The sequence below is a fragment of the Neopsephotus bourkii genome, unplaced genomic scaffold (genome assembly GCF_033783945.1).
Source record: "Neopsephotus bourkii isolate Nb327-2 ecotype Australia unplaced genomic scaffold, CSIRO-AGI_Nbou_v1 NB_414, whole genome shotgun sequence".
Taxonomy (NCBI): Eukaryota; Metazoa; Chordata; class Aves; order Psittaciformes; family Psittacidae; genus Neopsephotus; species Neopsephotus bourkii.
The window spans coordinates 1233554-1507705 of record NW_026900918.1 but is presented as its reverse complement, the minus strand read 5'-3'; the positions used below and the strand labels follow the sequence as shown (position 1 = coordinate 1507705).

Genomic DNA, 274152 nt, shown 5'->3' with positions numbered 1-274152 from the left:
GGCCACCCCTAACCCATGGCACTGAGGCCTCGTCTCCACGCTGTGTGAACACTTGCAGGGACGGTGCCTGCAGCCCTGCCCTGGGCAGCCTGTTCCAATGCCTGAGCACCCTCTGGGGCAGGAATTGTTCCTCAGCTCCATCTAAACCTGCCCTGGTGCAGCTTGAGGCCGGTTCCTCTTGTCCCATCCCTTGTTCCTTGGGAGCAGAGCCCAGCCCCTCCTGGCTCCATCCTCTCAGGCAGTTGGAGGCAGCCATCAGGTCCCCCCTGAGCCTTCTCTTCTCCACACTGAACCCCCCAGGTCCCTCAGCCCTTCCCCATCACACTTGTGCTCCAGGCCCTGCCCCAGCTCCGCTGCCCTTCTCTGGCCCCGCTCCAGCCCCTCAAGGTCTCTCCTGTAGTGAGGGGCCCAGAGCTGAACACAGGATTCAAGGTGCGGCCTCACCAGTGCCCAGTGCAGGGGCTCAATCCCTGCCCTGGCCCTGCTGCCGCACTGGTGCTGGTACAGGCCAGGATGCTGGGGGCTGCTTGGCTGCCTGGGCACAAGCTGCTCCTGTTCAGCTCCATCACTCAGCACCCCCAGCTCCTTTCCCATGAGCAGTTCCCAGCCGCTCTTCCCAAGCCTGGAGCACTGTTGGGGTTGTTGTGGCCCTTGGCCCTGTTGCCCCTCATCCCATGGGTCCAGCCTGCCCAGATCCCTCTGTGGAGCCTCCTGTCCTCCAGCAGCTCAGCGCTCCCCCCAGGGCTGCGGGGCAGCTCCTCCTAGTGAGGGGTACCCCGGTGTGGGGCACAGCCCACCCATTGCTGGGGGCTCCCTGCAGACAGCCCTCAGGCCTCCTGCCCTTGCCCCAGCCCCACTGCTGCTCTGGGGCGCACACAGTGAGGTTCTCCCAAACTGAACCAATTCCCAGTGTTTTCTCAACGTTTCTCCTACTTGTGCTGTGCTTCCTCTTTCCTTTCCCTTTTGAGGCCAGCGCAGAGACAGGCTCTCCCCCCACAGAAAGGAGGGCAGCAGATGGGCTTTGCCTTGTGCAGATCCTCCTCCGGAACCAACATCCTGGGTCCCAGAAACACCTCGAGAAGAAGGGATCATCAGCACCCACCCTGCAGCCCCTTGACACCGCTCCCAGCCGGTGCAGGCAGTGCCATGGAGGGAGAGGCTGAGAACCAACGGAGGGTGCTGAACCTGGTGGCTGTGTTTGAAGAGCGCTGGTAAGGAGCGAGGGTCCTGGGTGCTGTGGGTGCGTTTGGGCTCTGTGCAGCGTGGAGTTGGGAAGGCAGGAGCCCAGCCCAGAGGTGGCTTGGAGGCTGTGGAGGAGCTGACACAGTGATTTGCTTCTCTTCAGCACTCAGATCTGCCCCAGTGTCTTCCTCCTGTGCACGGAAGGCTGAAAACCTCAGTGGGATGTGGCTGTGCTGGAGGTGGCAGTGCCTGGCTCAGGGTTAGGTTGTGCCGTTGCCTCTGTGCTCAGCACCTTTGCATCAGCCTGGCCGGGGAATGCTTTTTCTCCCACTGCTGGGGAAAAAGGATTTTGCTTTGCAAATGTATGGGCAAGGGTTTTCAGTGGGAACTGACTGCTTGAAGGCCTGGGAGGATCCAAGCCTCAGGCTCTCCAGCTGTTTGCAGCGATGAGACTCCTTGGAAAGGGAAGAGAAAGCATCGTGGCAAGGGGAAAAGCAAGATCCTTTTGGGCTGTGCAGGAGGCCCATAAAACAGCACCTTCACTGGGAGTGAAGCAGGGACCCTCAGCGTGACCCAGGGTTGGAGTGAGGGGATCTGCCTTGCCCCTGGTGTGGAAGTGATTCGGAGACTTGGGCGAGTCATTGTTGTGCTCTGTGCCTCAGTTTCCCCACCTATTGAACCAGGATGCCACATCCTGCCTTCGTTGTGTCCTCCCAGTGAGCCTCGGTGAGGCTGGGTGGTTGGGCCAATGGGTTCTGCACTAGAGGTGGTCAGGCAGTGTCTGCTCCGGGAATGTCACCTCCACTTCTGCTGCTTTGTCCCCAGCTTTCTGCTCTGGATGGCTCCAGAGCAGTGGTTGTCCCCGTGGTCCCACAGTTGAAGTGTGCCCTTGTGATGCTGTGGTGCTGGAAGCGTTTGTGGCATTTGATGTGCCTCCGTGTCAGTGCTGCAGAGTGTTTTGTTCATCATGAAGCGTGAGTTGGATTTAGGGGAAATAGAAGTAACTTTGGCATTCAGGGGAAGCTGAGGAACCTGGAAACGAGTTTTCTGGAACAGAAAATGGCTTAGCCCAGGTCAGCACAAATAGAGAAGTTCCCAGGTGGATCCTGGGGGTGGGTTTAGGGTGGCACAGTCTGGGAGGCACCAGGAGATGAAGCCTCCCTGTCACCTGAAGGGTTATGCCATCCCCATGGACAGGAGGGGATGTGAGCATGGCTGTGGATGCACTACCGAGCTCACAGACACATGCTGATCAGTGTGAGAATGGACCCCCATCTGTTTCACAGGAGTGTCTGCCTCTCAAGTCATCTGCTGTCCTCAGCTTTGCAGTTCTATGTCCAGTTTCATCCCAGCTTTCCCCTCCTCATTATCCCACTCCTGTGTGCAGGCCACCAGGGAATGTCCTTCTAGCTTCTGTCCAGGGCAGTTCACCCCAGGGGCCAGCTCTCAGGTGGCACACATGAACACTGGCATGTTCACAGCCTGTGCCCTCTGTGGCTTCTCCCCCTTGCCTGCTCTGGACCTGTTTTCCTTGTCTTTGCCAGAAAGAGGAAGAGAGAAAACCACCCAAGAGGTACCCCTCTGCACAACCACCTACACAGGCCTCCTCTTGGCTGATGCCTCTTGGCTCTTTGGCTGTTAAAGCCTCTGCCTGAGGCTGCTGCTCCCCACTTTGGCTCTGCAGTGGCAGCAGGCAGAGGGCCAGAGCTGTGCCAGCGCCGCAGAGGTCAGGGTTATCCTTTGGGAAAGAAATGGCTGTAGGTGGGATAAACAGCAGAGTTGTGTTCTTCTAGAGCAGCACAGGGCCTGACCGCATCAGCAGGAGGCACTGGAAAAGAGAGGCTGGATCCTTGGAGGATGTATGGGCTTTCAGACCCTGGTTTGGAGAGCAAGGCAGGATCAGCTGCTTTGTGTCCTATCACCTTCACTTGAGGATGGAGGCTTCAACGTGGGAGCTGGGTGGGCCACACCATGGGGAATGGGTGAGCTGATCACATTGATGCTATCATGGCAGGGCCTGGAGGGACAAACGGGCTCCACGCATCCAGCCCACTCCTGCAAGCAGCCAGTCCCAGCAGCGTCCAGCACCTCCAGCCAGGCAGAGCCTCTCCCAGGTGGATACCGGGCCCCAAGCGGAGCGAGGGAGCAGTGAGCAGCAGCAGCAGCAGCAGGGGCAGCGCGGGCTCAGCTTCAAATGCCTCCGTTCCTTCCGGCACAGGATCCGAGAGGACAGCTGGAGGAGGCAGCAGGAGCCCGGCCTCAAACCGGGCAGCAAGGTGAGCTCCAGGCTTGGGTTGAGTTGGGTTGCATTGGAGCTGAGGCCTCTGCAGGCCCTCAGCAGGTCCCTGCCCTGCAGGGGCTGTGGTGTGAGGTGACAGAAGTGGCCCCTTCCCTGGTGCTTCAGGCACAAAGTCCCCATAGTCAGGTAGGTCCAAGCAGACCTTGTCTCTTCCAGCTCTGATATCGCACCATGCAGGTCAGATCATAGAATCCCAGACTGGTTTGGGGTGGAAGGGACCTTAAAGCTCATCCAGCTCCAACCCCTGCCATGGGCAGGGACCCCTTCCACTGGAGCAGCTTGCTCCAAGCCCCTGTGTCCAACCTGGCCTTGAGCACTGCCAGGGATGTGCAGGTGAGCCCAGCCACGTCCATCTCAGGGCATCCCCAGGGCTGTGCTGCCCTTTGCTGACTGCAGGCACGTTTCTGCAGGACTGCATTCAATTCCTAGATGCATCTGTAGACCACGGGGTTGATCCACCCCACGCTGCCCCGCTCCTCAGGATCACTAACCCTATATTGCTCTGGGGGAAATAGGCACAGAGAAGGGGGTGACCCAGGAGGATATGAGCCAGGCTTCCCAACAGCTACAAGGGAGCTTTGTTTTCACCCTTGTTTTCATTGCGTGCTCTGTAGAGCTACTTCCCTTGATGGGAAGATCTGGTTTAATGCTTTACTGTGCTCTCTGAACACTGGGAAATGGAGCTGAATCCTCTCAGGCTGGTAGAGGATGTCTCTGCCTGTGAGATTGATCCTTTCTCTGCATGCAGGAGCCAGAGGAGAAGAAGATCGCTCTGGAGCTGCTGGAGACAGAGCAGGCGTATGTCAACCGCCTTCACCTTCTCGACCAGGTGAGCTGGGAGCAGAGGGACCCACACGGGGAAGCAAAAGCCCTGCTGCCATCTGCCCCACCAGCACAGCTCGGCCACCTCATGCTGATAAACCACTCAGGGCCAGGGCACAGCTCCACACTCCCCACGTTTCATGTACTCGGCAGGGCTTGGGCCCTGTGGCAATGCCCAGGCTCAGTTCAGGGTGTGCACAGACCAGGGACTGCTTAATGGAGATTCTGGGGAGAATGAAGCTGTACAGATGTGAGCCACACTGGGCTCTTGGTCTTGATGACCAAAGAATGGGTCTGGCCCTCCATGGAGCACCTCTGTCCCAGCAGAGCTTTCCATTCCCCACACTTCTCTCCTGGGGCTTGGGATTTCCCTCCTGCACAGTCATGCCCTTTCACTGGGTAATGTGCCAGTCTCAGAGAGGAATCCTCAAGCATCTTCCTGACCCATTTGATTTACTCCTTTCTTCCAGATATTCTATACAGAGCTGATGAAAGAAGCCAAAAATGGGAAGACAGTCCCAGAGGAGGTGGTGAAAATGATTTTCTCCAACATCTCCTCCATCTACCAGTTCCACTCCAAGTTCTTCCTGCCAGAGCTGCAGAAGCGCATGGAGGACTGGTGAGCTGCACTCAGGATACCCGGCTTGCTTTGCCAGAATGGGGGAGCAGGGAGGAATCTGGGCTTCCATCAGGACCAGAGCTCAGCCTGGTTTACTCCAAATGTCTTTGTGCTCTAAAGCTCTTCCTTAGAACACTTCAGCACACATCAGGGTATGTCTGAAGGGGGGGGGGGTGACATCTCAGGTGGTTTAAGCTGTCTGCAAGCTGGGGACCATCCCGTTCTGGAAAGCATTAAGTTGTTTGTGGACACAGCTGGTCACAGTGGTTAAAACCTCTGTTCTCCACCGTGCACAGGCTTTGATTTACCCTTCACTGTCTGTCTGTCCCATTGCACTGCAGTCTCCGGTTCCTTCCTGCAGGAGCTGCAACCCACGGATAGGGGATGTGATCCAGAAGCTTGCTCCATTCCTTAAGATGTATGGTGAATATGTCAAGAACTTTGACAAGGCCGTGGAGCTCATCACTGTCTGGTCAGAGAAATCACCACCCTTCCAGGAGCTCATTGCTGACATCCAGGTACTGGGAGACAGCAGCAGCACTCCCCAAAATCTCCTTGTGAGGGGGAGCAGCAGAGGGTAGGAGCTGCCTTGGTCACTGTTTCTGGTCACTGTTTCTCTCTCCGTGCCTTCCCAGAAGAGGAAGATCTCTGCTAACCTAACACTGCAGCACCACATGCTGGAACCTGTGCAGAGGATCCCACGCTACGAACTCCTCCTGAAGGATTATGTCCAAAAACTACCTCCTGAGTCCCCAGACCGGGATGATGCAGAGAGTAAGGGCTCCCTCTGGCTCTTCCTGCTGTGGGGAGCAGCACGGTGGGTTTGTAGGGAATAACAGCCCCTGAGGTTGTTTGTGCATGGGCATCAGGATACCTGGATTCTCTTGGGTAAACCTCTCAGTCCGACCCTTTCCTAGCAGGGAGAGGGATGAATCTGCGCTTGCAGGGTCTGTGGAGGTCAGCGGGGAAGGTGGCTCAGGATGAGGATAGTCCCTCCAGAGCATCCCCCAGGGAGACCCGCAGTGGGCAGGGCAGTGCTCTATCCCTGCAGACACCAGCAGTTCCCACTGCTGCTGGGACGGAAGAAGGCGCCGGCTGTCCCCAGGGCCGTGCAGGCTGTGTCCAGGGGAGGGCAGCAGGCACCGCACATGCGGTGCGAGGCAGAGACCGTGGACTTTTCTTTAGCTCCATCCTTTCTCTCCTGGTTACAGAGGCCCTGCAGATGATTTTTATGGTGGCCAAGCACTCAAACGCAGCTATCGCAGAGATGGTGAGTGCCTGTCCCAGCTGGAAGTGCTTTGCTGCTCAGCACGGTGACTTGCAGCTTCCTTCACCACCTCGTTGCTGTGCCATGCTCTGAATGGGGCAGGAGCACTGTGGGTTCAGCAGAGGAGGTTAGACCCTGCTCTTGATGCCCGACCCCATCACCCTGAGCCTGGAGAAGCCGTATCTGCAACCTGAGCTGTGATGTTGCAGGCTGGGAGATGGGTCTGGGGTCAAGGAGCTGTGCCATCACTCACAGTGCTTGTCTGCTGGCCTGGGGACGGAGAGGACCAGGGGTGACAAGGTTGTGGCTGCTCAGCTCCACACAGAACATGTCCTCTGCCTGCCCAGGAGCGGCTGCAGAACCTCTGGGTGGTCTATCAGCGGCTGGGCCTCGAAGATGACATTGTGGATCCCTCCAATGAGCTGATCAAGGAGGGCCCAATCCAGAAGATCTCCACCCGCAACAACAGCACATCGGAGAAGTACCTGTTCCTGGTGGGAGCCGGGGTGCCCAGGGGAATGGCAGGGAGCAGATAAGTTGGGAATGGGGAGAGGGGCAGCACCACCTCACTGGGTGTTGCTGGGGGTGAATTCAGAGCTGGGGGGTTTGACCTGCATGAGGCACCCTGCACAGAAGATGGTTGGGAACCTGTGGAGCCCTGGGTGCTCCCAGAGCATTTCACCTTTGCAGGGTGGGAGAGGGCTGGGACAGGGTCACTTTTTGGGCTGGATGCTTCCCAAAGACTGGTTCAAGCCTCAGGGAGTAAAGGACTCCAGATCCCAGGGAAGCCCTCAGCTCTGGGCAGGCTGGTGCTGGGCTCCAACCAAGCCCATTCCCCCTTCCTGCCCAGTTCAACAACATGCTGCTGTACTGCGTGCCCAGAGTCATCCAGGTGGGAGCTGAGTTCCAGGTCCACCTCCGCATCAATGTGGACAGCATGAAGGTCAGACAGCACCTTGTCTCTGGGCTCCACTTTGGGGTGTAATGTGGCTTTTGCTCTGTGCTTCCTTAGGAAGGAGGGAGGAGCTGGAGCCAGGGGTGGCTTTGTGGGTGAGGAGGGCTGGTTGATATGCCCCGGTCCTGTGGAACAGCAGTGAAACCTGGTCCATGCAGGATCTGAGGGGCTGAAGGGCTTGCTCCTGAGGAGGGAAGTCCCTGTCCCTCACACCATGGGGGAAGGTCCCTGTGTGCTGGAGGTGGGTTCAGCTGCTCCACACCCTTCCTCCGGTCTCTCTCAGGTGCGGGAGCTGAGTGATGCGCAGTTCCCAAACACATTCCTGGTGTCGGGAAAGCAGCGGACGCTGGAGCTGCAGGCCAGGTAAGGGGAAGGGTGATGGTCCCACAGACCCTCAGGGAGGAGGGACGGTGGCTTATGCAGCTCCCTTTTTGTACCCAGGTCTGAGGAGGAGATGAACACCTGGATCAAGGTACCGCTGAGTGCTGGATGAGGCAGCACATCCCACTCATGCTGGATGCCCTGTGGGGTGGGAATCCTCTCTGACCACCCCTCCATGCCCTCCCTCCCCTCTAGGCCTTCCAAGATGCCATTGACAGGAAGGAGAAGAGGAGTGAGACCTTTAAGACAGCAGTGCATGGGCTGGAGATGGGCACCCCTGCACTGAAGGTAACCCTCCTGCCCTCCCCATGCCTTGCCTGCCTCCAGCAGCCCCTGCACAGCACCCACCGTGCTGTGCCTCAGTTTCCCTTGATCACCGAGCTGTGGGGAGGCGGGAGAAGGGCTGAGATCAGAGGGGCTGGGAGCAGCAGACCATGGCTCGCCAGCCCCACTGATGCAGCCTCCCCCCCAGACAGAGGAGCTGGGCTGCCGTGCTCCGCAGTGGGTGCGGGACAACCTGGTGACCATGTGCATGCGCTGCAGGGAGCCCTTCAACACCATCGTGCGCCGCAGGCACCACTGTCGAGCCTGTGGATACGTGAGTCCCCCTGTGCCCCTGTCCCCCCGCCCGGCTCTGCAGGTGGCTGCTGGGGCTGGAGCACTCTGCTCCTACACCTTACACACTTGTCCCTGGGATCAGCGCTGCTCCTGCCCCTCAGTTCCTCATGGAGCTGTCCCTGGGATGCTCTGGCACTGCCCCAGTCTCACCAGTGTCCCGGTCTGCTGGCTGCAGGTGGTGTGTGCTCGCTGCTCTGACTACAGGGCCCAGCTACAGTACGATGGGAACCGCCTGAACCGCGTGTGCCAGGAGTGTTACCTGTTCCTCAATGGCCACATGGTGCTTGAGGACCAGGAGGGGAAGCCCAAAGGCATCTTGGAGGTGAGCTCTGCCCCTCAGTGCCACAGCCTGGCAGCCAGGACCACCCTCACCCCTGGGTGGGAGGGAGCTGTGGATCAGGCAGGGAATTCCCCAGGAAATGGGCATTGCTCAGTGTCCTTTCTGCCTCCTGCACTGGTGTTCAGGGATGTGGTTGGGTTGGTTTTTGCCAGAAGGAAGCTGCAGAGGCTTCAGGCCGGAGTTTGCTCTGCAGTTCCCTGCAGATGCTGGACAAGAGTGGCAAAGGAGGCACCCGGGGCTGGTTTGTGATCCCGCAGGATGATCCCCTCGTGCTGTACATCTACGCAGCCCCCCAGGTAAGAACAGGCTCAGCTCCACCTCCAAGGGCCTTCCCCCTGCGCCCGCCCCCTGCCTCCCACCATGCTTCTGCTCTTGGCAGGATGTGCGAGCCCACACCTCCATCCCGCTGCTGGGATCCCGGCTCAGGGACCTGCCGCAGGAGAATTCCCAGCACCTTTTCCAGCTGGTGCAGTCCGGGCAGGTCCACACCTTCCTGGCTGACACTGAGGAGCTCAAGCGGTGCTGGATGAGGGTCATGGCGCGCTGCGCCGCGGGGATCACGCACCCCGAGGAGGAAGAGGAGGATGCAGAGTCCTACAGTGAAGCAAAATAAGGCCCAGCTCCAGGTGGGTCAGACCTCCCCTTTCCCATCCTGCTCATCCGGCCATCAGGCAGATCCCGACCTCTCTGCGTTTTGGTTTTCCCGCACAGAAAGGACAAGGTGGAGACACGTTTGCCACCGCACTGACGAGCTGCATCCTCCTTCCCCTCTCTCCGCACTGGACAGGGAGGATGGAGATACCCGAGCCCGGCTTGGGGGAGCCTCAGCCCGCTCTGCCGCCGGCTGCCGCCCGAGGGCAGCAGCGCCTCAGCCTTCCTCCCCGGCTGAGGATGGTGCAGGGGGATGCCCGGTTGTGTGAAAGCGTCTGTGGAGCTGAGCCCGCTGTGATAAACCCGACCTGCAGCCCCCGTGCAGCCCAACGAGCCTTTTTGGGGTGGATTTTCCCGAGTGTCCTGTGGGATTGTCACCGCGGGCACACATCGGCTGGTCTGTGACCAGAGACCCAGCTTGTTCTCAGCCCTGCCTGGCCCAGGGGAGCTGGATTTAGGGTGTCCTGCTCCTGTCCTCGGATTGCAGCGGTCCCACAGCCTGCGGTGCTGGCCCAGCCTGTGCTCCTGCCCATCCCAGCCTTCCCCTGCGCCCCATCCTGCCCACCAGTGCCTTCCACTCTTGTGCCTCTCTCAGTCACTCAGTTCCAGAGAGGGGAAACCCTCTGGGCCAAGGCCAGGTCCATGCAGCTGCTGGTGCAGGGCAGTGATGCTGGGGCACATGGGGACGTCCCCCCTCCATCACCAGTCAGCAGAAGGAGCACCCCTGGTCATTGACACAGTGCTGCAGGCTCCAGCCCCACGTATTTTCTCCCCACATCCTTTTTAGCTTCCCCAAATATGTTGCCCAGGCAGAAGTCACCGCTTGTGAGCCTGCAGGAGCTAAATTGGGGTGCAGGAGCCCCATGCAGGGAGCTGGGGTGCCCACAGTCCATGTCAGCAGCAATTGCTGCCTGTGCCTGGATCCCACAGCAACCTCTGGCAGAGCTGAGGGGCGTCATGGGCTAAATGAATCCATGGGGAGCAGGAATGGAAGTGAGTTGGGGCTGGGTACTACAAATAGGGATAATACTTGGGGAAAGGATGAGGGGCAAAGATGAAGCGCAGCCATTGCCACTCTGGGGGTGGGCGATAGGGAGCCAGGCAGAAGCTGTGAGCATCATCCTCCTTCCTCGGGCTGCTCGGCTCGCCCCAGCAAAGGGCAAACCAACCTTGGTGGCTTTATCTCCTCCAACTTATGAGATAGCATCAAGGAAGGGGAAAAGGAGCTTGATGGGTGGGGGGGAGGGAGAGAGCTCTGCTAAAACAACTGCCCCTCGGGGTGCCACCCAGCATGGGGGTTTCCAGAGACCCCAAAACCACCCTCACCTCCCTGCATCACCTCGTGTGATGGGGAACCCCAGCCACGCCGTGGAAATCCGTGGGGTGCGGGGTGCTGCGGGGGAAGGTCCCAGCAAGGGGACACCCATGGGGCTGGAAGGTTCTGCCTCGGTGTCGCCTCTGGGGCAGGCAGGAACAAAACAAGCCCTGAACGGGAGCAGGAGCGGCCTCAGCTCATGAATGGGCCTAAGAATAGATTTCCTGTTTACCCAGCAAGAAATGGCTCCTAGGGCAGAGGGCACCTGGGTGCTATTTTTACCAGCTCCTGCCCGATGCACTCCCAGCCCCCAGCAGCCCTCAGGGACCAACAGAGCATCCATGGAATCGGGGAATCCCAGCCTGGTTTGGGTTGAAGGGACCTTAAAGCCCATCCAGTTCCACCCCCTGCCACGGGCAGGGACCCCTTCCACTGGAGCAGCTTGCTCCAAGCCCCTGTGTCCAACCTGGCCTTGAGCACTGCCAGGGATGGGGTATCCCTGTGTGCCATAGGAAGGGGCTGCCAGGGAAGAGGGGTGGCCAAGGGATGAAGAGGATGAAGGGATGCAGGTTGCTCCCATGGCCCCATTCCCAAAGAAGGCTGGCTGGGAGGCAGCATCACTTGGCTGCCATGAGCATCCCCAGCCCATGGGGAAGGGGAGCGATCCTCATGCCGCACTGATGGGCTGCCCCGGTCCCTCAGCAGTGTCACAGCCGTGGTCAAGATCCGGCCTCTCCTCCGCATGCAGAAAGCGAAACCCTGCGGAGAAGTCTCTCGGTTTCCTATTCTCGAGAATGAGGAAGGCCCCGAGGCCGGTTACGGGAACCCCCCCACCGCAGCCCCCCCTCTACCGCTTCTTGTAAGCACGGACCGAAACACCTTGTGAAACCCGCGGCAGAGCTGGGCTGGGGCCGGGCCGCCCCTCACAGCCTGCAGCGAGCGGAGCGGCCGCCGGCGCAGAGCCTCCGCTGCCCACGCTCATCCCGAACCCAGGTCCCAGCGCTGCTTCCCTCTTGTGCCCCCCGGGGGGGGACCGGGACCACGCGGAGGGTTGAAACCGGAGCAGGTTCAAGGCCCCTTCCAACCCAAACCGCTCTGGGATTCTATCGTGTTCTCTTATTGCCAGCTGTGGGTCCCTATAGGTGCTGTGCTCTGCTATGGGAGATGGGGTTTCCTGCCCTACACGGGCTGTTCTGTAACGGACAGCATCGCTGAGCAGTATCTTGCTCTGTAATGCCTGGGGTTGGGTTGTGTATTGCTGGGCTCAGTAAGGGCCAGCCCATTGCAGCAGGGGCTCGTCTCCCACACCCTGCTGTGCCATGTCCTATAGGTGCTGTACTATGCCCTGTAGAGGCTGTAGCATGCCCTGGAGGTGCTGTGCCGTGTCCTATAGGTGCTGTACTATGCCCTGCAGAGGCTGTAGCATGCCCTGGAGGTGCTGTGCTGTGTCCTATAGGTGCTGTACTATGCCCTGTAGATGCTGTAGCATGCCCTTGCCCTAGAGGTGCTGTGCCATGTCCTATAGGTGCTGTGCCGTGTCCTATAGGCGCTGTACTATGCCCTGTAGAGGCTGTAGCATACCCTGTAGGTGCTGTGCCGTGTCCTATAGGTGCTGTACTATGCCCTGTAGAGGCTGTAGCATGCCCTGTAGGTGCTGTGCCGTGTCCTATAGGTGCTGTACTATGCCCTGTAGAGGCTGTAGCATACCCTGTAGGTGCTGTGCCGTGTCCTATAGGTGCTGTACTATGCCCTGTAGAGGCTGTAGCATGGAGGTGCTGTGCCATGTCCTATAGGTGCTGTACTATGCCCTGTAGAGGCTGTAGCATGCCCTGGAGGTGCTGTGCCATGTCCTATAGGTGCTGTACTATGCCCTGTAGAGGCTGTAGCATGCCCTGGAGGTGCTGTGCCGTGTCCTATAGGTGCTGTACTATGCCCTGTAGAGGCTGTAGAATACCCTGTAGGTGCTGTGCCGTGTCCTATGGGTGCTGTACTATGCCCTATAGAGGCTGTAGCATGCACTATAGATGCTGTACTATGCCCTGTAGAGGCTGTAGCATGCCCTGAAGGTGCTGTGCCCCATCGCGGCTCCGCAGGACGCTGCAGCCCCGGTCCGTTCCGCCCATGGCCCTCGCCGCAGCGGCGCTGGGGCTGCGCGGCCGGAGCTGCAGCAGCACCACGGGCTCCTCCCGCAGCCTCTGCAGCCCGCGGGGGCTCCCACCTCTCCCGCCGAGCGCTTGGAATAACCGGTAATGGCGAGGCCGAAGGCAGCGGAGCCTGCCCCAAGCATCACCGCTCGGTGCCGGGGCTGCGGGACACGTGGGACCCCAAACCTCCCCTGAGCCTGGGGGTACCCCTGGGCAGGGGGGGTAAGGGCGGGAGATGGTGCTCAATGATGCAAAATATCTGTGATTCCCCCCCCCCCCCAGAAAAGAGCATTGAACAGCCTCGGGTTTGGGGCACCCCCCATGGAGCGATGGAAGCAGGAGGGGGACCCCACATCCACCCAGCTGCACCCGCTTTGCATTGCACTGGCAGGACCCCGCTATGGGGTGCCCCCAGGCTCGGGGGAAGCTTTGAGCGGGGCTGAGGCTTCCACCGCCTTTGCCCGCAGGCTGCTGCAAAGGGCGCTTGGTGCTGCTGAGCCCCGGGTCGTGCATCCCCCGTCTGGCGAGGCGGGAGGTGATTCCCGGTGGCGCAGGGATCTGCTGTTTGCGCCTGTGTCGGAGGCGGCCGGGGAGGGAAGGGGGGGCCCGGCAGTTGTTACCGGTTGGTTTTCCTCTCCTGCCTCCATCCAGGAATCTCTGCAATGTGCCGGCTGCTCCCCGCGCTGCCGTGAGTCACTGCTGCCGCTGGAACGTGACTCAACCCTGCTGCTCCCCGGCAGGACATGACCAGACTGCCAAAGCCGGCGAGGAGCCCCAGCGCCGTCTCCTGCCCACGCCGGCCCCGGAGGATGCACCACATCCCTCTGGAGAGCGCAGCCCCTCCATTCCCGCAGGGATGCCACCCCCTGCCGTGGGGCAGCGCTCACGATGGGCTCCTTCATTCACCCTCATTTTATTTATCCTCTCCGTTTAGTTGTTTCCCAGCCAGGAGAACCCTCCCCACATGCTCTGGCTCACCGGGGCTGCGTCCCCAGGGTTCTGCTGCTTCTCCTCTCTGTGAGCAGGGAAAGCTCCAGGCGCTGCTCCTGCCCCAGTTCCCGTGCCTCGGTTTCCTCATCCCGTGGGGATGCGGCAGCAGGAGCGGGGTCACTTGAGGTTGTGTTTTGAGGTCGGTGAAGAGCAGCTGGGGGGTATTATTGACATTAATAACCAGGCTGGGTCAGGGCTCAGGTGCTGGGGAGGGACGGGAGGGGGACGTGAAGCAGCCCTGAGTCACAGGGTAGGAGCAGCCCTGCGCTGAGCCCTGACACCGCACCCAGGCTGCCCTGCTCATCCCAGCCGCGGCTGGAGGATGCCGGGCGTGAGCCTTCCTCATCCTCACGGGTGGGGGAACGGGCTCCAGGGGTTGGGAGAGCAGCAGCCGTGGGGCAGAGCTGAGCACGGGGCTGCTCATCACACCCCAGGCCCTGCGTGGCCACAGCTGCCTCTGTAAGCAGTGATTGAGAGCCCAGCCCGGCTCCCTGCGAGCTTCTTAATTAAGAACTACATTTAATTAGCAGCGCCCCAGCTGTGACTCAGCCGATGGTCGTGATCCAAGCAAGAGCCCGGCTCCAGCTTAAGCCTCCCCCAGGCTGTGACCCCCGGCTCCGCAGTGGGACCCCGTCACCCCCCAGTGCCCCCTGCGGGTTTTGGGGTGAGTTTTCTCCTGTGCTGGTGGCAGGTTGGGGCCGGGGCCGTCCTCACACACACACAGGGTGTCATCCCCCCCCGGGGCAATTACCCATTGCCACACTGTGAGTAATCATATTAATAACCCGTTTACTGGGCTATAAATAGCCTGGATAATAACAGCCTGGGCTTTCCAGGAACAGAGCATCAAAAATGCAGGGAAAGTCATTCCCCTCTGCCTGGGATGCAGTGGGGAAACTGAGGCATGGCTGGGTTTGGGCACGACCCAGCCGTCTGCCAGGCAGCTGTGGAATTTGCTCCCGACTAAACCGTCATGTAAATGAGCCCTTATGTATATTTATAGCGCCATCCTGCCAGCTGGAATCTCAGAGGGGAGAAAATACACTGGGAAAGCGCCTGGAGCAGGAGGGAGGCGCTTCACACCTCGGCCCCCAGTGCTGGGTGTCTGTCCCTGGTCCTGGGTGCCCAGACCTGCACCCCGGGATGCTCAGCTCTGGTCCTGGGCGCCACATCCCCATCCTGGGGAGCTGACACTGAGTGAGCTGGGGCTGCTCCAGGCTGCAATGGGCTTTGGGGTTGGGATAATTTGGGGGTGCTGCCAGCACTGGGTATAGCAGGGTCACAGTGAGTGATGCTGCAGCACCTTTGGCATCCCTGTGCAGAATGCACTGGAACAAGGGGTCCCCCCCCGGTTGTCAAGGTGGCACCTCCACCCCCAGAGCTGACGAGTGCTCCTTGCTTGCTGTGCACCCGTGTGTGCATGTGTACATGAACATACATGTGCGTGCATGCGGCAGTGCCGGCTGCACAGCACCCACCCTGCGGGCAGCAAGGCAGCAGCACCCATAGCGGGGGAGCAGAGCACCCAGGGGTGCCGTAGCCCCGCTTTCCCGCAGCCTCCATCCGCAGCGGGCGGCGCTGGGCAGGGAGCGTGCAGCGGGAGCGAGGATCATTAGGGATGCAGACAGCGCTGTGTGCTAATGTTTCCTGTCTCGAGAAGGCAGCAGCAGCCTGCGGCCTCCCCTCCACACCCTGAGCCTACCCCGTGCCAGGGTGCAGCCCCACTGCCTGCTCTCCGTGGCCGTGGCTCCTTGGGTCCCCGCAGGGCGCTGAGGGATGCGATGATGCCAAGGCCCAGTGTGATCCTGCGCCATCCCAGGGCGGGGCTCCTCCCTGGCGAGGGAGGCAGCAAGGATTTGGGAGCAGGGATGCTGATGGGGCTTTGTGCTGCAGCATCTTCCTCCCCAGCCCCCCGCTGCTCCCGAGCACTCGCCACCGTGATTCCCTGCAGTGGGCTAAAAATATCCCCAGGAGCTGCCGCCGAGCACCGGCACTGGGAGGGGATGTAAATAACTGGGAGGGGAAAGCTCACGCTCGTCCCACGTCGCTCCCTCCGGCCCTTCCCGGCTGCGGGAGGAGGTCAGAGCCCCCGTCCTGCTGGAGGGGCGGTTGAAGAGATGGGGATGTGCAGGGAAACGGGGATGGAGCAGCCTCTGCCCCTCGGCTGTGTGGGGAAACTGAGACACAAGTGGTGCTGTTCTGGGGTGAGGGGAGGTGATGGGTCCATTTCAGCGCTGCCAGGGCAGAGGGACAAGTCCCGTGCTGATGGCAGGGCTGGGGGTGACACAGTCTGTGTCAGATGCATCCCTCTGCATCAAGCCTGTCCCTTTGCAGCAGCTCCAGCCCCTGCAGCAGAACCAGCCTCCTGCAGCCGATCCATCCATCTGCGATGGATCTGCCCCTTTGCACCAGCTCCATTCTTCCGCGTTGGCTCCTTCCCTTTGCACTGGATCCATCCTGCTGCCTCGGATCCATCCTGCTGCCATGGATCCGTCCCCCTGCCTCGGATCCACCCGGCTCCATCAGAGCATCCCCAGACCAGGATTGCCTCTCTTTCCCCACACCACCCTCCTCTGGGCGGGGGCTGAGCCCTGGGGACCCGCTCAGGGGATCCGTCCCCTTCCCTCCCACCGCTCCATCCCAAGGGACCACACTCCCACCTCTGATCCATGCACCAAGCTGGGGCATTTCTCATGCCCATGCACCTCAGGCCAGCTTCCTCCAAGGCCACAGGGAATGGGCTGCAAGGGTGGGGGGGTCCTGATTCGGCCCCACCATCCCACTGGGGCCGAGCATCCATGAGGACATCCCCCCTTCCCACCATCCCTCCCTCCTCTCTCCCGTTCTCGCCGCATCCCCGCCTGCCCCAGCAGAGCTGCCAAAGCACAGGGCAAACGGGGACAACCCGGCAGAGAGTGATTCTTGGAGGCGTTTATTTCCCTCCATCAAAATCCACCAGGCGGAGAAAGCAGCGGGGGGAGAGGATGGGGAAACCCATCCCAGGGAACGCTGCCCACCCCCGCCCTGGTGCTGTGTTTATCCCCCCCCGTCATGAAGCCGGGTGATAAACAGCAGCGTGCCGGTAAGCGCTGAATCACCGCCCGCTGCCGCCGCGGCACCGTGACCGTGTCCCCAGCGCTGTCCCCGCCCCGGCCCCACGCCGCAGCCAGGCCGCCACCACCACGCACAGACACGTTTGGCCGCATTCCCCTGGCTCCAACCCCAGCCAGTGCTGGGAATCGGCTCCAAAAGCCGCGTTTTGGGGAGGGGGGGGACGGGACGGGACACCCGCTGGGCAGCGACATTTCAGCAGCTGATGGAGGCTGCGGGAGAGCTGGGGATGCTCCTGCCCCCCCGCTCCGGATGCTGGGGTGGTCACACAGTGGGTCCCCACTGCCTTGTCCGCAGGGTGCCTAACTGGTTCCAGTGGGTTCATCCGGCCCCCGGGCAGATGTCCCGTTTTCCAGCCCCCAAACCTCATCCCAACATCCTGCCGCCTCCCTGCACTCATCCTGCACCCTCTGGCCTCAGGTCCCTGGGGTTGCAGGGGGACCCAAACCCGGCTGTGGTTTCCCTCCCCACCAGGTCAGTGTGTCCCCAGGGAGCCGAAGGACACATCTGTAAGTGCAGCCGCCCGGGGGATGCTCTGGGATCCTCCCCAGCACTAACCCCCCTCCCAAGCAGCTCCCCAGACCCACCCCGGGCCCTCAGCCCCCGCCTGGAACCCACAGATGCCGGCACATCTGGAATGCACATCTGGGGAGCTCGGTGTCACCCTCGGTGGCAGGGCCACGGCCCACCCCAAGTGCCACTGCAGTCCCCGTGGTCCCCAGGAGCTGGAGCTCGAAGCCCCTCCGGGGCTGCTGATCCCCTCCACAAGTTACAGAAGGTGCCTGGACCTGGCGAGCAGCTGGTGTGAAGCGGTAATTACCGTAATTAGCTCAGGGATCGCGTTCCCTCCCCAGGCTAATTTGGTTTCTACAGTAACCAGCCCGAGAGGTGCGCGTGTGCTCGGAGCGAGCCGGAGACAGGAGCCCCGGCAGCCAAACCAGCACCCCGAAACCCGGGGCCACCCCCAGATCCACGCACCCTGGGGCTCAGCAGAGCTTCAGGTGTTTCCCATCATCCCAACGGGGTCATCTGCTGCCAGCAGCATCCATCCGGCTCCAGGGAAGGGACCGGCTGGGGGGAGGCTGGCGGTGCCCAAATGCAATGGTTGGGTTTAGGAGCAGGCAGAGCCTGGGCTTGTTCTTGCTGCTGGTATTTGCTGTAATCCAATATCCCCCTGATGGAAGAGCCATTTGGGAGGAAACCATAAAAGCTTCAGGAAATGGGTATTAATTCACCCCGTGGCAATAAAAGGGAAGGAGGGCTCCAGGCAGCGCGTCCGCCTCGGGGCTGGGGAGCACAACCTCTGCCCATCTTGGAGCAGATCCCCCCATCACAGGGAATTAACACCCCACCCCCGAGTGTTCCTGGATGGAAAACGGATGCTGCAGCGCGGGAGCTCTGAGGTCTCGCCCAAATGAAGCATCACCAGCCCCTCGAGTGGGGTGTCTGGAGCTGGAGCGTGGCTGGGGCGACTTTCTCACCCTGGGGTTTTGGAGCAGATCCAGCTCCAAACGCCAAACCCTCCTCTGACCACATCCCTCCCTGACGCCAATCAGCCTTGGCATGGAGAGGGCAACCCCGCAGCACGGGCAGAGGCTGGGGCTGCTCCTGATCCATAGGCTAAGCAAGGATGGGGGAGCACCGTGCTCCACTCTGCACAAGGACAAGGGCTGGGCAATACCACTGCAGTGCTGCTCCAGTCCCTGTACCGTGGCCATCACTGCAGTGGCATCATCCTGCCAGGGAAAACGGCCCTGGGCAGAGCAGGATCCATCCCGCTGCTTGTATATGGAGTAGGGTGATGCTCTGGGGAGCCCCAGGGGATGCAAGTGGGGTGCTCTGGGCTCACCGCGCACATGGGGCTATGAATAGTGCTGTGATGCTCCATCACTGCATGGAGGATTCAACAGCCCCAAAACGCATCAGGGTGCAGGGAGGGGTGGGGAGCAGGGACCATCACACTCCTGTCCTCTGTCCCAGGCACCCCCGAGCAGCGTTTCCCGGGCAGCAGCAGGACGGGGACGGAGCTGAATTTTGCTGAGTGGCTGCATTTAAAAATAACTCTGCCTTTGTCAGCAGGTCAGGGCTGCTCCTCATGGAATAATCGCAGCCGCCCAGCCCTGCCCTGCTCCGCTCCCGGCGCTCGCTGCCAGCCCCAGCCCCGGATGCAGCCGGAGGGTGATGGACCACGGCGTCTCCATTGGGGTTGTGGTCCCCAGGGGGTCGACATCTCATGGGGGACACGATGCTCTGCAGCCCACCCCCGCTTCCCCTAGAACCCAGCCCAAAAGGAGCTGGGTGATGCCCTGAGGTTGCACCCCTTGGGATGGGGGGAATAGGGGAAGATGTGAGAGGCGTCGGGCGCGCGGGGATGGAGCTCTCGGGCGTTTGCTGGAACGGCTGATTCATACAGTAATTATACCTTAAATGGGAGCACGTTTGTGCAGGGATGAAAGATGCTCACATGAGCCAAGGCAGGAGCTCCTCTGCCCTTCCTCTGCCATAGGCTTTGCCCCGGCTGCCACTGTGGCCAGGAAGGAGCAGATCCAGCTGCCTTTCACCAGGAGCAGGGAAAATCATAGAATCCCAGACTGGTTTGGGGTGGAAGGGACCTCAAAGCTCCTCCAGCACCAACCCCTGCCACGGGCAGGGACCCCTTCCACTGGAGCAGCTTGCTCCAAGCCCCTGTGTCCAACCTGGCCTTGAGCACTGCCAGGGATGGGGCAGCCACAGCTTCTCTGGGCACCCTGTGCCAGCGCCTCAGCACCCTCACAGGGAAGAGCTTCTGCCTAAGAGCTCAGCTCAGTCTCCCCTCGGGCAGGTTCAAGCCATTCCCCTTGGCCTGCCCCTACAGGCCCTTGTCCCAAGCCCCTCTCCAGGTTTCCTGCAGCCCCTTTAGGCACTGGAGCTGCTCTAAGGTCTCCCCTTCAGGAGCCTTCTCTTCTCCAGGCTGCCCCAGCCCAGCTCTCTCAGCCTGGCTCCAGAGCAGAGCTGCTCCAGCCCTCGCAGCATCTCCATGGCCTCCTCTGGCCTCGCTCCAACAGCTCCACGTCCCTCTTGTGCTGCTGCCCCAGAGCTGGATCAGGGCTGCAGGGGGGGTCTCCCCAGAGCACAGCAGAGGGGTAGGATCCCCTCTCTCCTATGTTGGTGCTCTGGGGTGCAGCCCAGCACACGGGGGGGTTCTGGGCTCTGAGTGCACACTGACAGCTTTTGGGCAGGAATTGAAGGGTGGAGAGAACATGGAGGTGATGGGGACAACCTGGGGCAGAATGGACAAGTGCAGGGGAAGGAAGGTGAAATCCTGTGGTGCAGATGATGCCTCCATCCCGGTCTCTCTTTGGGGCATCCTGGGAGCAAACACTGGTGTTGCACGGATAAGTTTTAGTCCGTGAAGAAAGTGGATACAGTGCACGAACCGCAGGTAACTTATTGCTCCTCACAAAGACCCATAGGGCTACAGTGTATGGGGAGAAACCCGCTTGGTAGGACTCCATCAGCAGGACACGGGAGGGTGGAAACCAGAGGATGGGAATAGGGACTCAGGCTGCCGGGAGCTGCCATTCAGGCTCCCCTGCACAACGTTCCCCCACAGTGGAGCGGGGCCCCTCAGCATCCTGGTGCAGACGTCCTCATGTGCCCTTTGCCAGGCAGTGGGGACACAAAACCTCCCCATCACGACACTGCTACCAGAGTGAGTGCCAGCAGCAAGACCAGACCTCACAGAGGAATCCTCAACCTTGTTCAGGTCTGATTTACACCCTGGAGATGCTTCCATGCTCAGTAAAGCCACTGCTGAGTGATAGCAGTGTGACAGCATCCCACCCCGAGCCACCTGCATCCTCCCAGCACCCGGGGTCAGCCCTGGCCACCCACCCCCTGCAGCCCCATCTGCCCACGATGGCATCACCCCATGGAACCATCCCTGCTGCCAGGATGCAGGGGTGATGCTCCCCAGCACCCCACAGCACCCCTGGCTGCTTCCATCCCTATCGGGCTGCAGTGGGACCGTTCATCCCCATGCAGTCCTGTGGGGAAACATCACCAGGGTCCATCAGCCCCCTCACTTTGGTGTCTGGGGGGTACCAGCTCTGCTGGAGGTTGATCCAGCTGTGGAGCACTGGGGATCTTTCCACATCCCCATCGCACATCTGCAGTTGTTCCCTCCCTCATTGCAAAACACCTCCCCGAGACCTTCCCATTAAACCCTTTGGCACATGTTTGTGGTCAGCATAGGGGACGGGGTGGATTTGGCCTCCCATCCCTCCTCCTCACCCCCCATGCTGTTTCAGATGGGAGAAAGGGCACTGCATCTTTGGGTTTCCTCCTTGGTTTTGAATACTAAAGGCAGGGAGCAGGTTGGGATTGTGCTGCTCATGGAGGGGCTGGGAGGGGAAAACAGGGACGGGGGATATAAAAGGTTTCCTGTGGTGAGCTGGGCACTCAGGGAACAGGCTGAAAGGGGTGGTGAGTGCTTTGTGTTTCATGCTTGAAGGCACTGAGGCTTTTACCAGCTGTCCCATGGTGATTTAAGGCCAGCACTGCAGCTCAGGATTTGGAGCCACGGCAGGGGAAGCTCCGGGACCCCCCATGTTTGCCCAGGGTAAAGCCTGGTCCTGGCTTGGGAATGCCCCAAACGGGCAGGTACCAAAAGTGAATGCTCATGAGGCAGCTACAGAGCCAACAGACATATCTGGGCAAGAGCCTGGTATAGGTGCCTGCCCTTGGATGTCACTTGCAGGACTGGTTATGGGCCCCAGACCCTGCTGTCCCTTTGTTTCCCTCCTGCTCATCCCACAGAGCGCATCCCTTCTCAGAGGGGTATTTACTGTCACAGGGAGTGTGTTAATCACTGAATCATGGAATGGTTTGGGTTGAAGGGACCTTAAAGCTCCTCCAGCCCCAACCCCTGCCACGGGCAGGGACCCCTTCCACTGGAGCAGCTTGCTCCAAGCCCCTGTGTCCAACCTGGCCTTGAACACTGCCAGGGATGGGGCAGCCACAGCTTCTCTGGGCACCCTGTGCCAGCGCCTCAGCACCCTCACAGGGAAGAGCTTCTGCCTAAGAGCTCAGCTCAGTCTCCCCTCGGGCAGGTTCAAGCCATTCCCCTTGGCCTGTCCCTACAGGCCCTTGTCCCAAGCCCCTCTCCAGGTCTCCTGCAGCCCCTTTAGGCACTGGAGCTGCTCTGAGGTTATCGGCTCACCCAGGCTGTCCAAATGAGCATGCTCGCAGATGACTGCTCCCCAGCACAGGGATCTGGGGACCAGCTGCAACCCCCAGACCCATTTGCTCTTGCTTATGGGGTGCAACCCATGTTTTGGGGAGTGCATAGGGCTCAACCTCATGCTTCAGCTGGTTTGGCAGCAACACATTTTGGGACTGAGGTTTTGCTGCTTTCACTGGTCCAGCCCAGCCCTGTGCCAGGTCCTGGACCCCCCAAGTGCCTCCCAGGACAAGATCATCTCCTTAGGTTCCCTATTCTCCATCCTCCCTCCCAGCCATCTCCAACCCAGCTGCAGGTCTCACCCCCATCCCATCTCCCAAGCTGAACTGGATCCATGCTGTTTCCCACCACCCTGCCCACCCCAGGGCTGCTTAAGCCCTGAGCAGCCCCAGCTGAGTTTCCTCTCTCTGGGCTTTGCTCTTTCTGCTAATTCTGCCTTAAAGCAGGCCAGTGGCTGCTCGCCTCCTGTGCCAAGGCTCTTCTGCTTCGTCCTGGGCAAGATGTGGATGAGAAAAGGGCTGGAAGGATCAGGGATGGTGCAGGGTGAGGCCACATCATGGCAAGTAACCGGTATGAATGGCAGCAGAGGCTCACTGGGAGGACCCATGCGCTGTAAGGGGGTGATAGCAGAAAAGCTCCTGAAGAAGCTGCAGGGTTTCTGCAGCTCGGGGAGGGAACTGGGAAGGAGAAGTGAGGGTGTGAGAAATGGTCACAAAGGACCTGAGGTTTGCTGGGGAAAGGCATCGGGAAAGTGTGAGCTCCAAATGAGGTGAGAGTGGCCAAGGATGGGGCTGCAGCAGGGATGCAGGTAGGAGGGTTAGTCTGGGTGCATGGCGGAAGCATCAAGGGAGCATCTCAGCTTGGGATGCACCAGGATGGGGAATGGGAACAGCTCAGCACCATTGGGAAAACAGCCCCTGGGGAGCCCCCAGCCCTGCTGGCTCCTAACAGCAGCCTGGAAAGGGGCACAGGGGCTGCAGCTGTGCCTGAAGAAGGAGCTCCATTTACTGCAGCCATGCCAGGGGGGTTACTGCGAAGATCCCAAGGGAATGGAATGCCAGGTTCCTGCTGCCCACCCCCCTGCAGGGTGCAGGGACCCCTCTCCAGGGGGGAATGGGCTTTACAGGGGGTGGGCAGGGCCGATAACCCCCGGCTGCCCTTCCAGAGCACAGGAAGCCGCAGATAAAAGCACCAGAGGCCAAGCTGGGCACAGCTCCAGGCCTGGCTTAGGCTGATACCAGCCCTGAGGGGCGACCTCTCCCTTGGGCTCGGCCACCTCCTCCACTTCACCCTCAATTCCCCCCTGATAAGCAGCTTGCACCACTCTGATTGACCCTGCTGATACCCAGCCATGCCCTTACCCTGCTCCTAGTCAGCTCTGACCACAGTTTGGGGAGGAAAATCCTGTTTATTACCAAAGAGACCTGCAGCGATGCCCACATCAACTCCCAAAGCCCTGTGAAAGCCTCTGGCATCACAGGTTGAGCCTGGGAGGAGCAGGAGGAGGGGAAGCAGCTGCTTTGGGGGTTATTAATGAGCAGTGAGTGATGGGAAAGCTGAGGATCAATTGAAACAAAGGAGTTCAATGGTAAAAAGAAACGTTTGGGGAGTAATGGGAGTCCATTTCTCCAGCCCACTGTCGGAAGCGCATCCTGTTCAACATCCATCAATTATCCCGGCTTGCAAATGCATTAGAGTAATGAGGAATTATCCATCAAATACACTTAAAGCCAGTGCCCCCCTCTGCCAGCGGCCCTGCAAAGAGCCACTTCAGGAAGGGAAAATAGCCTGAAGGTGGATGCAGATGCTGGGAGTGGGGCAGCGAGGAGGCCCCGGGGCTGTATCCCCTGGAGCCTGGTCCAGCCTGGAGCATGCATTCCCAGCTCCTGGGCTCGGCTCCCACCTCTGGTATCCACACTTCCTTCAGAAACCTGCGGTGACACCAGCTGGTGTCTCCCATGGGCAGCCCAGGTACCCGCTCTGTGCCTTGGTTTCCCCCATTCCTCCTGTAATGCTGCCTGGGGCCACCCATGGGTGCTGCTCATGTCCATGCCATGTCCTCCATCACCCCTATTCCCAGGAGCAGAAGTAGTGGTGAGTGTGGTGTGTGGCATGGAAGCTGAGTTCCTGAAAACCCATCCTCTGCCAGTGCCCATGCTCCTGGCACCCATGCTGGCAGAAGAGGGATGTGGGGTGCAAAAGGGCCTTGCAGCCCCTTTGGGTGCCAGTCCCTGCACTGCCTGCACCCAGCAGAAGATAGCAGCATCTTTCATGTAGGATCTTGCTCTGGCATCAGTGGGAAAAAGGCCTGGAGGAGCTGCAGGTCTGGGCTGTGTGTGTGATGGGATGATCCCATCCCCATGGATGTGCTTGGAAGGTGGCTGTGGGATGTGGGCAAAGGGGAATTTAAGGGCTATGAGGTGGGTTGGTGATCCCGGGTAATCAGAAGGGTTTGACCCCTTCCGTGCTGGACTCGGGGCCAAGCCTGGAGTTTTCCAACGTGGGTGATGCGAACCTGGGCGAGCCCTCAGCCACCGCTCTGGTGCTGTGATGTGAGGGCTGCATCCTCCTCCCCAGGGACAGGGCTGGGTTTATCAGGGTGTTGCTCCAGCAGCAGGATTTGGGGAGCTGGGGCTGCTCTGTGGTGCTTTGCTGTGGATTCTCTGATGTCTGGTGCTGCGGCTGTGGGCAGGCTCCTGCCTCTGCCTTCATGTAGGGGGAGAAGTGAAGAGCTGAAGTCAGTGTTTGTACACCTGCCTGGCTCTCCTCGGCTCTGCAAGCACCAGTTTGGGGTTGGAGGTAGCCAGCAGGTTCAAGAGTCCATGGGGAGAGGTGAGTGGACAACCAGCCCATTCACAACCTGTTTCCATAAGGAACAGAGAGAAAAAACAGCTCCTGGGCTCATCCTTCCCTCATCTCTCCATCTCCCAAACCCATGGGGCTCAGCAGCACTGCCCTGGGCTGGGTACCAGCACATTCCTTGATGGGTGGCTCCGTGGTGAGCTGAGGTTTCCTGGGAGAGCCCTGGGTCTGATCACAGTAACTGCCATTAGGTGTCACAAGAGCATCAGGTCTCTACTGTTCCTGGGCAGATGGGCAGTGGCAAGGGACAGGAGGGGAGGGTGATGGGGTGGCCTCTGGGGTGGCACCTGAGGCAGCAGAGACGAGCTCCGGCTGCTGGGAGGAGACCCTGTGATGCCACCACCCTCCTGCACCCCGCTGCTGTCCCTGTCACCTCCTGCCTGTCCTGCCCTGGCGCTGGGCACAGGCAGGAGGTGGCACCAGGTTCCTGCTGTGCCCTGCTTGGCCCTTCAATAACCCCCTGCCTTCTGCTGCACGAAAGCAAAAGCAGCGGCTGCTCTTGAGGACCTGACCGGTGCTGGTGCAGCTCCTCCCTGCAGCCAGCGTCCTCCCAGTGCCCCCAGCTGAGACATCTCCAAACCCATCGCCCATTCCTCCCCATTTCCAGCCATGGAGGTTGCAAGGGCACAGCCATGCGGGCTCTGGGTGCTCCTCTATGGAGGGATGCTCCATGGATTGATCCCTCCTGGGATTCCCGCTCCATTCTTGCTCCCGCAGTCCCATGCCAGGGCACACTCAGACAATCCTGCAGGAATTTTCAGTTCTTCCCCAGAACACCATTTTCCTCTTTATTTTTGCAACACAACCTGAAACAAAGCGGCAGCGGGGGCTCAGCGCCTTGAGAAGGTGCCACTGGGAAAAGCTTTCCCCTCCTCTCCAGTGCTCGGTGCGAAGCTGTGGTGAGCTGATAAAGCCGAAAACACCGGCTTCCTTGGGGGAAGGAGTGGGATTGAGGCTGCCTCAGGAAGCCTCTCTCTCCCTTCCCTGCTGCCGGTCTCCAGAGGGGATGGAGGTGGCCGAGCGGGAGATCCCGGAGCGCTGGGCTGGGATAGCTTCCTGGCCCCGGGTGACCTCCCAGCATCGCGTCATCCCTCCCCACTCGGAGAGGCTGAGTTCATGTCTGGCCTCCCCAGGGCTGGGGACTGCTCCTGGCCTGCCCACCCTAACCCATGCCCAGATGCCAGGGTGATGGCCACCTCCAGCGTCTCGGCTGGGTTCATACCCCAGGTGGGCACTGCATCTGCCCTGGGTATCTCTGTGGCGTGTAATAGGGGTGTCTCGGGGCACTGAGCACCCCTGGCTCACCCCAAAACCAGGGTGCAGCACTCACAGCCTCCAGTCCCCATCCTGGCCTGCTGGGCTGAGGGGCTGGTGGCGTGGGGATGCTTTCCCCATGACTCACGGCATTCCTCGCAGGCTGGAGGACACCGACATTCCTCACTGCCCCTGCCCTCTGCCTGAACTCCACTGGCAAAGCCAACTTCCCCCTGTTGCAGATGCTGGAGGTCCTTGGCCCCATCACTGTGCCAGGCAGGCGGAGGCAGCGGGGTGCCCCTGGGCTCCCATGTGGGTGTGTGTGCTGCCAAACTGGCCTCTACAGAACCTGCGGGTTTCCTCTTGCTCTGCAGAGCCCCAGGGGAGAATGGGCTCCCCCCAAACACCCCAGTGCAGCCCTGGCCCCCTCAAGCCCCTCTGTGCTTCAGTTTGGGTCAAAGGGAAGCAGCTCCAATGCCATGCATAGAGGCCAGAGCCTCTGTGCATGGCATTGCTTCTCCCTGCCAGCTCTTCTTGGGAACACCCCAGTTGTTGCTTAGATTTCCCCCTCCCAATAAAACATTGCACTTTCTCTTTTCAACTTGAGCCCTTTGAATCCGCCCCAGGGGACCCTCGGGGTGCTCCCTTCTGCACAACCCCGTGTTTTGCTGCATCCCACCATCCCCAACCATCCTGTCTTGTTGCTATCCAGGTTGCATGTCACGAGTGGGTCTGTTCTCTCCACTGCCATAGGCAGCCCTTCCCTACCGGCCCCGGGGCAGACGAGTGCGGAGGAGCTGATCCTGCAGCCCTGCAGCACATGCAGCACATGCAGCACCCGTCTTGGCTGTGTCCCGCCGGCTGCCCAGTGCTCAGCACGCAGGAATGCTGTGAGTTTGCAAAGTGGTTTCAGCGAGACGTTATCTAATGGAGAAGGAGGAGGAGGAGGAGGAGGAGGGTGGGTTAAGCCAAACCCACAGCACCGGTTCCATTAACCCCGGCGAGGTTACAGCTTCTCCTGCCACAGGGAACGCACGCCCCGAGTGGCCGCTGGGATCCTGACCAGGCGTTTCCCTCTGCAGGGGAAGCGAGCAGCATCCCATGGGCTGTCCTGGGGCAGCGAGAAACCCCATGGGCTCTGCTGTATTTGCTACCAAAGCAGGGAAATAGAGAGCTTATAACAGTCTTCCAGTGCCTAAAGGGGCTGTCGGGACAGGCCAAGGGGAATGGCTTGAACCTGCCCGAGGGGAGACTGAGCTGAGCTCTTAGGCAGAAGCTCTTCCCTGTGAGGGTGCTGAGGCGCTGGCACAGGGTGCCCAGAGAAGCTGTGGCTGCCCCATCCCTGGCAGTGCTCAAGGCCAGGTTGGACACAGGGGCTTGGAGCAAGCTGCTCCAGTGGAAGGGGTCCCTGCCCGTGGCAGGGGGCTGGAACTGGATGAGCTTTAAGGTCCTTGCCAACGTAAACCAGGTTGGGATTCTGGGATTCTATGAAATGCTGGCAATGCTGCGTTGGGTACTGCACCCTGGAGCTGTTCCACCTCACACACCCTGGCTGTAGGGACAGGGAAGGGATCAGGAGAGAGATGGAGACCTGGAAGAAGAAACACCCGACAGGCATGCACTGGGTTGGAGAGATGCAAACAGCATCAGGGCTTCAGGTACTGCAGCAGCACCCTGGCATGGAGGGTGCTCTGGTGCAATGGGTGTGTGATGCTCAATACAGGTAGCCCTAGTACTGGGCTCAGCCCTCCCTGGCTGCCTGATGGCCTCCTCCCAGCAGCTCCCCTGCATGGCCCTGCATCAGTCCTGCACACCCAGAGCCACAGTTTCCCCTGGAGCAGGGAAGGGTGCAGGCTTTCCAGGTGTGGTGGGAGAAGGGTGAGCCAGATGAGCCAAGAGTGGATCTCGCAACCGGGGCCGAGAGCATCCTGCCAGGGCTGGGTGAGAGGTGCATCTGCACATGTGCCAGGACGTGCCTGGCATCCACTGCCAGTAGCCTGGGTGCCACCTTTGCCTGAGGTGGGGACACAGCAGCATTCCCTTGCCCCATAGAAAGGGGTCCAGTGGGACCAGATCAGAGCATCCTGCCACCCTGACCCCAGCACTCCCAGGCACCTAAAGCTCCCCAAGCCTGTTTGGCCACCGTGGAGCAGGCCTGGGCATTATGCTGGTCCCTGACTATGGCAGATGAGGCCGTGGTACCTCCCAGCCCTGCCGTGCCACAGCAGCGCCCACGCCCCGGATGCAGGCACCTGGCCAGTAAGGTGACGAAGGAGCCCAGTGAGGGTGCTGGGGTGACGTCCCAGCCCCGCCGCTGACGTCTGATGGAGGGAAAAGCCCTCCCTAGAGCAAATAAGCACCCGGGCTGTGCAAACCCTGCTCAGCGGGTGTCTGCGCAGGTATCTGGGTCCCATCTGGCTCCTGTTTACCTGCCCACTGGAATCCACCCTGCAAACTTCCTCCTTGCATGGCCCAGATAAGGCAAAGGAGCCACGCTCGGCTCTGCACCGGCTTTGTAGGGAAGAGCCCAGCATCCTGGTGCTGCTGCTGCCCCTGAGCTGGGTGTCTCAGGGGTATGGCAATCCCATGGCGATGCCTTAGTCCCTGTACAGGGCAGTGCTGCAGGCAACAGAGTGGATCCAAATGGAGTTTCAGGGAACTTGAGCACCCAGCTCCTGCCAGGTTCACAGACGCAGGGCTGAACCCTGATAAAACAAGCCTGGCTCTGAGCAGCCCCAGGAGCTGCAACCAGGATGCAGGAGCTGGGGTGCTGATGCCTGTCCAGGAGGGTTAGGGTAGGACACTGGGGCTGTTCAGCCTGGAGAAGAGAAGCTGCATGGAGACCTCAGAGCAGCTTCCAGTGTCTGAAGGAGGCTACAAGGATGCTGGAGAGGGACTCTTCATCAGGGACTGCAGTGATGGGACAAGGGGTGATGGGTTCAGACTGAAACAGGGGAAGTTCAGGTTGGATCTAAGGCAGAAGCTCTTCCCTGTGAGGGTGCTGAGGCGCTGGCACAGGGTGCCCAGAGAAGCTGTGGCTGCCCCATCCCTGGCAGTGTTCAAGGCCAGGTTGGACACAGGGGCTTGGAGCAAGCTGCTCCAGTGGAAGGGGTCCCTGCCCGTGGCAGGGGTTGGAGCTGGAGGAGCTTTAAGGTCTCTTCAACCCAACCCATTCTATGATTGTAGGACACAGTATCCCTGCCCCTGCCTCAGTGTCACCCTCAGCTGGGCTCGCCTGCCCTGTCTGTCCCTCCCTGACCCGCAGCGGTGCCTTCTGCAGCATGCAGGGACCTGCCAACGTGCAGGGATGGGATTGTGCTGGGTACGCACCCAGGCTCCCCTGCCTGACCCAGGCAGGACCCTGCCTGCATTGCCCTGCCAGCAGCTTCAGAGGCAGCCGGGATTGCTCAGCCACCAGCACAGGGTGACTGAGGAGTCCCCGACCTGCTCCTATCCTGCACCTTGCGCTAAGTCCCACATCCACCCTATAGGACAGGGGGGACCAGTGGGTGCTGCTCTAGTGGAAGGTGCCCCTGCCCATGGCAGGGGGTTGGAACTGGATGATCTTTAGGTCCTTTCCAACCCAAACCATTCCATGATTTCACCTCACAGCACAACGTATCCACACTCCTGCTCTTCTTGCAAGCAGCCCTGGCTTGCAGGGATGTATTTCCACCTCTACAAAGGTGGGGAAACGGAGGCAGGAGAAGCAGGGGCAGGAAGGACAGTGACAGAGCGGGGAGTGAACCCCAACGCGGCCCCGCGCTGTGAACCAGCCGGTTATCAGTGTGAGTGTGATGCTCGGAGCGAGCAGCTTCCAGGAAAGGAAGGAAGTGTGGGGTCACCCCGCGCCGCTGCCGCCCTTTTCCAGCAAGCAGCCCAGCCCTGCTGATAACGGGGCCGTGCCGCCGGCCGCCAGCACTGTGGGGCCTCCAGCCGCACGTGCACCCAAAACATGAGATTTCCACCCCGTTTCCTCACCCATAAAAGCTGGTTGTGAAGCTGGGGCTGATGCCACCCCGCTCTTGTGTGGGGTGCAGAGCAGCATCACACATCCACAATGCTCCATTTGCACCCCAGTGCTTCTCACTGGTGGGAACTGGGAGTCACTGAGGTTGTGAAGGGGTGCATGAAGGTGCTCATGGATGTGGTGCTGCCCTGGCACAAGGCAGGAACCCCCGTGCAGTGTTGAACTGGGACATGGCAGGGCAAGGGGGTGATGGGGATCTGCTGCTCCTGCACACCTGGGTCCTCTCCCATCACTTCCCACTGGACACAGTTCCGGAGGCACCAGGCAGTCCCACCATCCTAGTGGGCCCTGCAGCAGCACCAGGGCAGGATCTGTGCCCCTGCCACCATCCTGCCATGTGAAGCGGCCCAGGAGGGAGCAGGGATTGAAGCCTGGAGCTTGCTCCACCCCGATACTGAGAATAATTACATGATTATGCGATTTGGAAGCAAAGTGCAGATTAATCTCTGATCTCGTTAGTCCCTGTTTTACCATCTGCTTTGTACAGGCAGGAGAAGCCCTCACCCCACTGTAAGAGGTGATAGAAGCCCCCAGGGAGAGCTGAAGTCCCACAGGGAAGCATGACCCGGGTGCATTAGGACATGAGTGCTTTAGGAAACGGGTGCGTGGGGACCCGAGCACGTCAGGACAAGCAGATGCTACCCAAGGCACCAGCTGTCACCCACAGTCCCGATTCCTGGAAGCGAGGCTGGATCCGGCTCGGCGGCTGCGATGGGACTCCTCCTTTGACCAACAAGGGTGATGACAGCCACAAGCAACGCACTTCCTGGGGCTGCTGGGAGGGAGATGCCAGGGTTCAGGTCATGGGGAGAGGTTTCTGATAGTGCAGGTGGGATAAAGAGATGGAGTGATCGCACTGAGGGCACGCGGGGGGGCTGTGGCAGCACAGGGGATGGCCCCACGTCCCCTGGGCTCCTCAGGGGCTCCCCCCATCTCCTCCACACAGGGTATTTTGCCGAGCAGGAAGGGAGGGTGAGATCTGCCTTTTATTATGCTCTTGCCAAGGGACCTGTGCTTGCCCTCTGCTCCAGGGCTGCTCCAGAGCTCTGCACCCAGCACAGGGAGAGCCTGGTCCACAGACTGCCCTCATGGGAATGGCACTGGGCTCCCACCAGGATTTTTTCAGGCTTGGGGCAGCACCATGGCCTGGCTCCCTTGGGCACCCAGAGCTCCCTGGAGTGATGCTGGGTAGGAACTGGTACCCAGGAGCTTCCATGTCCCCTGTGGGGCTGAGCCACAGAGAGCTGATGCCTGTGTGTTGTGGGCATTGCAGGACGCAGCGGATGGTGTCTGGGGGTTCCAGTGTCCCTCTGAGCTGTGCAAAGGGACAAAGGCCAAACCTAATTGCCCATCACCTGTGCCGGGGGTGACCATTGTGACCCATCCACCCCATCTCCCCACCACCCACCCCATGTGGCAAGTCAGCCTCCTCCAGTTCGGACCCAGCATCCGGCCCCCCAGGAGCCTCCCCTTTTCCAGGCACAGACAAAACCCTCTCCCGCTCCTCCCTGCGCTCCGGGCCCACGTGCTGGCTAAAGCCCGGGAAAAGATGAAAGGGATTTCCCGGCTGACCCCCTCACCCCGCACTATTGGCACCTCCTTTCCCGCACGCACACAGACATTTTTCCCATGCTCAGGGGGTCAGCGCCCTCCCTGCACTCCCAGCCAGAGCAATGCCAGGAATGTACCTGGGAACAGGCAGGGGTCTGCAGGGCGGAGGGGGAAGAGGAGACTGGGCACCCTCAGCTCCTCCATCAGCCACCAAAACCATGTTCATAACCTTTAAAAGGTGCTTTTCTCATGCAAACACGCTGCAGAAGGAAAACCTGTTGCAGCGTGAGCCTTGGGTGTAGATACAGCTTGTGTTCCCCAAGTGCTGCCTGCCCATGGTCATGGGGCCAGATCCTGACCCCCCAGGCACAGTCAGGGGTCTCCCTTGGGTGCAGGGTCCTCCCTGGTATAGCCATAGGCAGTACTTGGGTTGATCACATCCACATCTTCCTTGGCTTGCAAATCATTTTTTGCCCTTTCATCCTCTTTTTGGGGTGGAATAAGCCCATCTCCAGCCCCCTCCTCCTGCCTCAGTTTTCCTGGGCTAAATCAGGGAGAGCAGCCTGTCCCTAGCATACAATCCCTGGAAGAAGAGCTCGGTTGCTGCAGCACGTGCTGGCATGGTCTGATCCTGCAGCATCCTTTGGACCAGTCTGGGTGCTGCACTTCCACACTATGACAGTCTCTTCCCAGCTGTCAGACCAGAGATGGAGGATAACAGGGAATAACACAGGAAAACAGTGCTTCCCTCCCCTCCTCCCCACCTTGACCTTGCATCACCCAAAAGGGCAATGAAGGGGAAATGAAAATGAACAGTTTGGGGACAAAACCTGGGCTTGGCTCAGGAGATGGTTGGGATGATGCCAGGGGTGACGCCAGGTCTGGAGGCTGCTCCGATCACCCAGCAAGGTACAGACCCTGAGCCCAGGCTTAGTACTGAGCCCTTACCCCCTCACAGAGCCCTGTGTTTCTGGCTGCCCCTTTCCCTGCCCTCTTGGGGAAGCGGATTTTCCTGCCTGTGCACAGGGATGATCCAGGCAGCTGCAACTCAGGGGAATGGGAAGGATGGGGAACCTCTTGGGGCCACAAGAGGACAGAGCGGGGAAGCCAGGACAGCCCAGGGCACCCCGTGCATGCAGGAGACACCCCAGGACACACTCGCTGCAGAGGGGATGTGGGGGGAAAGCTCACGGGAGCAGGGGGCAATCGCCTCTCTGTGCTCATGGGGAAGGGACGTGGGTGACACACGGTGGGATCCCCGCCTTCATCCTCATGCATCCCTCTTTCCTTTTTTGCTCTGCAAAGAGGGTTTGCTTGTAAACAGCAGCCCCTGGGTAACACTTTAATCCCTCGCCTCTTGGCTATTATTCATCCCCGGCTAACCTAAAAGCCTCCCCCTTTTTCTCTGCGAGGCACCCCCAGAGCAGAGGAAATTCCTCAGTCCTGACGTGATGTGAAACACGAGCGGCTCGGCCCCAGCCGCCCCCTTCCCTGCCCCAACCTACCCGGGCCATTTCCCAACCCAGGTTTCCCTGTAGCATCCCAATCCATTCCCCCCCCCCCCTTCCCTCTCCTTTTTTTTCCCCCAACCACCCTTTTCTGCTTTAGACATTGTAACCCGAGAGGCTGGAAATGCAGCTCCTTTCATCTTCCATTTCCCACATCCTGAGAGTCTGGGGAGAAGGAGCCCACCCAGATGAAGGAATCCCAAATATGTGGCTCCCTCCACCTCCCCATCCCCTCGGCCGCCCCCCGTGCGGCTCCATTCACAAAGCACATTAGCCATGCTGCTGCCTCCCCGCACACCTCGCCCCAAAAGCCCGCGCTAGAAAGCCAACATACAAAAAGGAATTAAGAAGAAATCCCCAGGTCTGCTCACCCCAGGAGCAGGATGGGTCCCTGCACCTCCTGCCCTGCCCGCAGGTCCCATCGCCTTCCTAAACCAGCACCCAAAGGCCAGGACTGGGTGATAGTTTAGGGGCTTTATCAAGTGCTCCAGCACATCAGTGAGGACCTTCCTCCTCCCTGTCCTTAGGTGACTCCAGCCCCAGGGTGGGATATGGGGTTCCCAAGCTGTCACTGCTGCTCTGGGGGCTCAGATGGGTTAGGGGTGACCACAAGGACCCAGATGATGGGGAGGGGAAGCAGCAGCCTGCAGCTGCTCTGGCTCCCAGCATCCATGATCCCAATCCATGGCTGGGGGGAGTGCCAGCACCTCCCAGCACCCCAGGACCGGCTGCATGCTGCAGGTTGATGCCCCCCACCCGCACCACGATGATACTGAGGGATGAGCACCCATCTTATTGCACTTCCAAAGCCACCAGTGGGACACGAGGGCACCTTGTCACCGCCACAGAGGCGACTTCCAGTGGGTGATGGCACACTGGGGTGTCCCAACCGCAGCACCCAGGGCCTGGCCGAGGGCAGCGCCTGCTTCCTCGCCGGTGTGGCCGGGGCTTGCTCACCACGCGCAGGTGGGAGCATCTTGGCTGAGGAAGTTCCACGCTTTCCCTGAGCACCGGCAGGTTCCTGCGGCCGCCTCATCCCCACGCCCTGGCCCAGCCGGTTCTGCGGGCGCCCGAGCCCAGCGAGCCACGAGCAGGCCCAGCCAAGGTCATGCAGTGACTCAAAGCTCAGGCTTGGAAAACCACAGCCTTTCTGTGCCACGGCTTTAATAGCCCCACGGTCCTCACCTCCCTCCTCCAGGGATGCTGTCCCATCGGGAGAAGGGTGCTCGTGTGCCTGACGTGGGGTTGTGCTCTTGGCTTGGCATTGACCTTGCTGTTTTGTTCGCAGTTTTAACTCTCCACGAGCTGCCACCCCTCCACCCCAGGGTCTCCTGGGCAGCACATCTTCCCTCTCCACCCCCTGGGTGTGATACCCCGGCCCTCCCCATTTTCACCTCTTTGCTAATTGTGCTGGCGGGGAAGGCGAGGGGGAGGAAGTACAGAAAGTAAACTGGGAAAGCAACACAGCAGCTCCAAGGGCCCAGCACAGCAATCAAGCGATAAAGCAGTAATTAAGCCTGATTATCATGCAAGGCAGCCCCGGTTAGACTGCAATGCCACTGAAGAGCCCCAAAGCTGCTGGGATTGTTTGCAGGGCTGAGAACTGATCTTTTGATGTCTGCTGGAAGCTCCTTTCCTGCAGACCTGCCACCAGCTCCGTGTGCCACCCCGGGGTCCTGCTTCTTCCCAGGCATGGTCCTGCACTTGGGTTTTAACTCCCTGCCACCTCCTCTGAGCTGCAAACTGCTCCCTGGGGGTCAAGCCTTGGGTCTGATGCAAGGGTGGGAAGAGCCTGGATCAGGGATGCTGAAAGACCTGTCCTTCTGCTCGGACATCCATGTGTCCATGCAAGTGCTAAAAGACCCAGGCTGCTCTCCTGCATCCATCTTTGGTGGCTTTCATCCTGGAGGAAGAGGGTTGGGAGAAGAGGTGATACCTATGGACAAGGGCAAGCAGGTAGCCAGCAGGATGGGGTTTGTTTCATGTTAGTTTGAATGTCTGACGCATCCCAATGGCCTCACCCGGGCTGGGAGGGGAAAGGTGAGTATGTGGGACGGGCCTGGGGGGGAAAGATGGCTTCTAGCCCTCGACTGGGGTCATCTGAGGAACAGGGATGTGTTATCCTGGAGAGAGATGGATTTGGGTGGGAAATGGGGCCACATCCCATCTCTGCATGGCCAGGGCATGGAGAAATGTCTCCCCATCACCTCCAAGATGGGGGTTTTCCCTAACCTAGGAGGGATGCAACCCCTGGGCACGGGCAGGAAGAGTCCTGCTGACTCAGCCCCCCAAGGCAATGGGCAGGTTTACGCACAAGGATGATCTGGCCCCAGCTCATCCAGGTTGCAAGACACGCTGCTCCCATCCACGCTAATGAGCAGGTTGGGGCAGAGTGAGGACAAGGCTACACCTCCCAAGGAGGTCAGGGGAAGGCAGCCCCCAGGAAGGCCCAGCAGCTCCAGGTGAGCTTTGTTTGTCAATAAAGAGCTGGGTTTCCAGGGCAGCCCCATCCGTACCTTTCATCATCCTGGCAAAGAACTTGATAATGGGTTTGGGGCCAGATGCTAAGTCACCCTGTCCCATGGGCGAGCACTGACTGGCAGAACCAGTTGTCCCAAATATGCCCGGGTGCTGGGTGGGAATAAGGCAGGAGAAAGGCTCTGCCCACCCCTCTCCTCCGCCCTCAACTTGCATCACCCCAAATAACAACAATAACATACATAAAAATAAATAGGGGAAAATAAAAAAAAAAAAAAAAGGGATGAAGGTTGCAGGGTCAGATTTTCCAAACTTTTCCCCAAAATCGAATGCCACCTTCTGAGTAAAAACCAACCTAAGTTTTTCAGGTTTTAGGTTTTTAGTTGTCTCAGTTCCTGAAAGAGGATGTGCTGCGTTCCTGGTAAATCTAAAGGAGGCAACAGTGGTGGTGAGCGCTTCCTGGCTGGCGCGAGAGCCGAGCCGCAGCTCCAGGCACCACGTTGGGGGCTGCTTTTTCGTTGTGTTTTATTCTTTATTTATTTTTCTTTCAAGAAATACTAAAGGAGACAGGAGCTCACCAGCGTTTCCAGTAAATCCCATTCGATTTCAAGCAATTCATCCCACAAGTATGTGTGGGATGCTGGGAACTCCTCGGTCTCACTTGGGCGAGGGAGTCCAGATGGGCTTCGTCTGGAATAATTCAGCTCCCGGTGGCTGGAGCTCTTTGCTCTAAATGCTAATAGAGTGAGTAATCAGAGACCTCCATCCAGTAAATTATTTATCTTATCTCTGGAACTCGGGAAAGCATCTCAGCCAGCGACTTCTGCGGCGGAAAACAGGGAAAACCGCGTTGATAGACATGAGTCCCAGCTGGCATCGCCACTTTTACTAGAAAAGGGAAAAGTTTAGACACTCGGTTGCCCGCGATGAAGTAACGGCGGCGCGGGGGGAGCGGGCGGGACGGGGGCCGGGAAACGCCGGGCACCGGCGGCGAGCGGCGAGGCTGCGGGGAAAAGGGATAACGTGAGGACCAAGCTCCACAGGGAGGGCTCGGGCAGGAAGCGCCGCGGCTCGGTCGCGGGGGTGATGCCGTTGAGAGCGGGGCCGCGACCCGCAGCCGGTGCCCCCAGCCCCGGGGCTCCTCCCGCCACCCCGCGGGACTCCCGCGCTGCTCCGCTCTCCCGCTCCCGGCAGTGGCGGCGCTGGGCGGGCCCCGCCGCTGGCTCTGGCGCGGCAGCACCGCCCCCTGGCGCTCCCCGGCCCGCCCCCAGCCCCCGCTACGCCCGGGGCCGGCCGGGGGCCGCCGCCACACACGGGGCCCGGCGCGGCGCGGAGCAGCCGGGCCGCGGCCGCTCCCTCCCCGCCCCGCAGCCGCCGCGGCCGCCTCCGCCCCGGGGCTGCCCCGCCCGGCCCCGGCCGCTCGGCACCGCGACTGCCGGCTCCGAGCCACCGGAGCCCGGTGCGGCTGCGGAGGTGCCGGGACCGGCCCCGGGCGGGCGAGGGGACCGGGATGCTGCTCTCGAAAATCAGCTCGTTGGCCCATCTGCGCTCCGGGACCGGCGGGGAGCTGCACGCCGCGAAGCTGCAAGCGGGTAAGGGCGGTAACGGCCCGGCTCCGCTCGGCCCGGGGCGGCGGGTAGGGGCCGGCTGGAGCCCCGGCTGCAGCGGTAACGGCCGCGTCTGGCGCGCAGGGAAGGAGAAGGAGCCGCTGGAGCAGCTTTACCGCGTGGGATCGCTGCTGGGGAGCGGCGGCTTCGGGTCCGTGTACTCGGGGGTCCGCCTGTCCGACAGCGCCCCGGTAAGTGGCGGGGCTGGCGGTGGGGCTGGGGGAGGCGGCGCGGCGGGGCCGGGGCCAGCTCAGCCCAGCGCTGCCCTTGGCTTGCAGGTGGCGATCAAACACGTGGCTCGGGACCGCATCTCCTCGTGGGGCGAGCTGGTGAGTGCGGGACCACCGGGACAGCGGGAGGGGAAACCGGGAGTCAGCGGGGAAGGCGGAGCAGCCGGGTGGGGGATGCCCGGTACCGGTGGGGCCGAGGAGGGCAGCACCGGAGCATCCTTGGGGCAGGGGAGCACGGTACTGTTGTGGCCAGGCAGGAGGGCACTGGAGCATCCCCTGGATTGGGGGATGCCCAAGCACCGTTGGGGCTGTGCTGATGGACAGCCGAGCTTTCACGTGCTTGGGGGATGCCTGGTACTGGTGGGTGTGGGCAGGGGAGTACTGGAGTATCCCTCGGACTGGGAAATGCCCAAGCACTGTAGGGGACAGGCAGGGGGTCAGTGGAGCTTTCCCCAGGTTGGGGGATGCCCAGTACCAGTGGGGCCGGGCAGGGGGCACCAGACCCCTGGCGCAGCATCAGCTCAGCTGATGGCATCATGGTCCCCCGCAGCCCAACGGCACTCGAGTACCAATGGAGATAGCCATGCTGAAGAAGGTGGGCTCTGGCTGCAGTGCCATCATCCACCTCCTGGACTGGTTTGAGCTGCCCGACAGCTTCGTGCTGGTGCTGGAGCGTCCGGAGCCGTCGCAGGATCTGTTTGACTTCATCACGGAGCGGAGGTTCCTGCCTGAGGACCTGGCGCGGGGGCTGTTCCTCCAGGTGCTGGAGGCTGTGCGACACTGCCACAGCTGCGGCGTCGTGCACCGAGACATCAAGGACGAGAACATCATCATCAACCTGTCCACCGGAGAGCTCAAGCTCATCGACTTCGGCTCCAGCACCTTCCTCAAGGACACGGCCTACACCGAATTTGACGGTGAGCCCGGAGCTGGGGGGATGCTCCCGGTCCCGGGCAGTGCAGGGCCCAGCCTGGCTGGGCACCGGCAGTTCCCTGCTTTGCTGGAGGGGGAGTTCATTCTCTAGCAGCTGCCAAGCTGCTTTTTGGCGCGGGGCGGATGTTGTGAAACAGGAGCCGACAGCCTCTGCCACCCGCCCTGGCTCTGGCTGGGGGTTGCCAAACCCGTGCTAGGGCCGGTTGGGTTTGCAGGCATGGAAGTGCTGGGGCTGCTCCGCTCCCTGCGTCTGCCGTGCCTTGTTATGATGATTTCTCAGTGGCTGAGGCGGGGGCAGGCGGGTTTTCCCCACCCGTGGCGGGTTTTTCGCCTGTAACGGTCGGAGCTCCCCCGGTTCCGTGCTGCCATCTTCCGGCACCGGCGGCTTTTCCTTACAACCCAAAGTTTGTCAACAAGAGTCACGTGCTGATGACGGGGAACGGGTGACACAGTGTGTGTGTCCCCATGGGGCCACTGGCGCAGCCTCTGCTCCTGCTGAGCTGTGCCTCTGTCCCATAGGAACACGTGTGTACAGCCCGCCGGAGTGGGTCCGCTACCACCGCTACCACGGCCGTCCAGCGGCCGTCTGGTCACTGGGCGTGCTGCTTTATGACATGGTCTGTGGGGACGTCCCCTTCGAGCGTGATGAGGACATCATCGGCGGGGAGCTCTTCTTCCGGCGCCGGGTCTCTGTTGGTGGGTACCCGGCCTCGCGGCACAGGGGAGAATGGGGTTCGGGAGAATGGGTTTTGGGAGGTGGCTCCGGCCACACGAGCCTCCTGTGACTCACGGCGGGTCCCGGTTCTCTCCCCAGAGTGCCAGCACCTCATCCGGTGGTGTTTATCCCTGCACGCTTCCGACAGACCATCTCTGGAAGACATTTTCAACCACACGTGGCTGCAAGCCCTTCACCTGCCCCAGGAGACAGCCGACATCCACCTGCACAGCCTCATCCAGGAGCCTGGCAAGTGACAGCTCCAGGCGGCTCCTGGCCAGAAGCAGCAGAGAATCCCAGACTTGTCCTGCTGAGCACAGAACTGAGCAAGGATCCTCAGATGCACCTCGCACAGCTCGTCCTGGACCGCGGCTTCCAAGCACCAGTGGCCGCCATCCGGCCCGGCTGCCCTGGACTTTGTGTTGTTCTGTTCAGTTTGCTTTGTTTTGGTTTGTTCTGGTTTGTTTTCTGGGAGAGATCAGGGTTTGGCTTTGTCCAGTTTGGGTTTCACGGGGCTGGGGTAGAGTTCTGGGGGCTGTTTTTTTAGGGAGGTTTGGGATTTTGGGCAATTTGGGATTTTTGGGGGTGGGTTTTATCAGGGAGCGGGGTGTGGGGGGTTGGGTGTAGTTCTTGTGTTTCATTTTTTGTTGTCGTCGTTCTGTTTTCTTTGTTTTGTTTTGTTTCTTTGTTCTGTTTCTGTTTTGTTTCTGGGTTTGGAGGCTCCCAAGCGTCTCCTGACCTGCTGGATTCAGGACCACAAGAGGAACAGGGACCTTCTTGTGCAAAAAGCTTCAACAGGGAAGAACTGATGGCGGGGGGCAGGCCCAGGGTGGTGCCTCTGCTCCTCTGTCCCCTGCTCGAGTGCCTTCAGTTGCCATCTGGGCTCTGCTGGAGGAAATACTTGAATTTTCCTACTCTGGTGCTTTGCCGAGACTCGCCTGGATGTAGAGCTCCTTGCCAAGGAGGTCAGAGGACAGCGGGAGCCCAGCCGGGCGATGCCTCCTGTGCCTCCTTCTCACGTGGATTTGTCTGGGGTTCCTTGCTTCTCTGTGCCCTCCCGAATGCACAAACAATGCAAACCAACAGAGCTGTAAATATGGACAGAGTTAGAGAGGAGCAATGTCTGTTGTACAGTTGTTAATAGTGATAAGATTTGACCTTTTTAATGTTGCTCCAGGTTTGGTTTTTAACTTATTTTCATGAATTTCTTGTTTGTTTTGTTGTTTTTTTTTTTTAAAGAGTTCTAGCCGGTGGGCAAAGTTATTTATTTATTTATAATTCCCATGGGTTTCCAACCCGCGCCTTGCTCCTGCAGCTGCTGATCCCCTGGTTTTCCCTTTGGGTCTTCCCTCCGTGTGTGTCCCGTGTCTGCCCCAGGTCCCTAGTGTTCTTATCAGCAGCCCGGTGGAGGTGTGGAGCAGCTCCTGCTCCCAGCTCCCTGTGCCCACAGTTGTGGTCGCTGTTGTTTCCCTGCCACGGGCAGGTTCTCAGTCTGCAGATGAGGTCTGGTTGTCTCCAGGGGTGTCTTGTTTGGGGCTGGGCCGGGGGAGCTGGCCCAGGCTGTCTGCGTGTCAAGTCTTGATGTGTAGCCGAGTGTTGAGCCGGTGGGATTTGTGTTAATAGTTCATATTGTACAGGGGAACTCAGAAATCTTATTTTTTTTATGCGGTTTTAAATAAAAATGAACCACTTGATGTGATGGAGCCATCCGTTTATCGCAGGGTGGGATGAAGGATGCTGTGAGCGTGCAGGGTGCGGGGCACCACATTGTGGCTGCTGCAGGGACCACCAGTGTGTGTCCCACAGGGACTGACTCAAAGGCTGCTGGGCCGCGTCAACCAGGACCCACAGCTGAAAGCACCAAGGGGGAAGGCTGGATCCATCCCTCGGCAGGATGTTTCCAGCATTCACTGCTCCTGCCAGGTCTCTTTGGGAGAGATCAAGGTGCTGGAGCCCTTTTCGTTTCCATCCGTCCGCAGGCTGGTGCGGAGCATGTGCTGGGTTTGCCAAGTAAACAAACATCAAAGCACCCCGATGAGACGCCGGATGTTGTCGGCCAAAGTCAGTTTTGGTAAGGCAGATCCTGTTGCTCCGGCTCTGCTGGCGCGGAGCAGAGCGGGTGCTGCATGCTGGCTGCTGGTGGGTGAAGGAAGCCGCCACGGGCTGTCCCCACCTCCAGCTCGGCTGCGGTGAGCGTGGAGCCAGAGGAAGTTGATGTTGGGATTACGAGAAGTCAGTCAGCAGTGGTTAACGCTTCGCTTGAGCTTTTACTCTCCAAGCTGTCAAGCCCCACTTCCAGCTCTGCGGCGCTTTGGTGTCAGGGCTGCTGGGTTTGGGTCCTTCGTTTATTTGGTGTTCTTTCTTGGGATTCTATAATTTTATTCAGTTTTAAGCTGAATTTGAAGCACTTCTCCTGCTTGACCTCCTGGTCCCCTGCTGCTGTGTGCACAGTGCTGTGTGTCTGCTCAAAGAAGGGGCATGTTTCCCTTTCTGCAGGTTGCTTTCCAACCTACGGTCTCCATGCAGCTGGAGCACAACAGGACCCTCCTTCCCTTGGCTTGCCCCAGGACTCTCTTGTTCAAAACGCAGGCAGCGATCCCTTTCCCAGCTCACCCTGGGCTGGCCGGCACCACTCTACGAGCCATGGGGCTGCTACTGGGGGGATCAGGGAGCCCTGGAGGCAAGTGCCAGCCTGGTGTGTGACTGGTGTGTGGGTCGCTGCTGAGCCGCTGCCTTCCACAGAGATCTTCACTCTGGGTTTCTTCTTTCTCCTTTTTAACTCAGCTGCATCTTTCATCTCCTCTTTGGGGCGGCGAGGAGCAGGAAGCACAGCTCCAAACACCTTCAGAGTTCAGGCCTATTTTGAGATGTGGCTTGTATTGAACCTCCTCTCTCACTTCTGCCCCGGGCCCTCCGGGAAGCCGCTCTCAGGCAGCAGCAAACCTCCCCCGAGGCTGCTGTGGCTGTGAGGGGCCCGGGCCCCTCGGGTGGCCGCCATCTCCTCCAGCACCCCAACACGCTATCACAGCCAGCACGGCTGCAGCCTGGGCTCGGCCCAGCCCTTCCCGTCAGTGCTCGCCAACGGCTGGGGTGTTTCTTAGAACCCTCGCCGCAGAAGAGCCGAGCAGGCCCCGCGCGGGGCTGGGGGCTCGCAGGCACACTGGGCTTGTGCCTTTGCTGCTCGTTTTGTCCCGACTGGGCTTGTGCTGCAGGAAGGGGTGAGGGGCATCGTCCCCGACACGACCCCATGGCTGAGCACCATCTAATCCTGCCCGGGCACCATCTAGTCCTTCCAGAGACAAGCTTGTCCTGCCAGGGTACCATCTTCTGGGGTCAGAGGCCGATCTTGTTCTTCCAAGGTACCATTTTGTCCTTCTAAGGTACTATCTTGTCCTGCTCAGGTGCCATTTTGTCCTGTCTGGTGACCAAGTGAAGCCAATTTTTGGGTGCTGGAAAAGGATCTTGTTTGATCCCCTGTTCTCTGCTTTTCCTGTGCAGTGAGACCCTCACAAGGCCAAGAACCACTTCTTTCATCCTTTTCCAAGCTGTTGGTGCCCTTCTTCCAGGGTAATAGCTTTGTGTCCTCAATCAACCTTTTTCTCATGGTTAGGAGGGGGTTAATCCACCCCAAAACTGAAACAACAGCTCCTGTTTCACGCTGAAGCAGCCACTTCAGCCAACCTAGAGTGACACGTAGCATGTGTGCACTTGAGTGACGAGCAGAGGAACAGGGATCTCACCCCGCCACCAAAGCTGTGAGGCAAACAGGCCCGACACACCATCCCTGGAAGACATTTACACCGGCTCGAGTCTGCCTCTTGATGGTGATTTTGTGCTCACTGGGCTTGTGCTGCAGGAAGGGAAGAGGGGCATCATGTCCCCTGACAAGATCCCGCTGCTGGGCACCATCTTGTCCTGCCCAGGCGCCATCTTGTCCTGCCTGGGCGCCATCTTGCTTTCCCAAGTTACACTTTCATCCTGCCATCTCCCGGAGCCAGGGCACTGTCTTGTCCTTCTAAAGTGGTTTTGTCCTGCTAAGGTACTACCTTGTCCTTCTAAGGCGCACTGTCTTCTTTTGTTCTTCTAAGGTATTACCCTGTCCTTCTAAGGTACACCCTCTTGTCATGCCCAGGCTCCATCTTGTCCTGCCTGGGCGCCATCTTGTTCTCCCTCATTTAATATCATTTCCTGAGGCAGGGCTGGCAAAGTCCTGCCTGGGCACAATCTTGTCCTGCCTGGTTTCCATCTTTCCCTGCCCAGTTGACATCTTGTCCTTCTGAGGTATGATTTTGTCCTGCCAAGGTGCCATCTCCTGGGGTCAGAGCACAGTATTGGTCTAAGGTCCCATCTTGTCCTGCCTGCGTGACCGAGTGCAGCCAAGTTCTGAGTGCTGGCAAAGGATCTTGTTTGATCCCCTGTGCTCTGCTTTTCCTGGGCACTGAGACCTTCACAAGGCCAAGAGCCACAGATCCATGTCCCAGACCTCTGCCATGGGGATGGAGCCATGGGAGGCCTGAAGACCTGCAGCCATGGCATGGCTGCCCATGGCTCCCCTCCATGCTGCCCATCACCAGCACATTGTGGCACAGGGACTGCACACACGGACTGGAGAAAAGGAAAAGGGTTTTTCACTCCTTGTTTCTCCTTGATGGGGAGTTCACTGCCCTTTGGTAGGAGAGGATAAGGACATCACTCAGACCCAGTGAGAGTTCCTGGGGGTTTATATGAGAAAACCCCCTACTTACTCACTGTAAAAAAACAACTGCAAAACCCTTTCCCTGTGTAGAGTCAAACACAGCTAAAGAAACATATTTTTAAGGGGGGTTATCCCCGTGTTTCTTTCATCCTTTTCCCAGCTTTGGTGCCCTTCCTCTAGGGGTGTGTTTCTGCGAGCTCAGTCACCGTGTTCCTTAGGTAGGAGAGGGTCCCGCAAGCCCCAGACCGAAACAACCACCCCCATTTCACACTGCAGAGTCACCTCCGCCGACCCGAGCTGGCGATCCGGCACGCGTGTGCACCTGGGGCCACCCCGGCACCCGGCGGGGCTTAAGGGAAAAGGGATAAAGAGAGGAATAAGCTCCACAAGGAGGGCTCGGACGCGGAGCCCCGCGGGGATGCCGCCGTTGAGAGCGGGGGGCGAACGAGCCCGGGGCCACACCCGCGGGAGCGCGGCCGTTAAGGCCCGTGGCCCGCGCGGATGTTGCCGTTGAGAGCGGGGCCGTGATCCGCAGGCCGGGCTCCTCCCGCCGCCCGCGGGGCTCCCCCGCTGCTCCGCTCTCCCGCTCCCGACAGTGGCGGCGCTGGGCGGGCCCCGCCGCTGGCTCTGGAGAGGCAGCGCCGCCTCCTGGCGTTCCCCCGCCCGCCCTCAGGGCCCGCTCTGCCCGGGGCCGGCCATGGGGCTGCCGCCGCCACGCGCGCGATGTGGTCATGGAGGTGCCGGGACCGGCGAGGGGGCCGGGATGCTGCTCTCGAAAATCAGCTCGTTGGCCCATCTGCGCTCCGGGACCGGCGGGGAGCTGCACGCCGCGAAGCTGCAAGCGGGTAAGGGCGGTAACGGCCCGGCTCCGCTCGGCGCGGGGCGGCGGGTAGGGGCCGGCTGGAGCCCCGGCTGCAGCGGTAACGGCCGCGTCTGGCGCGCAGGGAAGGAGAAGGAGCCGCTGGAGCAGCTTTACCGCGTGGGACCGCTGCTGGGGAGCGGCGGCTTCGGGTCCGTGTACTCGGGGGTCCGCCTGTCCGACAGCGCCCCGGTAAGTGGCGGGGCTGGCGGTGGGGCTGGGGGAGGCGGCGCGGCGGGGCCGGGGCCAGCTGAGCCCAGCGCTGCCCTTGGCTTGCAGGTGGCGATCAAACACGTGGCTCGGGACGCAGCAGCAGCCTCGCCTGTAACGGTCGGTGCTCCCCCGGTTCCGTGCTGCCATCTTCCGGCACCGGCGGCTTTTCCTTACAACCCAAAGTTTGTCAACAAGAGTCACGTGCTGATGACGGGGAACGGGTGACACAGTGTGTGTGTCCCCATGGGGCCACTGGCGCAGCCTCTGCGATTCCCAGGGATGCATCCTCCTGCTGAGCTGTGCCTCTATCCCATAGGAACACGCGTGTACAGCCCGCCCGAGTGGGTCCCTTACCAAGGCCGTCCAGCGGCCGTCTGGTCACTGGGCGTGCTGCTTTATGACATGGTCTGTGGGGATGCCCCCTTTGAGTTTTAAGAGGACATCATCAGCCGGGAGCTCTTCTTCCGGCGCCGGGTCTCTGTCGGTGGGTACCCGGCCTCGCGGCACAGGGGACAACGGAATTATTTTGGGAGGTGGCTCCGGCCACACGAGCCTCCTGTGACTCACAGCGGGTCCCGGTTCTCTCCCCAGAGTGCCAGCACCTCATCCGGTGGTGTTTATCCCTGCACGCTTCCGACAGACCATCCCTGGAAGACATTTTCAACCACACGTGGCTGCAAGCCCTTCACCTGCCCCAGGAGACAGCCGACATCCACCTGCACAGCCTCATCCAGGAGCCTGGCAAGTGACAGCTCCAGGCGGCTCCTGGCCAGAAGCAGCAGAGAATCCCAGACTTGTTCTGCTGAGCACAGAACTGAGCAAGGATCCTCAGACACGACCATGCGCATCTTGTCCTGGACTTTCTTTTGTTTTGATTTGGGTTTTGAGTCGGTTGTTTTTTTTGGGGGGGGGGGGGGGGGTGACATGTGTGGGGGGAGGGGCATGGGCTGGGGGTGCAGTTTCATTTTGTTCATTCAGGTTTTAGGGAGTCAGGTCCTTTTTTGGTGGGGTCAGACACTTGAGAGCCAATCCACACACCATGCATCATTCCTGTCTGGAGAGACTGTCAGGACAGATGGAGCCGCAGGTCATGGATGGGGTGAACTCAACAAACCTTTCTAGGAATGGTCTGTAGGCTAAGGGAATGATGTCTCTCTGTGTGTATATATATATGTATATAATTTGTTGTACAGTTTCCAATAGTGATGAGATTTGACCTTTTTTCTTGTTGCTCCATTTTTGTAACTTATTTGGGGTTTTAAGTTATTTCCATGAATTTGTTGGGGTTTTTTGTTTGTTTGTTTGTTTTTAAGAGTTCTGGCTGGTGGGCAAAGTTATTTATTTGTAATTCCCATGGGTTCCCGGCTCCTACAGCTGCTGATCCCCTGGTTTTCCATTTGGGTCTTCCTTCCGTGTGTGTAGAATTTGTGTAAATAGTTCATATTGTAGAGGGGAATACAGAAATCTTACTTTATTATGTGGTTTTACATAAAGCCAAACTACTTGATGTGATGGAGCCATCCCTTTATCACGGGCTGGGATGAAGGATGCTGCGAGCGTGTGGGGTACCGAGCACCACATCGCAGCTACTGCAGGGACCACCAGTGTATCTCCCACTGAGACAACTCTGAACATCCCACCAAAGCAATAGAGGGAAGGCTGGATCCATCCCTCTGCAGGGACACTGGTGGGATCTGGCAATGCCAGCAGAATCATGGAATTCTGCTGTTCCAAGGGCTCCAGCTGTGGGCTGGAGGACCTCACCTTCTGAGGCGAGGATGGGGTTGGGACAGGTCATGGGTTTCCAAAGGCTGCCACAAGGGATGGGTTGGGGTGGCCCCAAGTGCAGCTTGTGAGTATGAAGATGGGGCTGGCCTTTGCCGTGCCACGGGGCTCTATCTGGCGAAGGGGCTGAGGAGGGAATTTGGGGGTCCCAGAGGCAGCTGCCTCTAACAGGGAGCAGCCAGTCGCTGCTGCAAGCATGGATCTCCCTGAGCCATCCCTAACAGCACCCCAGCACGTGGTACTGGGAGCTTGATGCCTCCATCAGCTGCGTGTGTGAGCCACTGGAAAGCCTTGGGGTTGAGAAGTGTGGAGGCGTCTGTGTGGTGGTGCATCTTCCCCCCCCCATTCCCAATCCCCTCAGCTGCTCCACAACCTCAGGAATTCCTTTGTGTAATGAGTTGGACGGTGAAAAGTCCCTTGACTGTACCAGGCTCACAAGGGACTAGTGTACGTACAGGTGGGTAATGAGCAAATCTGACTTGGCTTTGAGTTTTACACAGTACTGGAACTCTGTTGCAGTGTATTTCCACTCATGCCTTTATTGGTTCTATGAACCATGAAAAGAAATTAAACTTACTAACTCATGCTTTTCCCATCCCCCTTTCCCTGCCCTTCACCTTCCTTCTGTACTGTTTTTCTAGACAGCTCCACAAGACTCGCTCTGGGAAGAGCTGAGTGAGGATTGCCCCAGCATCACCTCTGAAAGCATCAGCTCTCAGTTTGGTTCCCCTGCTTGCGCTACTGGAACACCACATGCCTGAAGCAAGGTGAAGCCTCCTGAACACATCAGGGTTGGTTGACACTGATCATCCTGTTGCACTCCCCCTGCTTCAAATCAAACCCCAACTGGCACTTTCCAGCAAGACTAAGAACACAGTAATAAGTTTAATGTACAAACCCAGACACTGCTGTATGTGGACAGCACTACATCTGTGCCAGCAGAAAGTAGGAGGGGGTAAAAATACACTGAAGGCCTTGAACGTTCCCGCCCCTGCTCTGCTGAAGCAGAGGTGCTCAAGGCTCCAGGTCAGGTATGTGGCTCCAATCCCATGCCAAACTGCAGCAGCAATGGCCTGAAGCCTCCCTGCAGTCCCTCAAGGCTCTCCAGAATGCTCCTGCAGGAGCTCCAGTCCCGTAGCTCTACTGTGACTATGGTGAGGTTCACAACAGAAAGCTTGTTTCCATCTCTGTCTTCTCTCGCTGCTCTTAGGACACTTCACTGGAAGATGATCTTTTTATATTTGGAATTGGGGATCTGTCCTCGTGCCTTCAGCCTCCTGACTGCCTCCCGCATGTGTTTGGGCTGCAGAGGTGGCAGCTCCCCCCACTTCTCACACACGTCCAGTGCTACACATAAAAAACCAAGAAGAGTTCCCATAAGCAACAGTTAAACTTAGCCCATCCTACTGTTTGAGCTTTAATTTTAAAGGCAACAGTTAACATTACTGTTTGGGGTTTACAGCTCACAGCTTAACACACAAGAATGAAATGCTTTTTGGGCTTCTCTTTGAGTGAAAAGTCAGTCGTAAGGGCATCAATACCAGACCAGAGTAAACCACTTAGCCACTAAGGCATACACTGGTTGGAGCCACACAAGCACTTACTATTAAACCTTCTGCTCTAAAGCCACCCCTGGGCTGGATGGTGTGTTTTGGGGTGTTGTGTATGGCAGTGACAGAAGTGGACTTAGAGACCAGTTTCTTTTCTATAATTTCAAGTATCATTCACACCTCCTGCCAAGGACATAAAGCAGTTAACCACAGGAAACAACCAAGGACAGCACTGAAGCTGCTTAAAGAAACCACCTCGGGCAACACAGCACCTCAGATACAGCAGCAGAGACAGCAGCAGGGCCTGGTAAGGGTGACCCCAGCACACACAGGCCACATTCTGCCTCACAAGTCTATACAAACTGCTTGGCAGCAAAGCCTGTGCCTCTTTCTCCTCCAGCCCAAGCAAGCAGGGACACAGCTGGTCAGCCTCCCAGCCCATGTCCCAGAAAGATCCTGGCTCTTCCCATGAACAGACAATATTTACAGGTTTAAGAGACTTAAACATCTAATTTCCCTCTGGGCTGAATTTATCCACAGCAGTACCAAGAGAAGATCCTTCCTGCCCTGTTGCAGCCTGCTCACAGGCTGACTTGCAAGAGCTAAGTTCTCCTCAGAAGGGATAAACCAGGAGCTCAGTGGTCACCAGCCTCTGCTGATGGGTGAGCAGTGACACCAACAGGCTTAAAGGGTAACACCACACACCACCCTTCTCAGCCTGGCTCTTAACCACAGCATTTGGAAGGTCAGAGGGCCCCATAGGGCAGCAAGCAGAAAACATCCAGCTTTACTCCATTGTCTTGCTCTGCTGCATGCAATACATTCACCCCATCTTTTTCCACTTTCTCCTCAACATCTGCCACTTACCTTCCTCCACCACCTCCCCAACAAAGACCTTGGAAATGCCAGACATGGCGATAACCACGTTCTGAGAGACAGAGGTGCCGGTGATGGACTGGATCAGCTGGACAAAAGGAGGAGAGTCAGCTGAGTGAGGTACACACAGCAATGGTGAAGCATTTAACTCATATTTAGCAGTTTGAGCCTGGCAAGTATCAACTGACAGCTCACAAAATGCACAGAACAGCAGTGACCTATCTTTAGATCTACAGGTCTGGGCACATGCTGGCTGTCAAGGTTTTATCTTTGCTCATTCAGCTGCTGATCCTGAAGCAGACACTGCTTCTTCCCATTGCCTCACAGCCCTCCAAACCATAAGTTTAAGTAAATTCTGATTTAACTGCATAAGCCATGCAAGGGCACTGAGCTGGGACATAATGAGATCAGCCGAGCCGAGGATAACAGTCTGAGCTACAGGGGCTGAGATGCAACTGGAGGGGGGCACACCAAGGCCCAGATAAGACCCCAGCCAGGCTCAGCAAGGCTCAGCCTGCTTGCCCTGCTCAGACTCAGTCTGTGGTGAAGCATTACTGATGTCATACCCGTTTAATGGCAGCTTTGGGGAAAGCAGAGCGCCGGTACATCTCATAACGGTTCAGCTGTTCTTCAGAAAAGGAAGAGACCAGTATTCTGCGTGGAGAGCATTGATTATTTACAGCAAAAATTACAATAGAAGCCTGAAGCCCTTCAGGCTGCTGCAACAGTCTTGCAAAGCCCTTTGACCCTCCCAAGCCTCCTGCAACACAGAGCCAGGCAGGGGAAGGCAGTGCTCAGGTTTGTAACACAAAGGGGCTGGGCCTGTTCAGGAGGGATCCGGGATGGAGCTGCAATCATTGCTCACCACGGGCTCACAAACGGATTCCATCACAGAATTACAAAATCCCAGACCGGTTTGTGTTGAAGGGACCTTAAAGTTCACCCAGCTCCAACCCCCTGCCACGGGCAGGGACAGCTTCCAGGGAAAAACTTACTCCTTTTATCCAACCTGAACTTCCCGTTTCAGTTTGATCCCGTTGCTGCTTGTCCTATCGCTACAGTCCTTGATGAAGAGCTCCTCTCTGTATTCAATGATTACCTCACACCCAGCAGCAAACCCCGAGCACCGACGTCCCCCGGCCCCGCTGCGCTCCAGCACTCACTGCATTTTCTGGATCTCGTCCTCGTCCACCTTGTGCTTCTTCTCCTTCCTCTCCTTCAGCTCCAGCTTCACCTTCTTGGCCGCGGACGCCTGCAGGCTGGGGTCCTCCCCGTCCACCCCCTCCCTCTCTGCGCTCCTCACCTGGGCGAGAGCGCAGCGGTCGGCTCGGCGGCCCCGCAGTCCGCTTGGCTCCCGCTCCCCGCGTACCCGGCCCGGCCTCACCTCTCCGTCCGGCACGTCCCCCTTGGGCTCGCCGCCCCCACCGGCCTCTCCCGTTTCGCCCTCGCCTGCCACCTCCGCGGCCGCCGGCTCCTCCGCGGCCATGGCCGGGCCATCGTCCGAGGGGGACGGGGCCGCAGGCGGCGGCTCCTGAGCAGCGCCGGCCCCGAGCTCCTCCCGGCCCGCGCCGCCAGGGTCCGCCATCGCTCTCCGACGGTGTCGCCTCCTGATGACGCAGCGCGCCGGCTGCCGCGGGGGGGACGCGACGGGGCGGGGCCTGTCGCCAGGGCAACGGGCCGGCGGCTGCGGGGGTGGGAGGGGGGGACTGGGGTGGGAAGCGCTGGGGAAAGGGGGAGAGAGGAATGGGAACGGGTGGGGGGTCTTAGGAGACTGGGGTGGGAAGGGCTGGGAGGACAAGAGCTGGGGAACTGGGGGCACTGGGGTGGCCAGTGCTGGGGTACAGCAGGGGGTGCCCGAGGGCGCTCTGGGAGCCGGGCTGGGGCTGCAGCGGGGCTGGGGGATCCCCTCGAGCCGTGCAAGTCCTTTGCACTGAGCTGTAGTTGAAGCTGGATGTGACAAGGAGCTGCGTTACAGCAGGTGCCCACCCACGGCCCCACTCTGGGCCCAGAGGGGAGTGAAGTGACATGGACCTCCTCGAGGTATGGCTGTGGGTTTCCTGCTAGTTTTGTGTCTTGGAAGCTGTTGGAGGTTGGGGCAAGCTGGCACAGTCTGTCTCTTCCCACCTTCCCTTTGCACATGGTCCTCTCTGGCAGCACAGAGCGTGGGTCAGGCTGGGAGAGCCCCTCCTTGGCATAGTGATTCTCACCCCACTGCTTTGTGTCTTTGTTCTGCTGGGAAGTGGGATGCTAATAGAGGGCTGCAGGGTTCATCCCAGCACACAAAGACCTTTGGCAAAAGGTGCTAAATAAGTGAAATTTCCAGCCTTTGCGTATCCTCTTTGCTGTTTGGTGGTCCTGAGCCCCCGGCATGAAGATAGCACTGCATGTGAAGGCCCAAATGAACAGTCAGTGGGTGTGTTGGACACCAAGGCCGTGATCCCTGTGTGCAGCACAACACAAGATCAGGACGAGCTCCCCTCACCTTCCTCAAGTGCAAACCAAACTATAAAGGGCTCCCCCCAAAACTGCTGGCATCAACCCATGCTCATCCCCTTCAATGGGGCAAGCAGCCGTCTGTGAGGGCTCATACTGTTAATACTGTGTTCAAACAATCCACCTGACCGTATCTAAATGATTTTTTATGCTGGCTTGTAGCATTACGCAGTGGATAACAGCTCCTAACTGCTTTGCTTCCTTGGCATGCAGTGCAGAATGCCACGCACCCCAGAGACTTCCCTGTGGGAAAACAGCTGCAAAACTGCTTGTGGTTATTCATCCTCCCAATAAACACATGGAGGGAAAAGTCTGGCAAAGATATTCCTCTTTTATATACACCCTCGTTTACAGGCATTCCTCCTTTACATGCATACCTTCTGTATATACCCCCTGAGCTGGCGCCTGCACGTGGTTTACACCTGGCTCCTCCAGTCTATCAGAGATTTGGAATATGGAAAATCTTACAATCCCAAATTGCTTTGGGTTGGAAGGGACCTTAAAGCTCCTCCAGCCCCAACCCCTGCCACAGGCAGGACCCCTTCCACTGGAGCAGCTTGCTCCAAGCCCCTGTGTCCAACCTGGCCTTGAGCACTGCCAGGGATGGGGCAGCCACAGCTTCTCTGGGCACCCTGTGCCAGCGCCTCAGCACCCTCACAGGGAAGAGCTTCTGCCTAAGAGCTCAGCTCAGTCTCCCCTCGGGCAGGTTCAAGCCATTCCCCTTGGCCTGTCCCTACAGGCCCTTGTCCCAAGCCCCTCTCCAGGTTTCCTGCAGCCCCTTTAGGCACTGGAGCTGCTCTCAGGTCTCCCCTTCAGGAGCCTTCTCTTCTCCAGGCTGCCCCAGCCCAGCTCTCTCAGCCTGGCTCCAGAGCAGAGCTGCTCCAGCCCTCGGAGCATCTCCATGGCCTCCTCTGGCCTCGCTCCAACAGCTCCACGTCCCTCTTGTGCTGCTGCCCCAGAGATGGATCAGGGCTGCAGGGGGGGTCTCCCCAGAGCACAGCAGAGGGGCAGGATCCCCTCTCTCCTATGTTGGTGCTCTGGGGTGCAGCCCAGCACACGGGGGGTTCTGGGCTCTCAGCACACACTGCTTTGGCCAACCCCGGCTCCATTCATACTGCAGCGCGTGCCGGAACCCCACTTCCATGGTATTCACCCGCTGAAGGAATAAAATGAACTAAAACGAGCCAAAACTTCATGCGCAGAAATGCCCCCTGCCCAAAGCAGCCCCGGGGGCGGGGCCTGAGCGAGACCACGCCCCCCTCCCAGACGAAGCCCCGCCCCTTATCAGGCTCCGCCCCGGAAGGCCGCGCACGGGGGGGGCGTGGCTCGGCGGGAGGCGGTGGCGGGCGGCGGCGGCCGGGCCGGGCCATGGGGAAGGAGCAGGAGCTGCTGGAGGCCGCTCGTACCGGGAACCTGCCCGCCGTGGAGAAGCTGTTATCGGGGAAGCGGCTCAGCTCCGGCTTCGGTGGCTCCGCGGGGGGAGGCGGAGGAGGAGGTGGAGGCGGCTCCGGGGGGGGAGGCGGCGGAGGAGGCAGCGGGAGCGGCGGTGTGGGGCACCCGCTGTCCAGTCTCCTCAGGTGAGGCGCGGCCTGAGGGAATGGGAGGGCTGTGGGAGTGGGGCTGAGGGCTGGGGAAGAAGAGGAGTTGGGGGTTATGAGGAGGGGGCTGCGGGCCTGTGAGTAAAGCAGACGCTGTATGAGCTGGGGGGGATATATGGGGCCATACAGGGCTTGGGGGTCTGTGGTGGAGGCAGGAGGTTGTAGGCTTTTGGGGTGTTGTAGGGCTGTGGAGCAGGTTGGGAGTGTGGAGCTATGGGGTCGTGTTAATAGGGGCTGGAGGAGGCAAGAGGTTGGGGGTCTGTAGGGGTTTAGGGTTAGAAGATGTGAGTTGGGGACTGAGGGGATTGGGGCAGGGGCTGTAGGGAAGGGAGGCAACTATAGGGGTTTGGGTGTGTTCTTGGTGTGGAGGCCAGGGGTGAGAGGCTGTGGGGCAAGGGGGTGTTGGAGGTCTGTGGGGCTCAGCGATGAGGGCTGGAGCCCCAGGGGACACAGATGTGGGCTGCAACACTGCAGGGATAGAGGGGCTGAGGAGATCAGTCCCCGGGGTGCCTGGGCCAACGTGGGTCAGAGAAGGGGTGAGTTGGATGGGAATTGAGGGCTGAGGAGATGGGATGCGATATTGCAGTGGGCTGTGGTGGATGTGGAGCGAATAGGGAGTGTGAGGACAGGCTGGGGTAGCCCTGAGGTTTTGGTGCTGCCTGTGGGACCAGCGGTATGAGGAGGTCATGCTGGAGGGGGCTGGTGGTGGAGCCTGTCAGGCTTGTGTGCCCTGATGTGAGGAGTAGCAGTGAGTGGTGGGCTGGGAGAGCACAGGAGGCTCTTTGGAGTGGGCACTTCCAGGGCTGGGTTCTGCTCAGGTGTGGCATGTCCCTTGGAGATCAGAGTGCTGCAGGGCTGTGGATGCTGCTGGTTACCATCTGTAGCTGCAGACTGGTGTGACTGGGAAATGTCGTGTGTGTGGAGGAGGACTCTGGGTCAGGCTGCTGACTGAAGCCAGGGCATGTGTATGTTCCCATGGTGAGGAGAGCTGCTGGATGGATTTAATGGAGCAGATGTGCAGCTGGGTGCTGGACAAGGCATCCTCTCTGCTCTTGTCCTTCCCCAGTGTAATGTTCATGGCTTGCAGAGCTCCTCTGTTGTGGTTATCGGTGGTGGCGGGTAGGGTTTGGGGCTCAGCACCCTGCACTAGGTGCTGTGCTGGGGCTGTGCTAGCAGATGAAGGGTACAGTTGTTTACTTCAGCATTTAAAGTACTGTGCTGTGTAATCTGCTCTGTTTTGAAGCTCTGAGACCTTTGTTAGTTTTTTCTCCTCCTCCTTTTTCCCAGCATCTCCCAGTGAATCTACTTGCTGGTGCGTTTCTTGACTTGCAGCTTTTTGCCATTTCAGCTGCTCTGCTGGAAATGCTGCTGTTCCTGTTCCCTGAGCAACTGGTTTATACTGGGGAGGAGATTTGAGTCCAGGGCTGAGTGACACTGTCACTGTAGGACCTGACTGTTTGGAGGGATATGACTTGCCCGTTTGTGGCCAGATTTGATCCATTTTGTCTTTCACATAACCTTACCAGTTCTATGCTGTTGCTGACTCTGAGAGCTTGTTCTTCCCCAGTGCACACATTACTCCTCCAAAATGTAATCTCAGGTTGAGCTTTATTCTCTTTTAATGCATTAAATGCCCTGCGCCCTTGTTTTGAGTGAGAGATTGCTCTGCCCACTTCAGGCTCGTCTGCGTTAGAAGGTGGATGTACTTGCAAGGTGTTCAGGTTAAAGTGGAGAGGGTCAGTGAAGTTAAATACACACCAGGAGCGTTATCAGCCTCTTGTTCTAACAGCTCCGCCGCGCTATCCGGCAGTGCGTGGGGATGACACAGCGACCCCTTTTCCCTGGTTAGAGAAGTGCTTGTGATTCTAGCTGGTCTCGGGAGTGGGGCAGGCTTTGATCTGAGCGGTTAACACGGTTTTCCACGTGTAAATGTGGTTTTTGTGTCTGAAGGATGGTGAATCCCACTGCTGCCATTCAGTGCTTCTGCGTTCATTAACTGTCTAAAATGTCTGTCAGTGAGACCCTTCTCCCACCAAATGTCCCAAAACTTCCCAGTCCCTGAACTGTGTTTTTTTTCCCCTGCTGCTGAGTAATGTCAGGTTTTTTGCATGCTCATGATGGTGATTTTTGTTTTGGAGGCTTGTTGCTGTTCCCAGCATGTTGGGAGTCATTGCAGCGCATCCTTAACTTGCTGTGTGAAATCTGCTGCAGCTTCCCTGGATTTACAAGAGTTTGCATGCACACGGATGCTCATTCCAAGTGTGACTGCAATCCCACGTGGGTCGTGACCTCTCTCCCCTGTTTGTAGAGCAGTGGCTGCAGTACTCCTCCATCTCAGTGTTCCAGATGCCAGGCAGTGACCCTGGGGACAGGCTGTGGTCACCTCTGGCAAACTGGCAGTGGTGGGAGAGCTCAAGGGGCTGTGGTTGCAGCACCTGGAAATAGGAGGTTGCTGGGGATTGTTCCAGGGCTTGGGTGCTGTGATGTATGCTGCATGTGAGATATCCAGAGTGGACTTTCAATGATTCAGAGGTGTTATGACTGCTTCCAGTGTTCTGTCAGCTTCTTGGGCTTTTACTTTGTCTTAGCTGACTCCACCTGAGAAGATTTCTGCTTGTTTTACAGTGATGAGGCTTTTGTGAGAAGCAGCTGCTAAATGGAGCTGCGAGGTGATTGGAGAGCAGCTTGGACATGCTGGGCAGGTTCAAAACTGCTTTCTGTGGTGTGGGCTCATCTAACTGAGTGCTCAGTGTCCTGTGTGGCTGTGAGGTGGCTCTGAGCTTATAGCATTGAGCACACACCTTTGTGTCACAGAACCCCAGCCTGGTTTGTATTGGAAGGGACCTTAAAGCTCCTCCAGCTCCAACCCCTGCCACGGGCAGGGACCCCTTCCACTGGAGCAGCTTGCTCCAAGCCCCTGTGTCCAACCTGGCCTTGAGCACTGCCAGGGATGGGGCAGCCACAGCTTCTCTGGGCACCCTGTGCCAGCGCCTCAGCACCCTCACAGGGAAGAGCTTCTGCCTTATGTCTTACCTGAACTGTTTCAGTTTGAACCCATCACCCCTTGTCCTATCACTACAGTCCCTTATGAAGAGTTCCTCTCCAGCATCCTTGTAGCCCCCTTAGTACAGCAGCAAAACATTGGATTTTGAGGACTGACCTGCCAAAAAAGCCAGACTGAGTTTCAAAGTGGCCTAAGTGTATTTGAGAATAAATTCGGGCCTTTGTCTCCTGCCTGTGTGTCACCCCGTCTCTGCTGTGGTGTTTTTTCCCCTCTGCAAAGTGTGAGATGAACTCCTGCCCCTGATGCCAAGCCTGGTTACTGGCTGCTTTGCTCATCTCTGAGGGTGCATGATTCCTCTGGAGCACCTTTGCCTGTGGTTTCCCTGTGTCCCCGGGGCAGGGAGGATGTGGCAGTAAGTTCTCCACAGCAGGATGATATTTAATTATAGCTAACTTTGCCTTTCTGTCCCCCTTTACAAATGAGTTCAAGGGTTTGGAAACAGGGAATGTGACATTTGCTGCCTGACACTTCACGGAAAGTTAAAGACTGGCAAATTAAAGGGGCCTGTTGTTTGGGAGGAGGGTGGATGTGATAGGAAAGACTCTGCTTGGTGTCCACCCCACCTTCCTGGGAGTATGGCATCCGAAGGTGTGCAACAGGTCCATAAAAACTTTGAAGGGTTTTCTCCTAGGTCTCTTATTCTTGCATCTTGGTTTATTTTGCTGACGATGATTAGATGCATTTTCTAAATTAAAACCAGTAAATGTGGCCTGGACCTGTGCCCAGGCAAAGCCACAGTGCAATGAAGTGGAAGCATTAATGGAAGGAGTTGATGGGGAAGGCCAAGGTGCTTCACTTGGTGGCTGCTTGTCAAGGTTCTGCAGCGAAGGAGAGCTGCTTGAACAATAGATGTCATCAGTGCTGGTGGGTTAAGAAATCACAAAATAGGTATGTGGAGCAGAGATTTAGTTCTTTGTATGTCTGATAAAGCTGCATCTGAGAGAATTCAGGTTACCAACCCTTCTCACAGAGACTTCCAGGTACTTAGAAAAGGGGTACAGCTGCTTTTCTCCGTGCTCAGAAGTGAGTCCTGCTCCAAATTTCTGGCCAGAATGGCCTTGTGTCCTTTGGAACAGCCAAACACTGTTTCTTAGTTGGGCTCCTGTGAAAAGCATCTCTGAATCCCATTAAATTGCTTTGCAAAACCACAGTTGGCCTGCATGACAAGAGGATGGCCACAGCTGGTCGAAAAAAAGGCAGGTTACTTTAATTCTGGGGATGGAAAACTTGACCAATGCCAGAACAAGGGAACTTTTCTACTTAAGGGTTTCTTACCCCTTGGTTGTGATGGAGAAACCTGTCCTGAGCTTTCTATGCTTTGTGTTTTCCCTTCCTCAAACAGCTTCTGTCAGCCTTCCTCTTTCTGCATGGTCATTTTCATTCCTGGTCCTGTATCTAATAGTATCCCTCAAGGTCATAAGGTTGCTGCTAAGTTGACTTCCCCCCCAAAGATCATTCCAGAAACGGGGACATGAATGTTTGGCTGGGCCAGCAGAATTCTATTGTTCCTTTCTCCATCTGGTTTTGGGTCTCTGGTGTTGGCATGGTGTTTAGTTCCTTTTCGCAGTCTCACTGTTTGGATTACCTGTTCTCACAAGAGCATCTCTCCTTCTGAGGGGCAGATCCCAGCCTTTTCTCTGCAGGTCTGCAGCATTTCAGAAGTCTCAAAAATACAGTTTTGGATTAGATACAAAGGCATTTCCTGGAAGAAACACGTGTGTTTGTGGGCATGGTGTGGGAAGCTGCGTACCCACTGTTAGCATAGAATCATGGAATGGGTTGGGATGGAAAGGACCTTAAAGCTCCCCCAGTTCCAACCCCTGCCACAGGCAGGGACCCCTTCCACTGGAGCAGCTTGCTCCAAGCCCCTGTGTCCAACCTGGCCTTGAGCACTGCCAGGGATGGGGCAGCCACAGCTTCTCTGGGCACCCTGTGCCAGCGCCTCAGCACCCTCACAGGGAAGAGCTTCTGCCTTAGATCTAACATGAACTTCCCCTGTTTCAGTCTGAACCCATCACCCCTTGTCCTGTCACTGCAGTCCCTGATGAAGAGTCCCTCTGCAGCATCCTTGTAGCCCCCTTCAGACACTGGAACCTGCTCTGAGGTCTCCACGCAGTTTCTCTTCTCCAGGCTGCGTTGAGGCCTCATAGCAGCTGAACAGCCCCAATGTTCTCAGCCTACCTCCATGTGGGAGGTGCTCCAGCACCTGAGCATCCTCATGGCCTCCTCTGGTGGCTTGCTTCAACAGCTCCATGTCCTTCTTACACCTGGAAAGTGTTTGTGCTGACCGAGGGACTGCTCTGAGCTGGCACATGAAACATTTTGTACCTCTTTTCTTTTCCAAAGATAGCAAATGCCAGTCCACAAAGTCATAGAAGATGCCTCCAGCAATAAAGTCTGTGGAATGTGGTGTTTTGTCACATAAACTTAACTGTCCCCCATGTTCAGTATAATTTCAATGTGAACTTTGTCAAGGTCTGAGCCTTTCATACTTCCTGCTTAGATCAGAGCTGAGCCCTGTGGGTGTGAGGCGTGCACAAACCCCACATGAAATCACCAGGTTCTGCAGGTAAGCAGGAAGCAAGTTGAGATAAGCCAGACGAAAAGGAAATGCAAGGACATTTAAAGATAAAGGCTCTCCCTGGGGGGTGAATGTGCCACTGTGTAAGGCTACAAATACTAGGCAGGAGAATAAAGCTCATGTGAATGAGAGCAGGTTGAGGTATCTGGAAGGACATGGGGAGGACAAGAAGCAGTAGAGGAGAGGGAGACCAATTTCTGGTTTTGCCAAAGCAGATGGTGGGGCTTACAAAGAGGTGGTGGTTTGCCAGGCTTTGGGGGAGGTTTGGCTTCATGCTGCCATCCAGAATCTGATCCGTTCAAGGCCTGGAAATCTGTGGAAAGCTGGATCCAGGAGCCTGATGCAGATCTCTGCTCCTTGAGCATACTCTGAGCTGCCCCATTTGCAGAACATCTCTCATAGAGCATGGGCAAAAGTGGCTTTTGGAGATCAGAGAGCATCTGGAGATAAAAACAACTTAATGTAACTACAGCTTAATGCTCGTTAGAAATGCTTTGTGAATCCATGAAGTTTAGTAGGGTTTTGGGGGTACTTCTGCACAGAGGATGCAAAATTAGGATTTCTTTTTATTTATTCTTTTTTACTGCTTCGCTGAAGTTAAAGACAGGAAGCAGCAAACCAATCTGTGGCCTGAAATATCAAGCTGCATTCAGTAGGTCTTGCCAGGAGCAGTAAGGGATGAATTGTGTTAAAGCCAAATCTGCAGAAAAAGGTTTTTATGTTCATCTCTTGATGAGAGAAGACTGGATCTTTGTTGGCGAGAGGGGAAACTGAGGCTGCCGCTGGGCCCCAGCTTCTATACACCACCTCCTGTAAGTTAGCAAGGAGAGACTTCTGCTGTGGATTCAGACGTTTTTGTATACGTCTGTTGTGGGAAGGGATTTGGTTGCTGCTTCACAGAAGCCACAGCAAGCGTTCTACTCCATCTGCAGCAGTTATTGCTGGTGACTATTTTGTTTGGCTTAGGAAACATGGTGTAATGGCTGAGCACTTCAAGGAGCTTCAAACGCTCTCAATGTGCTTAGGAGACAGGAAAATTATTTCTGTTTTCCAAAGAAGTGGGGTTCCACACTTGTTCTTGTGTGACCGGATGATTTAAAGGAATGATGTGTTAGTGCTCCGTGTTCTCTTGGTGATCTGAGGTCTGGCTGCAACCTTTCTGCCGCCTGTGTTCCCATTTGGAAGGGAGGTCCCATTCCGATGGTGCAGCCAGCTGGGGAGGAGAGGAATTGCTCTTTACATAGTAAGGAAAAGGCTGTTTGTGTGTCTGTCCACTCTCAGGTGTGTTGTTACCACGTTGTGTGATTAAGAGCTAGCCCTGCAGTGTGTGGCTGAGATAGGGAACAGCAGCTCCGAGGTCTGAGCTTAAAGGTAGTGTAAAGGTACAAGCAGAACGTTTCCCTATTTTCCTCCCATAGAAAGGAGGTGCTCCTGGTTCCACGTAAACCAGGGCTGTGTTGAAAATCATGACTGGGCCTTTCACTGCTCTTGGGGCTGTGATTAATAATCTCACCCACTTTTAAACTGTCTTCTATTCCACACCCTGCTTGCAAAGAGCAAAGCCAGGACAGAGCTCTCTTTAATTAGGTACTGAGCTCTGGCATTGGTGAGAGTATCAGTGCCATGGGCGTTAGGTGTGCACCCGCTCTGTTCTCTGAATTGTTTTCTAAGCACTTTTTAAATCATTCAGAAAGGCTGCAGTTATTGGCAGGGACTCTGAAGTGTTTTGGATCTTTGGGATCTTCAAATTCAGCTTTGGAACGTTTTATTTGCTTGCTTTGGTTGGCACAGTTCTGTGACTGGGGATGTGGCTGGGGTGGACTGGGGTTCATGGACGTGGGACCTCAGACAAGTTGCATTATCCGTGCCCTGCTTTGCTCACCTATTTTCCTCTTTAGAATGGACTTGTTTTTTAGGTAGCACCCAGGGCTTGCTTGGAGTGCACAGGAAAACTGTTGTGTAGGTGGCTTTCCTTTCTGGGAAACTCCCTTGGGAGAGTTTTGTCCTGCTTCCTTCCAGACACACTGCGCAGGCTGAGGTTTCATGCTGTGCATGCTGGTTTGCTTGGCAGTGGACAGGAGGGGCAGTGGTGCTATGGAGGGTGTGAGGAGCTGAATGCAGTGGGTGAGGAGTTGGGAGCAGATGTGAATCAGTTGAGGTGTCACAGCCTTCAAGCAAAATGCTTTGGGCACAGCACGTTGGATAGAAATCTCTGCTAATGCTGAGTAAAAGTGTCCTAACTGTGTGGGCAGTGACTGATTGATCTGACATTGGCACCATAATATAGGTGGCTGTCCAGGCTGGGGTGGATTCTTCTGGCTGTTGACTTCCCATCAGCCTTTACCCGCATGCCAAGTCCTCTGGTGTCCTGGGACTTGCTTTCTTGGGAGCACCAATGTGTTTGTGTCAGATGGAAGGTGAGAACACATTAGCTTAATTCTTGCTTTGCTTTGAGAATTTCCCAGCAGAGTGTTTTGAAGTGCCAAACAGGGTTGGGATATATCCATATACTCATAGTTGAAACACTCCAAAGGGAAAGTTACTGTGGTCAAAGATGGGATGTTAGTGGTAGGTGGGTCAGGATGCTAGATAGGTCAGCTTATGTTGAGGATGTCAGAACCAAGCCAGGCACTGCCTGGTGATGGATTCAGGATTTAAGTAGCTGCAGTATCCCCATGTGTTCAGGGGCAGGAGCAGGGTGAGGAGGCAGCTCTCCCAGGCTGCTTTTCCAATTGCTAGGTTACACTCCTTCCCAGGAGCATCATTTTGCAGCTCCTAGCATTGACAAGACACACAAGATTTGTGCTCTGCCTCATCATGGGAGGAACAGGGAATTGCATCCATGACATGCAGTTGACTTACTTTCCATGCCTCGAACAAGACTGGCTTCAGAGCTGGCTGGAGGATCCCAAACAGCTCTAGGAAGCCTGAGGACTGAGGAGGTGGTTTGTGTTTGGGGTGCCTGCAGGGGCAGTTTGAGCTCTGCACTCATGCTTTGGTTACAATGATGGGTGCAGGCTTGAAATCGGCATCTTGAAGATTTTAGGGCTGGCTTTGTTGGTGCTGGAATTAGCAGCTGCCTTCAGCACTTGGTGCAGGGGGTGTCTCTGTGTTTACCTTGGTGACAGAGTGGATGCTTGTGGCACTGGAGTGGACTGAGTGGATGTTTGTGAGAATCCCTGATTGCTTTTCGATCTATATTCCCCAAGTTACTGTCCTGCCATTGAACTCTGTGTAGGAATTTCAGGACCCAAACCAGAGCTATGCATGTAAGCAAATATGGGATGTTTGAGCAATGAGATACTGACCTTTCCACAGCTTCATTCCCCTCTACTTTTGTCTGCAGTCCCAAAACTGAAGAAATGTCACTGCAGATTTGAGTACATCCAGAGTGCTCTGTTTCGAAGGCAGGAGCTGTGCAGTGTTCAGCTGGGCACTGAATGCTCAGCAGGCAGGTTTCCATAGAATTCCAGACTGGGTTGGGTTGGAAAGGACCTTTAAGATCCTTCAGTTCCAACCCCTGCCACGGGCAGGGACCCCTTCCACTGGAGCAGCTTGCTCCAAGCCCCTGTGTCCAACCTGGCCTTGAGCACTGCCAGGGATGGGGCAGCCACAGCTTCTCTGGGCACCCTGTGCCAGCGCCTCAGCACCCTCACAGGGAAGAGCTTCTGCCTTAGATCTAACCTGAACTTCCCCTGTTTCAGTCTGAACCCATCACCCATTGTCCCATCACTGCAGTCCCTGATGAAGGTCCCCTGTTTTCTCTCCCAACAGACATTTGTGTTGTGGGGCTGTTCCAGGATGAATCACTCTGGCTGAGCTAACAGACAACTCTTGTTTCATGAGACTGCGCAGTTCCTAGATCCAACAGGGGGGAAATGGCACAAACCTGCAGGTGACAGCACAGGGGAGCAGGATCTCCCCTTCCCTTCTCCTTTGCTTGGGGAGCAGTTGTCCTGCTGCAGCTCTCTATGTAGTAGTTCAGATCTGTATATGGACTGTCTAAACAGTACGTGTTGGTGGAAGCTGAGCTGCCCTACTTCATGACGTAGGTCCTGCTCTGGCTGATTAAGGCTGTTTGGCAGATAGCTGAAATTTCTGAAGATGAAAGTGTGAAACAGTATTTGATCTTTTAGGAGCAGCTGAGCCAAAAACCACTGTTCATCCAGTAGGATTTTTATGACGTAATGCATTGTTTTAGTGAGATTGAAGAAAAAAGCAGGATGTAAATGATGTAAATGAAAGATGTGATACAGAATATGGGTAACACGTGCAGTTCATCTCATACCGAAAGGGAAAGCCCTCTCCCAGCTGCACTTGGACAAGGATAAGGCAAATTCCTGGAGGCTTGCACCAGGTAACATGTGCTAATGCCCTGACTCTGTGTGAGCCCTTTGCCTTCCATGAGGAGCTTCCACTGAGCCACATTCATCCTGTGAGTGCAGCAGGTTGTGGGGACTCAGTGATGATCCTTCTGTCTGCACAGAGGGTGTTTGACATCTGGTGGGTGCTCAGATGAGCTTTCCCAGCATATCCATGGTCTTCCAGGCTGTGCCAGCCACTCCTCTGCTCTTTTCCACTTCACAGATACAGCCACAACTCAGTAACACTCTGGCTGCACAAATCATTTCAAGGTGAAGTGTCCTCTTGAAGAAGGTGCTTTTGAGTAAGAGTGATGGCCATTTCTTTGTATCACTGACACCAGGTATCAGGTCCTGTCATGCTGAGATGTCACTGTCCCAAAGAGCTTGCTCTGGGGTACAGCTTAGTCATGGAAATGAAATAAATCCTATTTCACAGAAACTGGTAAAAATAAGTGTTGAGGATTGGTTTGTTTCTATAGCAACAGCCTAGAGAAGCTCATCCAGCTGCTTCTGCAGAAGGGAGGAAAACAGGAATTGAAATGTTGGTCCACCTGGGACTGTAGCTGTCAGCAAGAGGAAGGTCTCTGATAGACTGATGAAGGGGTAAAAAGCTTAATTAAAGACAGAGGGCAGGAAGATGGGAGCTGTGTTTGGAGAGGAATTACTGCTGGAGTGTGTGAATGTGCCCTCTTCCTCTATGCCAGACCTGGAGAGCCTGTATTAGGTCCTCAGGACTATTTATAACCTGTTTCCCAAAGGATTGCTTTCTGAACTTGCTTGCCACCTCACATCGGTGGGGAAATGCCCTGCTTAAAGCAAAGCAGAGCTTTGATGCTGTTCAGCACCTGTGTGTTCATAATTTTTAAACCTGGATTTAAACCTCTTCTGTCCTGCAGTGACTCTCCGGGGCTTGCCTGAGAAAGTTCAAGGCTGATCAGGAAATCTCTCTGTGGCATGGGCTGGGAGTGACCTTTGAAAAGTTTGGATGACTAGCTGAGCTAAATTTCTTGATTCCCTTTAACTCAAGATGAATCATAGAATCCTGGAGTACTTTGGGTTGAAGGGACCTTAAAGCTCCTCCAGCTCCAAGCCCTGCCACGGGCAGGGACCCCTTCCACTGGAGCAGCTTGCTCCAAGCCCCTGTGTCCAACCTGGCCTTGAGCACTGCCAGGGATGGGGCAGCCACAGCTTCTCTGGGCACCCTGTGCCAGCGCCTCAGCACCCTCACAGGGAAGAGCTTCTGCCTTAGATCCCACCTGAACTACCCCTGTTTCAGTCTGAACCCATCACCCCTTGTCCTATCTCTACAGTTCCTGATGAAGAGTCCCTCTGCAGCATCCTTGTAGCCCCTTCAGACACCGGAAGCTGCTCTGAGGTCTCCCCACAGCTTCTCTTCCCCAGGCTGAAGAGCCCCAATGTTCTCAGCCTGGCTCCATACAGGAGGTGCTCCAGCCCCTGAGCATCCTCGTGGCCTCCTCTGGACTTGCTCCAACAGCTCCATGTCCTTCTTATGTTGGGGACACAGGCACTGCACACAGTGCTGCAAGTGGGATCTCCCCAGACCAGAGGGGCAGAATCCCCTCCTTCAACCTGCTCCTCATGCTCCTTTTGATACAGCCTGAGGCTCCATAGCAGTGTGTGCCAAGGCAGTTTGCTGTGGACGTTTGTATCTTGGAGGAAAAACCCAGTAAAGCATCCAGACTGCTGGATAATGGGTTTTAATTTCAAACTGGCTTTATCTCTACAGTGTGAACATTTGTGTGGTGTTTTACTGTTTCCTAAACCAGGCCTTTTAGCAGACACATAAAAGTGTTAAGGTGGCTGTTTTCCCCCACAGTTACTAAAGATGAACTCCTGTCTGGGAGGCCCTGAGATGCCAAGTACATTGTCGATGATGAATCCTGCCTTGCCTGACTGTACCAATAAATGCATCTGAAGCTATTAGGATGTTGATGAAGTTACAGAAGTTGCTTTTGAAACGGGAGTGTGTGTGCCCAAGGCTTTCACCAGGCTCTCAGAGAGAATCTGCTGTTTACCTTAAGGAAACTCAGAGCTCGAGTTCCTCTTGTTTAGGTTTGGTAAACCCATGTTAAGCTAGTGCTCTCCCCTTGTTATTCATAGACATGGTTTCATTGAAAGGGAAATTAAGTTGAAAGTAAACCTTTTTCCAGCTAAAAGGAAGTGTCTGTAGTGGCACATGCTAAGGACACAAGAACGCAGCCCTGTCTAAAAGTGAGTGCCATAAATTTTATGTAAATGCATGATCTCATTAGATTTATATCTAATCCTATTGCCTGCTGTTTTCCAGACTCTTAGAGCAAGCCAGGCTGAAGATGTGATAGATGGTCTTTAAATCTAACCTTGAAGTGGGCTGGAAATCAGGTGATACGACTTTTGCCTCATCCTAATTAAGACACTGTGAAAAATCCTTTCAAGTTTGGCATCACAAAGTAAATTGCCTGGGTTTAAAATGTAATCTGGTTAAAGATGCCTGATAAGGTTTGAAGTCTGTCCATGCAGGGGTACAGATGGGCTCCCAGACCCTTCCTTACTGCTCTTAATTTCAGAATTGGAGCAAGCTTTTTAGGAAGCAGGAACAGGATTATGTAGAAACCTTGAATTTTGGAGACTTTAAAGCTTTGCATTCTGGTCTTGGTTCTGTTTAAGGACTGCGGGGTCCATCAGATGACCTAAATAAGGGACCATATACTGTGTTCAGCTCTGGGCCCCTCACTACAGGAGACATTGAGGGGCTGCAGTGGGGCCAGAGAAGGGCAGCAGAGCTGGTGCAGGGCCTGGAGCACAAGTGTGATGGGGAAGGGCTGAGGGACCTGGGGGGTTCAGTGTGGAGAAGGCTCAGGGGGGACCTGATGGCTGCCTCCAACTGCCTGAGAGGAGGATGGAGCCAGGAGGGGCTGGGCTCTGCTCCCAAGGAACAAGGGATGGGACAAGAGGAACCGGCCTCAAGCTGCACCAGGGCAGGTTTAGATGGAGCTGAGGAACAATTCCTGCCCCAGAGGGTGCTCAGGCATTGGAACAGGCTGCCCAGGGCAGGGCTGCAGGCACCGTCCCTGCAAGTGTTCACACATCCTCAGTGCCATGGGTTAGGGGTGGCCTTGGCAGTGCTGGGATAAGGGTTGGACTGGATGATCTCAAAGGTCTTTTCCAACCTGGATGACTCTATGTGTCCAGTGGACGTTTTTCTTTTGCTAGTACTTCTTCCCAGTGGCTTTCCAAGCCATGATTTCTCACTGCACAGTGTTGGATGTCATATGAGAGTTGCTTAAATTACCTCAGTTCATTCTGAGACCCCCCCATGGGTGATTTCTGGTTGTCTTAGAGTGCTTTGGTAGCTACCTTTGCGTGATCTAAAATGACTTGCATTCCTCTTGTGACATTGGGCTCTCTTTGCAGCCTTGAGGAGTCTGAAACCGTATGTCTGAACTCCTGTGGCTCATCTCCATTGAGTCAGAAACAGCTGAAAACACAGAGAACTTTGCCATGCATAATTAGTGCTGGATTTGGCATTTGGAGACTATTTCCTTTAACCTCAACAGGAATTACTTCACAGAAGGAGTGAAACAGGATGTCTTCTTGACATTCCTTTCTGCTGAGAATAAAGCCCTAAAAAGAAGAGAATTGGTTATAAAAAGCAAACTGCAGTCTTTGTGCTTGTCCAGCGTGGAGGACATCATCCAAGCATGGTGTTGGGTGTCTGTGCTGAGGTTAGTGCTGAAACCACTCGGTGGTTGAGCTGCTGTGAGGAGTCCAGCCCTGCTTTCCTGCCAGGCCTAGAGAAGAGAGCCCAGAGATGCTGTAGTTCTAAGTACAGGTTCAGAATGAAGATTCTGGGTTTCTCTATAACTCACTCATGCTTCACTTATGCTTTTTCTTTTAAATTCCTCAGGAAAATTAGGTACAATTTAATGGTCTTCAGTGCAGCTCCAAGGCAGCTATGGAGAGCTGCAAAAAGGACTTTGTGCTTTCCATCTCAAAAGCTGTCACTGTTGGGTAGGTAAGCACTTGAAGCCATCTGAAATGCTTTAGGATCTTGGTAGTTCTATGGGTCTGAGTTGTCACAGCTGAGATGCAGTTCTTTGCTGGGATAGAGTTGCAATGACCCTGAAATTGTTTGAAGTAATGGAGAATTTTATCCCTGCATAAGTTTATAATTTAGGAGCCTGACTTGCATATCGACATTCCTCTTGTGTGTTAAAAATGGTAGGCTGGGAAAGGCTCTGCCACTAAAAGCAGCTCCTGGCTGGGAGAACTGTATTTATCAACGGAAAGAGAAGCCCAGAACTGTTTTTAAATGCTTTCAAATAAGTAGGCAGAAGTGTTTTAAGGGGTTTGGAACACATTATTTCATGTTGTGTATGTTTCCCAAAGAAAATGTATTTTTTTCCTTGTGACGAAAGAAGCTATTTGAGGCTGGTTTGTCATCTTGGGTGAAATCGAATGTGGCAGGTGGATAAAAGCTGGAAGCTTAAAGGTGCACAGTGTAATGTGTGGGAAAGAGCTCTCTATGCTGCCTGATCCAGTATTTATTCCGTTTACTGGTGCTGGAGATTTCCACAGATGCCTGTCAGCTCTCTGAGGAGCGCCCTGCCCTTCTGGCCTTCCCCACAGCTCTTTCAAGGCAGTTAGCAGGGGAAGGACCTTAGTTAGCATTTAATACACATCATTTTGCTGGCTCAGTTATCGGCTCCTGGTTCTCAGCTCAGACCTTATCTCTGTTCTGCATAGTGTAGACAAGTAATGACAACTTTATAGGAGCTGTCTCAGAATTTGGGAATAACTTCCTGCCTCGGCCATTCACTCTTGTGCTTGGTTTTTAACAGGCTGGGTTTCACAGATGCTTCTGGAGGAAAAGGACATCCTTTTTCATGTCCATCCAACTTTTCTTTAAGCTTTCTTAAGACTTCTTGTCTTGTCTTAAGTTGATGCTTTCTATGTTTGCTTGATGGACACCAAGAGGGAGCAGGAGCTTATCACAGTGCTCTTTGAACGGGATGGGTGAGGTGTGTCCTTATAATGTTCCCATCCAAGCTACTGCAGGGTCACTTTTCTGTTTCCCTGCTTACCCTTACTGTCTTTGCTCTCATTTCCTTGTTACTTGCTCTTTGGGCATCCAATTAAAACGCTCATCAAGAAAGAATTTCATCTGGAGTCAGAGCAGTGGCATGTTTGTGTCCCGCATTGTTGCTTGTCTCTGTCTTTCTTTAGCCTTCAGGGACCTTCTGATTATGCCGGAGCACTGGGATTTGATACATGCTTAAATTGAGCTGTGTGGGTGAAACAGCTCTGCTGCTGATGTGGGTTGTGTTGAAGGGCAAAGTCTGCTCCAAATGCTTAAGTGGAAGCTTTGTCGTGGCTCTTAATTCTCCAGTGCCGTGTTTTGTTCCTTGAGGGCCTCTTCTCCCATCCCATTGCATTTGGTCTTCAATATCAGAGCAACTAATTTCCTTTTTACTGAAGCTGAATGTTGTCTTGATGTACAGGGATTGGCACCCTGTGGGTCCCTGCTGAAGGCATGCGGGGTCTCTCCCTGCATGTGCACTCCCCATCTGTCTCAACAATTAAGCACCTCAATGCCAGTGTAAATTCAAAGCCTTCATGTCGCTGATCTTCGCAATGTCACAAGGGAAGTGGCATGTTCTCATTTCTTTCAGTCTCCCTAAGGCAAAAGTGCACTCCAGCTGCAGTTACTGATACAAAATAATTGCATTTGCTTTTTAATTGATGGAGGGAAGAGCTGATTCAGTCTCTGGATCTTTGTTTCTCTGGCTCTGCTTTACTTGGCCCTATTTCCCTGTTTCTCATCTATGCCAGGTCAGACACAAGCATTGCTGTTCAGTGTTTTGGGCATCAGTTCTAGGCAGCACCCTTGGTGAAAAGGAAGAGCTGGCTTGCTGTGGGAGTGAGTGGGTTGATGTAATGCCATGATGACTTGGGGTGGAGATGGCTTTGTCTGGGCTGGAGGACATGGTGGCCAAGTGGAGCATCTGAGCTTGGCTCTCATGGGCCAGAGTGAGGAGAGGACAGGTCTGTTTGGCACTGAGAGATGGTGGAAAACATGAAGGTGTATTTAGTTTCTCTGTACAGAATGTATCTAGGACTTAACCACCTTTCCTTTATGCTTCCAGGTGCAAGGTTCCCAAATTCCCACTGAGATTGTGTCGGATCAGATTACTCTGGGTGCTGGGAGAAAAAAAAATAGTAACTTCAACTTGTTCTGATCCTGTTGATTTCATCTGACAATGAGCATGTAGCTGTCCTGCAGAGTGACAGCTAGCAGAGAGCGACGCGTTATCTGCCATCCCAAAACACATAACTGGTGCATCAGTTCCCCCCATACAGGAATAATGACAGGCCATGGGAATGAAGTGCACCCTGCTGCAATGGTTTTCTCTGCAACTTCCTTTTGGCAACACTTTTACTCCAAACTCAGACCTTTTGTGTGTCTGTCAAAAGGGAACAGCGCAGATGGACGTGTACAGTTCAAGCCACGTTGCTCTGTTTCTGTTGGTTGGTTGTCATGTCTCTTGGGATGCTGTAGCTTGTTAAATCATCTCACAAAGGAGAAAAGGGGGAGGGAAAATCCACTGTTGCCAGCTGCAGCTTGGTGGGGTTTTGATTAGGAATTTGTGGTTGCCCAGGCAGCTTGCTTCTATTTCTCTGGAAGCTCTGGATGGAGGGAAGGCGATGGGAAGGCCTTGTACCTTTCCAAGGAACTGTGCTTCAGCACAACCCAGCTAGATGTGTCCTGCTAATTGTCTCTGCATCTAATTATTTACCTGTTAATACTGCATTTTCTTCCACTTAGTTGCATCTTCTCCATTACTGTGGCAACAGCAGAGCTCAGCTTCAAATGAAGAGTGAGGAACGCTTATGGTAGCAACGCTGCTGGTTCCAGTTTGCAATTCCATGAAATTGTCAGTTCCAGGCTCTTGTATCTATTGCTCAGTTTATTGAGTTTCTGCAGGAATGTTCTGATTGTTTTTTGCTCCTATTCCTCAAAATCCCGTGTAGTCAAATGCACCACAAGCCTGGTTTTCAGTAAACCTCCTTAAGAGCTCTGTGGGCATTTTGTGAGCAAATCTCTATACTTTCTTAGAGCTCAGTTTCCTGACCAAGGCAGCTTTTTCGACTCCAGGGCTTCATATAAAAATCCCACATCTGTGTGCTGCGTGCTCAGGGTTTGCTCCCTGCTACATAGAGGCACTCTGGTTTGAGAATACTGTTATTAAGGTAGTAGTAGAGACTGTGTCCTGCTTTCACTTATGTGTGTTAGAAGCTAAATTCAAACTGTTTTTAAATGACTCTAGTGGGCATTTTCCTTCTCTTTCCTTCTGAAATCTCCTCATCTCTTCTGAGTTTTGCCTTCAGTTGAGCTAAGTTGCAAAGTCATCAGGCAGGCTAACATTTGTGACCTGAAAACGTGAAGGACCTGTGGCTGATGCCATTTTGATGTTACCTTCCTCTTATCCCTCCTCTTCCCCTGGGAACAGGCTGCCCTTGAACATGGCTTGGAGAATGGGGTGCTCCTGCCGCTGTACACATCAGAAACCAGAGCTCCTGGCTGCTCTCCCATGGAGGACACTGGTTGGCTTTCCCTCCCTTGATGACTGAAGCTTTTTGCACTTCTTTCAGAGCAGCTTTGTTCAGGTCTGGCCCCTGTAGTCAATGCCAGCATGTAGAGCCTGTGTTGTATGTGAACTCTGCTCCGTTGCATGTAATCAGCTGGAAATGCTCCCGTAATGGGAGCAGATTGCAGAGTTGAGTGTCTGTAATGCTTTTAAGAATAAAGGCCAGTATATGCACTCAAACCAGACCTGTTTTTTTCCTCTCCTACAGCTATTTATTTTGCCTCCTGCTTGGAGGGATTCTTTGATGTACCATAACACACACGCCTGACCCTTCCTTTCTGCCTCTCGTTTCATAATGCAGGTGACAGAGCCCACTGTCACCCCCCACCAGACATTAAAGAAATGCATTTCCACTGCCAGGAGCTATCTGTGAGGCTAGGGCTGCCCTCTTCCTAGTGGGGAATTTTAGCTTGGATGGATGCTTTTCTATTAGCAATGCCAACCATGTCTTGTTCCTTTATAGCATGAGCCTGCAAGCCCAGAGGTTAAATGTGGGGTTGTCATAGTTCTTGTGCCAACCTGAAACAACCTCCTGAAATGAGGAGTGGGAGTTGGTAGGCTGGTTCTGAGACAGAGAGAAATGAGCTTATCTTTTGCCTCTTATGGGTCTTGATCTGGTCCTTATGGGGTTGCTGTCACTTTGAAAACTCACGCAGGTTTCCTGCTGCCTGCTCTTCACTACTCACTGTATCTGAAGAGCCAGTGGTTCTTCTCTGTTCATAAAGAGAAGGAGCAGGTTGGCCATTAGAGGATCAGTTGCTGCATGGGGTTGCTCCACTGGTTGAAATGCTGGCCTTTTCACAATATGCTGCTAACCTTACACTGGCTGAAGGGTTCCTGTTGGGCAATGCCTCTGGAGCTGTCAGCAATCTTTGTTCACAACTATTGGTTCACACTGAAAATGAGCTGGCAAAGCGGAAGCATGTGAGGGCTGGGAACTTGGTCTTGTACTGTGCAGAGGGCAAGGCACAGCCTGACTGCTGCTGTGTGACAGCAAGCGGGCTGAAGCTGAGTGTTTTCACCCAGATCCCTTGTAAGAAGCTCTGCCTTCACTCCTGGGTATCTTGAGAGCAGGCCTCTGATAGCCTGAGCTCCAGCAGCTCTGGAAATGGGTCGTGGTGTTGTGGTGTCAGCTGGGTTGTTTCCACATGTCCTGCCCTTATTAAGGTGCCTGCTTTTTTCCCATCCATCCCCATCATGTACTTGAACTCATGATCCTGTGACTTTTTTACCTTGTTAGCCTGTCTTTGGCTCTACTTTATCTGGTGGGACGTAGGGAAGGGGTTTGGCTTTGTGTTCTCAATGTTCAGCTCTGACTCTTGTGCTGCACACATGCAAAGTTGATGTTGCCAAATAATTGCTAAGTGCTAAAGAATAAGCTCTGAGGCTTTCAAGACAGAATGGCCTGAAACTAATCATTCTGATCCTGATGTTGTGGAGGGAAGGGAAGGTGAAATGGCCAAAGGTTTGTCCTGCTGCTCAGACTTTACATGGCATCAGTGTCCCTGGTAGCTGCTTTTTCAGTTGCGCTCACCATCAGCTTTGTCTTGCAGGTATTAGCACATTACTTCCATGTGTATTTCATTTAGTGTAAGAGGATTAAGTCTCTTAATGTCTGTCTTGTATATTTGGTCTCACAGTTTAACATGTTAGTAGTAGTGTGGGAAGTACCACAGGGAATGTGAGCCTTAAATGTGATGTTAGCCCTATCTGTAAATCAATAGCCCTGCAATTCCCACAGGTGGAAGCATGTGCCTTTGCCCTTCTGCACTGAAAACAGCATCTTCTGCAGTGAGTTAGATGTGACATGGGATCAGTGTGGTGGTGGGCATTGAAGGGTCACTTGTTTTACAAGGAGACTTTTGGGGGGAGGGCAGAAAATACTTCTAAGGCTCCCCTCCAAGATGTTGGATGCTGTGAGCAAGTTGATGGGTAGGATGTGTGTAGTGGTTTGGGGTGCAGATATCAGTTGAATAGGAGCACAAATACCTTCTTGCTTGTGCAATCACTGAAGTGGTCTCTGGAGAGTAAAGGGAAAAGAGCCAAGTGGGGCAGTGGCCGAAATCCTGTTACAGCCTCAGTGCAGATGAATGCTCCATATGTGTTTGGAATGCAATGTCCGTGCTCCTTGAGGACTCAGTGATCACCCTGATGCTGTCGTTCCTGGTGGGTGCATGTGGAGGTGGTTTGTTTCCACTGGTGTTTGTCAAAGACATAGTCCCACCACCACCCCTTCCAAACACATGGATTCTCCTCTCTTGGGAAACTTGAGCGCTGCATTTCACAGTTGGGAGCAGGAAGTGATGTGCTTTCTCGTGTCCCAAACCTACTTCTTTTGGCCAACCTTTTGAAAGGAAAGGAACCCAGGGGCTTGTAGGAGTTCAAAAAGTCACTATTAAAAGCTCACCTCCATTTTACTTTGACTGTAACATTATAGATCTGTGCTGTGGCTTCTCCTTCCAGCCATGCTCTTTCCTACCAGAGAACCAGCTGAAGTGGGAGATTTGCTCTCCTTGGCTTCTGTAACTTCCCATGAATCATGTTTGACGTGGTGATGAAGTTTTAGTCTCACTCTTACTTAACTGTCCTTCTTCAAACCTGGGGTGCCAGGAAAGTTTCGGTGCTGGTTTTCGTTAAAAGTTGCAGATGTGTAGTTAAGATTTGCTTAAAGCTGAAGCTGTCAAGTACTTCTTCACTAAGATCCTGATCTAAATTTGATCTAAAATCACTGGAACAAAGTCCACTGGGAAGTGCAAGTTGATACTGCAGAGGAGATGTATGTGCCCCCTGCCATGCAGAGGTGTCGTATGCAAACAGACCTAGACATGAGAATTACAGGGAGTTTTGTGGATACAGCTGTTGAAAACACTTATTGCTCCCATAAAACTTCCTCGATACACAAATGCAGCTACAAAATAAATTCTCCCTATGAATATGTCCATAAATCTCAAGTTGCTCTTAGGTGAAGACACTACCTGTTGAAGGAGAGCATTTAATGCTGCAGCATAATGCTGTCAGCAGGCTTCCACTGAGTTTAGCTGTCAGGATTTGTTAGGTATCTATGCAAAGGAATACAAGCACTGGGAAACTCTTATTTTTCATGTGCTTGAAAGGAATTTTCTGGAAAGAGCTGCCTGCAGTTAGAGTGGGAAAAGCACCTCCAGCAGGCACTCAGTTAGCGTTGCACTGTGTGTTCTGCATGTCTTTACCTGTTTGCTCTACTTGGAAACGCAGTTGTCATTCCTTAATAGATTAAGTGTCTGACTCAGCTCTGGCTGGTGCAAGCTGTGAGGAAAGAAGGGATGTTTTGACAGTGTTGAAGAAGAGAGACAGTGAGATCTCGTATCACTGCCTTGTGAATCTCTGAAAACAGCTTTGTGTAGTGCTGACACAACACTGATCACCGCCTCCATAGCTGTGAGATGGAGACTTCAGATGGTAACTTGAGTTATCCCACGTGGACAGTGTCTTCCTTGCTGAGCTGGGTCCGTGCTGCTCCTGTTGCAGTCTGATCTGTCAGTTCAGGAGTGATGCTCACCAGTCGTCTGTGTCTCAGTTCAGCAGTTCAAGTGGCTGCACGTTTAATGCATGTGCCCCTTACCTTTGACTTTAACCTATGCCCTGTGTCTCAAGTATCCCCATTTCCTGGAATGGTGTGTCCAAATCCCAGGAGGATCAGTCTGTCTGCTCTGACGGTTATGTTCTTTTCATGTTTGAAAACTGGATGCATTGCACAGATGTTTGTGATCCCAATGCTCTTTCCTTATAGGTGTTGCTTTCCTGCTCTTGTGTGTTCATTGCCAGGGAAATTGCTGCTTTGCATTCTGGAACTAACAGCATCCCAGTGGTGATTTTTCACATACCCCAGGCTCTTTCCGGAAGGAGAAGTGTAAAGCAGCATGTAACTCTGTGCTGGTGCTGTAACAGCAGGGCTGTGCTGTGCTCTGCAGTGTGTTAACTCTTGTATGCGGGGTCCATGGTCTCCTATTTCCTCTAATTGCAGACTTTTAAGCACAGCAGTGAGGACATGGTGAATTCGAGCAGCAGGAAATGTAAGCAGAAGCACCTCATAGCCAGCTTACAATGACGTTACTCAGCATTGCACCTTTTGCCCTGTAAATCCAGATGTGCTCTTTCATTTACCCCTAATCATTCAAGCTCTGGATTCATTCTGCCATCAAGATCTGTCCAGGTAACTTACTGTTTGCGTGAAGGATCCTTCCAGTCTTCCCCTGGTATCTTTGGCAATACATTGCTCTAACTTCCCTGCTCCTTTCAGTGTGAAAAGCTGGTTGAGAGCTTCAGCTCTTCTGAGGCCTTGTGTGCTGTGTGATCTATGGCTAGATACATCCTTGCTGACAGTTGTTCTTGCATGTGTGTTTGCCAAGTCTAGAGGCACTTGAGAAGCACATGTATTAGCTCAGATTATTCAGCTTCTTCCCTTTCATTTAAGCCTCTGAAGTTGCATTTTAGCCTTGTCAGTCAAGAAGAAAACTTTGCTCTGAATTATTGCAAAAAAGAGAGAAAAATCAAACCCAGCAACAGAACTCCAACAACAAATCAAACCAAACCAGTTTGTAACTTCTCCCCTTTGGCCCCATGGCTCTTAACAGCTCTCTTCTGCATCAGGTGATGCACAGAACGTAATGTCTGTGTTTGGTTGTAAAATGCTTGGCAACATCATCATGTTTGAAGTGCTAAATGTGAATGACTGTATTTTTCCAATAGCAAAATGGAGGCAGCAATGTTAGAGTAATTTTATATACAGTAAATGCTTTTTGGCTAGGACTGGAATGTGAAGTGAGACTTCTGCATGCATTTAAAATGCCTGCATTCCCTGCAGAGCACTATATCATTAGCCTCCGTATTAAACGGCCACCCACATTTTCTATAGTGTGTCTGAGTTTGGTTTCATGACTGATAATGGCAATGCCAAACTCTTCAATGTGATTTTAGAGCTGCAGTTAGAGGAAAACACTAAGAAAGGCAGAAAGGACTTTTCTGTGGTCAGTTCTACAGTGATCTGGAAGTGGCAGTCAGAATGAAGCTCCTGTTGAGCTTAGGTGCTCTCTGAACTCTTCAGGCCTGAGCAGAACAGGCCAAGCAGATGCACAGATTGTATGTTCCATGGTTTGTTGTGTGGGAAACACTTGTGTTTGAAGGGAATGTGCTGAACAGAGAGGAAAGGAGGATGTGAAAGGCGTAAGAGGATGATGATGAGGACAAGCGTATGGGAAGGGGGCAGCCAAGGGAGTTTGAGTGGGAGCAGTCATCCCAACTGACTGCTTTTTTTTGTATGTATAGCAAAGAAAAGTCTGGAGAGCAGTTGAGTGTAGAAGCCATGTATCACTTGTCACCACTTTGGCTTCCCTTGCAGCCTTTCCGCTAGCTGGAATCTAACCGGGTTGCTCTCCACGCTCTTTCCTGAAGCCTGCCAAAAGGGGCTGAGAAAGTACTGCTTGGGATGTAGCCACGTTCTCCCCTGTCCCAGGAATCCTCTGCTTTAATCTGCTCCAGCCTTGCATCAGCAGTTTATTTTTGGAAGGGCTGTTGTATTATCTTGTGGTTGAGGCATGCAAGGAGAGGGGTCACAGCTCCATTGTGAGCCCTACTCCATACACCAAACCCCTTCCCATCAGTGAGGTGGGTGTAGTGCTCCTTTTCTCCCTCTGCAGAAGAAGTTAAGCACATTTTGTAAACCTAAAGCCTTGCACAAAGCCATGTGAGTTGTTTGCATTATCAGTCTATAAGCAGGAAATACCAAAAGGGGGTTGTGTTCCTTGCAGGGATCTAACAGTTGTATGGATATTAATAGCTGAGATGTGTGTATTGACTTGTGATGTCCTCCAGGCAATGAACTAGGAGTTAATCTGCCTCCAGCCTCCACTGGCCTTATGACACTTTGTCTCTAAGGCATTGAACCAAGTCTACAAACATCTGGGTCAAGTTCCCAGCTACTTTAAACTTCCTTTGTGACCCTGGGCCAAGCCACTCACGTACGCTGGCTTCTGGTATCTCAACCAGGGATGGCACTAGTTTTGTGCTTTGTGTCTTTAGTGTTGGATATGTAAATACAGAGGGTAGCAATGGCCTCTGCTCTCTGCTCTGCACAGGTAAGGGTACTGAGGTCTTGGCATGCTTCTGTAATCCATGCAAGTGAGACTAAATCAGCTTTAAAAACTCATCATTTGACTTGAAAGCACTGGGTTGTTCTTTCAGTGGCTTGGCCTTTGCTCTAACCCCCTGCTTCAGACGATTCTGTGAGTAAAGTTACTACAGTCAGGAAGGAATAAATGGAAAAGCAAGAGGACAAATATGGTCTTGTTTAAAGGAAATGCTGGGGTTTATCGTGACCTAAAGCAATGTGCTTTATTCAGCAGTTTTTACAAACAGGAAGCTTTATTTAAAAAGCTCCAGCACTTGCTGAATCATGGAGCAGGAGAAAGCTGAGAGGAGAATTAGCTTAAACGGAGCAGATTTTGTAATTTTCAGAGCTTTTCCTACATCCTTAATGTTCTGTCTCAGTTGCCTCGAGCAGGTACATGATGGACATGGTTAGAATACTGCTGTGGTGGAGCAAAAGGGAGATTAAATCCAGGTAATTATTTGAGGAGTCTGCTTTCATAACAGAGACTGCTAATGTGAAAACACCCCCCCCCCCCCTTGATGTGAAGGGGTGGCAGTGGAATTGGCTCCAGCCCTTCCCTGAGCTTTATTGGAGACTTGTATTTACAGCATTCTTCTGGGATCTGTTGTTCTGTTAATCACAAACAGCCTCAGAATCACACTGTACATAGATAGTACTTGGCTTTGTACTCTGCTTCTCTCAGTTCTGTGTTTCCATTTTACAGATGGGAAAACTGAGGTCTTGAAGTAGGGTTTTCCCCAGGGCTATGTAGCACAGCGGGGAGTAAAGCCCTTGTGATTCCAGAGTCATCATCTATGCTCTGGCTTGCAGGCTCATATCACACAGTAATCTGGTGTTAGGATTTCCTGGCATTTAGTTGTGTCTTGTCTATTTTTGCTGAAGGCAGAGTTCATAGTGCCCTGTTCTGAATTACTCCCCTCTGCCACGTAAAATCAGGGCAGCAGGTCTGTGAGTAGGTATTGTTAACATGAGCTGATTCAGGCTTGGCCACTGCATGATCTCACAGCACCATAAATTAGTGCTCATCTCTTTCTCATTTAATTTCTCATCTGCAAGCCATTGGAGATAATATATTCTAGGTGGTGATGCAGTCCCTGGCCTTGATGTGAGCATCTGTGCCTTAGCAGGAGGTTAGTGTCTTGAAGGGGAAACCCCTCTAAAGGGGATGGAGCCTGCCCAGCTGCTGCCGATGCCTCATTTCCCTGCAGGATTTCTGTGTCTCCATAAAAGCAGCTTGCTTGATTCCTAATGTAGTATTTTTATTGTTCTCTGTGTTGTGAAACGTGCTCACACTGAGACTCTTTATCAGGGCCTGTAGTGATAGCACAGGGGGTGATGGGTTTAAACTTAAACAACGGAGATTCAGGTTGGATCTAAGGCAGAAGCTCTTCCCTGTGAGGGTGCTGAGGCGCTGGCACAGGGTGCCCAGAGAAGCTGTGGCTGCCCCATCCCTGGCAGTGCTCAAGGCCAGGTTGGACACAGGGGCTTGGAGCAAGCTGCTCCAGTGGAAGGGGTCCCTGCCTGTGGCAGGGGTTGGAGCTGGAGGAGCTTTAAGGTCCCTTCCAGCCTAACCCAGTCTGGTTTGTGTCACACACTGTTCCCATAAGGCTCCCAAACTGGAGCTGGATGAACAAGGCTTCATGTACCCATGAGCCTGACATCTCAAAGTCTTGCTGAGTTGTTCTTGTTGACTTAAACCTCTAAACTTCCTTGCCTGGCGTGCAAAGACCTGGCATACTCCTCACTTCCAAAAATGTGGTTTGAATCCCAGAGTTCTCGCCTCCTCCCCAGAGTGATCTGAGGGGGTTTTCCTAATAATATCTTAGATTAGAGCCTGGGCTTTGTTTCCAGTAGTTCTGCCACAGTTCCTACAGAGATGTCATTCAAATCAAATGCACCAGGCACTGCAGACAGTGCTCTGAGGGACCTGTGGGTCTTTCAGAAGGGACATTCCAGTGTTTTTCCAACTCCTAGTTTCTGCAGACTGTAGCAGAGTTATTTTCTGGTGTTTAGATCTAAGTTGGGATCTTCCTTGTCTGTCACTTTAATGCTGTGCATTGCATAAATAAAATTGGGATGGAAGCTTTGGTTTCTGTTAACTCAGGAGGCTGTGGCCTTCCTGGCAGAGCTGGGGAGGAAGAGGAGGGAAGAGACTTCAGTGAAGCCCTCATCTAAATATAAATAGTTCTCTCCTTGGATCCATTCAGTCTGAACTTCTGGGTCATTTGACCTTTCTTTGATAAAAGCTTTCTTTATTTGCAAGACTAAAAGGGCAGAGGGGAGGGAAGGACACAGCAGATTGTTATGTTTTAGTTAATATCTTCAAATCCTGCCTGTTGGTTTGGGCACTTGCTGTGGAACCAGTTCCATCCTGGGCTCCAGTTTCTCTCCTCCAAGTGCCTTGAGTGAACTGTGCTTTTACTCTAAAGCATTAACCTGAAAATTTCTCAGGAAGTTTATGGAAGTGTGTTCTTTATGGAATTGTGTTTTCCCGCAGAGAGCCTCTGATGGGGATGGATACCCTGTGCTCCAGTCCCCAGCCCTGCTGCTGCAACAAATGACTTGGTTTATGCCCATTGCACCACTAACTTGGGTTTTCCTTCATGACTTCAGCTGAAAGAAATACTTGTATTAAATGCTGCTGGTTTTTCATACGTGCACCCTGAAGCTTTTTGAGCTCAGCATCAAAACACAGCTCTGTTTAGGATGTAAAACCACTGAACTCTGGCTTTGGTCTCAGGTTAGCAGCCTGTGCAAAGGGATGTGCAGGTGCAGCATTTAGAACTGCTCCAGACTACACACAAGTCTTTCTGGCACTGGGTTTAACCATTAATCACCACTTTAAATCCAGCAGTAAATTATTTGGGCAACCACACTGCGTGAACCCACTGCCAAGAATAAACCAGAGCCTGAGAATTACTCAGATCCCTTTCATACCTCAGGACTGTTGCTGCTGGATGGGGAAGGGCTCCTCCTGGACTCAGTCTGATTGGGTTTTTTGGTGCGTGTCTTCTGGATGTAGTTGAAGCCATCATCCTGCAAATGATGTTAGTAGCAGTTGAAATGCAATGCATGCATGTATTGGTTTGCTGTGCTTCTGAAGTGAGTGCTGGTGTATGGGAATGCTGCTGGATAAGCAGCCTGATCTGTTGCAAATTGGATTTTGTGGCTCACTTGCCTGTCCTCTTGGATAAAGTTTCCCCTCAGCTGCCTCTCCTCTAGTGGAGCTTGTGTCTGTCTCAGGACTGCAAAGCCTTTTATAATGCTCTGCTGGATCAGGAGTCACTCAGGAGGGGTTGAGACTTCCCATTTCAGAGTGTGCTTCTGAATCCCCCCTGAATCATGCTTTGTTTACTCCTGAATTTCCACTTGGTCTGCATGAGATTCCTGTTGGTTTGGTGCTTTTCCTGCTGCTTCTGCACGCTGTGGTGTAGTGCTTCTTCTGGCTGGGAGTGCTCTAGTTAATGACTGTTAGAGAACCTGGTTACTGCTCGGGCTGCCTTTGTATCCTACAATGAGTCGTAGCAGTTACATGCTGGGAAGGAAATGAAATGATCAGGAAAGGCCTAATTCATAAAGAGCAACAGTTGACTTTATTTTAAACCAGTTAAATGGGGGATTAGAGAATGCTGGTAAGTTCTACCCCTAGTTAAAGAAAACAGCGCAGGCAAACGTACTGTATTAGCATGAGCATGATTGTCCAGGATTATAATAAATCCTGTGTAATTCCTGACAGCATTCACACGGGCCAGCATACACGGAAGGTGGGTTGACAGAGAGGTGAATGGTTTCAGTTTGCTTATAAGAACATCTTGATGTGTGTTCACGTGCCCTTTCTGGGAGAGGGTGGTAGCACTGTGAGGAGTGGCAGCAGAAGCCCAACTCCTTTAACAGCAAGCTCAAGAGCAGTGCCAGCTCCTTACATGTGTTTCTCCACTGATTTAAATAGAACATCTTGCAGGGGTTAGAGGGAAGATTAATGCTCTACAGGGTTAATCCTTAAATCCTTGGTGTTCAACTTCCAGACAAGGGAGGGAAGTGAACAATATCCTTGGACCTCAGAGACCACCTACTCTTTCATATCGACTGCAGCAGCTGTCAGATGGAAGTGATTTTTGGACAGTAAGAAGTCTGCATGGAATCACACTGGAGACCCAGAGCAGGCTCTGTACCCCGGAGTCTTAGGCTTCCACTCCTAGTGACTCCTGCCATGGAGGGAAGAGGGTTTCCCAGACCCATCAGAGTTCTTCAGAAGGGTGTGAATTAGCAGTGGGTTGATGGTTTACTGTCTCTTGTGGTTCAATTTAATAGACACATGTTTCTCTGAAGATGCTTTTTGGCAAGCATATGTATGGCTGAAAGATGGCCTAGTAGCAAGAGAACATCCCTGATTTAAAACCAGGATGGTCTGAAGAAGCACAGAGTAGTGAATTCCTGTACCAGTTGTGTGCTTTGTGCCACTAACCCCTCTGCTTGGTGCGGTGCTCTCTGCGGTCTGTGCTCTCTATTACTGCTCTTAACCACAGCTGTCCAGCCCCTCGTTTGCTTCCAGATAACCAACTTTGTGTGAAAACTCTGCTCAAATTTGTCCTTGCCAGCTGTCCATCCGTTTGGTGTATGCCTAAGTGTTCCCTGTACGTTTTCTGTCTTGCAGCATCTGGAGAGGGCCAAATGTGAACTGCGTTGACAGTACTGGATACACTCCACTGCACCATGCTGCTTTGAATGGTCATAAGTGAGTCATCTTATAATGCTTTTGATTTAGGCGATACTATGTGCTTTACAAGCTATGGTTTCTGTGTAATGCATTCACCTAATGAATGTCATTCATTCTAATGTTGTTCCCACTAAAAATGTGGCAGTGGTGCAGCACTACACCATCTTGAGGACAAGAAGTGAAGAACATCAGTGCAGTGAAGCTGTAGAGGCATTGCCTGCTGCACATACATTTAAGAGATCATACATCTCTTAAAATTGGGCAAAACACTGAAGTTTTCAACCACTCTTTTATTTATAGAAAATTTGGATAAGATATAACAACATACTAAAGGTGGCTTCTCCAGTAACAGTCCTCTGCAGTCTGTCTGGTGTCCAGTGTGTTGCTGTGCCTGCAACACTTAAAGTTTGCTTTCAAGTATATAACATTTTTAAGTAACTCCAGTCTTCAGCGTGGTAAATCTCGTGGTGTTCATTGCTGCTTAAGATATTGGGAAGTTGAATAGCATTAAAACCTTTGTCTTCATTGCTCTGGTGCAGTTGCTTTTCACCAGAGCAGCTTGTGGATGACCTCAGTCCCTGTTCAGCTCCATTAGTATGAGGGTAGCACAGATCTTCCCTGAGCTCATCTCAGCGGCCTTTCATTTTCCTTGGGCAGCATTTAATAGGAATGCTTTAAAAACACATTTCGAGAGCATCTCAGAACTACTCCCGTTCAGATTAACCTTTTGTGCAACACTTGCTGCAGAAGCTGTGGAACAAGGACTGAGTATCTTATGAGCTGAAGTTTCCTTCTCTTGCAGGGATGTTGTGGAAGTTCTGCTGCGGAACGACGCACTAACCAACGTAGCGGACTGCAAAGGCTGTTACCCTCTTCACTTGGCTGCTTGGAAAGGAGATGCAGACATAGTGAAGCTCCTCATCCACCAAGGACCTTCACATACCAAAGTGAATGAGCAGGTCTGTGTGGTTTACTCTAATTGAATTGCCTTCCTTGGATGGAGACTACTTCAGCTGACTCCTGGCCCTTCTCAAAGGAGTAGCAATGGTTATGAAGTCCTACTTGCTAATGGGATAAGAAGAGCACTGCCTAAAGCAATACCTCCAGTTCTGAGTTAGTGGTTGAATGAGTAAGGAATATATGTTTATAAAGAGATAGAGAAGTATGAGAACCACTCAGCACCTAGGAAGTGGTCTCGTGCTTTCGTACTGGGCTTCTGAAACTAACATTTCCTTTCAGTTGCTGGATAGCAGAGAAGGTTTCAGTTCTGTCAAAAGACACGTTGGCTCCCTTCTTTGGGAACTAATCAAAGCAGCTTTGTTTAGTCTTTGTTTGGCCATGCTCTCTTAGCTACTCTCCTGGCTTGTCTCTAGCACTTGCTCCACTGAACTAATTTGTAAGTTGCAAGATAACTGTAACCCTACTTGTCCCCAGATTAGTCCCTAGCTTAATCTTAAGAAATTGTTTCACAATCAGGCAAGACAAACAAACTGGTGGATTCCTTCCCTTTGTCAAGGTGATGGTTTTTGGTCTGGGATGCAGAGAGATTGATTGGTATGAGACAGCTGTTCTGTACAGTGGCTGCTGTGTCCATGTTGGGGGGCTGGCTCCATGTAACTTCCCTGTGGAAGTCAGCAGATATCTTTCAGTAGGGAACTTCTGGAAAGCTACTGCTGGAAGACCCAAATATTGCTCTTGTTGAAGAGTTTTAGATAGGGGGCTGGTTTACTGAGTGAGGCCAACTAAACAGTGTTACTGAGCCACTTATGGATGAGGAAGCTTGGGCAGACATGCAGTAACACATCCAAATCAGGTGGTTAAAGCTACCATAGCCCTTGGTTGTCCTGTCCCTGAGGCAGGAATGTCTAATGTCCCTGTGAATCAACTCCTAAACCCCTCAGGTTTTCATCTAGGAGGAGAGGAGTAAAACAGAGTAAGTTTGTCTGCCTCGGTAGTACAAGGCTAAACATGTTCAGAAGTTAATTCCCAAGTAGGTCAGATACTCAGGGCTCAAATTTAGCAAAATCAGTCAAAGTCCAGATGAGCAGCTGGTAACTGTGGGGTTTGCTGTTTAATTTTGATGTAAGGTGGATACTTTTCAGACACTGAGGAGCAAAAACTCCCTTTGGAGTTGGGTTTAGGAGTCCTAATACTGCTTCCAGCCACACTTTGTGGTAACCAGAGAGCCATGTTAAAGTTTTCTTAAGTTCTGTTCCTTGGTCTAAGGTGGCTAACTTGATGCATTGGGCTGCTCCAGGGCTGAACAGTTGCTTCTGAAGCATCGCAAAATGAGTGATACAGTGGTAATGCTATTCACTACCATTCCTCTATTGGAATAAAAAAAGGGGGTGTGTTCAATGTGTGTGGATATGTTTCCAGTTTGGGGCTGCGGTTAATAATGTCTTCAGGCACAGCTGCAGGCATTCAGTCTGTTCAAATAGATTTGAGATGTGTAGTTAGGTGTTTGCAATCCATCTGATAAGAACTGACTGAGGGCCCTGACTGTAAACTCTTCTGCTCTGAGTAGAACAGGTATAAGGCAAACCTTTGCAAAAGATTAAAAGCTTTAGTAGTGTAATCCCTCCAGGTAATGTTTCATTAATGTCTGATTAGTATGAACCTTTCTAAATGAGAAAAGTCAGCTGAGTAGCCTGTGCTGCTTGTGTTTGGAGGCTTGTCAATGAAATGCAGTGGTTCAAGTTACAGGAATCAGCAGCTGGAATGGCTTCTGCTGGTAATAGCTTTGACTGGAACAAGATGCTGTGTTCTGTCATTTCCACCCCTTGGGAGTCACCCATTGCTTTGTTGCTTTATCTCACCCATTTCATTATCACATTTTTTGTTTTCTTTTTCCTCTTCCTTTTTGTAGAATGCTCTTGAGATCAAAGAACTCAAAAAGTACGGCCCCTTTGACCCATATATCAATGCCAAGGTGTGTACTTTGCTGTCAGCATTTCACTACATCATTACTCCAAGCTGCAGTCGTGTGCTTCCAGGTGCAGTGTCATCCAGTTGCAGTTAATACCTGTTCACTTTGCAGCAGCTTGGGAAAAATATGACAACTTATTTACTGTGGGTTTCTTTCTTCAAAGCAGTTATAGAAACATAATTTAAGGGAAGCTTTTCCTTACTTTTCCTGGGGGCTTCTTCAGTGCTTAGCCTTGTAGGACTCACGGTGATGGTCAGTTTGCTTGATTGGGCTGGATGACTTCCAAAAGGTAATGTTATTTCCATTAAAAATGCTTTAGGTTTTGTTTCGTGTGCTAATGTTGCTGATAAATGCAAAGAGATGGATTTTTTTCCTGCTTAAACATGGATGTGTCTCTCTGTGGGCTGTTTAGAGTGGATTTTCTTGCCTTTCCCCCTACAAAATGCTGTATTTGTTGTTTGGACAGTTAACTCTGGTGGTGGGGAGAAGGGAAGGCAGTAATGTTCATGCCGCCCTTCCCAAGTCCTTCATGTCCTGCTTATTGCATCAGTCTCTCTTTTTTGAATGTTAAGTCTGTTGTGTCGTCTGACCCTTCAGCCCTGGTCTTCTGTTCCTGTTTCCTTGCCTATTTTGCTCCTCTTGCTTTTAGCTGTTCTTGAGCTACACAAAGGCCATGACATCAGCACTTCAATGCACTGAGGCTGAGCAGTTGAGGAAGCAGACAAGAGAGTTCCTGGTGGTGTCTTCTCAGACACCATTTTTCATTGTTATTTATAGTGAAGCTGTGGGCTAATGGTGGCAGAAGAGTCGCTGCTTTATCGTGAGGTGCTTCTGCTGTAAGCCACCACCTCACGGTTGTTTCCAGGTAGTTATTTGGGATCCAGCCATCCACGGCAAATTAAACTCTCAGAGTTTAGTTAGCACTTTCACTCTGCTCTATCTGCAGTGCCTGAAAAACAAGCATCAAAGTTCCTGAGCTTGCTTACCACTGGGAATTGGGTTTGGGTTTGCAGACCTGTGTTTCAGGATACTCCAGTGCATACCTCTTAAGCACAAATATATCTACATACACATCAGTGATTTCTACAAAAATCCAGATGGGAATTTTTCCCACAGTGAATGTCTTCTGTGGAAGGATCACAGTTGAGCAGTTCAGTTGCCTCAGAGGAACCTTCTGAATCATTGTCAGTAACAGAGTAAAATCTTCCACACTCCAGCATTAAAATGTTGAATGAATGAAGTGCGCAGTGCGCTCACTTTCTGGTGGAGTTCTTACTGTGTGTTCTGATTTGGGCTTTATATTTTGGACAAGTGCCTTATTTTAAACTTCCAGTTCACTCTCAGAGGTGGCTGTGGTGCTTTTGAGAAGAAGGCAATGTGGTTTTGAAATCTGCGCCTTGGTTTTAAGGATAGAGATGATTTATACACCATCTGTTAGGTTCATCACAAGTTCTGACCAGCTTTCCACCAGGTTCTCCCCAGGGTTGATGGAGAGCATGTGGAGTCTTATGTCCTGCAAACCTTGATGCTTTCTCGATAGCCTGGCTGCAGGTTGGGAGAACCACAAAAAGTCCAGGTGTAAAGTATGAGTGTCATTCCTTAGCTGGTGATTGCAGCTTCTCCGTTCCAATGCAGAATAGGATATCATGCAGGAGCAACTGAGAGATGTTTCATCTTTCCAAACATTTTGGGATATTTAGGAGAGGGAGGAAGCATTTATATAAAGCTGGACTACAATCTAATACCCTGTTGAGGAAGAGATAAGAAAGCCAGATGCTTCTTGCTTTCCCAAGAGCTAAAGCAATGGCTAAGCTTCTTTTTATGTCCCTTTTAAACATCTTAGTTCAATAGAAGGCCCCTGCAATATGTCTGTTACAGGACTTCTGAAAAGCAAATGATAGAAGCAAAGGAGATAGAGCAGCAGCTTTGCTTCAGTACCTCCTGCTGTCTTGAATTTAGTTCTTTAATTTGTATGAAGGAACCAACCATTTGAGCAGAGCCAGCATAGAAAGGGCTGTCACAGCTCAGCTTTGTGCACTGCACAAACTACCTTTGTCTTTTGTAATCAGAAGCAAATGAATCCTGCAGATTGGGTTTAAGGTGCTGTAAAGGAAGGAGGCCTGTTCATCCTTCCTCTGCTCCTGGCAGTGCTGTGTGGGGTACCCGTGGAGACCACATGCTGCAAAAGGAGGGAAGGAGCTGGTACCACTCTTTTGGCCAGCTTTGTGCCTGAGGTGGTGATTTCCTTTAGGTGTTACCTCCTGGTGAAGTTTGGATTTTGCTTAACGTGTTTTCTCTTTTATGCCAGTGAGACATGGCTGTTCTGTGCTTTAGTTTCAGATGTGTCACTGGGGCAGCAAAGTAGGTTTTGAATAGGGCAAGGCTCTGTTAGATGTGTATATGCTGACATAAGACCTCTGCAGGGATCTTAGAAATAGCTTGGATGGGACTGAAGAGTCCTGTGGCCTCTTTCCCCACCCCTGAGGCCAGATCATATCTACCTAACCCACTGCTGACCAGTGTTTGTGTAGCAGCTTCTCAGAACCCTTGGAGAGGGACAGCTCTATAGTCTCTCTTGGCAGTTCATTCAGCCATTCAAGTCTCTGTAGGTTAGAAAGGTAGAAACCTTTCCCTTGTTTAAACCCAGTCACCCCTGCTCCAGTCAAACCTCTCTTCTGGTGCGTTAGGAACACTGGTGTAGACTCATATACTTTAAGTGGTTATAGATTCTCCATATTAGTGTCTGATGAGGAGTATACGGCCTATGGTATGTAGTATTCAGTTACCAGGGCTTGAAAAACTTGATGGAGCCCATATGAAAGCAGAGGCATTCCTTTTTGTATTCCCATTTTGTGGTCTGTAGGGAGGCATCTTACGAGCCTGGCTTCTCACTCCCAGCTGTGAACTGGGGGGGAGATGTGAGGATTCCTGCACGAATGCAGCCCCTGGGCCCTCTTGAGTGCTCTCTTTTTCTAAGAAGGTTTGAAATTTGAAGCCATTTGCCTTGTGGCTGCTGGAAAGGAATTTTCTTTTCCCATCTCCAATAAATATGTATGTCTGAGAGCTCAGGCGTATTGCTCAGGCTCCACTCTGGTTTGTGCTTGCAGAGGTGATGTGAAGGGAGGCAGACTCCCTTGCCTGATCAGCTCTAGTATTTGTGGCTGCTCAAAACTCTCCCAGACTGGAGGCAGTGAGGACTTAGGCAGTAGTGGGGGTTTCCAGTCACAGCCTGTGGTGGTGGGGGGGGACCTGCTGGAATGATTCAGGGGATTTTACCACCTGGGGATCTCACCCTGAGCCTCAGAGCCCTGGTCTGCTTAGAGAAGATCAGATTAAATTGCAATGAAGATGGGGAAGCCTCCAGCAGTTGTTATTAAAGGATGTTGTGTTCCATTCCTGAGCCACCAGGCAGGTGTTTGGAGTTGCTGTGTGCTTTAAAGCACCCTTGAGGGGTATGGTCTCTGTGCCAGGGAGGGAGGAGAGGGGAAATCCCTGGTAGCCAGGACTATGTGGCATAGGCAGTGCATGTGTGCTCTCTGCAGACACCCACTGCTCCAGAGGGACCAGGTTATCTCCTCCTCCTGCAGGAACTGGCATTGAGCCTCCTTTATGCTATGGGTCAGGCTGAGTTCCTTGGTCTTGTGCTGTGGGCTCACTGATACCCAGGTTCCCTTCCCTGTCAGTTAATGTGTGATTTAGCAACCTTAAATGCCTTGAGAGCAACAGCTTAAACTGATGGATAGGTGTGATCTCTGTAGTTGTTGATTCTCTCCCCTTCTCACTCCATATGTATATTTTATGTGCAGACTTCTTTATTCTACAGTAACTTCTGTCCACATATGTGTGCCTTCCTTCATCATGGCTGCCTCTGCCACTCCAAGTATAGAGTCTGTTGTTTGACTTTGGTCTTCTGTGCTAACAGTGATGCTGTGCTTTCCTTGCCTTCCTAAATATCTCACTCCTGCATGTGGCTGATGCTGCTTCCTGCCTCCTTAGGCTTTGCTTTTACACAAGCTGCAGCTGCACAGAGCCTCTCCAGAGCTCCTCACTTCCCTTCTGCTTCTCATGTGGCTGAAAAATGATGCGCATACCAGATCCAAACAAGTGGGGGTTTGCATGCATGTCTCCTGTAATCCTTAGAATGGCCTACCATGGTAATAAGATTAAAGTACCTGTACAACAGAGTTAAGTTCTGCAGTGTGTGGTTGTGAAGTGGTGCAAAATACTGACTGTTCCTACAAGCTGGTATCCAAGAAAGTGCATGTGAAAGCCAAAAGGAAGGTACTTGTGATCAAATTTGGTCTCTAAAACAGTACCTATAACTCCTTCAAGACAGGTCTGTTCTCTGGTTTTGTTTTTGGTTTTCAATAGGAATTATTCTTCCTATATAGGAACTAAGATGACAAATTCAACTGTGATTCAGCTGAAGTTGAAATGTGTAACAGTTTGTACTAAAGTTTTTTGGGGGTCAAATTGTTAGATACTTGTTTCTAGAGTCCTAAACCAAAATCCCTTTGTGTATAACGACTCTGTAACACACAGCAGTAAAACTAGGAATTTGAGGTGAATTTAAGAAAAGGCTTTCTCAAACTTAGCAACATTCTGATTTTGCACCTGCAAGTGCAGTGTGTTGGGTTTCTTGTCTTTCAGTGCTTGGCATTGCTGATTTATACCCTGCCGAATGCTGCATGCACTGGTTGGATCTGGCTTTCACTGTGGAGGTGTCCTCCTGTTGCTTGGACATCTCTTCCCTCAGCTGAACTGAGACCTTGGCTTCTTAGTGGAATGATCCAGTGGCACTGCTTTAATTCACAAACTGCATGTAACTTAATGCACCCTTTCTTGTGAGCTTTGGAACTGCAAAGGTGGAATGACTGTTATAATCAGGATAAGTAGGATTTGAAACAATTGAAGTTTAAATCTAAAATGATGACAGTTAAGCTACAGCAGATAGAACTCATGCTGCAGTTTGCCTATCATACATTGCAGCCTTCTATTTTTGTGGCACCTCCAAGTGTGGGATGCTGCCAACAAATAACAGACTGTCTTTCCCAAGTGCTAGCAGGATTAATGGGAATCCAGATCCAGCTCGACAATCCCTTCCTTTAACCTTAGCATGGTCCCTTGATTTTGACCTCAATGCTTTGAAAGCAGGCTATTGCACATATAGCACTTATTTCCCATAGAGCTGATTTATGATACCTGAGTAAAGCTTACTGTTCTGGATGGTTCTGAAGCTTTCACTGGGTGGTTGGTTGATGAGTTCATGAGGGGATGTCTGTGCCTGGTAAATGGCTACTGAGATGGTGAAAAGCTCCCTCCAGGCTGTTTCAGACTGGGTTCTCTGCTTCCCAACTGCCTTTTTGGTCTTGTTTTTGCATTTAAACTTCAATGGTTTGAGTGAGGCATGAGGCAGCTCTGTAATGCCCTGTTCTGATGCACTGGCATTTGTGACCCCCTCAGAACAACGACAATGAGACGGCACTGCACTGTGCTGCACAGTATGGCCACACAGAGGTGGTGAAGGTCCTTCTGGAGGAGCTGACTGACCCCACCATGCGCAATAACAAGTTTGAGACTCCTCTGGACCTGGCTGCACTCTACGGGAGGCTGGAAGTTGTGAAGATGCTCTTGAACGCTCACCCCAATCTCTTAAGCTGCAACACTAAGAAACACACTCCTCTGCACTTGGCAGCTAGGAATGGTCACAAAACTGTAGTCCATGTCCTCCTGGATGCTGGCATGGATAGCAACTATCAGGTATCTGGTGTGGCTGTGTGTGGAGGGCTGCTCTGATAGCTGGGGGATGGAGAATCCCTGTGGTTACCATACAGAGAGCTCCACCTAACCCTCTTCCCAGAGGGATCCTTTATGAAAGATAAGCAGTAGCTTTGTTTGTTTGCCTCTGGGCTGTTTGTTCAGCTCTTAGTTGCTCTGAGAAGCTGCTCAGAGGGGTTCTGGTGCTGTGCATGCTTCTTGCCTGCTTGGTAGTTGGATAAAGAGCCCCAGACACGTGGCAAGGGAGAAAAAAAGCTGAAGCAGTTCTGTCCCACAATACCATGAGCTCTTGATAGTGATGGAGGCAAACTGTGTCTCATCCTATCAAGCCATTTGTGAATATGCTGGTTTTGCAGTTCTAGCTTGTATGGGGTGGTTTTGTCTTTCTTTTCCAGGACATGACCTTTCCCTAAGCTGTACAAAGTCTTTTCTTGGTCTCTAACCTGGGCCTGCATGTCTCTGAAGAGACCATCCCCATTTTCCATTCCAAATTCTCTCAGCATTATAATAAGGTTGATAGCCTGTCCTCGGGTGTAGATGTTGTTGCCCGTGCTTTGTATATGATGGCATATATTTATTGCTTCTGTAACCTTCTAAAACATGCCTCCATCCCCATTCTGGCTTCATGCTATTTTTCCATTTAATTTGCAGACTGAAAAAGGCAGTGCTTTGCACGAAGCTGCTTTGTTTGGCAAGACAGATGTGGTACAAATATTGCTGGCTGCAGGTGAGAGACTCATCCCCTTTTGAAGCAATAACGTGGTGATGCCTTCACCCAGAACTGGAGGAAACCCCATTATAGTGGCAGCATGTTTCTCCAACCAGCTACCAGAGTTCCTTGGAGAGGGATGTAGAAGTTCTCTCTCAGTGTTTGGCTTCAGGTCTGCCTCTCTAGAGCGTTTTTTAGCTCCCCCAGTGATGATCACAAATGTAAGGTCTGACTTAACATGAAGACACGATTTTGCACATAGTTAGAGGATATTCTTGCTTTTGCCTTCTCTACACCTCTTGCCATAGGTATTGATGTGAACATAAAGGATAACAGAGGACTGACAGCTCTGGATATTGTGAGGGAGCTTCCCTCTCAGAAAAGCCAACACATAGCAGCTCTTATTGAAGGTGAGTGATGTAGCTCTGTGCGTGGGGGGGAAGTTTGGGGTGCTGACTGTGTGTGCTAGCGCACATACAGGATTTTGTTCTGTAGTCCTGGAAGATGCTGGAAGCAAAGCAGCTTCAGATCAGGTCCCTCAATGAGAATCTTACAGGTGTAGGAACGAATGATGCTTCAATGTTTAGGTGAATTGTCTCCAGACCAAACACTTGCAGGGGGATGTTTAGGTGGGCTTTAGGGGGATTGGCTCCTTTGCTGAAGCAGTGTGACATAACTTTTACAGTTCGAATGGCTTAATTGAGGTTTAACTCACTTTAAACAAAGTTATTGAAAAGTAAAGAGAACCTAAATCTGCTTGCAGAAGGTGAAGTAAATAGCTTTAGAAATGGTTTTAGATTAGCTGTCCCTTCATGTGGTTATGTAGCCAAATAGGTGTCCACAGATCTTAAATTCTACTCCTCACTTCATTCTGAAGCTTGGGCATGGATTTTTCACAGATGAGATTTACAGAAAAGGCCTCAATTACTTGTGGCTTATTAAGGAGCTTGGCCCATTGTGTCTGTCCAAGTTAGGGAACGAAATGTGGCTCTTTAGCTAAATTCATACCTTGTAATTACGCTGTCTCAATTTCCTCGCAGCTGTGGGGAGAGAGATCAGAAGTGTATGCAACTGGTGTGCATTATTCACGCTTTGCATTTGAGAGCTTTACAGGTTCAAAGCACTTTGCAGGCTTTTAATTAAGCTTTGCCTGTGAGGCTGGTGGGTATTATCTCTATCCTGAAATAGCAGACAAAAGATGGGCTTTATAACTGAAGTTCTTGCAGGTAAATGCTGTTAGTTTGCTCCTGTGAGCTGGCTGTGTGAGGTGTTGCTGGCTGACTGTGCATGTAGGTTTAATGTTTCTGCCTTTACTTGTGATTTGGATCATGGGTAGAGATGGTTTCTGTCTTACGACTCCAGAAAACCAGACTACATCTCTGTTCAGTGATGTAGCTTGCATCTACAACATGAAGTAATCTGCTCCTGACGTTGTGTCCATGCAGGATCTTTGCAGCTTTCTAATTAAAGACTCCTGTAAAAGTTCAAAGACCCATCCTTAATCTTGTGTGTGTGATTAAAGAGGTCTCCTGCTTCTATTTTGGGATCTGAGGTGCAAGTTTTAATAATGGGTTATTTTTTGAGAGTTCATAAGCTGACAATTGGCCTTCCACCCACAAGGGAGGAAGTAGCGTGTGCTGAAGTGGATGTAAAACTAGACTGACACAAACTGACCCTGTCATCCCACCTCACTGCAGATTACTCCATTGGGAAGAAAAGTGCCAAAGCTGCAGAGAAGACTGTTCAAGCACCACTTGTTCCCCCCACTGATCCTGTGGGCCGGGTATCTCAGGGTAGGCTTCATACCACAACAGCCACTAGCACCCTTCTTCTTCAAGTACTGCCTTTCAAGGGGCAGAAACCCTGAGTGATGTCTTTGTGTCTCTCCTCCTCTCCCAGGTGACGTGGAGAAAGCAGTGACAGAGCTGATCATAGACTTTGATGTGAACCCAGAGGAGGAAAGCCCATATGAAGCTTTGTACAATGCAACGTCCTGCCACTCCCTGGACAGCCTTGCCAGTGGGAGATCCTCAGATCGAGAGTCTCTGAATAAGGAACCTGAATCAACTGGTCTCAAAGCAGCAGGAGTCAGGCCTGTATGTAGCTATGTGTGCTCCTCCGTGCTTGCCTTAGGATAGGCAACTTGCCTTCAATTTCATGATTTTGCAAAGGCTCTCAATCCCCCAGCTTGAGGAAGTCTTTAAACCCAACCCAGACATTGATTGCAGCAGGCAGGTACCTCTCCTTTTCACTGGCCTCTTCACATAACCCCTCTTGTATTGCCTACAAATAACCACTTCTTTGTGCTGATTTTCACCTCATGTTGCATCCATCTGTTTTCTGGCTGTTGAATTTGGGTGCCGGTGGATTTGGGTCTGTTGGGACATTACACTTAGCTGAAGGACTAATTTGTGTAGAAGAATGCTTTGGAAACTTGGCGTTCAGCATTTTTCTCATCTCTCTTGCTCTCTGCTTTGCCCAAGAGAAGGCTTTCAAGAAATTAAGAATGTCCCATTGGAATCTAGGTGGCAGTGGAACCTTTTATTTTGGGGTGTGTGTATTACTTGCAGAGATCTGTAGAGGGTACTCAAGGCTTTACAAAGCAATGCAAAGTTCCTGGAACTGTCTGCAATGAAGTCTTCCTTCCTTCTGTTAGTTGCATTTGTTGCCCCCTTACCAACCAATGCCTATGGGGCAGATGCTGGCCTTACAGAGTGCTGTGTCAGCTTCAGGGGTGCTTTTCTGCTTAGTTGTACAGAGCCTGCTCTGTGGATGCAGTTCTGGACAAAAGGCAAAGAACAATTAAACTGCTGCTGATACAAAAAGCATGATTCCTCTCTCTCTGCAGAGGGGCATCTTTTTTTCCTGTACTATTAGCAAATATAGTAGAAATGAAACAAAAGCTCCAGAAGCCTGACATTTCAGACAGATGTGCATACACTATCCTGTTACTAACTGAATCTTGGTGGCTTACATCCATCTGTGCACTGTCCTGTGTTGATGGTGTCTGGTGTGAAATAAGCTCAGCTCTGTCCCAAGTAAGATGAGAGGCTGAACTGCAATGAAAAGGGAGAAAGAGGGATGTGCTCCAGGAGCTTGCTGGAGTTTATCCCTAAGCTTGCTTGGTTTTGGAGTGAGCAGTCCACCTCTCCGTCTTTCCCTTTGCCATTAGATGGAGCTGTTGCAGGGCAGATGACCTGGAGTTGTGTTCAGCCCTGTGTGGAGGCGAAGCCGCACAGCTCTCGCTGCCCACAGGCAATGCTGGGATGTTTGAGGAATGCAGTGCTGCATTGTCTCTTGATCTCTAGGGTTTTGCACTATAAAAGGTTCCTCTGGAGTCACTTACTGTTTTATTAAGACACAAGTGATGTCTTCCCTTTCTGTCCTTTTGCATGATTTCATTACTGACCTCAGCTGTGTGTTGCCCTGCCACTGAGATTACCAGTCTGGGTCTGAATGAACTGGCTGAGGTAATGAAGCACTAAGCCTGTGTAAACAGCACCTTCCACCCCAGCAGTTTCATTCTCCTGACAGCACAGTTGGTGCTCACGTGGGCCAGAGCTGGCCTTGTGCAGTGTCACCACTGCAGAGCACAAGTGGGTGCTCTGTTATCAGTAGCAGTCTCAGTCTCCAGGCTCCGTGCTGGTAGGACTGAACTTCTCCACCCACATGAATTTGAGGAGGTCCTTACCATGCTGCATCCACAGCAGCATGGACACAGTGGTGGGAGCAGAAGGGGATGTGCTCTAACACAGCACAGTTGACTGTGATCTTCTGAACCACAGAGAGAACGCCCACCGCCACCTGCCAAGCCACCACCTGATGAAGAGGAGGAGCAGCATGTGGAGAAGATAGGCCATGGTGCTTCCTGTGAGGTATGTGAGGCTTATGTGGGGTGTTTTACAGGAGTGTGGTGTAAAGATCAGTTTAATTAATTTGGGAGGAGCCAACTATGACACTAACCTTGCAAGCTGGGTTGTGAGTGGGAAGTTTTCCTTCATTCCAGCATTGCTGCTGTTACTTGCCATGGGAACTTCCTTTGTGCAGTTCTTCCAGGGCACCTCTGTGTTGCCCTTTAGCCTTACTTTCCTATTCTTGGCTGGGAATTCCCTTAGGAAGAGTTTTTTCCTGAATCACATTGTGATGTGGACTGTTGCCCATTTGTAATGATCCCACCAAATGCATCTTCACTTGAGACTGAAACCCAGAGGGCCATTAGTTCCTGCTTCCACTGAGTTTCCAGATGTGGAGGAGCGATGTGGGCTTCTGGATCCCACTGACATGAACGGGATCAGGGGTTTGAATTCAGCTGAGAATCTGGCCCAGCATATGTTAAAGCTGTCTCTGCAGAGGTCAATGCATGTGAGCTGCTTTTTGATGAAGCTAAAGCTTTCCTGTTCCGCATCTTTGCTACTGGGCTTCCGATTGCTCATTTTTCTCCGTCTTACACCACTTGGATGTGAGGGCTCTGCAGGAGACCCATATATGGGGGGTGTGAAACCACAAATGTGTCTTGGTGACTTCTGACACCCAGGAAAATCTTCAAAGCAAACCCAGATCTTGAGGATTTCCTTGCTTTTCCGAGTGCGCTGGGTTGTATGTAAAACAAGTGGAGTGTGTTGTAACAGCCTCCCATTCACCAGATGCTTTGCTTTGAATGTGTTGATCTGCTGAAGTTCCTACAAGGCAGGAATGTGATCTGTTTTCTGAAGTATGTCACATCTACATGAGACATGAGTAAACATTATTTGCTTTAACAGAACTGGCTTTTTCTAGAGAGTAAAGCTCGAAACAGTGCATAATTTCACCTGAAATGTGAAACTGGGGGCTGATCTCTCCACTGCTGGTGAAATGGCTTTGCAGGGTGATAACCAGTCCATGGCTGGCTGGCAGCAGAAGAGAGCTGGGGAGCAGGTCACAGCATAATTGGAAGCAGAATGTGTTCATGATGACAAACACGAGGGAGGGAAGCGTGCACTGACTGCCCCTGCTGAGTTATCTTGCCATATTTAATTATCAAGCACCTGCTGGGTTGTCCTGGCTTTAATGGCTTTGGAAATATGATCCATTAAAGGAAGTCTTGCTGGCAAATAGATTTGTACAGAGTGACTTACTGGGGAGATCTGGATTTGTAACCAAGTTTGCTGATAGAACTTATGGGCAGTGTGTGTGTCGCTGCCTTCTCAGTGTACTGATAAGGCTGGTTTGGCTCTGATTCGTCACTACTTCTGGGGTGCTTTGCTTTTCTGACTCCTGCCCCTTATTTATCATCTCAGTACATGTTCTCCCTGGGTTGGGCAGGCGTGAACAGGAATAAGCTTAGGGAGTGCTATAAATGTGCAGCATCCTGGTCTGATCCTCTAGACCTGCCCTCACATTAGAGCCAGGACAGTCAGTCATTGAGTATTCTGGGGTTGGGCCAAGCGCTAGTTTGGAAAGTAGTCTTTTTATTCAGTTGCCAAGAGGGGGCTATCAGTCAAAACAGATGTGCATAAACAAGAGAATTTTCACTTTCATCATGGAAAAACATGAGTACAAACAGGCAGAGGAGCTGATCGCTTGAGGTGCCCGAGTGCCGCCTTCCACTGTCTGCAGAAACCTTCTGGGGTTGGAGCTGAGTAAGAGTCTGGGTTGGCAAATGAGGCTGCAGTTTCACTTGTTTACTCCTCATCTCCAAAAGGGAAGTGCAGATGAAAGACAAGGCACCATGACTGTTCCAGCAGCTTGGTCTGCAGCTCTGCTGAGGGAGGAGAGGGAAAAGAGATGAGTTACCTTTTCAGAGTCTTCCAGAGTTCATTGCTGTGGATTAAATACGCTTTGAAGAGCATGCTCATTCTTAACAACATCTTATTTTTGGGCTTTGCCAATAGTGAATATTTCTACGTGCTCATCAACATGTATAAATAAATGAAAGATGAACTGGAAGGAAAGTTGGTTTGATTTTGTTACTCCTGGTTGCAGAGCCTGCAGAGCACAGTTCTCCAGCAAACAATGGTCTTCATTTTGGGTGAATTTAAACCTGAAACTCTATTTAAAAATTCTATCTAGAGCTTGGAAGGAGGAGAGATGGAGAAAAGGAAGTGTAACCAGGCCTATAAATACATACACAAACATTTACAAAGCAAAAGCTGGGAATCGTGTACTGCTGAGGAGTTATTGCCTTTAAATGTGTTCAGTGGATTTGAAAGAGGACAGCACAATGATCATCATCTGCAGAGTCTGAGCAGTATCCTAGTGCCTGCTCGAGGTCCAGGCTGCAACTGCTCTGACAGGCTGCTGCTGGGCAGTATTTTTCCAAGCTCTCTGGCAAGAGCTTGTCACCCACTGTTAAAGTCTGATAGTTTTATGCCACCATCTGGTCAGAGCTTTTGTTCTTTAATGTGCTCATGATGAGCACCTTCACCTCAAAAGGAGCAGCTCTCCCTGACAGCTCCCGCTCCAAGCAGGTAAAACAAAGCCTTTCTTTGCCGGACATGGCCCATTTCCTCCCATTGAGAAAGTTGATTTAAAAGCCAGCTGGGCTTTGCAGGAACAGCGCACGGATGTTGGAATCCTGTCTGTGCTGCTGGCTCCTGGTGCCTCTCCAAGACTGCCTAAGCTTCCAGAAGTCCTGGCTAGATTGCTGTCAGGTAGGTACCTATTTGCCCTTGAAGCAACTTGGATGCTTTCACTTAGGGAGGAAATTGGAGGTGGTGCTTAGTCTGCTGTCTAGACAATGGCAGTTCCAGAGCAGTACAAGAGCCCTCTTTTTGGGGATGTCTTGTTCAGACCTGTTCTTCCCTGTCTTGCAGCAGGTCAGGATCGCTTGTTTTCTGGTTGTGTTTGGCCCCACCACCCTTGGCTGTAGGCACACATGGCTCCTGGGACAGGGTTGCATCACCTCGACAGGGTCTGGCCAGGAGATGGTGCTGGAAGGCAGCTGACCGTGCAGGCAGGGTGCCCTGCAGCGCAGTTTAGCCCAGTTAGCACTGGGATGGCACATATGGCTCTATAAGGATGTCAAACCATTGGCATTGAGGTAGACCAAAGTGTGAGTCTGCGGCAAGGCTCATTTGGCTCTCCCTTCAAGACCATGCACATGGATGATGGCTTTCCAGAGCAGCTTGCTGGAGGGTCTCCCAAGATTACAAACAGCTGCTAATCAGAGACGTTTTGGGATTAAAATGAGCACAATCACTGCTGCACATCCTGAGGTTACACTGGGTTTATACAGTGTTGCCTGAGGCTCTTTAGTCCTAGATCCACTGTGTATCCTGAGGTTAGGAATGCTAGAGCTGAGACTTCTGAGAAGGAGGAAGGGATTTGGGCTTTCTGTTTTCTTTAGCCATGTCCCAGTAGAGCAGCAACTAAATAGTGAATGACGATGCAAATTCCAATAGCAACAGTAAATCTGATGAACAGGAATAATGGCCTCAGCTCTTTTTCCCCCCTCCAGGCTGTCTGCAGACCTGGCACAGTGAATCTGTCAGTGATAGAAAGCTGTCAGCACTCTTAAATACTATAAAATAAAGGGGGTTTGGGTGGCTTTTTGAGGGGGTAAAAAACCCCAGGGAGTGTTACATTTTGGATCCCACTGCCCAGCGAAGGTGTTGCATCTGCCAATTCCTTGCTTAAACCATGGCATAAAGAGGCCTTGTGCTTTATTGGTGGGATAAATAGCACTGCTTTGTGGAGCTCTGCATTATACTGTTTTTCATTAGGCCTCCGGTGCACGAGGAAAGAGCAGGGGAAGTGGAGCTGAAGAAGAGGAGCACCCTTATGAGCTGCTGCTTACAGCAGAAACTAAGAAGCCCGTTGCAGTGGATAGGAAAACGAAAGGTAAGTGCCCATCCAAAGAGCAGAGCTGTTTGCTTAGATGCATTTAAAGGAAAATATAGAGGGCAGAGAGTAAGTGGAACAGTTAAACTCTTTGCTGGGTGGGGCGGCTGGGTCAGCATTGCAATTGTTTTGTTTCCTGGTAATCTTCACTTTTAGAAAGGAGAGATCTAAATGTTCCTGTACAGAATGTACACAGAGGAAGGGCAGCTCTGTTCTGACAACTAAGAGATTGCAAAGAGCTCTTCTGTCAACTTGGAAAATAAGCAAATCCTGGGCAGAGTCAAGTGAATGCAGAGGGGTGGAAGAGATGAGCTGATACAAGCATTCGTATGAGCTGTATTCTCCATCCAGCTGAACTTGAAGCCCTTCTGGCTTTTCATGTTTATACCAGCAGATGATTTGCCCTGCTATCCTGGTCTTAAAATCAACATCCCCCCATGTATTAGAGCTAATTCGAGATGTAAACTAACAAAGGAGGAAAACAAACACGTGTTGAGCAAGCCCCTTTCTAGAACTCACTGAAAATCCACCGCATAGCCAGGCTAAGTATCAAACTAGTCTCCCTTCTCCCAGAGGGACTTCCGTGCTTTGCAAAGGATCTGGGAACACCTTGTCTCTTGTGTTTGGCTGGTGCTGGGCTTTTTGGCTTTCCTTCAACAACAACAAAAGATTAAAGGAAAAACCATCTCTTGCTTTATTCAGAAATCCTGAGCAGGAATTTTGAAGGATTTAATTTGGACTGTAAACCTGGAAACCATCTCACTGAGGATGAACAGAGGATAATGAGGACTTGATGTGATGCCTCATTGACTGCTCTGTAAGACCTGCAGCTTTTTTTCCTCCCTTCCTGCAGCATGGTAGCTTCCATTCCCTGAGTCCTGCTGTACTCCAGGCTTGGATAGGGTGGCACAAGAGGTCATTGTTTTCCCACCAGCATTTGCCAAAGCTACTTGCTGCCGGAGGCAAAGTTAGGATGCTTTTCAGGTTGGTGTTTTGTGGTCTCAGCCAGGAATAGTCCTTGGGTGACAGCCATTGAGCCAGAAGCTTTCAGGCTATCTTTTCAGTGTGCAGCTATTGCTGGTCATTCAAGTGTGATCTATTCCTGACTGCTTTGCTCCTTTCTCTGGCTAATGTGTCCAGGCTTCATGAATATGAGTGCAGGTGTGTCATAATTGTGTGTCAGATTAAAATAAAACCTCAGAGTAATGCATCTGCTTATACTTGATGCAAATCTCTTTCCTGAACACATGAAGACATTAGTACTGCAGGCTCATACTGCTCTCATTTCGTTGAGAGCTTACAGGAAGCATCTTTAGCCTGTTAAAGATTCAGAGCAAAGTCATATAATGAACAGCTAGGGTTTGGTCTATGGATAGTGTTACTGTGGTTGTAACAGACCTAGAGCCCTTCCCACTGTTGTAGTGGGAGAAATCCAAGGATGCAGTTGAGTTTTCTCATCTTCCAGGACTTGTCTGCTCTCTTAAATGCAATTAGCACCAACTGATGTGGTGAAGCTGTGGGTCTGGTGAAGGTGAAGAGCTGCTGCTTGGGAGAAGGGCCCCAGCCATCAGATTTCTCATCTCTTGCATTTCAGCTTGTCTGGGTCATCTTCCATTGCTTTTCATGGACCTGGAGAAGGAGACGTGATTGGTTGTCCCCCTTCTCCAGAGGGTACCAGCTGTTTTCCGTGACATCCCAGAGTGATCCCTGTGGCACAAGCATATGTGTGACCGTGTCCCCAGCCGGCAGCTCTCTCTGTACTGCAGGAGTTGCTGAGCTCCATGTCATCTTCCACCTCTGCTTGTGGACTTCAGGCTTCTCAACCCTAATATGAAAAGAGCCACTGACTACTTTTCTGGTGTTGTTCATCCCTTTTTCCGTCCCAGCCTTACAGGTTGCTTCTTTCTGCACAGGCGTTTCCTAACTGCGCTGGGAGGGTGGATCAGCTTTGAAATCTGCTTTACTATGCTGGGAACAAAAGGGAATGTTTCCTGCTTTTGCAGTACTTGGGGTCAGATGCCAGGAGGACATGTGGAAGCAGATGTAGCAAGTATGAAATGTGAGGTATATACTGGTAGGACTGGGGGAGAAGATACATTTAGGGAGTAGCAGAATCATTTTGGCAAGAAGTTAAACAAGGGCTGAAGGAGGTACTAAGGCCTTACTTGGGGTGTTAGAGAATTTTCCCACCTCTGGATCAGAAGGGTCCTGGAACATCAAAGGCAGCAGCTCAATCCCAAGACAGCGAGCAGGCTTAACATGGCCTTAAATTGTTTCTTGGCTCTCGATCTGAGAGACTGGGCTTCTAGATGTTACTTGATGCATTCTGGAGGAGCCTTTGGTCAGAAGAGGAGGGCTCTGATTCTTGTGGGGGATTGAGAAGGGATTTTGAGGGCAGCTGAAAGGCTGAATTTCAGGCATGCTGGGTTTAATGGTGCCTTTCATATGGGATAGCTGTCTTTGTTTCTCTGGCTGTGAGTTGTCGTGTATGCAGTGAGGAGATGAATGTGGTATTATCCGCCTGGCTTTGGTTGCCTTTTGTGTCCCTTGCAGCAGTTTGCTGTCACATGCTGGAGCACTGGGAAAAGTTGGCCTCATGTTTTAGGCAGGGTATCAAAAGTGGTTGAAGCCAAATGCTTTCCCCCCCCTTTGGTAAGGAAAATACGTGCAATCTCATGCATGAAGTCAGGGTGTTCAGGACTTGTAACTAGGCCAAGGGTGGTGAACTGTGTGTGGACTGACCAGGAGGACACTGTTCAGCTCCTGTGTTCAGAGACCTGATGGAGGATGGCTGCAGAAAACACTGCTGAGGTTTGATGTGTGTCATGCTCCTCAGGAGAGTCACCCACAAGGGCTGTCAGCAGTAACCAGCTTCAGGTAGGACTCAGTTGGTTCCTTCTGATAGTTTTAAAACCTGGTATTTGTTGAGGTTCTGCTGTGCTGCTTCCATAGGAAGCCCAGCAGGAAGAGCCTACTTTGCCCTTCCTCTTGCTAGGGTTTTTCTCTGTGGTTATACTGGTTCAACCAGATGTATGACTGAGCTCCAAACCAGGGTCTGAAATGAGGCAGTGATAAAAACCAAAGCATGCTGCAAAGAGATTTAAAGGAAATATCTCTCCACAGAGCCAGATTATGACCACAGGAACAGCAGGATGCATATTACTGTAGGGAATCCTTGGGGACACGTGGGTATCACAAAGAAAGGTTGGAAGGGATAGAAACCCCTTGGTTTACCATGAGGTGAATGATAGTGTAGAACCAGAGCCTGCATGCCTTCCCTTGGTTTCATCATGGCTGGAGGCTGGATCCCTTTCCATGTCTCAGGTCCAAGCCCTTATTTCTGTTGTCATGATGTATTTAGAAGCTTCTCTCCAGAATCATATTAAGCAGCTAGGGCAGTGTTTTATTGCCCTTCCTCAAAAGGGGAATAGAGGAGGGAGTACAGAAGAGCACAAGTTCAGGTAGCTTTTGGAGAATAAACTACCCAGCATGACTGAGCTTGGCGAGACGAAGCCAGGAGCACACTGTACAGGTCTGGGTGTCACATGCAGTACCTCACTGTAAATGAGCCGTGGGTTCAGTTTTACTGCAGCTGAAGGTTATTTTTGCACTTTCCTCCTTGCTGGCTTTCTGTGCCACAAGAGATAGATCTGCATGCTCCTCACTTAACAAATTCTGACATGAATTTGTCAAGGCACAGGGAGCTTTTCGTATATCAAAGTTAGAAGCTAGGGTATGCCCTTGCTAGGTCTAAGCCTGGGGAGCTTAAGCAAAAAGCAGCTGCAATAACAGCTTCATTCTCCTAATCCAGGGACACGGAACAAATCCTGCTCATGATATACAGGGACAGAAATTCAATCGAGGCAGGGCAACTGCAGCCCAGTGTTAGGAGTTTAGGGAAGTGCTTCGTGTCTGGGATCATCAAGCTGCTGGCAGGGAAGCTCTTAACCGAATCCTGCCTGGGAAGCTGATGGGCTGTACCCAGAAAGGGGCTCCTGTTCCCATTAGGTGTTGGAAGCAGCCTCTCCTGTTGGTGAAACCTGCAGCAGGCATTGGCTGAAGGAGTCAGGACCAGTCAGATGTCTGTGTTTTGGGGTGAGATCAGCTAAGGGAGCTGGACAGAAGTCCCTGTGTTAAAGACATCTCCCTTTCTCAGTTTAAAAGTGTAACTGAAGGAGGGTGCTTTCACACCCCTCAGGGTGCAGCAGATGGCTGGGACTGGGGGCTCTCTGCTTTTCTAGCACCTGAATATTATTTTTCCCTTCTCCAAATTCACTACACGCTTGAAAAATGACTGCTGTTTTCATCTTTGTGCCACGAGGGAAGTGATCAGCGCATCAGCTGCATCATGTCAGTAACCTATCCTGAAAAGCTCTATCTTCCTGACATGGCCAGTGGTTGTTCTGGCTGGTCCTGAGGCCCCTTTAGTTGAAACCCCAAAGGCTAAGGCCTGCCTAACCCTCAGGGTTCCTGCCATGTGCACCTCGATGAGAAGAAACAAGATGACTGTGCCTACATGAGTTCTGTCTGCAGCTTTCAGGGCAGGCTCTGAACATCTCCTTCACGATGTTCCTCACATCTTCTGAGCAAATGCTGTTGCTCTTGCTTCATCCCTTCCTTCCTTGGCAGCTTCCTTGTGTTCCAAGTCCTTCATGGGCTCGAGGATGAATGGTGGCTGTGATTTCTGTTCAACAGGAGTCCTTTTGTGAGGCTCTGGAGCTGGATTTGGAGCATTTTGTTCTGGCTGGACTCAAGTGTTCCAGCACGTGGCACAAACTTTCACCAGCCGCCTGCCTGCCTTCAGCAGAAATGTCAGTAAAGGTTAAGCTGGGGCATGGAAGAAATGATTCCCAGGGAGGGAAAGAGTCTTGAGAAGAAAGGCTGTTGGTTTTGCAGGAGATTTTCCCTCTTCATTAGGTTACTGTTAGGTTATCCTTCAATGCTGTGTTCCTCTTCCCAGGTCGGTAGCTTTATGTTATTCATACCAGTCTGTCCTGTGAATGCAGCATGTCTCATCTCCCCTTAGGTTTGTCTCCAGCATTACAGCTTCATAACTTTATGCAAAGTAACTGAACACAGTCTGGTCTTTTGATCTCCTGACGGGGTGCTGCTGTTGGCACTCCCCAGTGTTGGGAATGGTGCTGGTGACGCCACCTGCCTGCAGGGAATGTGCCTCCCCCTTGGCAACTTCAGCCGCACAACTTGTGGTTTATGTGCCCGTGCAGGATCATCAACAACTACTTCATTGTCCTGGAATCTTTAACTCATAGGATCCAGGCTGCAATGAGGCCTCGCATCACTTGATCCCAGTGGGAAGCGTGGTCTGCGGCACGCTGCCCAGGCAGCCAACCTCCGCTCGGGCTTCTGCTGCTCCTGACTCAGCTGCCAACTGAGCAAAGTGCTTTGAGCATCTTGTGGAGTAAACACATGCCTGTGAGAGGGCCCAGCTCTGCTCAGCACACGGGACACAGCACAGCCCATCTGAGGTGGCTTGCAAAGACCAATGACTAATTTTTCCTGCCTCATTCCCAGTATTAGGACACAAAACCAGATGGGTGTTAGTGTGTGAAAATGACCTGGTCAAGCTTAGTGCTGGGAGGGGTGCTTCTGGGGAAGGAGTTGATCTCTCTCTTGTTGCTAATAGGCTCCTTTTAGTTAAATATAAGTAAAATTCATTAGTGTATTTTGCCTCACTGAAATGAAGATTCCTTTGCCTTGGCTTCCGAGAGCTGCTGTCTTGCAAAGCAAGCAATTTCCTCTTCACATCTAAACATCCTCCCTGTGTTTGAGCCATGTTACCAGGGTCTGAACATCCTCCCTGCATTTCAGAGCCATGCTATGGGGCTGCTTTTCTTTATTGTTCTTTTTTTAGTCTTCAGAATGAAGGGTGTTGCTTCAGCTCTAAATGAAAGTGGTTAAAACTCACAAATACTTACGGGTGGATGCAGGAGTCCTTGGTGAGCTGAAGTTATGCTCTTAGCTTTACAGTCTTGCTTTTACAGTTCACATGCACGTTCAGCTGTGACCAGGGTGAGTGCATGCGTGTCCGTGTGCACACTTGGCACTTGGGATCAGTCAATTATTCATGATTGATGCAGGACCGTGGTACCTGATATTAAAGAAGTTGGTGTAACAGTGTTGTGTTTCTGGGACAGCCGGTGCTTGCTGCCTTAGCACATGAAACCGCTCTGTGCTCAGTGCTTCCCTTGCAAGAGAGAGGCTTCTTGAACAAGTCTTTTTATTGCCTCAAGTGTTTATTTCTCTCCCCTGAGTAGGGAGGAGAGGTTAAACTCAGAAACCACTAGGGAGGAAGGCAGTGGTTGTTTTTGGGGGATGGATTTTGGAACTGGCAGGTTGATTACAGTCCAGAAGCTTCCCCACCCTGCAGCTCGTGCCAAGAGCAGGGAGCGCTGCTCTAAATAACACTTTGGCCTTTATGGAAATCTATCAGATGTTCCAGGAGCCTCCGACTCCGCTTCTCGTACCTCACTTGCTCTCTCTGCAGGATATAGTTAGCACTTCTCTTAGCCTTATATAGCAAGGCCTGATAGTTAGTGTTAAGAGGAATAAAACAACAAGGAGAGCTGCCAGATTGCATAAATCAGGCCAGTGTTTGGAATTTCATAAATGCCATGACTTTGGGTACAAGTTGAGCACGCGGAACAATACGGAACTGTTCTCTCTTTATCTCTGCCTCCCTTGCTGAGGGAAGGCAGCGGGGAGAGATGGAATTTTGCTGCCTCTTCTATGTTTTTAATTTCCTCCCCCCTGCCCTGTTTTCGTCTCCTTGAAGACCACAGGAGGAGCAGTGGCAGCCGCAGCCAGGACTCTGCCGACGGCCAGGACATCCAGGTTCCGGAGCAGTTTTCAGGGTTGCTTCACGGTTCTTCCCCAATCTGTGAGATAAGTGAGGACCCTTTCAGGCTCGTTTCCTCCGTGGAGAAAGGAGGCACGGAAGCTACAAGCCAGGCACGTGCTATGCAGCTGGAGGATGCTGCCTTACCTGCCTGTGGCTCGGTACGGACCAGCTCTCCAGACCAAACCCAGAACGTGGTCTACGCGACCGTGCAGCACACGCACGTCACCCGGGCGGATCCTGGAGCTGTAGTCACGCCCCACGTGCCCCAGCACCCCGGCGGTGCTGAGGAAGAGGGGGACAGAGCTGTGGGCAGAGCCCACCCAGGCAGCAAACCCAAAGCTGAGCTCAAACTCAGCCGCAGCTTGTCGAAATCAGACTCTGATCTTCTGACCTGCTCTCCGACAGAGGACGATGCCATGGGGAGCCGGAGCGAATCGCTCTCCAACTGCAGCACTGGGAAGAAGAGGCTGGAGAAGTCCCCGTCCTTTGCTTCCGAGTGGGATGAGGTAAGGCTGACCTTGCTTAAGGGCTCCTGTGCCAGGATGAGTGTGTACAGCACGAGCTCCTCTCTGCCACACAGGTGGGGGTTCTGGGTGGTTCTCATTACTTGTACTGACTCTCACATTGTATTAACAGGCAGTTAACTGCAGTGGGGGACAAGCAGAACTGAAGAAGTGAGGGGCTTTACAAAGTTGCTCAAATTCAGGGTGTGATTTCTTTTTGGCAAGCCATATGTGGTTTTACATCCCCAGAACGAGGGAGAGTTGATAACTGTGCTCCTCCCAAGTCTGTGTTGACCTCCTCTTTCCAGTTCTTCCCCTGTGCACTCTCCCAACATCCAGACGGGAGATGTTCTGGCTGTGGGTCCCTGCTGCTGGAGGGGTGAGCAGTGTCATGGGTTCAGAGGATGGAAGGAAGAGTGTAGTTAGACTTTGTTTTATGTATTTACCATTTCCCACTTTCCTCTTCACATATTTATTTCAGAGGCTTGTTAGCAGTCACTTTATTATAGCACAGGAAGCCTATGGATAGTTAAATATTTCATGCTCAGAAAGTTGGCCGTAGTGAAGCACTCGGGTGAGATTAAGTGTCCCTCTGAAATTCAGCACCGCAGCATTACTGAAACATTCTTTGGAGATGATTCTCTGCTGGTGGAGCAGGAGCACTGCACAAGAGATAAGCTCACATGAACCACTCTCTGTACACTGAGAGGAAATAACCCCCTGGCGTGGTGCTGGCGGTGTGGAGCTGTGTGTGCTGGGCATGGGCTGGTTGTGCCCCTGCTCACCTGTCCTCTGTGTGCTGAGTGATGCTCAGCTGCCTCTCTGGTAGAGATAAAATCATCTTTTATGGAAGAGGGAGGTATTCAAAAGTGCTAATAGCAAAGTGGGAATCCCTCCTTGGTATGATGCTATCCTTTAGTTCATACTCTCACTCACTACAGTGTTTCAGTGGCCAGATAGCTCTGTTTTCCTCTGTAGCTGTTCTGGTTGTAGAGACTTTGCTGTTAATCACCCAGGTCAGTAGGAGCATGATGTTAGTGAGGGAACCTGTAGCAGAAGCCAGAGTTGAAAGGATGGGGTAATTCTCACTGTGCTTTTCATGCTGAACTGAACTGTTTACAGCGGATATTGAAAGGGAAGAAGCCTTTGGCTTTGCAGTGCTGCCTGACTCCAGTAGTAGCAGAGGTCAAGTGTTAGTGTGCCTGTGCTTCCTCTGCTCAGAGGAACAACCCCAGATCTGCTTCCCTGCTTGTAAACAAAGAGCATCATTTCCACCCAGTGTCAGCCTAACAAGCCACAGGAGGAAAACCTGCTTTTCCTTCCCATTCTGTTGAGGTGAGGAAAGCAGAGAAAGAATGTGAAAAATCCTCATCCGGCTGCAGTGGGGCAGGTCTAACTGAGATTTGCACTGTCAAAACCTGATGGTTTTCTTTGTCTTCCTGCCTTCTGGTACAATTTAAACAATTTGTGGAATTGCTTTAATCTGGGAGCAGCGTCCTTTGGCTAAAGCACTGATTTGCCTGTCATGGACCAGCCAGAATGAGTCTGGACAAAGGTTTCTCCTCCTTGCCTCAGTTTCCCCATCTGTGAGATGACAATAGCCTCTTCTTGCAGAATGGTTTTGTTCCCACTGAAAAGCAGTATGGAAAGTGAAATAGTGTCACAAGAAAGGGGACAAGCCATCAGCTGGTGATTCTCTGACTTTACCTTGATTTGCTCTTTGATTTCTAAAGACTATGGAGGCATTTTGGGTCTCCTGACTCCTGGTTGCACTCTGATGCTGTCAGCAGGAAGGGCATGGTTCACAGATCAATCTTCTATAGAAGCAGCATGAAATGGAGCTGCTGATAAGAGTTTGTATGGTAAATACTTTTGTAAAATAAACCTTTTATGATGGTTAAGAAACAGTAAAGATGCTCCTTTGGGGAGCGTTTGGGGTTTCTTTGCAGTGATTTGTATGTGCTGGTCATAATGGCAGCAGTGAGATTTAAGCATCAGTTAGTGCTGTGCTTGGAGGTTTCATTAATTCCCTGAATGGGATAATGCAGCTGCTCTGAATTAGGATTGCAGCCTCTGAAGTTACCAGGCTGATATAAAACCTTGTTGAGCCAAATCGTTGCTAACAGGGGTGGCTCTTCCTGTGTGTTGAGGGGAAACAATGGCAGATTTATGGGCATTATTCTGTTAATTTTCATAGTCTTTATGCAGGCAACTGGAGAGGAAAGGGATCCATGTGCGGCTCCATGCAAGGCGCAGCTGCAGCAGACGAGCTGTGGGTGGTGCCCACTGGCTTTGCCAGCAGTAGGTGTGTCGGTGGGGCCCTAGGGACGTGGGGAGGGACCTGTTTATGTCTGGGCAGATGGGATCCATGGGATCCAGCCAGCATCTTTCTGGGCCGTGGGTGACCAGGGACAGCAGGAATATCTGCTGCTTGGAAGCAAAGGGTCATGTCCCTTCCCCAGCCGAGCGCTGCCAATGCCCTTTGTTGGAAGTGGAAGGTGGTGCTGGCTTTGCCAAAAGGGTGGGATGGGGAAGAAATGATTCACTTGGCAAAGCTCATCCCTGTTCCCAGTTGCAGCTCCCCTGCTCCACGGACCCGGCCTAAATAACAGATGCTGACAGCACCGCTTTGTGCTCCGTGCTGCAGAGGAGTCTGTTGAGCTTGTCCCATCTGCCTCCTGACCCACTAGCTCCTTCATGGGAGCAGGGATGTGGTGGTGCCCCCTCAGCTGCTATCCCATGGAAGCTCTTTGTAAGCCAGAGAAACTAGGAAAGCAAACAGCAATGTATTGCCCAGGGAGAGGGGTGAGGACTGAAAATGCTCAATTCTTTGAGTGGGAAGCAAGGTGGGGCAGGGGAAGTGTGTGAGGGGGGAGAGCTCCTATGGAGCATAAATACTGCAATCCGTCCAAACTTGGCTGAGGGCTAAAAAGATAGATTGGGTTTTCATCATAAACACTTAGCAGATGGGAGATGAGTGCGGGGCAGTGGCCTCTCACTGTGGGGTTTGCATAGGAGGAGGAACTGTGTGCTCCTGAAGGAGGAATGGGGGTTTGGTGCCGACCCCCTTCCTGGGTGGATTAACTCGCCTCTGCTCTGCCTTCCTCCTTCATAGAGCAGCTCCAGCCCTGCACATCTGCCCAGGTTCATGGAGAAGTCCAGTTATAAGCAGGCGAACCTCATGTCCTCCACAGTGGTACTGGAGTCCCTTGGTGCTTGCTCCGCAGATCTTTCCACCAGGGTGTGATCCAGGAGGAGCTGACCTGATTTCTCTCTTGATAGCCTCTTCCAGGTCTCTCTGAATGCAAGGTGACACACGTGTCTGATACGAATAGTAAACTGTTAAACAAAGACTGAGGGATGTGTAAGAACTTTGCTTTGTTCTGAGCCTGTGCTGTCTCCCCATCCTCAGCCAGGTGTAGGTGTTGAATGGCTCCTCCTCCTCCTGCCCCAGCTTCTGTTGTCTCGGGTTTTTTCCAGGTCCTTTTCTCTATTGGATAGATCTGTCTGTGCCAGAGGAGAGGGACAGACCAAGGTGAAGTAGAACTTTATCACAGTCGCTCACTGAGCTACCACAGCTCTGCCGGGGAAGCAGCTTCCTGATGGTGAGAGTCATCAGTGGAGATGTCATCTCCTGGGAGAAGCAGCAGAGGAGCAGTGCCTGGGCTGGAGGAGGGTGTCAGATAGTCCTCTAAAAACTGTGAAGAAGCCGTGGCAAACATTTCCTGTCCCTTAAATGCTGCCAGGTTGATAAAAACCATGTGCAGGCTTTGGGGAGCAGTGTCCCACACAGCGTTACTGCTGGACACTGGTGAGGCTGCACCTCGAATCCTGTGTTCAGCTCTGGGTCCCTCACTACAGGAGAGACATTGAGGGGCTGGAGCGGGGCCAGAGAAGGCAGCGGAGCTGGGGCAGGGCCTGGAGCACAAGTGTGATGGGGAAGGGCTGAGGGACCTGGGGGGTTCAGTGTGGAGAAGAGAAGGCTCAGGGGGGACCTGATGGCTGCCTCCAACTGCCTGACAGGAGGATGGAGCCAGGAGGGGCTGGGCTCTGCTCCCAGGGAACAAGGGATGGGACAAGAGGAACCGGCCTCAAGCTGCACCAGGGCAGGTTTAGATGGAGCTGAGGAACAATTCCTGCCCCAGAGGGTGCTCAGGCATTGGAACAGGCTGCCCAGGGCAGGGCTGCAGGCACCGTCCCTGCAAGTGTTCACACAGCGTGGAGACGAGGCCTCAGTGCCATGGGTCAGGGGTGGCCTTGGCAGTGCTGGGGTAAGGGTTGGACTGGGTGGGATTAAAGGTCTCTTCCACCCCAGTTGATTCCATTTGATGATTCTTGCAGCACAAAGTGGGGTGATGAAATGAAACCCCCTAAATGCAAATCGCAGATAAATGGGCTCTGTAGAGGAGGAAGAAGAGCAGAGACCTTTGGCCAAATGCAGAGATGCTGGGTAGTATCTTGGCTTCAGGAACTCAGGTTTAGTGGTTTATAATAGAGGTTTCTGATGTGCTGCAGCTCCTGTGATTTAGCTCTGTTGTTCCTTTCTGCTCCTGCCTGTGCAGCCACAACACCCGGCACCAGGGCAGGCTGCTTTGCTTTGGGGTGTGTTGAGGATTGCAGTGAGGTTGTTCTTGATAAAGACCTGAACCAGGAGATGCATTTGTGCAGCTCGATGTCACCAGCCCATATTAGTATCCATGCTCAGAGCAGAGGTCTGGAAGCAAGGCACGGTGCTGTTCGAGTTTCCTGCTCTTCTGGGTCATAGGTGTTGGTAAGAAAAAGTGATCTGTGCAGTGTTTAGGAGGAGGGAGTGGGGCAGGCTACTGAGAATTAGCCTCAGACCCGGCTCCTGCCATCCCTTAATCCTCCACTTCTAACTCTATGCTCTCAAGTAAGTGGGGTCTGGTGGTGAATTTGTAAGGAACGTTAGGGCTCGGAGGTTCCAGCAGCACTGTCACAAAATGAGGTAGTTGCTTTGTGTTCTGTCTTTAGCTCTTTTAGGAAGAGATTAAACCTCCTTCAAAGGAAGCAGGGAACTGAATAAAACGTGCATTTCACTTTGCATAAGATGAGAAGCACAGTCTGGCACTGATGCATTCCCCCCCAAGTGAATTAGTTAAAGAATTAATGAATATTCTGCAGCTCATTATGGCACTGGACAACCATCATCTCCTATGGGTGACTGCAGCAGAGCTCCATGTTTCACTGTGTCCAGAAGGAATTCTTTCCCATCTGCGGTAACAGCGGATGTGCTGCTTTACCTGGTGCTGACCCATTCTGGGGGGCTCTTAATGTCACATAGAGGTGGATGCCAGGAGTAAATGGCACATGTGTCATACCTTCCATTGCGGGTTGTGAAGAGCTGGGGAGCAAGTTGTTAGAGACTGTAGGTGCTGTGGGATGCCTTAAAGTACTTGTGCTCCATTAACCTTGGGCTGCTTGGGTGCCTAAGTACCTAGTGGAGTTAGTGCCTCAATTACAGGCTTACAGCTGAGGATTAAGAACATTTGCATTGAAATGTGAAACTTTCAGGAAAAGCTCTTGATGTAAAACCTGCCACTGCCTAAAAAGGACACCCAAAAGTTGAAATTCAGAGCTGCCAGCTTGCCTTGAAAGAAAATGCAAATATCCTCCTTGTTATTCAAGGGGGAGAGCTGCTGGTTTGTGCCCAGGGAAGCTCAGTGGGTTTTGTTCTGAGGAGCTCATGCAGCTTACCTGGTGATGCCTCCCATATGGCCCACGCTGTGGGTTAAAATACTGGTGTTTAGGTGAAAAACATAGTAGAGATAACATGTTCATCCTCTCTGTATCCATCCCATCTGCAGCATGCAGGCTGGACATCTCATTTCTGGCTTGTCCTGGTGTGCTTACACTTGTATGGGCCATGGGCCATGCGCTGTGGGTTACAGGGCTCCTTCCTTGCTTGCCAGCAGCCTCTACCTCCTAAAAGGAGGAACCAGAATCTGGTTCAGGTGCTTAACACCTCACTTGCCCTGCGTTTAGCTGGTGGGAGCAGGCAGAGCCTGTTTTCAGTGTGGGGTGGGCTTGGCATGCTTCCCTTGCCTAGAACTGCCCCTTGTTTCTAAGCTCTCATTCCAGTTGTCCCTTTGCCTGTTTGAAATGGTTTCTAATTGTGCTTTGTTTAGGGGAAAGGCAGTGATGTGGTCAGTGGTTTTGTTCCGTTTCTGCTCTTCTAAACAAGTGTGTCCATCAGGATCTGAATCAACTTAATTATTAGGCTGATTATTCTATTATCTCCATATCCCAATGTTTCCTCTTGTTTTTCCTGTGCTAAGGTCAGGAATTCTTACATCATCCTTTATGTCTCTTTACCCTTTGCCTGCAGTGGCGAGATTTCCTCCATCCTGCTTCACTTTTTGAAGTGAAAGCTTTTGTGTTTCTCCTGCAAATGGCTTGATAAAATCATAACCCAAGAGTGAACTAAGCCATGCCAGATGAAGAAAATTGACTGGTTTTATAGGTAAAATTGGTTGGTGTTCTGGTCTGCATAAAGACTTTATTCCTGTATTTAGCACCAAGGTTTAGACATTACAATGAGTGGTATTTGCCAGCCCTCTGAGTCATATCAATCCATCTGGAACAAGAGTTATTTGGGGTGGCTCTCCCTAAGGCAGGTTTGCAAAATACAGTGAGACACTGCAGCTTATCAGTTCCCCTGTGTGTGGCAGATGCCTCCATCCACCCATTCAGAAGGATCTGTGTAAATGCCCTCAATACACAGAGATTTCTCTCTCCTGATATTTATAGGTCACTAATTGGGAACTGAACATGGATCTAACTTAATCTGTGTGTTCAGTGCACTAGAATAATGTAACTGCAGTCCACATCTCCTGTTTCTGTTAACTTTTCAAGTGCACAACTCAGTGTTCCTAAAGCAGAAGCTTCTGATTCTTCTATGTAAATTATTGATGCTCTGATGGATACTTTGGTTATGTAAAGATCTCGTGATTGTTGGTTTCCGGGACACTTCTTCAGGAGCAGAAGTGTCCAGCTGCAGTGTCCTTACTAAATCCAGTCTTTCATTAGGTTCTCTTCCACTTTACATCACATCCTCCGGCACATCAGAAGCTTTTTAGTTTTCAAACAGCTCTATCTGTAGCTCTATCTCAAGTCTCCAAGTGGGCTTCCCCGTGCCCTGTTGCATCCTGCAAGCTGGAGGCAACCTTTGCACCAAGAGCCTGGTGTTTTGGCTTTGGGAGTTAGGATGTGAGAGCATGAAAAGGTAGCTGTGGAGACAGTGAATTATTCAATATTCTTAAGGGGGGTTGCCTATCTTTAGTGTGAGTTCAGAATGACCAGCATCCAGCCATCTCACTGCTGTGAGCAGATGCAATGTGCTGTTGGCCACTTTTCCTGTCATGTTAACAGCAAATTTTACTGGGTGTTTGTCAAAAGAACCCTGCTATTTGGAGGGCTCTGAAACTGCAGATCCACCACACGCTGCTTGGGAAATGCAGATTTATACCCAAAGTTCCTTTCCTTTTGGTTTGTGTTCAGATTTGTGCAAAAACATAGACTGGAGAGTGCTGTGAAGCAACAGGCCCTGATCCTGATCCAAATGAGTTTCTCAGAGACCATATTAAGCCAGAAAATGTGTGTGCCCTGATCAGTAATGAGCGGTTGCAAAACATCTAGAAATAAATACCAGTGTTAGTGAGTCCTGTGTTGTATGTGGAAAGCACATGCTGCTGGAGGAGGATGGAGCATGCGAGCCCAAGTGTTGAAATGAGCCTCAAACAACTGGCTTGCTTTTGTAGTTTAAATTGGAATTAATAAATTGAGCATTATTTTCTCCAGGCTTTTGGTATTTGTTACACTGAGCTCATAACACAGGCTGGTATCTTTTGTATGCACAGAATATATTGAGTGATGAAATATGAGGATTCTGCTCTCTGGGATGGTGATGTTGAGAACACAAGCTGAAGCATCGTAATCTAAACCAGAAGTGGTTTATGTGCTGTCACCAATCTAGAAATGAGGTTCATGGCCCAGATCCCAATTTCCCAGGACTACACTTGCACTAAGGAGCCAGCAGGTATTGTCCCTGATCCTGCCTGCTCTTATTTGCAGCTCCATCCCTTTCAGACATCCTGGGGGATGCTGCGATCCAGCCATTCCCTGTGCTCCAAGGACACATCCCAGCTGGGTGTGAGGAGCTTCACTTTCACCTTCAGGGGTGCAATGTCATAGAACCCCAGACTGGTTTGGGTTGGAAGGGACCTTAAAGCTCCTCCAGCTACAAGCCCTGCCATGGGCAGGGACCCCTTCCACTGGAGCAGCTTGCTCCAAGCCCCTGTGTCCAACCTGGCCTTGAGCACTGCCAGGGATGGGGCAGCCACAGCTTCTCTGGGCACCCTGTGCCAGCGCCTCAGCGCCCTCACAGGGAAGAGCTTCTGCCTTAGAGCTCAGCTCAGTCTCCCCTCGGGCAGGTTCAAGCCATTCCCCTTGGCCTGTCCCTACAGGCCCTTGTCATGAAATCTCTCCAGCTTTCCTTAGCCCCTTTAGGTACTGGAAGATTGTTAAAGGTCCCTCCTGAGCCAGTTAGTAATATCAGGTATCGTTAACCAAAGACTTTGCTGGGGATATGTTCCTTAGCTTACTAATGCTTTGCATCAGCAGGGTAAACAGGGAAGCAGGCAAGACCTTATTGCTGCACCTGCCTTACTGTCCGCAGATGAAGGTCTGCACACAGCATCTTCTTGGCTTGCCCTCTTCCTGTTAGCATCCTAATCACAGTGGTATTTTGAGCCTGTGTCATATTGGCTTTTAGAAAAGCTGCCACTATTTCTGTTGGCTTTGCATTTCTGCTGTCTGTGCTGTTGTCATGTCAAACCCCAATTACTGTGAATCTGCAAGGTTCTTGGAAGCTGCAGGAAGCTCAGTGTGCATCCCTATGGGCTGGGAGAGCAGGAAGGGTTTAGAGATGCAGCTAAGAAATGTGAAGCATCATGTCCAGTGTAGTGGACATCTCCCTTATGAGGAAAGACTGAGGGAGCTGGGTCTATAGTTTGGAGGAGATTGAGGGGTGACCTTATTAGTGTATATAAATACATAAAGGGGGAGTGTCACGAGGATGGAGCCAGGCTCTTCTCAGTGGCAAACAATGATAGGACAAGGGGCAATGGGTACAAACTGGAACACAAGAGGTTCCACTTAAACTTGAGAAGAAACTTCTTCTCAGTGAGGGTGACAGAACACTGGAACAGGCTGCCCAGGGGGGTTGTGGAGTCTCCTTCTCTGGAGACATTCAAAACCCGCCTGGACACGTTCCTGTGTAACCTTATCTAGGTGTTCCTGCTCTGGCAGGGGGATTGGACTAGATGATCTTTTGAGGTCCCTTCCAATCTCTAACATACTGTGATACTGTGACTTCATTTTGGGAAGGCTGCCTGAGGTGTCTTTTCAAGCGTGTGTTTCTTAAAAGTGAAATGAGAAGCATGAGGAGTTGGGCCAGTGTGATTAGTACTGCACTGAGAAGCCTGGGAAGTCATAGCATCATAGAATGGTTATGGTTGGAAAGGTCCAGCCCCCATGGAAAGTATCAGCTAAAGGGCATTATTGCCATTGATGGGTATTAGTTTTGCGATGCACAAAAAGCCTAACGAAAGCTGGTTTTCCATTCAGTCCATTGCTCTTCCAGGTTGGACAGGCCTTGGGCATCATGGTTTAGAGGAAAGTGTTCCTGTCCATGGCTGGAGGGTTGGAACTGGATGGATGACCTTAAGGTCCTTTCCAATCCAAACCGTTCTGTGATTCTGTTTTGCAGGGTGTTGGGTGTTCTGCACCATTGTGCAATTCCCACTTGAGTCATGAGCTTGTGCTGACCTCTTCCATCCCCTCCGGACCGCATCCTGCATCTCTTGAGATGATTTCACAAGTCAGCAGTTAAAAAAGCAGATCTCCAATCTTGATTAAGTAGCTCTGCTTTCTTCTTTGTTTTTCCAAGCAACTCCATAATAACTTGTTGCTGTTTACTAGAAAACCCACAAACCAGTTGGAAATGGCTTGGAGCACCTTGTAACTGTCCAACACGAAGTTTCAGGCACACTGTTGATGGCTCAGAATCAGCCTGTGTGTGCAGGAGGGATCATCTTGTTCAGGCAACAGTACTGCCCATGCATGATTTACCTTGGCTGTGTTTGGGGTTTGTGGCTGTGGTATTGGTATGGAATGGAGGCATTTTGTGCTCCCCAGCATCACCCACCGACCTATTGCATCCCTTCTGTTTCTTCCCTGCTATTTAGAGCTAACTAACTCATTGGGTTGTAATAAAGCTGGTGGCTTTGTCATGGGGGTGTTTGTAGTACTTAGAGGGGTTTTTAAACTGTAGAAGCAGCTTGTCTGGGTTTTTATATATATCTATATAATTTAAATCCAAATCTGCCCCATCCCTCCACTGCAGAAGCTTAGAAATAATGAAGTCTTAACCCTTGCCACTTACTTGGAATTGCAGAAATTTCAAGTACTGATAACCTTTAAACCCAACTTTGTAAGTGGCTTTCAAGACTAAAATATGCTGCTGAGGGTGTTATCTTGTCTGCTAAACTCTACCCCTGGGCAAGTTTGTACAATAGGTTATGAACCCCTTAATAATAACAATTTATAATGGGAGTCCTGATTCTTAATTATGCCTGTCTGCAGGGTGTCATTATAACACACTGATTCCATGCATACCGTGCCACTTGTTTCTCTGGATTTATTTCATTAGAGACACTTATCTGAATAACTTTATTGCTCAGTGTTTCTGGTTTTGATGTGTGTGCAGGTGTGTTACAGCTTATCTTCCTTGGGATCAGGCTTCTGGACCGGTGGCTTTTAAGCTGCCCATTTGGGAAGGGGGCACAGAGGAAGCAGAAGGCATTGACGCACACACACACCCCAGGGTTTTACCTTGTGATGTGCAGAGCTCAGGTTGATGGGCTATGGTTTGTGGTAGCAGAAGTTGTATCATGAGGGAAGGTAAGCCCGGGAAGCAGCAGGCAGGAGAGGGTTTGAGGAGAAGCCCTGTTACGCTGCCACCTAACGCTCTGTGATGGCACAGGCTGACAGAGGTGGGGATGCTGCTCTTGCCTTCAGCATTTGAGGCCAGGTTGATGGGGCTTGGAGCAAGCTGCTCGAGTGGAAGGGGTCCCTGCCCATGGCAGGGTTTGGAGCTGGAGGAGCTTTAAGTTCCCTTCCAACACTAACCAGTCTGGGATTCTATAACCCTAAATCATTCCTAGATGCTAACACAGCTCCCTGTTCAGGCTGCCCTGGTGTTAGGGGCCTGTGAGTAGCCTCTTAACAGCAGTAGAATGAAGTGGTTTGTCACATCTTGTTCTGTTCATACCAGATTTAACAAGTCTGAAGTTGTTACAGGGATTTAAGAGGAAAACACTTCATTAGATTTTTTTTCTTCAGTGCCCCTCAGTTAAATCCAAAAGCTGTTTTTCCAGAATAAGAGCATCAAAGGGGCTCTCCTTGGGTATCAGAGCATATCTGGATTTTAAGGTCATATTTGGCTTCTCAGAAATAAGCTGCCTGTAAAGGAGTGTGTGTATGTGGGAGGGAGGTGTTGGAAAGAGGGAGTGCTGAATGGAGAGGTGTCAGACTTCCAACCTCCTTGTGAGCACGCACAAACCTTCCAGGCTGGCCTCCTTCATATGGAAGCAAGGAAGCATGTCCTCGAAACAGGGCTGCTGTGTAGGACTGAGAGCCCGGATCCTGGTTGGGATGCAGGGGTACACCTGCAGAGCTGCAAGACAGCGATGCAGATTGTTGGATGCTCTGACCATCTATTGCTCTCAGAGGGGATGGAGAGACAAGGGAAACCCTGCTTATAAACCAGCTGGGGCAGGGTAGTTGTAGCTCTCACCGCTATCTGATCATCCAAATGCTGGCATGAACATAGAATCACATCCTAGGCTGGTTTGGGCTTTAAAGGACCTAAAGCCCATCCAGTTCCAACCCACTGCCATGAACAGGGACCCTTTCCACTGGAGCAGCTTGCTCCAAGCCCCTGTGTCCAACCTGGCCTTGAGCACTGCCAGGGATGGGGCAGCCACAGCTTCTCTGGGCACCCTGTGCCAGCGCCTCAGCACCCTCACAGGGAAGAGCTTCTGCCTAAGAGCTCAGCTCAGTCTCCCCTCGGGCAGGTTCAAGCCATTCCCCTTGGCCTGTCCCTACAGGCCCTTGTCCCAAGCCCCTCTCCAGGTTTCCTGCAGCCCCTTTAGGTGTATGTATGTGGTTTTCTTCTCTCAGGACAACCTCACTGTGTCCTTGGGAATCACTGGTGCTGCATACAGAGATAGAGCCAAACTTGTGCATTTGGACTGATGGTCAGTGTAAGGACTTCCCATCTGCAGGTGAGGTTTTAATAAGCCCCTTCCAGAAAGCTTCAGTAGCATAAAGATGCCTCCAAACCGGGGTGAGTGTCACACTGATGGAGTGCTGCTCAGTTTTGTGCTTTCTGAATGAAGCTTCCTTTCTGTGCATGCAAATAAGTTGCTGCAGGCAGCTCGTGATGCAGGAAGCTGTCTTTTATATTGGTGATAAAAGCCCCCGGATCTTGTTTAATCTTCCTCTGTCTCTCTCAATGGGCTCACTGGCTCCGAATCTCAGTGCTGGCTCTGGGGAGAAAAAACTGGATTAATATGGGCACCATGGCTTCATGTCCATCAGGGCAGGGGGTGGAAGTGAAGCGCGTCAGCCCTGGCTGCAGAGTGGTGCCTCTGCAGAACTGTGCCTGGCCTTTGAGGAGAAGGGGCTCTGGTGGCTTTGATGCCCTGTACCTGGCACCAGTGTCATCAGAGCATATGTGGGACCCGTCCATCCCTGTGTCCTGCTGGTCCTTGGGGGTGGTGTCAGAGGAAAGATTTTTGCATCCTGCTCATGTAGAGAGCCATTAGATCATAGAACAATAGGGATGTTTTACAAGGGCCTGTCAGGACAGGACAAGGGGGAATGGCTTTAAGCTGAAAGAGGTGAGATTTAGATGGGATAATAGCCCCTCTCCAGGTTTCCTGCAGCCCCTTTAGGCACTGGAGCTGCTCTAAGGTCTCCCCTTCAGGAGCCTTCTCTTCTCCAGGCTGCCCCAGTCCAGCTCTCTCAGCCTGGCTCCAGAGCAGAGCTGCTCCAGCCCTCGCAGCATCTCCATGGCCTCCTCTGGCCTCACTCCAACAGCTCCAGGTCCCCCTTGTGCTGCTGCCCCAGAGCTGGATCAGGGCTGCGGGGGGGGTCCTCCCCAGAGCACAGCAGAGGGGCAGGATCCCCTCCCTGCTCTGCTGCTCAGGCTCTAGGGGTGCAGCCCCCCCACAGGGACAGTCTGGGCTGTGAGCACACACTTCTGGGTCATGCTTCTGCTGTGAGCCCTGTGAGCTTGGGAGCTGCTCTGCAGGACTGCGGTGTCAGTGACCTCTTGCCAGCAGAACAAACCTCAGCATCCAGCGTGTCCTCCAAGCTGGCTTGGCTTTTACTGGCCTTCTACAAACAAATGCCTCTGCTCCATTAGTCAGAACTCGGTTTGTTTTAAGATAAAGTTCTGTTTTGGAGTAAATTCCCAGTTGCTATGTGTTGGTGGCTGCCTGCCTGCGTGGAAGAACTTTACCACATCCCAGCCCCAGGGTGATGCTCAGCTGCACCCAGCTCCTGGTTTTGGGGTGGTTTTAGTTTTCATCAGGACATAGGCAAATGTGGAAATAAATCCATCTGCATCACCCCTGGTTGCTGCTCTGCAGCTCCTTCCCATCACATCCCTTGGTTTGGGGTTTAATGAAGGACACTCCCATCCTTGCAGCCTTTCCTTCTGAAGTATTTCAGCTCTGCAGTACTTTGTTCCCTTTCCTGGTGGGGTTTCAGGGTTCATTGGCCAAGATACCTTTATCGTATGGAGCCAGGTACCTCTCTAGATTAAGAATAACAGATATGATTGTATTAATTGAGGAGGTTTAGGCTTATTTCTGTGGGTAAAATAAACCACCCCATAACCTGTTCAGAGATGGATGCTTGGTGCTTCAGTGGAAAAAAGCAGGTTAAGCCAAAACAAATCGGAACTGAGTGTTCAGGCTCCAGCTAAGTCTGAAGTGCAGTGCTATATTTAAACATGGTATTTTTGTATTTTAATAATTAACCACTGGGAAAGAACAGGCTAAGAAACTGGCATAGGCTATTTACAAGGTATTTTCTCTTCCAGACCCCTCTTAGTGCTGTAGAGTGCAGTTGAGGACCAGTTGTGGAGGGCAGGGATGCTTTAAAGCGTTCGCTCCCTCTTTAGGATTGTGTCCTTCCCCTGTATTCTTATTTTTGCAACCTCTTAACACTTAAATCCAGATGATGAGCACTAAAGCGGAGTTTGAGTTGGTGTTTAACCTGCGTGTGCTTTGTTTTTGTGGAGAACCTTGAGCATGAAGCAGGATTTCCCATTGCATTCATTGTAGCACAGCTCTGACTGTGCATAGCCGTGACCGCCTCCAGATCAAACCCGTGTTTAGCAAGGGATGGGTTGTGAAAGGTAATCCTTTGCCGTGTAATTATTTCATTACCATCCAGCTTTATATAGCACTAGGCAATACCCTGCTTTTGAGGAAAAGTTCGTGGGTGTTTTAGTGCTGAAGAAGCACCTGCAAGTCTTCATTGCTGTGTTCTGAGTGCAGAGCTGGCAACGCTGGGGTCTGAACCTGAAAAGCATTGAGTCCCTCTTGTACTAAGGGAGGGCAGTGTGATGGAAACAAGTGAGCTTGGCCTGCTGCTCAGAGTTAATTTGCAGTTGGATTCCAGCTGTGGAAGAAGGATACAGGGAAGGAAGCAAATTTTTCATGGTGTCAAATCATGGCAATGTGCCCTGGGCAGGAAACTCCTCCGGTGCACTGGGAACAGAGACCTGGACTCACGTTGTCCTCTCATCTGCAGCTTTGGAGCATCTGTTACCTCCATGCACGGGGAGAAGTTGTTGTTTGAAAACTCTTGCTACATTTAGAGAAGGGAAAAAGAGAGGGAGGGTCCTTTTATCGTGCACCATCCTCTCCAGGCTGCAGTACTGCAGCAGGCATTGCTGCTTCCCACACAGCAGAGGAGCTGAGCTTCCTAATCAGGTTAAAACTTTCTCTTGTCTTTCATCCTGCATCATGTAAGAGCAAAGCTGCAGGTGGGTAAGGGTGAATCACAGAATCATAGAATGGGTTAGATTGGAAAGGACCTTAAAGCTCCTCCAGCTCCAACCCCTGCCATGGGCAGGGACCCCTTCCACTGGAGCAGCTTGCTCCAAGCCCCTGTGTCCAACCTGGCCTTGAACACTGCCAGGGATGGGGCAGCCACAGCTTCTCTGGGCACCCTGTGCCTAAGTTCTGCCTAAGTTTTAACCTGAACTTCCCCTGTTTAAACAGCCCTGAAGAGGGCATCCAAGTATGGAATATGGGGGGTGTGAGTGTGGGGGGGGTGTGGGGTGTGTGCAAAATGCTGCCTCTGCTACTGCAAAATGCTGGGAAGTAAATGGGATTCTTTTATAAAGAGCATCTGATGGGAGGAAGCTCACCTGGCTCCTGTCAAATAGCATTAGGAGTTGTAACTCTGGACAAAGAGGGGCTGCAGATGTGGGGTTTCAATCAGCTTGGCAGCATGCTCTTGTACTCTCTGCCCTCCCCAGCAGCAGTCCCCACATGTCCTCAGAGCTGTGGCCCTGCGCTGCCTAAGAGATGTGTCCACAAGTGCTTTGCCTCTGTTGCTGGGAGACACTGGAGGGAGCTGGGGCTGCTTGAAAAAACAGGCTTTTCTGCTGCCTCCTCTCTGCCCTCCCTAGCTCATTTTTCCTCTTGGTGGCTGGCTGTAGGAAAAGCTGGGCTGGAACCGAGGGATTCTTACTCCAAATGTGATGGTTGCCTCCTCCTTGCAGGCTTCCAGGTCCCCTGAAGTAAACAGCGCTCAGATAAAGGTCCCAGACAGATACAAGAGCAGCTTTGGTTTAGAAATATGTCTTGTCATGAAGCTAATGGACATAAATCTTCAAATCTCAATGCCCTTAAACTTCTGGAGCTTGAACTGAATTGACCTCAAGACCCAAACTCCGTAGCCAGCCCTCAGGATTGTGGCAGTGTCCCAGAAATCCTGCCACGGCTTGGGATCAGGGCCTGCCTGTGGAAGTGAATAAAACAGTACCAAAGCCCTTGGTCTTATTAGGAAGTGAGGCTTATTTTGCACCATGTAATTCCAAGGCCTTGCTGGGGAAATGCTGCTGGTTTGGAGGAGCAAAAGCAGATAAAGCAAATGGTTCTTGCTGAAATGGTGCCTGGGCTCCTACCAGTAACCTCTGCTGAGAAATACAAGGCAGTTCCTGCTTTTCAGTTATTTCACATGTCTGCAGGCTTGAGCAGAGGCTGCTGCATCGCTTGTGCATCCTTGAGGTTCCATCACAACTAATGAGAAATGGGAAAGTTCTTTAAACCGGAGCCCACGGAGGGGAGTGGGGCTGGTGGAGGGAAGGTGCTCCCACAAGCACCTCTAACAGTTAAAAGGCAGAATTGGGGTGGAATTAGAGCTCAGCATCACAAGGCAGACTTTGAATTCCTCTGAACTGATTCCACTTCAGCTGATCCCCTACTTCTGCTGCTGCTAGTGCAGAGCTGCTGATTTACACAGAGCCTTAGGTTGGATGGCAAATAACTCCAACTTTCTCTTGCAACTCCCAAAGCTGCATTTCTGGGGCTTCCTTTTTCAGCCAAAATGAGTCTTCAGCAGCACGATCGGATGATGTGATGCCTCCTGTGTCATTTTGAGCTGAAGCCATGGCTTGGGCTGCGAGCAGCTGCAGAATGAACCACCCTGTGTGTGATTTCTGTCATTTAAGGGCTGCCTCTGTCCACTTGAAATCAGGATATTTTTACCTTTTACGTGGCCTCATCCTTTTTTAGGCTCTTTAGTCTTAAACTTGAGCTTAAACCACAAAATCCCATGTCCTGGGCAGCTGACTTGCAGGTTTGGATTGAAGTTGTGAGTGACTTCTGTAAGTGACAGCTTTCACATTACAGGCTTATCCTGTCAGTTCTCCTGTGGCATTTTTACCCTCCTGTGAAACAAGGGATGTGACTGCTCCTCCTGCCACCCTGTTAGTGACTCCAGTAATCCTTGTGTTAGCGTTTGATGGTGTTTGGCCTTTGTCCGAGACCTGCATGGCTCCAGCAGCCTGATGGAAGCTCAGCATTGCTCTGGCACTGGGGTATCTGCCAGTTCTCATGTTCAAGTTGTCCTTGTGTCCAGGGGCAGAAGAGCAGTGGATGCTTTTTGCTTATGTACTGCAGGGCAGCGTGTTGTTGGTAGGTCCTATGCATCCAGTGACTTAAAACCATCCTTTAACTGAGATTTCTTTTCAGAATGTACTTTACTTCCAGACGTGTTGGAATGCTGAATTCTGGTTCTTTTTTCCAGGCTGCTCTTCAAAGTTCCCAGTACAGTAGCATTAACTGTATTTCAAGCCAGTAGAAGCGCTCTTCCTCATGGTTTTCTAGGGGCAGAGGATCCGCATCCTTTAATGACTCTTCTATAGATTGCATGGATGCCTTCTCCCTGGTGAGATTTCACGCTACCAGTGCCCTGCCTGTGTGCTCCCCACGAACAGGAAGGGCTTTGTTGGAGATCTGACTTGGCAGGAGCCTTTTAACACTGTCTGGTTTTTCTGTTGTTATTGTTTCACCAAAATAAACCCGTGTCTGCTGGAGCTCAGCTTCAAGCTGCCATTGATTTTGAATGGAAGTCAAACTCCTGGCCCCTTGCAGTGTTTCCAGGAGCTCTGCTTGCTGGCCGGGCAGTTTTGGGAGCTCATGCAGCTGCACCAAGCAAAGCATCCCACTGGGATGCAGACAGTGCAGAGGCGGCTGCAGGATGAGGTCAGGAAAACTTGGATGTCTTCCCAAAACCTATCCTTAAAAGACCAGGAGGAAATGAGTTGCTGAAGTAGATTTCCCCCCACTCTTCATTGCCAGTCAGTGCTTTGCATTCAGCAGCAGTGCACTCAAGTGCCTCATAGGAAGGTTTCCTTTCTCTCAGGACTCTCTCACTGGGGCTCTTTAGTTTTCTGCTTGGTTGTAGGTTGAAAGCGGGGGTAAGCAGCCAGACCTGAGCCTCTGAAGCGCCTCACTGCTCTTTGGAAAACAGTGGGCTTTAGTGCTTCGGGTCATTTTAGTTGTGAAGTGGCTGAGGTACAATTTGTCAGGTCATTCATCTCAACAGAATTAACCCAGTACCTCTCGCTGTCGGTTTTCCCTCTGCAGCACTGCATTAGAAAGCCACAGTGTACAAATTCTGTTCAACAATTGGTTTGGAAACGTTTTTCTTCCCATTTAAGAGCGGATCCTGAAGGCTGTAGGAAAATTGCAACTTGCTTTTTTATCTTTTGGGTGGCCCGTTTTTGTGTCAGCTCTTACACTTGAAAAAGCACCCTCTCAGGCACGAGTTTTTACCCTTTTTCCTTAGTGCATGAGGTTTGCCTTGAGCTCCTCGCTGTGAATCGCAGCAGTGAAGGGATGGAATTGTCTTTAGCTCCCTCTCCTGGGTAATGGGGGCATTTGCCCCCATGATGTTGCTTGATGTACTTTCAGACTTGTGAGCATCTCTGCTCTCAGTGGGAGCAGTGAGGAGCGCAGCGCCCGTGCACAGGGTTGGGACATGTGCTTTAAAACCCCCCAAACCCCAACAAACCAGAAATACCCAACAGAACCAGGGGGAGGTGAGGCCACGTTCCCTTCTGGTGTGCTGTGACAGAGTTGGGGAGCTGTTTCTCTTGGGCTTGGCTGCTGGTGGAGGGGCTGCATGTTTGTGCAGAGGGAGCGGAGGAGCCTGGGGTTCCTTTCCTCCTCCCTGATTTTGTGTTCCAGAGGGGTGGCTTTGTCAGAGCCATTTATTTTCGGGCACTGGTAGGTTTTGGAAGGGAAGGCTCTGTGGAGTCACAGCCTCTAAGGATCCCTCCCAACCAGGCCTTTTCCAGGCAAGGTGTTGAGGGTACCTTTTCTGGGTCAGAGGTATCTCACCATCCTTTCCTGGGTTTCTTTGGCAGTCACATGGCAGGAGAAATCCCAGGGCTGCCTTTTGCTTTTCCTGAGGCTTTATGAATAATGCAGCCTGTGCTTCTTTCCTTTTCAGATTGAGAAAATCATGAGTTCCATCGGCGAAGGCATTGACTTCTCGCAGGAGCAGCAGAGGATCTCAGGTAGTGTACCCAGCTCATGTGTGTCTGAACAAAACCGAGGTGTTGCCTCCTGGGAGCACATCTTTTAACCTGCTTTGGACCCCGGAAGGAAGGGGAAGGCCCTGGCACAGAAGGAGCAGACCTTGGCTTCCCAGCCTGGTGCTCAGTGCTGCTACCAGCAGTCTCAGTTCACTACTCCTCTTGGTGAATTCATTTAACTCGAGGTCTATCCCACAGCTTTTTAACGTAAAGCAGCTGCCCTTCCCTCACAGTAGGCTTTTGGGGTGTAGAGCATTGCAGCTGGTACCCCCATCCTCCTGGGAAAGGGGAGACCAACTATGCAGTGGTGTGATGTATGCTCACCCAGTGACAGCAGTGTATGTGTACAGGGTCTTGCTGCATCTTGAACTGCCTGTTCATCAGTTTTAGGACTTGGTGTTTCTGTGTAGGATATGGGAGATCTTGAGGTGAATAGCTTTAAACAAAGGCTTATTGCTGAGAATTGCAGAGTTATTAGTGGTGGCTTCTGATACTTAAATTGACTCCTTAGAGTCCTTCCCTTTAGGTGGAGGTGAGAGGTGCTGGCTGGTGTGCACGGTCTGGGGTGCTTCTTGTGCTCTTCTGCAAGTTCATGCAGTAAAATCAGCTCTGGAATGGCTGTGTTATTGCCCCTGCTCACCCAGCCCAATAACCACCCTGTTCTGGTACTTGGAACTTCCCAACTAGTCTTTGCTCAGTGTGTAGGAGGAAGATCAGGTTTTCTGAATGCACAAATTTCCAGCTGAAGGATGGTGTGAGGGCTCTGGCCGGTGTCCTAGGGGTAGAAAGTCCTGATCCTGGCTCCTCCAATTACCGCTTTCACCATAGCCTCTGGGAAAGCTGAACTGAAGTTCTTTCCTGCCTTTCAGAATGTGTTTGTCTCAGGTTTCTGTTCTTCTGTGGTGGACAACAAGAATTGCTTGAAGTAGTCAATGTGAAGCAGAGCTGCTGTGTATCTGACTTCTGGCTGGTCTCACAATCCCCACAACAGCCTTGCTTTTGTTTCAAATCCACAATGCAGTAGGGAGATGTTCTTTGCCTTTTTTCATTACGTAAGACTGGGTCTGTCCCTTTGGAGATGGGCAGAACCTCTCTAGACCCCACCACATTCTAGTGTTTTGCTCTTTAAGGCTCACAAAATACTTCCAGCCCTCGGAGGATAGGTTGGGAATTTTGTACTTGGGCTTGTGCCTCACAGAATCCAGCCTGGTTTGGGTTGGAAGGGACCTTAAAGCTCATCTGATTCCAACCCCTGCAATGGGCAGGGACCCCTTCCACTAGAGCAGCTTGCTCCAAGCCCTGTCCAGCCTGGCCTTGAACACTGCCTGCAATGGGGCATAAAGAGCTGCTTCTACCACCCGGCCTCTGAACCAAACCTGGAGTAGCTGGAGTGTTGTGGCAGTTTCCTAGCAAAACTACTGCTTTTTTCTGCAGCCCGTGTTTTAACGTTTCTTCTCCAGTTTTCACCTATAAATCTGTAGGTGCCCTGTCATTGCTTCAGATCAGAGAAAACTCATTACAATTTCTCTTTTCTATGTATTTCACATACTTCTGTGAGCTTGAAGAGTTTTATTAATTTTATTATAAAGCTTTATAAATAGTGTGTGAGGTTATTCAGTGGTGCAGTTTGTCTTTGCTTTTCCTCATTTCCATAAAAGAAGGTGAAGGAGGAATGGTAGTGTCATTTAGTGCATTGATTTTTCTTGAACAGAGCAACGTCCTCCTCCAGCCACACTTACAACTATTATAACTGTTACCTCTGCAGTGCAGCATCAGAGCGATGGGAGACTATCCTGGGTTAAAACACTCTAATTTCCATAAATACTGGAAGTAAAGGCAGTTGGGGCATGGGGAGTAGTGAACCTTGTGCTGAGTTTGTGTTCAGGATCCAGACTGGAGCAGCAGAGAGAACCAAGTCTTGATTTAAAATCTTCCTCCGTTGCTCCTGCAGTGACCTCATCACCTGCCTTGGCTCTGCACATCAAATGGGATCATTTTGCCAGGTTTTTCCTATACATTTTGTGCCTTCTTTTGAGGAAAGCAGATGAGGTGCTAATAGAGGAAGGATGCTTTGGTATCAGTGCAAATGTCCCTGGACATGTCTCCATATGGTTTGCAGAGTGGGGAAGTCACCTTGCCCCTTCCCCAGGTGACTGTCTCAATGCTTTTACATTTCCAAGCTGCTCAGGAGGTGAGACACAGCTACAGAGCTTGATGAAGTGGATACTGATGAACTCTGCTGCCTGGGGACTGAAGGTGCCTCAATGTCATGTTCTGCTCAAGGGGTTTAGAAAATCTCCACCTTGAAAACGCTGTCCTAGGAAATGCTTTCTAATGGTGAGACCGGTTCAGCTGGGGCAGCACTGCCCTCTGAGGTACTTCATAGCTGATCTAGTGCCACCATCCCAGTAGCTGGGAGCAGCCCTGTCTGTTCAGGGATACCACCTTCTCCCAGTGCCTCTTGTGGGGGAAACATAGAATCAGCCAGGTTGGAAAAGACCTTTAAGCTCATCAAGTCCAACCATTACCCCAGGACTGCTAAGTCCACCACTAACCCGTGGCACTAAGGACCTCCCTGTTTCTGTTAGGACAGTGGCTGTGCTGAGAGCAGCACTGGGGTGATGGCAGTTGCAGGACAGCACGGGTGTGCTGTGGCTGTGCCCTTTGGCTGTGCCTGATGTGCCACGTGCCTCAACTTAGGCTGTGCCAGGCTTTTCTGAGCACGCCTGAAGGCACCGCTCTGCTAACCCCGGCTGCTTGCAGGACATGTGCTTCCCCTGTGCTTTAAGCATGAATTCCCTTCTCTGCCTTTAAATCAGGAGCAAAACCAAAAGCAGAACTTAAGAGCTTGCTGGAGGATTGCCACCACGAGGGATTCTGTCCTTTTAAATCCTTCACCTCCAGCCTGCTGCATCGGAACTGCTCTGGGTGGGCAGAGTCTTCTCTTGATGAGATGCTAATATGGATCCGCACACACAGCTCACGCTTGCCGTAGCAGAGCTTACCTCACATCCATTTATCATCTGGGTTTTTGCTTTGGTGACAAGGAATCCCCAATGGGAGTTTAACCTGTGCCTGCCCTGATACTGTGTACTGAGGAGGGCTTATATTTTCTGGGGTCAGAAGGGGGGTTTTTTTGGCCTAATGCAGTGTCAACTGTTCAGCATCCTGCTTTATGACAAGCCCTCCCCAAGCCGATCTGTAGCTGTAGCAGCATGTGTGATGGATCGATAGCATCAGTGGAGAGGTCTAACATGGAGGAGAGAGGAGGAGCGTCCTTCAGCCTTGTGCAGGGGCATTCCAGCAAAATGGACACTCACCTCTGGGATCAGGCAGCCCCAGGAGCTGCCTTGTCCTTAAGCCGGGGGTTTTCCTGCAGGTTGCCCGGTGTTACCCTGGGTCTGGGGCCTGTCGCGTGCAGCTGAGCTGCTGTTACATATTCCATGTTAATCCTTCCTTTCCCTGTGAGCACAGTGAGCCAGAGAGTGGGCAGAGGCAAAGGCAGAGGATGGCCTGGGGTGCCCTGCACCTGGATGTTGGTGTTTTCTGCTCCTCCTGGCTTTGTTGGGGCTGGTTTAACACTTCAGGTCATACCACAGGTGTGCAGGGAGATGCAGGGATCTTCCTAAATGCTCTCTCATACTCAAAAATGGCTGGGCTTGGAAGATACTGGGGCTCCTAACTAGTTTGGTGTCTGGAATCATTAATTTGCCTGGAAAGGTAAAATGCTTTGCTCACTATGGAGAGTCTGTTCATACAGGCAGGTATTACATACAACTGACTTGTGTGTAGGGAGAGCAGGAGGCCTTGGAGTCATGCTGGAACAAGCCCAGGCCCTGAAGCACTTGGTTTCAGGTCCCAGCCATTCCCCAGACTTCCCATACAAATGGGCAGATAACTGGTTTCTGTACCATAAAGCTTTCCTCCCTAAAACCGTAACAAAGCTTCCCTGTCTTGCCATGGTGTTATGGCCAGTGCCTCTGGAGGGTAAGAGAATTAGGTGCATTCTGGCATCTTTACACAATTTGGAGCTAGAAGCTGTTTCTTGGCCAACAGGTTCGACCCTCTCATCCTGATAGAGCTTGTAAGGAAATCTTCCAAGGGTGTATTCCAAGGGTGGGGTGGTGTAGGCAGGAGGAAAGGACAAGTCACTGGTCTGTGTTGGTGCTGCTCCGATGGGGAATCAAGGGACCAGATTCCACCTAACCTTTGCTTTAAAGGACTGTTTTGCCTGTGAAAACATGTTTGATTCCAGTCTGTGTCTCCCTGCACGTGAGTTTTGTAGTCATTTATTTAGTTCCATCAGCCCACTTCCGATCGTCTCTTCCTCCAAGTGAGTCAGAGGGGTAGGGGAGTACAGGTCTCGCAGCAGAAACTCAACCCCACTGCACTGCAGTGCTCCATCTCACTGCTGGCTCTTAACAAGACGCCTGTGTGCTGCTCGCTGGGTTATGGTGACTTGCCAAGCAGTATTTTCCTCCTTCAGAATAGAGGAGATGGAATCATAACATTATTTAGGTTGGAAAAGACCTTTAAGATCACTGAGTTCAACTGTTAACCTAGCACTGCCAAGGCCATCACTAAATCATATCCCCAGGTGCCACATCTTATGGCTTTTAAACCCCACCAGGGACGGTGCCTGCAGCCCTGCCCTGGGCAGCCTGTTCCAATGCCTGAGCACCCTCTGGGGCAGGAATTGTTCCTCAGCTCCATCTAAACCTGCCCTGGTGCAGCTTGAGGCCGGTTCCTCTTGTCCCATCCCTTGTTCCTTGGGAGCAGAGCCCAGCCCCTCCTGGCTCCATCCTCCTCTCAGGCAGTTGGAGGCAGCCATCAGGTCCCCCCTGAGCCTTCTCTTCTCCACACTGAACCCCCCAGGTCCCTCAGCCCTTCCCCATCACACTGTGCTCCAGGCCCTGCCCCAGCTCCGCTGCCCTTCTCTGGCCCCGCTCCAGCCCCTCAAGGTCTCTCCTGTAGTGAGGGGCCCAGAGCTGAGCACAGGATTCGAGGTGCAGCCTCACCAGTGCCCAGTGCAAGGGCTCAATCCCTGCCCTGGCCCTGCTGCTGCACTGGTGCTGGTACAGGCCAGGATGCTGGGGGCTGCTTGGCTGCCTTGGGCACAAGCTGCTCCTGTTCAGCTCCATCACTCAGCACCCCCAGCTCCTTTCCTATGAGCTGTTTCCAGCCACAATTCCCTAAGCCTGGAGCATTGCAGGGGGTTTTTGTGGCCCAAGTGCAGGACATGGCATTGAACTTTGGTGAGCCTCATCCCATTGGCCTTGTCCCATCCTGTCCAGATCCCCCTGCAGAGCCTCCAGCAGATCAGCACTCCTACCCAGCTGGTTTTCCTGTGCACTCTGGATGATCTGCTCCATAACCTTCCCCGGCACCAGGCCAGCCTGGCAGATCTGGAGTTCCCTGCATCCTCCTTCCAGCCCTTCCTGTAGCTGGGGTCACTTTTGTGAACCTCCAGTGAGCCAGGACTGGTGAGAACTGATGGGAAGTGGTTCAGTGAGCACTCCACCAGCTCCCTCAGCACCCTTGGGTGGATCCCATCTGGCCCCATGGACCTGTGTGTGTCTCAGTGGTGTCACTGACCACTTCCTCTTGGATTGTGGAGGTTTCATTCTGCTCCCTGTCCCTGTCTTCCATCTCAGGGGACTGGGTACCCAGAGAACTGACCGTACTATTAAAGACTGGGACAAAAGGCAGCATAAGTACCTCAGCCTTTTCCTCATCCTTTGTCACTGTTTCCCTCCACATCCAACAAAGGATGGAGATTCTCTTTTGCCCTCCTTTTGTTGCTGATGTATTTATAGAAACACTTTTTACTGTCTTTTACAGCAGTAGTGAGATTAGGTCCTAGGTGAGTGGTCTCTGCTCAGTAAATCAGTTTGATGCAGGCAGGAGGGGCAGGGATTGCATTTGGGGCTCAGTGAGTTACCTGTGACTTGAGACATGAGGAATGTGCTTAGTGTTTTACTGGACAGAAGAGGGGGAAATCTGTGAGCAATGTGCATTTGGCTAATTGAGCTTAGTTCAGTGAAGCTGGATGCTGGCTGTTTCCTTGCAGCTGATGACATTAGTGACTGCATTCGCCTCGCCCATCCATCTTGCCTAATGCACTGCCTGGGATGATAGCCCTCCTGAATGGGCTATATGGGCTCCTCAGTGGATTTAAGGACTTCCAGCTGATGATCATTCCCAGTCGTGGCAATATCTGCCTGACTGGGTTCTCCTGTGTGCTTGCTTTGTGATGGTTTCATCAGTGCTTACTTGGGCTTTCAGTTTTACCTTCTGGCTGAAGCTTGGTTGAGTGTCTTCAGGGCCACACCAGGCCATGTTAAACTGTTCTCACATAAACAGGGTGATGCTTTTTGTCTGGCGTGGCCCACATCCTTATTTCATCCTCCAAACAGACTCACACTTTACGCTAGAGGTCATTATTGGAACTTTAACTTCCAAAAGGGCCTTTCTGACCCCTCGTGGGCCTCTCCTGTTCTCTTTGAAGCACACTGTGTAACATGAAGAATGTCCTGCAGGAGGAACTGAATTGCTGGCTTGCTTGCTTTGCAACTTCGAAATACTCTCATTATTTGTAACTACACTCTGTTGACTGCTTCCCCCTGTGCATCTGCAAACCCTTTGAAGGTAGGACTCATGAAACGTGGAGCATAAGGAGGATGGAGCTGAGCATCAGGAGTTCGTTTCAGTCAGAAGTTGTGATCAGGCTCTTGCTGGGGGGGGGCACAGTGACTGGGATTCATTTGTTTTGTGTCATCCTTGTAACATGCAAACAGTAAGTGTATTTTAGTCTTCATTTTCACCTAGGATGCTTTGGGCATCTGTTCTCCTTTTCTTTTTGAAGTAAACCCCTCCACTCCCCTTCCTCCAAATACCCAGCCCCTGCTTCATTTTGTCTTGATTTGAAGTGGTTTTAAACCCCTGCACTTGGTGTCACTGTAGGTTTCCCCTGTAAAAGCAGAAATACATTTATGAGTGTGTTCAAAGGCTGAGAAGAGTAAATAATCTTTTCAAAACCTGAATCCAGGAGCTCAGAGCCGTGCTTTCATTCCCCCGGCTGCTTCCAGAAATGCTGTAGTAGGCAGCAAGCAGTTTCCTCACCTCTCTCTTGATGAATTAATTCTGAGCCAGCCACAAATCACTCGGAACTGTCAAAGCAGAGCGGTAACCTTGTCTGTGGAAAACCCAAGGCGGGTAGTCCATCCCCGAGTAAATAGTGAGAAGCCAGGCACTGCCACCAGAGAGTTAGAAAGCTGCTTCTCCCTCCCCTCTCCTGCAGCTTCTGCTCGCTGCTCGTACAGAGGATGGGAAAGCTGGGAGGGGTAAGAGGATGAAGAGAAGGGAGGGACAGGCGATGCGAAAGCCGGAGCCAGGGCTGCGAGTGGAACGGCAAGCGTGGAGCTCGCTGCCTTCAGACAAAGCACTGCAGCGCTCCGCAAGGACACGCGCTGCTCCGGGAGGGGACACGGCTGCTGGGACCCACACAAGGGCAGGATGGAGACCCCGGCCGAGCAGGAGCTTGTTGCATCAATTCCAGGTTTAGCTGCTGCCCTTCTAGAGGCTGTGTTAGGGGAGGGAGACAGAAACCTTTTGTGATCTCTGCGTTGCTTGTGCTGCAGTGTGCACTAGAAAGACTGGCCAGCTCTGTCGGACTCGCCTGGCAGAGGAGCTCTCCTGTGGACCAGAGGAGCTCTCCTATGGACCAAAGCAGCAGGATCCCTTATCCCAAGAATCTCCAGATGGCACCGTGAGCTCTGCCTTGTGCAGCCATTGCAGCAGGTGGGGGGGGGGGAGGATGCTTTGGAAGGTACCAGCCAGCTTCAGCAGACCTGAAGGTTCGAAGAAGCAAACTTTGGTTTTCCTGAGCATCTTTTTGTTTGCATATACCCTTGAAACAGATGTGCTAAGAAGCTTGAAAAATTCTGCCTGTCTTGCATAGCAAATTCCCTGATTAAAGGAGATCTCTGAACTTTTTTTTGGGTCATATTTAAGGTCTCAAGCTTTTGTAGAGGACAGTAACAAGTCATTGGACTCCCTTCCCAGGGGTGAGGGAAGGGAGAGCTTGTCTGCGCAGTTTCCTTAGGGTGCTGGGAAGAATCCCATTTTTCCTAAGGGGAGGTGCCAGGGCATGTCTCGGAGTTGAGCTGCTGCAGGAAGACAGGAGTGTGCTTGCCTTTGGTTTCTTTCTGTTTTGCCATGGTTTGGAAGCAAGGAACTGAAATGCCTCCTCCTCCAGAGCTGCTCCCTCTTTGAGTGAGGGGCTCGGTTGCAGCAGCTGAGCTTGGCTGAAGAAGATGAAGGAAGGGCAGATACAAGCGTGTACCAGATACCTGACAGGATTGAATACATTAGGTGAAAACCAGACTGATTCCTCTGTCTCTTGCTGTCACCCAGTGCAGGGGTATAGTTAGACTCATCAGTGCAGCCGGTACTGGAATGCCGTGTGTTGGGATGCGTGGTAAAATGACAGTGCCAGGAGTCTCAGCCTCATGCTTGGGCTCACTCTTGCCTCTGCTTCTGTTAACACAATAACAGCAAGAAAAGGCCCTTACCATGGTTTGCCTCTTTGAGGACTGCTGGGGGAAAAAAAGTATAAGCCCTTCTTTCCTTCTGCTGCAGTTTGTGTGCTCTCTTTGTCTTGCATGTCTCCTGTGGACAGCTGCTCTGCTCTGGCTTCTGCTGCTTTTCTCAGAGTCCGTCGTGTCTGTTCTGTTGTCTCAGCTGCATGAAGATGTCTTTCCTCTCTAGCTGCTTTGTGCCTCCACTGCTCCTGGCCCGCTGACTGGGGCAGCACGTCCCAAGTTGCATGGATGAGAGGACCTGCGTGGCTCTGCTTCATTCCCTCGCATCGCCAACTGGCTGGGAATGCCTTGGGTGAAAGTTTGCTGCCCTCCTCCCGCCCCCTTCAGATGAGCCAAGGAGTGGATCTGCATCCCGTGGGGTTGGGCTTCATGTGTTTGCTTGGCAAGAAACTCGCCCTGAAAGCAGTGCATGAGGTGTCCTGGTCCCAGCAGTGCTGCTGAACACTCTGCCCGGGCAAGGTGGTTCTGGTTTGGAGCATTAACCGGGATACAGATTAAACCCGGAGCCCACAAACGCACTGGAAGCTCGTTGTCCATGCTCTGTGCACACAAGAGGAATTGTCTGCCAGCTGATTTGTTGTTCTCTGAGCATAATTTGTTGAGTTTCTTTATGGTAATGACTATGATGTGGCAATGCCATCTGTCTTCCTCAGAGTGCCGCTGCTACCGCCTTAATGGGTTCTCCCTTTTCAAGCGTCTGCCGATTCCTCTCTCGTCAGGTTCACGGATGCTGGAGCAGAGTGTTGGGGAGTGGCTGGAGTCCATTGGCCTGCAGCAGTATGAGAGTAAGCTGCTTTTGAACGGCTTTGATGATGTCCGCTTCCTGGTAAGTTCCTGCTGGGACCCCACGGGCTCTACCAGATGCATTGGTCAAACCTTGAGCTGTTATGGACACCCCGTGTCAGCTGCAGCACAGATCTGGGTTCTGCAGCGCAGCAGAATGGTCTTGGGGGTGTGGAAGGTCAGACAAAAGAAAGGAGTAAGGGTTGTTTTGGGTCTGGGTCATTCATGTTCATATTTAATTCTGGTGATGTAGTTATTCCACTGGAATTCTGATATACAGGTTTATCTATTTTGCCTCTGACATCTTTACCACCCAATTTACTTTAGAAATGGGAACTGAAATTCCTGTTTTCTGAATGGGAATTTCAAACACTGAAGTAGCATCTTGAAGAAATCGCTGAGCAGTCTGTTGTGGACTGTGAAGGAGGTGGTGGACCTCTTGTTGAAGCTATACTTACTGTAAGCATGCAGACAGGATGTAAATGAGCTGTACCCAATTGCACTGACACTGTTGGCTCTGAATCCTAATGATGACAACACAGTAGTGCTTAATGTTGAGGGGTTTTATTTGATAACCAGTGTTATTAAATAACCAGTTAGAAAGCTGGAGAATTCATGTGGAATGATGACCAGCAAAGGCAGAAAATGTTGGTGCTCAGGAGGGCTCTTCCTGCATGGCTTAAAGAAATGGTGTTTGAGTGTGGACTCCGAGTTTTGCAAATAAAGGATTACTAGAAATGGATGTAAACCTTTGGAAAAGTCATTTGGGCTAATGTAATACCCTGCCTTGGCATTTGGTACAGTGGACAGTGTGTAGAGGTGATATTCAGGAGGATGTGTGCTTGCCAGCTCTGTTGTGAGCCGGGTGACAGGATTTGGAACACACGGCAGCCGTCTGACAGTGGTGAGGGTGTGTGTGGGGCAGCTGGAGAAGGAACAGGTATCAGCAGGGGTAAGTACTGTTGATCAACAGTACTTGTGAATGGCTTGGGATCTCTAAGCATCCCTGGAAGTTGACTACTGTGGCAGCATCCAGCCATTCCTTCTGGCCTGCATGGCAAGCACCTTATCCCTTTGTCCTACCATAGCCTGGCAGGGCCCGTGCTCCCCTAGAGAGCTGGATTTGACTGTGGTTTGTGCACCTTCAGTACAGGAAGTGCTGGCGACTGGCGATGGTCTTACCATGCAGCCTTCTGCCTCTACCTTATCCTGGTCCTACAGCCATGTGCAGCACCGTCCCTCTTCCCTGGTGAGGATTTGGGGCAAGCTGTCCCCATGGAAACCGTGGTTGCCCTCACTGGGTTCTGGCACTGCCACAGCCAAGCCAGGGCTGGCTCCGGGGGGCTCTGGTCCCTCAGTGTCTCACCCGGCTGGTCCCAACCGTCAGATGAAGCCTTGACCACTGTGCTACGGGCTTGTGCATTCAGCTCTGGGTGAGGAATCAGCATTCCTGCGTGCTGGGGTGGTCTGACTGCACTTGTGGGATGCTCTGGGTATGCTATAAGGAATTGAAATGAAATAATGCCCCACAGATCCCCTCTGCTGGTGGATCTTTGACATTTGTGCTGTTGGTGGGCTGTGCTCACTCCAGCAGGTAGCAGATGAAACCACCTTTACTGGGACTGAGCCTGCCTGACGAGTGTGGTGATGGACCCCTCGCAGCACAGAAGTTTGATAGTGAAGGAAATTCACTTTCCAGGTAGGAGCTGGAGGCTAGGAAGCAGGAATTTTTGTTGACTGCTTATTTGCAGTAAATAGCAACGCTTCGTTGCAGACCGATGAAGAATTTTGTTATTTATAAGATGAAAGCAAAGGTCCCTTGTAAGTGTCTCACGGGGGGATTTTATGGTGTACATGGTAGGAGCTGCTTTTTAATAGTGTTCATGCCTGGCTGGTTTTCTTTCCTATCCAATGCCAGAGAGCTGTTCCCAGTGCAGGAAATCAGCTTCTGCTGGTCTCAGGGAATGGGATGCTCTCCTTGTTCATCCCTCCCAAATTTAAAAGGTCAAGTAATTTAACAAAGGTTTCCTGCAAACCCTGGCTGATTTCCCTTTGGCTGCTTATCTCTTTCACTAGCAAGCTGACTCTGGCACCCATGGCAAGACTGGCTTCAAATCCTTTCCTTTAAGTCCTGGCAACTCCAAGCTAATCCAGGCAGCCCAGGATGAAAGTTTAATTATTAGGAACCTTTTTCTCTGTGGTGTTACTTGCCTTCAGCTTCTGATGGTGTGGAAGGAGAACGTTCGGATGCAGTACGGATGAGGATCAAATAGGTAATTTGGTTTTAGCAGTGATGTTGATGTTCTCAGATGAATTATTAAAGCTGTAAACACTGAAGCTGGCTGGTGCAGCAAGCGCCGAAAGACCTGGATGCTTTCGCTCCTGGCATTCCAGGCTGTCCATTCCTTTTGGTTTTACATAACAGCTCCTTTCTGAAGTGCCACTTCCAGTCACTAACGAAGAATCTTTCAAACTGAGTGTCATTGTTCTCCTGGAGTTGAAATGGTTTTTGTGAAGGCTCAGTCTCTGTTAGGGCCTCAATATGTGAAGTATTTCGAGGTCCAAAGAATGCCTGGTAATAGTTTGCAAATTGCCAGATGGGCTGTGAGGCTAATTAATGTTAGCTGCAAAAATGCAGTTGGAGTCTTTTGATACAGAAGCACTCTTGTTTTCTGTGTCAGGTCTCACAGTGCATAGAGGGCCCTGGGGTTTTCAGGCTCCTGTGGCTTCCAGAGTCCCCAAGGTGCCCGTCTGTGGGCAAACAAGCAGTTTGTCCAGTGGGTAGACAAGAAAAGCATTGCAAGAGGAAGCTGATGTGTAGTGATAGTACAGCTGTAAAGCAGGGACAGTGTCCTGGAAGAAGAGCTCTTTATTACACTTCTGAAGAATACTCAGCCTGCAGCAGGTAGTTACTAAAAGTAGGATTAAGAAAAGAGTCTAATAAAGAGCACAACCTGTAACCACAGTGGTAACTGGGTGAAATCTGGTGTTTGCTGGCACAGACATGTTGAGGGCGCTTGTAGATGTTTAAACTGTACTGGTTACCCAGCAGGTGGTACAGAGTTGAGGAGGAGATAAAAAATGGGTGGTACAGAGCTTGGCTGGTGCTTTTTGGTGCTCTTACAGCCTGTGCTCAGCCAGGTCTGCTTTCAAGAATTCCAGATTCCCTGCATGTTTTCAGTTGGCTCTTGTGTTAATTTGTGCCCTGTATTACAAAAGCCTTTTCACCCCAGACTCATTTCCTTTAGGAAATTTCCTTTAGGAAATGAGTCATGAATGTGCAGTATGGTAAGGTGAGGTTGGAAAGGGACGTGGAGCTGTTGGAGCAAGGCCAGAGGAGGCCATGGAGATGCTGCGAGGGCTGGAGCAGCTCTGCTCTGGAGCCAGGCTGAGAGAGCTGGGCTGGGGCAGCCTGGAGAAGAGAAGGCTCCTGAAGGGGAGACCTTAGAGCAGCTCCAGTGCCTAAAGGGGCTGCAGGGAACCTGGAGAGGGGCTTGGGACAAGGGCCTGTAGGGACAGGCCAAGGGGAATGGCTTGAACCTGCCCGAGGGGAGACTGAGCTGAGCTCTTAGGCAGAAGCTCTTCCCTGTGAGGGTGCTGAGGCGCTGGCACAGGGTGCCCAGAGAAGCTGTGGCTGCCCCATCCCTGGCAGTGCTCAAGGCCAGGTTGGACACAGGGGCTTGGAGCAAGCTGCTCCAGTGGAAGGGGTCCCTGCCCGAGGCAGGGGTTGGAGCTGGATCTTTAAGGTCCCTTCCAACATGAACCATTCTATGATTCAATGAAATGCATTGGGCTTCTTTAACTAGATGTTAATGTAGGAAGGCAGAAACATGCATTGTTTCCAATAATATTAATTCCCTATTTTTCAGCAATCCAGGGATCAGCTGTGCTCTCTGGACATGCGTCTGGCTGGTGCTGGCTGCATCTCCCGCAGCACTGCGGAGAAGCGCTGAGCAGGGCTGGGGCAATAATCCTGCTCCCTTGTCAGGGTCTGCTCCTGCACTTCGACAGGCAGCATTGAAAGTGCAGTTTCTATAGGTCTACGTGAAGAGGCAGGCTTGGAAATGCAGGCCACAGTGTGAGCCATGAGCATTTTACAGGTTTTCCTGTAAAAGGAGAAGGGAGAAGTGTATTTTAGCAGATGGCTGGGGTGGGCTGTGAATGTCAGGCTGAGGCTTCTCTGCTTTTGGGAATTCCAGCTCTGCATAGGGGTGTAGCTGGAGGCCTCGTGCTCCAGCAGGACCCTTTGCGCACAAGCTTGTGAGACAGCACTTCAGTTGTCAGCAAACTATTGCAGTTCAGGTCTGCTTTGGTACGAGAGTGGTGACTGCAGCACAGTGACGTGTGTTTCTGCCAGAGCTGTTTCTCTTTTGGGGGAGTTCAGGACAAAGAAGAGTATTACTTGTCTTACCCATTTGTTCTGAGCAGTGTTGGGGCTCGTTGGGAATATTCTCACTTTTGGAACTTGCAGGGATTTTTGAGAGCTTGTGAATTGGTTATGAGGGAAGAACAAGTTGATACAATCATGGTAAGGAGAAGGGAATCACAGGTGAAAATGCATAAATGCAATGGCTGACACAACCATTGGGTGATTCAGGAACCGGAGCTGGGGTGAGATGCTGTGGACAGGCTGTTTCAGCACTGGCCTCATTGATGTGTTGCTTTCTTCCAGCACTGAAAGCAGAATTTCCTCAGTGTTTCCATGGTGTCAGGTTCCTGTGAAGTGTGCAGGACAAACCCAAGTGCTGCAGCTCTGGACGTGGCACGCGAGAGCATCTTGGTGACACTGACCGGTTTCACAGTCCAATACAGAACCAAGATCGTTTATGACTAGTGCAGAGGACCTTCTTAGTGTATATAAATATATAAAGGGGGAGTGTCACGAGGATGGAGCCAGGCTCTTCTCAGTGGCAAACAATGATAGGACAAGGGGCAATGGGTACAAACTGGAACACAAGAGGTTCCACTTAAACCTGAGAAGAAACTTCTTCTCAGTGAGGGTGACGGAACACTGGACCAGGCTGCCCAGGGAGGCTGTGGAGTCTCCTCTGGAGACATTCAAAACCCGCCTGGACACGTTCCTGTGTAACCTTATCTAGGTGTTCCTGCTCCAGCAGGGGGATTGGACTGGATGATTTTTTGAGGTCCCTTCCAATCTCTAACATACTGTGATACTGTGTGTGTGACACGGTGTTGATCAAGCATTGACTTCACTCAGGGGTGGATACTGCTAACACAAGGTAGCAGGATTATTTAAACATCCGTTTGATGTGACCTTAAAGCCTATTTGCCAATGGACGTGTTTCTGGGAAGGGACTGATGGCCATTTATTGCAGCTTGTGCAATAGTTTGGCTTGGTTGAGGGAAGAAACAGGCTATTCAAGACTTGAGTCTCTCTCCGGGCACAGAAATGTGGCCCAATTTGCAGGTGTTAGCATTTGGAATAATTCTTACATTCTCTTTAATTTGATTACAGCAGTTTTATTGTGTTTCTGGGCAATGCTAGGAAGGAAAGAGGCTTTCTGTGGTTTTCTTGCTGTTGTTCCCCAGCACTCACCCTGTGGTCCAAGGGAGCAGCTTCCTTGGCTCATCCTCCCTTGCCACTGAGTGACCTTCAGTGCCAGCATTGCTGGCTCGGGGCAATCAGGCTGTGACACTCAGCTTCTGCTTCTAATATGAGGCTTTAATTCAGAAAGCAGTCTGTTCAGCCAGCTGGGGATTAAAACAGACTAAAGTGGAAACGGTGCTTCAAATTCTCCTTCTCTGCTTCGCAGCCTACTGGAATTCTTTCATTAGAGGGGAAAGGTTTATTTGTGCAATGAGTAAATAGGACTGAATTGAAGCTGGTAGCTGAGTATTACTGGCGTTGGCTGTGCTGCCCTTGACTTAGCAATAGTACAGCTTTGCAAGTAGAACTAAATCCTCAGCAGAATTGCTTGCCAACTGTTAACAGGACTAATGAACCAATACTCCACCACCCAGGAGGAGCCAGCACTGCTGCCTCCCACGTGGAGAGTGCAGCTGGGGGTTTCTGGAGACCCATTGCCTCTTCCTGCACCAAAGGAGGAAGGGAAAGGTCAGATCACCCAAATGTAGGAGTGAGTGAGCAGTGCCATTCAGAAAGATGCTCTATACATGGAGTTGAGCCTGACTGGAAATGAGCTAGGGTAGCTCCAACGTGTCACAGGAATGTGGAGCAAGAGGAGTTCTGCTGCTCCTAGACTTGGTCCTGTCGTGTCCCCTGTGATCACCAGTGCATCTGCAGCAGTTGTTCCCTTTGGGAAGACCATGGGAAGCTGGTTTTGCACCGTGAGGTGCACCCTGGTGCCCTGCAGCAAACATGGGAGTGATCCATGGGAGAGGCCAAGCTGGGCTCTGCTGTGCTGGGGCGTTGTTGTAATAAGAAGGAATTGCAGTAATTCTTGGTGGAATTAAGAAATGGGGAAGGAAATACCATTACCTGCACCCTCACTACAGTATTTTTGTGATCCCACAGATCCCATAAACGTGTCTGAGATGCTTGCAAAAGCTTTTCCTTTCCCTGGGAGGGCTGAATGGTTGCTGCTACCCCAGACAACTACTGTTCAGGCTGGCATTTGAGAAGGGCAAACCTCACATGCTCTGGCAGTTGTGCCATTATTCTGTAGCTGAACTTTTTAATCAGTCCAGAGATACTTTGATTCATAAATGAGCAGGTAAAAGAGAACCTCAGCCTCTTTAATGGTGCCTTTTAATTTTCTTGTTGAAGCCCATGGAGTGTGTGGAAAGCAGCTAATGCTGATTCAATGAGACAGCATCAGAAAGGGAAATCTGTTCTCCTCATGTAGTGCCGTGGGCTCCTCTGGCTTGCTTTTTTTCTGTTGTTCATAATAATTGGGCAGAAGTGGTAAAAATATGATGGCATTGGAATAACAGGGTGTGCACAAATAATTTAGAGTCCTGGCTTTAGTTTGATCAAATGTAATTCAGCACTGTTAGGTTAACCTGCAGTGTTTTGTTATGAAAGAGCCTTTTTCCTCTCTTCCATGTGTGTGGCCAAGCAAATGGATGATGAAAGCATGGAGCTGAGGAGCTGGATTGGTGTTTGAGCAGAGCTGGAGGGCAGCTCAGTGGGCTGTGCCTGGCTGGGGCCCAGGACAACCCTCATGTCAAAGGACAGGATGTGGACGGAGCTGTCACCTTCACCCTGCAAACCCCCATGGTGCTGGCTGACATCTGTGCAAGCTTCATTCTCATCCCATACCTGTCATGCTGGAGCACAGGGCATCTCCTGGTGGCCTCAGTGAGTTCTGGCTCTGCTTTGCACGGTTCACTTCAGAACTACCCAGCTTGGCTCACAGATGCGGGGCCCCTGGGCAGCAAGCAGGCTTTCAGCATGCTCTGAGCATGCCTGTGCCCCTGAGCTTTGCTCTGTCTTCATATAAAACTTGTCATTTTACAGTGGTCATCTGGGGAAATTTAACTGACATATTCAGTAGTGTTTTGCACTCGGTAATGATCTGTGAAGAGCAGTGACCTCTGTCAGATCCCAGACAGGGAGCTGCATCCCCTTGTGTGAGCAGCAGGTTGAAGGAGGTGATCCTGCCCCTCTGCTCTGCTCTCATGAGACCCCACTTGCAGCACTGGGTGCAGTTCTGGTGTCCACAACATAAGAAGGACATGGAGCTGTTGGAGCAAGTCCAGAGGAGGCCACGAGGATGCTCAGGGGCTGGAGCAGCTCCTGTATGGAGCCAGGCTGAGAGCACTGGGGCTGTTCAGCCTGGGGAAGAGAAGCTGTGTGGAGACCTCAGAGCAGCTTCCAGTGTCTGAAGGGGGGTACAAGGATGCTGGAGAGGGACTCTTCATCAGGGACTGTAGTGACAGGACAAGGGGTGATGGGTTCAAACTGAAACAGGGGAAGTTCAGGTGAGGTCTTAGGCACAACTTATTCTCTGTGAGGGTGCTGAGGCACTGGCACAGGGTGCCCAGAGAAACTGTGACTGCCCCATCCCTGGCAGTGCTCAAGACCAGGTTGGACACAGGGGCTTGGAGCAAGCTGCTCCAGTGGAAGGGGTCCCTGCCCTGGCAGGGGTTGGAACTGGAGGAGCTTTAAGGTCCCTTCAACCCAAACCAGTCTGGGGTTCTGTGAAATGAAGACAAAACTTGGTGTGATAACAGCTGTTGGAGACTATTTTAGTACAGACCCAGGTGAGCCCCTTTGTAGATTGTGCCCTGGATGGACACCACATAAGGGTGGAATTGGCCCCTTGTGTGAGGGCTTCTGCTTAGCTTCTGAGTGGGAATCGATTCATACAATGAAGTGAATTGTTGTGATAGTTCTCCAGCGGGTTTCAGACGCTGCTTGAGTGGTTCATGAGGTCTGTGCTTTGTCCACCGTGGTTATGGGGATTGGGATTTCCATGAAAGGGAGCAGGGAGAGCAGAGACATGCAATGATCCGGGGTTTGAGGGAGCATTCCGGCTGCTCTGCCGGGAGAAGGCAGCCGAGCTGCGCTGCAGCTCCCCCAATGATGGAAATGGACTGCACGGGAAGCAGCCAGTTTGGAGTGGATTTGGAGGAGCCAAGTGGGTGGACCAGATCTGGATGCTCACATTTGATTCCTTAGTAGCTGCGGGCCCAATAACCATTCAAGAAGCCATTAAAGCAGCTGTTAGTTTCTTCCTCTCAATAAAATTGCATGAACTTGACAAGCATGACCGATACCCTCCGCTGCCGTTGTCTTGCTGCCAGGCTGCATGGGGGAGAAAATGGACCAGAAATGAAGAGGCTGTGTGCTAATCTGGGATTTATTGCAGGGTTTTGTCTATGAACCTTTTCCACAACCCGTGGGACTTCATTGTCATGCCCTTAGCTAAACAAATCCTGCTTTTCCGCTTGTTCCTACTGCTCTATGGACGGCATTAATGGACAACACAAAACCCCATGGGTCATGAGGCCAATTGCAAATACGTATTTGTGTGACCCCTGCGGTGTGCAGGACCCAGCTTTGGGGTCATGAGCCTGCTCTGAGATAAATAAGCCCCTGGTGCAGGTTTGTTGGTGGAGGTGAGCAGCCAGGGATGGATGGCTCATGGAGCTGTGGGTACTCAGCACTGTAATCGAGGCTCTGGTGTGGGAGCTTTCAGCTTTTGGTGGTCTCTAAAAGCTCTGAGCTATCAGTGGGGTCTCAAGTGAAAAGCCCACAAGTCCAAATCACACGGATAGACAGAGCACAAACTTGTTTCTAGGTTAAGCTTATAAGTTAGTCCATTAACTGAGGCATTAGCTGTTCTTGTCCTGTGGAGCAGAACACATTAGCAGGGCTTTACTCCAAGCACAGCTCCATCCAGCCCCTTGTGCAGTCAGCAGCTTGAGGCTGGTGGGCGCCTCCCTGTACCCTGCTCAGATGGGTTTGGACATACAGAGGAGCTGGATTAGGCCAAATGTGCAACCTCCAAGCCCTGCAGGGAAGGAGATTCTTTGTCAGTAACTACTGATAGAGCTGGGGACAGGGAGCTCGATGCTGGCTGCAGTGCCTTGTTCCGCTCCTGGGAATACCTTTGCTGCAGCTCATCTGTCTGAATTTTCCTGCCTTACCTTACCCTTGGGATGCTGCCCGGGGCTGCAGGGCTGTGAAGTGCAGTGGATTTTTACAAGTCTGGCAGCAGGAGCAAGCAGAGCCATGCAGGACTCACCAAATCCCCTTGCTGGGCACGCCATTGAGCTGCTGTCTTCGGGATGGCAACCCCTGAGCTGCCTGCTTGCACTGAGCTCCTGAAGGCTGCAGCTGGCTGCGCCCAAGATGACCAGCATGAGGCTTCTTGATCCTTTTTTATTCTGCCTGAAAAGGGGAAATTGAAGTGGTGTTGAGGCTGAGGAAGGTGCATCTCTGCAGACTTGCTGCGTATTGTCTCTGTAGGCTGGGTCTGTGGTAAGCTGGATGCATCTCCCATCTCCCACATCCAGGCATTTGGTTGCCAAAAGTAAAGCAATAGCAGTGGCAGCAAAATCCTTGATAAGATGCAAATTGTCTTGAATGTACTGAAGGGAAAAAGAGCTTTGTATGCATTAATGTAAGAAAAGCTGGATGGTTTGGCTCATGCAGCTGAAGGCGCTCTGCTGTAGATGTTTTCAGGAGCCTTTGTAGTCTGGAAAAGCTGTGTTTGGGTTTTGCATCTGTTGTTTTTAATAGCAAACACATTCTGGTCCCCGACTTCCCTGCAGTCCATTGCTTGTCTTTAATACAGGGTTTAGTAACAGAGGCAGCACTTGTGTTAGCCTGAGCTTAGTGCTGCAGTCAGGGCTCATTCGGCTGCATTGCTGGCTGGACAAGACCACACGTCCTATATGACACTTCCTTTGCCTGGGGCCCTTCCTTGGCTGGAAGGAGAGGATGGCCTGGAGCCAGGCTCTGTGTGAGAACCAGCCTCTGAAAATTGGGTAGTTAAGTGCCTGCAGAGCGTCCTGCTGGTGGAGGGATGCTGGCAGGTTGCAGCAGCTCTGCTTTTGGCACGCTTGCCTTCGGGGTCACCAAACTATCAGGAGGGGACGCTGCCTTCCCACAGTGTACCCTCTGACTGTGCTGTTTGTGCCTTTAATGAGAAACCTGGAGCCTTCCAGGCTGTTTAATTACAGAGCAAGATGTGAAGCATGACTAAAGCGACCCTGTCTCTAAAAGCCTTTCTGCAGGCGGGTCGGCTGCGCCAGCATCCTCTGGGGCAGCCCAGCCGTGGGCACGGGTCACTGGCAGAGCAGTGCCCTGTGTCAGGGCGATGCAGAGGGCACAGATGGGGTTCAGAGGTGCCCCTCGTGCTCGTGTGTGTTTGGGCCTTTCCACAGAGAGCTCTGTTCAGCTCTGAGGAAGAGGGGGGACCTCCAGGCTGTCTGGAAGCCGGTCTCTGCCGGCCTGGAGAGGGGGATTCACCTTCCCCGGGTTCAGATGCCTGCAGCTGGGCTGATGGTTCAGGCTCTTTGGGTTGCCAGTGGGAGTGGAAGAGGGCTCATCTGGGTGTGCATTTACCCTTGTGTAGGTGAAGCTGCAGCAGGGCAGGTTTAGATGGAGCTGAGGAACAATTCCTGCCCCAGAGGGTGCTCAGGCATTGGAACAGGCTGCCCAGGGCAGGGCTGCAGGCACCGTCCCTGCAAGTGTTCACACAGCGTGGAGACGAGGCCTCAGTGCCATGGGTTAGGGGTGGCCTTGGCAGTGCTGGGGTAAGGGTTGGACTGGATGGGATTAAAGGGCTTTTCTGAGCTGGTTGGTTCTGTGGTTCTGTGATGGGGAGGTGCTGGGGGGAACTGGGGGTTCCGATCTTCCCCACTCCCCAGCGTGGAGGGAATCAAGAACTTTGGCCTGGTGCAGCCTGAGCTGCGATCACCCTGCTCAGCCCCATAGCAGAGGGGGGCACGAGGTAAAACGCAGTTGTCACAATGAATAAAGCCTGGGGTGCATCTTTGGGAAGCCTCTCTGGTCCTGACTGACATTTCTGAGGCTGCTGCAGGAGCACGGAGCTCACAGCAGGGCTCGGCCCTGAGAGCTTTCTGCTCCCCCCCTCGGGCCTTCGCTGATCCCGTCCTCAGAGGGCCCGGAGCGGGGCCAGGACCGCTCGAACCCCCCACAGGACTTGGGGCTGGCAGCTTTTGACCTGGTTTGGTGCCGGGTCTGCTGCAGGTCTGCAGCCGTGTCAAGGCCACCTCCCTCTGAGCAGCCCTTTGTAACCAGAGGCTTTGTTTCATCGGGGTGGTGATCGCCTCGCTCCCTTTCCCTCCATGAGCTGCTGGACGTGCCTGTGGTTGTCCCATCTGTGGCACGGCGGAGAAACGGCTCTTGCTTGGATCAGGGGCAGACCTGAGAACCTTCAGGAGCCCGGTGCCCGGTGCGAGCTGGTGATGCAGAGGTCAGGAAGGATGGGGCTGAATGCAGGTGAGATTCCAGAGTCCCTAGGGTTGGAAGGGCCCTCTGCAGACCATCCAGTGCAACCCTGCCAAGGCAAGGCCACCCCGAGCAGGGCACACAGGAACGTGCCCATGGTGGGTTTGAACGTCCCCAGGGAGGGAGACTCCACAACCGCCTGCAGCCTGCCCCAGTGCTCTGCACCCTCAGTGGGGAAGAGCTCTTCCTCCTGTCGGGGTGAAACCTCTGGTGCTTTAGTTCATGGGCAGGAGAGGCAGGGAAGGACCCCAGCTGGGTCACCATGGCTGAGAACCCCCCTTGCCCCCAGCCATTGCTGGTTGAGCAGAGGTGGTTCTGCAGGGGCAGTGCCTAAACCTGAGGCCATGGCTGTGCCAGAGGAGCACGGCTCAGAGGCAAGGGGCAGCCGTGGCCCAGGCAGAGCATCTCTGCCCCTTGGCTTTTGTCTGTGAAATGCAAACAGGTTTAAAGTCTGGTTTAAAGAGCTCATCTGTGGGGTTGGCAGAGGTTAAAAGATCTCCGGTGTGTTTGTGTTTATGTGGTTTAGTGGCAGATTATTTTCTTTTCCATAGGAGATAAACCTGGATGGGTTTAAAGGTTGTTTCTCTAAGCAGAGGCTCATGCTCTGTAGGCTGTGATGATTTATTCGGAACTATGCTCTGTCTATCCTTGTTAAGTACCCTGAGAATGAGACTGGCACTGAGGGAATTTAATGTGACACATAAAAGTAAGGAGTGTTGAAGAAAGCTGAAGGCTTTACAGCATTTAACCAGCTTGGATCCTCGCTCCATAGCAAGCCATTTTCCTTGAATTTGAGATGCCGAAAGTGGGAGAACACCTATTGCCTTGGGCCTGGCACTGTATCAGCGTAAACCAGGCTTCCTGGAGAGCGCCAGCTTGGAACGTGGCTGTGCTAAAGTGGATTAGCACCAGAAAGGCTCAACATTGGAGAATGAGCGTGATTAAAATTAAATAGGATCAGCAAGCTTGTTTAATTTTTATACAGGACAATTACACATCACCACTGCCACAGCTCATTTGGCTGCCACCCGTCCCTGCTCTACGGGCTGGGGTGTGAAGGGTTTGCTGTGAGCTGTGCCCTTGCTCACATCCTCCTGCAGCTCCTGTGCCTCCTGCCACCATCTCCTAACAGAGGCCTTAAGCACCAGAGCACCCAGATGGGGCAGGCTGGGGGAGCAGGGTGGGCTGAGGCGTTGGGAGCAGCAGGTTTCAGGTACCCAAGGTGTGACATTAACCTGCTGCAAGGGCTTCAGTCGCTCAGTCCCTTCCTGTGCTTGCCTTTGCAGGCAGGGCAGTAGTGCTTTGCTCGCCAGGCTTACAGGAGAAATCGCATCACTTGCTCTAGTCCCCTCCTGACCGTTTAAAAGAGCCCTTTAAAAGCTCTCTCCCTTTAGGAGATGAATTCCTTGCACATACTCTGCTTCCCAGGGACCTTCATGCAGAAACGCTCGTGCAAGGTAAGGTGCATGCAGGGAGTTAAGCTGCCTTTAATCCCTTCCCTCTTCCCCTGAGCTGAGCACACAATCCCCCGCTGTTACAGGAATCCACATTTAAATGTCGCTCTGTAGCTTAAAATCTGTGAGCAAGAAAGGGGAGGGATGTTCTAATTTGTTGTGGTGGGATGCTGCTGCCAACAAGCTGGAGCGATCACTGCTGCTGGCAGCAGCAGCCTCCTTACACTGCATTGCTCTTGATGCTCTGGAGCCTGGTGCTGCTCTTGCACCAAACGGGCACCCTCAAAGCCTAAACCAACAAAATGCCTTTAAAATTAGGTTTTAATTTCTTTGTAATTTACCAGGTGCATAGAACAGCTTGTGTGACATGGTGACATCCTTATAGAGGGCTCTGTGGGCAGCACTGCCCCCGGGCTGAGACCCAGGGGTTTCACATGGCCTTGCCTGCAGGATGTGGGGTGCAAGACAGGCAGTGTGGCCCCGTGCCAATGCAGGGGTTGCACCGGATGATCTGCAGAGGTCCCTTCCAACCTGAATGATTCTGGGGTTCCATGAGCATGGCACCACTTGGCTGCAGGCCTGGCTCTGTGAAATGCACCCAGTGACTCTCTTCAAGCCAGCCCCAAAGGACTGCCCCGGGTGCTTGTCCGGGGGCACCTGAGAGGGAGGGGGCAGAGGGAAGGGCTGTTCCTCCTCCTCTGCCACTTCCCGGTGGGTTCCACTGCTTTCGGGTTTGGCTGTGGTATTTAAAGCAGGTAGTGTATGGCAGGGGGGGTGGAACTAGATGATCTTAAGGTCCTTTCCAACCCTAACTGTTGTATGATTCTGTTCTATGCAGTGTGTGTATTTCCAGCAGGCAGTGTGTGCTATGCAGTGTGTGTATTTACAGCAGGCAGTGTGTGCTATGCAGTGTGTGTATTTCCAGCAGGCAGTGTGTGCTATGCAGTGTGTGTATTTCCAGCAGGCAGTGTGTGCTATGCAGTGTGTGTATTTCCAGCAGGCAGTGTGTGCTATGCAGTGTGTGTATTTCCAGCAGGCAGTGTGTGCTATGCAGTGTGTGTATTTCCAGCAGGCAGTGTGTGCTATGCAGTGTGTGTATTTCCAGCAGGCAGTGTGTGCTATGCAGTGTGTGTATTTACAGCAGGCAGTGTGTGCTATGCAGTGTGTGTATTTCCAGCAGGCAGTGTGTGCTATGCAGTGTGTGTATTTCCAGCAGGCAGTGTGTGCTATGCAGTGTGTGTATTTCCAGCAGGCAGTGTGTGCTATGCAGTGTGTGTATTTACAGCAGGCAGTGTGTGCTATGCAGTGTGTGTATTTCCAGCAGGCAGTGTGTGCTATGCAGTGTGTGTATTTCCAGCAGGCAGTGTGTGCTATGCAGTGTGTGTATTTACAGCAGGCAGTGTGTGCTATGCAGTGTGTGTATTTCCAGCAGGCAGTGTGTGCTATGCAGTGTGTGTATTTACAGCAGGCAGTGTGTGCTATGCAGTGTGTGTATTTCCAGCAGGCAGTGTGTGCTATGCAGTGTGTGTTTCAGCAGGCAGTGTGTGCTATGCAGTGTGTGTATTTCAGCAGGCAGTGTGTGCTATGCAGTGTGTGTATTTACAGCAGGCAGTGTGTGCTATGCAGTGTGTGTATTTCCAGCAGGCAGTGTGTGCTATGCAGTGTGTGTATTTCCAGCAGGCAGTGTGTGCTATGCAGTGTGTGTATTTCCAGCAGGCAGTGTGTGCTATGCAGTGTGTGTATTTCCAGCAGGCAGTGTGTGCTATGCAGTGTGTGTATTTACAGCAGGCAGTGTGTGCTATGCAGTGTGTGTATTTACAGCAGGCAGTGTGTGCTATGCAGTGTGTGTATTTACAGCAGGCAGTGTGTGCTATGCAGTGTGTGTATTTACAGCAGGCAGTGTGTGCTATGCAGTGTGTGTATTTCCAGCAGGCAGTGTGTGCTATGCAGTGTGTGTATTTACAGCAGGCAGTGTGTGCTATGCAGTGTGTGTATTTCCAGCAGGCAGTGTGTGCTATGCAGTGTGTGTATTTCCAGCAGGCAGTGTGTGCTATGCAGTGTGTGTATTCCAGCAGGCAGTGTGTGCTATGCAGTGTGTGTATTTACAGCAGGCAGTGTGTGCTATGCAGTGTGTGTATTTACAGCAGGCAGTGTGTGCTATGCAGTGTGTGTATTTCCAGCAGGCAGTGTGTGCTATGCAGTGTGTGTATTTACAGCAGGCAGTGTGTGCTATGCAGTGTGTGTATTTCCAGCAGGCAGTGTGTGCTATGCAGTGTGTGTATTTACAGCAGGCAGTGTGTGCTATGCAGTGTGTGTATTTCCAGCAGGCAGTGTGTGCTATGCAGTGTGTGTATTTACAGATATGCAGTGTGTGTATTTCCAGCAGGCAGTGTGTGCTATGCAGTGTGTGTATTTACAGCAGGCAGTGTGTGCTATGCAGTGTGTTCCAGCAGGCAGTGTGTGCTATGCAGTGTGTGTATTTACACAGGCAGTGTGTGCTATGCAGTGTGTGTATTTACACAGGCAGTGTGTGCTATGCATGTATTTCCAGCAGGCAGTGTGTGCTATGCAGTGTGTGTATTTACAGCAGGCAGTGTGTGCTATGCAGTGTGTGTATTTCCAGCAGGCAGTGTGTGCTATGCAGTGTGTGTATTTACAGCAGGCAGTGTGTGCTATGCAGTGTGTGTATTTCCAGCAGGCAGTGTGTGCTATGCAGTGTGTGTATTTACAGCAGGCAGTGTGTGCTATGCAGTGTGTGTATTTCCAGCAGGCAGTGTGTGCTATGCAGTGTGTGTATTTACAGCAGGCAGTGTGTGCTATGCAGTGTGTGTATTTACAGCAGGCAGTGTGTGCTATGCATGTGTGTATTTACAGCAGGCAGTGTGTGCTATGCAGTGTGTGTATTTCCAGCAGGCAGTGTGTGCTATGCAGTGTGTGTATTTACAGCAGGCAGTGTGTGCTATGCAGTGTGTGTATTTCCAGCAGGCAGTGTGTGCTATGCAGTGTGTGTATTTACAGCAGGCAGTGTGTGCTATGCAGTGTGTGTATTTACAGCAGGCAGTGTGTGCTATGCAGTGTGTGTATTTACAGCAGGCAGTGTGTGCTATGCAGTGTGTGTATTTCCAGCAGGCAGTGCATAGCTGAAACACTACAGAAACTACCCAAAGGTGGAATACAGAACATTTGCTGCCCGTTACAGAGGACCCTTGGCAATCTTCCCCTCTCCTTTCCCTCCTGCAGCCGGGGCCGCTCTGTTCCGCAGCGTGCATCCCCCTGCAGCAGCACATTGCCCCTTGGCCAGTTTTAATTAGCTTTCTCTTACAAAACCCGAATGTGGAACACGGAGCTCTGTCAGCTCAGACCTTCAGCTGGGGCTCTCCTGGGAGCAGGGGGAGGCAGGGCTGGGGAGAGGGCTCTGGGCTCAAGCTGAAGCCTCTGTCAAACAGCTCTTGCAGCCATGGGGAGACATGCCCGCGCTCCCCACTGAGCTCTCCCCAGGTACGAGGGGCTGGGAAGCAGGTTGTGATGGAAGATCTTAAGGGGGGGTAAATCAGTGTGCTCTGCTTGATTCTGCTGCTGCTCTGCAGGAGAAAAGGGGGCAAAAAATGGGCTTAAACAGAGCAGCGTGTGGTGACTCACTGCCAGAGTGGGGTGAGCTGCTCCCCTGCCAGGGAATGGAGGATAAATCTGACCTCTGCCAGGTTACCAGATCTCATGGAAGAAAATCCGGTTTCTCTGTGGCTGTGGAGGGAGCCTGGGCAGAGCCAAGTGCACTTCTCAGGCAGCAGGGGTGGAGGGGAGCTGGGGTTTAATTGGGGCTTGCTATGCGGTGATTAAAGCATCAGACAGGGAGGTGGCTGTGAGCGATGGCTGGAGGAGGAGGAGGATGCGCTGAGCAGGCTGCAGGGGGGAGGGAGGTTATGGCAGTGCTCTGCCCCACGGATGCTGTCTGTGCTGCTGCCCCTCTCGTGTCAGCCCTCAGTTCATGGGGCAGAGCTGCTGTCCTTGGGACCCTCCTCCTCCTGCTCTGGGGCCATACTGGTAGGTGAGGACAGGAGGCTGCTGTAACACACCATCTCTGCCCCCACACCTGATGTGTCTCCTGTTGCCCTCCACTCCCATGTCACCCCTTCCTGTCCTTGCAGGGCTGCAATGTCATGGAAGACCAGGACCTTCGGGACATTGGGATCAGTGACCCACAGCACCGGCGGAAACTGCTCCAGGCCGCTCGCTCCCTCCCGAAGGTCAGTGCTGACTCCATCACGTGAAGCAGGGGGGGCATTGCCCAGAAGGGTGGAAGCAGAGGACGCAGAAGCCAGTCCCTGTAACTCCAGGGATCTCAGGGGTTGTGGGAAGGGTTTTGGGAATATCAAGGAGGAGGAAGAGTATATTCATCTGCCAAGCTATGTGGATGGGATGACTGCAGGGGAGAGGGTGGCTGCCCCTTCTGCCAGGCTTGATCCCAAGTGCATTCCCTGTTCATAGGGTGACTGTTTTGCTTTAAAGCTTCTAGTGGGGATGATGATGGCCTTTAAACTGATTTTAATTGGTGCTGTATGCCTTGGAATCCCTGGAGCTTTTAACCCCTATCTTGTGCTTTTACAGTTGAAACCCCTGGGCTGTGATGGGAACAGCCAGCCTTCAGTTCCTGCATGGCTCGACTCCTTGGGGCTGCAGGATTACATCCAGTCCTTCCTCTCGAGTGGCTACAGCTCTATTGACACTGTGAAAAACCTCTGGGAGCTTGAAATAGTAAATGTGAGTGTTACCCTTCTGCCATGCTGTGAGGTCCTACCCATGTTCTCTCTGGGGCTCTGACTTGCAGTGAGTCACAGAATCCCAGAATCATTAAGGTTGAAAGGGATCTCTGGAGATCATCTGGTCCAACCCCCTGCTCTCCTTCAGACTAACCAGGCCCAGCTCCCACAGTCTCTCATAAAGGAGATGCTCCAAACCCCTGATCATCCTGGTGCCCCCCACTGGACCTCTCCAGTAGCTCTCTTGTCCTGTTAGGAGCCCAGAACTGGACACAGTGCTCCAGATGTGGCCTCACCAGGGTCAAGCAGAGGCACCCCAGGATCCTCTTGTCCCTCCTGGCTCAAGGGTACACTGCAGCTCATGGTCAACTTGTCATCCACCAGCACGCCCGGGTCCTTCTCAGCTGAGCTGCTCTTTAGTAGGTCAGCCCTGACCTGTGCTGGTGCTTGGAGTCCTTCCTCCCCAGGCACAGAACCCTGCACTGGCCCTGGTTGAACCTCGCTAGGTTTCTCCTTACCCAGTTCCCCAGCCTATTGAGGTCCCGCTGAGTGGCAGCACAGCTCAGATGTGTTAAACAGGAGCAGCACAGCTCGGGGAGGGGAAGCTTTGCTTGTGCCAGGGCAGGAAAACCCCCAGTGACGGTGAGGCTGTCCCTCCAGGTGCTGAAGGTGAACCTGCTGGGCCATCGGAAGCGGATCATCGCCTCCCTGGCAGACAGACCATACGAGGAGCCACCAGCAAAGCCACCGCGCTTCTCGCAGCTGAGAGTGAGTCAGTGTTTGTGTCCCAGCTGGGCCCCTGTAGGACGTGCTCAGCACTGGCTGGGGCCTTCCCTCTGCCCTTCACTTCCATCCCTTTCTTTCACAGAGCTACACCTGGGTCTGTCGGGAATAACTGTTCCCTCTCTAACCAGCAGCTCTCACCCCGGGGGGACTCAGTGATGTGCTGAGGATGTTTACTGGGAGCTCAGGTCCTGGCTGGGTATTGAGGCTCAGAGCTCAGCCATGTTCAGCTTTCCTCTGCTGCTCTCATGCACAGGAATTCTGCTTAGCAAAATCAATAAAAAGGGGAGGGGGGAACCCACTACAATGTCAGTATTGAAGTTAAAACTCCTTTGAAGGCAAGGATTGAGAGTAAGCATAGAGAGTGATCTTTGAAAACTGCACTGCTTTGGAAAAGAAGGAAAGGATAAAATCTGAAGAGCTTGTTTCTCATTAAAAGTAATCAGTCTGCCCTGGCAGCTTGGGTTCCTCCTGGTTCTCAGGTACTGGGTGGTTTGGAAGGAAGTTCTTGAAGCATTGAGGCAACTGCACATCTGGTTGTGTGGAGGAGGAGGTGTTTGCTGTTACCAGTTCCCATGGATGCACCTTGGCTGCTGCTGGAGCAGCAGAGCCCAGAACTCCCACTCCATGGGCAAGCATAACTTGGGGAATAACAGCCCGGCTGGCTCTGGCTTGGCCCCAGCACCTGGAGCCCTTGGGCAGAGTTAAAACAGATCTAACAGCTTTCATTTTGTCCTGTCCAGTTCCTGCCCCACAACAGCAAATGTCACTGTTTGTTTGTTCACTTGTGCTCTAGCGGGAGTGGTTCAGTTTACCCACACTTGGCTTTATTCTGTGCACGTCAAACTGCATCTTCGTGTGTGAAACAAAGCTCAAGTGTGTGCACACAGCAGTGCTGGAAGAAGTGATGTGGCCTGTTGTATCTGTTCAGCTTTTCACCTGCATCAACTCCAGCGACCCAGGCAGCAGATCCTCACACAGATGTGACCCTGCTATTGAAATCATAGAGTGGTTTGGGTTGGAAGGACCTTAAGCTCATCCAGTCCCAACCCCCTGCCATGGGCAGGGACACCTTCCACTAGACCATGTCACCCAAGGGCCTGTCCAACCTGCCTTTCAGAAATGAGAGATGGGAGGTGATGTTCAGCCCTTGCAGGTCAGGTTCTGGCTGCCTCCCCATGGGAAACATTAGGCAGCTCCTTCGGTCAGGTGCCTCTATGCAAGGTGGGTGCCTGCACTGAACAGAGAACTGAACAGAGCTTTCTTCCCCTTGTTCCCTGGCCAGAGGTAAGGTGGCCTTCCCATGGGGAGTAATGTGGCATGGCTCAGCTGGGATGGGATGTAGCTGGGTCCTGTTTTGACTGTGCTGGCTGGGAGTCTGAGATCCCTCTCCCTGGGCTGGTTGGGCTTCTGTCGAGCTCTTGCTGCACACGATGTGATTTGTGGATGATGGTTTTTTGCTGCGGGAGTGGCAGCCTTTGGATGTCAGGCCCTTGGTTGGTTGCCTCATTCACTGTTCTTCCTGAAAAATGGCATTTGAGAGAGGAGTTGGGCAAACCCATTGAGTTTGCAGTTCACCTGCGGCCTCAGGAGCAGGGCAGTGTGCCATGGAGTGGGAGCACAGCATCCTGCTTCCTCCCAGTGCTTGCAGATTAGCTTCCTGGAGCAGGAATTGGAGGCTCCCCATCCCAAACATGTGGTCCTTGCCCTGTTGCACAGCTCTTCCCTCTCGCTTTGGATTCCCAAAGCTTTTCAATGAGCTGAAGTGAGTTGAGCTGCGGTGCCCTGCTTGTTACAGAGGATTTTATAGGAACTGAGGTTCTGGTGTAAAAAAGAGGGGATTTACCCTGATACTGCACTGGGAACGGGCGCTCAGGAGCTGTGTACAAGCCCTGCACCTTCACCCTGCTGCCCTGTTCCAGCTACAGAACCCCTGCTGGGCAGCAGGCAGTGAGGATCCACTCCTGCAGGCACAGGGGGGTGTCTGGGGGGGCGGAGAGGAGTCCTTAGTGCAGCCTCCACTGATTGCTGTGCTCTACAAGGAGGCTGCGGGAGAGAATGGGCCATTTACAGCATTTCCTGGTGCTCCAGCTGGTGGGATCCGGAGCCTGGCTCTGGCTGGGGAGCGGAAGGACGTCAATGGCAAATTAAGCCAGGCTGTTGAATAGGATTAATGTGTGTTGCAGCTGTGAGCTTCCCACTTTGTCTGCTGGGCTGGTTGGCACGTCCAGGCGGTGGATCTTGCCTGCAGTAAGAGCCAGGCTGTCGGGCATCTGGGTCAGGCTCTTGCTGGGCTCCCAGGGCTGTTCTCCTGGGGTGGCTCAGCAGCAGCAGCAGCAGCTTCAAGTGCCTTGCTTAGTGCTTCAGTGGGGCCTGTTCCTCTGTCACCACCCTGGTCAGGGCTCAGTGTCTCTCCTGGGATGTGCTCAGCAGAAGGGGCTGCACAGCCACCCGGGAGCAAACCCAGGGGGATCGTGTGGCAAATAAGTGGTGGGATGGGAGGACAGGGAGGCAGGAGCCTGCAGAGCAGGAGCTGACCCCGTAACTCTGCTCACTGTGCCCTGGCACCGTTGAGGGGGTGAGGAGTGTCTCGGCTATGCACAGGCTGACCGGGGTTCGTGGTGTGCGCTTGTTTCAGTGCCAGGACCTGATGTCCCAGGCGTCGTCCCCCCTGAGCCAGAGCGACTCCTGCACGGGCAGATCTGCTGATCTGCTGCTGCCCTCCGGGGACACCGGCAAGAGGCAGCAGGACTGGGGCACCGAGGCTGCTCCCTACTCCAGAGCTGAGCGCTACAAAGCACAGGTCAGCGGGTGCTTCTGCGTGTCCTTGGGTCCCTCTGTGCAGGACCCCCCCTCTCTGGAGCCAGTGGGGAGTCAGGATGATGCACAGGGGCCAGGGAGGGGGTCAGGGACAGAGTCCATCAGGCACCAGAGTCAGCACTGTCACTGGCAGCATCCTGCCTCCTCCCAGCCGCTTGGGCGTGGGACTTGGCCATGGCCGTTCTGAACCCCAGTTGCATCCAGCCCAAGAACATCCCAAGATGTGTTTCAACCCAAGCTGGACCTCTTGTGGCTTCACATCATGTTTCTTGCCCTGCAGGAGGACCGTCGGGAGTCAAAGCTGACCCTGCGCCCCCCCAGTCTGGCTGCCCCCTACGCCCCAGTCCAGAACTGGCAGCACCAGCCAGAGAAGCTCATCTTCGAATCCTGTGGGTATGAGGCCAATGTAAGTGTCTTTTGACTCGTGGGCTGTTGAGCATGAGGAGGCTCCAGGGTCAGGTCGTGCTTCCTCCCCTCCCTGAGTGACGTGTCCCTCCCCATCCATCATCTCACGAGACCCCACTTGCAGCACTGGGTGCAGTTCTGGTGTCCCCAACACAAGAAGGACATGGAGCTGTTGGAGCAAATCCAGAGGAGGCCACGAGGATGCTCAGGAGCTGGAGCATCTCCTGGATGGAGCCAGGCTGAGAACACTGGGGCTGTTCAGCCTGGAGAAGAGAAGCTGTGGGGAGACCTCAGAGCAGCTTCCAGTGTCTGAAGGGGGGTACAAGGATGCTGGAGAGGGACTCTTCATCAGGGACTGCAGTGACAGGACAAGGGGTGATGGGTTCAGACTGAAACAGGGCAAGTTCAGGTTGGATCTAAGGCAGAAGCTCTTCCCTGTGAGGGTGCTGAGGCGCTGGCACAGGGTGCCCAGAGAAGCTGTGGCTGCCCCATCCCTGGCAGTGCTCAAGGCCAGGTTGGACACAGGGGCTTGGAGCAAGCTGCTCCAGTGGAAGGGGTCCCTGCCCGTGGCAGGGGTTGGAGCTCAGGAGCTTCAACCCAAACCAGGCTGGGATTCTATGATCCATGGCTGCTGGCTGCTCGCGGGCCATGACATTCCCTTGGCTGTTGCAGGGTTCCCTGCCTGAAGCCTTTAACATCTCTCCCTCTTCCAAACAGTACCTGGGCTCCATGTTGATCAAAGACCTCCGGGGGACAGAGTCTACGCAGGACGCCTGTGCCAAGATGAGGGTATGGCAGCCATGGGTACAGGGGGGCTTCCCTCACAGCCTGTGGTGGGTGATGTGGAGATCTCAGGGAGTTGTGGCTCCCCAAATGGGGAGGTCTCAGTGAAGCTGTGGCTCCCCAGACCCTGCCCATGGGCACAGCAGGGGCCCAGAGCACCTGTAACAGGCTATGCTGTTGTTGCTGCTGAACTCCCCCCAGCGCTTCCCCATAGCTGGAAGGTCTGTGCAGTGGGAGAACTGGTGTTTTCCCTGGGGAAAGGGGTGCTGGGTGCGTTTCAGGCTTTCCTCCTCCTGGTCCAGGACCCCCAAAGCCTGCCTTTGTGGGGCCTGGGGTTTCTGGGATGGACTGGGGCCCTGGCGAAGGAGAGAGCGTTTATTCACAACTGGTCACTTGAATGTTCTTGTTTCTGAAGAAATCCACAGAGCATATGAAGAAGATCCCGACCATTATACTGTCCATCACGTACAAAGGGGTGAAATTCATCGATGCCTCAAACAAGGTGAGCTTCAGGTGCCTTGAAGCTGGTGTCTGGAAAGGCAAGGCCTGCAGCCCCAGGGGATGGAGGTCACGTTTCTTGGCTCAGGGAGCTCCCTGGGCTATGGGAGGGCACCAAGGTGGTGGTGTTACCTGAATGCCAAAGGCCTGGCAGACTGGCTGTTTGTGGACTGTGTTTCCATTGATTCCTGCCATGGGAATCTGGCTGGGAGCCTCCCCCTCTGCCAGTACCTGCTTTGCTCCCTGCCTCCAGTACTCGTGTGCCACAGCCAGCGGGTGGTTTGCTGGGTGTATTTGCCATCCCCAGAAGGGTGAGAAGTGCTTATGGTTGACCCTGACAGAATGTCATTGCTGAGCACGAGATCCGGAACATCTCCTGCGCTGCTCAGGACCCTGAGGATCTCTGCACCTTCGCCTACATCACCAAGGACCTGCAGACCAGCCACCACTACTGCCATGTCTTCAGCACCGTGGACGTGGTGAGTGGGTCACTGCATCTCCCAGCGTGCTGCAGTCCTTTGCAGGCCCCTTGTTTCATCACTCAGCTTTGTTGGCGAGTCACAGACCTGGGTCTTTCACCTAAAGAGTGAAAGAAAGAAAGTTCTTTCACCTAAAGAGCTGGGGTTCTTTCACCTAAAATAAGCCTTTCAAAGTCCTGGCTCAAAATGCTTTTACTTTGGAGCTCTGTCGACAAACAGAACATTTGTGTGGCTTCATTACTGCGGTCTCCAGTATAAAGAGAGTTTTCCCCTCCTGGGGAATATACAAAGCCCTGATACGCTCTCAGCTGTGTTGGGTGTACCAGGCTGATTTAACAGCCTTTTCATTCACTGAATGAGGGGAGCAGAACTTGCTTTTATTCTCGGGCAGAATCAGCTGTACGAGATGATTTGGCTTTTTTCTCTTTACAATGCAAACGGCTGCTCAACCGCTCTGTGTTGTGTGTTCTCTCCAAAGAACCTGACCTACGAGATCATCCTCACGCTGGGGCAGGCGTTCGAGGTGGCCTATCAGCTGGCCCTGCAAGCCCAGAGAGCAAAGCCCCTGGGTGCTGGGGCAGGAGAAGCCATTGAAACAAAATCTTCCAAACCGGTGCCTAAACCGCGAGCCGGCATGAGGAAATCTGCAGTGAGTGCCCCTGGCCGGGGGGATCTGGGATTTCCCTTGGGCTTAAACACGCACCTAAACCTTCCCCTTGGTGGTGAGGGCAGCCCAGGCACAGACAGGGTGCCTTTAGGTGCAGATAGGACACCCATAGCTGTAGGCACCACTGATGTTGCAGTGTCTGTGGCTCTGGTAGCAGTCCTGCTGCAGTGTTAGGGCTTCCCCTGGTAGGATGAGGACAAGGTGGGAATAGCCTGGGTGGGATGGGATCTAAGTACGCTGCTGTATCCAGCACAGCTTCCATTGTGCAAACCCAGCAGGGCCACAGTACATAGCAGATAGCCTGCAGTTTGCAGTATGGGAGTGCTCCGGTAGCCAAAACCATCCAGGACTGGAGCTGCTGAGGAGCAGGGACTGCTGCATAAGCCTTTGCCTTCCTTTAATGTCTCCTTTTGTCTGTGTTGTGCTTGCTCCCCCCGCTCAGGTGCCGCTCCCTCCCGACACCCGCTGTTGTTACTGTCACACGTGTACAACACACCGCCCCTCCTACCTGCCGCTGCAGTCTGTTAGTCCCGGAGCCAAGGTCTTTACCCTTCTTCCTGCCACCTTCCCTTGTGATCCCACCTGGGCCAGCCCCGCTGCCCCCAGCCCGCTTCCCGTGCCTCTTGCTGTGCTCCCGTGTCCTGCCTCGCTGCTGTCTTCCCTCCCTGCTCGTTCCAGGGCCGTGCCATGGGCTCAGATGACCCCAGGGATAAAGCACTCATGTCCTCATACCCTCCCCTGCTGATGTAGAGTGGCAGCTCTCAACTAACTGCGTTGCTCTTTCTGGTGTTGTTAACCTTCCTGTAGGATCCTGATTAAAGAGGACAAGATGAAAGAGCCATGCTTGGTCAAGAGAGTAAATCACTTGGGAGTTCACCTGCCAGAGCTGTGTCCCCTCTCCCTCTGCCTCTTTTATTTTGCTTCTTATAGTGCCATCTTTATAGCACTCTGTATTTCTCATGCTTGTTTGTAAAAGGAAGTGAAGCTGTCACTAATGGTCACAGGGGCTTGCAGGCCTAACGCAGGAGGTCCCCTCAAGGTGCTGGGTTGAGACTGATGTGGCTAGACACGTTTTAGCTCACATTCAGCACCCGGTGTGTGTGGGGAGCTGCTTCCCTGCACTCATGCGTGGTTTTGGGATGGGCGTTAGGCAGAGCAGCAGCCCCTCCATGCTTTGAATCCCAGATTCACGGGTGACCTGACACATCCTTTCTCTCCTTACTCTCCAGCTGGAGCCCCCTGAAGTGGACCAAGACTCCCAGTCTCATGCCAGCGTCTCCTGGGTCGTGGACCCCAAACAGGACTCCAAGCGGACCCTCAGCACTAAGTATGAGACCACTATCTTCTAAAGCAAACACACCCCGTGTCCACCCAGTCTAACCGTGCCTTTGCGATCTGATCTGTCCGCTCTAAACCCCCTCTCCCTCCAGCTGCTCGCACTGAGCCCCGCGTAGGCACTACGTCAATGGCAGCAGCACTTAGGAGACTGTAGACTTAAAACCGGCTTTTGTACCCGATCACTGCTGAACACTGTGAATTCTCCTTACTCGGAAACAAGGGTAACACGCTCATAGGTATCCGTGAGGCGGGAGGCGCAGGGGGTGCAGGCTGGGGAGCCGGAGCTCTGGAGCCAGGAAGCCTCCGGCCGTTGTCACGTCTTTCCCCTCGCTCTGGCACTGTGAATCCCTGGGGCAATGTGACACCCCCCAGGCCTTTTCTTTTCTAGTTCACCTTCTTCTCCTTGGACTGATGGAGACCTCTTGTCTCTGCGGTGCACTCCCTCCTCCTGCACCCTCTCCTTCCCGACTGAGCCACGGCTGCGTACTGTTCAGTGAACTCACCCCTCTTCTTACCTGCCGTTCGACTCGACACTAACCACTGTGATGCTGTCTGCAGATAACACACCTTCACTAGGTTGCCTCACGGGGACCCTTGCCCACAGTCTCTCCCCGTGAAGCCTGAAGCAGAAAACCTGCTCTGATGGGAGCATTGGTTCGGGCTGGGAGTGATCGTTCCCACTGTGAGCTCTGTCCCCCTCACGAGTGAGCTGGGGTTCTGGTTTCATGCATTTCACCCCTTGTAAGATTCTTTTCCCCCATAGTCCTGTTTACACTTGCCAAACTTCAGCGCTATGGGCATAGTTCTCACTTTGCAGATTATAAAGAGGTTAAGCTTTTAAAGGCACATGTTGTTAGCCCGTGCTGGGAAGGAAAGGTGTTGGAGGGGCTGGACACTCTGCTGCTCAAGCAGATGGAGCTCTGCGGTGTTGAGCAGACTTACTTTTTTGCCAAAGGGAGAAATGGAATTGAAATCAGTCTGCTGCTGATCCCAAAGCTTGTTTTCAGCCTACAAACCATTGCACAGTGAGGGCTGCAGGGATCTTGAAACATCTGTCACCTTCCACCCTTGAGAGCAAGGATTTCACTCGGAAGTGGCCCTTGCATCAGTGGCCACCTCTGCTTTTTCTGGCTGCTTCTCAAGTGCATATGTTTTTCCTCTGGGAAAATGTCCCTATTTCTGTGTAGAAATGCTACTTTCTCAGTAGAAGCAGTTTTTAATTCCAGAATATGACTGGGAATCGTTTGCATAGGATGGCAGAGCAACTGTCACAGGGCAGAGCAGGGTCTGGGGATGCTGTTACGGTGGTGAAAGCCCCTATGAGCCATCCGTGGCCTGCCCTTGGTTCCTTCACTTGTGTTTGCAAAGCTCACCGAGCTCAAACAGAGGAGGAGGAGGAGGAGTTGATGACTCTACAGCACCGGGAGGCACAATTCCTGACCCCCTGCTGCTGCTCTCGGAGTGGCTGTGTCCAAGCGATGGCACCTGTCAGTTTCCCTGTGTAGGAGATGGGGATGTGCTTCCCTCTAAGGGTGGAAGGCTCCTTGTGTTTGCAGAGCAGTTTGAAGACCCTTCAGTGAAAGGCTCTGTGACTTGTTCCACGACATGGCAGTAACCCTCCAGCGCCCTCCTCAGAGGTGAAGTCCAAAACTCCAGACTCAAAGCAAAGCTGGATCCGGGACCCCCAGCAGCTCCGAGCAGATGGGGCTGTGGCTGTGGCTGTGTGGTAGTTGGGCTGCACAGAACTCGCTGACGTGCACCCTGGTGTCAGTGAACTCACTGTGGGTTTCATACCCTGGCAAAACCCCCTCACAGCCCAGTTCTGGAGCGGTGCTGGTGATGGTGGGTTTGTACTGGTGAGCTGGGAAGAAAGGTGGGCAGCAGCTCCCTGCTCACCTCTGTGTGACATGTCTGGTGGGCACCTTAGTTAGAAATGGGGAGGAGGGCACACTCGGATCCCCAGTAAAGCTCCATGTCCAAGTAACAGAATTTACCCCAAATCTTTGGTCGTCACCAGCTGGCATCAGTGGGGAGGTCACAACAGCAGCCCTGGGTTATCGCACCTGGTATTTAGGGGCTAGAAGCAGCTTGTCTGAGTTTAGAGCTGTTGCTTCAAAGCTGATCTTTCCCCAGCCTTGTGGTGAAATCTGATGTTTCAAAATCTTGATTCAGCTCTTTCTCAGGAGTGAATTTGATCTCCCAAGTCATTTGTGGCTTAATGGCACTGAGCAGCAAACTGACTTCAAGCTGAGGGCTAGGCTGGTAAGAACCCAAGTGAGAGGAATAAAAAGATTGTCTTACAGTCATAGAAGAAGGAAGGCTCAGCCTAGTGCTTGTATTTCACATGCCATGGGAGCCTCTTACCGCAGAGCAAGTGCTCCTCTGCTTAAAGACCCCTTTCAGCTGCCTGAAGTGCTGCAGGGCCATCCTGCCAGCCGCAGTGTGGTGGACAGCAGGATACTGCTGCATCTGATGTGCTGTGAGAGGCTGGGGTTGGGGTCAGTCAGCATCTTTCCAAGCTGTAAGGGAGCCCTCAGGTTTACTGTATCCTTCAAAGAGAAACAGGATTGGTGTGGTAGCGCAGTTTCGATGTGTAAGCGTTTACCATGCCATAGACCACCCATACGCCTGACTCTAGAGGGTCTGGGCTCTTGCATCTCCCCTGCACTCAGCAGGTTCCTCAGCACCTCCCACACTGGGTCACCACAGCATGTGCCTTTCTAAGGGTGACCATCCAAACCCAGCTGGGATCACAGGCAGCTCTGCCTGAGCTAGAGCCCCTGCTGTGTGTCCATAACCCTCACGGTTGTGTCACATCCTGGCCGTGAGCCTCATCTTTCCCAGCACTTGTGTTTTATGACTCAGAAATCATTCATTCCATTATCTTCCTTTCTGTTTGCCTCTGCAAAGCTGAGCTCCGGGCAGCTGTCTCCTACCACGGACATGTAGTAACGGGGCAGAGACCTAAGAAGCAGTGGCCTGCTGACACGAAGATCATCTCCATCTGGTGTCTGCCTTGGAGTTGGGTGCATGGCTGCTCAGTGAGGGCTCCCAAAGCAGAGGGGGGAAAAGGGATCCCAGGCACCAGCTGAGGAAAGCAGCTCTCTCCATGTCTAGCAGAGGGAAGCTGAGACTTCTGAGAGCAATGTCACCTTTTCTAGCTTGACACAAATGTTTTTCAACCTGTTCCTTTAATAATGTGCAAAAATGATGCAGAGCAAATCCAGTTCACAGTTTAAATGTAGCACTGCAGGTATTTTTGTGAGGAAAAAAACAATAGATATCCTTATTTACTGAGAATCCACGCAGCCCTGAGTACAACAGGGAGTCTCAGTGGTGGGAGCGGTGTGCACATCTCTAACGGTACTTACATTTGCTTCAGTTCTGGGTGAACAGTAGAGAATGCCAAATTCCTGGAAATCCCTTCCTGCAGCGTGAGAAGCCTGGCAGGGGAAGCGCAAGTGGAAACAGCTTGAGTCTGCAAAGGATCTTTCACCCAGAGTGCTTGTGGCCAAGTCTGCCGATGGTACAGAGCTTGCTTCCCCTACAGAGAACTCTTGCATTGCAATACTTGATGTTTCTATGGCAAGGACACAATTTCTTCCCATTTTTCCGCACTGAACCCCTGGAGATGAGTCCCTTCTCCAGTCTCGTGTGCACCTGAGTTGGTTTTAAATGCAGTTATGCCCTGAAGGGTTGAGGGTCTGGGGTTTTTTAAAGTCTATTCAATTGTGATTTAGCACTTTTTTGATACTAGCTTGTTATTTAATTGGTGCAACCGATTCAGAAGGTGAACAAATAAGGAGTTAAATTTTGGGCATTACACTGAAACAGTCCATACCCCAGGAGAAATCAGACCAAGCTGAGGATGGCTCAGCCCCCATCTCAGTCCAGGATCCCCAAAACCGCCATCTCAAAGGTGCCATTACTTTTCTTCCCAATTAGCAGGGTATCTGACAGCAGTTTGGGCTGTGACTGATGTCTCTTCACACAGCACTGACTGCTCCCCTCAAGGGAGAGGTGTTAAAATGTGATTTTCATTCTTCACACACACAAATGTAGCACAGCACGTGTGTAACCTCGACAGGCATTATGATGGTTGGGGATGTGGTACCTGCTGCTTTACTCTGATGGTATGCCCAGATAATTTCTGTTTAACTCCAGTTGCTGCTGTATGTCAGGATTTCATTTAGTCTCTCTAGCCAGTGAGGCAGAGAGGGATGATCCGTAATCCCAAGGGCATAGACCTGTAAATGATAAGGAGGGGGAAGTGGAGATGATTATTTTTTAAGTTGATGAATTTAGGAAACCTAACATTCCTTGTTCTGCATATGTTGCATTCATACTGGTGTTAAGTGTAAATATTTGGTGTGTTGGCAACAAGTCTTTTTGGAGAGATTGCAAATTGAACCTCTGCTTGGGAGGAGGGACAGCTTTCTTTTTACTTGCATGAGCTTTTCGAAGGTTGGCTTGGAGGTGATGTGGTGATGAAGACTCCAATCTTCAGGGGACTGTGCTTAGTGACCCTGGTGGTCCTTTCCAGTCCTGTGTGTGATCCTGTGGTTGTCTTTAGTGATCCAACAGTTCTTTAGCCAGATACTCTCTTTCTCGCTCCATAGACAAAGCAGTTGTTTTGGCAGTGCATATTCCCCTTCTATTTCAATGGGTTTTCTCAAGGTACTTGCATGCTGGAGACAGATCCTGGACCATGCCAGTCCCTGACTCCCAGTCATGTTATCCCACCCATTGCACAGTATTCTGCCTCTTCCTCCCTCCAGGGTTTTATGGTATCTGGGAGGAAAGTGCCCTAAATTTCTGGTGCTGAATATGACTTTTGACTCAAAATGCATCTGCTGTATTCTCTGCCTGGAAAAGGTGGTGCTGCCCTGGGCCTCAGTCCCCTCTTTTAAGGCCAGATTGTGGTTTACAGAGTTTGGATTGTGCGTGGCATGAGTCCAGGCTGAGAACTCAAGATAAGTAACCGAGATGCAGAGTTGTCCTTTTTTATATAGGAGGGGATGAACTTTTTTGGTTTGTTTGGTTTTGGGTTTTTTTCCCCCAGGTTGAAGCTGCTTTATCTTTTTTAATTTTGTACTTACAAGGAAAAACAAATGTCATTCAGCTGCCATTGAACTTGCTTTGGGATTGTTCTTTTATGAAGAAATTACGTAACTTTGGTGGGGTATGTGCCTGTCCCCTCCCAGGGAGAACATGCAGCAGCTTCCAGGCTGTACCTCTAGTGACAAGTCTGCACCTTCACAAGGCTGCTGAGACAGACCAGATGCCAAATAGTCCCTCTGAAGCCACCCCGTTCTATGGGCAGCTGAAGTGGAGGCAGTTGCTCTAATGCTCCTTCCACTGCACTTCAGCAGTTTCTAGCAGCACAGTTTCCCCTAGCTTCCTTCTGCTGACTTTGTTTCCATGCAATCAGACCTTTATTTTAGAGGTGTTTGCAACACTCTTGTTGCTAAAGGTCTCCCTTTTATGTTTCCTATTGGCATTGCTTCCTGTATTATTTTATTTTCCCAAAAGAAAGTACCTGTGCTGCTCTTGCAAAGTCAATCTAGCTCAAACATTTTTCTTACCCATGGAAGAATAACCTGAGATTCCCTAAGAGGGCAGAGAACACTCACGTTCAGTTTGCAATGTAGTCATTTTTGCTAATTGTGATGTATGGCAGTGGGACTGATTTGTAATACAAATGTTATTTAATCTGTCTGTATTTTGATACTTGAATTTCCTTTTATTTCCTGTATATACAATTGTTAATCTGTTCAAATTTGTCTGAATTTTGAAACATCTTGTGGTACCAAACATAACCAATCTGTGCAACAACATAGACTGACCTCACTACAACAAGGCGAGAGTGTAAATATTTCTGGGCTTCCAGCAGTCGTTTTGTTGTTTTCAGAATTGTACAACTTAGAACAGACTGAATTAATAAACCAACTTAGACACGTGTTGCCCTCTTGTCACTGTGACCGACCCCAGGGTGACACCAAAGGCTCCTGTTCTTCCGTGTTACAGCAACGCTGTTCCTGTCCTCAGCCAGCAGACCTGACCTGTGAAGGTAAGAGAAGAGGGGGGTGAGGGATGGCAGATTTGTGGTGTTTGATTGGATACTCCAGCACCTGTGCTTCCCCACTTTGTAAATCCAAGGAAAGAGGAAGCATTGGAGCACTGCACAGAGGTGACATCTGCTGACCCCAAAGTAAGAAGGACATGGAGCTGTTGGAGCAAGTCCAGAGGAGGCCACAAGGATGCTCAGGGACTGGAGCACCTCCTGTATGGAGCCAGGCTCAGAACACTGGGGCTGTTCAGCCTGGAGAAGAGAAGCTGCGTGGGGACCTCAGAGCAGCTTCCGGTGTCTGAAGGGGGCTACAAGGATGCTGGGGAGGTACTGTGCATCAGGGACTGTAGTGACAGGACAAGGGGTGATGGGTTCAGACTGAAACAGTGCAAGTTCAGGTTTGATCTAAGGCAGAAGCTCTTCCCTGTGAGGGTGCTGAGGCGCTGGCACAGGGTGCCCAGAGAAGCTGTGGCTGCGCCATCCCTGGCAGTGTTCAAGGCCAGGTTGGACACAGGGGCTTGGAGCAAGCTGCTCCAGTGGAAGGGGTCCCTGCCCATGGGATTCTGTGATGCACTCTGGTTGTGGAAGCAGAGCAAAGGGCACTGAAACTGGGAGCAGTCCTGCTGTAGTTGAGTGGTGTGGGATGGGGAGTGGTGCCTGCTGTGCAGTCGTTTCTTTTGGTTGAAGCTGCTCTGTCTGCGCTTAGTCATAATGACCGCAAACATGGAGTGTCATTGTTTTGAGACAAATGCGTTATTTATGCGTAAGAACACATCCACTGGCTCTGTTCAAGATCTCCAGCCACTTTGGGTATGGTGAGAAATGTTCATTTGTACCCCCATTACTGTGCGCCTGGAAGGATTGTTCCATTGGGACTGAGAGGACCCTCATTTACTAATGATGAACAGTGAAATCACAGCAGCCAGTGGTTCATGTGACAGCAGCCACTGGATTTAGTATTTATCCAGCAGAGATCTTGAGCTTGCCAACAAATAGGACATTTTCATGATGTAAAATTAGAGCAAGAAATCTAGACAGGTTAAAGTTCCCATTTTCATGTCAAGTGAAATCTGGCTGATGTGAAATACTAAATACACCAGGGATTGCTAAATTTATACCATATGTTCCATTTCTAATAATTCAGTCAGGTTTTCAAGCTACCATTGAACCATATTGAGCAGATTTAATGATTTTAAATACCATGTGGCCTTATCAAATGCAAACAGCATCCCTGGGCTGTGACTAAAGCTTCAGCAAAGTAGGTTACAGACCCATGGCAGAATTAACACCTTGAATTAAAACAGGCTGAGCTCCTCTGCAGCTGTACCAGCTCCACATCCTGTTGCCTTCCCCACCAAATAGTGGCAGGTTTGGGGGAAAAAGCAGCACTACGTTTTGTAGTTGGGAGGTTTATTCAGATACAGACATGCAGAGTCACTGCACAGTAGTAATGCTGGTCCCTGTGGATTTGTCCAGTTGATTTTTACGAACTGAGGCATGATTTGAGGTACTGTGGGAGGAAGTGTTCCACCTCTGCCAGGTGGTGAAGAAGATCAGAAAGAATCCACTTGATCTGAGTCTGGTTCTGCATCTGGGAGAAGCAGCTTCGTGAGAATTCCTGAGTGGTGAGCTCCAAACTCCTGCCTGTTGTGGTGGATCACACTTCCAAACCTGCTCCCAGCTTCCCACAGCTCTTCTGAACAGAACCAAGGCTCTTCACTCTGTCCATCAGGGGAAATGAAAAGGCAGAGGAAGGAATGAATGGATCTGCTGCTCTGTAGGGAGAGGAAGTAAGCAAACAAAACTAAATCTACAGTCAGCACAGGAAGCTTCCTCGTGCCAGCAAGAGTAGATCTGAAGGCAGGCACGTTGTGGTGGGATGTTGTGGACGAGTAACGCAGTGGGTGGATTCAGGGACACAGTGGATTAATGTATTCCTCTTCCATATGGAAGCAGCTGAAAGAGCCTCCAGCACAGGAACCAAGGTGGAACGTGTGACACACGGAAAGTACTCAAGTACCAGAGGCACATGCCTTGAGTTCACTTTGTAGCTGCACTAAAGAAGGCTGTCACTGGAGGACTGCTGAAGGACTTCACCATGTCAAAGCCATCAAACCTCACGTTAAAGTGGAACAGGTCAACAGTAAAGATTCTTCACCCACCGTGAGAGCTTTTGTACTGCACTGAATTGTTGAGCATCTTCAAAGGGAAATGGAATACAGAACTCCAGAGCCTGGGATTTATCTTGCCTGCCACAGCAGCATTTTGAAATGGAAAGCATGCAAGGACCTTGCTGAGGAGCACAGAGGTGATAGTCAACTGTCAGCTCCTTCAGATGTTCCTGCACTTGAAGTGAGTATGTGGAAAATGTTGATGGAGGCCAAAAGTACAGTCAAGACATGGGTTTGATTTTTAGACACAAAAAGGGGACAGGCTGTCTAGTTCGTGCCACCCCATGGGTGAGTCAGTGCCCTCACCTGCTGCCCAGCCTGTAGTTTATCAAGGTTTGGTTTCAGTTATTAATCCAGCTTTCTGAACTACATCAAAACAAACCAACCTGCTCTGACATGGAAAGAGGAAACCCAAATAAACACTGTGGCAGAGTCCACACGGGCTGGGAAAGATATTTAACTAGATGAAGCAGTGGGCAGGAAGAGCCTCACCTTGTTTTCATAGCTGATAAAAGCTGGGCTTCCATGTGGAAATAATCCTTCTGTAGCGTACAGGCTGCCTGTGGCAGTGCATTCTCAGTTAGCATTCCGAGTACTAATATAAGGTCAAAGTAAGCAGCTCTTATCCAAAGCATTTGAATAAATATTTTGATGGAGTAGCATTTCAGGGCAGCTGAATACCAGCACTGCTCTCTCTAGGGACAAATAGTGTTTAAAGATCTTAGCATGGTGCTTTACTACAGCCAGTGATTAAGTACTCACTCTACATCCTGGCCTGAAGATTGCAGCACTGCCTAGGAACAGACCTTGCACTTGGGCCTATTTAGCTTTTAGCAGGGAAGGGAGGATTTAAGAGGTTTTCCAAAGCAATTACTGTTTGGAAGCATTTCAGGGTAGAACAGGAAAATCAAGGCAGCTTCTAAACCAAGTTTCCTCGACCCACCTCCCCTGTTCAGACGTGGAGGGGCCAGACACCAAACTTAGTCTAGACCTGTCCTGTATGCCCCAGGGTAATTAGCCTAAACCTAAATTGTGGCCTACGAGTGCAAAGTGGCTTCAAGTTCAAATTTGACTTTAGCTCAGAGACTCACCAATGATGTGCTGGGCTGTGTTGTCGTTGTCTGCAATGCTTTGTATCTGACCTTTCAGGGAAGTGTATGTCAGGGTACAAGCAGAGTAACCCAGCTGAGGGAGTCCTGCTGACCTCCTGGAGCACGTGCTCACCATGTCTTCTAAAGCTTCTTTATACCTAAATCATACAAAGGTACATGTGCTCTGGCCATAACTGAGATTGGCTGGGGAAGGGGGCTTCTCCACATGCCTGTGGAGTGTCACCACAGCCAGCTAGCTGTAGTGACCAACGTTAGCCAGAGCTCTGTGAACTAAGCCTCCCTTCCTGGCTCTTTGGCAAGCATTAAGCTGCCCTGCAGCTGACCCATGAAATGCTGATCAGCACTACTCATTTTTCCCCTCTGATCAAAAGGGGATCATTGCTCTAGAGTTAACTCCCAACTGAAAACACTGGCTGGCCTCCTCTACTCCTTGCAGTAGACCTGGCTGTTATTTGGATCTCAGATTCTCTTCCATGCCCAGAGGAGATTCTTGCCACTTCTCCCACAAAAACCAGTGCCCACATACTCATTCTTCCCCTTCTGGAAACTCAAAGTAACCCCCCTGGTACTCCTGCACCTTTCACAGGAGGACCTTTGTTACCTTTTTTTAGCCTACATACAAACCCAGGTAAGCTACATGAGGTGCTTCACAGATGCCTCTGGTCACTAGCAGGACTGAGGCTATGATGGTAAGCTCATTCACCTGCACTTGTACATCCTGCCTGATCCATAAGCAGTGTCTGTGAACAGAAACCAAATGAGCCTGTGGGTGTGGAAACAGCAGCTGTGATAACTTGGCAGATCTCAAGCCATGGAGCAGAGCTACAACACCCCTAGGAAGCTGAGTGGAAAGCAGCTGCCTGGCAGCAAGGAGGTTCAGTTTTGTGAACCCTCCAATTGTTTCACAGAGGGAAAACCCATGTGTAATGCTTCATGGTGTAGAGGGGACAGAGATTCTAGCAGTTCATCCTATAGAAAATACAGAAGCTGTAAAGGCACTCAAGCACTTTTCCTATCTCAGGGTATTCCTTTTGTCCAGGCTCCCAGCAGAGCAGATTCACGTATCCTCGGTTTCGCATGGATGCAAGACTAGGCAAAGTTGTGCTACTGGTGGCTGTGGTGTGGTGGCTGCAAAGAGGACATGGGCACTCCTGCTGCTGCTCATCACAGCCACACTCTCCAGGTTATCTGCAGTGGGGTAATGAAATGGATGTTTGCAAGGACAGATTGGTCAGGCTAAGTCAGTAAGAAGCAGATATGCCATGCTGCAGGCTGAAGGGGGGAGTGTGTGTGGAGGGAATGGCAGGGAATGGCTTAAACCACCAGTGACATACAGTCCTGTTGCCAGGACATGGGGTTAGGCTACTGTGGAGAACATTATATCGGATAGAGGCCTTCAGTCTCCAAAAAGCACCGTTAATGGAGTCTGATGAATGAGAGAGGCAGACAGAGAGAAATCCTCTACAGCCTAGCAAAAAAGATGTCTAGATCAAATGTAGGATTTCCTTTTTAAAATCTGCCTCCTAACATCATTTTGCTCATTCCTCTGGGGATCTCAAAACACTTTAAACTCCTGAGAACTTACAGTTCCTCCTGAGAAAGCTATTAGCTCTGACTTATGCATGCAGAAACTGAAGCAGTCTAAGTAACTTCTTTTCTGTGAGGTGTTAGTAAAAAGCCTTGAGGAAGGCACCCAAGAGTCCTCCAGCTCTTAGAAGCACTTCTCTCATCTGTTACTGAGCACATGATGAAAGCATCAGCTTTGGAATACTTCGGTTCCCTTCTAATGCTTTAATAACTCTTTTAGAAGGAGCAGTTCTCTCCCTTCCTCAGTGACTTAGTAGGCAGCTTCTCCAAGGGTTCCTAGAATTTCTTCTTTTCATGCTGGACAATGTGGTCTTGCAAATGAGAGCAGATGCTCTGGATGGTATATTCAGCATATCCATTTTCATCAGGCCCAGCACTCGGAAAATCTCCCTGGGATGAAACACAGTGAATTGAAGGTTTAATACTGGAGTGAATGCTGTAACTGGGGACGTTTTAGAATACTGAGAAAGGAGAATTTAGATCCTCTGACTTGATTCCATTTTCTTACAAAAGGTTGTTCAGTCTAATTGGAGTGGTCCCAAAAGTTACTCTCCAGTCTGGCTTCACAGTTGGTTGTGCCCAAAGAACCAGCAGTCTCCTTCTGTTCCAGGAACGCCACAGTTCCCCAGAGCTGCTCAACAGGAATTGAGGTTGCCCTTGCCTGCAGACTAAGGTAACTACTGGGAACACAACTTCTGGGCCACACTGTTGCTTAAAGCTTGGCTCTAATGACTCACTTCAGGATGTCTGGCTACAGTTTCAAATCTTGCAAAACCTCCTTTACCTGCATGAAAGAGGAGTTACCTCTCTGGCAGTTAATGGAAAAGCACAGACTGAAAAAGCAAGCTATGTGCCTCTTCATGCCCTGTTAGCACACGTGTCTTTTAGTGCTATTACTCACTACATTGTACACTTATTTAAGTAGATATTTATTTGAGTAGATACAGCCCCTCTTATACTTAAAAAGATGTCTTTGTAGAGAATTGCAGTTTTCCTTTGGCAGACACTATACCAGCAAGGGCCTACAGCTGTTACTGAGGCCAACTGCTCAAACAAAAGCTTTCCATTCTTTTGGTTGGTTATGTGTTTTAACGACCTGGGACCAGAGAATGAGTTTCCTTCTCAGGCAGGTTTCAGAAGGTGCAGTTGTGTCTCCCTAGAAATTACATGAAGCCTACTTTCTGCTCCCTCTTACACATGTTCCCGTAGGAACATCGGATGTGAGGGGTGACGGGGTGATTCAGAGAAGCCATTCTGAGGTAACCATCTTCTCTGGGCCAGGAACAACCCCACTCACCTGCTGCAGCAGCTGGGTTGGCCAGGGCTGGTCTGGGGCCCAGCAGGGAGCTGTTCCTGCACACAGTTCCAACAGGCTTTGTGCATGGGCTCCTTCACTGGGTTTTCCAGGCTAAGAGAGGAGGGGACAGGGTTTCTGTTAACACCAGACTCAGGCACTCAGATTGATGGAACCGTTCCTCTTGGTTCTTATTGCGGTTCATGCCTTTGAGCATTCCCTTCTCTTAGTCTTTACTCCTAACAGGCACAATACACCTCACCTGTCTCTAACTCACGGAAATCTTCCTCAATTTTGGCTTTCTAAAGTGGATTCCTTCCTTTCAACCCTGTTCACAGCCCCCAGCCCCCAGCCCCCAGCCTGTCTAACGGAGGGGTAAGAACAGCATGGCATTTACCCAGGAAACTTCCCAGACCCTTAGAGAAGATCAACAGAACGTTTCTCTGTGTTTGCCCTGAGCATCAGTCACTTAACCAGACCTTCAGCTACATGCAGACATCTCAGGGGAGATCTCCACCAAAAGTCTGCTTTGTTCATGGCACAGTCACAGCTTATGCAGCTGAAGGCTCTACATCTTTCAATGTTAGTGTTACCTGACATCATGGTTATGAACTTCTTAGTAAATCACAAAGCAATGAGTAAATTAAGCTCCAACATACCTTTTTTTTAATATATTTCAGGAGCTACCTTATTTTCTTGTTACTTCTCCTGTTACTTCCACTCCTTTCCACGTTCTCCCATGGAACCATAACGTGGCAGAGAAAAGCCAAGCCGGAACATTCACCCATAGACCCCAACGTGCCTGGGAGCCCTGCCCGCAGCTTGCAGTCACCACGCGGTGGGACTCCACGCACAGCGCTCGGCTTGGGAATGGCACCGGTTATTCCACAGAGCCCTTGGGGCGGGCCGGCTGTAGAAAGGCGCAGTGCAAGCGAGTGAGCAGGCACGGTAACGCGGGAGAGAAGTTCAACACCGGCCCCGCGCGGCTGCTGAGGCCAAGGGCAGCTCCACACAAACCGCTCTGGGCACGGGCAGAGGCCTTGCCTCGTCCTCCTGCTCCCGCGGAGCGCGGCTGACACCTAGTGACGGCGGGGAGCGGCGGCTCCTGCTCCGCCACAGCGCCCAGCCTGGGCACGGAGCTGCGCCCGCAAACGTTAATGCCACCCCGGTATTTAGCCCTGGGCAAGCGCTGCTGGCAGCGCCCAGGGAGACCCCCAGGCCCCGCTTCCGCCCCTTCCCCGTACCGGGCCGAGGGCCCGCAGCTCCTAGCCGCGGGGGCCGGGTCTCCCGTCACGGAGCCGCCATCAGCCCGCCACAGCTTCAAACGGGACCGAGCCATGGCGCCACGGGGGGGGAGCAGGGGCGAGCCGGCTGCCGTGGGCCCGGGGATGCCCCGCACCCGCCCTCAGGGTGGCCGCACCTCGCTGGCACCCAGGAGCACTGTAAGGTCTCCTGCAGGGCGCTGCCGCCTCCCGGGTGCGGCCTCGCTGATGGAGCTCGTCGGGTCGAACACCCCCCCGCGCCGGCGGCTATGGGCCGTCCCGCACCGGGGAAAGGCCGCAAGCAGCGGGGTCCTGCTCTCCCCTCCCTCGCGCATGGGACGCGCCGGGCAGAGGCGGCGCGGCTGGGATGGCCTGGCCCGGCCCATTGGAGGCGAGGGGGGACGGGGCCGTGAGGAGAAAGGGGGGCCCGGCCCTCTCTACCTGCCCCGCCATTGCGGTGCTCCCTATGGGCAACAGCTGCGAACGAGCCGGGCGGCCTCGGTCTGCCCAGCGGGGCTGAGCCGAGGAGCAGCGGTGGCTGTACCCGGCTGCCCCCGCTCCCCAGCAAGGGCAGCAGATCCCCCATGGCCCGCGGGCTGGGGCCGAGCGGCCTCGGACCTGAAGGCTCAGTGGCTGGCAGGGTGTTGAAATCAGACACGCCTGAGGGAATGAGGTGGGAAGGGTGACTCCGCAGAGCTGGAGAGGCTCCGGGGAGCGCTGCAGGGGTCGCAGCGGTGAAACACCCTTCCATCGTGCTTTGGTCACCTGGGTTTGCCCGGTTTTCCTGCCGGTGGACCCAGAAAGCAGCGGCTGCCTGCACTGCCATAACCATGCCTTGACTGCGCCGGGATTGGGATTAAACCTTCCGGAGGGCAAAACACCCGGTGTGGGAGGAGGCTCCCTGTGCACCAATAAACAAGTTGCCTTTTTTCTCCTTCCCAGCACTTCTTTTCCTCTTAATGTATTTCCCCAGCACCCAGTAACACCGACTCGTGCAGTCGGGTGGAGCCGGGAAGCGCTGGGGCACCCCTTGCCCCCGGCTGCACACACACGGTGACCCGCGCTCAGCCCCATGTGTGCAAGGGACAGGCATGAGAACCGGGGAGCTGGGGCCTTGATCCACCCCTTGTAAACCAGCCCTGGCACAGCTCCGGCCTCCAAAGCCTGTGAAAGGCTTCAGATGTCTGGGTGTTGTGGCCGGGGATGAAAGGCACAGGACTGGCACTGATGTGAGGAGGGACAAGGCCGTTCCCAGCCCTGATGAGTTACAGCTTCCCAGCTGGGCTGTGTGCACAGCACCGCGGCTCCCCGCCTGCTGCCCGTGCACGGCAAAGGGTCCCAGGTGTGTTTAAAGGGTTTAAGGAGCTGCCAGCATCGCACAGGGTTTGCGGCAGGATACGGGTGCAGTTAATGCAGTTCAGCTGGTGCGTTGTAACCCTTTTAGCTGTCATAAATGATTGAATGCTGGGAGTAGCCATAGCCTGAAACTGTGTCTGCCCTGCTGTGTCCCTGCAGCACAAGGCTCTGTCAGAGTGATCTTAAACCATGGCTCTTCCCTGTGAGGGTGCTGAGGCGCTGGCACGGGGTGCCCAGAGAAGCTGTAGCTGCCCCATCCCTGGCAGTGTTCAAGGCCAGGTTGGACACAGGGGCTTGGAGCAAGCTGCTCCAGTGGAAGGTGTGGCAGGGGTTGGAGCTGGAGGAGCTTTAAAGTCTCTTCCACTCAACCCAGTCTGGGATTCTATCCTTTCCTCAAGCCCCTGGGGAGCTCTGAAAGTCATCCCATCAAAGAGCAATAAGGGAAAACTGCTTAGCTTGGGCAGCACTGCAGCTACATCAGATAATGCCTGGTCCTTGGCTGGAGAAGGATGCTGCTGAGAAATGACCTCGGGAAACCACCCATCCCAGCTCTTTCCTCTCACTTGAAGCACTCCAGGGCCTGTCCAGTGTGTTCGGTTTGCCCTGTCCTCAGGGGGAATTCACCTCCTCCCGAACACAGAGCTATGTGGTGCAGTGGCACAGGCCTCAGCACAGGCAGGTGGACACGGGGTTTGGGTGTGGGGTTGATTTAGTTTAACTGTTTTCCCATGGGAACACATCTCGGTGCAGCCCTGGGCAGGAGCAGGGCTGGCTGCTCACCGTGCACAGGTTGGCAATTGTGTCAAACTTCCCAAAGACACCATGTATGCAATGCCTGGGAGAGGCAACTGCAGCAGCTTTTGGTGGCACCTGCATGGAAAACTGAACAGCAGGAGAAGGTGATGGGGCTCTGTGCATGTGAAGCATCTATGTGTGGGTTCCTCCCAAAGAGCTCCTACACCTACTTTGAGGGGTGGTTGCTCTGCTCAAAGCCACAGGACGGGGCAGGAAAGAAACTCCTCATGAGAAATAAACCCAGGAAAGCTCACTATGGGACCAGGCTGGCCCAGGAACGAACTCCCCCCAGTGCTCCCTGTTCAGCTTTGCACAGTGCCAGACCCTTCTGCTCCTTTCTGCTGCTCAGCCTCGTGTGAGGAAGGTGAGGGTGGGGAAATAGCATTTACAGAGAATAAGACAGCACAGCTCTTGAGGTGACTTCAGTTTGCTCACATCTACCTGTGTCAGTGTGGGGCCCGCCATTCCCAGCCTATAAATCCTCATCCCAGAGGATGCAATTGTATATATTTAAATATACATGCATTTGCCCTGCATGTATTTCCCTTCCCAGGTGACTGGTGACATGAAGAACTGTAATAGCAGGCTGTATTTGTAATGCTTTTCCTACAGATTTCTGCAAGGGAATCTGGTTCCTGGGTGGTTTTAACTTGCCACAAAGGCACAAGACCTCAGGAGCACTGGTAATAGGCAGGGTGGGTTCTTTTTAATCTACTGTTTTAATGAGCTTCATCCATCTTTCTGATTAGATTAATCTCATTTATTTCAGCCAAGCCATCCAGCTGAAATCCCAACAGAGGAAATTGGGATTTTGAGTCTCTCGGGGCGAGTGTTTGAGTATCAGGCAGCCAACTCCACAGGGACATTTGCAGTTTGCCCTTTTATCACCTCACAAGTTTGTAACCCTGATGATCACATTGGAAAGGGACCATCCAAGCTCTGAACCTGTCTGCATCACCCACAGCATCAGTTATGTGCTGTGGAGAGCCCATGTGTCTCTCCTCTGCTCTTTTTGAGCAACTTCCCTAAGGAAACAAAACCAACCTAGCGGGGAGGGCTCAGCTTTCCAAAACAGCTCCCATTTTCCCTACAGGAGCAGAGATAGCTCCACGGCTGGAGCATCTTCTCCAGTGGAATGGCCACGCTTCTGCAAACCCACCAGCATGACCCCACCAGGCACAGTGAGGCAGCAGAGGGTGGGAAGGTTCCACTTGTTCAAACAAGCTGCAGCCCATGGAAAGGGAAATGGTTTAAAAGCTGCTGTTGATTTTTCAAGCCTGACAAATGTGAAAGTCTCCATTTAGAGGAGTCAAACCAGCAGTGAAATGGGTCCCTATCTGCACAGCCACACACTGATGGAGGCAGCTGAAAGCAAACTTCCTGCTGAGTCCTGGTCCAGATCACCTACGAGCACAGTGCACCAAGCTGTGAGCAGCCGCCTGGCCATGGAAGGTTCTCTGCAAACATGCAAACCCTGTACCAGCATGAGAGGTAAAGCCCAGTTGGTGTTACAGCCCCTCACTTCCAAGAAGTGGAGCTTGGAGCCTACAAGCTACAGCTTTGGCTCTGCTATGAGGAAGGCAATCAGGGGGAAGGGCAGAAAACATTATCAGGGAGGATGTGGAGGGCAGAGCCAGGAGTTTCCCTCTGCCCCATCAGCCAGGAAAGCTGATCTTGCAGGAGCCCCTGGGATTGGTTTTGTGCTGGATGCTGGTGGATCTGGGAGCAGACAGGTGGATCCTGAGGAGCTCACAGCTTCTGAAGTGGTGTTGTCCACCTTGTCCAGGTGAGAAGGTGTTGTGGCATTGGGTCTGCTGTAGCCTGATTTTGGTTTGAACCCTTTGGAGAGGTATCTGCTGCAGTGATGGCTCTGGGGTGGGTGTGCAAGGTGTCTACGTGCTGTAACACACCGCATGCTTCACCAATGACTACAGCATCTATTTATTCCCTTCTCCAAAGCTGGTGCGTGACCTTTTCCATGAGACATCCCATACACATGAGCTGGCAGTTGCCACCTCAGTCACGACACCCATGTCCAAGCCGTGGGGACTGGCCACTGTGAGCAAACCATCAGCCATCCTGCCCAGCCTCTGCGGCCAGCTCCTGATCTTGGGGCATTTCACAGTGATCTCATCATCCATACACTTAGGGGATGGGTTGGTGCTGGGTAAACTGAGGCTTGGGGAGGTTTGGCTTGTGGTCACATAGGCAGTCTGACTGGAGCCCAGGTGTCGTGGTTGGGTGATGGGCATGGATCCAAGGAGATGCTCCTTGTTCTTTCACCCATTTGGACATCTCAGGACCCAGAATCAGTTTTGGACCTCATGTGCTGGCTCTCGGTACTCACATTTGCTGACTTCACTTAATTATCGGAGCACTCAGTGCAGAGCTCAGCTCTGGTGACGCTGTGGTATGGGGTGGCCCAAACCACACACAGTGCTCAGGGAGGGATTTTGATCCCTAAAAAAATAACAAGTTCAAAGGTGGGTTTTGGCTTAATGCGGTTTATCTAAATTGCTTGATGTTTGCTAATCTGGATTAACACAAATGCTCTTGGAATGGCTGCTTGGGGAAGGGCTTGCTCTGCTGTTGGGAAGAGGACAGGCTTTTCTAGAAGTGAAAGCTTTGACCAGAAAAGGAAATAAGAGCCAGGTCCTGGCTGGTGCTCAGTGTGTGTGAGCTCTGTGAACAGAGCAAGTCTGTTTCTATCCCTGCTGGCCAAGGGGTCCCTCAGCACCTCCATAAACTAATGACTGATCAGCTTCCCCTCTGCCAGCAGAGGATTAATCCCCTCTTCTCTCTGGGGTGATGTGAACCCCTCTTTTGGCTGTTATGCCAAAGTGGTTGGCACAATTAGTGAAGGTGAAGGTAAACTGGAGGTCAAGCCCAGATTTGAAGGTGGTGGTGGTTGGCGTGAGCGTGACCCAGAAGCCATGTGATGTGGGTGACGTCCTGGAGAAGCAGGTGATCTCCCCGTCCTCCCCTTTCCAAAGGCTGGGATTAGGAGAGATTTTACAGCTCACTGCCCAGCCTCATGTTAAGTTTAGGTTTGCAATGGCTCAACCCCCCTGGCCCCTTGTCAGGAAGGACTTTTGGGTCTTTTGTGGCCATTTTGCATGTTAGCAGGGCAGCTCATGCCTGCCGGGGACCTGACTATGGGAGGGATCACCCCTCTGCCATCTGTAGGGACCTCTTCCCACCTTGAGAACAGGCAGAGAAACACCCAGTGTGGAAACTGGGACTCATGGAAAGGGATTTCAAAGCCCAGCACTCTGGAGAGGGTTGTCTCATGCTTGTGCATTCACTTGGGATCTGGGTGCACTTTTGTGTCCCACAGAATGCTTCTTGTGCAGCCTCAGGCTGGTCCTTGCACCTTGGAGCTTGGTTTTTCCCATGCAGTGGGGAGAGCAACCTTTTCCATCAGCTGCCTGTGATCAAGGATGCTCAGGTGCCATAGGAGAGGGCAGACATCCATTGGGTCAGCTCCATGAAGGATCCAGCTCTCGGCAGCCACAAGCAGCAGCAGGAAAGCAAAGTGCTTCTGCTGAGCTGAAATGGAAGTTGTAAGTGGGACCTGATCGCTGCCCAAAAACCAAAGGACTCCCTCCTCCTCCTCCTCCCCTGCCCCAGTGCAAACAGCAGATTAACAATTTATTTGACGTGTTGTGGCTGGTTGGTTTCTTCACCCACTCCCCTGATCAGAGGGAATAAGCGTCGCAGTGTGCAAGAATGTTCATTTCAGGTGAGGGTAAATATAGAAAGGAAAACCTGCTGAGAGCAAGCCATTTATTTCTGCGTTTGGAAGCCTCTGCTCATAAACAGGCAGTCACAGCCATTTGGAAAATCCCAGCGTGGTTCCCTTGGCCATCCCAGAAGAACATTTACTTTCCTGGAGGTTAAGAAGTTCATTTTAGATTAAAAAAAAATTAATAATAACATAATAATGGCATCTCCCAGCTGCCCTCGGGGGTTCAGGGCTTGTTGACACACTGAGGCTGCTGTGTCCTCACGTGGAACTGCTCCAATGCAGGATCACAGAGATCCTGTAGGGCTTTCCCAGCTGGCAGTGCTATGGGGGAACCTTGGTTTTGGGGTTCCCCTTGTTTCCCCAGCTTATCATAGAATGGTTTGAGTTGGAAAGGACCTTAAGATCATCCAGTTCCACAGGCAGGGACCCCTTCCACTGGAGCAGCTTGCTCCAAGCCCCTGTGTCCAACCTGGCCTTGAGCACTGCCAGGGATGGGGCAGCCACAGCTTCTCTGGGCACCCTGTGCCAGCGCCTCAGCACCCTCACAGGGAAGAGCTTCTGCCTTAGATCCAACCTGAACTTCCCCTGTTTCAGTCTGAACCCATCACCCCTTGTCCTATCACTGCAGTCCCTGGTGATGATTCCCTCTCCAGCATCCTTGTAGCCCCCTTCAGATATTGGAAAGCTGCTTGTGTTGGGCTTTGGATTTTGTCAGACCTTTTACCCATGTGTAGGGTTAGAACACCCAGGTTTTGGGGGTGCTGGTGGTGAGGATGCAGTGTGGTACTTGTAGGGATCTCAAGAGCCCTGTGCTCGGGAGGCTGGGGCAAAGGGATGATCCTGTCACACTGAGCTTGTGCTGGACCAGAAAGCATCTGAGGGTTTTGGGAGAGCGTGCCAAAGACAAGAGGAGAGTGTGGACCGCAGGAGCATCCATCAAACAGGCCAACAGCCAGGGTAAGGCTGTGCCACACTGCTGCAGCAGCATGGGAGAGACACTCCAAAATGGCATCACAGGAGGGGGTTGAGGAAGGTCTTGGCCAGGCCCTGCATCCCTCCTCTATCCTGAAAGCAGCGCTAAGGAAAACCATGTGGGGAGAGCAGCCAGCTTGAATTGGACGGCTGCCCCACGGCTGCTCCCCATGGCTGGCACCGGCTGAGCAGGAGCCAGCTCCCAGCTCTGAAGTTTCCTGCAGTCAATAAGGGTCTCTCCGTGTTTTCCACAGGCTCTGGATTTGGCTCGGGTTTGCCTTGGTTTCCGAAGGCAAGAGGCAGTTAAGTCTCTTGGAAGAATGAATTAATTAGCAAATGCCTTTGGTCAGGTCAGTGCCCTCGAGTAAAAGCGTGTTTCATGCTTTAAAGCAGAGCCTCTGCATCCAGGTAAGCTTTAAAAAGCTTGTATTACCCTCAGTATTTTAAGAGTTTCACATACATCATCCTGGAGGAGCCCTTTCTAAAAAAAAAAAAGAGGAAAAAAGCCTCCCCCAAGCGTGGTGTTGACTCTAAGGTAGCATTTGTATAAGCAACATAATATTGACGCAGTTGGCTGAGGTCTGGCTGGGGCTGTTGGAAATAAACTGCTGCCTTGTTAAATTGTCACTGGAAATGCAAGTGGGAAAAGGACTCACATCTTACACATAAAATGCTGCTTTACTACAGCAGGAAAAAACTCAGGAATTAATAGGTCTCCTTCTGCTCGAGGGTGTTGGATTTAACCCCGAGTAAGATTCATAAACTATTTTAAGGAGAGAAGTGCTACTTTTAAACACTTGTGTCTGGGTCCTGGAGTTAAAGTGGTGTCACTGGTGCTGAGTTAACCCTAAAGTCCTCATGTGCTGGCCCCGGGATCATGCAGGCGCAGATAGTGCTCTTGTGGAATATACAGACACATCAGCACCTGATAAGCGTGTGTGAGGTTGGTTTTGACGAGTATTAAGCACAGTGTGTTCCAACAGCTTGTGTCAGAAACGTTTCAGGCCTCAAATTCTTCAGCTTTGAAGAAGCTCTTCCCTGTGAGGGTGCTGAGGCGCTGGCACAGGGTGCCCAGAGAAGCTGTGGCTGCCCCATCCCTGGCAGTGCTCAAGGCCAGGCTGGATGGGGCTGGAGTAACCTGGTCTCATGTGAGTTGTTCCTGCCTGTGGCAGAGGGGTGGAAATGGGTGATCTTAGGGTCCTTTCCAACACAAACTATTCTATGAATCAAGCTGAACCCTGAGCTGGATTTTGTGTGTAGGACATGAAATGCATTTAAAACAAAACACTTGCTCCGAAGCTGTGCCTGGGCTGAACATGAAGCAGACACAGAGCGTTGCTGAATCCATCTGGAGGGTAATCCAGTGCACCCCGAAAGACTCCTTTGGATTTCAGTAGCTGTAAGAGCTATTATCAGGCTATCTTCAGTGGGAAATGTGATTAACAGAGCTTTAACGAGTGATCTATCACTTTCTTTTCTACCCAAAGCCCTTTTTCCTTCTCCACCCACATCCTGATGATGTGCCAGTTGACATACATGTGCTTATGGAAAAGGAGGATGAGATAAAAGCCATATGGAGCATGGAGCAAGTCAGTGGCATGGGGTCCAACTCACCAGTGTAATTATACATGCTCCAGTATGATTTCCCAGTAATTATTCTGGAATAAACCCCTGCCTATTTCTGTAAGAGCTTATGTCACCTGGAAAGCTGTTATAAATTCAGCTGGAAAAAGGGACCCTTATTCTGGGATAAGTGTGGTTAGTGGTTAGCTGGGAATAGGGCTATTCCTGGTGCTGCCATCGACCTTCCTGATGACGCTGGTTAGGTCACCTCACCTCAGTGTGTGTCACCTTCTGCAGACTGGGAATTACAAACAAGGGCACTTTGGGAAGCTTCGTGACACTGGAAAAAAGGTGTCAGAGGGTGACAGGCAGACATTTAGTGGGACTTGGGGCTTTTTTATCCACATTGGAGGCATCTTGATAAATGGGGCTTTGGGAGAAATGAAGGATGAAGCCGGGAGCTGGTGATGGGGACTGGTGGCATCAGTCAAGTCCAGGCTGTTGGTGCGTTACAGAGAATACTGTTTTCCTCTCTGTTTTTAAAATAGTCTGTTTTGTTCTGAGCTCTAGACCACAGCCTCACTAGAGCATCGAAATGTCTCTGCTCTGTCTTCTTGCGCCAGCTCCTAGTGTGCAGTGTGAGGATACGGTACCAGCACCCACCACCCCAGCTGCTGGGTGCTCTGGGTGCTGTGAAGAGGTGAGGTCCTGCCTGGGACTGGCAGTATTGTGCCTCTGTGAACCAGAGAGGAAGGGAAATCTCCTGACTTGCAGCATTGTGTCCTCTTTTTCTTCCAATATCCTGTCTGATTCACTTGCTGCTCCTGCAAGCCCTCAGGTCTTTTATGGGAGTTTTGCTTTTGCCTGTTACTTCTCAGCAGCTTCTTGTGCTTAGAAACCTCTTTTGGCTCCAGCATCATGCAGGTATATGGTCAGAGATGAAGATGCAGCTCACTCACAGCATAGGGCATTGAATTCATGCTAGAGATGGGGAGGTCTAGTTCCAAAGTCTCCTTTAGTTTGCAGATAGCACAGGGGGGCTCACAAGCCACAACCCATCAGCTTTGCCAAAGCAGGAGCTGCCCATGGAGCAGATGGACCAAGGTGCTGATGGTGAGAGGTGAAGGGAGAGTCTGTCCCGGTGCATTCCCACGCGCTCCATCCCGGCGTGAGCACTGGAGCAGGACTCGTGCTGCTCCTCTTGGGCTTGAGCCAAGGAGGCAGAGGGGAAAAAGCTCTTTACAGCCCATTAGACCTCCCCAGAGCCGCTCAGCCCCTCTCCTAATAAAAGTGGTGGTGGAAGCCACAGAAACATTACGGCTGGTCTGCAGAAGATGCCAACCCACTGCTCCATGTACCTCCCCAGTGGCTTTGCCAGAGCTGCTGACCCTCCCGGCAGCCCCGGCTGCTGGAATTCCCTCTGGGAACACAGGGCCAGTCCCCTGTCTGTCCTGAGCTCCCCCAGCAAAACATACATGGGAGAGTTCCAAGTGCAAATGTGTGTGTGCTAATGGGAAATGAATTGCCTCTTGCCCCGAAGCTTTGCAGCTTGAGGAAAACAAGGCCGGGTCTAGGAATGACCTCATATTGCCTCCCAGGGAATGTTTTGCCAGATGAAGGGGGGAGAAGCAGCATCAGGACTGCACAATGTATGTATCTCTCTCCCTGTGTAAACATCTCTGTAGCTGCAGAAACCTCTTAAACCCCTGAATGAGAGAAGCGCTGCTTTGATCTGTGGATGTGGTTGTTGTTTTCCAAGTGCAGAATCCGTTCTTTTTTTAATTTTCCTTCAAATTAAAAAAATGCCTGTTGTGATCTTTTGCTTTTATTCCTTGGCGAAGGGACGGGAGCAGGGTGCAGTAAATTCTCATTCCTCCCCATGTAACCGCTTCGGCATGGTTGACAATCCCTCGCTGGCTCTTCAGCGCCGCAGCACAATGGACCGAAACTTCTGGCCCTACATGAAGCCAAAGCAAATGGATTTTGCCCAGAAGTGCACAACGGGGAGTGGAGGCAGTGGGAAGGAGACTCCTGTCGCCTCCTTCCCTGCCAGAAACACGCATAGAGACACACACGTGTGTGTGCACAAGGCTTGGGATGGAGGGGTTGTCCCAGTGCTTTTGAAGGGCTCCAGGGAGGGCTCCTGGGAATGGATCCCTGCAACCCTGCAGCAGCAGGAGCTGGTGAGGAGCCATCGGGGCTGAAGCACTGGGTTGTCTTGCAGGAGGTTTGAGTGTGATTCATGGCTCTCCCTCCAGACTCCCTGTGTGATCTCAGGACTCTCCGTCTGCACTCTGGATGTCCCTGTGCTCGGAGGGGAGCTGTGGCAGCCCTGGGACCTCCATCAGCCCTTCTGCTCAGCCACTCCTCAGGCTTTGGGAAGAAAACAAGATTATGTATTTATCTGGGGAGTTTCCAAGCGTCAGCAGCTTGCCCTAACCCTGCTGCTGTGCCATGGTGCTTCACAACCCTGTCGGAGGAGTGAGACATGGGGTTTGCAACCCCTTTGCTCCCTATGGTGTGAGCGATGCTGCCTTCAGCTGAGGACCTACCTTCAACAGCAAAACGCAGCCCTCAGTGCAAGGCACTGGTTGAACTGGGAGCCTTTGGCTGGAGATCTGTCCCCACCGGGCAGTCTGGGTGTGAGCAAGGAGTTTGCTGTCCCCCTGTGCTGTCATGTGGCTGCCCGGTGTCTTGGCGTTGTGATTACATATGATGCTGTGTATTTAAACTGGTTTATGGATGTTTATACTAATGTGTAAACCTGTAATTTAGAAGCTCGGTTATAAATCAACATCGCTGAAGGTCTTGTCCCTTGTGCCTTGAGATCAGTTTCCAGATTTAGAAGATAGGAAAAATGGAGGACTGTTTAGTTTTCCTCTGGTTATGCTGATAAAGGATCATGGGATGGGATGTGTCCCCCACTCTGAGGTGTGGTGGTTGGGCACAGGGATCCCAAGCAGAGAGTTCCCATTTTGACTCATTTTGGCCCATTTTAATGGCCCCGAGCTGCACCAGAGGAGGTTTAGGTTGGATACTGGAAACAATCCCTTCCCCAGAGGGTGCTCAGGCATTGGAACAGGCTGCCCAGGGCAGGGCTGCAGGCACCGTCCCTGCAAGTGTTCACACAGTGTGGAGATGAGGCCTCAGTGCCATGGGTTAGGGGTGGCCTTGGCAGGGCTGGGGTAAGGGTTGGACTGGATGAGCTGAAAGGAGCCAGGAGCCTCCTCCTGTGGGGTGCTGAGTGGGATAGCCCATTCCCACTGGTGGGTCATGATCCTTTCCTGATGCATCCTAACAATGACACCTCCATATTAGTATTTTATATATATAAAAGTCTATTACAGCTTTAATAATCATTTCTGCATCTTAGTCCCTTCCCAAGCTGCCCTGGAGCCTGGCTGTTCCGGGAATGGTTGTACACTACTCTTTTGATTCCCTGTCATGTAGCAAGATGTGCTGTGAGTTACTGCACTGGTCGTGTTGGTGCAAGTGCTTTTCCTCTGGATTTCTTACCCAACTGGGCTAGGGCAGAGCCAGTTGTCTCTGTTGAGAAATCCCTTTTAGCTAGGATAGGCTGGAAGCTGCCTTGCCCTGAGCTGCCAGCCCAGTCAGACAAGAGCCCTGCAGACTCCCCTGGCTCCAGGTTTACCTGCAGCCATCATGCAGGTGTGAGTTTGAATGTTGGAGACTTATGCTGGGTGTAATGGGCTCATCTGTGCTTCTGTCCTTTGGCTGATGCTGGTCAGCCTGGAAGGGGTTGGCTCCTGCATGGGTTTAGGGCCCCAATGCTTAGTGTGCTGGACCCACTGGCAGCCAGCAGAGCTCGGGGGGTGCAGGATAGCTCTGCAGGGCTGGGAGGGTCTAACACTTGGCCTCTGCCTTTGGAAAGACCCAGTGTGTGGATGAGCTCCTGGTTTCCACATGGGATGCTCTCCTGGGCCAGCCATGCTGCATCTGCCCCGTCTGAAGCATATCTGCTCTTGCAAACCCACCCCCTGAGGGAAGATCCCATGAAGGCAGCCCAAGGCATTTCTGTAGGGAAAGCATAACCAGACCCAGAGACTCCTCAGTATCCTCCTGTCCAGCTGAGGTCCCTCCCCTTCTCTCCACAGCAAGATGAGAGCTGGTGCCTTGGCTTAGCTGGACACCTTCCACCACCTCCAGCCCCCTTTATTGTATCATTAGGACAAAAGGGGATATGAAAGGCTACAGGGGCAGCAGGGTGGGCTGGGAGGACCCCATGGGCAGGATGACCACTGGCTCCATGGGACCCCATGTTCCTGAGCAGGTGGAATCACCATAAACCTTAATCCCGGCTACGTTCCCAGCTCCCAGCCCTATCTCCCGCTGCAGTTTCCCAGCTGATGATGCCTCTCCTGCCTCAGGGAGCAGGAACACCCTGGAACAGAGATGGTGCCAGCAGCTCCCATTGCAGGGGCAGTCATGGGGCATGGCAGAGGGTCCCTCTGCACCCCTGGGCTGCAGGGGGGCAGCCTGGGAAAGGCTCCTCCGAGCAAACAACACCCCCGGGATACTCAAAAGGTCTTTTTTCTTCCCCCTTCCACCCTTATTTCCAGCCCCTCCTTCCCCACCTCTCTCTTACAAATAGCAGAGCTGCTTTCTGATCCCAAATCCCACCATCGCAGCACCCCAAGATGCTCCCACAGCCGCTGAGCCCGGCCAGGTTGTGCCATCTGCAAACTCTGGTTTATGGGGTTTTCTTACATGTGTGTGTATATATGTGTGTGTGTGTGTATTTTTCCTTCCCCTTTTCCCCCCATTGCCTTTTCCCGTGCCATACACCTCCCCTTGAATGCCCCCCCCCCCCCCGCTTTGCCACCACCCCAAGCCTTCGGTGGCCGAGGGGCTGCGAGGTGGGTCTGGGGGTTGCGGGGGGCTTTGCATTGATGCATTGATCGCCCCTGGTCTCCGCCTGACCTCCCTGCTCCCAGGGAAGCAGTCTCCATGGCTACTGGCCCTTCTCCTCCAGAGTAGACTGTAAATTCCTGCAGGCAAAGCCCAGCCTTGGGGGTACGAGGGAGGGGGGAGCCGGGAAGGAGTAAACCAAAGCCAAATAGAAAGAAAGAAAGGCTGGGAGAGAGAGAGAGAGAGAAAAGGGCGTTGCTTGGATGGGGCTCTCCTTTCCACTCCCCTTTCTCAGGTCCCCAGCACCAGGGCAAGGCGCCTGCTTCCCCCCTCCAGCGCTGCTGCTCCTGCTCCTGCTCCTGCTGCTGCTCTCTTGCAAAACTGGAATTGGCTGGGATTATTTAAGGGGGGGAGGAAAAAAAAGGGAGAGAAGAAGGGATCAGAGCGGCCGCCAGAGAGAGGGCGATAGAGTCCACTTTCCTCCAACTGCCCTGGGTCTCCTTCCCTCGCTCTCTCCTCTTTAGCAACACCAAGAGCCCCAAACTGAACCCAGAGCAGCTTTTCCCATCAGTTCAGCTCCCTTCCCTCCCTCTGTCTCACACACGGCAAGAAGAGAGCCCCTTCCTCCCCTTGATTTTCCTTCGCATGCTCAGCCTCTTGTTTCCTTTAAAGCACTGGAAATCCCCCCCGTCTTGCCCCTTACTCCTCCATGCAGACTGGGATTGCAATGGGAGCTTTGCAGCTTGCTGGATTTTCCATCCTTTTCTTTCTCCTGCACTCTGGAAACACGCTGGCAAATAAAGCCAGTCAAGGTAAGAGAAAATCTCCCCAGCTCGAAGGGTTGCTGTTCGATGCGTGCGTTAGGACCTCTTTAGATGGGGGTTTTTAGATGCAGGCTGGAGGAATTAGCAGCAATAACAAGGAACAGTGCAGGGGATGTGAAATGGTGCTTGCAGATATTCTTGCTGCTGCCTTTGCTTTGGGGTTGTTTTTCTGTAAACTCTTTCAGGAGTTGTGCTTTTTGCACTTCAGGTTTTGGTTCGGACGCTTCCCCTCAAGGCAGGGGGTGCAGAGGCAGAAAATTTGGGTGGGCGAAGAAGTCTGCACCCATGGCAGGGAAAATGCGGCTGTTTGGGGGGGCTTTTCGGGGGTAGGGTGTCCGTGGGATGGGATCACACCCCCAGGGCTGCTTTGGGGCTGGGTTGGAGGGAAGAGACCGTGATGTCCGTAAGGCAGGAGGTTGTGTCTGTGGCTGTGTGTGCTGTACCCAGGCAGGGGCTGAATCTCCAGTGCTATGGGGGGGGGGTGGGGGGGCTGAACACAGCAAAGCCTGAAAAATACAGGAGCTCTTTCCCGATCTCTGGCAAAAAGAGAGAGGTCTGTCCCAGCGTTATCAACTTGAGGCGTTCTGCCCCACCACTCACGGAACTGAGCCTTGATTTCTCCATCCCAGACACACACATACAGCTTTATGTATGGTCTAAGCTATACCTTAGGTTTTCTATAGCACCTCTATATTTAGCACGGTTTTTTTCCCCTTACACACGCGCAGGAGCGTGCGCACGCACCCAAACACACACAGCCCTATGTGCAGGATCCCCTTGGCTCGCTCAAGGGGGGTTCCTCTTAACTCCCCACTGTGTATCTGTTGGGGTTTCGTTTCTTTTGTGGTGTTTCTTTCCATAGCACTCCACAGTGTGCAAGGTTTATCCAACCCAGCTTTGGCTCTTGCTGCTGTAGTAGCTGCGCATTTATGTGTACGGCGAGATTAAATAGAGTGTGAATGAAATATAGGAGCACAGGATAGGATTAGAGAGCTCTTGTAAGAGTGTTTCAGCCCTGTGCATGGTCGCCCTGAGCCCTGTCACCGACAAAGTTAGAAGGAATTTCAAGGCTATTGTCTTATCTGGCTTAAAGTGTTTCTTAAACAATAGGAGACTTTTCAGGAGGGCAGTCTGGGCAAGCACGGGGGACGTGTTCCAGGGCAAAGGTTTGGTAGGAAGGCATCCAGCTTCATGTAAAGCTTTATGATTTAGGCATAGAAAGGAATGCTTAGGTTTCTATCTCTCTCCCCCCCCCCCCCAATTATCTTGAGTGTATGCATTGCTTTCATTTCTTATCATAATATTTATTTATTAAGGCCTTTTGGTTTCCAGTTCCATTTAAGCCTGAGCCAGAATTGCATTAAAATAGCAAAGTAAAATTCCATCGTGCAGAGACTTGACAGATCCCTTCGGGGAAGGAGAGGGGTGGGGTGGGGGTGGAGAGAGGTGAGCTCAATCCTGCACCGGGGGAGGTCACCCGCCGTGTGCCCGGGATGCTGCTGGCGCATCCCAGCCCCTGGAGGAGCCACGGAGCGGAGCTGGGGGGTCCGGACACTGCAGTGGGGGGGGCTGTGGTGGAGAATTCATCCCTGGAGCTGCTGCCGTGGGGTTCTGAGGGCTGGAGAGAGAAGGGTGAAGGCTGGTGCCTGTGGGTGTGTGCGGGCTCAGGGCAGCGGTGGATCTGGACCTTTTGGGATGAGGCTGAAGTTGTGGCCCCAGCATCACCCCACACTTTTTCTATAACCCAGTATTACCTGGTTTTCTGTGTGTGCAAGTGTTGTGGAGCTCTTCGAAGCCACCCCGTGTGCCTGGGCATGTTTTAGTAGGGTATTTCTGAAAGCATCACGCTCCCCCCTGCATCTGTGGGGTGATACCCCAAGGATGGGGTACACAGCACCCTCCCACCTCACTGGGTGACTGTCAGGGGCTGGGGACGGCTTCTCTTCCATCAGATGGGTTTGTTTTGCTGTGCTAACATCACACTGTGGGTAGGGCTCGCTGGCTCATTGCTCGCTCTGAATTACCCTGGGAAGTTTAGTCTGTAGGGAAGGAAGGATTTAGCAGAGCCATTCGCTGGGCCTGCAGGGTGTCTGCCAGGGGACCTGCCTGTCTGCAGGGTTTATTGGGTCAGTTTAAGGCTAGGAAAGCTTTCAAGAAGAGAACAGACAGTATAAACCCAAGGAACCCCGGGGAAGCTCCCAACGTGCATTCAGCTGGGATGAAGCCACCCTGTGGTCCCCCTGCCAAGGTGTCCAAACAGCCCCAGGCTGCTGCTGTACCCATGGCTCCCTGGTCTTTGGGCAAGTAGTGTCCCCCCAGTCCCCTCCTGTTCTCATCAGTACATCCCACAGCCTGCCAGGCAGAGGAGCCTGTCAGCAGAGCAGTGCCCTTGCCCATCATCTGCCAGCATCAGTCCTGCCTTGTGTGCTGAGGGTGATGGAGCCTGAGGGCTGGCAGATCTAAACCACCGAGGGCCTGGATCCGGCCCTGCCACGCTCTGCTGGCAGCATCCCCATAACTGGAGACACGGTGCAGGATTCACCACTTGTTTCCTGAAACCAAATTGCAGGAATGAGGCCAGGAGAGCAGAGCCGGGAGGGAGAGGCAGCATCTCCCTGGGCACCCCAGTTTGCAACCTCTGGCACTCCCACAGCCCAGCCACGCACCCAGTGCAGGGTCCGAAGTGGGACCACGACCCTAGCGCAGTGTGATGGTCACCCATGATTAGAGCTCTGGGATGAAGCCCTCATCCAACACGGGGACTGGCTTTGGCTGGGATGCACCTGCAGAGCCTACACCACCAGATTCCTTTTATACACATATATATATATATATTAGGAGTCTAAGTTTTTCCAATGGCAGCAGAGATGCTGTTTGACTCCCCTCCCACCTCCCCCGAACTTCCTCCCCTCGGCCCCCGCTCCCCTCCCTCTCGTGCATTCACAGTGTGTGACTGTTGTGCCTGTCCCCTCCGCCCCTCTGAAATATGAAATGTAAAACTGTAAACATTTCACCATAGAGCAGTTCAAAGGAGAGCTTTGACTGAGGGCGTCCAACGTGCCTGTACCGAGATTAAACAGGGGAAAAGGGGGAGTAGGAAGGAGGGAAGAAGAGGGGGTTTTTGTAACTGCCAACGGGAGTGTAAATACTCAGACACCTTGAGTCTTGCAGTGGGGATGTATTGCTGCCTCCAAACTGCTCAGGAGGGGTTTCGCTTTTAGGTTTATAGAGGCTTTTCCTTTGCCAGATGGTCGTACCGGAGTCATCCATTTAGGAAAAAACTGTGCATGAATAACCTTAACCTTCCCTTCCAAAGTTATAAGTCCCCTGAGAGGCTTTAGGAGAAGCTTGGGATGGCAAATAAAGTTTGCTCTGTGTTTCAGTGAGGATGGGCTGGAGATGTGATTGTTGCTCCCAAAGCCAAAACCAAACACACACGTTTTTAAAGGCGAGCTTTGGGCAGCTTGATAAGCCAAATGAACAACAGCAGCAACAGCAGTTCCTATGGGAGATGAGCACACTGCTGGTGTGGAGCATCAAACCCTCCTTGGAGGGATCACAACTGAACTGAGTGACCAGGGTTGGCTCGGAGGTGGGATGGGGATAGAAGGAGCATTTCCCACCCCAGGGGATGCTGGTGGTGGTGGATCTCAGATCCATCAGGTTGACCCGGGCTCGTGCAGGTGTTGAGGACCTCAACCCAACCCTGCCCTCAGAGCAATGGGATGCATCAGTGAGGGGGAAAAAACCACTTTGGGGGCACTGGGAGCTTTGGGGAAGCAAAACCTGGGGCGAGGGGTGCAGAGCAGGGTCTGGGTATGGGCCAGTGGGGTCACCAGGATGTGAACCCCGTCAGGTCCCCACTGTGACTTGTGGTTCCCCATCCTTCATGTGTGCTCCATCCACAGGGCCAAGTACTGTGGCTGCATCCACCAGCTCCCACCTGCTTTTAGGCATGGAGCACCGGGCTCCAGCAGTGGGGCTGGTGAGGTGCAGACATCCCTCTACCAGGGACCACGGGCACCGCATCCCTGCACCAACCATCACTGAACACCCCAGTTAGATCTCGAGTTCAGATGATGCGTATTTGGCCAATTTACACAAAGCCATCCCATGGAGACTCTTCCTCTCCTCTGTCCAGCCCGCGGCTCCCATTCCTTTCCCAGTGGGATACCACTGCCCGTGGCCGTGCCCTGTGCCCATCCCGCTGCAGCGCAGCACGAGTTGCCCTCGTGAGCTCCCCGGGCAAACAAATGCTTCATAAACTGCACCACAGTGTCTGAGGTGGTTATTAATACCCTGGTAAAAAGAGCTACTGAAGTTATAAAGCTTTAATTTGGCATTAAGGCCGAGTGGAAACTCCACGTGCCTGCCAACAGCTACACACACATCCCTATACAGGCAGGCTGTTAATATATATGCCGATATAAAAATAAAGAATAAAATTAAGTTGAAAGCAAGAGCTGAAGTGCTCGCAGAAGAGGGGGAAAAGGACAGTGGATTGGTGTGTTTAGGGGGTTTCTGGTGAGTTCTTGCTGCCCTGTCTTCGCCTCCTCCTCAAATTCATTTGGACTTTCAGCCTATGGATAAAACCCCATCTTTTATTATTATTTTTCTTGTTTTAAACAAAATAAGAAAGTGAGGAAAGAGCCTCAATCCAGGCTCTAAAAATATATGAGCTGTCGCTTTATGGCACACATCGCCGGCGGCGCGACGCCACAGGGATGGGCACAAATGTGGGACCTGCTGCAGCACCAGAGACTCAGTCAAAGCCCTTCTCTTCCCCCATGGGTGCACCCCGGTCCTGGGGGGCTGGCGGTCCCCCCACTTTTGGCACGCTCGAAATGGCAGTGGCGTTGAAACCGTCTGCCTCCAGTGCCTTTGAAATGGAGAATAAAGCTGCAGCTGGAGCGGAACGGGGCCCAACAGCCAGTGCTGGAAAATCCCACCCACAACGGAAGAAAAAACATTGCCCGAGGCGCAGGGTGAGCGTGGAGCCTCCTGCCCTGCATCACAAACTCCCCAGCACAGTGGGGCAAGGATGCTCCTGCTCTCTGAGGAGTCCCAATTCACCCCAGAGCATGGCAGCGGGGACCACTGGACATGGGTCAGACCTTGGGTCTCCACCAGGATGTGACATCTTCATCAGTGTTCAATATCTCACCCAGAGCAAAGTGCCCCAGTTCTGGGGATTTCATAGAATCCAACTGGTTTGAATTGGAAAGGACCTTGAAGCTCCTCCAGCTCCAACCCCTGCCACGGGCAGGGACCCCTCCCACTGGAGCAGCTTGCTCCAAGCCCCTGTGTCCAGCCTGGCCTTGAGCACTGCCAGGGATGGGGCATCTATCTGAGGCATGATGTATCCGTCTTGTTGCCAGGTCTGGGCTTGTTTCAGGCAGCTTGGGGTGATAAAGGGTTTCTGCTTGCCCATCCAAGCAGGGCAAGGGAGGGATGCAGGTCTGCAGGCTGGCTGGTTTCCCCCAAAAAGCCCACATGGGTTTGGAACCTGGACTTCAGAAGGTCTCCCCAAGCAGTGGGATGAGCAGGGTGCACCCCAGTGAGGAGTCTGCAAGAACACATGGAGATGGGAACATCAGTAAGGATGTGGTGAGGCCCCGGAACAGGCTGCGCAAAGAAGTGGTAAATGCTTCATCCCTGGCAGAGTTTAAGGCCATGTTGGACAACACCTTGGGCAATGTGGTCTAGGGTATCCCTGCCCATAGCAGGGGTTGGAGCTGGATGATCTGAAGGTGCTTTCCAACCCAAACCATTCTGTAATCCTATCATTCTGTGATGTATTTTGTTAAATCTTCTCTTTGCTTGGCTTGAATGTGAAATCCCTGGAGCACCTGCAGCAGCACAGCCAATGGCTTTTTTTCTGGATGGATTATATTCTCCTGTGGGAAAAGCAGGTTGTCCCAACAACCGAGCTGCCCTTTGGTGGGAAAACACCAGTTACATTGACAAAAAAAAAGCAAAACTATGGTTTTTCAGAGGTTTCTTTTTTTTTAATTCACTCCATCATTTTGGGAGGATACTTCTGAGGAGCCAAAACTTCAGCCTTCTGACGTTAGGGTCTTTGCCAGTCTTAGGATGGCTCCTGGGGTCCCAAGGAGGGTATTTAGTCACCCTTCCCACACACTCACACACACACTTTTTTTCCCCCTTTTTCTTCCTTTTTTTTTTTTATGATCCCATAACCTTTCGGAATGTCTCCAGCTTTGGAAAAATTACAGAGTGGCAAATGTATAATGTTTTCTTTTGTACTTCTGTGTAATCTTTCCAAAGTTAGAGACTTCTTGAAGTTACAGAATGGAAAAGAAAAAGATAGAAAAGACCAATAATGCACATGTGTGAGGGGGGGAGATGTGGCGTTGTGTCCAGTGCTGCACAGACCTCATCCATTGCCTTGAGTTTGGGGGAGCAGGAGGAAAAAGAAATAGGAAATAACCCTCCCCCAGAAAGTGAGGTTTCTGGCCAAAGGGTGGGAAAACATCAGTGATGTGATGGTTGATGTGTTTTTAGCAGAAGGAGATGGGGTTGATGGTTGGTCTGTACTGTTCGGATGCTGGATCCCACCTGGATGTCAGGGTGAGTGCTTGGGGTGCTGGGACCCAGCAACTCTCCCCTTGGGACCATCAGCTGGAAGCATCAAGGTGTGATTTATAACCTGATAGGGGAAGAGCTGAGGGAGTGCTCTGAATCCTTAGGGTCAGGTCCAGTATCTGCAAATGCAGTAGATCTTTGGTTCAGCTTTGCCCATGTTGCTGTGGACTCCTTGTGCTCATTGCTGCTTGTGGAGCAGTGAGCACTCAGCATCCCACTCACATCCCCCTGCTCCAGCGCAGCATCCTCCCACCACCCACCTGGGAGCCCCGGTGAGGGATGCAGGAGCCGGAGGTGAAGTCACTGGAGGCGGTGATGCCAAACAGCACTAACGGGTGGTGGAAGTGCTTCTTGTGGCAAAAGGCCCTTTTGAGCCTGAAAACGTGGTTGGGAAGGAGCAAGCTCTGCTCCCTGTGGCTTTTGCAGGGTTTTATCCACCAGTGATTATTTACACATGCTTTTTGGTCTGGAGGATGGGGCCTTTGCAGGTGGGTCAGGAGTGCAGCGGTGCAGCCGTGCCATGGGGTTTGCAGCCAAATGTGAAGTTTGTCTGGGGAGGAACCAAACCTGCACCATGCTCAGCACCCCAGAGGGAGAACAGCCCCTCCCAGGACCCACAGGACTCCTGTGCAGGGCTGTGAGCCTCTCCCCAAGGATGCTGTTGGGTGCTGGGGTGGTCACAGCACAGCGGGTGCTGGACGCAGGGTGCTGGTCCCCTGTGCAAGCCCTCCATGGTTCCCACCGCAGTGGGTCAAGCTCCAGGCAGTGATGGATGGCCCCGGGGAGGCCGTGGTGGCCGCGGGCCATGGCTAATGTCAAATAACAAATATGAATGTGGGCTGTAAATATTTATCCAATGCGCAGGCACGTGCCGGCTCCCCGGTGCGGAGGCAGAGCTCTCCTGCACCCCCCCTGACTCACAGCTCCCGGCAGAAAGCCTCCAGGATGGCTGGGACAAGGCTCGGGATGATGCTCCCGTGGCCCCCATCCTGGCAGGGCTGCCTGCCCACCCGCCGCTTGGTTCATGTTCTTGGAGCAGCTTTCTGCAGGCAGCTGAGAGCTTCTCGGCCTCGGGTTTCTCTTTCTGGGGCACAGGGAGGCTGGAAGGCCCCTGGGATCCCCCTTCCCTGGTGAGAGCCTCCCCATCCCAGTGGGAGGTGGTGGAGGTGAATATCCCCAGGAGCAGAACTGACGCTCCCATGTGCTGGTGGAGTCAGAGCTCAGGGTGCTCAGGGAGCCCTGCCCGTGCCTGAAGGGCTGTGGGTGATGCTCAGCACGCACCTCCCCTGCCAGGGGCACTCAGCTGCCTTACACCCTGGCAGGCCTTGGCAGCCAGAGAGGGGATGTGCGCGCTCCGGTGCACCACACCTCCCTTACTGCCTGGGAGGGAAGGCAGAGAGCAGCCAGGTGAGCAGCCTCTGCATCATAAACCTCTGCTCCACGTGCTCAAGGCTCCCCTGTTTCCCAAATACCATTAAAACCTCCATTCCCACAGCCTCTTGCCGTGGCAAACCCTTGGGCATCCCCATTTGAGTCCATCACTGTGCACAGTGCTCCAGATGGCATGCTCTGGGTACCAGGGTGCTGCACACCGGTTAAGTGGGTTGAGGGGCAAAAGGGGGATGGGGAAGATGCAGATTTTGGCCGTGTCCCCAAGGAAGCTTTGATGTTTTCACAGTTCTCCCTCCTGCTTCCCACTGCCGGCTCCCAGGTTTATGTAGCATGGTTCCTGCTAATTCCTGCACATTCTTCTGCACCTAGGAATAGAAAGTGATGATGATGATTTGGGTGACTGGTCAGCTCAGGAAATGGCTAATGGGAGACAGAGGCTTTCACCTCTCCCTGGACTGGCTCCAGCCTGGACTCTGGGCAGCTAAGCAGTGTTTCCTACCATCAGACATGTGAGAGGGTCAGGGAGTTTCAGGGTGGTTTGTATGAGAGTGGGGACATAGGCTCATGAGTGGACCTAGTGATGCACCATGTCCCACAGCGAGCCCATCACCTGTTGTGTCAGGGCTGGGTGTACTGCACTGCTCCCTCAAGCCTTTCTGGGTCATGGGCTGGTTGAGGAGCTGGAGCGCTGCTTGGTTTCATCCCTCAAGCAGTGGCTCCAGTGGGGCAGTGGGGCAGAGCCCCCCAGCTCTCCCCATTGCTCCCCTGCCTCTCCCCTTGCAGATGTCGATGAGTGCGTGGAGGGCACTGACAACTGCCACATCGATGCCATCTGCCAGAACACCCCCAAGTCCTACAAGTGCATCTGCAAATCTGGCTACACCGGCGACGGGAAGCACTGCAAAGGTAGGGGCACACCACCACCAACAGTGGCACTTGCCCAACAAGTGACAGCCCCAGCAGGTCAGAGCTGGCAGTGGCCCTTCAGCAGCGTCCCTGCCCTTGCAGAGAGCTGGTTCACCCCAGCACACTGCACGTGTTTTAGTCCCCTTTTCTGCTCTAAACTCCTGGCCTATTGACACCGCAGTGCCTGGGGATGGAGAGGGGTATGGCTGTCCTTGCTGGTGGCAGTGGCAGCCGCCATGCACCTTCTGTGCTATCCCAGCATTTCCAAGACTGAGGCTGCCCAGTCCCTGGGAGATCACCTGAGGCTTGTTTTATACAAAGCTGTGTGCTTTTTGCTGCAGGGTTTCCAACCCAGAGGCTGCAGAACTGGCCTAGCAGCTAAAATAATATAAATAGAATAATAATATAAAATAATATATGGAGATATAGATGATACAGATATGGATGTAGATGGAGATACATGCAGCCAAGTTGGACACAGAATGAAAACGGGCTCTGTGGAGGAGCAGCAGCAGAAAAGCAGGAGTGGCACAGGGGAGGAATTCCCAGCTCTGCTCAGAGTGGGTCCAGAGTCAGAACGGGCTAACTGCAAATAGCAGAGGGATTAAAGTGCGCTCCATGCACAGCAGGGCTTTGCCATGGAGACGCGCTCCTCTGCCCACCAGTGTGGGAAATCCCTTGGGACTCCCAGTGCACTGTGCTGTGCCAAGGCTGTCAGGTTAGCTGGGAGTCTAGGGTGCGGACAGGGATGGTTTTGCAGGGTGTGGAGGGATACTGTAGGTGATAACAGAGCTGGGGACCTGCTCGAATAAGCAGAGACCTCAGGATGCAACATCAGCTGGGTGCAGACACACTGGAAATGGGGCTCAGCACCCATGCAGAGGGTTGGCCATCTCCTTGGGCAGCCCTGCAGCTCTCCTGCCTCCTCTCTCCCCAGACGTTGATGAGTGTGAGCGGGAGGATAATGCAGGCTGTGTCCACGAGTGCGTGAACATCCCCGGGAACTACCGCTGTACCTGCTACGACGGCTTCCGCCTGGCGCATGACGGACACAACTGCCTAGGTGAGGCCCCAGCATGCTGGTGGGATGCTGGCATGTCACAACCACTCGGCAGCCCTGGTACCTTGGCACCAGCCTGCTGGCTTGCTTTACTGTGCACCTTCTCGGCTCTAAACCCCCGAGACCAGTTTCAGAGCCAGGGGGCCACAGTGGCACTTGCAGGGTGCCAGCAGCAGACATGTCCCATGCCGTGATGGCTCGCTGGGGACAGGATTGCTCCCCATTGCACAGGGGTGATGCTGAGGGATGATGCTCCATGCTGGGAGAAAAACTTGCTCCATGAGCTCATCCATAGACTGGGGGAGTTCGGGGTAAGGCAAGACTGGGAAGGTTGGGTTTGGGGATGCTGTGTGTGAGCCACAGCCTCCCCACAGCTGCATCCTGCTGTGGTGAGTGGCAGTGCCGGCAGTTCTGTGCTGCCCAGGGCAGGACCAGCCTGTGGGGCTCACCCGGGCCCTGCCACTCGTGCTTGAGGTCAGCCCTGCACCTGCCAAAATAGATGAGTTAACAGCAAACCGATGGGGATGGGAACCAGCAAAGAGACTGGGTAAATAATCCCCGGGCCAAGACAAACCCGGCATCTGCCTACGGAGCAGCCGCGCATCCTCCCCACCGCTTCCCACTGCCCCAAACTCCATCCGGCCACGGCAGAGCCAAAGCTCCCGGCAGAGCCCTAGGGCTGGCCGGGCTTCCCACGGCCCCGGCGCCCGCTTCCTCCCCCAGCACCCACGGGTGGAATTGCTGGAGCACGGATCCACCCAGCCGCCCTCTACCTGGAGCTCACGCTGGTTCCTAATGAGTGTCTGCAGAAGGGTCATTAATGAGCTCATCACTGGGAGGAGGAGGAGGGGAAGGGATTAGGGACACATACGCTTTGCATTAACCACCAGCACCAGGATCTGTGCAGCCTCCTCGGGGAGGGGGGAGATTTACACAGCTGGGAGGAGGCGGCTCTGCCTTCCTCTCCCCGGGGAGGATGAGCCTGAGGAGAAGAAAGGAAAGCCGGGCTCGGCGAGCCGCGCACGTCATGTGTTTACAGGGATGGGTGGGAGGGGATGGAGGTGGCTGGGGAGCAGCTGGGACAAGGGAGGACCTGAGGGGCAGCCCCAGCTCCCCCCGTGGAGCCTTTCCTCGGCTCATCCCAGCATCTCAGATGAGTTGCTTTCCTGTAGGGATGGGCAGGTTTATCCCAGCATTTCTGTGTTGCTTTGCCGTAAGGATGGGCCTGGTTTATCCCCTGGCTCCCATTTTACAGGTGAGGATATTGACAGCCTCCATGCTCCAGCTTGGTTTGTTCAGCAGCCACTCTTGGGGGGGCAGCAGGGATGAACCCCAGTGGGTTTCTCCATCCTCCTGAAGCATCTCTACTTAGCCAAAAAGAAGAGAAGCAGAGCGCAGCAGAGGGTCATGCCCAGGCTTTGCTGGTGCTGAGAGCAGTGGCTGAGCTGGAGATGGGTCAGAGAGGGTCAGGGCATGCCCGTAGGCTCCCCCATCACACACCCCCCCCACCCCCCCCCAGGCAACCTTTTGAACCAGAACAGGAATTGGAGCCCCCGTCCTGACACCGGCCCTGCTGGCTTCTGCCCATCTCTGTTGCATTTAATAAAACAAGCATTAGAGTGGCGGAGTCTTGTTCCAGCCGTCGGGTTTGAGCGGCTGCCTCCTCATGTTCGTGCAGAGCTTGAGGCAGAAGTCGCAAGACCTCAAGCCCTTGTTATAAGTGGGGGGATTTGAGAAGAGTTATTGGCATCTGCAGCACATAGCTTGGCTGGAATGAGCCTCAGAGGAAGCTGCAGGCCTCCTGCCATCACAGAAGACATCCTTTTTGTGTCTGGCTGCAGCCTGGCTGTCAGCCTTAGCCTGCCCTGCGGGCACCCGGGTGGGAGATAATGTTTTCAACACCTCCTTTCCAAGGCAGTGGCTTTGTGGGGTGCTCCTGAGCTTCGCTCCCATGGCAGCTTCCAGCTGTAGTCCTGCTTGGATTTTTCCCATCCCCCAGGGTTGCAGCATCTCCCTGGGCTTGTCTGGGGCAGGGAGCACAGTGCAAGGCACTCACACTGCTTGGACAACCATCCATCCATCCATCCATCATCCATCCATCCATCCACCCGCCCATCCATCCATCCATCCATCCATCCATCCACCCACCCACCCATCCATCCATCCATCCATCCATCCATCCACCCGTCCATCCATCCATCCATCCATCCATCCATCCACCCATCCATCCATCCATCCACCTGCCCATCCATCCATCCATCCATCCATCCACCTGTCCATCCATCCATCCATCCACCTGCCCATCCATCCATCCACCCATCCATCCATCCATCCATCCATCCATCCATCCATCCATCCACCCGCCCATCCATCCATCCATCCTTCCACCCACCCACCCATCCATTCATCCATCCACCTGCCCATCTATCCATCCACCTGTCCATCCATCCATCCATCCATCCATCCATCCATCCATCCATCCATCTACCTGCCCATCCATCCATCCATGCATCCATCCATCTCTTTGCTCCAAAGCAGGGGGTTCTAGTGCCTGCTGTGCCACTCAGGGAGGAGGGCAGTGCCAGGGGCCCAGGGGGATCCCCCTCAGGATGGTCCATCTCTGAGTGTTTCCAGCCGCCAGTGCTGGCAGGACTCAGCTTTCCTGGCTCTGCAACACTAAAGCTCATGGGAGGTTTTCTTTGGCACGGGACCTCCCACTCCCCATCCTGACACCATCACCCAGCTCTGGGACTGCGGGTGGAAGGGGCAGGGGTCTGATTCTCTGGCCAAGTCCTGATTGCTCTGGCATCTTGGGGCACTGATGAGTTCAGCTTGGACCACTGTCCCTAGAAACCATTTGGAGATAGGAAAGGCAGTTGCTCTTTGTTTGGGGTTGGAACTAGATGATCTTAAGGTCCTTTCCAACCATAACCATTCTATGAAACAAGGGATTTGCAGGGATGGAGCAGGAGCAACCTGGGGCAAGGGCATTGCCACCTCCACAGATGCACAACTCAAGCCCCTTTCAGCCTTGGCTCATTAAACTGAAACAGGCATGGGGGCAGCAGAGCTGCTGGGGGTTTGAGTCTCCTTACAAATAATTATCCCGGCTCTGGGCTAAGGTTTCCCAGCACTCCCTAATGAAGTGCAGGCATCCCCAGCCAGCAACGGGCTCAGAAGGGCTTGGAGCAAGGGGGGGGGCTGCCTTCAGTATCAGTGCTGGGTGCTTTGGGGGTCATGGGAAAAGAAAAATCCCTTTCTCTGTGGTTTTGGGTTCCCTTCTGTCAGACAAGGCTGGACCTTTTTTACCTGTTAGCTGAGGAAGCTGCATGGCCTCTGCATCCCCTGAAGCCCTAAAGCATCTCCTTCTAGCTGGGGGATCATGGATGTAAAGCAGAAACGAGGTGTCAATCTGTCACACGCAGTTCCCCGTGCCCTCTGTGTGCCATGGATCCATGCTCACCTCCCTCCATGTCCCCTTTGCAGACCTGGATGAGTGCTCGGAGGGCAACGGCGGCTGCCAGCAGACCTGTGTCAACATGATGGGCAGCTACGAGTGCTTCTGCCGGGAGGGCTTCTTCCTCAGTGACAACCAGCACACCTGCATCCAGCGCCCCGAAGGTTAGTGCATGGCCTTGCCCTCCAGCCCCTGCATAATGGACACACCAGTCACCTCTGGCCACCCTGCACTGCCTGGGTATGGGTCTGGGGTTGGGTTTGGGTGCTGGTTCATCGCCCTTCTCGGTGTTGCAAATTTGAAAGGAAATTTATTACGAGCACATTGCTGTGGGGCTCATAAATCTCTAAGAAATCCCTCTCAGGCCCCTTAGTCAAGCTCAGTAATCCCAGACAGAGGAAGCTGACCCTATACCTAGAGTGTTTTGTTAAATAAAGGGTACCTGGAGATGCTCACACCCCCCTGTGAGACTCCTCTTCTCCTGCCAGGTCTCGTGCAACACCAAGCCCTTCGTCTCGATATCAGTTCTAAATTGCTGCCATCTGGAGCAATCTCGCAGCCGAAATAGGAGGAAATAAGAGAGTTTTGCATCTCCACTGACTTTTATCTCTGCTGTTCAGCAAAGCCAGCTGAGTTTCGCTTTCCTCCTTCCCCCTTCCCAGCTGTATCAGTCGCTCCAGCTCCCCTGGGAATCTTGCCCAGCCTGGGACAGCTCAACCGTGGTGACATCTCCTGCATCCCTATTCCCTGTGTGTCCAGGAGGGATGAGCTGGCTGCTCCTTCCTCTCCATGACGCAGTGGGTGGCCCTTGCTGGGGACAGGGATGCAGGTCCTGGTGTTTGAGCTGATTTGTTGAGCTGCACAGTGGTGTTGTACTGGGGAGGTCTGTGTTGCTTCTGCACCCTGAGATTGATCTTGTAGCTGCTATTGGTCCCCAAGCTTGGGCTCAGGAGGATGAGGGGTGAGAGGGTTGCAGCTGGTCCCTGGGATGTGAGCCTGGAAAAAGCAGAAAGCTGAGGACAATCTGGGGTCTGATATTAAAGCCTGTTCTGACTTTACTCTTGGCTTTTGGGCACTGCCAAGGCATAAGCATTCAGTATTAGAGAGCTAAACCTCAATGTTATGGCTGCTTCCTTCCTTCTGGGGTCCTTGCCAGCTCCTTGTTTCTCTCCTCTACCCTGGCAGGAGGCTTTCTCCTTTCCCTCTGATCTTTCTCCTTTTCTGATTCTGCTTTTGCTTTCCTCTCTCCCCCCTGATGCACAGGGGATGAAACGCTGCTGGGTAAGAGACCTGGGTGATAGATCCCAGAACCCCACTCCTGCAGCACCACCACCCTCTCCCTCGCACCAGCTGGTCCCCCCCAGTGAGGAGAGCCCAAGGGCTGGGGCTCACTGGGTGTTGGTGCCTCTAAAGCCTGTTGTGCTCAGCGCAACAACGGCGGTGGAGTCACCGAAAGGAAAAGGTGCAAGCACCTTGTGCTGGTGCAAGAGCAGGGGAAGGAACGACTCCAGGGGTGCATCCCTCCCCAGGCAGGGGCTTTAGGCACTGAGGAATCGCTGTGTGCTGGCGTGCTGCGGCGCAGGAGGATGCTGGGCGCGGGTGGAAGCGCCTGAGGAGCTGTAGGAACAGAGCGTGCGGCCACCCCGGCCTGGAAGGGAGCCAGGGCACAGACTGCAGAGCCTGCGTCTGCCGGGGTGACTGAGGGAGCTCTGCAGCCCGCTGTTGGGATGGGGCTTCTCTGGCAGCTCCAGGGGGCAAAGGGTGCGGCAGGGCAGGGGCAGCCTCGGAGGCCCCTGTGTCCGCTGTGGTACGGGGTGATGGAGATGATGCCACACAGTGAAGAACAACAGTAAAAAAGACTGAGAGAAAAAGGCTGCTTGGAGGAGAGGCTGAGAGCACTTGGCTGTCTCTGGCATCCCTGGGGCATTGCATGGGTCCCTGGGGCAAGGCTTGGTGGAGACAAGGGACTCAGAGCAGCATCCTAGCCCCAGGGTACCCTGGAGGACGCCAGGGCGATGGACTGGGGCTCCCCATAGGGTGGAAGCTCCCAGCCCCAGTGTGGAGGCCAGGGAAGGGAGGGCTGGTGTGGTTGGGGGCAGGAGGCTCTAACGACAGAGGGCTCACTGCCACTGCACTTAGAGATGATGGTCCTGTCCTGAAGCTAGGTGGGATCTGTGGGGCAGGTGATGAGGATCAACCTGGGACATCCACAGGCTCCAGCCTCTGGTTTTTAACCATTCCAGTGCATGCTTGGTGCTTCTCAGCATCCTCCTTCAAGGAGACGTGGGAACGGGGTCTTGCCCGAGGTGGTGGGAGGGAATCAAAGGTTGAAAGCTCCAGGGTGGCTCTGTCCACAGCAGCTCCATGCCAGGAGGTGCTGCCCTTTGAGACACCTTCTTCAAGGCAAGAACCCATTAATGTTCTACTGCAAGGTTTTCCTCCATGTGCCCCTCCCCATCCCAGCCCAGACATCCCTCTGCCACCACAGATCAGTACCAGCAAACTTCTGGAGCTTTTCTTTGCTTCCTTCTCTCTTCTAGAAGGAATGAACTGCATGAACAAGAACCACGGCTGTGCCCACATCTGCCGGGAGACCCCCAAAGGGGGCATCGCCTGCGAGTGCCGCCCCGGCTTCGAGCTCACCAAGAACCAGCGTGACTGCAAACGTAAGGAGCGCTCCAGGGATGGGGATGCAGTTTCCTGGGGACCCCTAACCTTGTCTCCATGATACACACACCTCCTGGCCTTGCTGCAAAGCCCTGACCCCCTGGTAGCAATTGGTTTATTGAGTCTGAAGCTCTCTGGGCTTCATTTTCCTCCAGCATGCCCAGCTCTGCCTCTGTTGCTCTCACAGAGGATGCTCTTGGCATCCTCCTCTACCATGGGACATTGTGCTCTTATGCTGACCAGGCTCAAATGGCACTTAAAGGGGTCCCAGAGGTGTAGCATCCTCTGTCCCTGCCCCAGTCTCACTTTCCAAAGAGGAGATGAGCAGGGAGAATGCAATTGGCACAGGATGAGCACAGGAATTCTTTCCCTAGGGGTCATGGTGTTCTGAACCCGTCTCATCTCCTGCCAGTATCTCACTGGCATTGCCAGGGTTATTAAATAGAGATGAATGTGTTTATGCAGTTATTTTTGTTTCTCCTTTTGTTATATGCAGCAAATGTGTAAAATGAGACGGAGTTTTAATCCTCTGAGCCTGTTTCCCCTCCATGGTAAATGGACAGTATGCCGTGCCTCTGGGAAGGGCTGAGAGGGATTCCCAGGAGCACCTGAGTCACTCCAGAGCTCAGGAAAGTCCCACCCTTCCCTTGTAACATCAGATTCCAGGGGCAGGGGCAGCCAGCCCACAGGTCCCCTTTGCTCAGGCTCCACCGGTGGCATTTAGAAAATAAGCAAAGAGAAGACACGAGAAACTTGGATCTAAGGCAGAAGCTCTTCCCTGTGAGGGTGCTGAGGCGCTGGCACAGGGTGCCCAGAGAAGCTGTGGCTGCCCCATCCCTGCTCAAGGCCAGGTTGGACACAGGGGCTTGGAGCAAGCTGCTCCAGTGGAAGGGGTCCCTGCCTGTGGCAGGGGTTGGAGCTGGAGGAGCTTTAAGGTCCCTTCCAACCATAACCATCCTATAAACCACATCACAGTTTGCATCTACCAAGATCCCGCAGGGAAAGTCAAAGGGCTCTAGAAATGATCCAGGACGTTATGGATGAGGTTTCTCCAAGCTGGCTTTATGCTGCTCCTTGAGGATGCTGGGTGGGGAAGAAATGGGCTGGGGACCCTGCTGACAGCTGATTCTTTGCCTCCTCCAGTGACCTGCAACTATGGGAATGGGGGCTGCCAGCACACATGTGACGACACCGACCAGGGGCCCAAGTGTGGCTGCCACGTCAAGTTCCTGCTGCACTCCGACGGGGTGACATGCATAGGTAGGTGCAAGCCATGGCCTGGGATGTGGGTTGGGGTGTGGGGTGGCTCCTCTTCCTCCCTGGGCAATTTGCTCTTGGCCTGATGAAGGGGCTTTGGGGACACAGCGTTTCCTGTTGCTGAGATTGGAGAACCTTGGTGATGTGAGGGATGGGGTTGGTACCCACGGGAATGCCCTGGTGCTCATCCACAAGGGGCAAAAGATGCTGCGGGGATGCTTGAGCGGGCGGTTGGGGTTTGGTTTGTTGTGCTGGGGTGCAAGTGGGATCCCTGCCTGTCTCCATGCTGCTGGAGGGAGAGGGCTGAGAATGTCCCCATGCTAGAAGCTGTGACTGTTGCTGTCACTGGCAGCATTTGAGGAGGGACAGAGGGGATGGATTTAGTCCCTGTGATCTGTTCTTAGTTGGCACCATGGAGCCTGGGCTCAGGAACAATTGTCTAGCCAAAAAAAAAAACCCAAACCCCTGACAACCTGACAAGTGAACCACCCCCAGAATTGTCCTTTTCCTCCGTGTGTTTTCAAATTGTAGAACATCAAACAGAGATCGGAGTTTTACTGGTTTCATATGCTCGTGCTGCCGAACAGCTGATTCGATTTAAAAGAACGTTGCATTTGGAGAGTGATTAAGTCCACAAATTGCTCCAGACATTTGAGTTCTCATTGCAAAATAAAAATGAAAGAGGAATTGAAAGCGAGAGAGAGGTTTTGGCTCCCTGTGGCCCTGCTGTGCCTGAACAGCTTCCCAAGGACAGCTCCATCCTCGGGGTGAGCAGCCCCCCGAGCCCCTGGCTGCTCCCCACCAGCTCATCAAAGCCCTCCTGCCTGTCAGCTCAGCTGCCTGTGACCTTACCCTCACCGCTGTCACCCAGCCCGCTGCCAGGATTAATCCCAGTCCCCCCTGGCAGCTGGCAGGACCAGCCCCTCATCTCCGCCATCCTCGTGTTCGCTTCCGTGGCCACCGCATCCCATCCCAGCCGCTGAGGACACGATAACCAGGGGGTTATTGTGGTGCCCGGGGTGGGGAGCGCTCCTCCAAAGGGGACTTTGGGGTGCATCAGCTGCTGTGCTCCTCCTGGGGGGAGGTCCCTGTGTGTGTGGTGTCTGTGCTGGCATGAGGCCTCCTGGAGGTTTGGCACCAAAAGGGTGCTCCTGACCTGGTGGGTGCAGTGGGGGGGAGAGCAGCTCCCCAAAGCAGCTCATGGTTCGGGAGATGCTCCAGAGGGGTGTTTTTGCCCGAGAGTCTCAGCACTTGGATCGCGGGTACCATGGGCAGGATGGTGGGATCTGGGGATTTCCAAAATCATTCATCCTCATGGCCTTGGCCAAAATCTTCCTCTTTGTTCCCAAACCATGCACCGTATCTGCTGGAAGGGCATCTCCCACCAGAGCCGGTACATCACAGTATCACAGTATGTTAGAGATTGGAAGGGACCTCAAAAGCTCATCCAGTCCAATCCCCCTGCCGGAGCAGGAACACCTAGATAAGGTTACACAGGAACGTGTCCAGGCGGGTTTTGAATGTCTCCAAAGAAGGAGACTCCACAACCTCCCTGGGCAGCCTGTCCAGTGTTCGTCACCCTCACTGAGAAGAAGTTTCTTCTCAGTTTAAGTGGAACCTCTTGTGTCCATTTGTACCCATTCCCCTTGTCCTATCATTGTTTGCCACTAAGAGCCTGGCTCCATCCTCGGACACTCCCCCTTTATATATTTATATACACTAATAAGGTCACCCCTCAATCTCCTCTTCTCCAAACTATAGAGACCCAGCTCCCTCAGTCTTTCCTCATAAGGGAGATGCTCCACTCCCTTCATCATCTTAGTTGCCCTTAGTTGCCATCCCCGTCCGCTCTCCCGTCACCCGTAGTCCTGAGGGAACTCAAACACCACAATGAAGGATTTTAGGAGCAGCACCAGCCCCAAACCCACCACCAGCCCTTTCCCATCCCTTTTGGCTCCGCAGCAGGAAGGAGCCTGCCTGGCTCCCGCATTCCCAGGGGAACCCCAGCCCCCAGCCCCAGCCCGGGAACACTGCGGGATTGTGCTGCGGCCGCTGGGAGCCGGCGGCTGCCCCGCAGGGGCAGATTTACAGCCCAGGTACCTGCTCGGATATTTATAACCACCCTTTCTTGTTTTATGGCCGGGGCTCAGCAAACAGCCCCTCCCCCCTGCTCCCTGCGCTGCCCCTTCCCCATTTCCTCGGAGATATTTCATCATTTCAAGGGGAATAAAGTTTCCAGCCAGGGGAAACACAAACTCGCTCCCCGGGCCGGGGGCTTTGAAATTGAACGCGGTGCGTTTGATGGGCTGGGGGGGCAGGCCCCGGGTCCAGGTTCCCTTCAGATCACACCACGCGGCAGGAAGCACGCTCAGCCCCCGTGAGTGACAGTTTCATTAGCCCAAGGCCGGTGTTTTTCATTTTTCCGCTTTTTATTGCTGCTTTTAAAACTGCAGATAATGAATAACATGCCTCTGAGCAGAGCGGGGCCAGCCCTAATGGCTCCCAACATGTCTCGAGGAGGAGGGGGAGCGGGGAGGGGAGGCCAATGACCCGAAATATTGATATTTACGCTCAAAAAAGCAGCTCTTTTTCACAAAGGAAATAAAAAGCAAGGCCACAGAATCGCCCTTCGGGTGCAGCGCCCGCGGGCAGATGCAAACCAGGCTGCTGGGGTCGATGCAGATTTTGGCTCCCTGGGAAGATTTGCAAGCCAGGGCATCACTGTAGCTCCCTCCCAGTGATATTTGGGGTTTAATGGGACTGGTGCTGTCCCCTGCTTGTGGCAAGCACCGGAGGAGCAGGAGGAGGTGGATGGGGAGGAAACGCGAGTAGATGGAGAAGGAAACTAAACCCAGCTCAAGTTTTATGGTTGATTTCCTGCCCCGTGCCTGGGCAGTTTGCAGCAGCTCCGCCGATGCTCTGGCTTTGTGCAGCCGAACCCTGCTGCAGGTCAATGCCTGGGACAGGGGAGGGAAGGGGCTGAGGCATAGGAAGGCTCTGGGAAGGGGAAAGCAGGGCTCAGGGACATGAGGTGGGTTTGCCATGGGCATTGCATGCACACTCCGCACACATCAAACTCCCCATGGAGACGCGGTCACTGTGTCCCGGCTGCTGAATCCCTGCCCTCAGCCTGAGCCCCCTGCACAGCACAGGCACAGGGGGGGGCTGCCGTTCCCCTTTCCCCCTTGCACTGTCCTCTCCTCGCACAGACCCGGCGTTGGTTCTCCTGAAGCAGAGCTGCGTTCGCCTCTGCTCGGGTGATGGGCTCTGGGTGCCCTGAGCACCCCACGCTCAGCCAGGGGCTCTCTGGCTTCAGTGCAGCAGTGCCGTGGGGTTCTGTCCCCTCCCCGGAGTGTCTGGGATGAAGGAGGGACATCTCCCAGCCATGGGAGTCTCCCCCAAAACCGAAGGGGGTTTGGACAGGCTGTGGAACGTGGGATGCTTCAGACAGGGTGATGGAGGAGCTGATAGCACCAGACCCAAACGTCAGGTTTTGACTCTCTCGGAGGTGGGTGATGCCAGGCAGTTTCCCTTGGAGGGCAAAGCTCATGCTAAGGTTTTGGGACAAGCCCCAAAAGTGATCTCTGGGTGTTTTTAGCACCAACATTTTGCACCAATTTGGGGGTCTATGGCTTTGCCCAAGCTGCTCTCAGCCCCATCTTGGCCATTTTCACTCCCTACCAGGCTCCCCTATGACCCTTTGGGCACTCAGCACCCTGGGGCTGTGCTGTGGCCCCCTGGGGCTCTCTGCACCTGGGTGCATGGGTGATACTGAGCAGCCCAAGCACACCCAAAATGTGGGCTCAGCGCTGGCTTAGCTGCTAGGTCCAAGTGATGCAAGTGCCACTGGAGGGACAGAGTCACCTTCAGAAAGCCCAAGGCCATGCAGTGTCCTTAGAGCTCCAACCAGGGCTTGCATTCAGCCCCAGCACGTGGGGGGTTACACCGGTGAGGACCCGGCTCCCCAGACTAACGGGCTGCACTAACGCTCCTTGCAACGCGCTTCCTCCTTCTCACCCAGAGAGCACAACCCCAAGGGGGTTCGGTGAGGCTGTGGAACAGGGGGTGATGCTTCCGACAGGGTGACGGAGGAGTCGACAGTGCCAGACCCAAACCTCTGGTTTGGGCTCTTTTGGGAGGTGGGGGGGAGCCAAACCCCAAAGGGAGGATTTCCAGCCGGCTGGAAAGGCGGTGGAGTGGAACCATTGACGGGTGACACCAACCGAGCTCCTTGCTGGACACTGTTTCTAAATCACTTTTTTATAAACAGGGGAGAGACACTTCCAGCAACACGTTATCCTTGAGACGTTTTCTAATGGTAAATATCTTTGTTCTCTATCTCTCTGGAGGGGTCTAACAGTAGCTGGTCTCCCAACTGGATGGGGATCATAACCGGGCTCGGGGGGCTGAGCTGCCGCGCTAACCGCATGCCTCACTAACCCGCTGCTGCTTCGTAACCCCACAGAGCGAGCCTGGCCTCGGCCTGCAGGAGGACTTGGCTGCAGGAAACCCTCCCCTGGCTGCACTTGCATGAGGCGGGGGCTCTCGCGTTGCTTTGGGCAATCCAGCCCGGTGCAAGGGGTGATAATCCACTTTCCAGTGGCTGTGGCGATGGTTATCCCTTCCCAGGATGCCAAGCAATTCCCAGAGGAGATAGTGGTGGGCTGCTGGTGGCAGTGGGGTCGGGAGGGCGATGCTCATGCCCCTCTCTGCACTGTGTGTCCCCAAAGTTACCCCTTCCGGAGCCCACCCGCTCATAGACGGTCACCCTCAGGGTGCCCCAGGCAGAGCTGCAATGACCCTGTATGGGGCTGGGCACCTCGGCTGCTTCCCCAGCTATTTCTGTGCAAGCCCTCTTAGGTCTCTAAGCTCTCCATGAAGGTAAGGTGATGCCTCCGCTCCACCAGCAAGGAAACTGAGGCAGTCTGATGGTGCAGGGACTTGTCTGTGATGGGGAACCTTGCTCATGGACGTGATGGGTGCATGGAGACTCCTGGCATGTCCAGGAGGAGCTGTGGGCACATGGCTCACCAGTGGTAGCTTTCTGGGGGGCTCTGCAGAGCCTTTCCCACAGGGATGGGAAAAGGAGGGACCCCAGCTCTGCGCCATCACCGTACTGCAGCCAACCTGGCTGTAATTCCTCTGAGTACAGCACAACTATCTCCTTAGACTGCTGGGACCGCAGTCCCACTGGGATTGCTGCTTCCTGGCAGGTGCAGGGAAGCTGGAGCAAAGGGTGCACCTTCATGAGCAAAGGGTGCCCCTTCATCAGCAAAGGGTGCCCCTTCATGAGCAAAGGGTGCCCCTTCATGAGCAAAGGGTGCACCCTCATGAGCAAAGGGTGCACCTTCATGAGCAAAGGGTGCCCCTTCATGAGCAAAGGGTGCCCCTTCATGAGCAAAGGGTGCACCTTCATGAGCAAAGGGTGCCCCTTCATGAGCAAAGGGTGCACCTTCATCAGCAAAGGGTGCCCCTTCATGAGCAAAGGGTGCCCCTTCATGAGCAAAGGGTGCACCTTCATGAGCAAAGGGTGCACCTTCATGAGCAAAGGGTGCACCTTCATGAGCAAAGTGTGCCCCTTCATGAGCAAAGGGTGCCCCTTCATGAGCAAAGGGTGCACCTTCATGAGCAAAGGGTGAGCAAAGGGTGCCCTTCATGAGCAAAGGGTGCACCTTCATGAGCAAAGGTTCATGAGCAAAGGGTGCCCCTTCATCAGCAAAGGGTGCACCTTCATGAGCAAAGGGTGCACCTTCATGAGCAAAGGGTGCCCCTTCATGAGCAAAGGGTGCCCCTTCATAAAGGGTGCACCCTCATGAGCAAAGGGTGCCCCTTCATGAGCAAAGGGTGCCCCTTCATGAGCAAAGGGTGCACCTTCATCAGCAAAGGGTGCCCCTTCATGAGCAAAGGGTGCCCCTTCATGAGCAAAGGGTGCACCTTCATCAGCAAAGGGTGCCCCTTCATGAGCAAAGGGTGCCCCTTCATGAGCAAAGGGTGCCCCTTCATGAGCAAAGGGTGCACCTTCATCAGCAAAGGGTGCACCTTCATCAGCAAAGGGTGCACCTTCATGAGCAAAGGGTGCCCCTTCATGAGCAAAGGGTGCACCTTCATCAGCAAAGGGTGCACCTTCATCAGCAAAGGGTGCACCTTCATGAGCAAAGGGTGCCCCTTCATGAGCAAATACTCCCTTCATGAGCAAAGGGTGCCCTTCATGAGCAAAGGGTGCACCTTCATGAGCAAAGGGTGCACCTTCATGAGCAAAGGGTGCCCCTTCATCAGCAAAGGGTGCCCCTTCATCAGCAAAGGGTGCACCTTCATCAGCAAAGGGTGCCCCTTCATGAGCAAAGGGTGCAAAGGGTGCACCTTCATGAGCAAAGGGTGCCCCTTCATGAGCAAAGGGTGCACCTTCATGAGCAAAGGGTGCACCTTCATGAGCAAAGGGTGCCCCTTCATGAGCAAAGGGTACACCCTCATCAGCGAAGGGTGCTGAGCGGGGCGAGGATTCATGCCATGGTGGTTGGGAGCTGAGCGGAGCTGGGACGGAGGAGGTTGGAAGGAGTGTGTGTCTGTGTGCGAGCTGCTTTGTCTTCTCCCTCCGCGCGCGGTGGAGGCCCTGGCCAGAGCCCTGTGTGGTTGGTGAGTCACGCCAGGCTGGAGCAGCCCCCGGCACTGCCGAACAATGCGGCTCTCCCGAGAGCCTGGCCCTGTCTCCCCGTGACCTCCCCTACTCACAGGTACCCCAGAAGCCCCCTCCAAGCCCTTTGTAAGCCCAGGACAAGGTCTCCCCTTTGCAAAGGGGTTTGCAGTGGTGCTCCGGCTGTACTGGCTCAGCTCCCACCCCATGCGTACCCCGGGCAGCATCTGCATCCTGCATGGGATAGCGGGTTGGGTGTGCTTTACAGCTCAGCTGGAATTCCCAAAGGTGCAAAGGGGCCGGGAGGGGAGATGGGTGCTGCAGCACAGGAGGAGGCTGTGAGCATGGTGAAGCTCCATGGAGAGCCCTGTCCTCCCTGGTGCAGCCACTTCTCTGCCTCCTTCATCCCACCAAAAGCAGCTGCAGCGCTGAGCCCGTCCCCTCACCTCAGCAGTGACCCTGTTAAATCAACCCTCCCTGGGCTGCTTCTGCATCAGCTGCTGGAACAAAGGCTGGTATTGAACGATTCACCAGGCTTCCAGCAAGTTTCCCTTCCCTTGGGCTTGGTGTTGCCCGCGCGGTGCTCTTTGCCCCGGTGCCACAGGGGAACCAGCGTTCCCGACACGGCCCGGCTGCTTGCAGGGAGAGGACCTGGCGGGAGGAATCTCTGCAGAAATCCCTTCCTTGCCGTTAGGTTTTGTAATTGTGCTGGCTATTAACTTAATAAAATGGTCCCTTTTGTTCTCTTATTATGGGACATCATAAAAATAGCAGCGGCAAGACGAGCACAGAGTGATCCCAGCTCCCTTGCCCTGAGGCAAATGGTTGGATGCTTCAGTCATTCCCACCCCATGCGGCGCTTGCAAAAAGCGGGAGAACCTGGGATTTGCTCTTTCCAAGGAATTTCTTCAAGGCATTTTCATCTTGGGTTCCTTGAAGCCCAAATGCCTCATTTATCCAGGCAACCAGCCTTCTGAAAGGAGTATTTTATTATCCTTTGTGAACAACTTCATGCACTTCAAACCATTGTTCTGGTGGTTAGGACCAAAATTGAGGATTGATCTCACAGGGAAGCTGTCAAGCTGAAAATGCTTCATTTAAATTAGTGTCCCTTCTAGTCCTACCAGCCACAGCTGACTTTGATAATACTGGAATAATTAGTGCTCTTTTTTTTTTCCTCCTAAATTGGATTTTTTTCCACTGATGCTGCCTCTCTGTGTGTGTGTGTTCTAATTATATGAAGCGTCTCCCAAATTAGCCTGGGACACTGGACCGGCTGGCGTGCCCGAGCGGCGGGTGACAGTCCAGGCTCACCCATGGCTTTGCGGCTCAGTGGCGGTGGTGGCAGCAAGAGGGGCTGGAACCTGCTTTTCCCTCCTCCATCCCACTGGGACTGGGGCTGTGCATCCGCACCCACGGGGAGCTGCAGTTGGGGCACCCCGGTGAGACCCGGCTCCGGCTGCGTTTAGCACAGCCAATGCTGGGACATTGTCACTTGGCCATGGGAGTCATCCTCGTTGGAAATGGCAAAGCCAGACTCCACCAGACACTGTTTTGGTGGGACACGCAGCCCGGATCCCAGCATGGAGGCTGAGTGTGGTGGGATTCATCCCATGGAGATGCTTTTCCATCCATCAGCTGGAAAGCCAATGCATTTCTGTCAAGCCACCTCTGCTTTTCCCAGTGTCTTGTTCGCTGTTCCACATCAAGATCTGCTGACCCCATTCTCCCTGTGTGGCCAGGAGCCACTCTGCTCCCTGCCTGCGTTCATAAAGCATCCTCTAAGGAGGGGACAGGGCTGTCCCCACTCCTTTCACGGCTTAAATGCAGATACCCAGTATATAAGGGCAGGTTGTTGGAAGGCAGAAGGGTTGCAAAGGAGTTTGGATGGGGAACCAGGAAATCTGGGTGCCTTTTCCTGCCTTAGCACTCGGGGGAATCACAGGCACCCTTATTTCACCCCCAAACTCACCGGGGAGCAGCACCCAGCAGTGGGAAGGCAACAAGCTCTGGGTTGTCTGCGGAAGCAGAAGATGCTGCAGGGCTGCCAGTGCCTCAGGCCCCTTTCCCTTGCTCTGTGTCCCAGGTGTTATTCATGGGGGGGCTCCGTGACCTTGTTCCTGCTGGGAAAAGCCCCGAGCAGTTTTGGTGTCTCCATGCTGAGGTTTGCACTCACCGCTTCCTTGGCCAGTGGAGCCGTTTGGGTGGCATGGGGACAGCTGGGTGGTGCGACCCCCCCACCCCAGCCTTTTCAACACCAGTCCTTAGCTCGGCTGCTCTCTCCTCTGTCCCTGCAGAGACCTGTGCTGTGAACAACGGGGGCTGCGACAGCAAGTGTCACGACGCCGCGACGGGTGTGCACTGCAGCTGCCCCATGGGCTTCATGCTCCAGCCTGACAGGAAGACATGCAAGGGTAGGTGGGTGCGAGCGGGGCCGGGGTGTTCACTGCTCACCTTTGGGTGCCTCAGACCCCACTTTGTGTCCTCTTTGGCTCAGGTTTAGCTCGGCTCAGGGTTGCTCACAGCTTTGCTTGCTTGGTGTTTGCATCCATGGGTGCAGGTGGGGATCACCCCCAGGGCTGGGGATTCACTTGGTTGGCCCCACTCTTCTGGGAAGCCTATGGAGAAGGGAAAAGGGAGGGCTGGGTCAAGCCAGAGGCAATAGCATGGGACACATGGGCCTGGAGGGTCGTGTCCCCCCTTGCTCCAACCTGCTGCCTCAGTTTCCCCATGGGTAGAGGCTGGTATGCAGGAAATCCACATCTTTTCTGGGAATATGGGATGCACGAGGCCCTCTTTGTACACTGGCCAGGCAGGTCCAAGCACCGTGTCCCATTTCACAGAATCATAGAACCATAGAATAGTTTGGGTTGGAAGGGACCTTAAAGCTCCTCCAGCTCCAACCCCTTCCACAGGCAGGGACCCCTTCCACTGGAGCAGCTTGCTCCAAGCCCCTGTGTCCAACCTGGCCTTGAGCACTGCCAGGGATGGGGCAGCCACAGCTTCTCTGGGCACCCTGTGCCAGCGCCTCAGCACCCTCACAGGGAAGAGCTTCTGCCTTAGATCCCACCTGAACTTCCCCTGTTTCGGTCTGAACCCATCACCCCTTGTCCCATCACTGCAGTCCCTGATGAAGAGTCCCTCTGCAGCATCCTTGCAGCCCCCTTCAGACACTGGAAGATACTCTCAGAAACTGGATCTGGGGAGGACACCACAGGAGGTTGCTCACTTCTGGGTGCTCCCACCACCATCCCCATCCACCTGCCTCTGCAAGGGGGAGCAGTCCAGGCTGGTGACCCCACAGCCCGCCCCTGCCCCCCTCCTTGGGCACCATGACCCCGGGCTGCCTGGCGCCTGCCTTGTGTCTTTTGGCAGCTCTGGGAACTTGACCCCGGTTGAAAGCAAAGCCCATCCCGCTGCTGCCTACCTGCTGACTGCTTCCAGAGCCCCCGCGCCTGGGCTTTTATCAGAGCATCCCCTCCCCTCCAATCCTGCAGTTTCCAGGACCATGCAATAACCCAGAGCCACGTCCCCTGTGTCTGGGGGTTTTATTACAGTGGTTTACAGCCTGCTCCCTTGCAGTCATAAAGAGAAAACCTCAGAGAGCCCCAGAGAGGCAGAGCTGCCCTGGCGCTGGGGGGGGTGGGATGCTGCTTCTTCCAGGTCTCCTTCCATTTTACAGGTCATTTCCTAGCAGTAAATTTTGTTATTAGTGGGAAAAGGGGGGAAAAATCGACCAAAACCACCAAGTCCCAGCCTCTTTCCAGGTTTCTGGGGCTCTTTGCTGTTATTGTGCATGATCATTTTTAGCTTTGTTTATGGCAGGAAGGAGAAGACAAGCAAAGGCGAGGATTGAAAAGCACAGATTTTGTCCAGTTTCTGTTGTTCTTGGTCCCCAAAAGTACCCCCCAGCCCAAACCTGTGACTCCGCAGACTCTGGTGTGATGCCTTCCCCCATTGCCAGGCTCTTTCTGAGTCTGCTCCAGGGGATGCTGACACTGCAGAAATCAAATGTTTTGTGCCACCTCCAAGCTCAGCAGAGCCCAGGAGTCCCCAGTGTCCTGCACCAGCTCCCCAAGTGCACCCAGATAAAACCAGCAGCCACGTTCCCCCAGTGCCCATCAGAGCCGGATCCCAGTGGGGACAGAGGGGATGATCCCTCCCTGCCTGCCGAGCATCCCAGCTGGAGCGTGCCCTGTGCCTGTCCCCACAGACATCGACGAGTGCCGGCTCAACAACGGTGGCTGTGACCACATCTGCAGGAACACGGTTGGCAGCTTCGAGTGCAGCTGCAAGAAGGGCTACAAACTGCTCATCAACGAGAGGAACTGCCAAGGTAAGGGGTGGCAGCAGCGCAGCACCCTCCCCTGCCCTGCCCTGCCTGGGGATAGCCCTCTCCTGCTCTCCAGTGTTTCCCAGCCCTCCCACGGCTGCTGCTGGAGGAGTGCTGGCCCGGCTCCTCTGGACCATGTCCATCCTTCAGGGGATTAGTGCTGGATTTGGGTTCTGCTCAGGGGCTTAGCCATTGATCTGTACAGGATGACGGTCATGACATTCCCTGCAGCCCCATGGGCTGGGATGTGGCTCTGCCTGCCTCTCCCCCTTGCCCGGCCACCCCACAGCATGGGCTGGCTCACTCCCTGCTCGGGGATGTGCTGGCTTTTGCAAGCTGTCAAGGCAGAGCAAGGATTTTAGTGGCTTTTGTAAAGGGAATGCCCTTTCCCCTGTCTGTGGAAGGCAGGAGTTGGGGGGAAGAGGCATCCTGCTCACTCTGCAGGGAGCTGGCTGCTCCATGCTGCTTCTTCCACCTTTTCCTCCCTGTTTCCTGCACGTCCCACCTAAACCCAGCTTTAAACAACCTGGCAGGTCTCTAGGCTCTCTCGAGGGATCACAGGGCTCTGCACCCCCGGCCCATGGCCAAGGCGAGCCCAGTGGGAGTGCCTAAGTCCAAGTGTTGCCTCCCAGAAGCACATGGCCAGGGAAGGAAGGGGCCGGCGTTCTGGGGCCATGACCACTTTCATCTGTGTCCAGGCTCAGCACTCGGGATTCTGATGTGAGCACAGCAATTAACTTAATGAAGGCAATGAAACGGTGCTCAAACCCACTGGGTTGGGTTCACCCACCAAGCCAGGGCCTCCCTGCCATGGCCAAGTGCCCCACGGGGCCAAGCAGACATCCCTGGCACTGTCCCGGGGCAGGACCATCCCACACAGCATCCCCGCTTGTCACAGGGCAGAGCCAAGACATCCTGTGCCAAGGACACAGCACTGGTCCTGTCTGAGGGGCAAAGGGGCTGCAGAAGCTTGGGGCAGGGCAAATGCTGGGGCAGTAGGAAAGCTTGGATGCAGGCAGGGTGGGAGCAGTGTCCCAGAGCATCCTGGTGTTGAATCCCCAGAGCAATCCAGTGCTGGATCCCTGGTGCATCCCAGTGCAGTATCCCACAGCATCCCAGCGCAGCCCCAGCTTACTGGAGCAATTGGAGCAGGAAGGAGACAACCCTTGTCCCTAGGGCTGCCCTTTCTCTGCACCAGCCCTCACCTCCCTCCCTGCCTCCCCTCCAGACATCGACGAGTGCTCCTTCGACCGGACCTGCGATCACCTCTGCATCAACACCCCCGGCAGCTTCCAGTGCCTCTGCAACAAGGGTTACACACTCTATGGGCTCACCCACTGCGGAGGTAAGGGCTGGCAGGGTGCTGGCAAGGAGGGACCCAAACCCAGCAGGGAGGCACACGGGACACCCAGGGATGGGGCGACCCCATGGCATGGTTGCAGTGTGCCCGCTGGGGACACCACTCACCAAAGGGCCCAAGGGGAGGGTGGGTTCCCCCCATCCCCTGAGCTGAGGCCGGGCTGGGAGGGGGCTCGCAGGCAGACACTGGGGTCTGAACTTCAAACACAGCGACAGGAGCAATTTGCAACGTGTCTGCAGCGGCAGAGAGGGAGAAATCCCCAGCGTTTTTGGCAGGGAGCTGGGAAGGGGAACATAAAAGGGGTTGATTTAATTTTCACAAGGCAGACAGCTCCCAAAGGCAGGGGGTGCAGTGCCCCGGGATGCAGGGATGCAGATGAAACACGCTCAGAGGGGGCTGCTGGAGCTTGTGGCAGCAGCGGGGCCGTTGGCCTGGGGAGATGACAGCATGAGGATGAGTGCTCTGGTGCTGCCCAGCCGGTGAGGATGGGCAACCTGCCTCATGCTGCTGAAATACGGAGCCAGAGGGAGCCAGCACAGTCACCGGGGTGCTCTGGTGTGACCCCATGGTGCTGGCTCCCACTGACGCTCCCATGAAGAGGCAGTTAGGTAGGAAGGCGTCTCTGGGGGACAAGCTCCATCCCTGTCCTCCCTCCACTTCTGCCTCTGCTTCGTGCCAGACCTGGATGATTGACCCCTCATTTCGGGCAGGGACAGAGAGTCTGCCATGGGGAGAGGGGCCACGGCTGCCAAGTAGCTGCCTTTTGAATCTGGCTGCTATGTGCTTCCATGTCGGCTCTGTCTGGTGCCCCACAGCTCCCCAGCCCACCGTGGGACCACAATGGGCTCTGCCAGGGTGGGCTGCACCCCTCAGCACCTTGGGTGCATCAACCCCATGGGCATGGGTCCTTGCATCTCTCTGAAAGCACAGCGCTGGGGCAATGCAGTGAGTCAGTGTCAGAGCTGGGGGCCCCGCTGCCCCTCGCCCATCACTTGTCCCTTCCTTCCTGCAGATGTTGACGAGTGCAGCATCAACCGGGGGGGCTGCAAATTTGGCTGCATCAACACTCCCGGCAGCTACCAGTGTACCTGCCCTGCTGGCTGCAAGCTGCACTGGAACAAGAAGGACTGTATTGGTATGTCAGGGCAGCACACACTGCGACGGGATGCCCAGCCACCACATGGGGCTGTTGGGATTGGGGGGGGGAGTGGGCATGGGGGTTTTGGGATGTCCTGGCAGAGGGATGCTCCAGGATGGGCTGCTTTTGGCTGGGTCTCACCTGGGTCTGGATGGGAAGGCGTTGGCCGTGCTCCCTCCTTCCTTGGTCATCTCATTGCTTTTATGATCATGCTTGGGGCTGGCCATGAGCTTTTGTACCAGCAAATGTTCCACAAAGGAGCTGTTTCCATGGCGGTGGCCATGCCCTGGTACCTGACTGTGTCCCCATCCTTGGGCACAGGCTGCCCCCCCCCCCCATTGAAATCCCACAGTCCCATCTCACATTTCCAAGGAGGGTCTGGGGGGTTTGGGATGCTTCTCTGGGGTCCCCATCTACACTCTGGCATCCTCTCCTCCCTGGTGAGCCCCCCCCATGGCTTGGGAGGGTGCAGGAGCCCCTTGCCTGTCCCTGGGCTGTGCCAGCCACGGGTGTCCCCGCTTGTCATCACCAGCCGGCGCGTGTCCCTCAGAGCTGGTGAAATGCCTGCCAGGTTCGGTGCCACCACGGGCCACCCTGACCTGCAACAAGACGGGCAAGAAGGACAGTTGTGCCCTCACCTGCACCTCCAAGGCCCGCTTCCTGCCAGGTACCGGCACCGGTGTCACTGCCAGCATGGGCAGGGGGTTCCCAGTTCTCTGCATGGCCCAAGCTTTGGGGGAGACGTGTCTGCATGGCCAAGGTGCAAGTAGCCAAGGAAAGAGGGAGGGGGGTGGTTGCTTTGGGGGACTCACTGCTGAGCATAGAGCTACGTACGGGGTGGGTCCCTGGTGCAGGATCCCCATGGTGGGGTTCTGGGCATTGTCCCAGCATGGCACAGCCGTGGTTCCCTGCATCAGCCCAGCAGAGCATCGCAGGGACTATGCAGCCACTCCAGCATCCCCTGACTCCTGTTCCTCCTTCCCACAGAGTCCGACAGCAGCTACACAGTGAGCTGTGGGACCCCGGTCCTGCGGCAGGGTGGACAGCAGAGACCCACCAACAGCAGCCAGCAGTGCCTCGGTGAGGGGGCTCCCAGGGTGCCCATGCCCCCCCCCCCCCGCTGGGCTGCCCCACACCAGGGTGGTTGAGCACCCACCTTTTCTTTTAGAGACTGTCGCTGCGCCAATCAAGCAGAAGGCTTCCTTCAAGATCAAGGATGCCAAGTGCCACCTGCATCCACGGGCCAAGGGCAAGCAGGATGAGGCCGGGAAGGCTGGGGCACAAGGTGAGGTGTGGTGGTAGGGGGATGGTGGGGGTGTTGGAGGGACACGGTGCTGAGCTGTCCCCCCGCATGCAGTTGGGTCGGCACCTTGCTCCGACTGCCAGGTTGCCTTTGTCAACCTCAAGTGTGACTCGTCCAAGAAGGGGAAGGGCCGCCGGGCTCGCAACTCCTCCAACAAGGAGGTGACGCGCATCACGTTGGAGTTCGAGGCTGAGATCAAGCCAGAGGAGATCACAGGTGAGCATGGGGCTGGCTTGGCACATCTTGGGTGCAAGCAGGGGTGGTGGGACCAGAGGGATGGTGCTGGGACCAGAGGGATGGTGCTGGGTCCAGGGGGATAGTGATGGGACCAGGGTGTGATGGTGGTAGCACCAAGGTGATGATGGTGGGACCAGGGTGACAGTGGTAGGACCAGGGGATGGTGCTGGGACCAGGGGGATGGTGCTAGGTCCAGGGGGATAGTGATGGGACCAGGGTGTGATTGTGGTAGCACCAAGGTGATGATGGTGGGACCAGGGTGACAGTGGTAGGACCAGGGGATGGTGCAGCGACCAGGGGGATGACGTGGTCCAGGGGGATAGTGATGGGACCAGGGTGTGATTGTGGTAGCACCAAGGTGATGATGGTGGGACCAGGCTGACAGTGGTAGGACCAGGGGATGGTGCTGGGACCAGGGGGATGGCGCTAGGTCCAGGGGGATAGTGATGGGACCAGGGTGTGATTGTGGTAGCACCAAGGTGATGATGGTGGGACCAGGCTGACAGTGGTAGGACCAGGGGATGGTGCTGGGACCAGGGAGATGGTGCTGGGACCAGAGGGATGGTGCTGGGTCCAGGGGGATAGTGATGGGACCAGGGTGTGATGGTAGCACCAAGGTGATAATGGTGGGACCAGGCTGACAGTGGTAGGACCAGCGGATGGTGGTGGGACCAGGGGGATGGTGCCATTCCCACACAGCAAGAAGAGGCGAATCATTCCTCATCCAGGTTGGGATGTGTTGGGCAGCACTTGCAGATCAGTATTTTGGAGATGGTTCTGATCCTGGTGGTTTTCCCTCTCCATCCCTCCCTTCTTGCTGCATCCTTGTTTCCCCCTGCACCCCCATTCCCCCCCTGCACCCCCAGCCAGCTGCAACCTGCCCTGCCTGCGACAGAGGGTGGAGAAAAAGCTGAAATCAGCCATCAAAGCCCTGAAGAAATCCATCAACCAGGAGCGGTTCCTGCTCCGCTTCGCGGGGATGGAGTACGAGGTGGCGCGGAAGCTGAGCATGGCCCCGGAGCGGCAGGAGAGCTGCGGGCCGGGCCAGCAGCGCCTGGCTGGCAAGTGTGGTAAGGAGCATCAGGGGGTGCCTGAGCTGTGTCCCCCGGTGCTGACATCCTCCCTGCCACATCACTGACGTCCCCCCCCCGCTCTCAGTTAGCTGCTCGCAGGGAACGTATTACCATGGCCAGACGGAGCAGTGTGTCCCCTGTCCCCCCGGCACCTACCAGGAGAAGGAGGGGCAGCTCTCCTGCGACTTGTGTCCCCGTGGGGATGCTTTTGGACCAGTGGGAGCCACCAACATCACCGGCTGCACAGGTAAGGGGGCATGGAGATTGGATGGGAGGCACACTGGGGGCTGCAACCTCAACCATGAGCCCCCATCCGGAAAGAGGGAAAGCTCTGAGCATCCCCAGGACCCACAGGAGTTGTTTTGGGCATTTATGAGGAAGGGCAGCCCTTGCTCTGGGTATATTGATGCTGCCAAGGCTGGGTGGGGAGAGGAGCAAGGGCATGGGCCTGTGGGATGCCAGGACTGAGGGGTCCTTGTGCCCACAGGTCAGTGTCCCCCTGGGCAGCACTCGGCCGATGGCTTCAAGCCCTGCCAGCCATGTCCCCGGGGGTCCTACCAGCCTGAGGTGGGGCGGGCGCTCTGCTTCCCCTGCGGTGGGGGCCTGACCACGCGCCACGAGGGAGCCCTCTCCTTCCAGGACTGCGACACCAAGGGTAGGTGCGAGCCGGCCCCAGGGATGGGGGCACCCAGTGGGGCTGTGCCAGCGGCTGATGCAGCCCCTTTGCTCCCTGCCCCCTCCCAGTCCAGTGCTCCCCTGGGCACTACTACAACACGAGCGTCCACCGCTGCATCCGCTGTGCCGTGGGTACCTACCAGCCCGACTTCCGGCAGAACTACTGCATCTCCTGTCCTGGCAACACCACCACTGACTTCGACGGCTCCACCTCCGTGTCCCAGTGCAAAAGTAGGCAAGCTGGGGTGCCACGGCATGGTGGGAACGGGGGCCTTTCCTCCAAAGTACTTAAAAATCCCTTAAAATAGCGTCGGGGTCGGTTCTGTGCTGTATGCATGCAGACAGGCGTGGGAGGGATGCGTGGAGCACTGCTAGCAGAGCACTGGAGAAACCCAGCCCCATTCCAGTGTCCGTGCCGCTGGTTCCCAGTTGAAGCAGCTCTCCGTACCTTGCAGACCGGCAGTGTGGGGGGGAGCTGGGAGAATACACGGGCTACATCGAGTCCCCCAACTACCCGGGGAATTACCCTGCCAACATCGAGTGCACTTGGAACATCAACCCCCCCCCCAAGCGCAAGATCCTCATCGTGGTGCCCGAGATCTTCCTCCCCTCCGAGGATGAGTGCGGCGACGTCTTGGTCATGCGGAAAAACTGTAGGTAACCGAGCGCGCCGCGGTGCTCACGGGAGGAGCCGGGGAGGAAAAGGCTGGGATTTGGCAGAGCTGCACTCTGCAAAGGGGAAAGCCACAGCCCCGGGCAGCAGGAGGGGGGCTTGGGAAATGGGTGAGCAGGGAACTCGGCATTGAATCATAGAACCATGGAACGGTTTGGGCTGAAGGGACCTTAAAGCTCCTCCAGCTCCAACCCCTGCCACGGGCAGGGACCCCTTCCACTGGAGCAGCTTGCTCCAAGCCCCTGTGTCCAACCTGGCCTTGAGCACTGCCAGGGATGGGGCAGCCACAGCTTCTCTGGGCACCCTGTGCCAGCGCCTCAGCACCCTCACAGGGAAGAGCTTCTGCCTTAGATCCAACCTGAACTTCCCCTGTTTCAGTCTGAACCCATCACCCCTTGTCCTATCTCTACAGTCCCTTATGAAGAGTCCCTCTTCAGCATCCTTGCAGCCCCCTTCAGGCACTGGCAGCTGCTCTGAGGTCTCCACGCAGCTTCTCTTCCCCAGGCATCACCATGCTTCCCTCCTGTTTTAAAATAGAATCACAGAACAGAATCATAGAATGGTTTGGGTTGGAAAGGGCCCTAAGATTCCAACCAGCTCCAGATCCAGTTCCAGCCTCCCACCATAGGCAGGGACGCCTCACACGAGACCATGTTGCCAAGGCAGTCTTTCTGGATCAGGGAGATGCGCATGGGCTAAGTGCGGGCTGGGTTGCACACCCAGGTCTCAGCACTCCTTTTGGGGGGTAAAAACACCCATTTGGAGCTTCCCAGAGCAGGGAAGGAATAGCAACATCCCTGGTATGTAACGTGAGGGTTGGGGGGTGCTCAGCCTCACCGAATATGGACAATGCCCACATCTGTTGGCTCCCCGTGCCTTGAGCATTTAAGCCCAGTGAGGCTGGGGTAGTTCTGCCGATGGTATCCAGCATCATGTGTCCCCCTGTCATTCCCTGCAGCCTCCCCGTCCTCCATCACCACCTACGAGACGTGCCAGACCTACGAGAGGCCCATCGCCTTCACCGCCCGCTCTCGGAAGCTCTGGATCAACTTCAAAACCAGTGAAGCCAACAGCGCCCGGGGCTTCCAGATCCCCTACGTCACCTACGATGGTGAGCACAGGGTGCAGGGGACACCATCCCCGTGTGCTGGTGCCTCCCTGCCAGGTTTGGTACCCAGGTCACCCCCAGTTCACATATATCTGGGGGGGAGCACGCTCAGGGATGGTAACCGTTGGTCTGGGGCCAAGTGACAGCTCATGCCCTGATGGTGTATTTTGGCTGGTGTTGCAGAGGACTACGAGCAGCTGGTGGAGGACATCGTGCGGGATGGTAGGCTCTATGCCTCTGAAAACCACCAGGAGATCCTCAAGGTGAGTGTATCCCCACCAGGTCCTCTCTGCCCAGGGCTCCGGAGGATGCTCCATGCAGGATCACCCCTCTGCGCTCCTGGCTGTTCTGGAGCTGCCATGGGGGAGCACTGGGTGACCTTCCCTCTGTCTTGGCTTCCCCGCAGGACAAGAAGCTCATCAAAGCGTTCTTCGACGTGCTGGCACATCCCCAGAACTACTTCAAGTACACGGAGAAACACAAGGAGATGCTGCCCCGCTCCTTCATCAAGCTCCTCCGCTCCAAAGTCTCCAGCTTCCTCCGGCCTTATAAATAGCCCCCTGCACCCCTGCAGCCCCCGGGCTGCCCTGCAGCCAAGGAAACACTCTTCTCCCTTCCTTCTCCTTTCCGATTTTCTCCTTCCTCCGCTCGGCTCCAGCAGGACCAACACCTCTCACCCTGCAGACGCCCCCCGAGTTCTCCACCGCTCCCCACAGAGCCATGTCCCCAAGCAGGGGAGGATGCTCCTGTCTCATCCAGCCACCGGTGAAGCCACTTCTCTCTTTGGAAGCAGCTTCTTTGTTGTAGGAAACCGAGGCACCAGTCCTGTCGTCATCCTCTGTCCTCCCTTTGGTTTCCTTTACGCCAGGTCTGCCCTTGTTCCCTGGTGCCACCAGCAGCCTGGGACATCAGAGGGCTCATCGTGCTTCCATCCCACAGGGCTGGCGCCAGCTGCAGCTCCACCGAGCCCTTTAGTAGAGGAGTGCAAGAAGGTAACGGTGTTTTTATGGCAGCAGCCGGGGCGGGGGGATCGGCATCGCTTGGCAGAGATCGGGGGAGATGAATTTACAGAAGCATTACTTGAGTAAAGGGGAGCTCAGCAATGGCAGCCGTGGTGCTGCAGGGGCCGTCCCGTCCCTTCCCATCCTGCCGGAGAGCCGCGCTGGCGCTGGGAGGGAAGCGCAGCCAAGCCACGTTCCCGGAGAACAATGTCTGGCTGCACGGGAGAAAGCAGGGAGCAAAGGAGAAGGACTTTGATCCGGGTTAGGTTTTTGTTTTCCCCCCACCCGAGACACTCGTGCCAAAAACCCAGACTTTCTTACAAGCTCTGCCAAAGAGGAACTCGGAAAAAGCAAGCTTTGTGAAGAGCAGGAGTACGTTTGTGCACTAGGATCTCCTCCTTTCTACCTTTTTCATATGTATTAAGTGCAATCATTTGAGTCTTCTTTATATTATTTAGAGGGAAGTTGTGTTTTTTTCTACTAGAAACGACGATATTTATACCTGAGGAATGAGAATGTGCGTTTGTAACCAAACCCAAACATCCACCCAAAGCAAACCCAGCCCTGGGCTGCTGCTCACCGGTGGGATGGTGGTTTTGGGCCTTGAAACCTTTTCTGCCGTGTTTGTCCCCGATAAAACCCCCAGGTCAGGGGGAAGATGGTGCCACACTGCTCGGCATGAGATGGGGTGAGTTTTGCAGGGGTTTGAGGTATCTGGATCCATGGATGGAGGAGGTGGGGTTGATTTTGGGCTGAGCCTCTGTGGTTTGTGGGTTTTTCAAGCCCTATCGTAAGGAGGATGCAAAACTTGGCCCCAAAACCTGGAGCCAGGGGGAGCAGGGGCAGGTCCTGAGGCCAGGGCTGGGGTCACAGTGGACAAGAGGGGAGCTGCCCCTCTGCTCAGCCCCAGAATCTCTGCCAGGTGTGGTGATCCCTGCAGGAAGAAACATCTCACCTGGCTCTGGGAAGCTTTGTGCTTCCAAGTCCCTTCACGTGCTTATGGCTCCATCTGTCCCCACGTGCTTACCGCACTGGGATGCTGCAGGAGCCCTTCTCCAGGGCACGTGATGCAGATCCCATAGGAAACCCCATCCTGCCACCCCACTTTCATTGCCACTTGCATTCCCCTTTGGCTGGGGACCGTGGCCGGATGGATGTCACTTTTGGGCTTGTCCCCTGGCATCTTCACATGGCCACACAGGACCCAGGGGACCAGTGAACGCTGCCACCGATCATCCATCCTCTTCCTCCCCAAACCCTTCTCCCTTTCCAGCCTTGGCTGTCACCTCCCCTCGCCTTCATCCCCATCTTCATCCTCTCAAAGACCTGGAGCTAATTGTGGTCGACTTGCCTACAGCTTTCCTGTTGGCAGGTCCCATTCTTGTCCCTGCTTGTATCTCACTGTCACTTTGACCACAGCTGGGACGAGCCCTGCTCTTAATGAACCAGTTATTGCCCCCCACGTCCCACCGGGTCTGTCCTTGCTGGACTCCAGAGGCAGCTGCTCTCCCATGTTTCCCTTCCTCAATGCCTGCTGCTCCAAGAGCTCCTCCTGGGCTCTATGAGGGGCTGCACCCTGGCAAAGGGGCCTGAGGTTTGTCTCTACGATGCTGCGGCTGGAACAGGCTATCCTGATCAATCCCAGCTGCGGATCTCCCCCTCCTGCCGCCCAGCTCCCAGCACGTTTGGAAGCTCTACATCTGCGGCCTGAGCTGTTTGTCACTTGGTTGGTGTCTGGAAGCAGCTGCTTTGATGCACAAAAGCTGTTGTAGGGATTTGGAGGGGAGGTTATTGCTCTGGGGCAGGGGCAGTGGAGCGGTGACTCTTGGAAGGGTCTTTCCTATTTGGAACAGTAAAACTAAAACCAACTCGGGGACGATGAACCCGCTGTGATGGCCCCACTGTGAGGGAGCCACGCACTGGAGCTTAGGGATTCGTTGTGACTGATCAGCAGGGTCACCGTCACCCTGACCCAGCAGGGACTGGGCCTCCCAGAGCCTTGGGGTACCCAGGTTGTCACCGTTGTCACTGCACCAACCACCTCCAACCTGGTTTTGGAAGGGTGAGATGGGCAGCATCTGTAACAGCCAAAGGCACCTGGTGACATCGCCTCCTCCTTCCCCAAATATCCCTAATAACCCCCCAAGGAATCCACGGGGCCACCAGAAGCACCCCTCTCAGCACAGCCCCTCTCCTCACCCATTAGCAGGGCTCAGAAAGGGTTTGAAAGGCTGAAAACTGCGTCAGCAGCCACTTCTGGGCTGCGCTGAATGTCTCGATGTGGGGAACACACGGGAGGGTCGTTGGGTTCTTAGTTTTCATGTTGGAATATTTATATCTGCCTTTTGCAGTGGGCCATGACTTACCATCTCCAGCAGACATGATTAAAGTGATGAGACAGATGTAGTTCATGAAGTTATTTGCACTTGATTGAAAGAAAAGAAAATGTATCTGAACTTTGTAAAAAGAAATGTTTGCATTTTGTATTGTCTTTTTTTAATTATTAAATGGAATTTCTTGGTGTTGTGTTGATCTTTAAAAAAAAAGAACTGGCTCCAACACTTATTTTAAAGGTTTCTAACAGCAGGATCCAGAGCTGTTTTCATTGTTTTCCTCCCTCAGATGCTAAGACAAGCCCTTTCCAAGGGCATAAGGGTTTTTTTGCCCTAGAAGCTTAAATCCTGCACACTTCCATAAGCTCAACAGTCGTTACACAATGTAATTATTTATATACATTAACTAGCTGCAGTACAACTCATTTTTAGCCCAGAACATGGGAGTTGGACAGGGACCAGCTCAGAGGGAAGCAAAGGGGATGAAAGACCCTCTTGACCTGGGCCCCTCCGCTCCTCCCTGTCCCATGGGGCAGCTGAAGACACCCACCAGGTCCTCAAGAGCTGCTGCTGGGGGAGATCCCACGGCCCCAGGCACTGCTGGTGGAGGCACAGCAGGAGCCTCTGAATGCAAACACAGCCCAGGCCTGGCTGCCAGCAGGGACCAGCAGGGACAATCCGGGCGGTCCCTAAGGGTGTGGAGGAAACCTCCTGCCTCAGCTGGTGGTGAGCCCCGGGGGTGCCCGGGTAGGTGTGTGTTCACAGCTGGTGGGTGATGTGATGGTTGGAGGGCAAAGTGGTCAGGAAATGACCGAATCTCCAGTCCTTGGAAAAGCCAGGAGGTCAGCAAAGCCTTCACCTTGGCCTGTTTAGGATGCTGCTTGGCAGAATTCCTTGAGGAACGTTACTGAAGAACAGAGTGGTCCAGGAAGGCCGGATGCTCTTCAAGGTGCGGGAGCTGGTGGTCCCCATGTGCTGAAAACTGGTGACAAAAACCAGCCTGGTTCAACAGGGAGAAGCCTGGAGAAGAGAAGCTGTGTAGAGACCTCAGAGCAGCTTCCAGTGCCTGAAGGGGGCTACAAGGATGCTGCAGAGGGACTCTTCATCAGGGACTGCAGCGACAGGACAAGGGGTGATGGGTTCAGACTGAAACAGGGCAAGTTCAGGTTAGATCTAAGGCAGAAGCTCTTCCCCGTGAGGGTGCTGAGGCGCTGGCACAGGGTGCCCAGAGAAGCTGTGGCTGCCCCATCCCTGGCAGTGCTCAAGGCCAGGTTGGACACAGGGGCTTGGAGCAAGCTGCTCCAGTGGAAGGGGTCCCTGCCCGTGGCAGGGGGGTTGGAGCTGGAGGAGCTTTAAGGTCCCTTCCAACCCAAACCATTCCATGATTCTATGATATTGCTTGAACTCAGGAATAAAAGGAGTTCATCACCTGTGGAAAAAGGGATTGTTGCCCCATGAGGAGTACAAAGGATGTTATGTTATGTTATGTTATGTTATGTTACGTTACGTTACGTTACGTTACGTTATGTTATGTTATGTTATGCTATGTTATGTTATGTAGGGAGAAAGCTAGAAAGGTGAAGGCACAGATGGAGCTAAGTCTGACCACTGCCATAAAAGAGAATAAATGCTCTTACAAATGTATTAGCAGTAACAGGAAGGCCAAGGAGAACTTCCATCCTCTGCTGGATACCAGGGGAAACCTGGCGACTGAGGATGAGGAAAAGGCTGACGTAGTTCATGCCGCCTTTGCCTCAGTCTTCAGGAGGCACACCAGTCATCCTCAGGGTCCCCAGTCCCCTGAGCTGGATGGCAGAGACTGGAGCTGACTGAAGTCTCCATAATTCAGGAAGAAATGGTTAGAGACCTCCTGCTTCACTTGGATGTACACACGTCTATGGGGCTGGATGGGTTTCACCCAAGAGTGCAGAAGCTGGCAGAGGAGCTCGCTAAGCCACTCTCCAGCATCCATCAGTACCTCGGTCCAGTGGGCAGGTCCCAGAGGGTTGGAAGTTGGCCAAAAGGGCAACTCTACAACAAGGGTAGGAAGGAACCCTGGAAACTGCAGCTTCAGTGGGGGGAAGGTCACAGGGCAGATCATCCTGAGATCACAGAGCACATGTGAGAAACCGGGGGGATCAGGCTCAGGCAGCACGGGTTCGTGAAGGGCAGGTCCTGCCTGACCAACCCCATCTCTCACAAGGTGACCACCTGGCTGGTGAGGGAAAGGCCGCAGACATTGTCTGTTTGCACTTCAGGAAAGCATTGGACTGTCTCCCACAGCGTTCTGGGGACATGGCCTGGATAGGAGGATTCTTTGCTTGGCTGGAAACTGGCTGGGCAGCTGAGTCCAGAGTGGTGGTAAATGGTGTCCCGCAAGGCTCGGTGTTAGGGTCAGTGTTGTTTAATATCCTCATTGATGAGGGGCCTGAGGGCACCCTCCATCAGTTTGCAGATGACACTAAGTTGGATGGGAGCGTTGATCTGCTGGAGGGCAGGAGGCTCCACAGAGGGATCTGGGCAGGCTGGATCCATGGGCTGTGGCCAATGGGATGAGGGTCAACAAAGGCAAGTGCCAGGTCCGGCACTTGGGCCACAACAACCCCCTGCAACGCTCTGGGCCTGGGGAAGAGCAGCTTGAAAAGGAGCTGGGGGTGCTGAGTGATGGAGCTGAACAGGAGCAGCTTGTGCCCAGGCAGCCAAGCAGCCCCCAGCAACCTGCCCTGTACCAGCACCAGTGCGGCTGCAGGGCCAGGGCAGGGATTGAGCCCGTGCACTGGGCACTGGTGAGGCCGCACCTCGAATCCTGTGTTCAGCTCTGGGCCCCTCACTACAGGAGAGACATTGAGGGGCTGGAGCGGGGCCAGAGAAGGGCAGCGGAGCTGGGGCAGGGCCTGGAGCACAGTGTGATGGGGAAGGGCTGAGGGACCTGGGGGGTTCAGTGTGGAGAAGAGAAGGCTCAGGGGGGACCTGATGGCTGCCTCCAACTGCCTGAGGAGGATGGAGCCAGGAGGGGCTGGGCTCTGCTCCCAAGGAACAAGGGATGGGACAAGAGGAACCGGCCTCAAGCTGCACCAGGGCAGGTTTAGATGGAGCTGAGGAACAATTCCTGCCCCAGAGGGTGCTCAGGCATTGGAACAGGCTGCCCAGGGCACGGCTGCAGGCACCATCCCTGCAAGTGTTCACGTATCATGGAGACAAAGCCTCAGTGGTGGCCATAGCACTTCTGAGTCACAGGATTCTTATGACTTCAGGTAACACCAGCATAAGGGAAGTATCTCCTGCACTGGCAAGCTGGGGGCTCAAAGGGTTACACTGACTGTTGAGCACCATGCGCATTCAGCTGTGGGTACCCACCTCAGTTGTGCTTGCTCAGGATGCAAGTGGAGCTGTTCCCCCTCCCTGCCCTGCTCTGAATTCCCTCAGAAGCTCTGACAGCCTCATATTCTGCTCCAATTCATACCCATCAGCTCAACAGCACTGGAGAACTCTCGTGTTACAAGGAAGCAAAGAGCTCTTTGGCAAACCCTTCCCAACCAGTTCTGGAGAACACAAACAGATGAAGGTATCCTAAAAGTTTATTGCTGCCCCATTAATAAAGGCGCTGGGGCTTCCCCATGGTGCTCTTGATGTACAGAGCACGCACGTTCTGCCAGTTCTTCTTCAGCAAGGACACCAGGAAGTTGATGGCCAGGTGGATGTTGTAGACGAGTTCATCCTCTGTCATCTTCACGTGGCCAACGGCCACAGCCAGACAGAGCACCTGAGGGACAAGGACACCATGGTCACTGATGCAGTAAGAGGTTTTGTGGGGAAAAATGAAAGATTACAGCAAAGTGACCGACAAAATCACTGAACTAAGTGGGATATCAAATCCCCTTGTGTTTTGTCCACTGGACATGACTCCTCCACCTTATCTACGGGTGTTTCCACACAGCAAATTGTGTTTGGCACATGGCTCCCATGAACACGTCTGGCAGCATCTGGATGCCACCTCTGAACAGCACCTAGCTTCCTCAGAGAGCAAAGGGGCCTTAGAAATGAGCACTAGGACCTTCCAAAGATGGGGAAACTGGGAATGACACATAACACATGGTGCCGAAGAGGCGCTAGAGTGGGAGCAGACCTCTGTTTTAACCATGCTCCCACCAACCTGCTCATGGAGCAGTGTGGAATGTGTCCTGCAAACCTCTAGCCCCAGACAAGAACAGTTAGCTCCAAACTTCCTGTGAAGCACAGCCCCAGTTTCACTTTTTGCCTTGGCCACCAACCCTCTTTCCATGCACAAGAGGCTGAGAAGCCTCTGCCTGCCAGGCTGGATGAGGAGCTTGTAAGTCAGCGTTCCCCACAGGCACAAGACAAAGGGACTTATGAGCAAGCTGACAGGCAAAGTGTCACGACATCATTAGCTCAATTACTTAAAATGCTCCAGCATTTGGAAACTATCACATTTGCCCTGCCCTCCCAGTTGTGCCCCCAGGCACACAGCAGCTGGTGTCCAAGGGTGCACCACAGAGAGCAGAACTGTTAATTCTGAGTAACACCCACTTAAACCACTGAGACAAGATGCCTGAACAGGGTTAAAATAACCTGTTTTATGGAGCTCCTGTTCTGGGGAGTCAACTTGCTTTGACACCTCTTGACAGCAAGAGCAGACATCTCCAGAGCCACTTGCAGAGTCAAGTTCCAAACCTGCTTCTGGCAAAGCACTGAATTGCACACACCCACAGGGGCTGCACCCTGCAAATGTCACCCACTTGCTGTAGGAAGTGTTAATTATGACTGTGCTCTGCATTGAAACATCATCTCATCATCATCTGCTCTCACATCTTTCAGCCACATTATGAATTATGTCTCTTAGCCAGCAGCTGATGATGAGGGAGTCTCCTGGTCACCAGGCACTGTCTTAGGAAGGCACTCGAGGGACACCTACAGCCCAGCCCAGATATCGCAGCCATGTCTGAGTGACCACCCCAGTCACAGGCAGGAAGCTGCCCTGGAGAGGAAAAGCTCTGCCTTTACCTTCTTCATCTGAAACTTGATGGTAGATTTGACCTCATCAACCTTGGCCACCAGGTTCTCATTGTGAGTGAGAAGAGAAGGGAATTTGCCAGCTTTGTTCAGCCCTGGTCCCAGAATTCGAGGAATTTGCTTGATCAAGGACTCAGAAGCCAGGAAGGCGTCATACTTCTTGGCTGTGAGGAAAGAACCAACATGGGTAAGGATGGGCTCTCAGCTCTGACACCGAACTTGAGACTGTGCTGCTCCGTCTCCCTCAGCAGGCACCTTTTGACACTGAGTCCTGCCGACTTGAACCCAAGCTGGTTTTACCATTACTGTATCAGAACTTACTCCTGTCACAACAGCCAAACCCACCCGCACCCAGCTTCACCCCAACAGCACACTGAACTGTGCACAGCTCATTTCTCTGGAGAAAGTGGCATTTATTGAGCCAAAGGTGACCAACGCTTAACTCTGAGCTCCAAGAGCCTCCCACCACAGCCTAAGCACCTCTGGATGGGCAGATGTACCACACACCTTGGAGAGGCTGAGCTAGCAGCCATGGTATCCCATCTCATTTCCTTATTATGTACAATTTCATGGCTAATTATAGATTAAGCAGGAAGGTTTTCTTGTCTGCCTACGGTATGCACCATTTTGACCTTGCCTTTGCAGGGAGGTAAGGATTTTCTCTCTTAGTAAGTGAAAATATGCAAATTTCATTCCCTTCATGTAAATACTGCAGGACTAAATCCAGCTTTTGCCTCCAGCATCCCAAAGAGGAATGCGAAGAACACCAAGTAAGGGTGACACCAAAGACAGGAACATTTCGTGTACTCCTCCCTTCCAGAGGGCCTCCTCCTTCCAGGAGGGCTGACCTGTCACACCTCCTGCACTGCTAACTGTTGGCTTTTCAGGGTAGTTTCCAGCCTGATTGCTGTACTTGAGGCTGACTCTGGTCAGCTTCCTATTCCCTGCTGTTAACCACAACACAAAAACCTGAGCACATGGGAAGCCACCTTGCTTAGCCAGCCCTCCCATGTCAGCCAGGGCACTCTGAGCCCGACCCACACCAACACTCACCCAGCTTCTTCACCAGCTTCTTGTTTTTGTTGAGCTTTTTCAAAGCTTCTATGTCCATGTGAGGGATGTCAACTGCTTTGGCCTCATCACAGTGCTGCTGGTCCCCCAGCAGGCAGACAGAGAACTTGGGCCGTGGGGTTGACTTCAGCCTGGAGACAGAAGGTCTGAATTACTATAAACCTCCAGCACCACACACTCTTCCATGGGAGCCAACACAAGAGGTACCTTACCACAGTGCCTGGACCTCTTCCTTCACAGCTGCTAACCTGCCTTCCCCAGCAGGTCGGTGGGGACAGCACCCACCTCCCCTCATGTTTTAAGACCCAGGGTTGGGGTCCGTCCAGCCGCACCCGTTTAACTGGGGTGGGCTGAACTACCCGAGCGGTTCAGCGCCGCGTCCTCACACCGCAGCGGCCGTCCTGCCCCATGGCAGGGCCCGGCAGCGCAGAGGGGACACGGGCTGAAGGCTGGGTGGGAGCAAGAGAAGGCCGAACCTGACGGTGCCGGAGAAGCGCTTGTCTTTCTGCGGGTCGTAGTTCTTGAGGCTGATCTGCAGCTCCACCGTCTCCACAAACCTGAGGGACGGCAGAGCAGATGAGGGCACAGCCGGGCACGGCCCCGCGATACCCCGGTCCCGCCATAGCACAGGGCTCTTACTTGCGCTTCTTGACCTTGCTGCCCTGCAGCACCTCCTTCACCGCCTCGTACAGGGTGTCGCGGGAGACCTTGCTGCTGCGGGGGGGAGAAACAACGGGGGCTCAGGACGGACCCGGCCTGGACCTCCTGTGGGCTGCGGGGACGAGGCCGCTGAGCCCGCCCTGGCCCGCTCGCGCTCCCCCGCCATCGGCCCTCGTGTCCCGCTCCCCGCAGCCGCACGGCGGGCGCGGATGGCCGCGGATGGCAGGGGATGGCCGCGGATGGCCCAGCACGCCCGAACCCACCTCATGATGGCTCCAGCCTGACGAGCCCGAAAGGGGGCGGTGACTCCCGCCGCGAGATAAATAGGGGCAGGAATCTCGCGAGACTTGGGGTTCGCCATGCTGGGGGCGGTAAGGCGAGGCCGCCATGTTGAGAGTGGCCGGACCGGCTTCACCTCCCGGCTGCCCCGGTGGGCAGCCCGGCCCCATCGCCGCTGCTCAGCGCCAGCCGCGGATCCTGCCGCCCGGGCTGTGCCCGGCTGCGGAGGGACTGCCGCAAGGCACGACTCCTGAGGGGAACCTGTGGCTTCAATGTCAGTATTGCGCATGCGCCTCGTCGCTCTAGCACTAAGTTGGCCCTGCCGGCCCAGTTCCGGGGAGCGGAGTTGCTGTGCCCCGGAACCTGTATACCAAGCCAGCGGCTGCCGAGGAGCTGAGGGGGGTGTTGCTGTTATGCGTGTTGCGGGGTGGAGCGAGCAGGGGCCGGACCCGGACCCGGACCGCACAGCATGATGGTCAGGCGGCGGACTCGGTGCCGTCGCGTTTCCTCAGGTTGGTGGCGGAGGCTGGGGGAGGCCGGACGGCACGGGGTGAGATGGTGGCTGAGGGCCAGCGGTGCCCCGGCGAGCTGCTGCCGACGGACCCTTGGATAACAGCGTGAGGGGAGCCCCGCCGTGTGTCCCCGCCATCCCCCCCGAGCACTTGGGCCTGTCCCGCCGCTCCCCTCAGGGCTCGCCGTGGCACAAGGCCCGGCCCTGCCGCGGAGGCACGTCTTCTGTCACCCTCGGGCTGGCTTCGCGCTGCAGCCTACGCTTGGTTTTCCTCAGGCAGCGCCTGCCCCATCCCTTCCAGGGGGTTGCAGCCCCTCCAGCCGTTTGCATGGCAGCCACAGCAGCGCAGAGGGTCTTCTGTTCCCCAGCGACCCTGCTGTGACTGAGCGTTTGCTGGGGAATGAGCCGTAGTGCTTATCGGGAGGTGTCAGCACTAAAAGCTAAGCAGAATCTGCTGCGGTGAGTGAGGTGTCTGCAGGATGTAGGGAGCACTTAGGTTAAAGGGCATTGAGCATGGCACAGAGCCTGGCTGTGCCCACGGGTGCTGCAGTGTCAGGCTGAGTGGTCAGACTTGTTCCTGGAAATCAAAAGGGTAAAATATGAGGCTATCTCAGAGATTACTCGTGAAGGATCCAGTGCAGCTGCTTCTAAAGGTAACCAGCAAAGTGCCTTCAGTGAAACGCTCTTGTTGAGGTGTGGGTGTTTTAACATCATCTGCTATAGCCTGAAATTCGGTTCCTCAGAAGCCCAGGCATTGGACAGGAAAGGGAGGAGAGAAAACTTCCATGCACTAAGCTCATTGTCCTGCTCATCTTGCAGTACAGGACACCCTCCGCCTGTAGGTTCACACTTCAGAGTACTCAGAAACCTTTCCTGCAGGTCATATGGAGCATGGGAAGGGCTTGAATGGGGCGTTTACACTATCTCTAGGGACAGTCTGTCGATTCACTCACTTGATAAGCTTTATCTTATACTTACCTGTGGAATAGATTTACTCCTGCTTGCCATTGATACACACCCTTTGACCAGTTTAATCCTTTATAGTCTGAAAAATCATTTGCCATTTAAATATTTCTTAATGTGCAAAAGTGGCTATACATATGTTGGGTGAAAACAAAATTTGAATTGTTCTTTTTATTCAAGGCTTACAACAAGAACACAGCTCCTTTTTCCACAAAACCATTTGCTCTGTGTCCTGGTGCTCTCTACGAGCACACTGAGTAAAGTGAAATTCATGTCTGAGGACCAGCCATCGGGGCAGGATGGAGAGCTTGGGCCTGCAAACAGTGACCCTTAGTGACGGGATGACAGCCTACATTCAGCAGGCTGTCAAAGGTAATGGTTCCTTTGTGCTATGAATCATAGAATCATAGAGTAGTTAGGGTTAGGAAGGACCTTAAGATCATCCAGTTTAAGTCTCAAAGTGGCTTGATTGAGTCTGAAATTCAAGTCAGAACTTACCAAAAGTGCCCTTGTGTGCAAACCATGTGTGATTCCTTTGGACAGGAAGCTGACAGCTCTCTTAGATTTCCACAGTAATGCAGTAGAAATCAAACATGCCTCTGGTTGGAAATAAAGCTTTGGAGATGGGAGAGGTGTTGCTGTAGAAAATAAAGGTTCTGTTCAGACTAGAGTGAGCCCTGGAATAACTGGGAAAATGGAGTTCACACTATGACCTGCAGGACTCTATCCAACCCTGAAGCTAAGCAGGATGGTTTATTTCATTGAGATGCAGAGAATTTGATTCCCAGTAGCGCTTTTCTCACTCAAAGTGGGGTTGAGCTTGGTGTCGACTAACTGGGGAGAGAGTGCCTGCTCTGATTTTGGTGGTTGTGAGGTGCTGCTTCCTTCACCACCCACTGTTCCTGAGAAAAGGAACATGTTTTTTTTTCCCAGGCTGTAGAACAGGAAGGTTGAGTTGCAAGGCTTCATGTCCTGGGGATTCCTCTCCTGCTTTCCTTTCTGTGCAAACTTGATAAGTTTGTTACATGTGGAGTTGGACTGTCTTGAAACTACCAGGTTTTGTGATAACATGCCCCCCCTGACATTGTGCACCAGGTGAAAGCAACCTGGGCTCCTCATTTGTAGTGGGACAGAGCAATGTCCTCTCTGCATCAGATGATTTGGGAGCTAAAACATAGTATAGTTCAGAGTTACACTATTTGAAGAGTCCAGTGTTCACAGCCCATCAAGGGTGGCATCACTTTATGCCCCTTTATAACTTTTCCCCAAGAGTTTATCCTCCATCAAAGCAGAAGAAAATAAATGTCCAGGCCCTTGCTGATGCCAGTGAAAGCTCCTAGATTTTTTTTCCAAGCACAAGTATAATTGCTTTCTACTTTAGATCCAAAATACATAGCACACATCATTCTTTCTGCTTCTTGGCTCACAGAGCTGTGAAGAGCAGCTTATAAACAAACAATAACAGGTTCTTTGTCTTGTATCCTCTTGTCTAGGTAAAGGAAGCTCCAGCATTTCTAGGAAGTGCCTCTATGGCTATTCAGGGAAAAGCTTCATAAATAACAGCCTATCAGTAGCAGTTTCACTGTCTTCTGGGTACTGGTTTCCTTATGAACATGTAGCAAAGGGTACAGCTCATGGGACCAGGAAGACTGAGCTCTGCCGGCAGTGCTGGTGGCATTTTTTTAACTGTTTCAGATGGAAAGCTGGTTGAAGGACAAGTCATCGAACTCGAAGATGGGACCACGGCTTATATCCAACAGGTGACAGTTGAGAAAGGTGAGGACCATAAATTCACCTTTTGCTTTTTAGAAGGATGTTGTAACTGCAGTTGTCTGTATTCCAACAGTGGGGCTCCTCTATTAGCTCGAGCTTTAAGAAGTCCATACAGGCATAGGGTTTTTTGTCCCTTGCCCATGGTTTTGAAGTTGAATGAGCAAGGACACAGAACATGTGATTTCCTGCAATCTGACAAGGCCATTTTGCTGGTGGTGTAAGCATCAGTTTAAGTGTTGTTTCACCTGTGGGCTCTCCCACAGTTGCCAGTCTGGCATCACAAGTCTGCAGGCAAGGCCAGGAGCTGTGTGCTGTGTTTGTGCCAACTACAGAGCCCAAACAAAGTGTGCTTCCTGTGGGAGCAGCTGGACAGGAATTTCCTCTGAACCAGGAGATAATATATTCTGCAATAGGTGTTTGGGTATGTGGGGTTGTTGGAAGCAATGACCCATTAGCCAATGTCACCTCTGAAATGAGGCTACATTAAATAATCTGAGTGGTGTTGGGAATTCAGTTCATGTGGCAGGCACCAGAGTGGCACAGAGGAATCCTCTCTGACCATGGTAAGATGTAAACGGGCAGGTAGAAAGAGCTCTGTGGCTCTGGGCAGTTCTTCCTTCACTCTCCAAAGCTTCTTGTGAGCCGCCTCCCTTATCTGTTCCTAAATGGTTGCTTGAAATCACTTTGTGTTCTTGGCTGTGCCACTTTCCTCCTTTCATCCTCTTCCCTGCCTCCAAACACACAGTGAGAGGGGTTTTCCTTCTCACCAGTTTCCCCTGCTATGGGATGTTTGTGTTCTCCTTTACACACACCTGTGCCAAAGCCATCACAGAATAGTTTGGGTTGGAAAGGACCTTAAGATCATTCAGTTTCACCCCCCCCTGCCATGGGCAGGGACACCTCACACTAAACCATGGCACCCAAGGCTCTGTCCAGCCTGGCCTTGAACAACGCCAGGAATGGAGCATTCACAACTTCCCTGGGCAACCCATTCCAGTGCCTCACCACCCTCACAGTAAAGAACTTCTTCCCTATGTCCAGTCTAAACTTCCACTGTTCAAGTTCTAACCAGTTACCCCTTGTCCTATCACTACAGTTCCTACACTTCTTAATGAAGGGTCCCTCCCCAGCCCCCTTCAGATACTGGAAGGCTGCTATCATTTGTGTGTGGGGCATTAGTTGGCATTTTTAATGGGTGATACTCTGCATTTAGCCCAATGAGCTAAAGAAGTGTGGCAAAGCTATGCATGAAGCCTTAAAAACATCATAATTCGTGTTGGAAGGGCTCAAATGGCATCTTAAAACCTATAGGTGTGGTTGACTTTCAGTGGAAGCAGGCAGCCCTGCTGTGTACTCCTCTGTGTACAGAGGAATGAATGGTTTGTGAGCTTCCCCTCTGTTCTGTCTGAGTGTTCCAGTAAGGTGTGTGTATCTTTTTGTTCTCTCTTAGAGTCTGTGGCTTTTGAAGATGGTCAGCCAGTGGTGTTGGAAGATGGCAGTATGGCCTACATACACGATGCAGCTAAAGGTAACGAGCATTCCCTGTTCTTCCCTTGGCAGCTGGAGTAGAAGCTGTTACATAGTTCCAAGGCTGTAGATAGCCCAGGAGATGAAGAGTGCTTCTTACTCAGCAGCCTTTTCACGCTGGATTTGTTGGTTTCCTCTTTCCTCTTACAGAGTGTTATGACCCCAACACCTTCGAGGCTGTCCAGCTGGAGGATGGCTCCACTGCCTACATACACCGTCCTGTCATTGTGCCACCAGGCAGCACCATCCTGGAAGTGCAGACAGAAACTGGGCTGGAGGAGTTGGCTGGAGAGGAGGAAGATGATGCCTTTGATGTGGAGACCATTAATGCATTAAAGCAGTACACCAGTAAGGTAAGGACACAGTTCTTCTTTCATGGTCTGGGTGTAGTAGTCCACATGTGGTCTGAGGTTGGAGTGTCCTCGCTTCATTAGTGCTTCTGTGTATTTGTTTTTCAGCACTGCCACCTTTGAGAAGAGAAACTGGACAGGGCTCCAGTGAGGGCACCACTCACAATAGGTGACACTTGAGGACCTAGAGCAGGACAGTTTTCTGCTGGACCCTCTAGCTAGCTCCTGCAGAGTGCTGAGCCTACCACCCTTAACCTGCTGCAGGCACACATTTGGGAAGAGCAGAGCTGCTGTATACAGCTTGGATTGCTTTCTTCCTTGCTTTAAATGTCCCTCCTTGTAGGTGTTCTCTTCGTGTTTGCCTGGCTTCCCTGAGTATGATGTTCCCTTCCACAGATTATCCAGGCAGCAGATCAAGACTAGCATTTTACGTGTCAGGAGTGCATAAGTTATGACCACTGTCCATCAGGTTGACAGAGACCTTAAAACCCAGAATAGCTTCACATCTGATGTGTTGTCACTGCAGTGCTCCATCTGAATATCTTGAGTGCTGCCATTTTCTCCCGTCTTCATGGTGTTGCATGAGAAGGGGCTACCTGGAGCATGCTGATAGAGTGTTCAGCTGGGCAGCAGTAAGATTTGCCCATGGAGACCTTTCTGCTGTGGTATGACCTCACTCTCTGGAGAAGAGTGTGGTGTCACTGTAGATAGAAGTGCTTCCTGCTTGGGGTGCTTGTCTGCTCCACACCGTACAAGGAGGCATGAACAGTGCTGTGCTTCTTTACTTGCAGGCTTCTGACAAGGAAGAGGAGGGAGTGACAGACCCCTGCCACACGAAGAGCAAGGACTCCAGCAATGTCTCTTCCCAGGTCTGAATTTCTTAGTGATGCATTCCTGAAACTAGGCCAAAAACTCCTCTTCATGCAGAGCACTTTGCCAGGTAGTAGTTAGCAAAGCTTTGTGGCTTCTCTGCAAAGTTAGCAAATACATTAGCTACAGGTTTTACAAATGAGCTAAGGGAAGCACAAAGAGGTAAGTTATGTGTGGGAGAATAGCCAGTGTGAACTTTGGGGTGGGAATGGGAAATGCTGGTTCCTAGACCTGTGTTCTGTCACATGGGTTGCATCATATGTGTACAAGCTGTGTTTGTAAGGACATGTGAGGATGCCTAGGGGCTGGCACAGGGTGCCCAGAGAAGCTGTGGCTGCTCCATCCCTGGCAGTGTTCAAGGCCAGGTTGGACACAGGGGTTAGAGCAAGCTGTTCTAGTAGAAGGTATCCCTGCCCATGGCAGAGGGTTGGAACTAGATGATCTTAAGGTCCTTTCCAACCCAAACCATTCCATGATTCTGTGTTTTTGTGAGGATAACTGAAGGAGTGCATACGTATAGCAAAGAGGGGAATTATTTATGTGGGATTCACAAAACCTGCTGTAGTGGCTCATTGAATTAACTCCCATACATCTTTTGGCAGGATTTGCAGGAGGAGGAAGTGCAGAGCAGTGAGAAGAGGCCGCAGGTTGGCAGCAAAGCTTTCCGCTGTGGGTACAAAGGCTGTGGCCGCCTCTATACCACCGCCCATCATCTAAAGGTAAAGCAGATAATATCCAGTCATGCAGACCAGACACATCCCCGTGTTACGGTGCCAGGTTGGAATGCTGCTATGGAAAAGCCTGAGTTGTATGTTTGGCTCCCCAAGAGATCCAGATGTGTAACTACCCAAGGTGAAGTCCAGCAGAGAACTTCAGATTCTCCCCACCAGCTAGATTTCTCCACACTCTGTCCTTTCCTCCTTGTCTTGGACTTCATTTTAGGAACCTGTTCTTTCTTTTTCCAGGTCCATGAGCGCGTTCACACGGGTGACAAGCCGTATACGTGTGACTTCCCAAGCTGTGGGAAAGCATTTGCTACAGGTAGCAGTTTCTCTTCTGAATAAATTTTGTTTTCTGTCCAGTCCAAACCACTCTTGAGCATCAGCCCTGGCTCTTTTTCCAGCTGAGCACAATGAGCATAGCTTTTAAAGCCTTCTGAGAAGGAATTTAAAGCCTTCTGTAGAAGGAATTGTAGGAGACTGAGACTTGATTGCTGATGAACAGATTTGAGCTACGAGAAGCAGCCGAGTTATCAGTTGTGTTGTGAGGCTGTTTGGGTATTTTTTGTCCTTCAGCTATGCAGGCACAGGACAGACATCCAAAAATGCATGAGCTGAGAGGTGATACACAGCTTGTCAGGTTATTTCCTTCTTGTTATAAAACTAATCATGGTTTTTTTCCTGGACAGGATATGGGCTGAAGAGCCACATGAGAACACATACTGGTGAGAAACCATACAAGTGCCCAGAAGATGTGTGTAGCAAAGCCTTCAAAACCTCTGGGGATCTTCAGAAACACATCCGGACACACACAGGTGAGCAGTACAGGAGGAGAACTGAGCTGCTTCTTGAAAGGGTCGTCCAAGGTACTCCAAGTAATGCTTCAGCCTTTGTCCAGGATGTGCCTATGAATCCTGGGTGAAACAAGGCAGACCTGAAGCTGTCTTCAGAAAGAAGTAGATGGGTTGTAGAAGTAGTACTAGGGATTCTTGGCTATGTTACAAACAACACAGCAAAATGGGTAGTGGTGCCAGTGCTGCTAGAGAAATATGCCAGCATTTGGATCTGATTGAGGTCTTGTTGTTGTAATACTGTAGAGGAGGGAATTTGAGGTTGGATATAAGGCAGAAGCTCTTCCCTGTGAGGGTGCTGAGGCGCTGGCACAGGGTGCCCAGAGAAGCTGTGGCTGCCCCATCCCTGGCAGTGCTCAAGGCCAGGTTGGACACAGGGGCTTGGAGCAAGCTGCTCCAGTGGAAGGGGTCCCTGCCTGTGGCAGGGGTGGGAGCTGGAGGAGCTTTAGGGTTCCTTCCAATCCAAACCATTCCATGATACAAGTGTCCAGGGCATTCCAGGTAGCTGAACTGTAGCAGGACTCTCATCCACGTTACTCTTCATGCAGGTGAACGGCCCTTCAAGTGCCCCTTTGTGGGCTGTGGCCGCTCTTTTACCACATCCAACATCCGGAAGGTTCACATCCGAACACACACAGGCGAGCGGCCGTACATGTGTCCCGAGCCCAACTGCGGGAGAGGTTTCACCAGTGCCACCAATTACAAGAACCACATGAGAATCCACACAGGTAAGAGGAGAGGGGGAAGCATGGACAGCTGCTTCCCAGTCAGCCAGCTGTATTGACAGCCTGTGGTGGCTGGGTAGTCTGTGGGACTGAAATGGCATTTCCAGGCATTGCAGGGGTAGATCTGGGGGTAGCCAGAGAGTTACAGGAAACGAGTCACTTTATTGGGCTGATTATTGTTTCACTGGTCTGTCTCCAGCTATTTGCTCTTCATGGGCATGAGGAGGACAAGAGGAAACTGCCTCAGGCTGCGCCAGGGGAGGTTTAAACTGGACATTAGGAACAATTCCTTCCCCAAAGGGTGCTCAGGCATTGGAACAGGCTGCCCAGGGCAGGGCTGCAGTCACCGTCCCTGCAAGTGTTCACACAGTGTGTAGCCGAGGCTCTCAGTGCCACGGGTTAGTGGTGGCCTTTGCAATGCTGGGGAACAGTTGGACTTGATCTTAAAGATCTTTTCCAACCTGGTTGATTGTATGAGGAGGGTGAGTGGGTCAAGCTCTGCTCTGTGGCCTCTGCCCTAGGAGAGAAGCCGTACATGTGCACTGTGCCAGGCTGTGGAAAGCGCTTCACTGAGTACTCCAGCCTCTACAAACACCATGTGGTGCACACCCACTGCAAACCCTACACCTGCAGTTGCTGTGGCAAGACCTACCGCCAGGCCTCCACGCTGGCCATGCACAAGCGCAGCAGCCACGAGGTGGAGGCCACGGAGGAGAGTGAACAGGCCCTCTACGAACAGCAGCAGCTGGAGGGTGAGCAACCAACCACTGTCCTGCCACCTGTGACAGGCTTTTGGGTCATTCCTGCATCAGGAATGTGGCAAAGGGGAGAGGAGTGACAGCAAGAGCTTCCAGCTGCTCCCCTCTCGGAGCCAGATCTGTGCTGTGGCCTCCTGCCTCCCTTATAAAAACCAGATCTGTGTCACAGACAAGAGAAGAGGGCTTCCCATGGTACTTACTCTATGTCACGGGTTGGGAGTGGGCTCCTGCCTATTCTTTAGTACAGGGAGAGGTAGACTCTCCCTCCTAGGCCAACACTGGGCTGTTGTCATGATCCTCTGCGCTGGCACCAGGCAGGTCCCAGGGTCAGGAGTGTGCCTTCACACTCTGATGAGCACATCTCATCCCTTTTACTCTTTGCTTTTTCTGACTCAGCTGCTGCTGCTGCTGAGAGGGGCTCCCCTCTAAAGAGCCAGCATACTGCGTTCCTGTCAGAGGTGGAAGAAAATGAAGAGGAGGAGGAAGATGAAGATGAAATAGCTGCACAGGTCTCAATCATCTCTCAGAATGAGACAGAGCAGGTATGGACACTGACAGCCTCCAGCATGTGGGTAACAGCAGTTACCTGCGTGACATTTGCCTCTGCCCAGACTTGGTGTTCTCTTCATGGCTTTTTATCAGCATAAAACAGACCCTTCATGGCTTCACGAGCTCTGTCTGTCCTGAGGGCTCCCTCCTTACAGCTTTACTCCACTGCTGCAGCCTGGATGTGAAGGGTAAAGAAAGCTCCTCTGCTACCTGACTCGGGGTCTCGTGGGTGTTTGCCCAGGCTTGGCGCAGTGCCTGGCAGCCCTCACCTTCCCAACAGCAGTCAGGAGGCAGCTTCCAGTCCCTGCTGACACAGGCTGGATTTGGAGATTGGTTTTTCATTGGATACAGCAGTGCTTTTCTTCTACTTCCCTCCACCAGCTGCCTGTGTGCCAACTGGGAAACACTCCCTTCTGTGGCATGGGGCAGAGGAGACAGGCACCATGAGTAACGCTTGTTTCTGCTCTGTCTGAGGTGCTCCCTGCTGCAGCAAGGCAGGAGCTGCCCTCAGAGCATGGAGAAAAGACACTCAGTGGGAAGGGGAGGTGCAGAATAAGGGGAAGGGGCTGGAGCCCTGAAGTCTTCCGAGTTCTCCATTGATCTTGTCCACAACCCTGGGCAGTCTTTGGAGTTCTTTGTGCCGTGGAGAGAATATTTTGTCTTTAGTGAACCCTTTGTGTTGTTAGACTTGGGAGCTGTGTAAGGCTTCCTGAGAAGTCATCCTGGCTGAGAGTATCCACTGTTGTTCCACCCAGGTCAGTTTGTCACGAGAAGACCTGCAGGCCCTGGGCAGTGCTGTCAGCATGGTGACACAGAGCGGTCCCCTCCCCGGACCCGAAGAGGAGCTGGTGGGTGATGGCACACACACCGTGACTGTGGCCAACACCAATGGCATCGAGACACTGCCGGTACAGATAAAGCTGGGAATGTCCCTTTTATCCTGCAGAGAAACAGCCTGCTGGAAGGGAACTGCACTGGTGTTTTTAATCTTAACTTTTCCAGGTTACCATAGTCACTTCTGGGGCAGTTGTATCTGAGGAATCAGCCATCACCCCCCTCCGTCATCAGCAGGTGGCTTTGCTGGCTACTGCCAACGGCACCCACATTGCAGTGCAGGTACCACACAGCTCCTGCCATGTTTCCCTTCATTCCCCCATCCACCCACTGGCTTCAGCACCTTCCCTAGTGCTCCTGCTGCATCGCCTCTTGTCTAGGGCTTCTTCACTCCCAGATGCCCTGTGTATAGAGGAGAGTAGGGATACACTCCTTGGATTGCAGAATGCTCCTTTGTAACCAGCCTTGCTGCATGCTAGCCATGTCTCTTTTCTGCTTTGCCCCTCTGCTTCATACCTGGGTCACCCACTGCGACCCCTCACACCTCTGTTCTGCTGGGGGCAGCCCCCACCTCTTGAGCCCACCTTTTGGGAGCACAGTGTTCTCTTTCTCTTTCCTCCTAGCTAGAAGAGCAGCAGAGCCTGGAGGAAGCCATCAGCATGGCTGCAGCAGCAATGCAGTATGAACCTGTGACACTTGATGCAGCTGTGTCTGAGAATGGGTGCTGAGCCCCTGCAGAGCCTCCCAGGCGGGCAGAGAAGGCAGCCCCAGCCTGTTCTCCACAGGGATGGTGGGAGCTGCTGGAACCAGGATGGCCAGCATGGAGAAGAGGTGCAGTACGTGAGCAATGGAAGGTGTCAGAGCAGCTGGCAGTGGCTGCACCACGCAGCTGGTGAGAGCTCATGCATTGGGCTACAGGAGTCACCCTGTTCAATGGGCTCTTCCCTCCGAGGATGGGTGGCAAAGGCTGCTGCCTTCTCTTGGAGGCTCCACTGTTTTCCTGCACTCTGAGCAGCAACTTCGCTGCTGCTTGCCTTGGGCACTGACTGCCTCTGTCTGAAGATGGTAGATGGTGTCTTCTAGTTCACAGCTAAGATCTCCAAGACCTGCCAGTCCTCGGCAGTAGAGGTGAAGCCACAGAGATCTCAGCAGTCTCAGTGTGCAAAATAGTTTCGGAGAGGCACGTTTCCTGCCCTCTCCCTCTAGGAACAGCTCCTCTTTCCTGCCCACCCCTCAGGTAAGGGGCATGTGGGCAGTGTTTGTACAGAAGCATTGAAGCCCCATCAAATCAAGCCTGGGCTGTCCAGGGCTCTGTGTCTGGAGCAGTGACCTGGTGCAGGGTGAGCATCCGGGCTGGCTTCGGCAGGAATTCTCCCATCTCTGTCACACTCTTGAGCAAACTTCCCTGGCAGACTCAGTGCTGTGGAGCAGAGCAAAGCATTCCCTCCACTGAAGCCAACCAGCTGAGCCAGGCTTGGATGTAAATACTGAGTTGAAATAAAAACAAACTGAAACTTTTCTTTCTGAAAAGAAGCACCTTCTCTCTTTCAGTTCCCTGGGCCAGAGGCTGGCAGAGGGTGGATGAATGTTACCAGGTCAGGATTAAGGAAGTTCTGGAGATTTATAGAATTCACAGAATCAGAATGGTTTGGTTTGGAAGGGACCTTCAGGATCATCTGGTTTTGAATTGGCCAGCAGTGTCCTGCCAGAGCTACTGAGGAGGTCAATTAACATGACATGTTGCAGCCTCTCAGCTCCCAGAGTGTCTTGGAGGGGCTGAGAGCTGTCTCTTGAATCTTATCTCAGATCAGGCATTGGCTTTTCCCCAGACTCCTGCAACCCTAGCTTGAGGGAATTGTGTCAATACAAGAAAGTGGCTGTGAAGGAATCCTGCAGCCCTCAGAGCTCAGGGGAGAGACATGGGCTGGCTCATCATCCCCATGGGAGGATTCCTCATCCTCTCCAGTGGGGCAGCTTGTGGACAAAGTGCCAGAAAATCATTTAGGTTGAAAGAGATGTTTAAGATCAAGTCCAACCTTAACCCCCATCCCAGTGGGGACTCCCAGCAATCACATGCTTTCTTATGGATGTACCCAAGGTGTTTGCAGAGGGTGAGGTTCTGCAGGTGTGGAACAGGCATAACCCGGGAAGGCTGCTGCAGGCTGTCTCCACTCCCCTTCCCTGGTGCAGCTGATCCCAAAACAAGCAGAGCTGGAACCTTTCCAAAAGGCTCCGTGCTCCTGGTGCGAGTGGAAACTCTTCATTTAACTCCCAGAAGAGGAAGCTGCTCTTTAAGCCAGGGAGGGAATTTCTCTCTGCAGAACACGAATGCTGAGAAAGCTTTTGATCTCCAGGCTGAGCTAGCGAAGGGCTCCGAATCGCTGTGGTGGTTGTGTTCCCTGAGCCCCGGATTGCGCTCCTGTGTGCATGGGGGTTCTGGGGCAAAGACCTGCAGCCCAGCGGGCTGTGGGGCTGCGATGGGGGGGGTCATACGGCTGCGATGGGGCCCGTGGGCTCCTCCGAGGTGCACCCAAGCAGATGGCGCTGCTGCTGCGTGCGTCCCCCAGCGCCCGGGGCTGTCGGGGCAGGCGGTTTCCTGGAACCGGATCCTCGGCCTCGGCAGAGCCGCCTCTGCCACTGCCGCCCGTAGCCATGGACCTGCGAGCGGAGCTCCTCAAGTCCATCTGGTACGCGTTCACCGCCCTGGACGTGGAGAAGAGCGGCAAGGTCTCCAAATCCCAGCTCAAGGTGAGCTCCCGGTGGGACTCGGAGGGCTCCGGCGGCTGGGCGGTGGGTGAGGAGCAGAGCAGGTCCGGGGATGCTGTGCATCGCCCCTGGGGTTCCATGGAGGGACTGTTAAATGTTAAGATTGATAAGACCTTGCTGTTAGCTCCACGCTGGGTTTGACGGCGTTTGCTGCTCTGTCCTGTTTCCCTTAACGAAAAAAAGAAAGGGGGGGGGGGAGGAGAGTTAATGCTCAAGTGTATTTTCTAGGTGAAAATGAGAAGTTTAATTTTTAGTTGTTTTTAGTTGTTTTCAGCTGCCTTCAGTTTCTTACGCTCTTTATGGCCAACTAACAGCCCAGATTGGGTTTATGTTTTCTTGCTTGCTGGAGCAGCCGCGTTTGTGCTTCCTGTTCAGCCAGCCGGTTGGGAGGTAGAGGCAGCCTGATTTTAAGCTGAGCCTCCTCAGTGGGCTGGCCAGCAATAACACACAGTGTTAAAGAAACCTCTGCTTTCCCCTGTCCTGCACCCCCTCAGAGGGCTCCTGCATTCAGCCCTTCTTCAAGCTGTCATGGCTTTAAGAACCTTTTCCTCTGCCTCCAGGACAGGCTCTGGGTGACTCTGTCGGGATGCACCTTGGCTGCGATGATGGTTACTGATTTGTAGGTTCTTTTTCCCTTCACAAATGATGGGACTGCTCTTTTTCTTTTGCTGCTGAGTAAACGTCCCCGTGTGGTTCTTAGGCTGGTGCTGGGGTGGGAAACGCTGGTTGGGGCTGCGATGCGGAGGAAAAACCTGAGCTAGAAACATGCAAAACACGGGGAGCTGTTGAGTCAGGACTTGGCAGCCGCTGCCTGTCTGTGAGAGGAGTTATGAAATGTTCAAAGAAACCTCTTTTCCTCTGTTCCCTATACTTCATAGGGCTTCCCCCAGGACACACTGTAGGGAAGATGCTGGGCTTGGTGGGCAGGGCATGTTTTGCCCCAAAATGAGGAGTTTTGTTCGCAGGGATCTGCAGGAGAAGCAGTAGGAGCTGGGCTGAGAGCCTTCAGCTGCTCCCCAGAACCATGTGCCCGTGCGAGCCACAGGCACCTACTTAAAGCTGGAGAAATAGTTCAAGGAATTAGGGAAAATCCCAAAGCAGGCCAGAGCCTATTTCCCCTTGCTAATCCCAGAGAGGGGCTGTTGTGCTCCCCTCACAGCATCCCCTGCACCCAGGCTTTGGGTGCTAAGCCCAGCCCAGGCGCTGCTGGCCCCGAACACGTGCAGCACTTGTCTGTGGGATCTTTATCAGCAGCGACAGCACGGAGGCCACAGAGACCCGAATCTGAACAGCAGTTTCTCAGGGAGCTTGGGCAGGGGGGACAAGAGCTGCAGAGCCTCATGTAGGGGATCTGGGGGGCCGGGCTGGTGTCTCCACAGTGGCTTTGCCCAGGGGGATGTTTTAGAGGGGAAAGAAGATTCACCCCTTGCTGGTTTTCATCCGCCTTCAGCAATGGCAGGGGATGGTGGCAGGGGAGGTTTAGATGGAGCTGAGGAACAATTCCTGCCCCAGAGGGTGCTCAGGCATTGGAACAGGCTGCCCAGGGCAGGGCTGCAGGCACCGTCCCTGCAAGTGTTCACACAGCGTGGAGACGAGGCCTCAGTGCCATGGGTTAGGGGTGGCCTTGGCAGTGCTGGGGTAAGGGTTGGACTGGATGGGATTAAAGGGCTTTCCCAACCCAGTTGATTCTATGGTTCTATGACTCCATGTTTCTATGACAAAGATCAACTCTGGATAACTTTCCACTCCCTTTTGAGTCCAGGGAGAGCTCCTTTGCATCCCATTACTGCCAAATGGTGGCTTGGGTTTGCTCCAGCCTACACAAGCCTGCACTGGGGTTTCTGTTCATTCCATGCAGAAGAAATCCAGGGTCTCACAGGTCTGTTAAAGCCACAGTGGCCATGTCCCCTCCAAACTCCTCCCAGGCTCTGCTCTGTTCCCTCACCCATGAAGGGTCTTGAAGAAAGGTGGGAGAAGTGCTGGTGTTCACAACACTTGCACATCAGAAACAAACCCAGCCCCAGGAGCTGGGGTGGGATTTGGTGGTGGAGGAGCAGCAAATGGAGCCTGGCACTGAACAACACCAGCCTCTCTCCAGCACAAGTCAGTTTGTCAGCATTTCAAAGCCATAGGTTGAGCAGTTGAGTTCTTTGCATGGACACTCCCATGCGAGGAAGCGTGTGCAGATGTGTAGGTGTGTGTCTGCACAGGAAGGAAAGACAGTTGTGGTTGAGTGCTACACAGCAAGCAGTGTCGGGCAGCGCTGTTCCCAGCACGGGCACACACCAGCCCTGCTCTTGGACAGGAGTTTATCCTCTCTCTCTGTGCCTTCACATCCTCCCTGGCCAAGCTGGTGGAGCTACACCCGGTCTCCAGGGATGCTAGCTGGGATGTGGGATGCAGGATGCTGCTCTCACTGAGTCCTTTGAGGCAGCCTGAGCATTGTCCTGGTGCTTCTCAGCACCTCTGTTCTGCTCCTGCTCATGTTGTGGAGGATTAGGAGCGGTTTGCTCCATCCAGGAGCTTGGTCTGCTGAGGCAAAGCCCTTGGGAGAGGAGAGGAAGGGGCAGGGGGACAGGCAAGTGGTTTAAATGAAGAGCTGCCTGTCAGGGAGTACAAATGGCTCTTGGCACAGGCCAGTGGGTCCCAGTTTGGCCAGCAACAGGTCTGAGAGCAGCTCATCCATTCAGGCAAAGGGAAAAGCCTTTCCCAAGGTCTGGAGCTGATGGTCCCAGCTCTCAGCTTGAGCTGATAGGGTGCTGAGGCAGCAGCCCCACTTGTGTCCTCCTCACTGCTGCTCAAGGGACCCTCGCTGCTGACAAAGGCATGCAGTGGGGGACCCCTGCACCCCCAGCTCTGAGTAAGCTTTGGTTTTCTCTGCAGGGCTGGTCTGCTTGCACTTGGGGAAACTGAGGCAGCAGCCACAGTCCCTGGGTGGTGCAGGAGCTCCGATCCCCCCTGCTCCTGCCTGCACAGGGAGCCAGGTTCCAGCCTGAAATGTCACCCCAAGCCCTGGCATCACCCCCAACACCTTCCATGAGGGTGAAGAATGGCGCGGCCGTTCTCCATCTGCATCAGATCTGTGCAGAGGGATGGGAATGGGATGTGATGGGGAGCATGAGAGCACAGGAGAGGTTGGAGAACAGTATTGGGGCTGGTGGTCAGAGGGAGCTGGGATGCCCAGGGGTGTCAGGCAGACCTCTGCACACCCCCTGCATGGAAAGGCTGTGCCAGAAAGCTGCTCTCAGAGCATCCCTCTCCTTCTCCCTGCTGTTATTTTCCCTTCCTAGCCCCCATTTCAGAACCCAGCCGGGGGCTAGGGTGGTTTCCCACCTCTCCTCCCTATGCGGGGTTTGGGCAGCCCTGGCTCCCACCATCACCCCACCATCAGCCCTTCCCTCCCTGCCCCAGGGATGTGGATCCTGTAGGAATCAGAAAGGGATTCTGTAGGTGATGGAGCAGAGGGGGTGAGGGTCACAGCATGCTGGGATGGATGGAGGGGCTCGGGGTGCTGGCTGTGGCCCAGGGACACATGCGACAGCTCCCAGGGCTTTTTGGGGTTCTGTGAGAGGAAGTGTGAGCGATGGGGATGAGGCCCAGCATTGCAAATGCAGAACAGGATGCGATTCCCAAACTTTCAGTCCATCCTGATGGATTTGTTCATTGTCCTGGAGGATGCCCAGTGCTTTCCACCCCTGCGTGGACCCTGGGGCTGCACTGAACTCCAAAGGGCTCAGCCATAGCAGCAGCAGCAGTGCTCAGGGCTACAGCGGGCTCAGTGTTTGAGGTGAGGGTGGAGCTCTGCTGATAGCATCAGTCCAGGGGGGTGAAGAAGAGAAAGAAAATCTGGTTGAGCAAGAACCATTTCCAGCTGCAGCAGCGCGTGGCCTCTGGTGCCTCCTCTTCTGCAGCAAGGAAGCTTCCAGCTCGGGAGGAGCAGGGATGCTGCACACCAGCTCCCAGCCCCTCTCCTACAACCATGGAATCGATGGGTTAGAAAAGAGCTTTAAGCTCATCGAGTCCAACTGTTCCCCAGCACTGCTAAGGCTACTACTAGCCCATGGCACTGGTCTTGAACCCTTGGCAAGCTGCACCTGCAGATCCTGCAAGCCATCCCTGCCAACCCTCATTGGGATGCTCATTTACCATCTCCTGCTTGCTGGGAGGTAAAGACAAGGAGACAACCGCCTGCCTGGTATGACAAGCTGGATATGCTGGTGCTGTTCATGGGCAGCCTGGCTCCAGTGTGGGCTTTCCAGCACATGGCAAATCTGGGAGCTTCAGAACGTGCTTTGCCTTGAGAGAGAAGCTGTGGCTGCCCCATCCCTGGCAGTGCTCAAGGCCAGGTTGGACACAGGGGCTTGGAGCAAGCTGCTCCAGTGGAAGGGGTCCCTGCCCGTGGCAGGGGATTGGAACTGGATGAGCTTTAAGGTCCCTTCCAACACAAGCCAGTCTGGCATTCTGGGATTCATCTCTGTGTCCTTCTGTACCCCACTGGCACGTAACAGCTGGGGCCAGGCTGGCTGCTGTCATTAGTTGTATTGTTGAGAAATCAGAAAGTGCAGCTGCCAAACAGCTTGGCTCGGGGTGGCTTATCATCTTTTCTAGATCAAAACATGTCCTGTTTGCTCTGTAACGTTTGTAACAGCCTTGAAAAAAACACCAACACAAACTTCCCCATGTGCTAAGAAATGAATGTGAAAAAATCCTCAATTTGTGCCTGTTTCTAACTCATTCTGTAAGGTGTACACTTGGGAATGTAAAGCCGTCTCCCTGCCAAACCCAAAGCACGGTCCCCGGGTGGTTTGTGGCACTGGGGGGATGTGCTGGGGTTGTTCACCTTCTCCCCATCCCCACTGCTCACACAGGTGCTGTCTCACAACCTGTACACGGTGCTGTGCATCCCCCATGACCCCGTGGCGCTGGAAGAGCATTTCCGTGACGATGACGACGGGCCGGTGTCCAGCCAGGGTTACATGCCCTACCTCAACAAGTACATCCTGGATAAGGTGAGCCCTGCTGGGTGCTGCCAGCTCTGCTCCCATGGCTCCTCTCCCCTCTGCTCCTGGAGACCCCATGTCTTGATATCTGCAAAAGGGATACAGGAAGCTGGGAACATTCAGGTGAATGCAAAGCCAAGTGAGAAATGTTTGACGCTCAACGTCTCCTTGGCAAGGATGAAGTCAGCCGTTTCCGTCAAGGCTCTGGATGCAGGTGCATCTCTGCCCACACTTCCTATAGGGCTCGGAGACAGAACTCAACCCCTTTTTCCTCTCCACCCCTGTTCAAATCTGAGCTGTGACCTCATTCGGCAAAGGGGAGAAGGGGGAGGACGACGTGCCAGGGCAGGAGCAGAGGTTGGGGTGGGCAGGGGCTTTCTCCCTTCTTCCCACATGGCTCAAAGGCACCTTTGTTTGGTGAAGGAGAGACTTTGTGCCTGCGTGGAGAAGAAAAATGACTGACAGCTTTCTTCCACTGCGTGCTAGAAAGAAGAGGGGGCTGGAGCTGGGTGCAGTAACCCTTCCCTCCCTGCTGCTTCCCCAGGCTGGTCCCTGGGCTGGTCTTTGTCTTGCCCTGAACTGCTCAGGACCTGCCCAGCCTGGTCCAGGGACACTGATCTCAGCTGCAGGGATCTGATCTGCAGTGGATGAGGGCAAAGCCTTCCCCAGCACCCTCTGCCCAGGGAAGAGAGCTGCACAAGGTCAGCCCAGCCCCATCTCCCTGCCACAGAGCGGTGAAATCCTTCCAGTTTCCCAGGTCGTTCTCTGGGAGATGAGCATTAAAGCCTCTTCTGGTTTTGCCGTAGCTAATAAAATCCGAGGCAGCATGAGAAGGGGAAGTGGGTTTTCCTTGTAAGAGGGGCTTTCAGCTTGCTGCCACCTAAAGGTATTTCCCCAGCTCTGCTACAGGCTGTGGTTTGTCCTCGTGTTGGCAGCACACTGGGATGGAGGAACCAGATGCAGCCAGGCTCCTGCTGGTGCTCCAAAGCTGGGCCATGCTGCAGCAGTCCTGTAGCATCTTCTCTATCAGCCAGGACACCTTGCTTACCTGGGCAAGGGGCCTGTGCTAGGGATGTGTAGTCTGGCATCATGGGGCAGTGCCCTCTTACACTCTAGTTATGGGTCTAGAGGAGATTTCAGGTGTGAGGGTTTCTTCCCTCCTCCATTTCCTCCCCAGAAGCCCCCTCCACAGCCCTGCAGCACCAGCTCACCCCTGACTCCTGCCTGCAGGTGGTGGAAGGTGCTTTTGTCAAAGAGAACTTTGATGAGCTCTGCTGGACCTTGACAGCAAAGAAGAATTACAAGCCTGACCGGAACGGGAATAGCGTCGTGTCCCACCAGGATGCCTTCAAGCTCTGGTGCCTCTTCAACTTTCTGTCTGAAGACAAATACCCTCTCGTCATGGTGCCAGACGAGGTAGGACCTTCCTCTTCCCCCTCCTCATCCCCAGCCTCCCTGGGCTGTGTGTGCTGGCAGAGCCCCGGTTGGGTTTGACACATCCCGCTATCGCTTCCTGGCATGTCCCACCACATCCTGCAAGATGTGGTGCTCCCGGGTGACAGCAAGCAGGGGAGCGGTGGGAGGAGGGGGGTGTCTGCGCTGTCAGCCCCCAGCTATGCCCATGGACACCCCCATTTGCCCAGGATTCCCTTGGGAGCAGCTGGGATGACCCCTCCAAAATGCTGAAGCCTCTCACATACGGATGTCTTGGACAATGGGGGAGTCCATCTTGTTCTTGCATCATCCAAGCCTACAACAAGCTCTTTTGCCTGCTGTGAAGTGAATGTGCCAGGTTTCAGAGCCCCAACCCAAGCAGCATCCACAGCTCAGCTCCTCCTCGGGCTGGTCCCATGCTTAAAGCCCGTCCATCCCACCCAAGGGCTGAGCTGAGCGTGGTGCTAGAAGAGGACTCCTGATTTTTATGAGGGTAAAGAGAAGATGATGAGAAAACCTTCTAATCTGGCACAGTGGGTGCTTGCTCCATGACACTGCTGTCAGGCTGGATGGGGTTCTACAGCCTGTGCCACCACGAAGGCAGGGGCAGAGCAGACCTGGTTGTCCCTCTCCCTGCCACCAGCCACCCAAACCCCATCCAACGTCCAGCGGGTTAAGAGTGAGGTACCCAGGAGCAGCAAAGCATCTGGCAGTAACCTCCAAATGCCACCCAAATCCCACCCAAATCTCCAAATCCCACCTGGCATTTGGAGCAGGAGGAGGTCAGCTGAAACCCCCATGAGAAGCCTCAGCAGGAGGAGCTGAGCTGGGCAAGCAGCTGCTCTCAGCTTCTAGCCCCTGAACCAACTGAGCTCAGCAGAAAAGCCAGAGAAAAGGGAAAAGGAGACAAGAGCAGCAGCGCTGCGCAGCTGAGGGAGGGCGACCGCACTTCCTGCCCCGGGAGAGGCGCTTCCTGTTCCCCAGCCCATGACACACTGAATCATCCTTCTGCTCACGGGGCTCAGCTTGAAATAAAAAGAGGAAAACCAGAAATCATATTAAATTCTTGCCCTTCTGCTACTTGGATGATGGAAAAGATGCAGTGGGTGATGGGACACTGCTGTGCTCCAGCATTCTGCTTGGCTCTCTGCAGCCACCACCCTCCTTGGGCCCTGGGTGGTGGGTAGAGAGGAGCTAGCAGCAAAAGATATCACAGAATCACAGAACCATGGAATGGTTTGAGCTGGAAGGGACCTTAAAGCTCCTCCAGCTCCAACCCCTGCCACGGGCAGGGACCCCTTCCACTGCAGCAGCTTGCTCCAAGCCCCTGTGTCCAACCTGGCCTTGAGCACTGCCAGGGATGGGGCAGCCACAGCTTCTCTGGGCACCCTGTGCCAGCGCCTCAGCACCCTCACAGGGAAGAGCTTCTGCCTAAGAGCTCAGCTCAGTCTCCCCTCGGGCAGGTTCAAGCCATTCCCCCTGGCCTGTCCCTACAGGCCCTGACAGAGTCCCTCTCCAGCATCCTTGACCTCAAACTGAACTAAGTCTTCCCAATATTGTGTCAACCACATTAGCTCTTCTTTAAAGCAATGTATTTACAGTTTCAAAGCAATGCTCATCTCCTCCATAGAGTCCTTCCCTTCCCTCAGTGTTCTTTTGACCTCAGGTGGAAAACAGAGCAGTGCTGAGGTCAGGACCATGGTCTGGGACACCAGCCTTGCAGGCTGGGTTGCAGGGACAGCAGTGTTGGTCTCCTCTCCCTCAGACACTTGACTTCTGCAACCAAATAAGCTAAAACCATTTCAGTCTAGTGGATAAAAGGAGAAACCTCCCAGCAGTGGTTAAGTTTTATCCCAATCACAGATTGCTTTGGGTTGGAAGGACCTTAAGAACATCCAGTTCCAACCCCCTGCCATGGGCAGGGACACCTCACACTAGACCATGTCACCCAAGGCTCTGTCCAGCCTGGCCTTGAGAAAGGTCAACCTGCCTTGGCCATGACCATTGACCATCACAGGGGGTGATGGCTCTGGGGTAAGGGTCCTGCATCTCCAGGCAGGAGACAGATGTGGTCTTGGGCTCTGCAGAGTGACTCAGTGGGGTAGGACAGCGCTCACTTCTCGCTGTCGCTGCGCTCCCCATCCCCACAGGTGGAGTACCTGCTGAAGAAGATCTGCACGGCCATGAACGTGGAGCTGAGCTCCTGCGAGCTGGATGAGTGCCTGTGCCAGGAGCCGCAGGGGCAGGGCGGGCTCACTGTCTGGCAGTTCCTGGACATGGTGAACTCGGGGCGGTTCCTGCGCGGCATTGAGCAGGAGGCCGTGAGCATGGCCATAGAGGAGGTGTACCAGGAGGTCATCGAGGATGTGCTCAAACAGGCAAGGAACCCCCACGTACTGGGGTACAAACCCTGCCTTGCTCCCACACTGGTTTTAATGCCTGTGTCTCTCGGGCGCAGGGCTACCTCTGGAAGAAGGGCCAGCTGAGGAGGAACTGGTCGGAGCGGTGGTTCACTCTGAAGCCCAGTGTCCTGTCCTACTACATGAGTGAGGAACGGAAGGAGAAGAAGGGGAGCATCGCGCTGGACAAGCACTGCTGCGTGGAGGTACAGCAGCACAGGAAGGGGAACCCCAGAGTACACAGTCTCACATCTATGAGCATGGGAGAGCCAGTCCTGTGGCTGAAGAAAGTGGGGATAAGGTGGGGTACGGGGGGGTAACACCGTCCTGTGTCCTGTCCCTGCAGGTCCTGCCTGACCGGGATGGGAAGAGGTGCATGTTCTGTGTGAAGACCCCATCCCGCACCTATGAGATGAGCGCCTCCGACACCCGGCAGCGCCAGGAGTGGACACTAGGTCCATGTCCCCCCTAATGCCCCCTCCCCAGCTTCCCCGGGCCCCCTCCATGTCCGCGCTGACCATCCCCTTCCCTCCCCAGCCATCCAGACAGCCATCCGGCTGCAGGCTGAGGGCAAGAAATCCCTGCACAAAGACCTGAAGCAGAAGCGCCGGGAGCAGCGGGAGCAGAGGGAGCAGCGCAAGGCAGCCAAGGAGGAGGAGACGCAGCGGCTCAAGCAGCTCCAGGAGGAGAAGGAGAGGAAGCTGCAGGAGCTGGAGCTGCTCAAGGAGGCCCAGCGGCAGGCGGAGATGCTCCTGCAGGAGGAGGAGCAGCGGCGGAGGCAGCAGCATGAGGAGATGCAGAGGACCCTGGAGATCCAGCTGCGGGAGGCTGAGCAGGCGAGTGCATCCCCGTGGGGTGTCCTGCCACAGGGCTGCGGTGCTCATGGGGGGGGTGCTTCCATCCCCTTCCCTTCCCATGGCAGCAGGGCGTTTGGAGGAGCTTCTAGGAGCATGTCCAGGTCTTGTAACAGTGCTGCTGCCACCTCTAGGAACCCCAGGGGCTGATATGACCTGGGATGAGGGACAGAGGGGTCAGTGCCTCCATGCATGAGATACCTGAGGAGCAGGAGATAAGGACAACCTGCCCCAGGATGTACAAAGCTGGGGGGCAGGTGAGAGGTGAGCACTAGTGCTGGGGTGGCCAAGGAGCCCATTTCTGACCTTGCAGCCAGCACTGGCTCCAAATCATAGACTCATCTAGGTTGGAAAAGACCTCGGAGATCATCAAGTCCAACCATGATGCAGTGTGTCTCCTCAGCAGGGAGACATCTTTGCTTCAGAGTTCTCTCTATGGGCTTTTCTGGTGCAGGAGAAGTCTGTCCCCATCCACCCAGGGATGTCAGGATAAAGGGGTCTTGGGGATGGTGGCAATGGCTCTGGAGCTGCCGGTGCTGAGGGCTCCTGTTCCTGCCACAGGCTCGCGCCTCCATGCAGGCAGAGATGGTGCTGAAGGAGGCAGAGGCAGAGCGTCAGCGCAAGCGCATCCTGGAGCTGGAGGACATGCAGGAGCGCCTGCAGGAGGCCCTGCAGCAGGAGGTGAAAGCGCGGCAGGATGAGGAGTCTGTGAGATACGCGCAGGCCAGGTAGGACCAGGGCATCTCTGCTCCTCCTCAACCAGCCCCGCTCCAAGGGCTGAGCATGGGGACACGCTCCCCTGGGCAATGCGATGCTCCCTGGGGTACTGGGGCATGCTGGTGACTTCCCAGTATGCGAGAATGGGGGAAGCTGGTGGAAGAAGTGGTACAGGGACTGCCTCACCTCTTTCTCTTTGTTGACAGGCTGCTGGCTGAGGAGGAGGAGAAGCTGAAGCAGCTGATGAAGCTGAAGGAGGAGCAAGAGGAATATATCATCAAAACTCAGCGGGAGAAGCAAGTCCTCAAGCAAGAGATGGAGAACAAGAACAAGTGCCTGGAAGAGGCACAGAAGCAGCTGGAAGAAGTGAGACTGAACAGGCAGCGGGTGGACCAGGACTTCATGGTGAGCATCACATCAGTGCCACATCCCTTCCATGCTGTGAGCCCTGGGGGACTTCCCAGCCCTTCCCAAGTCACCTCCACACTGAGGGGGGCTCAGCAGCTCTGGGGACCAAGCTGGCATTGCCCCGGGGGCTTTCTGAGCTCTGCCATGTGGAGCCATGGGATGGTTCAGTGGCTGAGACAGGACAACATGCTTCCCAACCCAGGGAGACAATGTGAGTGCCCAGAGGAGTGTTGACAGTGGGAGTGTGCGGGGGGAAGGATTCGAGGGGGAGCAGAAGGCCTAGAGGAGGGTGAGCTCGGTCTCCATCCCAGAGGGAGCCTCCAATCCTGCTTAGTCAGGGATGCTCCTGCACATGGTCCTGGGTCAGGGGCTGTCAGGGCTGGCTCATCCCTCTCCTCCATCCCCTCGCAGGCAGCCCAGAGGAAGCTGCGCCAGGCCAGCACCAACGTCAAGCACTGGAATGTCCAGATGAACCGGCTGATGCACCCCATTGGGCCGGGAGGTAAGGCATGGACCATCACACCCACCCTGCCCTCCTCAGCACAGCCATGGGGCAGGAGCCCAGTCTCCCACCCATCCTCCCCGCTCTGGGGATATCCAGGGCTGGAAGAAACCCCATCTTTCAGAGATACCCCACCACCTCTGGCAAGGAGACACCCCACAAGACTCCTTAGTTGAAAGGTCAATTTGGACCCTGGGTAAAGCAAACCCTCTTTCTCTCCATGTCCAGACAAGCGTACAAACGTGAGTGGAGGCGGCTTCGCTGGCTACCAACCCCTCCTCTCCCACAAAGATTCCTCCCTCAAACTCAAGCAGAAAGTGGAGGATAAAGGCAGCGACCCCACAAAGGACATCGGCAAGGAAAACGTGAGCAATGGTGGGAACAGCAGCGTGCTGCCATCTCCAGATGTGGACACCATGGCCACAGAGCCCAGCAACTAGCCTGGAGGATGGCAGAGCCCAGTGGGGAGCTGCAGGGCACAGCACATCTCTCTGAGCAGACACAGTCAACACAGCCATCTCTGGATGGAGACAAGTGGGGACCAGCACAGAGCCTAGAGATGACTACACAGGAGGCAGAGATGCTCCCATTTTCTTCAGGAAGGGCTGCAGCCACCACAGGCCAGGAGGCTCAGCCCCATGTTGGAGGCTCAGACAGTCCCATGTTGGGGAGAAGGCAGCAGAGCCGTCTCCTCAGGGCTGCCCTGGTGTGGGACTCGGACTCAGCTCCCCAGACTCTGGTTTCTACCATGCCTAGAAGAAAAAGCCACCAGTGGGTCTGGACAATGTGGCCCAGTTCCCCCTTGGTTTCCCCCAGCAACCCTTCTGCATCGCCCAGTGTGCCCATGGGTGCATGGCTCTGCAACAGGAAGCCTTGGCAGGCTGAGAGGTACCTTCTGACCACGGCACAGAAGGGCTGCAGTGTCTTTAACTACCACGTGCATACCCTGAAGGTGGTTCTTAGTCACTGCATAGGTATTAGGAGAAACCAACAAGCAATAAAGCTTTTGGAGCTGCTGCCCTGCAGGCTTTCTTCCCCACACATCTGTGGCCCTGCAGGCACCAGACCTCCCTCCTTGGCACTCCTGGGGCTTTGATTCCCACTGTAGAAAAGAGCCCACTAAAAGGAATGAGACACCAGCCACGGTAAGAGGCTCCACCAGTAGATTTGGGCTTGGTCAGGAGGGACACAGACTCGTGAACTGGTTGTAGATATGAACTACACTGGGCTGCAGGACTGGCACAGGGGTAATGTCTTGGGGGGAAAACAGCTCTACATGATTAACTGAGTGCTTGTATAGGAAGGTAACAGTGTTCTGGGCCACGTTTGGGTCTTTGCCCTTGCACGGCAGGACTCCCTGTTTCAGGAGTCTTGGGACAGGATGTGGTCCGAGGCAATAGCAAGGACTGCCAGGGCCCATCGGAACCAGCAGCTGGTGGATGTGGCAGCAACGCCGGCCTGGCCTGGCTCCTCCAGCTCATTTGCTCCTCAAAAACCTAAGAATAAAAGCCAAGTCTGCTGGCAAACCTCCCTGCATGGAAAAAACCCACCCATGCCAACACTGGGGTTAGTTTTTCCAAGCTCCTGTGTTTAAATACAGTCCCATTCACCTGCAGCTTTGGGGTCTTTATTGTACAGGGCACACAGACCCCCTGGTCACGTAAGCGTCCCCTCTGGAAAGAGGCACTGGTAGCATCAAACCTGGTTCACAGTTGCTCACGCAGATGAACTGCAGTTCGTTAGGGAGATTACAATCTCTTTCCTACCCATGTGGCTTTCAGCATTTGCTCACCCAGCTCTTCCCCTCCCAGGTCTTCACAGTGGTTCTTAGTTATTTTTCTGTGTCACTGCGCCTGGCTGCGAGAGAGGCTGCTTCACAGGACAAAGCAGCTCTGTGTGCCCCTGCCCCGGTCCCACGCAGCCTGGCTGACGCACAGGGAGGGCCCAGTGGCTGCAGCCCTTGTGGTGATGGTTGTGGTGGGCGCTGCAGGTCAAATTCATCACCTCTCCTCCTCCTCCCCGCTGCACTGGGAAGCAGCAGCATGGATCTGAACAGTGGCACGGTCTCCATGCAGACCTGGGGGCCCTGGCTACTCCACATGGACATGGGGTCACTCCATCCTGCTCGGGTTTCCTGGTGGAGTGAGACCTTCTCAACGTGCTGCACTGGAGGCTGGGGCTTGGTCTTACATCAAGGCACATGGAGCCATGGTACAAGTGGTGTTCCTCAGGGGCTGGTACTGGGACCAGTGCTGTTTAACATGTGTTGATGACATGGATAGCGGGAACACAGTGGGATTGAGCGCCCTCAGCAAGTCTGTGGCTGATTCCAAGCTTTGTGGTGTGGTTGAAACACTGGAGGGAAGGGATGGGATCCAGAGGGGCCTGGAAAGGCTGGAGAGGTGGGGCTGTACAAACCTCATGTTCAGCAAGGCCAAGAGCAAGCTGCTGCCCCTGGGATGGGGCAATCCAAACAGAGGCTGGAAAGAAAATGGATGGAGCAGCCCTGAGGAGAAGGACTTGGGGGTGTTTGATTTACGAGAAGCTCACAGGGATGCTGGAAAGGAAGGGACTCTTCATCAAGGACTGAAGCGATAGCACAAGGGGTTCACGCTTGAACAGGGGAGACTGAGCTGAGCTCTTAGGCAGAAGCTCCTCCCTGTGAGGGTGCTGAGGTGCTGGCACAGGGTGCCCAGAGAAGCTGTGGCTGCCCCATCCCTGGCAGTGCTCAAGGCCAGGTTGGACACAGGGGCTTGGAGCAAGCTGCTCCAGTGGAAGGGGTCCCTGCCTGTGGCAGGGGTTGGAGCTGGATGAACTTTAAGGTCCCTTCCAGCACAAACCACTCTGGGGTTCTGGGGTTCTGTGAATTGCCAGGGTGAGCCTGGCAAAGCTGCTCATTGCTCCATGTGATGCACAGGCAGAGCAAGAGCAGGGAGTGTGTCAAACCATGCTCTCTGCTGGGAAGGAAATGTGCTCGGTGGAAATGCACTGATGGGAGCCAGCTTCCTTAGCTCAGCCGTGCCCTGACCAGCCGCTGGGACAGGTACGTGCCACACCACACGTAGGCATGGAGAAGGGGCCACCTCCAGCTGCCTCCATGGCTCTGTGCCGTGTCACAGGGGCTCTCACCCCATGCACAGCCCCTGCATGTGGGACCACATCCCTGCTGGTGTTGTCACTGCTCTCCAGCTCCAGAGCTGCCTCATCCCTCCTCAGAGCAGCTCACCAGAGCGTGGCCCTGCTCCCAAGAGCCGAGTTCCCATGTGCCAGAACGCTGTACATGGACTGCTGCGGGCGAGGACAGGTGTGGAGGCACCAGCCAGAACCAGTGTCAGCTCTTGCCTTTGATCTGCTGCCCAGTGTGGATGCGCCCAGATCTGTCTCATCCTCCTGGAGCAGCCAGCTGAGGGCTGGAGCTCACCTAAGCCAGCAGCTGATGCGCCCCAGCACCTCCGACTGGGAATAAACTGCAGCAGGATCACAGGGGAGCTTATGGAGGCCCTGGTGAAGAGCAGCTCTGCTGCTCCAACTGTCCCATGGGGTCTGCTGCCTTTCCTGTGGGGAACCTGGAGCTCTCCGTGGGGTACCATCACCCGCATGGGTGTTTGCAGGGTCAGACACGAACCCTGCTGCTCTCCACACCAGTATTTTAGTCCCAAGCCCACAGCTCTGCCCAGGCTCCGCTGTCCTGGTGCACATTTTCGGGAAGGCCGCATCCTCACTGAGGAGGTGTCAGGTGAGTACCTGCAACGGGAGCAGAGCCTGGGCTGGGCTGCAACGGGAGCAGAGCCTGCCCCAGCAGCCCAGCCGCGGCTGTGGCTCTGCCGGGTGCGAAGGCCCGAGGTCAGCCCCGTCCCAGACCTCGAGTAACGGCACCGCCAGGAGAAAGCTGCACCCCCCCTGCAGGCAGCGGAGCAGCCCTGGGGTGCAAAGCAGAGAAGGGCCGAGACTGGGAAGGGGAGGGGAGCCCCGAGCTCCCGCAGGCACCTGGGGCGAGGCTACGGTCCCGCAGCAGCCAGCAGGAGGCACGGCCTGGCAGAGCCGGTGTCAGCAGCTCCCTGCGCCTCAGGGACACGGAGTCAGAAGGACCCAGGGTGCTCAGGCACTGAACAGGCTGCCAAGTGTTCACACCCTGGGGACGAGCCCTCAGCGCCATGGGTTAGGGGTGGCCTCGGCAGCGCTGGGAGCGGTGGCACCGGATGCTCTCGAAGCCCCTTCCCGCCCCGCTGTGCCCCGGGTCCCTCTAACGCCCCCCGCCCGCCGCCATCTTGTGCCGCCGCCGCGCGCAGCGCCCGCCCCTCCGTGGGAGGGAGTGTGTCCCGTGACCGCCAGGGGGCGCCGCGGGGCGGGGCGGGCTTGCGCCGTTGCCGTGGTGATGCCATCAGGACCCGCCGACGGCCGCCATTGGGTGAGCGGCGCTGGGGGCGCGGTGGCGTCAGGGCGGGCGCGGTGACGTCAGGGGTTGAGGGGCGGGGGGTGGTGGCTGTGGAGGGAGCGGGGCCGGGCCGGGCCGGGGCCGGCGGCGGAGGTGAGCGGGGCCTGCGGGGATGCGGGAGGCGGCCGGAGCCGGCAGTGGGCTCCGGAAGGAGGGGCGGGGGGGACGGGGCCCGGTGTGGAGAGATAGGGAGGGACACGTGGGGTGTGGGTCAGCGGGGATGAAGGGGGCTTTATGGGGCAGTGGAGGTAGCAATGTATGGGGCCCAGGGGTGTGGGGGACAAGGTTAAGGAGTTATGGGGCAGTGGGCGTAGCGGTATGTGGGGGCAGGACGTGTGGGACTGGAGGTGGAGGTATGTGGGGGCTATGGGCTGTAGGGCAGTTGGGGTAGGGTATGTGGGGTGCAGGTGATGAGAGGGTTGACCAATGATCACAGGGGGTGTGGATTAGTGGGGCTAGGGGTGTGAGGGGAGGGCAGGGACAGGGGTTGTGGGGCACTGGCGGCAGGGAGGAGGCCGGGTGTGGGGCAGAGGGGCAGCTGAGCTGTGGGGTGGTGATGACGGGGCAGAGGCTGGGGACAGGACTCGCTGTGGGTGCAGGTTTGAGGAGGGGATGCATGGGGGCTGTCCGAGGGAGGGGGTGCAGAGGCCGGCAGAGCTGGTGATGTGGGGCTGAGGGTGGAGGAGGCGGGACAGGGGCGGGGGGGGCAGTGATTTGCAGGGGTGGGATAACAGGGGCACATCGGTGACTTTAGGGCTCAGGCTCATGTTACTGCATGGGAAATTGGGGAAGATGGGGGACGGGACACGGCCCAACCAGGGGAGGCTGTGGGGGGCAGGATGGGGCAGTCTGCCGTTCTTCTGTTCCAGGGGCAGGGTGGCAGAGGCGGAATTAGCCAGGGGTTTTAGGGTGCCAGTGAGGGGCACTGCTGGGGTGTGGGGCTGGAAGGAGGCGAAGCACAAGGGTCAGGATGACACATCAGTGGTGCATCAGGCAGGGGGCTGCTTGAGGACAAGGGGTCTGAGAATCCTTTTCTTATGCCTCGTATCTCCACTTTGTGCTGCTGCTTTCCCTGAGATCCCAGATAAATACGTTTAGTACTTCTGCCGTGCTTTTTTCCACCTATGAAGTAGGGGCCATGCTGCACTATTAAATTGTGGCTCTGAAGCACCTGAGACTTCTGCATGAGGTCGCTTGTCCCATGCTGTGAACACTCATAGCTGAGTGCAGGAAGGTGGTACCTGCATGCTGGCTGGGTTGAGTGTAACCCTTCATTACCTTTGAAAGCACTGGTAAAAAACCTTAGGTGGAGGAGTATGCAGGAGTAGGTGGTAGGACTTGAAGCAGAACACCTAATTTTCTGTCAAGGTACTCTCTTCTTTTGTTTTGTCCTGCCAACCTGTTGCAGTTTTCCCTTCCTTGTTGGCTATCTCCAAGCTCTGTTGTTATAACCAACTAGGATCATGGAATAGTTAGGTTTGGAAAGGACCCCAAGATCATCCAGTTCCAACCCCCTGCCGTGGTTCTGTTGTTACATTGAGCTGTTCCTCACCAGATGAGTTTTGACCTCCCCTTTTCCAGGTGGTCAGAAGGCCTCCTGACCTTGCTATACTTCCAGACGTTTGTGTGCACTGACTGCACCTCAGGTGATGTTTAAGAGCCTTTCTCTATGATCATAGAATCATACGATCAGAGAGCCTCCAACCTGCTTAGAAAGCCAGTGAATTAAAGTTCAAAACCTATTTATGAGGTAGGTGTGTTTTAGTGTCCCCAGATGGAAACTCAAGGCATAGCAGGGAAAGGCAGCTGAAGATGCAGCTTGTCAGCAAGGCAGGAGAGAATACACCCCCCACTGTGATGATCCCATCTATGCTCTTCCCAAAGCATGTCTGTCACTGACTGTATTGTATCTGCAGGGCTTTAAACAGCGTCTGGGTGTAACTTACTCAGCCTTGGCCACCTTCTCCTTTGACAGCTGTGTTGGGAGGCCCCTTGCACACAAATGACAGTCATGTCTGTGGGCAGGAATCGGTCTCTTGAGCCTTCCAGTCTTGGGAAAGCACCTTTCAATGGGCTGGGGGTGGGCAGAGAGAAGCAGGCTTTGGATGTGACATAGGGTCTGGGTATTGTCCATCATGGTGATGCAGAGGGACCCGAGTGTGGAAAGGATGCAGTGGCGGTGGGAGTCTGAAGGCTGGTAGCAGTGTTGATCTCTTGAACTGGTGACCTGGTTTGAGCAGCCCACATCCCATTTCTACTCCTCCTGGCCCTCCTCCTGCCATCTCTCTGTGCCATCTCCCTGGCTGCCTTCAGTGGAAAATCCCTTTCTTCTCCTGGTGCAAACATGCCCCGGGCTGTGCTGAGGTGGGAGTTTTCTCTGTGACTGTGTGATGTGTCAGCCAGGGATACAAGAGGAAGTGTTGAGGAGGGATGTGCTGGCAGGTTCCCTCTGCACCCTGCTGAGCTGGTGCGAGTATTGCCTTGTGTGTGGTGGTGATGGGGCATGCCCTGGCATTTAGCTGTGAGCAGGGCAAGGTGAGCCAGTAATTCAGTTCTGATGCTCAGCTCTCTGGCAGCAGCAGAGTGCTCTGCTGGGTGATGGGAGAGAGCTCAGGGTGTGATTTGTGCACTCCCAGCGCGTGATTCATGCCCTCCTTGACAGTGTCAACGTTTCACTTTGTTCCTGAATCAGGGACAGGCTTTCATGCTGGTGCAGGGGAAGAAAGCACACTCCTGATGTGCCAACGGGGTTGTAAAGATTTTATTACTGTCTCACCAGGAGGGTTGAAATCTTTGGGTGTTTAGAAAAAACACCTTCTGTTTTGGGAGAGAACCTGCTGTAGCTTCAGTGTCCCGCTGTGAAAGTGGAGCTTCTGCATGTGGGTTTATGGCCCTCGTTAAAGCAGAGAGCTGGGCGCTGGATCTGTGCTTCCCTCCCCAGATGACCTTTGGGGAGGCTTGTCCTGGCTCAGGTCTGAGCCCCACTGCCTGTAAAGCTGGCACAGCCACTCTCTTCTCTGCCCATAAACCCAGGGCTACCGCTCTCTTCTCTGCCTGCAAACCCAGGGCAGTCATGCTCTTCTCTACCTACCAGGGCAAACACTCTCTTCTAGGTGGGAACTGTTTATCACAGGTTTATCACTGACCACAAGAAAGAGCCATGCTCATGCAGATGATGCTCCAGTGCAAAGGACTGAGCTATTGTTGTGGTTCTCACATTCATACCCTCCCCTGGACATACCTGGGCTGTTGATGGTGTAGGAAACTCTCTACACTCACACTCGTGTGCTGGGAGCCTCAGCTTCTGGGGCAGGGAATTTACTTCCTTTTTCCATCCTCTTCTGAGCAGGTGTGGGTGCTGTGGCAGACCCAGGAGGTGCAGGAGGCTGTGCAGAGGTTGTGGTATTCACTCTCTGCCCTGAATTTGCCCCCCTTGCCTGCTGAGGCACCCCTCTTGCTGGGTTCACGGTCAGTGTTCCGCTGCTTTGTGCATCATGCTCTGTTGGAGATGCAGTCCCGAAAGGGGCTTTTCTGTTGAGTAGGAGGAGCCACTAAGCTTGGGTAATGTCAGGCAGGGTACAAGGGTTCAAGTAGCATCATGTTCACAACATCTTTATTTAATATGTTAGTCCAGTTAGTCTGCATAACTGTGTCTAAAAATAGAGCGCATTTTCTCCAAGTCCTCTAGTTCAAAGCCTCACAAGCCAGGTTTTTCTCCCCAGCCTTGGTCTCTTAATGCTCTCCTGAGCCTGAAATTCTCAATGTATTTGCAAAGTTATCAGGAAAACCAAGAAGAGTGAATGAACTCTGTCAAATCCTCGAATTTCCGCCACTGAGAAGGAAGTTTAAAGCTGCAGTACCTTTCTGGCAGCCTTTTAAAGGTGGATTAAGCAAACTGAGTAAACAAACCACCTTACAGCCGCCACACACCTTTTTGCAGCATCTGCTTCATGCATTGTCATAAAAACTCAAGGTCACTGGCCTCTGACCTAAGGCAAAGGTGTTCAAAGCCTGGTGAGGGGTTGGGGCTGGCTCTGTTGGGAGTTTCCTTCTCCTCCCCGGCTCACAGAAGCTGTTGGAGCTCTGGGAGACGCTGTGAGGGACTCACCCCCGCCTATGGTTTCAGCATGCGGTAGAGGGAGCGTGTGTTTAAATTGCAGAGCTGTTGTTGGATCCAGCCCAGTTCTTCCAGCAGCATAAATATCTGGCCTTCAGCACAGCCCTGCGAATTCCCCTTGCGTTCTCTTGCAGATTGCTTCAGTCTTCAGCTCCCTATGCTGACATGGTAACTGAAGAGTGGCTTTCAGCGACAGGCAGACAGGGGACAGCGGCTCCGGAGAGGTAACCCTTTCCCTTCCCTCTACCAAAGCATTTATCCTACCTGTGTTTTTAAAAACCTGGGAAAGGGGAGAGCCTAGGAAGTGCAGCTTGCTTTCAGCAAGCTTTCCTTTTGTCCATGAGCTTAAACTTGCTTTTTTAAATTTAAACTTTATGCCTTATTTTTGCTCAGTTTTAATGGATTACACTTAGGAGTATGCTGCGAGTATCATAGTCTAATCCTGTTCTTCTAAGGCAGCTGTTACTGTCAAAGTGCAATGACCTAATATTTGGTTATTTCACTGGTTTTTATGACTGAAGGTGGCTGTTGTAGACTGGGGAGGGCACATGAGATGAGGGACTGCATTTGGGTAACCTCCCGATCCAGACATGTGATCTGGCAGCAGTGCTGATACTGTCTATCACCTTACTGTGACAAAGCTGAGCGGGTTACAGCAGAGCTGGGCAGGGAGTTTGAGGACATTGTCCTGCCCACAGACCCCTGAAATGATGCCCAAAAGCCTTCACTGCAGTCACCCTGCACCCCTATGCTGCATGTAGCCTCTAACAGTTCTGTGGCTGTCTGTGTGTACGGGGGAGTTATTTTTGCTGCAATACACATCTAAGGTGTTCAGCTGGACAGAGATGTGGTTTTCTGTGTCAAGTTGGTGCAACTGTTGTGCTGTCTCTGTTCTGGCATTCGAGACATGGCCTTCCAAGGATCTTTGCAGCGTGTGGAGAGGATTTTGTAATGAGCCACATGAGGCTTTGCTGACCAGAAGAGCTCTGTTGTACGGAGCTGCTTACTGATGTTAATGGTCTCTGTCCCTGCAGCAGTTTGCCTGATGACAAGCATGTATCTTTGTACAGTACGTCTGTTGCCTTTTGGTGATATTTTGTCTGTAGCTGTTGAATTGTGAACTGTAAATCTGCAAATGCTCTTTTAGACACAGAATTAGAACCACCAGAGACCCCCGGGCTCCTGCGTGCAGCAGGACCTGACACATAAATGATTTTTTAGCTGGGTGAGATGCTGTTACAGTGGTTCTGCCCGAAAGGTAGAAAGGTGCTACCAGGACCCAGCCTTCCTTGTCCTGACTGAAATCTGGGAGATGTTGGTTTATTTTGTGATCTGTATTAGCTCTTTTGCTTTACAGCAGGAACAGCTGCCCATGCTCATACCCACAGGTTTGTTCAGGCTGTGTAGCTGCTTTCTCATCAGGGACTGCAGAGGAAGCTCTGCTTTTCTAGAGGTGTCACCATTCAGAGATACTCTGCTTACCCCTGGAATAATCTTGGAGACTCTGGGGAAGCCTAGACAAGCAGAAGTGATTTCCATAGCGAGTACAAGGAAGATTTTTCTGTAGAACTTTTATTTTATTTAATTTTATACTCTGCAATGTGCTTGTGCTGGCAGAATACCTCAGAAATGACTTTCCCAAAGCTGGGTTTAAAGTGGAACAATTGATGCCAATATGAAGCCTTTTGATCATTCCCCAGAATGAATGCTTTGGGCATTCACTGGAGCCCTCCAGTGAACCCTACCCAGGGTTCACTGGAGCCCTTCTTGGTTGCAAGAAGGGTTTAGAGCAGAACTGACTCGGGATGTATCTTACTTTCAGGATGAGATCTTGAAATGCTCTAATGTTCCTTGTTAGGGTCATAGCATCTGAAAATGTGTGTCTTCCAAGAGCTTGTGCACATCTAAGATCCATTGAGTCAGATCTTTCAAATCGGCTTTGCAAAGGGCTCCAGAGTGTGTGTTGAGGTGCTTTCCAGGGATCCCCATGGCCAAGTTCTGATCAAAGGTTTGGGGTTTGTGCAGGCTGTGGTTTGCAGGGAATCCTGACTGGGGAGGAGGAGATAGAATGAAAGCACAAGACAGAAGCACAAACACTTCTTGTGGTGCTGAGTCAAGCCAGAGCACGTATCTGAGGCTTGTGGAGAACAACAGCCAGATAATGTCTATGCTAACCAGAACTGTTGCCCTCATGCTGCATTCTCTGGTTTGCCCTGGTCTGGGAGCTGGCATTTGGAATAGCAAAACCCAGAACATGCGCATTCAACCCCGTAATAGAGATGTGGAATGGAGACAGGGAACAGTTCTGGTGGTTTAGAATGGCAGATAAGCTTTCTTACCTCAGCTGATAGGGAAGCATTTATTTGATGGCCTGTTAAGACAAACTTTACTAATGGATGTCTCATTAGGAAGTGCTTGGTCAGGCCGAAGAGAGGATGGGTGAGATGGCTTCAAACTAAGCAGTGTTTTGTGCAGCCACCTCAGTGCTGGGAGCCTCAAATTCCTGTCCTGCCCCATTTCTTACAAATGTTTTCTTTTAAATCAACTCTTGATTCCATCTTAATGCCAGTCTGGAATATTTCTGAAAATGCCTAAACCTGCTTTTCCCCTTGAAGTTGTTTCTATGGATTCTGTTGGAGCTGTTGGACCTTGAAAGCCCATGAGGGCTGATGGTCCGTGGGTTCCCATGACTGTGGCGTGTTGTGGAACTTAAGGACATTGGAATCTCTGGAAAAGGGTTGTTGATGAGCATGAGCTAGAGCTGTTGGAACACTCTGAGCTCCCAGGAGCTGGTTGACCTGGTTGTGTTAGGAAGTGCTTGTTGTGGGCTGTGGACTTCGCGTGCTCTATCTGTACCCACAAGATGATGCCAAAGACATGAGCATGTTGTAAAAGATGCTAGTGCTTTGTTCACGTGTTTTGGGGTCTGCAGCCTGAGATGGAAATCCAACTGGGCACACTGTGATCCTCTAAAGAGGTGGAAATCCAGATGGTCAGAGCACACTGGGATCCTCTAACTGGCAGAGGAGTCTTGGCAGGATGCTGCTGACACGATTGCTGCTTGGATCGCGGCTGAAAACACAGGGAAACCTCCTTCTGCATTCAGCTCTGGTTGTGTGAATGTAGCCAAAAATAGTCGGGAAACATCATTCCCCTGTAGTTCCCTAAGAGGCTGTTGAACTAGTTTGTGTAACAAGGCTAATACAATGTTCTCTGGGGTTTTCTGTACGGAGATGTTCACAGTCAGACTCCCTCTTTTTCCTTGCTCTGTGGTTAAAATAGGGATGCAGCAAACACAGTGATTTGTTCCTAGGCCCTGCTGAATCATCTGAACTTGGGCCTGAGCATAATTGCTCACTGTCAGCCACATCCTGCGAGCAGAGCAGCGTGCCCAGGGTATTTTGCTAAGGTCTACAAAACCAGTAGCACTGTTGTGGGAGTCCACATGAAAGTGTAAGAAAACCTGTATATAGGCTGGAGGATTCTTGTCTAGTTGTGGGGGTTTTTACTGTTTAGCCCAGAGATCTAAAATCTCTGACACTGCAAAGAGAATCAGACATGGAGTGGTTTGGGTCAGAAGAGACCTTAAAGCTCACCCAGCTCCAACCCCTGCCACGGGCAGGGACCCCTTCCACTGGAGCAGCTTGCTCCAAGCCCCTGTGTCCAACCTGGCCTTGAACACTGCCAGGGATGGGGCAGCCACAGCTTCTCTGGGCACCCTGTGCCAGCGCCTCAGCACCCTCACAGGGAAGAGCTTCTGCCTAAGAGCTCAGCTCAGTCTCCCCTTGGGCAGGTTCAAGCCATTCCCCTTGGCCTGTCCCTACAGGCCCTTGTCCCAAGCCCCTCTCCAGCTTTCCTGCAGCCCCTTTAGGCACTGGAGCTGCTCTAAGGTCTCCCCTTCAGGAGCCTTCTCTTCTCCAGGCTGCCCCAGCCCAGCTCTCTCAGCCTGGCTCCAGAGCAGAGCTGCTCCAGCCCTCGCAGCATCTCCATGGCCTCCTCTGGCCTCGCTCCAACAGCTCCACGTCCCTCTTGTGCTGCTGCCCCAGAGCTGGATCAGGGCTGCAGGGGGGGTCTCCCCAGAGCACAGCAGAGGGGCAGGATCCCCTCCCTGCTCTGCTGCTCACGCTCTGGGTGTGCAGCCAAACACACAGTTGGCAGAGAAGTTGTCTTGCTACTGATTTTGTGGGTGTTTTCCTGGATCTAGGAGCACTGGAAGCCTACCAGTAAACCTTACTGGGTATTTGGCTCCAGACAGCAGCCTGCACACACATGTGTATGATCCAGCGGGATGCACTGGCTGGCTGCTACTTTTCTACCCTTCATTGCTTTTCTGGGGAGGTGATTGCCCCATCCAGACACTGGGGTGACACTTGCTGGTGTCCCAGTAACACTCTTTGGGGGAAACCAGAGTCTTTCCTGGTGCCTGCAGCACTGCCAACCGAAGGCCTTGCTCGCTGCCAGCACTGCTTCTGTTTGCACTTGTTCCACTTGCTGCTTTCCTGGATTTCCATTGAAAAGTCTGTAACAGCCTGTGCCCACTGTTTGCCTTGGGAAGTGGTGTTGCTGTTCCCATGAGCTCCTCCCTCGTCAGCCCTGTTCTATAATTACTGATGTTCCTGAAACTGGATCTTTCCACATGTCCTGCTCAGGTTCAGGACAAGGGGTCTGTAAGCAAAGAGTGTCCCGGAGTAAAGTGTGAGGGGACTGCAAGAAGTGGAAAGTATCAGCTTACAGTGGTGTGGTGGGTTCTCTGAGCTGCCAACCCCCTCACCTTCGGGATGGTAAAGGGAATATATCCCAGACAGCTTCTGTGGTGCTTCCAGAGACAGGAACGTGAAAGCTGACACTTGTGGGACAGCAGCAGAGGCTGCTGGAAGAACATTAATGGGGGCCACTGGGCTGGGTTGGTGGGTCCCTACCAGGAGATGGGAGCAAGGTGTGGGTCCAAGGGTCCCTTTAGACCCTCAATCATCACCGCAGCCCCATACAAGCTGCTCTGTGCCTCTCTGCCAGCTCCATGTATGCTGTTTGCAACCCTGTTCCCCAGGCATTGCCAGGGCTTCACAGCCACCTCTGCCATGAAGCCAGTGCACCACTGGAGTGCAGTGGGATGAGCCTCTCTCCTTACCAGGCTTAATGGTCTTCTCAAATAGCAGCACTTCAATGAGTTTCCAGCTCTGAGCAGCCCTGGTGGTGTCACCTTTCTGGTACCTGCTTGTCTCCTGGCTGTGGTCCTTGTTCCAGCAGGTCAGACCCATGTTCCCCTCCTGCCCATGGGTGTCCTGGGCTGTTCTGAGCTGGCAGCAAACCAGAAATACTGCTCAACAATTGCCAGGAGGAGATGTGCTGGTTTATTTAATCCTGGCAACACTCGGTATCGGAACGTACAACAGGAGAAGGGGGTCACGAGCGGTGTGCTGAGCTGAGCTGAACGGGGCTGGGCTGGGCTGGGCCAGGCTTGGGAGCGTGACTGCAGACAGGTGTCAGAATCCATAAGACGGGAATAAACAATGACACTTGGCACTGATGGGTCCGAAACATGCCGTGGCTGTGAGCTAATGCAGCCTCAGGAAGGAAGCACTCGAAGGCCTGGGTTTGGTTAGTTTGGGGGTGGGGATGGGATTGTTGGGGGTTTTGATGATGATGAAGGAAATGGGGGATTTGGGATTGATGGAATAGAGGTCATGAAGGAGGACTTCAGAGAAGAGCTGACAACTGCTCAGCTCTTCACCTCCCACCATCCTCTTACCCCTTCTGCTAAAGGCAGCTACAGAGGTGCTCAGAGGATGAAGAGAGCAGGGATTCCCTCCAGTGGGAAGGTGTAGGGCTGATTCCTAGGAAAGCATTAACCCTCTCCCAGATCCTGAGCACATCTATGGAGCTGCTGTGCCAGGGATGCCTGCAGCTCCTGGAGGATGAATTAAAGAGCAGAGCAGCCTGGCAGACTCCCTTCTGCACATGAATTCCTTGCCCAAAGTTTGATTTGCTTCTGGTTTTACCATACCTCTTGCTTTCTGAAGAACCTCAGCACAGGCAGGAAAGCAGGGAGTTCGTTTTGGAGCTGTGATCTGGTTTTGTGGACAGCAGCAATTGTGGTGCAAGGAAAAGAAGGATCAGCGAGTTTTGTAACCTTTGTAAGTTTTGTTTTCCATTCAGTGTCCAGGAAGTGGGTGAGTTAAAACATGTGGTAGATGTGTGATTCATTTTGGCTGCTCAAGGCAAGTGAGGGAATCTCCTGCACCCTCTGTCACGTGTTCCTGAGTTCCCTGAGCAGCAAGAGGGCAATAGCAGCTCTGGCAGCACCCTGCTGCTCAGCCTTCAGGGCTCGTGCTTGGTGAAGCGCAGCCAGCACTGGGGAGAACATCATGGCACTGGGCTGGGGCATGGTACAATGCCTGAGCTCATGCTTCAAGGGGAAAGTCTGGCCCTGACTGACAACACTGGCCAGGGGCACAT

General features: G+C 53.3%; 11 protein-coding genes and 1 long non-coding RNA gene across 43 annotated transcripts in view; 9 read left to right on the top strand and 3 right to left on the bottom strand.

Annotated features, from left to right (window-relative positions):
• The first annotated feature begins 876 nt into the window (after positions 1-876).
• Positions 877-9453, top strand: FGD2 (FYVE, RhoGEF and PH domain containing 2). 2 transcript variants are annotated; one of them, XM_061349485.1, is made up of 16 exons: positions 877-1211; positions 3197-3458; positions 4230-4310; positions 4774-4922; positions 5284-5440; positions 5558-5696; positions 6134-6192; positions 6537-6683; positions 7040-7132; positions 7428-7507; positions 7586-7616; positions 7721-7813; positions 7998-8123; positions 8319-8465; positions 8677-8779; positions 8863-8996. In XM_061349485.1, the coding sequence occupies exons 1-15, from the start codon at positions 1015-1017 to the stop codon at positions 8743-8745; spliced, it is 1830 nt and encodes a 609-aa protein (XP_061205469.1). In that variant the 5' UTR covers positions 877-1014; the 3' UTR covers positions 8746-8779; positions 8863-8996. The 2 variants fall into 2 exon arrangements, with proteins under 2 accessions (XP_061205469.1, XP_061205468.1); XM_061349484.1 differs by having other exon boundaries at positions 881-1211; positions 8636-8779; positions 8863-9453.
• Positions 9454-36979: 27526 nt separating this feature from the next.
• PIM1 (Pim-1 proto-oncogene, serine/threonine kinase) lies at positions 36980-39591 on the top strand. 3 transcript variants are annotated; one of them, XM_061349464.1, is made up of 6 exons: positions 36981-37190; positions 37290-37396; positions 37484-37534; positions 37986-38352; positions 38888-39064; positions 39183-39591. In XM_061349464.1, the coding sequence occupies exons 1-6, from the start codon at positions 37109-37111 to the stop codon at positions 39338-39340; spliced, it is 942 nt and encodes a 313-aa protein (XP_061205448.1). In that variant the 5' UTR covers positions 36981-37108; the 3' UTR covers positions 39341-39591. The 3 variants fall into 3 exon arrangements, with proteins under 3 accessions (XP_061205446.1, XP_061205449.1, XP_061205448.1); XM_061349462.1 differs by having other exon boundaries at positions 36980-37396; XM_061349465.1 differs by lacking the exon at positions 38888-39064 and having other exon boundaries at positions 36980-37396.
• A 4934-nt stretch (positions 39592-44525) lies between these two features.
• On the top strand, positions 44526-45744 carry LOC133210297 (serine/threonine-protein kinase pim-1-like). Its single transcript, XM_061349561.1, is given in 5 exon segments — positions 44526-44624; positions 44724-44830; positions 44918-45047; positions 45168-45335; positions 45443-45744. Coding segments are annotated over 5 exon segments (645 nt in total). The 5' UTR covers positions 44526-44542; the 3' UTR covers positions 45601-45744.
• A 1758-nt stretch (positions 45745-47502) lies between these two features.
• Positions 47503-50652, bottom strand: TAF11 (TATA-box binding protein associated factor 11). The gene is made up of 5 exons (XM_061349466.1): positions 50447-50652; positions 50226-50365; positions 49629-49716; positions 49054-49150; positions 47503-47983 (listed from the first exon to the last, which is right to left on the bottom strand). The coding sequence occupies exons 1-5, from the start codon at positions 50645-50647 to the stop codon at positions 47853-47855; spliced, it is 657 nt and encodes a 218-aa protein (XP_061205450.1). The 5' UTR covers positions 50648-50652; the 3' UTR covers positions 47503-47852.
• A 420-nt stretch (positions 50653-51072) lies between these two features.
• On the top strand, positions 51073-51896 carry LOC133210211 (uncharacterized). The gene is made up of 2 exons (XR_009724885.1): positions 51073-51102; positions 51769-51896. It is a non-coding gene; the product is annotated as an uncharacterized LOC133210211 (long non-coding RNA).
• Positions 51897-52887: 991 nt separating this feature from the next.
• On the top strand, positions 52888-180526 carry ANKS1A (ankyrin repeat and sterile alpha motif domain containing 1A). 16 transcript variants are annotated; one of them, XM_061349469.1, is made up of 27 exons: positions 52891-53132; positions 81614-81694; positions 82479-82635; positions 84546-84608; positions 90069-90365; positions 91035-91110; positions 91401-91502; positions 92790-92885; positions 92992-93188; positions 94878-94967; positions 98793-98910; positions 105704-106275; positions 125398-125464; positions 134805-134911; positions 152376-152474; positions 152836-152988; positions 153648-153755; positions 156409-156573; positions 156871-156996; positions 157713-157784; positions 158194-158280; positions 158618-158755; positions 159234-159404; positions 159865-159963; positions 160652-160749; positions 177177-177238; positions 177507-180526. In XM_061349469.1, exons 1-26 carry the CDS (start codon positions 52924-52926, stop codon positions 177220-177222), a joined length of 3594 nt encoding a protein of 1197 aa, XP_061205453.1. In that variant the 5' UTR covers positions 52891-52923; the 3' UTR covers positions 177223-177238; positions 177507-180526. The 16 variants fall into 16 exon arrangements, with proteins under 16 accessions (XP_061205463.1, XP_061205453.1, XP_061205452.1 ...); XM_061349468.1 differs by lacking the exons at positions 177177-177238; positions 177507-180526 and adding exons at positions 166752-166830; positions 166920-166935; XM_061349467.1 differs by lacking the exons at positions 177177-177238; positions 177507-180526 and adding an exon at positions 166752-167097.
• TCP11 (t-complex 11) lies at positions 167534-172167 on the bottom strand (the record flags this gene model as incomplete). Its single annotated transcript, XM_061349383.1, is given in 7 exon segments — positions 167534-168597; positions 170089-170250; positions 170734-170835; positions 171113-171288; positions 171448-171451; positions 171951-172044; positions 172047-172167. Coding segments are annotated over 7 exon segments (873 nt in total), but the record flags the coding sequence as incomplete, so codon positions are not given.
• A 7129-nt stretch (positions 180527-187655) lies between the features above and the next one.
• Positions 187656-225294, top strand: SCUBE3 (signal peptide, CUB domain and EGF like domain containing 3). 6 transcript variants are annotated; one of them, XR_009724896.1, is made up of 23 exons: positions 187656-188371; positions 197165-197287; positions 198225-198350; positions 201834-201968; positions 204345-204470; positions 205615-205731; positions 209999-210046; positions 214657-214773; positions 216573-216695; positions 217921-218037; positions 219065-219187; positions 219723-219857; positions 220178-220270; positions 220359-220475; positions 220548-220709; positions 221597-221800; positions 221889-222050; positions 222291-222458; positions 222548-222709; positions 222934-223135; positions 224110-224262; positions 224443-224522; positions 224666-224716. XR_009724896.1 is itself a non-coding variant. In XM_061349458.1 (23 exons), the coding sequence occupies exons 1-23, from the start codon at positions 188269-188271 to the stop codon at positions 224813-224815; spliced, it is 3024 nt and encodes a 1007-aa protein (XP_061205442.1). In that variant the 5' UTR covers positions 187659-188268; the 3' UTR covers positions 224816-225294. The 6 variants fall into 6 exon arrangements, 5 of the variants coding, with proteins under 5 accessions (XP_061205442.1, XP_061205441.1, XP_061205443.1 ...); XM_061349458.1 differs by having other exon boundaries at positions 187659-188371; positions 219741-219857; positions 222934-223131; positions 224666-225294; XM_061349457.1 differs by having other exon boundaries at positions 187659-188371; positions 222934-223131; positions 224666-225294.
• Positions 225295-231153: 5859 nt separating this feature from the next.
• On the bottom strand, positions 231154-245728 carry RPL10A (ribosomal protein L10a). 2 transcript variants are annotated; one of them, XM_061349499.1, is made up of 6 exons: positions 245723-245728; positions 234335-234411; positions 234172-234252; positions 233678-233826; positions 232616-232788; positions 231154-231356 (listed from the first exon to the last, which is right to left on the bottom strand). In XM_061349499.1, the coding sequence occupies exons 1-6, from the start codon at positions 245723-245725 to the stop codon at positions 231186-231188; spliced, it is 654 nt and encodes a 217-aa protein (XP_061205483.1). In that variant the 5' UTR covers positions 245726-245728; the 3' UTR covers positions 231154-231185. The 2 variants fall into 2 exon arrangements, with proteins under 2 accessions (XP_061205483.1, XP_061205484.1); XM_061349500.1 differs by lacking the exons at positions 234172-234252; positions 234335-234411; positions 245723-245728 and adding an exon at positions 233908-234153.
• On the top strand, positions 235081-246582 carry ZNF76 (zinc finger protein 76). Of its 5 annotated transcripts, none has more exons than XM_061349487.1 (15): positions 235081-235146; positions 236289-236480; positions 237804-237884; positions 239332-239409; positions 239559-239761; positions 240550-240627; positions 241231-241347; positions 241594-241669; positions 242037-242162; positions 242747-242926; positions 243445-243675; positions 244078-244223; positions 244986-245138; positions 245233-245346; positions 245688-246582. In XM_061349487.1, the coding sequence occupies exons 2-15, from the start codon at positions 236408-236410 to the stop codon at positions 245790-245792; spliced, it is 1761 nt and encodes a 586-aa protein (XP_061205471.1). In that variant the 5' UTR covers positions 235081-235146; positions 236289-236407; the 3' UTR covers positions 245793-246582. The 5 variants fall into 5 exon arrangements, with proteins under 5 accessions (XP_061205471.1, XP_061205472.1, XP_061205473.1 ...); XM_061349488.1 differs by lacking the exon at positions 235081-235146 and adding an exon at positions 235286-235604; XM_061349489.1 differs by lacking the exon at positions 235081-235146 and adding an exon at positions 235883-235983 and having other exon boundaries at positions 241240-241347.
• A 970-nt stretch (positions 246583-247552) lies between these two features.
• Positions 247553-260759, top strand: DEF6 (DEF6 guanine nucleotide exchange factor). The gene is made up of 11 exons (XM_061349456.1): positions 247553-247812; positions 252699-252839; positions 254061-254246; positions 256415-256642; positions 256723-256869; positions 257010-257118; positions 257201-257499; positions 258079-258245; positions 258441-258639; positions 259054-259144; positions 259373-260759. The coding sequence occupies exons 1-11, from the start codon at positions 247603-247605 to the stop codon at positions 259582-259584; spliced, it is 1989 nt and encodes a 662-aa protein (XP_061205440.1). The 5' UTR covers positions 247553-247602; the 3' UTR covers positions 259585-260759.
• Positions 260760-266843: 6084 nt separating this feature from the next.
• Positions 266844-274152, top strand: part of PPARD (peroxisome proliferator activated receptor delta) — a 17727-nt gene continuing 10418 nt past the window's right edge. The window contains exons 1-2 of one of the 4 annotated variants that reach the window (XM_061349385.1): positions 266844-267047; positions 267831-267920. The gene's annotated coding sequence lies outside the window, so the exon portion shown is untranslated. Of the gene's footprint in view, positions 267048-267692; positions 267921-274152 lie in introns of those variants that run through there. The other 3 variants (XM_061349388.1, XM_061349384.1, XM_061349387.1) reach the window with 3 other exon arrangements.

Coding starts and splice junctions, on each gene's coding strand:
- SCUBE3 (XM_061349457.1), top strand. CDS start 188,269: ATGCAGACTGGGATTGCAATGGGAGCTTTGCAGCTTGCTGGATTTTCC. Junction 220,476..220,547: donor CGGGAAGGCTGGGGCACAAG/GTGAGGTGTGGT, acceptor CCCCGCATGCAG/TTGGGTCGGCACCTTGCTCC. Junction 222,710..222,933: donor CTCCGTGTCCCAGTGCAAAA/GTAGGCAAGCTG, acceptor CGTACCTTGCAG/ACCGGCAGTGTGGGGGGGAG.
- RPL10A (XM_061349499.1), bottom strand. Junction 234,253..234,334: donor AGCAAGGTCAAGAAGCGCAA/GTAAGAGCCCTG, acceptor GCCGTCCCTCAG/GTTTGTGGAGACGGTGGAGC. Junction 232,789..233,677: donor GAAGCTGGTGAAGAAGCTGG/GTGAGTGTTGGT, acceptor CTTTCCTCACAG/CCAAGAAGTATGACGCCTTC.
- TAF11 (XM_061349466.1), bottom strand. CDS start 50,647: ATGGCGGACCCTGGCGGCGCGGGCCGGGAGGAGCTCGGGGCCGGCGCT. Junction 50,366..50,446: donor GGGACGTGCCGGACGGAGAG/GTGAGGCCGGGC, acceptor GCTCTCGCCCAG/GTGAGGAGCGCAGAGAGGGA. Junction 49,151..49,628: donor CCAAAGCTGCCATTAAACGG/GTATGACATCAG, acceptor CCTTTTGTCCAG/CTGATCCAGTCCATCACCGG.
- FGD2 (XM_061349484.1), top strand. CDS start 1,015: ATGGGCTTTGCCTTGTGCAGATCCTCCTCCGGAACCAACATCCTGGGT. Junction 5,441..5,557: donor AGCTCATTGCTGACATCCAG/GTACTGGGAGAC, acceptor GTGCCTTCCCAG/AAGAGGAAGATCTCTGCTAA. Junction 7,814..7,997: donor TGGGCACCCCTGCACTGAAG/GTAACCCTCCTG, acceptor CCTCCCCCCCAG/ACAGAGGAGCTGGGCTGCCG.
- DEF6 (XM_061349456.1), top strand. CDS start 247,603: ATGGCGCTGCTGCTGCGTGCGTCCCCCAGCGCCCGGGGCTGTCGGGGC. Junction 247,813..252,698: donor TCTCCAAATCCCAGCTCAAG/GTGAGCTCCCGG, acceptor CTGCTCACACAG/GTGCTGTCTCACAACCTGTA. Junction 256,870..257,009: donor ACAAGCACTGCTGCGTGGAG/GTACAGCAGCAC, acceptor CTGTCCCTGCAG/GTCCTGCCTGACCGGGATGG.
- PIM1 (XM_061349462.1), top strand. CDS start 37,109: ATGCTGCTCTCGAAAATCAGCTCGTTGGCCCATCTGCGCTCCGGGACC. Junction 38,353..38,887: donor GGCCTACACCGAATTTGACG/GTGAGCCCGGAG, acceptor TCTGTCCCATAG/GAACACGTGTGTACAGCCCG. Junction 39,065..39,182: donor CCGGCGCCGGGTCTCTGTTG/GTGGGTACCCGG, acceptor TTCTCTCCCCAG/AGTGCCAGCACCTCATCCGG.
- ZNF76 (XM_061349487.1), top strand. CDS start 236,408: ATGGAGAGCTTGGGCCTGCAAACAGTGACCCTTAGTGACGGGATGACA. Junction 241,670..242,036: donor TGGGAAAGCATTTGCTACAG/GTAGCAGTTTCT, acceptor TTTCCTGGACAG/GATATGGGCTGAAGAGCCAC. Junction 244,224..244,985: donor CTCAGAATGAGACAGAGCAG/GTATGGACACTG, acceptor TGTTCCACCCAG/GTCAGTTTGTCACGAGAAGA.
- ANKS1A (XM_061349467.1), top strand. CDS start 52,924: ATGGGGAAGGAGCAGGAGCTGCTGGAGGCCGCTCGTACCGGGAACCTG. Junction 134,912..152,375: donor TTGATGATGTCCGCTTCCTG/GTAAGTTCCTGC, acceptor CTGTCCTTGCAG/GGCTGCAATGTCATGGAAGA. Junction 158,756..159,233: donor TCTTCAGCACCGTGGACGTG/GTGAGTGGGTCA, acceptor TTCTCTCCAAAG/AACCTGACCTACGAGATCAT.